Source organism: Pituophis catenifer, unplaced genomic scaffold (genome assembly GCF_029215685.1).
Source record: "Pituophis catenifer annectens isolate HBS135680 unplaced genomic scaffold, rPitCat1.0.hap2 SCAF_1, whole genome shotgun sequence".
Classification (NCBI taxonomy): Eukaryota; Metazoa; Chordata; class Lepidosauria; order Squamata; family Colubridae; genus Pituophis; species Pituophis catenifer.
The window spans coordinates 307701260-307989617 of record NW_027256881.1 but is presented as its reverse complement, the minus strand read 5'-3'; the positions used below and the strand labels follow the sequence as shown (position 1 = coordinate 307989617).

At 38.0% G+C, this 288358-nt stretch overlaps 2 protein-coding genes across 4 annotated transcripts; one reads left to right on the top strand and one right to left on the bottom strand.

Moving 5' to 3' along the window:
• The first annotated feature begins 27615 nt into the window (after positions 1-27615).
• PRIMA1 (proline rich membrane anchor 1) lies at positions 27616-101180 on the top strand. The gene is made up of 4 exons (XM_070941471.1): positions 27616-27708; positions 54547-54694; positions 81414-81540; positions 100897-101180. Exons 1-4 carry the CDS (start codon positions 27616-27618, stop codon positions 100997-100999), a joined length of 471 nt encoding a protein of 156 aa, XP_070797572.1. The 3' UTR covers positions 101000-101180.
• A 45344-nt stretch (positions 101181-146524) lies between these two features.
• UNC79 (unc-79 homolog, NALCN channel complex subunit) lies at positions 146525-279847 on the bottom strand. Of its 3 annotated transcripts, XM_070931521.1 has the most exons (52): positions 279826-279847; positions 275303-275423; positions 263757-264061; positions 261807-261977; positions 255854-255946; positions 255099-255154; positions 253636-253765; positions 252557-252621; positions 250764-250852; positions 248296-248336; positions 245777-245805; positions 243676-243905; positions 243286-243457; positions 241694-241924; positions 241288-241478; positions 239217-239340; positions 237962-238102; positions 236170-236391; positions 231972-232199; positions 227312-227453; positions 221842-221924; positions 221363-221511; positions 220233-220390; positions 219474-219655; positions 219098-219299; positions 218096-218275; positions 215874-215939; positions 215064-215350; positions 211991-212173; positions 210696-210858; positions 208652-208801; positions 206326-207561; positions 200507-200614; positions 197996-198112; positions 192039-192122; positions 190463-190565; positions 187652-187792; positions 186740-186778; positions 185355-185467; positions 185186-185271; positions 183302-183475; positions 182287-182355; positions 179696-179806; positions 174079-174183; positions 164126-164203; positions 161228-161317; positions 158668-158843; positions 155882-156068; positions 154060-154257; positions 152608-152685; positions 147942-147983; positions 146525-146740 (listed from the first exon to the last, which is right to left on the bottom strand). In XM_070931521.1, exons 1-52 carry the CDS (start codon positions 279845-279847, stop codon positions 146540-146542), a joined length of 8142 nt encoding a protein of 2713 aa, XP_070787622.1. In that variant the 3' UTR covers positions 146525-146539. The 3 variants fall into 3 exon arrangements, with proteins under 3 accessions (XP_070787622.1, XP_070787623.1, XP_070787625.1); XM_070931522.1 differs by lacking the exon at positions 215874-215939; XM_070931524.1 differs by lacking the exons at positions 208652-208801; positions 215874-215939; positions 263757-264061; positions 275303-275423; positions 279826-279847 and having other exon boundaries at positions 261807-261894.
• Positions 279848-288358: the final 8511 nt, after the last annotated feature.

The following is a 288358-nucleotide window of genomic DNA, read 5'->3' as shown; positions in this document are numbered from 1 at the left end:
AAAGTGTTGTGTATGCACATGCGCATTCATACAACCAAGCACTGTTTTTGAAGTAGTAAGCAACAATGTACATCTTCCAAAAAGCACATTGTTGTTTTAATGCTTCAAGAAGAGCGCTTCACTTGCGCCACATGTGAAACACGTACTTCATGTGCCTTGCAAAGACCTATTAATTTCCAAGTTCTATATGAAGAAGGCGTGCTGTCCTAGAATATAAGATGAAAAGTATTGTTTTCTAATAAGAAACCCTGCATAAGTAATTGTAGCAGATTCTCTAAAGATTTCTACAAGCCTCCTCTTTATGTGTTATTACAGATAAAGATTGCTGAATCAGCCACCTCCATGGCTTTATAAGTGTTATATTGCAGTTCTTGTAATTCCCAGTTAGCACAAGCACAGCCTAGGGCCGTGATGGTGAACCTATGGCACAGGTGTCAGAGGTGGCACGCGGAGCCATATTGATGGGCACGCGAGTGTTGCCCTAGCTCAGCTCCAGCGCGCATGTGCTCACTGGCCAACTGACTTTCAGGCCTTCCGGTCCCACCGGAAGTCGGGAAACTGGCTGTTTCCGGCCTCCGGGGGGATGGGGAAGGCTGTTTTTGCCCTCCCCAGGCTCCTAGAAAGCCTCTGGAGCCTGGGGAGGTGGAATAACGGGCCTACTGGGCTCATCGTGCCATCATGTGCCAAAAGCAGGGGGAAGTGTGGGGGGATCACGTGCGCATGCGCAGGAGGGCGGGGCGCATTGAATTATGGATGTGGGCACCCGTGACCCCCCACGCTCCCCCCGCTTTTGGCACGCGACTGCAAAAAGGTTAGCCATCACTGGCCTAGGGGCTCCAAGCAGTGACTGCTAAGTAAGGTTGTTTATTGTTTATATAATCTCAGCTTGGACATTTCTCTAAGGTCCCTTTCAACTTCTGTTCATTGTTCCCCATATAGCAGCATATAGCATTACAATATTTTACAGTTTGTGGAATCATTTATAAGAAGTGAAAGTAGGAACCTCCACTCATTTGTTTATGCTATTAATGGAATTAGCTGAATGGAAGATGGGCCCAAACAAAATCTATTTGCTAAGGGGGAGAAACAAGCTAGAAGCAAAGAGAGACCATGAATGAATATATCTTGCTAATGGTTGGCTAATTAATATAAATTATGTTAAGCTTCTCTATTAAATGAGCAGACTTGGAGTATTAGTTACATTTCATTTCTTAAAAACAAATCCATTTTTCAGTTAGATCTTAATTTGCAGAGCCTTTGCTAGCCTGAATAGAAGTAATGAGGGAAGAGACAATGGCCAATTAGTACCAGCTCAATCTGCTGTTCATGTGCTAATTGTTGATGGGCAACTTCAGCAGCAACTTAGAAATGAAAAAAATGCACTTTATAGAAAATAATGTGATTATTCTAAACTTAGAACAAACTATTTTCGATCTAAGTAACACATGGAGAATTCAGAAATGAGCCTCCAAACGTAGGGCTGAAAGGGGAAAAGGCCATACTTACTAGACCTGGCATTGACAGCATCCTAATACTGCATACCATGTCTTGCATCCACAAAATGTAAATACAGTACAGACATTCCTCACAATCTGGACTTTTGACTGTCCGGTGCTGTCATCGTGCGATATACGATGTAGAGACCAGGAAAAATGCCCTCCTTGGTTTCCATTCATTTATTTATCCATGAAAGAGAACTTTTGAAAAAAGTTATAATTTTTGCTCAGTTCTTCCTGGCTAGGTCATCAATCAGAGAACTGGCTGAAATCTGTAGTTAAACAATGTGATAGAATCCTAATTAACATGGACAATTCAAATTCACATTGCATTTTCAAAAGTTTTGATGCATTTTAAAAAAAAAAACTAAGTGAAAACTAGTATATCAAGAAGGTTATATAGAGTTTACTTCTTAGTCTGCTAACTTTTTACTTGAAGAGACTTTTTAAGAAAACATTCAGAGATATGGTATCTCACCCTTGGTTCCAAATAGTATCTTTCCAAATATTCAGCCTCCTCCAATAGAAGAAGTGAATATGTAAGGTTAGAATATGTATTTTAGGATTGAATTGTGGAATCCTTGGTGCTCTCTGAGCTTGGTTGTTTGCTTATAGATATTTCAGTACCGAATTGAGTAACACCAACAGTACCAATCTCATCTAGCCTATCCGCCCTACTTACTGTCCTATCTCATTTTGCAGCATCCAGATCGTGATGCGTTGGCAAGTTTATTCATGATGTTGAATCTATCTTATTTTCTAATTAAGGCTTTTGCAGATTCCTTGAGCTTCATAATTAGAGCCTATATGGAGAGCAGGGGAAAGCAGGGAGTTCATGCATCATATCAAAAGTGGTTGCCTGTTTTTTTTTTTATTGGACAATAAATTGTTCTAAGGCTGTTCATCCATTTCTGGTAGCATTGCTATGGTCACAAAGACTAATTGAATTCAGTTGTGCTGAGTAAGTAAGAGTCAGGCAAAAGTAAGATGCTGTGAGGCACTTTTGACTTTGACAACACATACATTTGCAGATTTAATACAAATGAGGAAACTTAAGAGACTCAGAGAAAAAAAATACTTTGTGCCATTAAGGGTTGTCAAGTCTTTAATGTGCAAATAGGAATATCCTAGACCCATGATGGTGAACCTATGGCATGTGTGCCACAGGTTGCACACGGAGCCATATCTGTGGGCACGCGAGTGTTGCCCTAGCTCAGTTCCAGCACGCATGCACGTACTGACCAGCTAATTTTGGGGCCCTCTGGACCCACTGGAAGTCGGTAAACGGTCTGTTTCCGGCCTCCAGAGGGCCTCTGGGGGTGGGGAAGACCGTTTTCGACCTCCCCAGGCTCCAAGAAAGCCTCTGGAGCCTGGGGAGGGCGAAAAATGGGCCTAACAGGCCCACCATGCCATCACATGCCAAAATCAGAAGGAGCACGGGGGGTGGTGGCATTGGGGGGAGGTGGGACACATTGAATTATGGGTGTGGGCATGCACGACCCCCCCCTATGCTCCTCCCACTTTTGGCACGTGACGGCAAAAAAGTTAGCCATTACTGTCCTAGACATTCTTTAAAGTTTTGCAATGACATATTGAAACTAGATAATTGTAAGCATCTGACTCTTGAGTTTAAATTTAAAATTTCCTTACATCCCCCCCAAATACTTATTATTATATTACCAAAAATAAAAACCGATAAAGGTAGAAAGAGAAGTATTAGTCCAATAATTACAGACATGGTATTGAGAGAACCATAGCTTTTGCAGATGGACTCAGGTTAACGTTCTGACATCTCCTGTTAGGAATTCCCTATAAGCAGAGAAAATAGCAAATGGATGGTAGGTGAAGAATACCACTCTCCATGTTCGACCATATCTACTCAGACCTAAGTCAAATCCACTCAAAGATTCTCTCTGTCTCCCATTATTTAATAATGGATGGTGTAAGATTATAAGAGATTCTATCTAGTCTAGTGTTCTCCAAAGTAGCCCAAGGGGATTATTTGTTTATTTGTTTATTTATTTATCCAACCAATATGGCCATCCATCTCAACAAGTTACTTTGGGGGGAGGGAGGTGAACAGAATTAAGATTTTAAAAAAATATCCAAACATTGCGAAAGTTAACAGCTGAGAAACAACAACCCAAACATGCCAGTTCTGCCTTACTAGGTGAGATGGGTAGAAACAACTGAGGAATTACAGTTCCTTAAGTAACTCTATCCTACTAAGAATGGTTAGTAGTAGTGGCCACAATTTGTGGCAGTTTGCTAGACATTTTCCTATACCTTCTCTTTTCTCTTTCCACTCTGGACAACTCCAATGGTTTAGGATAGAGATGAATGTTTGCATGCAAGCTTCCATGTACAAACTGACATTTTGTTTTGTTTTCTTGCTACTTCTTGTAATTACAAGAGAAGTGCTTATCAATCAAAATTGGAAGTTTCAAAAGTGCTACTTCCAGAATGTACTTGTCCAAAGGTTTATAGGCCACCAAGACTACTTTCCAGAGATCTGTCAGGAAAAGGAAAACCAAACTATTCAAACTGAAATCCCAGATTCAAAGAGGCACTGGAGTCCAGATGGATGGTCTAGCCACCTGTGCTCTACCACAGATCACAATATTCTACAGAAAGGCCTCAACTATAACATAGACAATGCTTATCAACTAGAATTCTTTGCAGCCTTAGAAGGAGCATTTGACACCATAGGACTTCCCATAGAAATCCAAGAAAGCATGACAAACAATAATATCACAGAACCAGCTCAAAACAGAGGACAGAGCAGACCACAAAAACCTAAAGAAGGACCAAACTATCATCACCCTACCAGCAGGCAAAAGCCAAACCATGGCTATCATAGACAGGCCACAATATATACAGATAGCCAAATTATTGGAAGTCAAAGAAACTTACATCCTAGTCAACACAAATCCAATACAGAAAACAGACAATCAGATCAAGAGAACTCTCAGCAACCTTACCAAGAAAGGTCAAATCACTTCAGAAGAACTCTGGTGGATGAAAAGCAGTGGACATATCCTCCCATGCTCCTGTGGACAACCCAAAACACACAAACCACACATATCTCCCCATCCAATTGTATTGTTACCGGGGACCCTTACCTACAACATTGCTAAAAAAAAAAAACCTGACAAAAAAGCTTGAAGACCTCACAGAAGGAAGTAAATACTCAGGCAGACAACTAGCAGAGGACATCCATCCATGAATAGCAACTAGCAGTCAGAAGACACGATGAAAACTCCTTAATTTAAGAACACATGGACAGACTTAACCATAGTTTCAGTTGGGAAGCTGTGAGCATCCTAGACCAAGCCAGGTCCAAAAATGCTAGAGAATTACTGGAATCCTGGCACATTGATAAATCAGCCATCAAGAGGCACATAGAGATAAATGGCATCTACATATCATTAAAAAAAAAACAATCAAAAAGCCAAAAGGAATAAAAAAGCCAAAAAGGAAACAAAAAGACCAAAACACCTTTTCACCAGCAATCAAACCCTCAGATGAGCAGAGATTAATACCAAGATTTACACCATACCAATAGTCAAGAAGTAAACAATACTCCAATTAAAGAACTCCCACCAATACTGACAGCCATTAGTAAAATGAATGGCTGTCACTCCCTACTGGTACTGCTGATGTTACCTAGTTTGGTAATGAAATGTCTGCAAGAAAACAAACAAGCTTAGAAGGCACCAAGGACCCCACAATATAAGTTAAAATCAATGAACTTTTACAGTTGAATAGAAAACAACAACCTAAAAATAAATTAAAAAGCAGGATAAAAATATAACAATAATAATCACAGTAATGCCTTCTTTTAATCTTCTCTTCAATAGCCTGAATATATGCAGCTATTTCAACTATAAAGATGGTGGGATATCCATGCTTAAATTGTACAGATGTGTGAATGCTGTTAAATATTAAATGAGCCTTTTACATGAGTCTCAAGGGACAGTAGAAAATTGTTCTTATGCTTTCTTCCAATCCAGTTCCTACCCCAACTGCTATTACTCATCCTGTATGGAAAACATCTTTGGAATAGAGGCAATTCCTATCAGGAATATTATACAAAAAGTTAACTATTTGGATGCTGCAATTCATTATGGAGACCTTGGCCACACTGTTTACTCATTTTGCAGTCATCTGCTACAAGCACATTGAACAGATCTAGGACTGAAGCCTGAATCTTGTAGTACACTGTTTGTAACTGGTCTCCGTTCAGTGCCCCATTAATAATCACGCACTGAGGTCTATCCCTGAGCCAGCTTCCTATCCACTGAACCACCCAGTGGTTAAACCCTAGCCTATACAATTTTTTATGAACTTTTTATGAAGAACTTTATCAAATGCTTTACTAAAATCCAGAAAGGCTATGTCCACAGCACCACCTTCATCCAAAACATTTGTGACACATTTAAGAAAGTCAGTCAGATTAGTTTGACATGATCTACCCTCAGTAAAGCCATGGGTCCATCAAGTTGTGCACTTTCAAATGTTTGTTACTCTATTTTTTTTCAGAAGTGATTCCATTAACGTCACTGCTACAGAAGTTAAGCTCACTGGCCTATAGTTTCCAGCTTCTTTCCCAGCCTCCTTCCTGTGGATGGGTACAATATTAGCTGTTTGCCAGGCCCGGAGAACTTCACCTGTTAGAAGAGACTGGTTAAACAGATCAGTTAATGGTCTAGCAAGCACACCTAGAATTTCCCTCAGAACTCTGAGGTGGTGCCTATTTTTCTACTTGCATTTTTTACATGCTTTCGAACTGCTAAGTTGGCAGAAGCTGGGACAAGTAACAGGAGCTCATCCAGTTACGCGGCACTAGGGATGCCTTTGAGTAGGGAAAAGTAATTAATTTTCAAAACAAGATGCTGACTTCTTTATATCCTTTCTATTAAAAAAAAACCCATTGGAATAAAACCACCACTCAATGTCTTTGCATGTATTTACACTTTGCATGTAAATCTCTGCAAGGCTTTAAATGTGTTGACCCATCTTAATTACTGTACAGTATAGAATTCTGAGAATACCAGTAAAGAGGGAAGATGCCCTCTATCAAAACTGCCTTTTTCTCCCCCAAGATGAGATGTAGCTTTCATTAGCATGTTATTTATATTACATATTTATATAAAGTCTATGTGAAGGAAGGATCTGGCCTATGGATTTATTTACCTATTGTATATTTTCTAGCTATATCTGTTGTTTGCTGGTTCTTAGAATATGAAATATGAAATATGTCTCAAATGAAACTCCTCATGCTACTTGTTTCTAAGGTCTATATATGGTAATTCTATTAATACCTATTTTTTTAATATTGAAACTAACGTTCAATTTTTCTCATTCATAATGTTAATATTTTATCTGGCACTTCTATTGAAAGTCTTTGAAATAAAACTTAGAATTTTGAAACAGCCATCATTTTAAGTGCTACAATTCAATTCAGAATACTTAAATATTTCTTATTCCAGATTTTTGCTTCTTTTTATTTTTTTTCTCCATATTGGAATAAAATTGTTATTAAAATTGTTAATGTATTTGGTGACATTTGAAAGCTTTGCTTTTCACCACTGTATTTGAAAATGTACTTTTTATCTCTATACTTCTGCAGATTCTAATTCCATTCCAATGCATATTTAAATTGCTTCATCAGATTTCCTATTGAGTCAAGCTTTTTTCAAGGGGCCTTCACCTGATGGGGCATTTTCCTCTTTCACCACTTGTTCTCTCTTGAAGTACGTTGCTGTCCAGCCATCCTTTACTCATCCTCTGACATTTTGGGAATTGTCTTTAGACATTTTTTATTATTTATCATGCTGATCGGTTAATTATTAATTAACTAACCATAAATTAGTGCAAAAATCAGAAAACTACATTGGCTCAGCACACCATCGTCTCCAGTGGCTGACCATGTCCTTCGTTAGCTGTGACTTTTTAAGCCCTGAGAGAGGACTTTCCCAGGCCCAAGTAGAAATAGGCTCAGCTAACTTTCTAGTCCCCATGATTGGAAGAACAGACAAATTTTAAGGGCCTTCCAAAAGATCAGCAAGGTCAGGGCTAATATGATGATTATGATGACAAAGTTATCCATGTAGTCGTATCCAACTCTTGGCGATTCTATGGGCCATGTCTCTCGCCATTTTCTGATTTTGCACTACTTCTTTGAGTTTTTCTATGCTACGGCTGGTGTCAGCTTTAGGACCAATCTAATCTTGGGGAACTGTTGTTCCAAACAATAGACACAGTAACAGAAATGAAGATCCTGTTGAGCTGCTAAATTTAAAAAAAAAAGCTTAAAATGTTTGGAGAGATTGATTTGATACATTCACAAAATAATGATATCTATCATTTATCAATTTAGCTCCTGCATGATGTATTCTCCAGATCTAACTTTCAAATGATACCTTTGCTATGCTTTTATATTTTTTACGCTGAAAATAACTGACTACTATACTATATAAATCCATCACATTTCACAGTATTATCATATTTACTTGTAGCAATAGTAAACCAATCTAAACTAATTATATTTTAGCTATATGATTGGTAAAATCAAATTATTCTCCTCCTTGGCCTGACCTGGATGACTGAGAATCTCTACAGAAATTTAGCTATACAATTTGGGATGTACGCTCTTTGAATGATGTGGGAGTAGGAAAGGCTTTCCAAAGGAAAAATTGCAGACTACAGAAACTAGGAGCACTACTTAGGTGACCTGGAGGACACAGATAAATCCTCAAGTGCTTCAGTGACCCTCTAAAAGGATGCAAATTACCAGCTGTCTGCAAGGAATATAAATCCTTCCATTCCTCACTATCCTATCAGAGCTGAAGAAGCCTCTTGGATGAGAAGCAAAACGTCTTCAAAAGAAAAAACAAGAATGTCCACTTGCCTCCTGAAAAAGCCCCTTTGGGACAACCATGACTTGGATGACTGAGAATCTCCACAGACCTCCTTAGGGTAGGAATTTAAACTTCTCTTTCAACTTGCCACCAAATGCCAAGTCAATAGGCTATTGCTTTGTGGAAACAGTGAAAAGAAAAATATAGAGGTGTTAACCACTCTGGGTATGAGAATTATTTATACTTTCTCACTGGCCTTGGATAATCAACTACTTTGTATTGATACATTCTTATGGACAGTAAGGATTGGTATTTCTGTGTATCACTGGTGACTCCCTTGTCATGTTTCTGCAGTTTCCTTGGCAAGATTTCAGAAGTGATATACCCTTACTTTCTTCCGGGGGGCAGGGAGGTGGGGAACCAAGTCTTTCAGTCTTTGGTTTCTAACCTGGTGCCTTAACACTACACTAAAATGGCACTTATGGATTATATATGTGTAAAATACAAAATACATGCTTGATTAAGGGGAGGGGGTCATGGCAAGCCTTGCAGTCAATCATAGCTGTGGCTCTTAACTAAATCAGAACAGAGCACTTGAAATGATTCATTTGGAAAGGGTTAAATGGACTTGGGCAGAATTTTGAATCACAGCTTGGGTTTTCTGATGAGCTAGGATTGGAAGAGGTATGAGGTCTGTTCCTGCACTCTAGAAAAGTAGGATGACCCATACTGGTGACAGGTTAAGCAGGATGTTGTGTCCAAAATCTTTGGAATCGTAATATATCCTCATGAGTTACACTTAAAAAAATAATGTCTGGATTAAATAATTTAAAGCATTGATTAACAATAAAATTTTATAGTGTTAATGCAAGTTTAATGGATAACTAAAATTGGGTATTATACTTTGAAAAGGTGGAAATAATATTAGAGCATATGAGATTGGATGTCTCTGAGAACTTTTTATTCATGCATAAAAATAAAAATAACAAATTGTATATGTACAAGTCTATTGAAAATCAAATCCAAGTTACAACAAGTTTTTCACTGATTACATGTGCCTGGTCAAAACTCACAATAACAGAGACAAGGCTCAAGGCTGTGTTTTAGCATCTTATTTGACTTGTGAAGCATAATTCTGCACCAATGTTTGATTAAGTGAAGAATATAAATTAGTGTTTTTATAGTTTAATTTTATTAATATCATTTTCTTTGGGATTTGTAGTGAACTATAAGCTTCTTTTGTCATCTGAAGTAAAAAATAAGACATTTCAGGAAGATGAGTGAGACAAGGAAAATGGAGCAGTGGCTTTAAATTTTAACAAAAGATAGCTAGAGGTCCTGACAGGTCACTAAACCCCAATGAATCCACTTACTTACTTTGATGCGCATGAGTCATAGGTCCATATAAGATTAATGTATCTGAGTTATGTTTGCTTTATCTTTGTGAAGTCAGCCTTTGGGAGAATTACATTATTTAAGTCTTCTATAAATAACCAACACTAAATTCCTTTTGTTGGGTAAGAAGTCAATAATGTTTTTGTCAAGCAGAATTTTCAACTTAGCTTTAATAACCAGCAATATAAAGGAACAACATTGGACTAAATTTAAATCTGGGTTTTTGTTTTTAGTTCTGCGATCCTGAAATAACCACAATAATTTAATTCAAAAACCTGTAAAGCCAAAACTTTATGCAAAAGAAGAAGGGATAGAAAGCAAGTCTGTCTTATAAATATAGCAATGTTGAAGAAGTGACATTTTTGAAATATTTATTAATACAGTATTGGTATTTATCTTATTTATTTATCTAATATTTTATTATGACTAGCAGATCTGGATTGCAACAATCTTCATGACTACTTGATACCACCAAAGAATCAGTTACCTTCCTCCCCACCCCCAACTTTTGGTCATCTAAATATTTGCAGCCTGGATTTAATTTTATAGCCCTCCCTTAATTTTTTGCCTGCCTAAGGAGCAGTGAAAACTCAAGTTTATCCAAGAGGAAGTATCTCTCAATTAAGTATTTTGTCTTTCAAAGGCTTCCTATATTATTACTGCCAGCTGAGTACTCTAGACACATCCTAATTAGCTTTAATATAAACAAGTGTCGTATAAAGCAGTACTACTAGCTGAAAGCACATTTGTTTTCCTACCCCTTAATTTCTCCACTAGCATTTTTCTGCATTAAGAAATGGTTATTTGTGATTATTGTTTCTGCATAAAGGAATATTTTCAAAAGTGGGAAAGTTTGGCTAGGGAAAAGCAGGGTTCGCCACTGTAAAGCCCCACCTAACAATAGTATTTGCCTCATTAGGGATGCAAAGAAGGAGGGGAAATCCAGAGTTTCAAAAGGATTAAGCTTCTCACATATAGTATAACCAAAGTAACTTTGATGGTTTAAAAACTAGTTTGATGTTTTATAACGGGTTTAATGTCATTCATCTTTAATACTGTCTTAATAATTTGCATACTTTTTTTCAACATAGGAAGTCTGACAGTGAATGATAACCAATTACCTACCTATTCAGTAATCCTATACAGATGGAAATGTTCTTTTCCCAGTATTTGAATTGAACAGCTTCTTGAAAGAGCTATATAATATTTTTCTGGGGCTAAGAACTACAAAGTAAATGATGTGCCCTCTCACAAATATATAAGACCCCTTCTACATTATAGCTTTTGGAAGTGTCAGCAGGAGTGGTCAAAAAAGTCTATATGGCAACTACAATCATACAGTCAAAGCCCCATTTCTTTCTAATAAGCAGTATTCATGTATTACATGTAAAAGGGCAGGGATTTGATTGCATGGTCATAGCCACCATCTTGATTTTTTGGGTTTTCACCTATGGGCACCTCTATCCAGAAATCAGTCAGATATTACTGAATAATTCTTGTCATGAAGTTTATTATCATGAAACTTACAAATTTCAAAAGTGTAAAATATCACACACCCTCATGTAATTTTTTTTAACAGCTGAAATCTCAACATTCCTATATCACATGAATTTTGTGTTCACTTTCATATGTTCATACAAGGATAGCGACATATTACAAGAATCTTGTCATTTTCCTTTGGATTTTTGTAAACACTGCAATAGCAATAGCACTTAGACTGATATACCGCTTCATAATGCTTTAAAGTCTTCTCTAAGTGGTTTACAGAGTCAGCAGATTGCCCCCAACAATCTAAGTCCTCATTTTATCGACTTCGGAAGGATGGAAGGCTGAGTCAACCTTGAACCGGTCAGGATTGAACTGCTGGCAGTTGGCAGAATTAGGGTGCAATACTGCACTCTAACCACTGTGCCACCATGGTTCTTGTAACTTGTAAAATCTTCCAAGGTTTTGTAAATTGTGTAAAATGAAAGGTATTTCATTTGAAAAAAAATTGGGGAAGGTAGAGGTTCCTATGCCCCTGAGACATTTAGCATGATCTTATGTGATATCTGAAAAGACTGTCAGTCTCAGCCTATTGTCTCAAGTAAGCAAAGTTTTCATTGCAATTTCTATGCATGAATTCTATATTTGCCTCCTAGAGCATCAAAACTGAAGGACAAACAAATATGCCATAGATATAAATAAAGCAGTTGGACACATTCAACTGTTGCCACAAATTAATGGTAATATCTGAAACCATTTTTGCTTATTAATGGCAAATGTTTGATACACAAATGCAGAGAAATATTTCTCCATTTTCTCCAGTTGCCTCAGAGTGGCTGATATTAGCAAGCTTGACAAATTGTCATCCCAAGAAGGTTAGTTATGGTAAAAGATTTACATTTTTAATTGAGGACACTGAGAAGAAATATTGCATGATTATTATTAAGAGCTACACCAAAAAAGCGCCTACCGAAATTTTAAACTTCATTGTTTGCAATTATTTTCATGTAATGGTACTTTCCAAGTACAAAATACTTATCTTCAGAAACCTATAAAATGTGTAGGAAATCCTGACACAAATGCCAACACGACATAAAGTGTTGCAGTTCTAAGTTAGAGATCTTTTGCTATTAACTTCAATTTACAAGTATTTCACACTCAATTTTAAACATGCAGCTTAAAAATGATGAATTTGGGGATAGATAGGTACTATCTGAATGTGTGTTGACATCAAGGAATAACTGTCATTCAGAGTCATGTTTTTTGTAAATGCTCTTTTTAAATAAAATATGTAATGAACTTTATGAAGTCTATTTTTGGAACCTCTGCAATTTATTTGTGAAAAGAGAACCCTACATGCAATCTTCCTAGACCTGTAATTCCTCTGATGTATTAGGATTACAACTCCTATAATACTAAATCAGTTATTATGCTGTCTGGAAATTAGGACTGTAGTAGCAGAAACCATATGTCAGGAAATGGTATAATGAAATCACAGACAACAGTTTTAAAAGATTTACAATCCTCCTAGGAAGCAGTGGTGGGTTGCTCCTGGTTCTGTCCGGTTCTTTAGAACCGGTAGTAAAGGCAGCAGGAGGCTCCGCCCACCCACCCGGATGTCATAAATAACAATCTGAGCATGCACAGAAGCTTCTATGCATGTGCAGAAGTGCTTGCGCGTGCTCCCGTTACGAACCGATAGTAAAGGTAAGTAGAATCCACCCCTGCCTAGGAAGACATGATAATCTTCTTTGAGTTGAGCTATTGACTTCATAGAATCATTCATGTAGGGTTTTTTTTTTAGCAAGAGTCCAGCCTAAGACCATGGAATTTCCTGGTAGCCTTCCATCCAAATATTTTCCATGCATATAACCTGTTGAGATTTTCAAAATCATCCAAGGCTGGTTAGGTCCTTCCTCCTAGCTAAACATTTGCAATAGATATGTACTGAGGAAAATGCCATTTTAATTAAAATGTGTGAACCTATCTCAGTGATTTGAGGACAAATACATTCTATGAAATAAACTCTTATTTTCTTAATTTTTTTTCTGGTTCTTTGGACATTAATTTGAGATTATGCTTCAATTAATGATATGATTAATTGCTGACTTTTATAATCCTCCTGCTCCATAAACCACATGGGAAGCCTTTTAAATCTTTTCATCTTGTTATAGGATGAGTTAAGGGCCAGACGTTAAAGAGTGCAAGGGTTGCGCTGAATAAAAGTGGCATACTATTGTATGGTTGTAAGCACAAGACATTCAGAGATATTCCAAGATTTATCGAGCTGCAAAGGGATAGAAAATGCTTGAATCTATTGTTCCCACAAATTTCTTGTAGTCCTAGGGAATACGGTAGTCTTAACCAGGAACATCTTCATGATACCCATAAAGGTGAATGATCTTTGCAAATTGATGGAATATTTTCAGTAAATTACAAATCAAGCTGTAATGCTAACATCATTCAATACTAAAAAAAGAAACGCAAAATAGGGCAAGTTTTTAGTTTTATCAAATGGTTTGTATGATTTTGAGAGGGCGAGGATGAGATTGTTTTTTAAAAAAGATTGAAAATGTACTGGTAGACTCCTAGCATTTTGGCGTGCTCATCATTGAATTTATTTTAATGTTGCATAAAGTCAGACAACTCACAACATAAATGTGTTCCAAAAAATATCACAAAGAAAGCATTGATTTATGCTAATGTTAGTTAATAAATATTAAGAAGTATATTGAAAAAACTTCCTATTGTCCTTGAAAGTGACATAGAAACCACACATACAGCAAACGGTCAAGTACACAATAGATAACATAGTTTACTAGTCTTGAATGCTCTGATTACTAATTCACTTTTCGCTGAAGCACAAGGAATTTGTGATAATTTTTATTATTTGTTATTGATTTGAAACTCCAGTAATCTAAGAAGTTTTCTCTATATTGAAATCTGCTGAGGAGGCTGCTTTTTATCTCATATTTCAAAGCATTGGAGGATAAGATAACTATTCTGTGGTACCCCATCAACGGAATGATTAAATAGACTTGGCAATTCACCCAAGCTTTTGTCTAATTTGGGTTTTTTTATATAGGTAGTCCTCGACTTACAACCATTCATTTAATTACTGTTCAAAGTTACAATGGCACTGAAAAAAGTGACTTATGTACTGTTTTTAGCACTTATGACTACTGTAGCATCCCCATGGTCATATGATCAAAATTTGGATGCTTGGTATCTGTTTATATTTATAATGGTTGCAGTGTCCCGGGGTCATATGATCACCTTTTGCGACCTTCTGACAAGCAAAGTCAGATTCACTTAACAACCATGTTACTAATTTAACAGCTACAGTTCCCTTAACAACTTGGTAAGAAATTGTAATTGTAAAATGGGGCAAAACTCACTTAACAACTGTCTTGCTTAGCAACAGAAGTTTTGAGCTCGATTGTAGTTGTGAGTCGAGGACTACCTGTATGGGTTACTTTAAATAATTTAGTGTTTCAGTGATGCCCTGTCATACCGGATGGTCAAATAAAGTGATCTTTTGAGGGGAACAATCCATTTATTCTGTAAAATGTTCAATTGTTGGCTATTACAATTCTTTACTCCCTTTTTTGTTTGAAACAAAACAACTAGCCAATCAACTATTTTAAATTTCCCAAATTCACAACCATTACACCCATTTCAACTCCCTCATTCAAGCCTTGTAGCATTCCAATAAATACTCCTCCAAGCTGAAGTGGAGCCATTAATGGGCGTGGCAATCAAGTGGCAATTCAGCCAGCTATGAGCCAGTTTAACAGTATTATATAGTCCATATTTTACCATTATATGAACAAGTGGCATGAGGGTCTGCTGTTTATTTATTTATTTAGTTATTGGTTCGATTTATATGCCACCCTTTTCCGTAGACTCAGGGCGGCTTACAATGTGTTAAGCAATAGCCTTCATACTTTTGTATATACCTGCTTAGTAGGGCTTAGTAGGGCTTTCGGGCCCCCCCAAGCGGTGTTAATGGGTAGAATGCCTACTGAAGTGCTGAAGACCTTGCCCAATATCAATGTCGAGTTGACTTTCTGAAATATAGCCAAACATCCTATTCCACAGTGGCTGGAATGGTTGAGAAATGTGCCTTGTCAACTTAAAACATTCATGAAATCCATCAAAGGTTTGGGGGATTTCAGAACTGTCGTGAGGAACATGAAGTTTTTAGAGTCAGATGTATTTTTTTTTATTTGAGTTTATAGCCTACCTGTCTTCAAAACAGTTCAGCAGAATGCATATGATTTTTCCACTCATTCTCAACCCCCATTTATCCTTACAATGACCCTCCAAAATTCATTGTGCAAAGACAGTAAGAGTTGTTTGTCTAAAGTTACTTATCTCTGAGTAGAAATGTGAGCCTTGCTCTTCAAAATTCTAATAAATAATCATAATAATACACTCAAGACAAGGAGTGTGTACAGTTTGGTGCACGTTAGATAAAAGGGCTACCTCTCCTAGTATTTTCTTTTCTTAATTTTAAATACAAGCACAAAGGCTCTGAGAAAATATACCCTTGAAATGGTGACCATGGCCAATCAAATTGCAATATACTGTTGTTGTGTCAGTACTGGTATCTTTAAGCATATATCACCCAGCAATTTTAGATAAATAATACCTTCTGGAAACATTATTAACAATTTGAAAACAGATGGGTCTTCTTTCTGGGCAACAGATAGAACAGTCATATATTTTCTAAGTAAAACAGAAAGGCTTACTATAATAGCAACAATGATTATAGTGAAATGCTAAGTCTCTATGCCATTGCTCATCAGGACTTCACAGGACAATTATAAATTTACTTCTTACTCTAACTTTACAACATTACTTTCTTCTTCTATAATATATCCTGTCTAATCATCAAGAACTATAAATCATAACTTCATTTTTCTGTTTTATTCAAAAATGTCCATGACTTTTCCTCAACTATTTGTCCATTTATCCTAAAGAGAAAACCTCTGGTCTCAACTGTGCAATAATCTTTAAAATCCTCAGAATAAATACATGTATTTGAATCCAAAATGTGCTAACTTTTTACCCATCTACCAGGCATGAAAACTTCTTGTTGTTTACATTTACAGCATAAATTTGAAGTGCCTTTATATTGTATCTTCTAGTCAATTTCTCATCTATTAAATGCTTCTTGTGCTGTGAGCCCCAAGTGTTTTGGGGGAAAACTTGGGTTTGTACTCTCAACATGGCTTTGTTAGAGCTCCATTAACAATCTTTGTGCTTTTTCTGTGAAATCTAAATTGATCTATAAACTTCTACCCAAAGTTCATATCTTTCAAGTCTTTGAGTAAGAAAGGCCAGTTCAAATTGTCAAAGACTTCTCTACATCTAAGAAAATAAATGTGGCTTGTTTTTCATTTTCATGTTACTGCAAATATTCCAAAATGTCCAACACATTTGTAAGGTTGTCCTTGAACTGACTTTTAAATAAAAACTCACATTGATCTTCATGAATAAATTATTGCAAAATTATTTTCAGGCTATCGGCTAAAATCATTGTAAACAACTTGTAGTCAGTATTCAATAATGGTATCAGCCTATAGTTTCTTGTTTAAAGTGAAATCTTGTCCCTCTTTAGATGTTATTGTTAGTGCTACATTGGCCTCTTTCCAAGTCTCTGGCATATTTCCTCTCTAGAAGATAGAATTCATAGTGTTTTCTACAGACTGTAACAGTTCATCCTCAAACCATTTGTAATAAAAACTTGATAATCCATCTAGTCTAGGTACCTTTCTTAATTAATACTTTTTATAGCTATAATAATACTTTTTATTCAAAACTTTGCTTTATTGTTATAGGTCCATTCATAATCCATTTCTGTCCCTTTGTAATCCTCAGTAAATTTTGTGCCTTTAGATATTCATTTATTTTCTCCAGAGAGATATTACTTCCTTTAAACAAGCTGGAATAATATTGCTGAAATGCTTTTTGTATGTCCATTAATACAGTATCTCCCTGCTATAATTTCAATATCATTTCTTTTCTTTTTCTTTTCATGATGTAGATGCCAGAAAACTCAAAAAGTCCAATATTCTGTTTGGAAATATTTTTACTACTGAAAATGTGGGATAAGAAATTTACAATGACATAAATAAAATGCCAAGTTTATTAATGCTATAAGCCAATTAAACCAAATAAGAGAACTAAAATGTAACTAACTAATTAAATATCCTAAGTATGCATCTATTCTGTAATGTTCCCAGAGTGGACATAAGGGATCTCCCTTGAGCTTCCCTTGATATTAATGAGTGCCTAGCCTGGTTAGCGTAACAGATAGAATTACACCAATCAGCAATATAAAAATGGTACTGCAGGTTCTATTTTTAAATGGAACAGGTTTCATCCTGAATTCTCCCTGCTTTAGTTCCATTTGGAAAGATTCTTATAAAACATGTGACTAAATTTTATATGACTTGCACTGGTTCTAGAGATGTGTTAATGAAAAATATTCCAATACTTGAAGATTTGGTGCAAGAGAATTTATGACATTTTCTGTTGGCACATATCTTGAGACATTGTGCAGTGAGAACACCATGTTTTCCAAGACCCTGCGTAAAATATTGCACAGCGTCTTGGACAAATCAAAGCATATTGTGCAATCTTTTATGGAAAGTATTTTCTTGAACAATAATCTGCACTAAAACTGAAAATCACTTCTAATTCTGATCAACTTTTACTATGTGAAATAAGTTTGCTATTGTGTACTTGTCACAATGTTCAATGATATATTCTGATTGTAGCTGCAATCCTGTGTTTACTAGAGAGTCTTTTTTTTAATTCAGTGAAAATTATTTCTGAGAAGATGTGTATTACAAAATACACATGATATTACCAAAACAGCAATGGTTTACTAGTTTACAGCAATATTATTATGCACTTTTGCTATAATATATAAATTGTGACTAATGAGACACATTTCTAAAAGCATCTACATAAACATTTAGAACACACATTTTTTATTGTGGACACTTGCACATTTGTGACTATAATAGACCCTGCTCATTACGGTCATAAATTGTGATGATCCCAAACCCTCGTCCTCCCCACATCATTCCTCACTTCACTTATTTTTTTTGAAGTTTGGGAAAGAGAACCAATCAATCTTCCTTGTGGCCTTCCTATACAATAGCTATACAATAGCTATGTAGTGCTGTCCTGGAATGGGCATTATTTTGGAAGATGAAGCAGGGAGAATTGAGTAGCTGCAATTCTTAGTTTCCAAGAATTGTGACCACTTCCAAAATGGTGCCCACTTCCAGGGCAGAACCACACAGCCTTTGCATAGGAAGATCACAGAGCAGATCAGCCGTTTATCCTTCCCAAAGGCAATCTTTAGAAAAAGCAAGATGTAATGGGGGAGGACAAACTGGGATAATAGGATGAGGAGCAGGCCCAAGGCCTGCAGATAATCCAGTTCTGTGGAAGGTAGATCCAAGGGACTCAGCAGGGCAGGATGGTGGAAAAGATAGGTGTGTGTGGGGGGGGGGGGGGCTTCTGTAGCATCCCTGGGTCATTCATAAGGGCGGGTGAATTGTCAAGTGGCTGAATTGGTTCACATGACTGTGGAAGCTCTGCAACAGACATTAAGTTCAGGTACAAGACATAAGTCTCTTCTTTCAGGGCTATTATAATTTCAAACAGTTGCTGAATTAATGTGTTAGGGTTAGAGGTTTTGACTTGCTGTATATTGAAACAAGTGTGACAAAAGATGGCTATCTTGACTATACTAAAGGTCCCATCAATTAGGAATGTACATCTGGTAGAACCATAAAAAGGGCCTTCTTGATGGTGGCACCTTGTGGATGAAACTTCATTCCCCACTGAGGTGTGATTGGCTCCCACCCTGTTGCTTTTCCAAAAGCCCTAAAACATGGCTTTGTCAGCAGGCCTAGAGAAATGAAAATGGAGTCAATCAAGTGGTAAATTTGATTAGCTGTTGCCATGGGGATGGGGGGTGAGTTTATATTTATATTGTTATTTTTAATGCAAGCTGCCTAGAGTCACCTATGTGTGAGTTGGGCGACCATATAAATTTGTTAAATAAATCAATATTAAATCAAATTTAAGTTCCAGTACCTCTGTGTTCAAGGCACAAAATGTATTGACATGAAATTTGTTGGGATCTGAGCTCATAGCTAAAAGAAATTTCTGTCATAAAGCTACCACATTCAAATGGTAAAAGTCAATTTTCCATGAGATGGTTGAATGGGAAGGAAATCACTTTTCCCCAGCAACATCTTAGATATTTTCAAAATTGTTATAACATGGGGAGGTGGGGGGTGGGATTAAGCCATTTGATTCCTACCATATAGATTATATCCCCCCCGTTTTTAAGTGTAGAGGAATTATAGTTAATAGTCTTGACAAGTATAAAGCAGATCCCATTTTTCAAGTTTCATCCTTCTAATATAGTTGTGCTGGCTGATTTTCTGAATATAGGTGCTCTCTCTTTAGTTCCTTGATGTTGTTCTCAAATGCTTAATAATAAAATCTAACATGATCTAGATAACTGCTACAGGCAGGATGACTCACAGCTCTTTGACACTGAGGTTTCTATTTTACCTCCACTTACTTAGCAGTTCAATGAACCTTGCATCTCTGAAGAATTCAGAGATTTGTGCTCTAAAGTCCTATAAATGGTGGGAGAAAAATGAGAAAAACAAATGCTGTAATTTTTGATGTGTGCTATGTAAAGCTGTGTTTCTTATACTGCCAAGAATATTGCACATAGATAATACAATGTATTATATGCCTTGATCAAATACAGAAATACCTTTAGAAAATCACCAGAAAACTTGCAGTTTCTGTCTCTGGATCAGAAAAAGTATAATTAAGTCAGATATTATCTATTCTGCATTAAAGAATAAATTTGAGGGAGAGATAGAGGAGAGATATTATTTCAGTAGTATTGTGTTTGTCACTACTATGTCTATTTTGTCTTATTTCACAAACATATTTGAATTTCATATTCATTTATCCATAAATTAGTTAATCAAGGGGCTATCACATTGTATCTTTAGAGTTGAACTGCTTATTAAATGTTCCTTTTACTATCAAACATGCTTTACTTCCATCATACATTGCTTTTACTCTATTTAGAAATTAGTATAGCCTTTATTGTCATTGTACATCATGTATACAATGAAATTGATTTGAGCTCCATATTAATTTCAATTAATTAACTATTTCCATGCTGGCAATGACTTCTTCTGAAGTCAGCATATTATCTAATTTATGGTAGCCAGGGGAATTCATAAGAGAGTAAAACAGGTGAGATGGTGGTCACAGCATCGTGATCAAAGCCTCGTCCCTTTGCTCATGTGTAGAACAATACAAACAGTATGTACAAAAGGGTTAATGATATTGTGACTGCTATCTTGCCTGTTTTGAAATACGCACACAAGCACACATACACACACAAACACACACCCCTATGACACTAGGTTAATCCAGCATTCTCACACTTCAGTTTCATCCCAATTTTATTTCATTATCTTTATGGTAATGAATTTACTCGATAGGATGTTCCTTGTTTAGAAAACACTTTGAAAACACTTATTTTATTCCTATCAAGAGTCATACTGATTTTCTCTTCTACTTTTAATTTTACAAGTCCTTGCTCTTTTTGACTCTATTCTTCTTCTCTATATACACATTACACAATAGCCTTTCATACTTTTGCACCAATCATATTCCTTCATGTATCTTTTCTCATCCACAATCAATCCCATTACATCAAGGATCCTTCATACTTCCCATGAATATAAATCCATAACTTCTGTGGCATTTTGTAATGTTCTTTTAATTATAACAAACATCTTTTATATCATCATTCCATATATTAATTTTCAATTCATTTTATTTGAAATTATGTTTAATATTGTTTCATATAGAACTCATATTTCCCTCCTTGCAGTTATTCTTTTATTTTCATTTATTTCACTATTTTTCTTCCATGTCTTTTTCCAAAATCCACTTTTACACTACTAAAAGCTGTACACCTCTCATCAACCTTGTATCGTTCACTACATCTCTCAAGCTTTCATTACACATAATCAAATAAATCAAATATATAGATGTATGCTTAACCCATGGATTCAAAATAGATTTTTTAAAAAGCAGATGATCCCCAAAGAATTTGAATGCTCATTCATTCTTGCTTCAAATATCACTTTTTCTTTACCCTCTCATCTTATTCCCACCATCCATTCATTAACGCCTATCAGAGACATTCTTTTCTCATTATCACATTCATTCATAATATAATACGTAATTTCATCACCACCACCCACATACCAAAATCAAACCTGATACTAGTAAATGAATTTACACCAGTACAGATTGCACTATAGTTGGAGTGGAAAACCTAAAAGTCAGTGTAAACATCAGGTACTATGGATCTGATCTGGAGAGCATTTTTCTATGTATTATCTATTGTGGCCCTAGAACAAAGAAGAAATAAACAATTGTTCTAATTCTTTGACCAGAATATTGAGGAATCCAATTTTTGTTAAATTAGTGAAATAAGTATCTGATGGAATAAATTCCATAATCATATATTCTATTTTCCCAAAATAGGCCCTAACAAAATCTAATAGAATTTGCAAACACCTTATATTTCATAATTTACTGCAATCCAGATCTACTGGGATTGTAATGTAATTTCAATTCAGATAGAAGGCGCCATGTTAAAGAAAGCTGGTTTAAATTATCAACCTTATAAATTCCTTCTGGATTTAGTCTGCCAGATAGTTCTGGGAAGCCAAAGCAATCTGATATCAGTTTTAAATTTGAGATTATTTGACTGATGCTGCATTCTTACACAGATTGTAAAGATCAAATCCCATTAATATATTGGGATTTATTTTCGAGTCCGTATGCTTAATATATGCAGAACAAATAACATAAAACTGTGAGTCATTATTTGTTAGTATATATACTATGAAATAAATGTGATTTACATATCTTAGTTCCCATTCTCACAAGGCAATTGTCTTTGCTCATTACTCTGCTGGCTAAAAATTCAGTTTGTTTTCATTTTCTCCAACTGCTTTGCTTCTATGTTCCTAATGAGTATGACTGTGGTAATACTTGAAGAACAGAAGATTTCTATTTGCTTTCTTGGAAGCTCTGTTAAAGGCTCCCAGTGTTTTCATTATTACAGAAATGCAATAGAGATGAAGATCACAAAGTATCTTTTCAGAATACTAAAAAAAGAGAACAAGAAAAAAAACTTTGGCAAGTACCCCACAGATCACATCCAAAGTTTCAGAAACTGCCAGTCTAGGGTGTGCCCAGTATCTATATACAGCTGTTCTTGTTTTGTTGTGCCCAGTAACTTTACATGGGTTTTTACTTCTTTTGATCCAGAAAGCTCCTCCCTCTGCCATCTGAAACGTGTAATTCTTATTAGGACCTCACTCTTTAGGACTTGGCAGCTGAGTGAACTATTTTCTGGCTGAGCCAGCTGAGAGCAAATCCAGGCTAATCTGCTGCCAAAGTAAAGTAGCAAAGAGTTCACTGCTCCAAGGTACCTTCTCCTCAAATTTACCTGGTCCGATGAGCAATTTGTCCCATCCCAAGCAGTCAAATGACAATAAATTCGGCAACAAAAAATATGCTTCCCACAATTATCTGTCTAAAGCTACTCCTTTATTCAGATGTCAAAGAAAGCCTTCTTTTTCCACCCAAGGAACAGTGGTGGATTGCTCCCGATTCGGTCCGGTTCTATAGAACTGGTAGTAAAACCGGCAGGAGGCTCCGCCCACCCGCCATATCATCATGGATGATCTGCACATGTGCAGAAGCGTGTGTGTGGTCCTGTTGCAAACCGGTAGTAAAGGTAAGTAGAACCCACCCCTGCCAAGGAATCATTATCCCCAGTCCCCACTTTGGCTATCCTTAGGAAGAAGGAAAAGAGGACATGTTGTATAGTGAGTGGGTTGTTCTTTAGATAGCTGAGCCAGGATTTACTACATTTTATCCACTCTAGAAGGGAGGTAATGGTGGGCATATAGTTTACACTTACACACAACAGATCATCTTATCCTTGGATGTCCCAGAGTTCTGCCTGTGATTAGTTTCTGGCCTGTGGTATGAAACTTGCATGTTGGCTGGAGAGAAGATGGAACCTATGGTCCAAAGCTTGTGGAAGGAACTGGTGGGGAAAACTAAATTATATTATGGGAAAATCAGTTTGTCATTAAAAGTCATTGTGCTTTTGAAATTATTTCCATGAAGTGCTAATTCATTTCCTCAAGATAAAGTTCTGAGATGTTTGATCTTTTTAGATGTTGTAATGAGATAATGAAGGAACAGTAAGCTTTGGGGTTGATTTGTGATTAATGTGGGGTCTGCAATGACTTCATTTTACTATGTTTGCATCAAAAATGAAATATTTTCCAGGAGAGGCATGTGTGACAAAATTAAAAGATTTGCAACCTTTATGTAACTTGCTTTGTGCTCCAGAGGAAAAAAATATTTCTGCTTCAGCCAGTTTGGGCTCAATCTCTCACCTAAAAGTGTATGGGAATCTGCTGTATACTGCCCCTGTATTTAGAATTCAAGAATGGTCAAGCTGTAATCCTCCTTACTCACAACCTTCCAATCCAGTAGTATGCTGGTAAATATTTAACACTTGGTTCAATTGGCATGGCCGTTGACACACTTGCCACAGAATTGATTGGTGTACCAGGTGTGGTAGGTTAGCTCCACTTTCAGTCACACAAAATTCCCAAAAATTTAACAAGTGGCTTTCACAAGCTGGTACAAGTTGAGTTGGAAATACCACTGCTCCTATCTCCTCGTGATTTGTTTGCCTCCATTGTCAACCAGTAGTATAAGTGGGTTGAAGACTGTCTAATGACAGCCTCTGGTTTAAATCTAACAATCCTCATCCACTGTGTTTCTATAATTCTCAGGCAAGCAGCTACTTCACAATCTAAGCAATCTCCCTCAGTAAGCATTTAATAGAAATGAAGACAGCTGCAAAAGATGGTGGGGAGTGGTGGAAAAAATTGGGGCACTCAGAAGCATCCTCCTTAATTTAAGTAAGGAGATGGAGCATTTATTTAGCATAATTGAGGACACCAGTCATAGTAATGTTACGTTTATTAATTAATTGGTTAGGAAAAGCTCAGCCATTGAATAGTGCGGGACTGATGTTGAAAGGCAAAGAATATTGGGGAAATGAAGGAAGATAGAGCTGTCTATGAGAGCCTGCTGCCCCCACATGTCTTGGAAGATATTACGGCATTGTGTTGCCAGTGCTGGAAGTCAAGAGACCTGCCAATGTCAGGTTCTTTGCATGAAAGGTAAGACTGTTATGTTTTGTTTTGCTTCTGGCAGTAAAAACGTCTTGGGTTATCTGCAGCTGGGAACCAGACATTTTAGCCATTTGACTGCACGTTGCTCAGAGATCTTCCATTTATGGCAATACGAGATGAGCCCGACTTCTAGTGACTTTATGGCCCTGCTGTTAGTTTGATAAGAGGATTGATGTGGTTTGCCATATAAGCTTCTCCCTGATTTTTTAAACTTCCTGGCTAGCCTATAGGCCCAGTCTCCTGTTAGACTGCTACCCAGATTAGCTCCCCAGCCCAGACAGGTGCTCCATCTGTTGAAGCAGTCTTCCTTTATGTGTACAGATTATATATTACTATTATATCTAATTTGTATTCTAGGCCATTTAAAGTAGCAACAGTCAAATAAAATGCAGGTATTCAAAATGAGATAATAGAAATTATTACTGGAATATTTTCTCAAAAATCTTGGCTTAAAAGAAAGCCTTCTTTCCAGAAAGGGAAAAGGTTGGATGATAAATACAGTTTAGAGAAATTGCATTTCACAGACTGTCTATGCCATCTTTTTTGTTGCTCCTCCTCTATAACATCACTGCTGAGTTTTCTTTGGTCTCACTGTCCCAAATGCATCCTCTCTCTCCCTATCAAAACCGACCACTGCAGTAATATCACACTACCCCAACAATTAAACAAAACCTCCAGGAACAAGTGCAGTATACCATCACAGGAAGATGGTAATTAAGTAAATTTAGGGATAGGCTAGCATTCGGTTGTTGTTTATCCACTTTTAGAAGCTCATTGCTAGGGGGATGGGGAAGAGCACCTATTTCAACTTTGGAAGAGCCATAACAAGTAGTTTTGACCACAGTTGGCTTGGTTGATTGGTTTAGGACAGGGTCAGCAACCTTAAACACTCAAAGAGTCACAAAGGTCCTAACCAGAAGCCCATGTTTAATCCTGGAGCTGACTGGAAGTCCGGCTCCCCCATCATAGTCTCCTCCTAGCACGGAGTCCTTTTTCCTCTACCGACTGGAAGTCGTTCCCCCACTATAGTCTCCTCCTAGTGTGGCATCCTTTTTCCTCTACCTGTCCTAACCAAAAGCCCTATCAATCAGCAACAGGGAGCAGCAGCAGAGGGATGAAAGAGCCACATGCGGCTCCAGAGCCGCGGGTTGCTGACCCCTGGTTTAGGATAAGAGAGCTGTTGAAGCACAAGACCATATCCCAGATCCTGAGAATTAAACATCCCTCAGTATTGAGCCCGATTACCCAGGCGCAGCTTTTCCTTCGAGAGCGCCACCTAGCCTCCGGCTCTAGTAGCTATGATTTGCCCCCAGCAGCATGCAAGGAAAGGGGTGTGTAGGTCGTGGGCCTGGAGAACGAACTCTCTTAAGAAGCAGCCCGAAGGTGTTTTAGTTTTGAGCTCCGGGCTTAGCAAAACACGCGCACAAAGTCCAAAGCAACCCGCTCGGCCGAGCCAAGTGCCAGATCCAAAAACGGAGTTGCTCGAGAGCTATGAAAAATCACTGCAGAAACGGCAGCGCACCAGATACGGGAGCGATTACATTGGGCAGGCAGGAGAGACGGGAAACCTCCGGCTTCGCTCGCAGGCTCTTCCCACTCTTCCTCCGCCCTCCCGCATGTGGCAAGGGCCTCTGCTCCTCTCCAAGACGAGGGGGTCCTCCTCTCCTCTTCGGCTCCTTCTCTCCGGCCGCTGCTTCCAGGCGTTGCCGGATGACGGGCAGTTGAGGATCCGAGGCGGCGAGAGCTCTGCTACTTCCTACTACTTACTTACGCGGGGAAAGCGATCTGGAGCGCTTCTTCACTCTTTCTCTTTCCTTCTTTCTTTCCGCGGTTGGAGAGGAGTTGATTTTTCACCAGGCGCCTTTCTCCGTGTCACCTCCCTTCCCCCCCTCATTTCTCTGTAGTCGTTGCAAAGAGAAAGGAAAAAAAAAACCAAACAAAAACAGCGAATCTAGAGGCGTCGGGAGTGGGATCTCGAGCGTTGCCCTGCCTCCTGGAGCCGGGGGGCGGGGGGTGTTAGGGGCTCGTTCGGTTGAGCCTTCGGATTCCTCCAGCTTTTCTGCCCCCCTCGTCGTCGCACACGTACGAGAAGGCTGGCTTTCCATCAATATCACAGCCACGCGTTTCGTGGAAGTGAGGAGGGGGGGAACCCTCCTCTCTTCCGAGAAGGGGGAAAAAAAAGAGTTTCCCCCCCCTCCCCCCTCTGTGAGCGGACTGTGGTCGGCGCTAGGTGGTGGTGGAGCAGCAAAAGGAGAACTTCGGGCGGATCTGCCGTGTGGAAAAGATCGGCTTTCCTTGCAAAACTTTGTTTAAGAGCTGCCTTTCCCTCGCCTTCCGCCGATCGCAGTTTCTGCTCCACTATGTAAAAGGAAGCGCAGCTACGGCATCCTTCTCTCGAGACGCGGCCCATTCCGCCCTCCAGGGTAAGGGGATTTTCTAAAATATCCTTTATTAATTTAAGAACGTTTAAACCGCCGCCGCAGGAGAAACAGAAAACTGGGGGGTCCGTCTTGGTTGAATAGCTGACGTTCCTCCCTCTGCACCACCAACTCTCCTCCTGATTCCTTGAGGATTTCTAAACCGGGGCGGGGATGGAAGGAAGCTCCTGTTAGCTCTATCTAGACATGCTTTTATTTATTATAATAATGCACCGCTTCTGAGAGATGAAATGTGCCTGCCTAATGGGAAGTTTCATTTCGAACGAAGGCTTTCCCATCAAGTGTATCTCTAAAGCCAATATATGTTTATCCTGCTTCTTTTTATATTTTATCCTCCCCAAACCTATGAAGTTAGAGGACTGCTTTGACCAATACTTTATATGGAAAAACAGGCTACTTACGCCCTCTTCCATTGACCTCATCAATTTGAACTTGCTATGGGGGGGAGGGGAGGAAACGGGCAGAGGGACCGTGGGAATGGGGGTCACTAAAGCACTGTTGCTGTCTGATTTCTTTCTCCAGATACCCAGATTGTGAGAAGGTGCTGCCATTTCCTCCAGTCGTGATGCTAATCCGAAAAGTCTTGCTCTTCCTTCAGTGCTGCTGGCCTTCTTTGTTGCTTCATTGGATGCTCCATCCTATGTGGGGCTTCATTCAGGTAATGGAAGAATTGGTTCCCCCCCCCCACCCTCTTTCCCTTGCCAGGGTGCATTTCTCAGGCTTAGTCATTGACTGAGTTCCCAATGCAGCCTCAACTTCTGCAGAAAAGTGCTTTGGAAACTGTTAATGAAATTACTTTGGCAGCAAAATATCTGAATTGTTTCGGAAGGAAGGTGCAAAAGTGTCTGTTGATAGTCAGTAAATTCAGTTATTTCCATTCTGCAGGTAGGACTAATAAGGGTAGAGAGAACCCCAGAACAGCTGTTATATGATTTTAGCAATGTTGTGCTATTGTAGTTTCGTCCACAGATCCCTTGCTTTCAACTCTTTTTTAAATTGCACCATTGGCATCAGGCTGTTAATTTTAGAGGTGTCACAAGTTTCATGTTTGTCAGTACAACTGAATGTGGCTATTACTTTGAAAGCCATAGGTTTTGGAGATAACTATAAAAGGAGAAATAATTATTTCTCAAAATAATCATTGATTGGGTTCAGAATATTTGATGTTGAAGTGCTTGGTGTTTTTATTAGTTTGATTGTTAGTTTTCAAGTGATTTGTTCCACATATCTTCCATCACTGCACTTAAGACTTTGTGACTTAATATGTCAGAGAAAGTAGGATTTTGAATACTAGTTTTGATGCTACAAACAAGTGTCTAAACCTAAGGTAAGATTCTCAGTCTTGTACTTTCAGAGAAGGATCTGCTCCTTTGAGGAGCAGATTTGCAACTATTGCAGCAAGCTTGGATGATATGACTGAGCACAGATGAGAGTATCCTGTAGCTACTTTCACATATTTCCATTCTGGAATTTGCACCCCTCTCCTTCCAGTAACACTGTTGTTTGGACTGTGGTGTTGGTAGCGGAAGCACTGGAAATCATTCTAGTATGTGTCTTTGGCAGTGAAGATAGCTGTACTTTCTCTCTGCTAACTTGTTCCTTGGTGTCTTAAATTGCCCTTCTATTTGCTGCTTTGCATTTGAATGGGAAAGACCAATGTTAAAGTTTCAGGTTTGCCACAGTCATATGTAATTTGGTTTTGTTGATTATAATCCAATTTGTTTTCATATAAAGAGCAATGAGGAATGCATATGTACATCCCATTTTTGCACAGCAGTTCAAGAGAGCATGTGCAGTGATCCCTCCTCTTATTTATCCCCACACAGCAGCCCACAGATAGATTGAATTGAGAGAGGGCACCTAACCCAAAGATGCCTAGTGAATTTCTGTGGCTGAAGTTGGTTGCCGCCTGGGTCTTCCTGCTCCTAATCTAAACACTCTTTTAGGCTAATGGGAATTTGTCTTAATTTAAAGGAAAAGTAATTAGTAGTATGAATCCTAATTAGATTTATTCAGATGTAATTGTCATTGAGCCCAGTGACACTTTCAACTAAATATGATTAGGCTTGCTGCGTATGTGGAGTTAAAGTACCAATTGCGATTCTAGGCACACTTGTCTAAAAATAAGATGAATTGAATTAGATTTATTTGCAAAGGATAGTATAAAGATATAAAGAGAAGGGAAGAGGGCTCAGGAAGAATGGAAATGATAATCAGACCTAGAACTGCCATCAGAAGAGATTTTCTAATATTTCAATTGAAGTTTTGAGTGAAGTGGTGGAGTTGCTTTTCATGTTAGGGAAGTGTTTCTGAACAGAGTTTTAAGTCTGGAAAATTTCTGTGTTGATTCAGGTTATATTTTATTTGACCTAGAAAGTTCTAAATATTTTAAAGTTTGCAATGTTCAAAAAGAGAGTATGGTTAGAAGTTTAACTTCTGATAAATTATATGAATCTCCTATCTAATCATTTTGGTATTTGGTCTTAACTAATCTGTATATTTAATAGCAAAATATTTAATAATAGAACTAAGATAAATTAGATGCTATATGTGGGTAGTGTTACTTAGGGAAGCTCCCATAACAAGAAAAATTTAACTAACTGTATCACATATCTTTTACAGTCCAGTGATGCTGTTTTCAAATAAATATGTATCTATAAAGCCACTTCTGGCATTCTCCCATTGATTTTAGGCTCTGGATATATAATTCTAATATATGTTGCATGGATCCATACATAGATAGTATTATATTGTCTTTATTTATGAACAGTGCTTGTACATTTGTTTTAAATTGTATTCCTGGATGTCCTTCACATTTTATGATAAATATTCATTGTTAATCCTCCATAGTACTATTTTTATTGCATTATCCCAAATTTTCTAAACAAAATCCAAACCTCAAAAACTATAGCATTGGTTGCCTCACTGAAAAGGATGCAAGTTACAATATGCAAGGGGTCCAAGTCTTTTCCAGCATATTTAAATGCTCAATGCTCTTGAGCTTAGTACCTATAAAATGCAGTTTGTTCATTTGGAGAAGGACTTCATCCTTGATTGTGTAGACAGAAAGAGGACTTTCTAAGACTTATGACAGTAGTGACAGTGGGTACAAAACAAGGTTTTCCAAATAGCCTAGTTTTATTAGCATTTTGGCACAAGATCTGATGCAACTATAAATTGAATGCAGACTGAGTCAGCTTTGTCAGCTTTGTCTGGTTTCAATTTGCCATGCAGTTTGGCCTTGACTTTTATATGTGGTGATGACTAGTGATCATTATAAATACATATAGGATAACAGCAAAGGCTGCTGTTATGCTGACAGTGTTTAATTCTTAATAACACCAGCAATATTAAAGTAGCTAGCTGTTCAGAAATGAATCTGTTAGTAAGTAGATACCAATAATCTATTTCAGGCAGCAGCAGTATAGCCCAATTAATTAGAGTTGATTCTTTGCTTATAATCTGGCTTGGTCTTGATGGGGTCACTTGATAACTTGAGTACTTAGAGGACATAGAAAACTAAGTTTTGCTCTTATAAATGTGGCAGACTGTACATGTTAATATTTAAATTATTTGGTTTAACTTTCTCTCTGTTGATCTTTAGTTCTATCAGTTGTCCAACTGCTAAATAAGATTCTCACTTTCTTGCCTGTGATGCTTTAGAATCTGGGTGGTTAAATTAGCTTACATAATTGAAAACTGGGCATGTTTACAAAGCAAATATAATTATAAGAAAATAACTGCTTTTTTAAACCAACTACCCTTCAATCAATCATTAAAACTTACATAAGCAACTGTTATATAAGCTTTGTAGGTAATACACATTATACAAAATAATATATTGAATTAGGTAGTAAAAGCAAAGCATTTTGAAGTACAAAATACGGGACAGTATCTATTTTTATTTGCTTTTGTGCTTCTCAAAGTACACACGGAGATGTATATTTTTCTTGTTATCAAGAAAACTGTGGTGAAATATTTGTATCAACAGGAGTCAAACTCGGCTCACAGGACCCTTTAGTGTTATGCAAAAATATTAATGGAATAACTTTAATGGGAATATATACATGGGCTTGCCTTTATATTATGCCTGGAAGAAAAGTGTTTGCATTAGATTTGTGAAATGTTGTGATTTTATCAGCATAAGCAATTTTTTTATTCATATTGGATTATCAAAATAAAATTAACCACCATACAACATGAGTTTGTGAACTAGATTCCTGTAGAATCTAAATGACGGATTATCCCACCAGAGGTTAAAAAAAAAATGCTATAGTACTATCTTTCAGATCAGCGATATATAGAATTGTGCGATATTCTTGATGTTCCACTTGAATAAGATACACTTTGATTAAAAAGAGAGTCAAGGACTGAATGCTGGCTCTACCCTTTCTATGGTGAATCTCCAAAAGATTTCTGTTCCCTTTTGCTGAATGCTAGGAGCCACCATGCTTTATAAAATTGAAAATATCTATATATTTTAAAATTTAACTGAGCATGTGTTGCTTCTCCTTCCCTTGTTTACTGCTCTATACTGTTGCTCTTTTGATGCAAACTTCATAATCAAGAACATATTTGTTATTCGGCAAATTAAAAACATTAGAAATATTAGACACTTTAAAATATGATATCCTCACAGTTAGTGACAAATAAATATGGTATTTCCTGTTCGTTCATATCAGTTGAAAATTCATTTAAGACTATCAGCAGGGAAAACCTGCAGTATATAATTTCTGTTATAGATACAATAATATGAAAAGAACAACAGGGGGCAGAGAATGAGTTTCATGCTTCATTTTTAGGTAAAATGTAGCTCCATTGCCTTGGAATTGTAAGAAGGCATAACAGAGAATTTGAACCAGTGCTAAGTTTGATGAGGTCTTGGACAAGATGCATTGGTAGACTCTTCCAATGCTACATAGCAAAACCTAACAGATAGAAATCAGTAGTGTTAAGTAGTCATGTAATGGGTGATGGTGAAGATGGATGATGGTATTCCGTAATTCAGTTTTGCCTAAATTCTGTGGTGCTGTTACCATTTCAATCTTATAGATGACTGAATTGGAGTAGGCAATTCAATACTTTTCAGTGTTGGTACATTCCTACAAAAATGGGCTGCAATAGCCATCAATTATGGAGACTGGGAGCAATGATTCAAAAGATACAAAAGCAGCAGTTCATCTTCCCTACCCACCATTAAACTATATCATAAATTTACACAGATGATGGATCTGTGGGATCTGTTTGGATCATGTACTGGGATCATGTACTGGGCCTATGCTATTGCAGAGAGGCCGAAAGCATCCACTTCCATTAAAAAAACACACTTCCTTGTTACTTTGAAATCCATTGAGCTTCTCAAATTTCCCTTGTAGTCACAAGAAGTATGGAAGAAACGTTTCCTTTTTATTTATAATAACCATAATATATCAACTGACTCCAGACTGTCTCTTCTGGCCAAATGTATCTCTCGTGTCACATATTTGGCCAGTCAAGAAGGGCTGCAAGAGTCCCTACCTTTTATGATTCAAAGAGATGGTGCCCAAGACCGGGATGTGCTTTTTGGTGGCAACCCCTGTGTTTTGGAATACCCTTCTCCTGAGAAATACCTATCTCCTTGTTGATGTGCTGTAAAGCTCCAAAGGCTATCTTGATCTGAACTGTCTTGGCTGCTTTGATAAGAGTTTTTAAAACTAATATTTCTCTATAAACTCTGTTTGGAGTTAATGTGTAAATTTTTATTTGTTGGTTCTAGTGAGAACAACCAATATTCTGTAGAATGGGATAACATATAAACTGGTGTACAAATGACTAAAAATTGTTTATGATTTAGAACAAGAGAGGACTAAATGCATTCCCCAACATTCAAAAATTATGCTGCTCAAGTTTGATTTCCAAAAGGACAGATTTCAATCCCTTTCTGTTAGTCTGTTTCTTCCCCCTCTCTCCATCTCTGTATATATGTGATACAACACTGCTCCCATCTCCATTTTGAAAGAGGTCTAATAGCTGAATTCATGGTGGTTTTTAACATTCTTGAAAGGCTTTTTGATTTTACAATAAGAATCAGGGGGGTGGGGAGCTTTGTAAATAAGGGGAAATATATGAAACAAGCAGATTCTGCAAATAGTAGGAAGAATTAGATAGACTTGAAGAAAGTTCTGAAGGAAACTGCAATAGTTATAAGTTGGCACTTGTAAGTTATAAGTTGGCCATTTTAGTCTAAGCCAGGGCTGTCAAACTCCTGGCCCATGGGCTGGATGCATCACGTGCTGGCCACGCCCACGCACAGTTTAGCGAAGGGGAAAAAAGTTCGGATACGTCACGTGATGACATGAGTTTGACACCCCTGGTCTAATCTGATCAGAACTGGTCCTTATCTACAGATAATGAGAGAATGTCTCTATAAAGAATTCAGATGTTATAAATCTTCAAAAAAACCAATATGCAAGATAATGTAACCTTGCTTTCATATTTAATTATATGAATATTAGTTAAATGAATGTTTCTATCCAAGGGCCATTTTCCTTTCTGGATATTATCTTTTTATTATCATCATCATGTTAATTCTCTTCAGCTTGTTGCTTCTTTAGTTGGGATATTTTGGCTCAACAAAATGGAAATCTGGCGGAAAATTTCCAGGCTTAAGACTGAAAATAGCCTGAATTCTTTCTGGAAAAAAACTATGCTAGTTGGGAGGGAAGTAAAATGGAAATAGAAACACTTTCCCTCTCCAAACCATTCTAACCTTAAAACCCCATTTAGGCAATACCCAAGTGTAATAATAATCTCTATTTACAATGCCTTTTTACTACTACACCATTTTTGATAGTTACTGAAATCAACTGTACACAACCACATGTTGTCAATTACCCATTATAAATGAAAGCATGCTATTAATCTGTTAAGTCATTGCTTGGGATTTGACACCCAAAACATAGAGGATATTTACCATTGAGGAAATGTGTGTGTGTAGCGGGTAGTATAGCATTAAAAGTAAAGGTCATTTCCTTGCTAATAATTTATAGCATCTTCTACTGCCACCAAGCAAATACTGAAAAAATACAGAAGCTGGTCTCATAATTATAATAGTGAAGTGGTGGCTGTATGATGCTATACGATATTATAAATCAGTAGTAAGGAAAAGGCCAGTCACCTGTAACTTGGGTTCAGTTCCTGCTGACTATTTATGACAGATTCAAATATGATATGATATGCAAGTCGAAGTAATCTTTACTGTTCTTATAACTCTTTATTCTGCTTTCAAGGCTATATTGAACATGGCTTTAAATGTGTCTTTGCATTTTAAATGCAAATTGTAGCTGCAGACTGAGATAATTATTAGGATTGTAGCAGACAGAGAGAAAGAGTAACAATGAATGAGCTTAACCCTTCCTCCCCTCACAAAAATGGCTCCTGGGACCTGCTACTGCACTGAAAGAAAATCCTTTGTTGATATGAAAGAGCTTTTTTACTTTAGCAACTAAAGCAAGTCCTTTTCCTCAGGACTGTAGCAGCTGATATTTGTGTCTTATAAAAAGTACATATAAAAGTACATAGTTGTGAAGATATAAAATATCTTCACAACTAGTTCAGACTGTGTACACAAGCAGAAAACAGTGAGCTAGGAGTGAAGGAAAGTGTTTTGGAGGTACGTGATTGAATACTGCTATTCTCTTTCCCTTAAATTCAAATTAGTTTCATGGCACAAGGTAATCCTAAAGCAAAAGAGTCTAAATTTTGTGGAAGAAGTATTGGGGGAATGAGAAAAGTCAAAAAGGTTGTTGCAATGGCTCAGTCATAGATACCATATTGACTTTTATGACCCCACTCTGCATTGTTTTTTACCACTTGCACTCACTCATCAGTTAAAAAATAGTGGCTTCTTTTTAAAACATCTTAAAATATTTGTTCTTTCTAGTACCATGTTTTCCCGAAAATAAGACCCCGTCTTATATTTTTTTGAACCCTGAAATAAACGCTTGCCATGCACTCAAAAGCCCGCTTGGGCTTATTATCAGGGGATGTCTTATTTTGGGGGAAACAGGGTATTAAATTTGTGCCACTGAAGTCTAGGATATTTTTTTTTACATGGTTCAAAACACTACTTTATTTTAGAGTTTAATTCAGGTAGGAATTGCCACTTGATTTTCTTTGTCATTCCTTCAACTGGTTTGTACAGTTGTACAATAAACTAATATAATGAACCCTGTTAATAATGATCTGTTATAGAATTTAATCTAAAAGAGGATTGCAGAGTGCAGGGGTTTTGTGAACAAGTTGAGAGAACTGTAGACCCATTGGGCGTGCAGCCTCAGATGCTGGCTGAGTTATTCTAATATATGATGAAATTGTAGATTACAGAATATCTGCCAAGGGTTCACTTTAAAGAAAAAAATGTCCCAAAGCCCTGGCCATTGTCATAGCTGTTCTAGTGTAACAGAATCCTCTTGAACATTAGAAAAATCGTGGTAACCCCTTTTGGACCCCCATAATTTATTAAAAGGCATAAGCACTCTGTACTGCAGTTCATGTCAACAGATGTGACAGGTGCTTATGCCTTCTAATAAAATGTGTGAACAGGCTACCAGGCTTCTCCTGGTTTTTGGCCTGATAGACTATTGACCTCTTCTCTTGTCCAACAATGTTTCCTGAACATTGCAAGTGAAAGAGTTAATTAGTCAATGCCAAAGATGCTAGGACAAAATGGTAATTGGTGGGAATGCAGACATCTGCCTCAGGATAGTCCCCTAAATCTGTCAAGAAGATGCAATAATTTTGAAAGAGGTGCCCACTTGGCTGTTTGCACCAAAGGACATGATTAAACATGCAGGAAAGCTCCATACGTGTGTCATTTAGTTTAGGGAGGAAAAGGATAGGGAGACCAAATTTGAAGGATGAAGGTCATGCACAATATGGAGGGGAAGACAGTTGTGGGTAAACATTCAAAATGGCTGAGTTCATTCAGCAAAGTGAAAGACAGGTTCTTCACATAAAACTTAGCAGTAATTAAACAGTAGATTTTGCCAGCACCACATGGCTACTAGTTTTAAAAGGAGTTAGGTAAATTGATAGAATAAGACTATGCACTAATATTCTCATAGTTACATATGACAGAAAGTAATATAAGTTGTTTATTTTTTATTTTTCCTTCTTTATTGCATTTTATATCTCTTAATACATTATATTGTTTCTATACAATGATATTTTACAATATTAAAGAGCTGCCCTGTGATGTAATGGGTGGACACATAAATGTAATTTAAAAAAAAAATAAAGTTAAGATTTTGTTAGTTGAATAATTTAGAGCAGTGTTTTTAAAGCATAGTCCTGGATCCCCTGGGAATCCAATAAGACCCTCTCAGTGATCTGCAAAATCAAAATTATTTGCTAAGTTGAAAAATAATACAACATTAAAATCCCAACAAATAATCATGAGAAGTGATAGTGGCAACAAAACTGTTAATTTTAATTTTTAATATGAAAATACAAATATAACCCAGATAAACAAAAGCTACTTAGGGATCCTCCAGAATATTTAAAAGTGAGAAGGTCCTGAGAGAAAAAGTTTAAGAAACATTGATTTAGAATATTAAATATAAACCCAACAGGAAATATTCTGTCAGTGTTAATTAGTTTAGGATATTGCTAAAACAACCATAAAATTATTAGACTTTTTATATGGGAAAACATAGTATTAAGAAAAACATTACTACATATTACTGCATAACTAAATAATTGTTGTATAATAAAGATTTCAGTGTTGACTGTTTAATGCATATTAGAGTCTATATAGAGAGAGAGAAAGTGAAGAAAAAATAAGGTAAACAAAATAAATTTATTGAAGATTAAATACCAAAAATTATTGAAGAAAAAGAAAAGGGGAAAATTTATTAGGTTTCTTTTTCTAAATACATCTGCTAATTTACCATATTGTAGACAATTAAACCCCTTTAAAAGTCAGAATGTGAGTAATTAGTTTTCACTTTCATTTCAACTTCATTTAAACAGAATTTTTGAAAGAGTGTGGTATTGGCCTTGATTGCTATTAGGTGGTTCCTGGTCACTTCACAAAGCACATTTATTTAAAATATTGTAATTCAGTGTTTACAGATAATCAAATTATATTGTCATCAGTTGATAACAATATGTTAAGCAAGACTATGTGAATCAGAATAAAGGAGTTCAGTCAGGATAAGTTGCAATGGAACAAGTTCAGTGTTATTTCCTCTGATAAGAAATGTCACCAAAACATCTAGAGAGCAGATTCTAATCAGTAACTAAACATATTCAGTTTTAAATAAAGAAGCCGGCATAGAGTTTTTTTCCACTGTTTAAAAATTAGCAGAAGCTAAATATCTATATAAGATTGTGGAGTTGGAAACAGTCACTTAGGCCATCAAATCCAATCACCATCTCAGTGCAGAAATCCATATTAAAGCTTCCCAGACAGATGGCTGTTTAGTCTCTTCTTAAACACAGTTGAAGTTACTCCACTACTTTTGGGGTAACTGGCTTCATTATTAAATTCTTCTCAATGGTTTCTTCTGACATCAGGTCAGAATCTGCCTTTTAAAAATCTAATATGATTACTCACTTTCTATTGCATTCTGTAACAAGAAAGAACAAACCTTGACATTTTGTGTGAGGTGATATGTACTGAGGTTATATGTAATAACCTGGTCTGCTACTAACTTCTATCTTTTTTTTATTTTGAAATCTTATTTGTATTCTTATCTACAAGTAATCCTTGGTTAACGGCCATTGGTTCAGTGATTGTTCAAAATCACAACGGCACTGAACAAGTGGTAGTTACACCTGGTCCCTGAAGTTATGGACATTTTAGTGCCCCCACAGTCACATGATCAAAATTCAGATGCTTGGCAGCTTGCTTGCACTTATGATCACAGGGGTATTTCAACTCTAACCTCTCCCCACATCTCTGCCCTTTTTGCCCCACTGCTGCCTAGTACTCCACTGGTCCTGCCGTCTAGCACAATGGGGGGTGGGAGATGATCATCACCATCAGGCATTTCTCCAAAAAGAGAAAAGGCCCTTGGTTAGAAACCAAAGCAGAGTATATGCTTCCAATGCTGTATACATATTCATTTAATATTCATATAATTAATTATGAATAACCAGGCAAGGTTATATTATATCATATGTATATTGCTCTTCTGGAAGATTTAACAGAATAACAGAGTTGGAAGGGACCTTGGAGCCTTTTACTACCGGTTCTGTGGGCGTGGCTTGGTGGGTGTGGCAGGGGAAGGATACTGTAAAATCTCCATTCCCTCCCCAATCCAGGGGAAGGATACTGCAAAATCCCCATTTCCTCCCAATCAGCTGGGACTTGGGAGGCAGAGAATAGATGGGGGTGGGGACAGTCAGAATTTCCACTACCGGTTCTCCAGAACTGGTCAGATACCTGCTGAAACCTACCTCTGGCTTGGAGATCTTCTAGTCCAACCCCCTGCTCATGCTTTATATTCTTTCATTGTCTATAGATAAGGACAAGTTCTGATCACCTTAGACTAAATTAGCTGTGCTTGTCTGTAACATTACAGAAGTTTACTTCAGGAGCTTTCTTCAAGGCTGTTTAGTCCTTCTTACTGCCTCTATAACCTGCTTGCTTATATTTGCCTTTATTAAGCAAGCTGACTCTAGAATGTTTATTCCTTTGCAATTTTAATCTAAAAACCTCAGAAAACCCAGTTATTGTCCAAATCTCTGCTTGTCATAGAAGATTATAATGGACTGTAGTGCTCTGACCTTTAAAATTTGTTTTTATTTATAAAAAGATAATATGTGGTTTTGTTTTCTTCATTTTTCCGAATTATATGACAATAAATATGCGGATTAGGAATGTCTCATTTACTTTAAAATATTTATCATCTGCTTCACTAAAAATATTTAAAACAGTTATTTTTTAACGTATTCTATCACTGGGGCTACATTTTATAGTTCATGCAGCGTAGGTGTAGGATCATATGGATCTCCCCCACCAAGGTTAGAAGAGAAGCCTGCTTTTAGGGAGGAAAATCAGGCCTTGGATTTGTCCTCCCAGATTCCTGCTTTAAGAGTGAAGAAACTTTTTGTATATGTTGTACTTTTTTCAGTCTGCATTATTTGTAGGGGACATAATACTGAAGTGATGGCATCACTAAAGATGTAAAGATTTTTAATTCATTTTTTTTTTATTTATAGGAGTTTGGATAAGGAATAGGGCAAAAAGAGTCTAGTCAAAATTTACACCTATTTCAACCTAAAAAAAAAAAAATCAAACATTCCCCCCCACCAAACTTCCCTACTGATAAATACTAATCTTAACAGCCCAGTTAGAGGGTGGGGGGAGTAGGATTTGGAGCTTCACAGTAAGTCCAGTTAAATATTTGGCCTTGCAAAATTGTACAGAAGATGTAAAATAATGTAAGAGTACTGTCAAGTATCTGAAAGTATGTCAGTAATATTTTGTATAGAACAGATACATCGTTTTCTCTTTTGTTTCAGAGTGCAGAGCAGAAAATAATAGGTTTAAATTTCAGAAAGCAGTTTGCAGTTGAATTGCCACTTAGCAATGGAACAAGTTACTCCCAAAGATGGGTGTGCATTGTTTTCATTGCAAGTTTCAAGCAGAAGCTAAAAAAATATTTATGCAGGATATCTATTCTTTCACACTTTTTTAGAGAGAAGGTAGGATCATCCATTGTAGAATAAGCCTATTGTAGAGATGGGGAAATTATTGTGAATTAGCTATGTCAACAGGGAATGTATGGTTGCAGACCCAGTGTTTGCTGAGTTGAGGTGAAGAAGAAAGTGTTGGAGTTGGAAAAGATGAAGGAGACTGTAGATGTTGGAGTAAAAAGAGAAAGACAAGAAATGTGATGCTGGGCTATCTTTATCAGGCTTATACTAAGAAACTTCCCTAGCCTTCTGTTACTTGGCTTTGAATCAACCGATTATCCAGTCAGCGAATAGAGGTGGCTCCTCAAGCTGTAATGTCAATAGGGAGAAAAGAGCCAGAATCTATACAAGTAAGATGTGGCCTCCATAACCAGAGCTGAAACTGGAGGTCCTTTTGAAACAGTTGATGAGACAGCAGCAGTAAAAGACTCAAGCTGCTGCTTCCAACATGATTTAGTCTTTCCTTAAACCAAAGAGCCTGTTGTTTTTAACAGCTGTCACCAGGTTCTCTACATCTGTGTTTCTCAACCTCAGCAGCTTCAAGATGTGTGGAACAACTCCTAGAATTCCTCAGCCACATCTACAAGTTCATGCATGTTAAAGTTGCTAAGGTTGAGAAACACTGGTCTACACACCATTGAAGAGTTAGTTACTATTTGCTTTTGGATTATGCTATTTAGCTTGCCATCTTTCTGTCTACAATGGTCTCTATTACACCTTCAATTTTATGTGTAGTATGATGGGGTTCTTTGCTGTAAATGATCATTGTTTAGTTATAATACTGAGGTATGGTTAAAATTAGCCATGAAACACCTGAGATGGGTTATGTGGCTTGTTCCTGTTTTTTTGAATCCTGCTTAACAGATGAGTAGCATTGGCAGTATTCAAACAATCCTTCAGAGTTCTTGAGGGCTCCCTAATGAAATGGCCTTTTTTATTTACCTTAAGAGAAGGGCTGGCACACTCTTTATGAATAAATTTGGTTTCTCGAAGTTTAGTAATAGGTTTCAACATGCAGTTTTAAAGCACTGAAGATTTCTTACATGTAGAGTTTCAAGTTTCTTTGTAGTTCAGCTAAGCCTGCCATTAAAAAAATTGCCTACTTTCCCTCAGGTACTTAAGATATAAAATGCTACCTCCAAGGGATCAAAGGAAAAATACTTTAAATTCCTTCATCTGGCCATGTGATGATTTGCATTGTGCCAGTGTACTGGTAGATTTCTTAGGTGGTTTTTTTCTTTTTTTCCTCCTTGAATAGAGGAGTGTACAGCTTTATGTATAATTTTGTTGCTGTTAGAGTGAAATCAAAGAAATCATAATGATTCCTTTTCAACAGATTAATATTATATAGTAATAATTTTTTGTTGTTAGTTGCGAAGTCGTATCTGACCCATTGTGACCCCATGGACCACGTTCCTCCAGGCCTTCCTGTCCTCTACCATCCCCCAGAGTCCCTTTAAGCTCACGCTGACTGTTTCAGTGACTCTGTCCAGCCACCTAATTCTCTGCTGTCCCTTCTTCTTTTGCCCTCAATCATTCCCAGCATTAGGCTCTTCTCCAGTGAGTCCTTCCTTCTCATTAGTTGGCCAAAGTATGTGAGTTTCATCTTCAGGATTTGGCCTTCTAAAGAGCAGTCAGGGTTGATCTCCTCTAGGACTGACTGGTTTGATCGCTTTGCAGTCCAAGGGACTCACAGGAGTTTCTCCAGCACCATAGTTCAAAGGCCTCAATTCTTTGGACTCAGCCTTTCTTATGATCCAACTTTCACAGCCATACATTGCAACTGGGAAAACCATAGCCTTGACTATATGCACTTTTGTTGGCAAGGTGATGTGTCTGTTTTTTAGTATGCTGTCTAGCTTTGCCATAGCTTTCCTCCCCAGGAGCAAGCGTTTTTTAATTTCTTGGCTGTAGTCCCCATCTGCGGTGATCTTGGAGCCCAGGAAAATAAAATCTGTCACTACCTCCATTTCTTCCCCATCTATTTGCCAGGAATTGAGAGGGCCGGGAGCCATGATCATAGTTTTCTTAATGTTGAGTTTCAAGCCAGTTTTTGCACTCTTCTCCTTCACTCGCATCAGAAGGCTTTTTAATTCCTCTTCACTTTCTTCCATTAGAGTGATATTATCTGCATATCTGAGGTTGTTGATATTTCTCCCGGTAATCTTAATTCCAACTTGTGATTCATCTAGTCCCATCTTTCTCATGATGTGCTCTGCATATAAGTTAAATAGGTAGGACGACAGTATACAGCCTAGCCAAACTCTTTTCTCAATTTTGAACCAATCAGTGGTTCTGTGTCCAGTTCTCACTGTTGCTTCTTGACCCGCATATAGGCTTCTCAAGAGACAAATAAGATGGTCTGGTACTCCCATCTCTTTGAGAACTTGCCACTATTTGTTGTGATCTACACAATCAAAGGCTTTAGCATAGTCAATGAAGCAGAAGTAGATGTTTTTCTGGAACTTCCTAGCTTTGTCCATGATCCAGCGTATGTTGGCAATTTGATCTCTAGCCTCTTCGAAATCCTGCCTGTACTTCTGGTAATTCTCGGTCCACATATTGCTGAGCCTAGCATGTAGGATTTTGAGCATAACTTTGCTAGCATGTGAAATGAGTGCAATGGTGCGATAGTTTGAGCATTCTTTGGCATTGCCCTTCTTTGGAATTGGAATGTAAACTGACCTTTTCCAATGCTGTGGCCACTGTTGAGTTTTCCAAATTTGCTTGCATATTGAGTATAGCAATTTAACTGCATCGACTTTTAAGATTTTGAATAGCTCAGCTGGAATACTGTCACCTCCACTAGCTTTGTTGTTGCTCAGACTTTCTAAGGCTCATTTTTTTTTTTTAAATTTGATTTATATGCTGTCCTTCTCCGGAGACTCAGGGCGGCTTACAATGCGCTAAGCAATAGCCTTCATTCTTTTGTATATTTATACAAAGTCATCTTGCCCCCACAACTGGGTCCTCAATTTACCTACCTTAGAAAGGATGGAAGGCCGAGTCAACCTTGAGCCTTGGCGAGATTTGACTTCACATTCGAGGATGTCTGGTTCGAAGTCAGTGGCCACCCCATCTTGGTTATCAAGGATGTTAAGCTCGTTCTTGTGTAATTTTGCCACCTTTTCCTAATCTCTTCTGCCTCTGTTAGGTCCCTGCCATTTTGGTCCTTTATCATGCCCATCTTTGCATGAAACATTCCCTTCATATTTTCACTTTTCTTGAAGAGATCTCTGGTCCTCCCTATTCTATTGTTTTCTTCTATTTCTTTGCACTGTTCATTTAAGAAGGCATTCTTATCTCTTCTACTGTAGCTATTCTCTGGAATTCTGCATTCAATTGGGTGTACCTTTCTCTTTCTCCCTTGCCTTTTGCTTTCCTTCTTTCCTCAGCTATTTGCAAAGTTTCCTCTGACAGCCATTTTGCTTTCTTGCATTTGTTTTTCTTTGGGATGGTTTTAGTTGCTACCTCTTGTACAATGTTGCGAACCTCTGTCCATAGTTCGTCAAGCACTCTGTCTATCAGATCTAATTTCTTAAATCTATTTGTCATCTCTACTGTATATTCATCAGTGGCCTAGTGCTTTTCCCTACTTTCTTCAATTTAAACCTAAATTTTGCCACGAGAAGCTCATGATCTCAGCCACAGTCAGCTCCTGGTCTTGTTTTTACTGACTGTATAGAGCTTCTTCAACTTTGGCTGCAGAGCACATAGTCAATCTGATTTCTATTTTGACCATCTGGTGATGTCCATGTGTAGAGACGTCTCTTGGGTTGTTGGAAAAGAGTGTTTGTTATGACCATTGTATTCTCTTGACAAAATTCTACCAGCCTGTGCCTGCTTCATTTTGGATTCCAAGACCAAACTTTGCTGTTATTCCGGTTATCGTTTGACTTCCTACTTTAGCATTCCAAATCCCCATGATGATAAGGACATTATTTTTTGGTGTTAATTTCAAAAGGTGTTGTAGGTCTTCATAGAATCGGTCAACGTCAGCCTCTTCAGCACCAGTGATTGGACATAGACTTGATTACTGTGATATTGAATGGTTTGCCTTGGATTCGAACTGAGATCATTCTGTCATTTTGGGGATTGTATCCCAGTACTGCTTTTCCTACTCTTTTATTGATTATGAAGGCTACTCCATTTCTTCTGAGGGATTCTTGCCTGCAGTAGTATACCTGATGTTCATCTGAATTAAATTCACCCATTCCTGTCCATTTTAGTTCGCTGATTCCTAAGATGTCGATGTTCAATCTTGTCATCTCTTGTTTGACCACGTCCAGCTTGCCTTGATTCATGGATCCTACATTCCAGGTTCCTATGGAGTATAGGTCTTTACAGCATCGGACTTTCCTTTCACCACAGATACATCCACAGCTGAGTGTCCTTTCGGCTTTAACCCAGTCGCTTCACTCTTTCTGGCTCCACTAGTACTAGCCCTCTGCTCTTCCCCAGTAGAATATTCTGACCTGAGAAGCTCATCTTCCAACGTCATATCTTTTTGCCTTTTGGTACTGTCCATGGGGTTTTCATGGCAAAGATACTGAAGTGGGTTGCCATTTCCTTCTTCAGTGGATCACGTTTTGTCAGAGCTCTCTGCTATGACCTGTCTCTCTTGGGTGGCCCTGCACGGTATAGCTCATAGCTTCATTGCACTGCACAAACCCCTTTGCTGCGACAAGGCAGTGATCCCTGAAGGCATTAGTAATCATATAATGAGCTAAATAAAATAACCATGAAAATAATTGCTAATATCATTTTTCATGTTTTCTGATTTTGGTTTAAATCAGGGGTCTTCAAACTTGGCAGCTTTAAGACCTGTGGACTTCAACTCTCAGAATTCTCCAGCATAGCATAGCTGGCTGAAGAATTCTGGGAGCTGAAGTCCACAAGTCTTAAAGCTGCCAAGTTTGAAGACCTTTGGTCTAAATGGAGCTGATACGTATTTATGTGTCTAATTTCCTATTGAGTCATGCATTAGTTTCACACTTCAGTTTAGTAACATACTAATCATAGTATTTGGCAAAACATAAACTTTAGCAGATTTTCATAAACTACTTTAGATATTGATTGTAATGATCCTCACATAATCCTAGACACGTTGATTCAAAAGTATTTTATTTCAATTTAATGAGTTTTACTCCCTGCAATGCAATTAAGATCCATTTTCAGAGATTTTATGAATGTGCATCATGCTTCTTGCCTCACTTTCAGGAAGCAAGGCTGAAAGTTGTATACCCATTGTGGTTCTCTTTGTGTTGTCATTGCCTTTTCCCAAGAGTGATGATTGACAACAGCCTTCTCAGAGTGGTATCCTTCTAATGTGTTTTGGCTGTGAGTTTGGAGAGGGCTCCGTACCTAGAAAGGGTAAATAAACCTACCAGCAATGAAATCAACACTAATCAGCTGTACGTCTTGTGAATATATTATTTATATATGCAAATATATACAGTACGTACAAACAAGCAATATAAAATTAAGGCTGTATAGGAATAGATTCTGGAGTTCTGCCATAAATTTGTCATCTGACTTACAAAATGTCAGTTGATTCATGGTGGGAATTTTGGTTAATTTATTAGTGAAAATATATAGTATGGGGAAAGCATTTTTCATTTCTTTTTAGGTGATATATGAATGTGCTACACCAAACATTGTTTAGGAGAAATAGTGGTGACTAAGAAGCAACTCTTCTGTCTTTAAAATAGGACCTGCGGTTAATTTTTATGTACATTAAAATGTATTTTTTTAAACTTATTGTATATACTTGTAGATAAGCCAAGAATTTTAGGTGCCAAAATACATCCCAAAAGATGGTTTTGGCATATCCGCAGATAGGCTTACTTGCTAGTTATTTTTATATATGTATGTATGTATGTATGTATGTATGTATGTATGTACTTGCGGGACCGCCTTCTGCCACCGATAGCCTCCCACCGTCCAGTACGCTCCCACAGAGAGGGACTCCTCAGGGTGCCGTTGGCCAGGCAATGTCGGCTGGCGACCCCCAGGGGGAGGGCCTTCTCTGTGGCAGCCCCCGCCCTCTGGAACGATTTGCCCCCGGAGATAAGAAGGATATCGGATCTTCGGGTCTTTCGCCAAGCCCTGAAAACTCTTCTTTTTCAGCAAGCAGGGCTGGCGTGAACCCCGCCCCCCTTTTTTAGTTTTTAATGGTTATTAATTGTTTAGTTTTAATTTGTTAATGGGTTTTAATTCGCACTGTTTTAATTCGGGCCAAAGTATATAATTCTTTTAATTAATTTTAAATTTTGTATTGTTATGTATTTTAGTTTTGGCTGTGCACCGCCCTGAGTCCACTAGGAGAAGGGCGGTATATAAATTGAATAAATAATAATAATAATAATGTGTATGTCTATCTGTCTCTCTCTCTCTCTCTCTCTCTCTCTCTCTCTCTCTCTCTCTCTCTCTCTCTCTCTCTGTATAGTAAAGGTACCCATATATCCCTACATACTTGTGGATAAGCCCATCTGTGAATAAGCAGACCCTCCAATTTTTAACCAAACTACCATGAAAAATATATCAATTTATCTGTGGGTGGTTCATTTTTCATGATATTTTTGTTAAAAATTCAAGGGTTAGTTTATTGATTATGTATTGATTATGTATTATTTAGGTATACAGGTAGTCCTCAAGTTACAGCAGTATTATTTTTGGTCTGGAAGTTACTGAAATGTGTATGGAAGTTGTGGGAGTTCTAGGCTATCCGGCTTCAGGCTTGGGTACAGCACGGAGACGGCATTGGTCGCATTGGTGGATGATCTCTGGAGGGCTCGGGACAGGGGTTGTTCCTCTGTTCTGGTCCTGTTAGACCTCTCAGCGGCTTTTGATACCATCGACCATGGTATCATGCTGCGCCGGCTGGAGGGACTGGGGGTGGGAGGCACCGTGCTGCGGTGGTTCTCCTCCTATCTCTCTGACCGGTTGCAGTCTGTGTTGGCAGGGGGGCAGAGGTCGACCTCGAGGCGCCTTGCTTGCGGGGTGCCGCAAGGGTCGGTCCTCTCGCCGCTCCTGTTCAACATTTATGTGAAGCCGCTGGGTGAGATCATCCGTGGTTTTGGGGTGCGATGCCATCTGTACGCTGATGACACTCAGCTGTACATTTCCACCCCAGACCACCCCAATGATGCCCTCGAAGTGATGTCCCAGTGTCTGGAGGCTGTGTGGGTCTGGATTGGGAGAAACAGGCTTCGACTCAATCCTTCCAAGACCGAGTGGCTGTGGATGCCAGCGTCCCGGTATAGCCAGCTGGTGCCATCGCTGGCTATTGGGGGCGAGTCACTGACCCCCACAGAGGGGGCTCGCAACTTGGGCGTCCTCCTGGACACACGGCTGTCTTTAGAAGAGCATATGACGGCCATGGCCAGGGGGGCTTTTTATCAGGTTCGCCTGATACGCCAGTTACGCCCCTTTCTGGATCGGGACTCCTTGTGCACAGTCACTCATGCCTTGGTTACGTCACGCCTAGACTACTGTAACGCTCTCTACATGGGGCTCCCCCTGAGGAGCACCCGGAGGCTCCAGCTGGTGCAGAATGCGGCCGCGCGGGTGATTATGGGAGTGACGTGGCGCTCCCACGTAACACCTCTCCTGCGCGAGCTGCATTGGCTCCCGGTGGTCTTCCGGGTGCGCTTTAAGGTGTTGGTTCTCATCTTTAAAGCGCTCCATGGCTTAGGGCCAGGGTATTTGCGAGACCTCCTGCTGCTACCGATAACCTCCCACCGGCCAATATGCTCTCACAGAGAGGGCCTCCTCGGGGTGCCGTCGGTCAGGCAATGTCGGCTGGCGGCCCCCAGGGGGCGAGCCTTCTCTGTGGGGGCACCCGCCCTGTGGAATGAGCTGCCTCCTGGAATACGATTGATCCCGGACCTCCGGACCTTCCGTAAAGCCCTGAAGACGTTTTTATTTCATCAAGCCGGCCTAGCCTAAATGGTTTTTAATTGGGATTTTAAATTTTATGGATTTGGGGTTTTAAATTGGGTAGCCAATGATTTAATTCTTTTAATTATCTTAACTTTTGCATTTGTATGTTTTTTAATTTTGGCTGTTCACCGCCCTGAGTCCCTTCTGGGAGAAGGGCGGTATACAAATTAAATTATTATTAATAATAATAATAATAATAATAATAATAATAATAATAATAATAATAATAATAATAATATAAGAATGTTGAAAGCATTACAGTGGCTTTCTATTAGCTATTGAACAAGTAGTCCTGCTTATGGTATATACGATTCTAAACAACCAAGACCAGGATAGCTGACATATGACCTACCCTGATATACACAGGTAGTCACTCCAATTGGAACCAGGATTATCACTGGTCAGCAATGCAATTGTAAAGCACAATGCCATGTGACTGCATTGCTTACTGACACCAATCCTGGCAGTTCTGATTGCTGTTGTAACCCTAAAATATGGGAAGAGTTGGGAGTCCCAGGTAAGAACCACAGGGATGCTGCTGCCAGGAGGGTGGGCAGGCATTGGGAAGGCTGGTGCAGGCCATGTGCACACTTCACTGGATGAGTCAAGCCAATGGTCTGAAAATTTTTAATTTGAATTACTCCTTATATCAGAAGATTAGATTTGATGCCTAATGACCTAATCCAGTGCCACGATTTTATGAATTGTATGAATCTGTGACTATTGAACATGGTTCAATATTCTATAGCTCACAAGAGACCATGACAGTTCAATTCCCTGATTCCTGATCAGGGAAGAATTCCCTGCATGGAAGAATTCATTGTACTCTAGATAGTTCCCTTCCTCCCTTTTTCATGCTGTTATTTCAATCTTTGGTCAAGATAATGCTCTTAGGTTCTTATTTTGGGGTTGTTCTTATTAGCTGTTTATATAAAGCATAGACTTGCATTGCATTTGGATCCAACGAGTGTTCACAAATGCTTTGGCTGTACTTCAGGATGAGGGATATTTGCTTTCAACGGTTGCTACTCCAGCCACACCTACATCATCATCATCTTCATCATCATCTAAATCTTTGGAGGACTTAGCCGCTGCAGGGAAACCTCCATCGTTATTAAATCTACAAAATATGCTGCAGGCAATGTACGAGGTGATGACAAAAAATCAAGAAGATATTTCCAAAAATTTAGAGGACTTAACGTCAGACCTTAAAGGGGAGCTGGGAGCTGTTAGAAACGATATCAAAATGTTGAATGAGAGACTGGAAGGTGTTCAGGGGGTGTTGACACAACAGGAGAGTAAAGTTCAAGATGTAGAGAAGAGAGTGGGACGATGTGAGGAGAGACTGGATGGAAATGAAAGAGAGCAGCTCTCGGTGAACAGGGCCCTGGAAGAAGAAATTATATTTCTTGAAATGGAAATGTCTGCCTTCTACTTGAGGATACAAAATGTGGTGGAAGAACGGGGGGAGCCTTTAAGAGATATTGTAGCGAATATTTTGGCTGGGATTCTGGAGATAACTAAGAAAGATGTCCTGAGAGATATAGACGACGTTTTCCGTGTATTTACAAGCTACGCTAGGAGGCAGAGACTTCCAACAGAGGTTCATGTTAGACTATCAAAAAAAGCTCTTAGGGAAGAAGTGATTTTGAAGTCCAGAGACAAAACGGTGACATATAAGGACAAACGATTGATAATATTGAAGCAACTCCCCAGACGGGTACGGGAAATATTGGCTTTGGTCTTTGTGGATGCGCAAAAGGCCTTTGATCGAGTGAGTTGGAGTTTTTTAGTGGGTTTATTACAATGTATGCAATTCGGGGAAAGATTTATTCAGGCAATTCGTTCAATTTATTCGAAACAGTCTGCTAAGATTCTAATTAATGGAGATGTTTCTGAACAAATCTGCATTGAGAAAGGAACTAGACAGGGGTGCCCGCTTTCTCCGTTGCTATTTATTTTAACATTAGAACCTTTATTGAGGGAAATTAGGCGTAATTCGGGGATAAAAGGATTGCATATTAAAAACCAACAATATAAGGTACAAGCATACGCTGATGACCTAGTATTTATATTGGAAGACCCCATTTTATCGGGTCCAAATTTGATTAATGAATTAGGAAAATATGGAAATGTAGCGGGTTTAAAAGTAAATAAGGAAAAAACTAAGGTTATTACTAAAAATTTGACAATAATGCAGGGGAAGGAATTAGAAGCGAATTTGGGATTCCAAATTGTCAATAAATTACGATACCTAGGTATTAGATTATCAGCTAAATGCACAACAATTAAAGAAGATAATTATTTGAAATTACTCCAGCGAACAGAACAGGATTTAGAGAAATGGAAGAACCTTCAGACGTCTTTACTAGGTAGGATCGTGATTACAAAATCCTATATCCTCCTAAAATGGACATATTTATTTTATACAGCACCAGCTAGATTAGACAATATTTTTTTCAAAAAGTTAAATCAATGTGTTCTCAAATTTATCTGGCAAAATAAAAAGCCCAGAATTAAACTTAAAATGCTTCAAGAGGTGAAAGAAAGAGGGGGATTTGGCTTACCAAAATGGGAATATTATTATCAGGCTGCAAATTTAGTTTGGGTAAGGGAATGGATTCTACTGAGAAGAAGATGGTTGTTGATTCTGGAAGGTTCGGGGTTACAACAGGGTTGGCACTATTTTCTTTGGCAAGATAAGGTTAAAAAACATATAAGTTTTGCAGGACATTATGTAAGGAATATTCTAATTGATACATGGAGGAAAGTTAAGGGTAAACTCTACTTTTCAACTCCTTCTTGGTTGGTCCCGTTAGAAGCTACAACATATAGTTCGCTTTATAATAGAGAAAAACACCTATCCTATCGGGAACTGTTGGATGCCCAAGGCTGCTTAAAAACAAGAACTGAGTTAGAGCTTCAAGGAATAAAACTGGATTGGTGGTCTTATGCCCAGATTAGCTCTAAATATAAGAAAGACAAGGAAAAAAGTGGTATAGATATGACCCAGCAAGAAATAGATAGTATTATATTAGGAAAGGAGGAAAGTATACTATCTAAGATCTATAAATTCTTAATAACTTATTGGATAGGGGATGCGATTGTTAAAGACTCAATGATTGCTTGGGGGAGAAATATTGGTTACTCAATTGAATTGATAAAATGGGAAGAAATTTGGACGAAACAATTGAAATTTCTGATAGCAACTACTTATAAAGAAAACTTGTATAAAATGGTGTATAGATGGCATCTCCCTCCCGCTCGATTAGCCAAAATGTTTCCAGGACTCTCCCCAAATTGTTGGAAGTGTGGGGAGATAGGTACTGATTATCATGTATGGTGGACCTGTCCTAAGGCAATCGAATTTTGGAGATCTATACAGAGGTGGATATTAGAAATCACGGGATATAAATTACAATTGAAACCTGAATACTATCTATTAAATATTAGGCCAGATAAGATAGGCACGAATATATGGTGTTTGACTACATATATCACAACCGCAGCAAGAATATGTTTTGCTCAACATTGGAAGGGGAAAGACCTACCGGCTGAAGATCTGATTCTGGGGAAAATTATCGAATATGCGGAAGCTGACAGGTTAACAAAAATTTTGAGAGATCAAAAGGACTCCGTATATTTTCAGTGCTGGGACCAATGGTATACTTGGTTGAATAATAGAATAAAAAAAGGATAAGGTTAGTGTAGATCTTTTTTTTATTTATTTGTATATCTTGACTGAAGTTAATATATTCTGTAAAGCTCCCGTCGCGATCTGTGTGCGAATAAATATTTTGTTGTAAAGAAATAAATAAAAATTAAAAAAAAAAAAGGATGAGGGATATGGAATTAAATAAAAACATAATGGTCTTTAAAGAAAGATTCAAAGATAGTAGATATTATCAGATTTTAGAATGGCAAACCTGAGAATAAAAAGACATACTGATGGCCCTCAACTTAATGACCATCTGTTTAGTGACTGATATTACAGTGGAACTTTAAAAAAATGACTTATGACCGTTTTTTCACACAACTCTTGCAGCATCCCAAGGTCATGTGATCACCTTTTATGACCACCTGACAAACAAAGTCAATGGGGAAGCCAGATTCACTTAACAACCATGTTACTAATTTTACTGCAGTAACCTTAACAATTGCGGCAAGATATGTTGTAAAATGGGGCAATTGCTTAGCAAAAGAAATTTTGGGCTCAATTGTGGTTGTAAATCAAGGACCAGCCGTAAAAGAAAATTGGGGGGAAAACTATTTTAGAGCAAAAAAGTAAGGCAACAGAAGATATATGGCCAAACTGGGAATATGAAGCCATGCAGAAAGTAACTCTTTTTTTCCCCCAGTGGCAAATGCAAGAAGCTTGACCCCGACTGGGGATGCATTTCGCACCATAAACCCCATTCTGATTCAGATCAGAGGACTATGCTCTCCATTTACTCAGTTACAAATTCATTTCTTGTGTTTCAGAAAGTAAAAAAGCAAAGAGAGCAGGGATAAAATGCTACCAGTTCGGGCCGGTTCATCCGGACCAGTAGTAAAAAAATGCTACTGGTTCGCCAAACCAGTAGTAAAAAAAGTTTTAAAAAAAGTTCCGAAGATCAGCTGAGCGATGCACAATCATCAGAACTTTTTTTTTAACTTGTTAAAGCATTTTTAACTACTGGTTCTGGAGAACCAGTAGTAAAAAAATGCTTAAAAAGTTTTTTTAAAAAAGTTCCGACGATCGCGCATCGCTCAGCTGATCTTCGGAACTTTTTTTTTTTTAACTTTTTAAGCATTTTTTACTACCAGTTCTCCAAAACCGGTAGTAAAAAATGCTTTAAAAAGGTAAAAAAACAAAGGTTCTGACAATCACAGCTGTGGCATGCAAGTTTGGAAATCTTTTTAAAAAACTTTTTAAAAGCATTTTTTACTACCAGTTCTTCGGAACCGGTAGTTAAAAATGCTTTTAAAAAGGTTCCCAAGCTCACACGCCACAGCTGATTTCTCCTCCCCCCATCTACTTACCTTCCTAAGCCTCCTTTTGGTGTGTACTGTGCATGCGCGCATAGGACGCGTTTGGTGCACACTGCACATGCACATGCTTGGCATGCAGCGTGCATGCGCAGCCAGTGAACCGGTGGCAAACCGGTTCAGATTTCACCACTGAAAGAGAGACAGTAGAGAACACAATGAAGAGTTTAGAAAGAAATGAAAAGGATGCTGTATTCTGTTTCCCCACAAACAGGAAACTACTATTTGAATTTAAAAGAAGTTTCACATATCGTGTTTGAAGGCGCCATGTATACCAAAATGAAAAATGAATTGCTGACTGAGCTTATTAGACATGGAGCTAATTGTTCAAGTATTGAAGAGAGATAATTTGGATTGGCTCCAGTCCGGCTTCAGACCTGGGTACAGCACGGAAACTGCATTGGTTGCGTTGGTGGATGATCTCTGGAGGGCTCGGGATAGGGGTTACTCCTCTATCCTGGTCCTGTTAGATCTCTCAGTGGCTTTTGATACCTTCGACCATGGTATCATGTTGCGCCGTCTGGAGGGACTGGGAGTGGGGGGCACCGTTTTGCGGTGGTTCTCCTCCTATCTCTCCGGCCGGTTGCAATCTGTGTTGACAGGGGGGCAGCGGTCGACCCCAAGGCACCTTGTTTGTGGGGTACCACAAGGTTCGGTCCTCTCACCCCTCCTGTTCAACATTTATGTGAAGCCGCTGGGTGAGATCATCTGTGGTTTTGGGGTGGAGTTCAATCAGTACTCTGATGATACTCAGCTGTACATCTCCACCCCAGACCATCCCAACGATGCCTTGGAAGTGATGTCCCAGTGCCTGGAGGCTGTGTGGGTCTGGATTGGGAGAAACAGGCTTCGACTCAATCCTTCCAAGACCGAGTGGCTGTGGCTGCCGGGGTCCCAGTATAGCCAGCCGGCACCATCGCTGGTTATTGGGGGCGAATCATTGGCCCCCAGGGAAAGGGCCCGCAACTTGGGCATCCTCCTGGATGCACGGCTGTCTTTAGAAGAGCATATGACGGCCGTGGCCAGGGGGGCTTTTTATCAGGTTCGCCTGATACGCCAGTTGTGCCCATTTCTGGATCGGGACTCCCTATGCACGGTCACTCAAGCACTCGTCACTTCTCGTCTGGACTATTGTAATGCTCTCTACATGGGGCTCCCCTTGGGGTGCACCCGGAGGCTCCAACTGGTGCAGAATGAGGCCGCGCGGGGGATTATGGTAGTGACGGGGCGTTCCCATGTGACTCCTCTCCTGCGCGAGCTGCATTGGCTTCCAGTGGACTTCCGGGTGCACTTCAAGGTGTTGGTGATCACCTTTAAAGTGCTCCATGGCTTAGAGCCGGGGTACTTACGGGACCGCCTTCTGCCACCAATTGCCTCCCACCGGCCAGTTCGCTCCCACAGAGAAGGCCTCCTCAGGGTGCTGTCGGCCAGACAATGTCAGCTGGCGACCTCCAGGGGGAGAGCCTTCTCTGTGGAGGCACCTACCCTCTGGAACAATCTACCCCCAGAGATACGAGTGATCCCCAACCTCCGGACTTTTCGTTGGGCCCTAAAAACCTATTTTTTTCAGTTAGCCGGGCTGTCCTGATTTTATGGTTGGTTTTAAAATTTGATATGGATTTTAATTGAAATGTTTTAAATTACGGGCCAAATTTATTTAATTATTTTAAATCTATTTTAACTTTTGTGTATAAATGTTTTATCTTGGCTGTTCACCGCCCTGAGTCCAAAAGGAGAAGGGCGGTATAGAAATTTGAAAAATAATAAATAAATAAATAAATAAATAAATAAATAAATAAATAAATAAATAATCAGTTGAATGCTTGTTCATTCTTTGCAGATTACTCAGGGCGAACTCCAGAAGTCATGCGCTAAGCCTCTAGTAGAGAAAGCTACAGATAATTGCCAGCATATCTGCCAATGCAGACCACCTCCATTACCGCCACCGCCACCTCCACCGCCACCACCAAGGTTGCTTGGGGTTTCACGTAAGTAGAGGTTACCACTGTTTCTTTTTATATTCAGAAAAGCCTAGGAGCATCTGAAAGATTATTAAATAACTGATTGGAAAGAAGGCAATATTTATTTAATGGGTAGGTAGTAATATTTTTCTAATGCAGAATGGGAAAATAGTTATGGCTCAGACAAATGTTGATTGTTTAAGGCTGTTTCCTTAAACATGCAAGTTAACATGCAAATCCTTGAATAATGCCATATGGCAAGAATGCTATGCAACGAGGGTGCCATGATCTAGTATGTAGATAAGTTTATAATTTCCCCAATTTACATTCTGTCAAACTTAATGTTACGCATAGCTTTGTGTGTGAATGCATCTGCCTTCATCTCCTGGAGGAAATAGATTATCTAAACCCTTTCAAGTCAAATTTCAGCCCTGGATGACTTGTATTTACATTATCAGCATGTGAATGATGCCCAGGTATATATCATGATATATCACAAGTCTAAAAGTGGCCAAGATTGGAGAACCCTGGTATAGAGTACAGCTTCTCAAATAGTGATGGAAGTATCAAAGTCCCCTTATATAATCTTTCTACTTTAAGAGCCCCACTTGATATTAGTTGGACGTGATTGAAAATGCTAGTTCTCATGTTTCAAGAGTCTGGATATCCACAGGACCAAATTCTCCCTGTGGTTTTTCTCCATGTGGTAGGATTAGAAAGGGTAGGCTGTCTCTGGTTCTCTTCTCTTAGGCATTGTCATCTCCAGGGGCCATGGAATAATACAGCTTTTTCAATTTTAATCACCTCGTGGAACAGAATAGTTCCCAAGATAGACAAACTCCCATTAACATATGGCTTCTTAAGAGAGCCCTGGAGTGGAACTATTATATGTAACTTTTTTTTGTTTGCATGCTTGCTTGATGCTTAATTTTCCTCACTGCTGAAGGTTTTATAATTACATGCTGTTTATTCTGATATTTATCTTTGATACTATAAGAGGGGAATGGAAGTTGCTCAGAGTCCTTCTATGGCAAGGCTGTCAAACTCCTGGCCCGCGGGCCGGATGCATCATGTGGCCACACCCGTGCCTGGTTTAGCAAAGGGGAGGGAAAGTCCCGATATGTCACATGACACTGCCATGACAGCGTAAGTTTGACACCCCTATTCTATGGTAAAGGAGAATAATAAGGAAAGTATTTGGGAATTTCTATCCAAGTCTTATGGTATGAGACGACTCATTAATCTTAGTTTTGTGTAAATAGTTTTATCTTCCTAGGTTAATTCTAAATTAATAGCTAATGTAATATGCAGTTACTTAATAGCCTCAGGAACGCTGAATAGGTATTTTAAAAACAAGCAAAAAGGCCCATTTTATTCCAGGAAACCTCTGGAATGGTTCAGATGATTGTCATTCACGTTTGGGAGAGTTTTTAAAATACATGGCTAATTCAGCCCTTTCTTCAATACTTTTCTTTTCTTTTTTTTTTTTGCCTGCCTCTGGGGCTCATTTAGTCTCTTGCAAGACCCTGGATCTCTGCCCCATGTCTAAATGTAATGATATCATTACTTATTTTCAACTTGAGACATAATTTGCTCCTTTTGCTAGTTTAGCCAGTAAAAGTATATTCTGATAGTATACCATGATATCGTCTATATATTAATTACTACAAAGTCATTGAATTGTTTTAGAAGGGTTTGTTTCAACTTCAAATTTTTTAAGAATTCTGTGAGAGCATAAGAGAGAATTCTACAGCCAGGATCCCACAGAAAAATGCCTTTCCTTTCCCAGATCTTAACTGACATGCAGAATTATATTGGAGACAGCAATATTTTACTGTGGGATTCCAATAAACATCTTATTTAAAATATTGGTTACATATTTTTTCTTATCTACAAGATAATCAGTTGTCATAATTGAAAAATCTAAATATTTAAATTATACACAGATATAAAATAAAAAGTGTTTGAAGTCTTTAGAAACCTGAGTTTCTAGCTTGCTCGTTCCAATAGTCACTGTACAGGTGAATAGATGTACATAATTCTAATACCAAAATAACAACATTGAGAATTCAGTGGGAGACAATCTTATCCTCCCAGGATAATATTTTATTTGTTCCACTCAAAGTGGCTATGCTTCAACAAAAAGGGTTCCAAAGGGAGACTGCAGTGCAAAACAACTAAACCAGAATTTATTTGCATATGTAATTGGATGGTGTTCCAGCACAGATGAAAGTGGGAATTATCTTTCCTGCTATGGAAAATGGTTGTCCTCTTTTTGGTATCAGATTAACATGGTAAGAAAGGAAATACTATTGTCAACGATTGCTGCATTTGCTTCTGCATACAATTGTCACAGGTATAGAACTGTGTCTTATGTTTACAAAATACCACAGTACATATTTGTGTTTTATGTGTCAGAAGAAGCAACATTAATACAATTTCAGGCATCTAGAACATTGACTTTTTCTCACAGTTATTTCTTATTAGAATTTGTTTTGCTGAATTCAAATGCACCGCCTCCCTCAATTTCTCAATTAAACTGTAAAGCAATTTTCTTCTTGCATCCTTTGTTATCTTCTTCTGTTTTGGGGCAAGTTTGCATCCAGTGATCCCCATTTCCTTTATTATTCCTTTTAAATAACTTTAAAAGTTATTTAACTTTTCTCTGGGCTAGTAAATACATTTTCTGAACACAGAAGATTTTCTTATTTTCTTCTGTATATAATTACCCCTGTGCATAGGTAGTGTGGTATTTAAAAGAAAGGTTTGAGATGCCACTGTCAGTGTACATCTCTCATTCCTTTCCTGATAAACATTTTTCAGAGTTTGAATTATCAGACTGTATGGACAAAGACTTTGATCTGGATAAATAAAACCTATTTTGCCTTTAACAAGGAACAGGAATGGCAATTAGACCCAAACATTCCAGTTAGCTTAATTTCAGCTGTATCATCATTTGCCAGGCTGGGAATGATGATGAAGGAGGATTCTTCTACCAATTTGTTAAGAGATTCTGGCTCAGTATAAATCTTGAAGCCAATCCAGTAAGATCTGGCAGAGTTTAAATGTGATTTAAAACAGGTGCAAGAAAAAAGTCTCACTATGAAGAATGAATGTCTGCCCAGGAAACAATTATACAACTCAATCATAATATTCTTGTTTTACAAAATACAGATGATTGTAAAGGACCATAAAAAGAAATTAAATAAATACTTTGATAACCCAGCCAAAGGGACAAATTTAGTGATTGTTTGGAATGCTAGTAAAGCAGTTAAGAGAGACTATTTTATACAATATAATTGTCTAGAGAAGAAGAAATCCCAGGAAAAGATGCAAAAGATCTTGGATGAAATTAGAAAGAAAGAAATGTACATCAGATTAAATTGTTACATCAACAATTGTCTGTGTTAACAGTTCCAGAAATAGAAACTAAATTGAATTAAGGGAAACAAATATATTTTGAATTTGCAATTAAACCAGGAAGGCTGGCATATAAATAAAGAAAGGAAAGAGAAAAGAGAATGATTGAGAAAATTCATGAAGGTGACAATGTAATAAAGACAATGATCTTATTTAAAAAATCCTTTTACAACTTTTACTCTAATCTATACAAGAAACAGGAACTCAATATGCATAAAATAGACGAATATCTGCAAAGACAACACTTACCTACACTTTCACAAGCTCAGAGACAACTTATAAACGATCTAGTAACTACTTTCAAAATATCAAAAAATTAAAAAAATGAAACCAGGTAAAGATCCAGGTCCAGGTGGCCTTACAAGGCAATATTATAAATGCTTTGAGGATCAACTTCTTCAGCCACTAAAGGATATAATGAATGGAGTATTACAGGGAGCAAAGATGCTTCAGAACTAGCAAGAAGCTAATATTGCATTATTACCAGAGAAAGGGGCAAGATGTCAAGATAAAAACCATAGATTAATGTCATTATTAAATAATGAATATAAACTTTTTGCTGCAATTTTGGCAGAGGGATTGAAAAGGGTTTTACAGACATACATTCATGAAGATTAATCTTCCTTTTTATCAAAAGCCGGGCAAGAGACAATGTGAGAACTGTTTTGAACATTATTGAATGCTTACAATATAATGAGAAACAGGCAGCTTTAATATTTTTGGATGCAGAGAAGGCCTTTGACAATTTAAATTGGGTTTTTGTGTTTAAAGATTTGGAAGATAAGGACTTGGAGAGAAATTTATTCACGGGTCAAAGCAAACAAAGATGATTATTAATGGAGATTTAACTAAACCATGTGAAATTTAAAGGATATGAGACAAGGATGCCCCTTATCTCCTCTGCCATTTATATGGTGTTGGAAGTTTTGAATAGGGATATTAGGCAAGATGAAAAAATAACAGGTATAAATATAAAAAAGGAAGTTTATATAAATTGAGAGCATTTGCTGATGATTTAGTTCCGTTTTTGTAAGACTCCCCAAAACTAATATAGAATATTTGATGAAGAAACTAAAAGGGTGGAGTTTTAGTGGACTTTAAAATAAATAAGTAAACAGTGTTAAAATTCTTTCAACAAGAAAAAGTTCAGAATTAGTTTCAATATTATTATTGTACAATTCCTTCCTCCTATCACAACAGATAAGATTTTACGTATATTTTGCCAGGAATCAGTAAAGTTATATTAGAAATGGGGTTCTAACTAAAGTGAAATATCAAATTATCCTGATTTTACTAAACAAATTTCAGAAAAACCAGAAACAAAGGCTCAAAGTCTTGGCAGATGAATACATCATGCATTTTCCAGTCACATTTTGTGTTAATAATAAATATCAGATTCACAGATTTGACAGTGTTTATTTTATTTATTTAATTTATATAGCTGTCCCTTTCAACAAAAGTGACTCTGGGCAATGTACAATAAAGCTAAAACAATGAATAAATACATGCAAACCCCTATCAGTATTAATTATAGAGACATTGAAAAAAAAAGTATAAAAACAAAACAAAGGAGGAAATAACAGATGGAGGGATGTTAATATTTATTTAACTAATTTATATAACTGCCGATCTCACCAAAATCAACTCTGAGCTTTTATCCTATCTTTAAAATCTGTTGGTGAACGAGTCTGATTGTGTTTCATTCCGTGGAATTTGCTGTGGGAGACGTTTGACTTTGCCTGCGGTTCTGTAGTAAAAGCCTCCATTTAAAAGTCTCTACATCTGGATTTTTTTTCTCCCTGTACTCTTTTTTGTTTATATTTTGGTTATCCTCAAGGCAGAGAGTCTGGGCATCCTGCCAGCTCTACCATTTATTTTTAACACAGTGCATTTTTTCCAAGTAGTAATGTTTGAAACTGTCTTGTAATTTTCAGTATAAGAAGAGAGATGAAACCAACATGCCTTCCCTTTTGAGAAATTGTCAAGATCTTTGATATTTTTTTCTTCCTTTTACTTATATATACTTTCTCTTTTTTTTAGGATTCTTTTTTGTCTCTAATACATTTAAGAAAACTATAGAAAAGTCCTGGCTTTTGACCTTTACCTAGAGTCTAAATTTGGTTACAACTTGCATATTATCTGCACACTTCTCCTTTGGACATTGGGAAATTCAAAAGCAGATTGTGGTTTCAACTTCAGCTTAAAGGAGCTACCAGTGGTTATTTTAAATATACTGTAAGAATACTTTTTTTAAAGTATTTTTTTTCCTTTGGTGCAAAAGCGTGTGCGCGTGCCCACACCCATAATGCAATGCCGCCCACGCACGCCCTGCCCCATGCGCATGCATGCACAATCCCCCCACACTCCCCACCCCCCGCGCATGCGCACGACTCCACCATACCCTGTTTTGGGCCTAGCAGGCCTCCCTGAAGCCTACAGAGTTCAGAGACAGCCTGTTTCCAGACTTGTGATAGGCCCGTTTTTTGCCCTCCACAGGCTCCGGAGGCTCCAGTGGCTTTCCTGGAGCCTCCAGGAGGGCAAAAACGGTCTTCCCTGGCCCTCTGGAGGCTTCCGCGTGAGCCCTGTACTTACCTGGCATCCAAAACGGGCCACGTGGAGGCTCCTGGGGGGGAGGGGCGGCATGGGCATGCGTGAGCGTCTCCCACATATGTGGCAAAGACCCAAAAATCAGCTGGCCAGCACGAGGCACATACGCATGTGTGGTGAAGCTGATCTAGGGTGACAGCTGGTGTGCCCTCAGAAATGACTCCGCGTGCCACCTGCCATAGGTTCGCCATCACAGCAGTGGTGGGTTGCCCCCGGTTCACACTGGTTCTATAGAATCGGTTCTATAAAACCAGCAGGAGGCTCCGCCCACCGACCCCAATGTCATCAAAATGCTTCTGCGCTTCCGTAGAAGAGTGTGTGTGTGGCCCCATTGCAAACCGGTAGTAAAGGTAAGTAGAACCCACCCCTGCATCACAGGTATATGCAATAATATCTATAGAACTTAACAAATTAAACAAAATTACTAATGTGTAAATGGAGACAAAGCAATAACTTATTTCTGGGATGCCTTTTCTGTATAATATTTTCATTCTCAATAGCACAATGAATTCTGCAAAGGCCTGTTATGGTTTTTTGGTTAATTAATGAGGTCCAAAAGGAATTAGATCATTGGCTAGGATTCTTTGTTTATAAACTATAATTGAACTATTTTTTCCTGTTTACGTTTTTTTCTGAAGGAATTCATTTTTGTCTTTAGAATTTAGAATTCAAAGTCTTCAGTTGAAGAAGTGCCAATGTTTTTTTAAAAAGGCCTTTGGCAACTGTTCCAGTACAAAGCGTACTGTTTGGTGTGCTTACCCTGAAATTTGTGCAGATGATCTAAAAGAAAGCTTAACTTGTCAACCATCCGAAAAGGCCCATTTTATAAAGGTCCAAGAGTAGTAACTTTGATGGATGAAGGGTTGACCTAATTCAGTTCAACTCAATTCAATTCAATGCTATTTAGTTTATTTGATTTAGGCACCACTCATCTTCAAACTGATTTAAGCAGTAATAAAACAAAGCAGTAATAAAACAAAGCAAGATTTAAAAATGCAGTAGAGATAAAAAGAACGTAAAATGGGGAATAGTTTTAGCAGCTGGTGTAGTTTGTGAACCAGGTGCAAATATTTCAACTCACCTTACTTCCTTGGGATTTTTGCAAAATATTCTTCCTTTTGCCATCTCTCTTCTTGGGTTCCAGTATCATCAGCCCTATATCATTTCAGACAAATAGTTGTCCAACATCATCTTAAAAACTTCCAGTGTTGGAACATTCACAACTTCTGGAGGCAAGTTGTTCCACTGATTAATGGTTCTAACTGCCAGGAAATTTCTCCTTAGGTTTCTTCTCTCCTTGATTAGTTTCCATCCATAAAGAAGTCTAATATGGCTGACTCCCTAGTTCCCTTCTCTACTTTTTGGGAGATGAAAGTTGTCTGTTAGGTTTTTCAGGAACCTGTCTGATCCTCCATTTGGTGGAGAATTTGTCTCCCAGTTGATGTTGGGATAGCTAAAAAGTCCTCAGTTGTTATTGTGATGCGCTTCCTATGTACCTTAATTAACTGACTAGCAAAGTTCATCTATTTCCTCTATTTGGTTGGATGGCCTATAGTATACCCTATGGCACTGTCATTTTCCCCCTTTTATATTGACCGAAATGCATTCAAGATGGTTTTCATCATTGTTCTGCTCTATTTCTGTAGAAATGTAGTTATTTCTTGTATATAGTGCAACTCCACCTCTTCTTAAATCCCTCTAGCTGTATATTCCATTTGTGGGTTTCATCCCACCAAATTTCCATAAAGAAAAGACAACAACAGTTACAATTTTATATATACTTATCTAATGTAAATATTATTCAAGTATGCATATATTTCTAATACATTTGTGATATTATCTTTTTAGCATACTGTATTCTGTATAAATAAGTCCCATTTTCATTATACTTGTCTATACAAACTTTCATTCAATTTCCAATCTTCCCTTTCTAGTGGTGGAGAGAATGGTTGCACAGCCCCTTCAGAGAACATTGTATGAAGCAGATTATCTAGCCTCCTTTCAGTTGGGGTTCAGACCTGGGTTTGGGACTGAAACAGCACTGATCGCACTCATGGATGACCTCTGGCAGGAGTGGCATCCATCCTGGCTCTTCTTGCCCTTTCAGTGGTGTTTGATGCCATTGATCATGGTATCCTTCTGGGCCAGTTTTGGGAATTGGGTGTATGTAGTACTGTATTGTGCTGATTTTCCTCCTTTCTCCAGGCCGGTTCCAGTTGATGTTGATAGAGGGAGAGAGGTCCAACCCCAGGCCCTTACTGTGTATGATGCCTCAGGGTTTTAGTTCTCTCTTCTCTTCTATTAATATTTACATGAAGCCACTGAGTGAGGTGATTTGTTGGTTTGTGGGTGAGATATCATCAGTATGTAGATGACACCCAGCTTTATATCTGTACTCCAGGCCTCTTATGTGAGACTTAGTTGCAGAATAGAGTTGGGAGGTATCTTGGAGGTCTTCTAATCCAACCCCTGCTCAAGCAGGAGACCCTATGCCATTTCAGACAAGTGGCTGTCTAGTCTGTTCTTAAAAAGCTCCAGTGATGAAGCACCCACAATCTCTGAAGACAAGCTGTTCCACTGGTTAATTGTCCTTCCTCACACTTAGGACTTTTCTCCTTAACTCCAGGTTGCTTCTCTTCTTGATTAGTTTCCATCCATTGTTTCTTGTGTTCCCTTCTGGTGCTATGGAAAATAAGTAGACCCCCTCTTCTTTGTGGCAGCCCCTCAAATACTGAAACACTGCTATCATGTCACCCCAGTACTTCTTTTCTCTATAGTAGCCATATCCAATTTCTGCAACCATTCTTCATATGTTTTAGTCTCCAAACCCTTAATCATCTTAGTTTATTTATTATTTATTTATTTATTTGATTTGATTTGTATACCGCCCTTCTCCAGCAGGACTCAGGGTGGTGAACAGCCGAGATAAAACAGAGCATACAAAATTTAAAAAACAATTTAAAAGGTAATTAAATAATTTCGGCCCACAATTTAAAACAACCCAGTTAATACCAATTTCAAATTAAAACCGAAACGGATGGGATCAAGCCAGCCCGGCTAGGTGAAATAAATGAGTTTTCAGGGCCCAATGAAAAGTCCGGAGGTTTGGTATCGTGCGTATCTCTAGGGGGAGGTCATTCCAGAGGGCAGGTGCCGCCACAGAGAAGGCTCTCCCCCGGGGATCGCCAGCCGACATTGTCTGGCGGACGGCACCCTGAGGAGGCCCTCTCTGTGCGAGGGTACTGGCCGGTGGGAGGCTATTTGCGGCAGAAGGCGGTCTCGTAGATACCCCGGCCCTAAGCCATGGAGCGCTTTAAAGGTGCTCTAATCTGCACATTTTCCCAAGTCTCAATATCTTTTTTATAATGTGGTGGCCAAACCTGGATTCTATAATCCAGGTGTGGTCTTACTAAGGTTTTATAAAGTGGTACTAATACGTCACATGATATCAACTCCGTGCCTCTGTTTATGCAACCAAGCATTGTATTAGCTTTTTTGGCTGCTGCCACACACTTCCGTGCTGTCCCATATTTAAGTAATACATGTCATGGATGTCCTACCTCTGTGTCTGGAGACTGTTGGGGATTGGATGGGCTGAAACAGGCTCTGACTCAACCCTCAGCCATAGAGTGGCTATGCATATTTGGACCCTCCAGAGACCAGCTTTTTCCATCTTTGTTTCTGGTTGGAACAAACACATGCGCAATCTACGAGTCTCCCTAGACTTACAGGTCCTGCTTGAAGAGCAGGTAGCAGCCATGTCTTGGAGAGCCTTTACACACCTTCAGGTGTACTACTAATAGTAGTTTTTTTTTTAGTTTTGAAGGATTTAACAAGCTGCTCTAGTATCCGTGTTATTAACTGAAGCTGAAAAAACTGCTGGTCCAAATAATATTATTAACAAATGTAATAGTAAATATTGCCATTGGGTTATACTGTATCTGATAATAATATTTATCTCTTAACATGGAATATGTTAAAAATTTATCTTCACCTATTAGTTAGTCTAAAATCATTATCTCTGCTTTCATCTAAATTTTCCATATCACCATCTTTCTCCCAATTTTTAAAGGGTTTCCTCATAGTCAATTTGGAATGGGAAAAAGGGTCACATCTTTATTAGACATTCCATTCCATGTCTTTCTAATTGATAGAATTGCATCCAGAAATATTTAGTATATTTAGATCCAAAATTTTCAAAATCAGAAAATATTTAATTTAATTGATAATTGATTTTTCTGTAAAGATATTCTCAGAATTGAAGAACCCCATAGAAATTTTCTACATAATTAATTTTCTGAAAATATTTTCCAGATATAACACATTTAGTTTTATACATTTTCTAGACTTTATTCGGATTGTGTTTGTTTTATAATAAAGATCTATGTCACTATATATGAATTACTAAACCTTAGGAGAAGGGTTTTCCTTTTACACTTTTATTGCAGTCTATTATACTCTGACTTACTGATCCCATGGGATATTACAACATAGTCTACCAATGTGTATCCACCCTTATTATTTCCTCATTTTAAAAAATGCCATGGATTTCACAAACTTTGGTAGTTTTCAACATGAGTTCATTGCTGCCTCCCTTTCCAACATCTGTGTGTGGTGAATTCCTAATGTACACCAACACAAAGCTTAATGTTTGGTTTGTGTACCTTGCAATATATGTGCAGATTATCTGAAAGGAAGGCTCATATGCATGGAGGTTGGGGTGTGTGTGGATGGATGGGATAGATAGATCAAATACATGGGGGTGGGGTTTGTTCAAATGTTGATTGAGTGGAATGAAAAATTGTCTCTGTTCTTTCAATCTCTGTTTAAATAGTTACATTGAATATCTCAGTTAGCTTGCTTTGAGTTGTTTTCTTTTGCAATGCTTATTCCATTTTGGTTTAAAATGTTTCCATTTTAAAAATGGTTACCCTGTTTGCTTTGTTCAAATTTTTCGGAGAAAGGTATTGATGAGTCAGATGCTGTTGATTTCCATCCAAAGTAATCTTTAAACTCTCCTGGCAGCAGGAATAAAGCACTGTCTCAGTCCAGCTATACAATAAATGGATCTTACTTGGCATGAGCCTAACCCTTTAGAAGCAAGATCCAAAACATTGTCCTCATTGTCCCCTGCCCGTACAGACTGTTCTGGCAGAGTTCTTTAATTGTTTCAAGCATTTTTAAAATGTGAAAAATTATGTCATATTCAAATTCAGCAAATAGACTTATGATAGGAATCCTTTAATCATCAAAGTGGTAAAGCTAAACATTTAGCAAAACATTTACTCAAAAAATGTAAATGTAAATCAGAGTAAATGGAGGCCTTTTTTCTTGTGGAGTTATATGGTAATTCATAGGTTGTACCGATTTTCCCCGTTTAATGAGTTTTAAGCCACAATGTCCCATTATTTCTGTCCAGTCAATCCTTTTCGTTTTGGAAGTTTGCTTATAGAACTGGTTTGTTTGAAGAAGGGAAGAAGAATGGTAGATCCCTCATCACCACAGCAGGGAGAATAAAATCCTTGGAGAGCTGAAATTTTATTGTTATTTAGTTATTGTTATTTAGCATTTGGATCTTTTTAAACCTATTTTTGCTGCTTGAGTCATTTATGATTAGGCAGCCTTATAAATCATAAGAAAAATCAAAAATACATTTTTCAGGAAACAGCCTGCCTAGTCCTCTCTGTTTGAGACTATTATGGAAACAAAATTTGCTCTTGATTGTCAACTTGGCTAAATAAAGTTTGTTTGGTAGAAAACAAAATCACACAAGCCCAATCAGGACTAGTGTCCTGCTGCCTGGAAAATATATGATGCCCAGCAGTCTGCACAAAGAATTCCCCTTGTAGGCTTTTGGGTGCTTTTCTTATATTGAACCTTCAAAGGGCCTTACTGTAAAACTGCAGGGACTAGTTCAGGCAGTCATCCAGGAGTCAACACTAATTTGAAGTCAGTAAACTTACAACATAATATCCCAGACTTAACAGTTGTTGATAAGAAAGACAAAAAAATATGTCTGGATAGTGGATATGACACTACTGGAGAGAATGGAATGGAAGAAAAAGAACTGGAGAAAATAATAAATTACAAAGACTGACAAACAGTAAAATGTCTATGATGTGGTGGCACAGTGGTTAGAATGCAGTATTGCAGGCTAATTCTGCCAACTACCAGCAGTTTGATTTTCACCAGACTCAAGGTTAACTCAGCCTTCCATCATTCTGAGGTGGGTAAAATGAGGACCCAGATTCTGGGGGCAATAGGCTGTCTCTGTAAACGGCTTAGAGAGAGCTGTAAAGAACTATGAAGCGGTATATAAGTCTAAGTGCTATTGCTATGACAAAAGAAAGCAAGGGTAATATCAATAGTAATTGGTGCCTAGGGTCCAAAGCATCTGGAGTACCCTCTTGAATAGCATCGACATTGAGAAAATCATCATTACTCAATTACAAAAGGCAGCTTGACTTCAAACAGGTTACATCCTGCAAGGATACTTTTAACACCATCAAACAACAACATCTGCCTATCCCAGGTCCTTGGATAGGACCTGGGATAGGTAGATAAAAATTCCTGATCAAATCTAAACATCTGGTTCACTTGTGACCAACCATAATAATGGAAACATCATATGATTGATTGCCAAAAAGCTTGACTAAATTGTTCCCGTTATTTTCTGTGTAAAAATTAAAAGAATAGGTAGATACTTGCTGGATATTTCTGGGAAAGGTATTTTATAGTTAGCAGAAATAAGGGAAAACATGCCTCTTATTCTTTTAAATGAACAATCAATTCACATAGTTCGATTTTCTGTAACTTGGGTTGGCAGCATGAAATCTGATCTAGGCTAAATTTGACATTAAATATAAGTTTATATTCAATATATACATTAAAAATATAAATAGTGTCAGTAAGGGAGGATAAAGACTGATAGAACCAATTGCAGTAGGTAGCAAAATTAACTTCAATTCTTTCATACCATATTGTTGACAAAAATTGCAATATTCCGTATATTCCATGTATGCTGCAAAATACATAGTAAGTCTTTAATAAGAGGGTTTTGTATAAATGTGGCTATAACTACAGAATAATCTAAGAATTTATCATATTCCAGACCAGAACAAGTCAGTGTTATCCAAATAGGAAAGAGAAGGATGGCAACTTAATATCGCCCGTCTCTTAAACTGAACAACCTGTATTTGTTTCAGCACATTAACTGCCTTCAGTTTTTTAGCCTCAGAATTATCCAATGCATTTCTAAATAATAAGTGAAAAGATTACTAGAACTTTAGTTACATAGAAAGGGAGGAGAAACTTTTTCATAAATTGTGTCACTGCGTTTTTGTATTTACCAGCTGAGCTCATTATTTCTGGACTGTCAGACTTTCCATAGCTTGCCAACTTCTTATCAGTAAGCTACGTGTATCCGCATCCACATCACATTCCTTCACACATCTTTCCTTTGTTCTCTTGCCAGAAAGGTCCGGCTGAGAAATAGCCGGCACAAACTTTTGCAAAAATGTAACAATTAATTTTCTTAGTCAGTTAGGTGTTTTATTTTCTTTATAACAAATAAATGAGTTTTCTTAGAAGAAATATCTTCGGGTTAAATTTCTTAAAGTATACTTGCAAGGAAAGGTCTCGATCCTCCCCTCATAATCAGGTGCAATTATCCCAAAAGCAGAATGGGATTAATCAACGCCCTGACAAATTGACTATGGAATTAATGTGCTTTTGTTTATTTTAATGTTTGTGTGTGAGTCACTTCTTAACCTCAATTTTTGAAGTTGCTTCCAACATAATTATAATCCTTTTGGGACTTCCGGTTGGCGATTTGCTGTGACAGGGTGTGAGTGAGTGCTTGCTGCTCCTCAACACCCTTTAGCATCGCGTTTTGGGGATCCCCTTGGGGGACGCGGGACCCGGAGAGCCCTGCGGGCAAAAGAGGAAGCCGGACGAGCGGGAGGTGGGTGCGATCACCTCTCGCCGGACCAGGCGGCTCTGCCTAGCCAACGCGGTGAGCGGCCATTCATGGCGGCCACGAAGCAGCAATAACCAACTAAGACGGGAAGCCTAGAAGAAGATCGGAGGTGCGGTGACGGACTCAAGCCTATTCCCTATACCTGAGATCGTGCGGTAAGGAGGAGCTGGGAGAGGAGCGCTCGGAGCGGCGAGAGGCAGTGACAGAAAGGACAGAGCAGCCTGTACTCCCGGCGATCCGATCTGATAAGCCGAAGAGCAGACGAGAAAACGGAGGGAGTGGATCGTACCTGTAAAGAGTTTTTGGAAGGTGTGGTGTGGCGAGGGAGTAAAGGAGAAAAGAAAGACCATTGCTGGGACTGGCGTTTTATATCGGGATCGAGGGGAAGAGAGCAGGAGCAATACAGTGACTGGCTGTTTGAGGCTCCTATCAAACAGGAAGTACGTCCATTAATCCGGAAGAGTGGATGAGCAGTGGTTGAACAAGAAGACGTTCTGGCAGAGACTAATATCATAGAGTTTGGCTGGATCCCAGCAAAGTGGGAAATTGAAGAAACGGAAGACCTCCTATTTGAACCCCATAACTCCGTAAAATAACATACTTATACCCACATTTTCATATATATCAACATTTTCTTTATCCTTCTCTTGAATATCTGGATAGTAATAATTGAACTCTGTTTCTCTTTTCAAATTGATAAATATTAATAATTAGATTTGTTAAGCTATCTTATAGATATATACAAAAGGAAAAATTACATATATATATATATATATTTAATATAAAAAAAAAAGGGGGGGGTTGATTATATATGAGAATTCAGATCTCTATAAGTATTACTAGATAAAAAAGAAAAAAAAATAGGGTCTGATCATATACAAGAATCGGGAATTGTATCCTACTAATTAATTACTATATAGTGTTTATATTCATAGTACAGTAATATATAGTATTTCATATTTATTTATATTTATAGTAATCTATTTATTCCTATTTATATTTATCATATTTATCTATATTCAATTTTTATTAAGATTTGAACTCAGACTTCATTAACTTATTATCTTATTATGGTCAACTTATATAACCCAGAATGTCTATTTGTACTTACCTATACCAATACTCTTTACTAGGATTAGAACTCAGAACTTAGAATTTATTAACTTAAAATAATTATTTGTACAATCTATTTATATTACTTATTTAATATTAAGAGTGAATTTAGATTCTTATAAGTGATTAATTGATTAGGATTGATATTTTGTTTAATCTATTTAGAGGAGAACTATATAATTTTAATTACATAATTATATAATTATATAATTAGTGACTGTTAATCGCTGGAAAGTGTATAGCAGTCTACCACAGTAATTTAGAAATCTAGAACTTACTATTAAGTGGAAATTATTGAGAGTGTAGGGAGGACTAACAAAGGAGTGAAATAAAGATATAAGAAAGCTCCTCAGAGAAAAAGTGGCTAGTGCCACTGGATGAGAATCTGGAGAAAGATAGAGGAGATATTAAAAGACCAAAAATCGGTCCTGAAAGATATGGCAAGTCTGACCTCCACAATTGCGAAAACCGGTAAAAAAGCGACATCTATACCTACCCTAGCGATGTCTTCCCCAGCTACCCAAAAATCAGTGGAAGGTCTTCAGAAACTAGACAAACCCCCTGCAACTCCTACATTGCAAACGGTGCAAGCATCCCTCCAGTCAATTCAAGAAACAATGCTTGCGATGCAAGAAAAACTCTTGAATAGCCACTCTGAACTAAAATCAGACATCCATGCTCTTGATTTTAAAATGAACGAAATCCAAAATGCTATTGCTAGTAACGAAAACAGAATTTTAAAAGCAGAACAAAGAATTGAAAAAAACGAGAAAAAACTGGACACAGTGGACCAAACCTTGTCGGCACAAAACAAAGAAACAGAAGACGCGCTGATCCAACTTGAGATGGATAAGGCCTCGTTTTACTTGCGTTTCCAGAACATCTCGGAGGAAAAAGAGGAGGACTTAGGTGATAAGATGGCGGAATTGATTGCAGAAACTCTGCAGCAAGATAAGCAGGAAATAATTCGTGAGATTGACGAGGTGTACAGAGTTCAGACGAATTACGTAAGAAGGAACAGACTCCCCAGGGAGGTCCATGTGCGTTTTGCTAGGAAAAAAGTTAGGGACATCCTGTATAACATAGCCCGGGAGGAAAAAATTACCTATGGAGGAAAAGAAATTAATATTCTGAAACAAATTCCGAGAAGAGTGAGGGAAAGGAGGAAAAATTATAGGTTCCTGACAAACCATCTAAACAGGAGGAATATAATTTTTAGGTGGCTTTTGCCAGAAGGATTGCAAATTTCCTGGCAAGGGAGGAAAATAAGAATTGACTGTCTAAGTGATGCTCAGGACTTTTTAGAACAACTAAGGGGAGGAGAGGAGGAGCAAACTAGTAAGGAGGATAACGAGATAGTAAATACGGAAGAAGAGATATCCCAAGAGCAAATTACTAGAGAAGATATAGAAGAGGAGAAGAAAAAGGAGGATACTGAGGAAAGAGGAAAAAAATCAAGACCAGTGAGAGCCGTAACTTTAAAAGGCAAGTAAGAACAAGAGACTAGAAACTAATTTTAGAAATGAACGATACTAAGATCATATCGGTAAACGCGAATGGTTTAAATGATTACAAAAAAAGAAGGATAATATTGTCAAAATTGGCGAAACAAAACCCCGATATTATCTGCATCCAAGAAGTTCATATAAAAAAAGATGAGGCTGATTATCTAAATTATTGTAAATTTGGTAAAGTATTCTCCTCATTAGCTGAGAAAAGGAAAAGGGGGGTCGCCATCTACGTTAAGAAAGGAATAATGGCAGAATGCAAATATAAAGATGGAAAAGGGAGAATACTTATAGTTGAAATAACGAGAGGCAATGCTAGGCTGTTATTGGTAGGGGTTTATGCACCGAATAAAAAACAAGGGAAATTCTACAGGAAATTGCAGGAACAGTTGGCAAATTGGGCACATCTTGAAATTTGTATGCTAGGGGACTTTAATGGAATTGTGGATCCAAAGCTTGATTATAAGAGCGATATAACAAAAAAGAATAAAAGATCTCCCCTACCAAAGACCTTCTTTGACTTAGTAGATGAGATAAATTTAATTGACATGTGGCGTACCTTACATCCCCAGGACAGACAATTCACATTTTATTCCATCCCACAGAACTCCTGGTCCCGAATCGATATGGTTTGGGCTACCAGAAAATTGGCGTTAGAAATAAAGAAAGTTAATATGGGCTCTAATACTTGGGCAGATCATAAGCTCCTAGAAATCAGTTGGTCCCACGATATGAAGAAAATACAACAGAGATGGAGTTTAAGGACCAATCTCTTAAACGAAAAAGAGTTTACACTAAAATTGAATGAAGAAATCAAACGCTTCTTCTTAGAAAATGGGAATCGAGAGACAGCCAAAGAAATTGTGTGGGACACTATGAAGGCGTATGTCAGGGGAATAGCTATTTCATATACTGCCTTTAAAAATAAGGAAAAAAGAAAGAGTAGAGAAGAACTTACTCAAAAATTAATACAAACTGAGGCCGAATTACAGCAACGACCGGGAGACGAGGAGACGAAACAACAGTGGTTGATGTTGAGACACCGATTGAATTTATTGGACCAGGAGGAGATGGCTCAAAAAATAAGAAGATCTAAGCATTATTGTTTCGAGAATGCTAACAAGTCGGGGAGATGGTTGGCGTATAAATTAAAAAAAGAGAAGGAAAAAAACCAAATATTAGCTTTAGAAGACCCGCAGGGCATCTTGTTGACAAAGGAAGAAGATAAATTAGAAAATATAAGAAAATTTTATGAGTGTCTTTACAAAAACGAAGGAATTGAGTTAAATAAGGTAGAACAGTATTTGTTGGAAGCCAACCTCCCTCAAATTTCGGAAGAAGAAAAGGAAATGTTAAATGAAAAGATCACCATAGAGGAGTTAAGATCTGCCTTATCTAAAATAAAGAAGAATAAAACCCCAGGCCCTGATGGTCTCCCTGGGGAACTATATCAAAAATTTGATGATGCCCTGAAATTGGAACTGCTAGAAATTTTAAATGATGTTATTGCTGGTATAACAATCCCAGACTCCTGGAGGGAAGCCTACCTGACGATCATTCTGAAAGAAGGTGCCGACCCGAAACAGATTTCCAACTATAGACCCATCTCACTGCTTAACGCAGATTATAAATTATTTATGACTATAATTGCGGAGAGATTTAAGAAAATTCTAAACCGTTGGATACACAAGGATCAAAATGGTTTTCTCCCTGGGAGACAGATTAGAGACAACTTGAGAACAGTCTTAAATACTATTGAATACTATGAACAACACCCTGAAAAGCAGATGGCTTTAATGTTTGTTGATGCCCAAAAGGCATTCGACAATTTAAATTGGACCTTCATGATAAATCAAATAGATCTTATGGGATTCGGGACTAACTTTAGGAGGATGATAGAGAATATTTATCATAATCAAAGGGCAAACATACTAGTGAATGGAGACAGAACTCGGACATTTCAGATCCAAAGAGGAGTCAGGCAGGGATGTCCCCTATCCCCCTTACTTTACATTCTAGCACTAGAGGTCCTACTTAGAAAGATTAGAGCAAATGAAGATATCAAAGGCTTAAAGATTAGGAAGGAATCATTTAAAACCCAGGCTTTTGCGGACGACGTCGCCTTTATAATTGAAGACCCATTAGACACCGGCTCAAAATTAATGCAGGAAGTTCAGAACTATGGAGAAGTCGCGGGCCTTAAACTTAATAAGAACAAAACTAAAATAATCGTGAAAAATATGACAAACCTACAAACGAAAGAATTAGAAGATCTACTAGGCCTCCAGGTAGTTAAGAAAACAAAATATCTGGGAATATGGATTACCGCAAGACTATCTTCATTAAAAGATGATAATTATATTCCCTTATTGCAGAAAACCAATCAAGACCTCGATAGGTGGAGGAGACTTAAATTGTCCCTGACCGGGAAAATTGCGGCGATCAAAATGAATATTCTACCGAAATTTCTATTTTTATTTCAAAACATACCGGTATCACTGGATAAAAATTTTTTCCTGGATTTGAATAAATATATCAGGAATTTCTTGTGGGAGGGTAAGAAATCAAGGATATCTCTTAAGACACTTCAAGGGAAAAGAAATTTGGGAGGGTTTGGGCTCCCTGATTGGGAATTATACCAAAAGGCGGCAAAAATAATTTGGATAAAGGAGTGGATTAAATTAAAAGAAGGGAGAACTCTGACACTAGAAGGACATGACCTCCACGAAGGATGGCATGCTTACCTCTGGGATATAAAGGATAGGAGGAAAACGTATTTTCATAAACATAAAATAAGAGAGACATTGATTTGTACGTGGCGGGAAATTAGACAGAAGATATATACCAAGGTTCCTAGCTGGTTGTCGATTATGGAAGCTCTAGTGGTCCCAAATAGGAGAGGAAACTATAAAATGGGCACATTTAAGGATATCTTGGACGAAGAAGGGAAGCTCAAACCTTTGGAAGCATTGAGGGACCAGGGGTTCAATCTGGATTGGTGGAACTATCTCCAAATTAAGTCTAGATTTCAAGAAGATAGAGATAGAAGGGGTATTGAAATGAAATATGGATATTTTGATAAAATTATTTGGGGTCCAGATAAGAAAATGCTATCCAAAATTTATAACTTTATATTAGATGAGGATAGAGCGGAGATGATAGCTAAAAAACAGTTAAGCATTTGGGAGAAAAACTTAGGATATGGCCTTAATTTCAATGACTGGGAGACAGCTTGGAATAGGAATCTCAAAATAACAAAATCGTCAACATTCAGGGAAAACCACTACAAAATGTTGCATAGGTGGTATCTAGCCCCGGACAGGCTGGCTAAAATATTCCCAAACTCTTCTGCTTTATGCTGGAAATGTGGAAAAACGGTCGGCACCTTTTATCATCTTTGGTGGACTTGTCCCGAGACCAAAAAGTTTTGGTTAAAGATCCGACTCTGGCTCTCTGAAATAATGGGACAGGAGATAGTCCTGGCCCCGGAATTCTTTCTCTTAGGTATGACGGAAGATGGTCTCAACAATAATAAAACCCATTTGGCAATTCAAATTATTACTGCGGCTAGAATAGCCTTTGCGAAACTTTGGAAATCTAAATCTACCCCCTCTGAGGAAACATTAATAAATAAAATCCTAGAGTGCGCAGAGATGGCTAAACTGACAAACGAGCTAAAAAATGAAGAAAATTCTAAGCACTATGAAGTATGGGGAATTTGGTATAATTGGTTAAAGAATAGGATAAAAGTATGATAATAGGCTATAGTTGCTTAAACACCAGAAATGGACTCCATTGTATAGAAATGTAGAGGATTATATAGTATTGTATAATATAATGTATAGTGATAGTTATGGATGGAATCCATCCAATATTTGACTTATGAAATGTGTAAACACCGTACCCCGGATCAAGATTGAGATTGTATTTTGTCTTTTTAAATATTGGAAAACTCAATAAAGTATATATATAAAAAAAAAAAAAAAATTATAATCCTTTTGGAAAATACTGTAAAAATAAAAATGAAAGCAACAATAGGGACAACAGTAAAAATCAAAGCTGTATTTCATTCCCCAGTCACGATGTTGCATTAAATCAAATTTTCCAAATTGGTAGACTCAAGATACTTAAAAAATATTTAAGCATTTCCCTAGACTGAATTTTTCAACAAATAAAAGCATGCTTTAGATTGTTGGGTTTTTTTTTTCAGAACTTGTATTAAATTTAGTTTCAGAACTTCTGTTACTTGTCTTTTAGTTATCTCCCAGTCTGGTTCATGGTTCACATTTAGCAGATCAGTCTCAGAAGAGTGACAGAGGTTGCAGATATTTTGGTGTATTGCAGTTTTCTTTGTATTCCATAAAGAAATTACAGTAAGGCTTTAAGAAAGAGTAATATCTAGCTATACAGCCAGGATATCCTTTATGGCTGTTAGAAATCTTTGAGTTTCATAAGCCTGTAAGAGTAGAATACCCTCATTTTAAAAATTTCTATGAGCTGAAACTTCTTTGAAAAATTAGAATAGTTATAAATATTCTGTGACATCACGCAGATAACATCAAAAGAGAGGTCATAAATTATTTGTAAACTGTCTGAAAGCTTTGGCATGTCATTTAATAGATAAATCACTAGTCATTGTACCAATGTTGAGAAATTTAGTCAATTGTTTGGGGATATGATTGTATTATATTGTCTGTCTGATTCATTCCTCCCTCTCTTCCTCCCTCCCTCCCTTCCACTTCTACTATCCTGGCAGTCTCTTTTCTGAACTGTAAGGCTCTTTGTCTTAAAATTGTCAGCCTGGCACTTTTAGATAACATAGCATTTATCCTTTAAGAAGAGAGAATGAAATTCCAAGTATCATTCATTATATTTATTTTTAGATCTGCCACGGGGACTTTCACTGACAAAAATGGAATCAAGGGATGTCAAAAGTATATTTTTAATAAATGACTTCAGATTTGTAGAAAGATTGTAGCACTATACTGCTATGCGTTTTGTAACAGAACTGACAAAATAATGTCATGATTCCTTGACAGAATGTGTAGTTTAATTCAGCTTTCCCCATCAGAGACCATCCAGATGTGCTGAGCTACTATTCCTTACATTCAACCAATGGAGTCATGCTAGTGAGGATTATTGGGATAGTAATCTTATACAGATGGAGGGCACCATGCTGGGAATTGATTAGGGCTTTCCTGGTTTGTTCTTCTTGAAATTTAGAATGAATGGTGCGCATAATTTTCTAATGATCCTTTAGGATAATATTTATTAATGTGCATTGATTCCAGTTTATGAAAGAATATCCAGTCTATGCTAACATAGTTTTCTGAATGGGTATCCATTCATTTATATGCAGTAAACTTGCTGGTACTGGTCTAGTTCACAGATCAGCAATCCATAATATTTTACTGAGTAGTTCCAAATATGCTTCCTTGGACAACAGCTCAACTGTATTCAGTAGACTAGTTTTAAAAAGCACACTAACAATTTTATATTGGGAAACACCTGTCTGCAGTCTGTATACTCACAATTTGAATTAATTGATCATTTGTAAGCTCTTCATATGAATAAATAACTCTGAGACTTGCCTTAATTGAAATCCATGTTTACTGTTATTTAATTGTTTTCATTAGGTAGTCCACCAAAAGAAGTAAATAAGTAACACTGAGCTTTAAAACTATAAATTTATTTTTGAAAACTAACTCAATAAGGTGCTCCTTCAAACTTTCCAGAGGTGGTTACTTGGTAATAGTTATATGCAGAGGTGGGATTCACATAATTTAACAACCGGTTTGCCCCAGGACAGAAAATGTGAGTGCGCGCCTTCCACACATGCATGCAGCCTTCTATGCATGCGCTATGCTCTTGCATGCACTTGCATGCATGTGCATGGCTTTAAAAACAGAGCTAAATAGGACAGCATAGTGCCGGGGTGGGTGGGCGGGCGGGCGGGCCCACCCGCAGGTCACAACTACCGGTTTGCTCAAACCAGCTGAATCCTACCCCTGGTTATATGCAGTAAGTTATAAATTCTTAAGTTTCAAGCATAGATTTATAGGTATTCATAGGTAATCAGTAAAAAACTCTGAGATACCAATGCTAAACCTCAGTCTGTAATTTAAACTATATTGCCTAGCCATCCTGTGAGATCATGGTGATTCAGCAAAGGGGATCCAGTCCTAGGAACCTTGGATGTCGCAATGTATGGATATAGTATATGTGGAGATCTAGCAGTATGGCCTTTTGTAATTGATGAATGGAAATTTTGTCAATGCACAAATTTTCTAAGTGCCATCCAATTTTGGGGGTGAAGGGTATGGCATCCAATGTGCTGATAACCATTGGGACCACCACATAGCTGATTTATGTCATCTTTCAATTTTGATTTTCAGAGCTTGATACTTTGTGATCTCCAATTCTTTGTCTTCTCTTCTGCTAACTCCTGGGATTGCCACATCAATTATCTACCCTTTCTTCTTTTCAACCACAATTAAATCTGATGTGTTATGACCAAGACCTTATCAGTTAGCATTTAGAAATCCCACAATATTTTAACTGCTCATTTTCGGTTACTTTTTCAACTCTGTGTTCCCAGCAGTTTTTCATTACTGGCACTTGATAATTTTTACATAAATTCTAGTGAATAATTCTGGCAATTGTGTTATGTCATTGCTAATTATTACATGTTGCCTGACTCCAATTATTCTGGGTGATTGCTAGGAATTTACATTATTCAAGTTCCATGGAAATTCCACAGGGAAAGAAAAACCAACCTGCAAGTTTAACTTCTTTTAGTATGTAAAATGCAATTTTACCAAATTCACTGCTCTCCTTTTCCACTAAATTACAGGTTTAAGCATTATGAATATGAACTTTATTAAAAAGGTTATTGAATGTGAGATGGTTCTGCCCAATGTGTCTCTATAATTCCTTTAAAACAAAGATAACAATCCTTGGGAAAGAGAGATTTCTCACAGAGAGCACAAAATTATACCACATCTGTTCCCGTTACATTTAAATTGAGTATAAAGTATTGTCACAACAGAGAGGGTAAAATAATCTAGTCCTGTTTAGCTTTTGGATAGGGTTCCATTAAGAATCCCAGGCCAAGAACTACATTGTAAATCTTTAGGAATATCAAGGAAGAAAGCAACTGGCATAGCTGTTGTGTTTTTGCTGAAGAAACAACAACTACATCTCTCTAGGAATAAAGCTCAGCTTGAGGAATAATTTATTTTTTACTCTTTTGTGGAATGCACAAAATTGTCTGCACAGTTTGTCTTTCCCTCCACAAATCTGTTTGGTCTGAGTCCTATTATTTTTTGGATAGTCCCCTGGCTAGTAGAGAAGCTAGCTTTTTTGAGTGCCTAACAGTGATCTGTGTTTTCACAAATAATTGTTTCAATCTGGTGTCCTGCGAAGAATTGTTCATTGTGAGCCATATGTCAAAAACCAGAATGCTGTTATCAATGTTTCCTCTTGCTATAAAATTTGATCCACTTCTCCATGGCTTTCATGATTGCTCAGGTGTTGCCAGCTGCATTTCCAAGGGTCAGGGACGATGAAGCGAAGCTGATGTGATGACATTCTGGATATGCCAAGGAGTCGCTGAAGTGCATTCATGAATACTACATAAGACACATATATTTAAAATGATCCCCACTAATACAAATGTTAAAGATCCATCATTTCTTTAATGCTGACTTCATTTCTTAGATGGCCTATGTTCAGATGGGCTTTGTCTTTTTATTTGGCCTACAGCATATTTAGACAACAGAATTTATAATAATAATATGCCAATTATAATTCTCCCCAAATAAATATTGCTTAAAAGTTGTCCAAATATATGATTTGTGCTATTTTAAAGTATATTTTGTGTGGCGTATGCATAATGTTACAAATAAAATATAATCTTTGCCTTGAACAGGCAAAGATTATTAATATTTGTCATAGACAGATAACTTAGTGCTATGACGGATGATTTGGTGTTTGGCCAGTCATCATTTTTGGGCCATAGCACCTTCCAGGAATATCTAGAAGGTGGTCTTTCACTGTCCTCTTAATAGACCATATATAGCTGAATTTCAAAAACGTGTTTCGTCTGATCAAGTAGTAAAAATAAATGGAAAATGGAGTAACTTGATTAGGAGAAAACTACTTTTTATGTATGCTACAAAAAAGTAAAATATACTTTTACTATAAGAGCCTTGGTAGTACGGGGGTTTAAGGCACCCTGTTATTAAGCTTATTAAGACCAGCTGCCTGCAATTACTGCAGGGTTCAAATCTCGCCAAGGCTCAAGGTTGACTCAGCCTTCTATCCTTTCTAAGGTAGGTGAAATGAGGACCCAGTTTGTGGGGGCAATAAGCTGACTTTGTATAAAATATACAAAAGGATGAAGGCTATTGCTGAGCACATTGTAAGCCGCCCTGAGTCTTCGGAGAAGGGCGGCATATAAATCAAATTAAAAAAAAAAATCATATTTAACAGTACAGGTAGTTTTGGACTTATAACAGTTCGTTTAGTGACCATTCAAAGTTACAAAGGCACTGAAATAAGTGACTTATGACTGTTTTTCACACTTATGACCGTTGCAGCATCCCCATGGTCACAATTCATGATCAAAATTCAGATGCTTGGTAACTGACTCATACTGCTGACGGTTGCAGTGTCCTGGGATCATGTGATCACCTTTTGCGACCTGACAAGGGAAGGGAAGGCCAGATTCACTTTACAACCTTGTTACTAACTTAACAACTGCAGTGATTCACTTAAGAACTGTAGCAAGAAAAGTCATAAAATGGGGCAAAATTCACTTCACAACAGTCTCTCTTAGCAACAGAAATTTTGGGCTCAATTGTGATTGTAAGTTGATTAAAGTAACATCCCGAAGATATTACTGATAAGTAATTAACAATGTATGTTGCTTCCCTTTAATGTTTCACAATAAATTAAACTCTCTTTGGGAAACAAATATTATATAAAGACCTCCTATACACACTTCCCTGAAAAATATTTCCCACTGAACTCAGGTTTAATTTTGAATATATTAATTCATGAATTGGGTTTGATTTGGGAAGTTTTGGTTTCAAATCTCATATTACCATAGTTATAAAGACGTGTAATGTGCTTTAGGCAACTAGCTGCCTAATGATATAATTATCATAAATTGATAAGGACTAAATTCAGCAGCCATGTTTATACCACTTTCATGATAGAATGAAATAGAAATAATCTATCTTTTAGTTAATATTAGTACAAATACACTTTTTAGAGCTGAACCCCTTTTTTGTATATATAGTTTTGAAATCCTAATTTCCAGATGCTTTAGAAAGAGACAAAAAGAAAAGAATCCTTATAAGAACTAAAAGGAGTTTGGGGAGTGGGAAGGATTATCCCCAGAACTCCTGTAAAGAAGTCTCCACATGCGGTTATTGTAACAGTGGTTGCAGGATTTGATGTGTTTTTCTTCATTGGGTTTAATATGTTGATATAGCAGCATGCTTTTACTTGGTAAAACAAAGATTGGTTGATTGGCAGCTGCTAAGAAATGGGACTTCCATCCATGTTAAGACATTTAATTTCTGATCTTCAAGTGTTTTTACAAGTTAGAGACAAACATTTAGCTTAGTGCCACAGCATCTGTTTCATTTGCAGAAAGCATTGGCATCTCCTGATAGGTCTTGGACATGCTCTTGCAACCCAGCAGAGCTATTGTCAATAGTTTGTATATCATGTTATACCTGATTTGGTTAACAATAGTGAGCCACAATTCGCTAGATATACTGAGCATGTTAAACCTGCCCCTCCCCAAAAAAACCAAATTCATAAACCACAGTGGCTGGACTCATACAACACTCAAACTAAATGTTATTAAGTTGAGTTGCATGGACCAGTGAGAATTTAAGGTAGCTTTATAGCAGTTGGCTACTGCTGAATTACAGTATAATATGTAGTGAGAAAGAACAGTAGAGTTTATTACCTGAGGTAGTGGAGAATGTTCTATGGTATAAACTGACTTTCTTGGTAATTTCCTCCTCACTCTGGGTTAAAAGAGCTCCTCAGATCATAAACTTTGTGTTTGGTAGGACTCAACTAAGTGTGTTATCTTTTACAGCTCCCACCGTTCCTATTTGCCCCGCTGCAGCACCCTGGCCAAGTCCAGCTATAATCATTGCCGCATGCTGTGCCATACCGGTGTTCCTCTTTCTAGTTTTCATCATTTGCTACAAAGCCATAAAAAGGTAAGACTGTGTTAGCATATTGAAGCTTGATGCTACAAGATGAGCTGTTTCCTGAATATACCAGCATGGAGATGCTGCAGTGTTGCAGATTGTGCAGTTCTCTAAAAGGGATACCATAGTTACAATTTCTGAATTTACTCATCACACACGCACACAGAAGTTTTCCCTTCCTTCCTTCCTTCCTTTCCCTTTCTTGTCTAGCTCATAAATCCTAGACACTGTCTTGTTTTCAATAATTGAAAGCTCAGAATAACCAAAAACAAGAACAGATTTCAGGAGGACTTGAATATACAGGAGAATGGAATGAGAACACCTAGTCCCGAGGGAAGAAGCTGCAAGTTATTTGGGAGGAATGTACACCACAAGTGCCTCTAAGTGGTTAATACTGGCGGAAGGAAGGAGGACAGCCACAGCATGGGCTGCTCCAGTGCAGTCTGGACTTTGTTACAGAATACTGGAACAGTGTTACTGTTGCAATATTTTCAGGATCAGACTCAATAATGATAATAAGAGTTAGAGGTTTAAATATATTTCTCTTTAATTATAACAGGCATTCTATATTCACTGAATATTCACAGATAGAAGCGAGGAAAATGGTGAAGGTGGCTCCTTATATATACAAGGGGTGGAGCCAAGAATGGGAGTGGTGAATTATGAATACATTAGGAACCAAAGAATAAGTTAACCCCCGATGTCCCATATATACATTATTTACACATTAGGGAATAAGGCATTTACATCTCACAAATCCCCCTCTAAATGCCGGTTCGCTATACAACACCAATTACATTCAGATTCAGGACAATATAAGACATATAATTTTGATGTTAAATATTTGTGCTGTTTAGAAGGTAAAGGCTTCGTCAATATGTCAGCTAATTGTTCAGAGGTATCACAATGCACTGCTTTGATAAATCCATCTTGAGACAATTGTCTCACATGCTTAAATTTTATATCTATATGCCTGGACCTTTGTCCAATGGCATCGGATCTGGATATTTCAATGGCTGCTTTATTATCTTCATGCATAACAAAAGGCAAAGCAGGTTTTTTCCAAACATCTGAAATCAAATCATTAAACCATACAAGGTTATTTGCAGCTTTGGACAAACAAACATATTCCGCTTCTGTGGTCGAAGTGGCTACCAGTTCTTGTTTACCAGTGTACCAGTAAACTGGACAGTCATTTAATAGAAAAATATAACCAGAAGTGCTCTTTCTGCATGATATATCTCCAGCCCAATCCGCATCTGCGTAACATGTAAGTTTTGGTTCTTTACCATTACTAGGTTCTAATACTAAGCAAAAGTCTAATGTACTTTTCAGATATCTTAGAATTCTTTTGACTGCTTCCCAATGATACATTGTTGGTTTGCTAACATATCTTGACAATAAGTTGAGTGGTAATGCAATATCTGGCCTGGTCCAATTAGATATATAAAGAAGTGAACCTATGACTGATCTATAAAATGTATTATCCTTGAATTCAGGGGAAGATTCATCAGTGTTTCTAAGGAAATCAGTTTGCATAGGAGTGTCACAGGGTTTGGTATTGTTTAAATTGCATTTGTTCAGAAGTTCAATGATTTTATCTTTCTGAGTAAGTTTGAATCCCCTTCTAGTTTTGTTAATTTGTACACCAAGGTATTTGTTTACCTTACCTAGAGATTTCAACGAGAAATGTTCGTTTAGCTTATTTACAAAGGTTTCTCTTCTCTCCTTGTGTTTTCCTATATATAAAATATCATCTACATAAATTAATACAAATTCAATATGATCATCACTCTTTTTTACAAAGAAACAGTTATCAGCAGTGGTAGCGTTGAAATCCATGGTCTTAAGTACTTTTACCAAGCAATCGTACCATCTTTTGCCAGATTGCTTTAATCCGTATAGACTCTTGTTCAATAGCCAAATTTCATTCTTATTAGTGTATTGACTGTGTGGTGCTCTTACATATATTTCCTTATCTAGTTTTGCGTGTAAATACGCAGTCTGTATGTCATATTGAAATACATCAAGATTGAGTGCAGATGCCACTACTAGAGCTGTTTTAACACTCTCTGTTCTCACTGTGGGGGAGTATGTGTCAGTGTAGTCCTCCGGATATTTTTGTGCATAACCTTGTGCAACCAATCTAGCTTTGTATAGAGTATTGCCTCCTTCTAGATTCTTAATTTTATAAATCCACCTGGTACCTATAATCGTTTTATCTTTAGGTGCAATCGCAGGTGTAAACACATTTAATCCTTGCAAACTTTCCATCTCTTTTTTCATAGCTAGTTCCCATTTTTCCTTTTCTTCACGAGGGAGTTTTAATACTTCCTCATATGTATTAGGCGTCATTTGTTCACCATCCATATGCATTATGTAATCTCTGTATTTATTTGGTACTTGATTTCTATTGTTTCTAATAGCTCTTTCGGGTTTGCTATGGTTATCATGCAAATATCTTGCTTCCTTTTTTGTTAATGTGTCTGTCTTTATTTTGTGCTGACTATTTGTCCAAGTTTTGGTTTTGTTTTTATTTTTGTTGATATTTTGATTTTCTATTGTCCCTTCCTCACAAGATTTTGTATCTTTGCATTTATTTGGAAATATTTCATTAAGATGTAATTTAGACCAATTGGCCTGTTCATGGAACACAGCTGTTCTGGAGACTATAAATTTGTTATTATTATCAATGAATCTGTACCCTTTGGTGCCAGTTTCATATCCCATAAATCTTAATCTTCTGGATACGTTTTCTCCCTTTCTTCTCAACTGCTTAGGTATGTGTACGTCTGCAGTGACTCCAAATATGTGCATGTGTGCTAATTTGGGTTTCCTATTATACATCACCTCATATGGTGTTTTATTCACAATACTGGACCAGGTTCTATTTTGAGTGTAATTTGAATAATGTAAGGCCTCTGACCAAAATTGTTTGCCTAAACCAGCATCCTCTAATGTGCACCTAATCATGGTTTGTAGTGTGGAATTCTTTCTCTCTGCAATCCCGTTTTGGAACGCAGAAAATGGACTAGACGTGAAATGTAGCATTCCTCTATCCTTTAACCATTGGGAGAATTCTTTAGACATGAATTCACATCCCCTATCTGTCATAATTTGTTTTATTCTGATATTATGTTGTGTTTCTATGCGTTTGTAGAATTCCTTAAATTTCTGAAAGGTTTCATCCTTGTGTTTTAATGTGTAAACAAAACCATAGCGACTGTAATCGTCTACTATTGTTAGGAAGTAACGTTTTCTATAAGTGATTGATGGAGTTAATGGACCAACTAGGTCCATATGTACTAAGTCAAAAACTTTGTTAGTTGATCTGTTGGATTTTTTTGGTCTGGGACTAGTTTTTAGTTTAGTGGATTTACATACTGAGCATTCCAAATAATTTTCACAATTTTTTATTTTGACACCTTCTGCGTGTTCAGTCATTTTTTGTACTACAGGAAAACTTGCATGTCCTAACTTCCTATGCAAGATGTGAGCACACTCATCATGAATTGGTTTACCTATTCTTGGTTTCTTCTCATTGTGTGTATTTGCGTGATCATGAGATATTTTACATTCATCATTGTCACTGTTACTAACACTTTCATCATCTGCCTCAATACAATCTTCCATATTTGAATCAATGTTATGTAACCATCTTTCTTTTGTTATTAGATAGGGTAGGCCTCCTTTAATCATCACAGTGCCTACATTTGTTTTGTCCTTCTCTAAAGTTGCTTTCCCCTTTGAGAAAACTATATTGATGTCAGAATCTCTGCTTAGTTTTATGGCACTTAGTATGTTATGAGGTATTTCTGGAATTAACAATACCCCCTCTATTTTTCCTAGGCCAGGCAAGGTCACATTTCCTCTGCCTAATACTTGAACCTTTTCTTGATTAGCTACCTTTATTACAAATTTATCTTCTGTAAATGAAGACAATATATTTTTGTTATTAGTGGTGTGGTTGGTTGCCCCAGAATCAATAAGCCAATTATTGTTCTCATTTTGTTGTGTTTTAGTGCTGTCTTGTTTATTTAGTCCATTCAGTGAACCAGATTTTCTCTCTTTTGAATTTTCTCTACCCCCTCTACTATCTCTGTAATTTGGTGGGCTTCTATATTTATGTCTATCTGTGGAAGACTGTCTATAATTGTATTTGCTCCTATACTCTGACCTATGTCTCTCCTTTGTGATTTTGGGACAGTCTCTTCTATTGTGTTCCCTGGACCCACAATTATGGCATTTAAAAGCTTCATTGTATTTTTCCTGGAAAGCTACCTTCCTAAAAGATTTGTGTTCTGTGTGATTGCTGGAACGATTTTTTCTTGAATTGTCTTCTGCTATCAATTTGTTAGATAGACTTTCTATGGATAAATATCCTAGATTGATGGTGTCTAAGTGTGACATAAAACTATCCCATGATGAATCAAGTGAATTGATAATAACACTTTTCATTGTTTGATCTGAAATCACTTCCCCCCTCAAATGCAGCTCAGCTCTTATTTTGTTTAGAGATATCAAATGCTCACTTATGGAAACCCCTGGTTTTACTCTGGAAGAAAAGAAATCCTTAGACATTCTTGTAGTGGTAGCTACACTATCGCTGTGAAACAGATTAAACATGCATTGAATTATTTCTGAAACAGTTAGGTTTGGTTTGATGCTATGATACATTGTAGGAGACACGCTAGATATTATTAAGAAAAATGCTCTATGATGTAAACAATCTATTTTTAAAGTCCAAGGTCTTCTTGGAGGACTAGTGATAAAGAATAGCAAATTTTCTTTCATAAAGACAACCTGGAGCTGTTGATACCATTCTTGCAAATTAATGCCATCAACTCTAAGTTTTGGGAAGTCACTGGGTAAGTTTCCCACATTATTTTGTTCATTACTTACAACCTGAGGTAGTCCGTGGTCTCGCAAGTGCAGGAAATTGCAAAACGGCATGGGGATGCTCGCAACGAGTCTGCGCGGTTCTCTGGCCAGTTCAAGTCTTTCCGGACCGCCTACGTAGTTTCGCACATGCGCGTTGCTCATTTCTTCTTTGGCGTCGTCGTGGAAGGTTCTCTCCATTGCAGCTCGCTCGCTCCGCTCCTCTTCAGACGAGTCGGTTTCTGGCTCGGTTTTAGGAGTTTTGATGGCGGCGACTGCTCTTTTCTTTCTTTTGTGTGCGTTGGTACTTGATCCGGTCTGCGGTGTAGGGCGGAATCGACATGGCTCTCTGGGCTCGGGCGTCGTCGCTCTCGAAGTCAGGATGGGAGCGTGCAGGTCTTGAGGTATCGGCTTGTTCTCTAGCTTCTTCGTTGTCGCTTTGGAAATTTTTAATTTTGGCCCAAATGCAGCAAAAAGCGTCTTCATTGCTGACTTTACTTGGGATTTCGTTAAATCGTCTTCGCTTTCTGATTCTGGTTCTTCTGAAGAGTTTGAATCTTCCTTTTCGCTTTCGTTGTCTGATAACGTTTTTCGCGCCAGAAATTTTGAACTGAGCATTTTGATTGGCTCTGCTTCGCTCACTTTGGAGGCTTGTTGGAACCAAGATGGCTGCCATTCAAAATTTCGCGCGGGATCACATCTTTTCTTTTTCATAACGACTTTCTCTGTAGTCATATCACTCACAGTTTTTTGGTCTTTGGGTTTCTCTTTAGCAATGTTTTTCTCTCTCGCTGCTCCGCTGTTTTTCAGCATTTCTTGGAGATTCGCGATGAGGCTTTCATCATTCTTCTGGCTTTTTAATAGTTTTAATATCTCTGACCTGAGTTCGTTATTTTCTATTTCGATTTCCTCCTGGTCATTATTTTCATTTATTAGTTCTTCTTCTTCAGTGGTGTATTCTTCGGATTCTCTCGAAATCGCGTTTGTGGATTCGTTGATTATTTCTTGTTCAGTTTCTATTTCTTTGCTGTAGGCCCTGGTGTTGGGCCTATCTTTCTTAGACATCTTTAAGTATTTATTGAGTCAATTAACCATCCTCTGCTACCAGCTTGTTGCAATATTTTCAGGATCAGACTCAATAATGATAATAAGAGTTAGAGGTTTAAATATATTTCTCTTTAATTATAACAGGCATTCTATATTCACTGAATATTCACAGATAGAAGCGAGGAAAATGGTGAAGGTGGCTCCTTATATATACAAGGGGTGGAGCCAAGAATGGGAGTGGTGAATTATGAATACATTAGGAACCAAAGAATAAGTTAACCCCCGATGTCCCATATATACATTATTTACACATTAGGGAATAAGGCATTTACATCTCACAGTTACGTTATGAGAGCCCCAACATTGGGGAGTTGTATAAGAACCAGGTATAGAGGAAAAGCCCTTCACCGAATTACAAAATTCTACCTGTGCCCTCTAGCTGGAAAATCATACATTTATTTTTTCCCACTTGCCCACAAAATTAGCACGTCTGGGAGGTTCCAAACAAAGCAAAATGTATGTATGTCTATCATTCAAAGCCTGCTGAGAGAAGTTAGGTTGTGATTGTTTTATGTTTTGCCCTGAATGAAAAGAGCATTTCACTGTTCCACTAAATTCTTCCAATAAATGCTCTGTTAGAGCAGTTTCCTCAGGCTATTGGCAATAGCTTCAGTAGGCTCTCTTAACTATTTGTGATTTTCAGGGAAGTAACATTTCCTCCAGTTTGATCTTTCAGTGCAACAGAATCAAATAAAGGATTAAATTGTAAAAATTGGAGTTGGTAGAATGGATTATAATGCTTCATCGTGCAGATGTGGAATTCAATTTATTCATATTCATTTGAATTAAACTTTCTTCTACTTACAAATGCAGAGAAACTTCTTTTTTAACAAACAAATGAATATATAGTTCTGCACTACCGTTTTACAATCTGATATTGTACTGTCTGCTTTCCCAATTCAAGATTTTTTCACCTCATCCTGCTCTTATATACATCAAATATAAACAAATATTAAACTTAATAGTTTTTTCTATTGGAATCAAAATATCCTCTATGTCGATCCTACTTCAAAAGACACACACATAAAATTAAAGCTCAGAATTTCTCTGAGCATAGTTTGAATTTGGGAGCCTTCAGAACTGAATTCAATTTTCTTTATAGAATTCTTGCTCATATGAAGCTTTCTATGCTTTAGCAGCCTGTTTTTAGTGGGAAAATGGGAAATGTTGCTAGTACCATTAAGCAATTACTAACCTCTTTCAGGTCACCCAGATGTCTGTACTATTCTACATTCTTATCTTTCTTCATTTCACCCTTGAATAGATCACATCTTATTCTGCCAGAATACCTGTAGTATTAAATGTTCAGTCTGTGTTCAGTATTCAGTTTATTTCAGATGCAGTTCCGTCCATTTCCTGTAGTACTTTGCCTGAGATAAAGCCAGAGATTGGACTTAATCAAGATTCAGAAAGTTTCCTGTGCACTTTGAGTTAGAGACATTAGATTATCTGAGGAAGGGAGAGATATCACTGCAGTTCAATCATTTTGCAGCCAAATTTAGTGTTATAGTCTGCCTTCAGTTGTGTAGTTCTTATTCACCACAGAATATTGACTCACTTGGGTGTTTATGAAGCAATTAAAACCTTTTTTGTTCAACAAGCCTATAGGGTCTGAGGTGTTGAATTTGTTGTTCCTTCAAGGAAGTGTTGTACATAATTTGACTGTTCTCTAATGACTGTGTATTTATTGAGTTGTTTTCAATAATTTATGTTCTTAATATTGTGTTCAATACTCAGAATCAGTTTAAGATTAGAGTGGGATAAAAGCCTAACAGAAATCTTGAGGTACTGGGGGACAGTATGGAATGCATAAACCATGCCCAGTTGCCCAATTCACATTTTAATTAACACTATGAGAAGGAGAATATCTGTAGCTCAGGATTGGCATGTTGTATTGTTGGAATTCTTACAGCTCATTTTGGGGTTGTAGACATTATATTACCATGCTAGGTAGCATAATCAGTGCAGGAATATTTAGAGACATGACCTTTATTGTTTGGTGCAATTGTATATTCTTATTATCTTGCCTACTTTACCTGTTCTTAGACAGAAAAGTCCTGTAGGTAGATTTTTTTTTTTGCAAGTGACTTGCAGATGCCTTGTGGGTAATAGATTATTTGACTGATAAGGTAGAAGTTCTGTCATTCATTTGTGTATTAGTGGCTTCCTGTATGATCAATAATATTGATAGCTGTTTCAGGGACAACTCATTTGGAGGATGCTATTCTTTTTCAGCCACTACATTTTAGTTGTGTTTAGGTTATTAGCTTGATAAGGAGATAGCTATAGTTTATTTAGATGTCATTTGATTGTTTGAGAAGAAGATAAAATGTTACAAGCTAATTGCTAAAATTGGGTCTTTGATTGTTTTGTAGGCCATAGGAGGGGGTTTAAGCCTGCATGTCTGTTAATTCTCTTTGCTGTTGCAATCTGAAAGCAGAAAGAATGAGTTTTAAAAATGTCTATGGAGATTCTCAGTCATCCAGGTCATGATATTCCAAAAGTGCTTTTTCAAGAGGCAACTGGAAAGAGGCAATCCACCATCCAGTCAGAGCTGAAGAAGCTTCTTGGATGAGAAGCGAAATATCTTCAAAGAAAAACAGGGCAATCCAGTTGCCTCTTAAAAAAACACTTTGGGGAGTTTTAAAAACGCTTGATTTAAAAAATATTATAAGGGAAATTTCTATGTATAATTAAGTTTGTTCCTCATTTTGTGAAGTAGGGGTTTTTTTATATAACACAACATAAGATTTAGCTTAAGTGTCTTGCGATGGCATTAGAACCACATTAGAACCATACTTTCATCTTATTTTAAAATTTAGGGTTTGGTTAATATACTCTACTTCAGATTATTTTTTACCTAGCCAGAATCAGTTTTCTCCTGTCTGAGAAATTTAGAATATCTTTTTGGTTTTTCTCTTCTACTTTGCCTTTATGTTACTTTAGATACATCGTAAGCAAAAGGATCTAAAATTGGCTCATGTATTTATTTATCTAATCCCGCCTTTCTTATTTTTTATAAATAACTCAAGATGGCGAACACACATACTCCTTCCTTCTATTTTCCCCACAGCAACAAGCGAGGTGGGTTCGGCTGAGAGAGAACGATGGTCCAAGGTCACCCACAGGCTTCCATGCCTAAGACAGAACTACAATTCACGGTCTCCTATTTTCCAGAAAATTCATATTTTAAACAGATAATGCAATCTGCTATCTGTATAACATATGAGTGTCCTCCTTATCTTCTAAGGCAGGGGTCCCCAACCTCCAGGCCATGGCCTGTAATGAGCCATCTGCAAAGCTGATGGTGAGCAGCAGGTGAGTGAGCAAAACTGAAACCATCCCCTTCCCGGTCTGTGGCAAAATTGTCTTCCACAAAACCGGTCCCTGGTGCCAAAAAAGACTGGGGACTGCTGCTCTAAGACAGTGACTGATGCAGAAAATGCTTTTGTGCCAGGTGCAAACAGTGCAAACCTTATGTTGAAAATACTGGTGACTGTTCTATCTTTTCCTAATTTGGTCTCAGATGAAGTTAATACAATAAATGCAACAGCCTTCTTCAAATCTGTTATAATTTAATGTCTTTCTATAACTCTTCTGTTCATCTGTTTGCCATATAAAATTAAGTAAAACAAAAAAAATGGCAGTTGATTTATCAATTCCCTGTTTACTCAGGAGGCAAACCCTATTTGATAGTCAAGTTGATCTTTTGGTCCTTTGTAAGTCTGTGATTCTTAGTGGATTTAACAGCTAACAAAAGGAGAGTCACTCTTCTCCTTTAAAGAGAAAAGCAACATTTTCCCCCTCATCCTTTCCTTCCCCTTGGTCTTCACCTATCTTCTGCTGCCAATCTTAGCTGCTCTTGAAAAGCTGCAATGTAACTTGGTTGATACTTGGGATTCCACAGCTGTAGGCTAGAAAGCAATGGCAAACCACTTTGGTATTGCTGCCAAGACAATTACATGGAGAGGTCCATACAGTTTTCTTTGCTTTTTATTCCTTTCTGCAAGCAGAATTCCAAGTATACCACCCAGCAGAAAGCTCAAGAATAGGTAGTGTTCATTATAAATGTGGCGTCTTCTGCATGATCAATCATTACAAAGACCAGAGAGAATCTCAGTTGTGACCTGGCAATCTGTTAATCAGTTTCTCATTGCAGAACATTAGAATTACTGAAATTCAGAATCAACCCTCTTGTTTTCACCCATTAAATTAAAGTCAATCAGTGTTAATGCTTGAGAATAGAAACAATTATGTCTAAAAAAGAACAGCACACAAATTATATGATAAAGAATTACACATGCCAGGCAGAAAATAGCTCTCTAAAATTGTGAAGATTCTTTACTTTCTTTTTTGATAGTTTAGTTATAATCTTATTAAACATTTTTTTTAAAAAAACTATGAATAAAGAAAAGGAAACTTGTAATAGGATATTTTTATATGAGCACAGACAATTGGGAAGATGATGCAGTTATCAGACTAATTTCACATCTTTTTGCCCTTGAATCTAGCTAAAAATGATGAGTGTTATAATCCCACAATTCTGGATGGCACTACTATACAATGAGAAGACTGGCCCTGCTCCATAGTGAAGCTCATCATTCTATTTTAGGCCTCAAGATGCTGTCAAATCTTTATCTGATGTCTGTACAGATTGTGAGAGTTCAACTTGTAATGTCTTTTTATTCTCTTGGAAACATATAGACTGGAAAATAAAAACTCTGAAGTGTTTGGCTTGTTTTCAGACACAAGAAAGTATGTGGTAATGTCTTAGCACATATAAAGGCTGCTTCTTATAAACTCTATGAGAGATAGTGCTCCATTTCTTTCAGAGGTACACATTTAAAAAGTATAACTCCAGGGCTCCTCTAGATCAGGAAAAGGCAACATTTTGGTGGCCAAAAATAGATTTAATGTTTTGGAGAGAGGAAGAGGTCACAGTGGACAAACCTTATCACTCACATGGGTAGGATCAGAATTTCCCCATGCTTGGGTAGCCTTTGTGTTTTTTTAAGTCATGTACATGCATTTTAGGTTGTGTCTGTGTGCTTCCTTCAAACTGATGGAAATTTGGGACAATACTGATGATGGAGCCACTGCATATATTGCAAAAAAGGAGGTTGGGAGTTGGAGACTCTTCTAGTCAATTTGGAAGACAGTTTCTATGGCAGAGACCTACATGTTTCTTTGGAAGCAGTAAGTGCTTTGTAGTGGAATAAGGCGAAGTTGCAAAAAAACAGAAAGCTTACCAAAGGAAACATTTGCTAAAGGCTTCAAAAACAGAGATATTGCACAGCTTTGCTATCTCTGGGTAGCCTTTTGCTAGGTTGGACAACCCAACTGTGCCTAAAAGCAAAAAAAAAACCAAAACAAAACAGAGAAAGGCCTTCATTGATGTTGGTTAAGAGTGGCATATTCTTGTGGCAGAAAGCATTCTCCCAAACCAATTGGGACAGCAAACTGTAAATCTGTCATATTCTAAACAATGCTATTTTATCCAGCATTAAGACCAAATATGTTCTTGTTTAATGCAGTTTCATTTTAGTAGTGCAAGTATGCATGGATGCTGCATGGATTCTAAATCTTTAACCTTGTTTTGTAACTTTAAAAGATGATAACTATCCCAAGATGCCAAAAAGATAGTAAAGATTTCATGGGACACACCCATCTCTTTATGTTTAATTGATTTTATTTATTTTTAAATTATGCAGGGTCAAACTTAGTGAGAACTTGGATGAAAGGTTACCAATGAATCCTAGGGTTGTAGAAGGGATTAGAAAAATCAAACAAATATCCTGGAAGTAACTACTAACATATTATTGCTAAGGAAATTACAGGGACATCTCTGTGTAGACTGTGGAGCTATGCTATGCTATGCTATGCTATGCTATGCTATGCTATGCTATGCTATGCTATGCTATGCTATGCTATGCTATGCTATGCTATGCTATGCTATGCTATGCTATGCTATGCTATGCTAAGTATAATACCTGGTAAGAAAACTATAATGTAAAACTGTCGAATTTTTTTAAGATGGGGGATATTGATATGCCATACAAATAAACTAATGATAGATTTCATACAGTAAACTTGCTTAAACCAAAAATTCCTGATTTTTGTGGAGAAATCCTAAACAAATGAAATGAACTATGATTCTGCGATTCCTTGACCAGTCCATTATTTCCAATAGAATGTAGGCATATAATCTGCCTTACAAATTATTCTATCACTGCTCCATCTACCTTATCCTATGCACCAGCTATGCACCAGCTATCAAGGCTTTAAAACAGAAATATCACAGCTATTCCTAGAGATGCTATAAATTGAATCTGTGATTTCCAGAATGCTTTATAATTGTTCTCAGATATTAGGACCAGTGTGTATCTTTTCCCCAGATGTTAAGACCAGTCTAATCACTTGACAATAATATAGACCATAGGTCACATTGAAGTTGTTCAGGTTTTCATTTTATAAAGAAATATCTTCAGCAGATCACAAAGCATCTTGGATTCATTCAGTTCAAAACTGTCAGGATAATAAACCAGAAGTGCTATTGGTGAGTGTTTCATCTGCCTGGTTGACTGATGCATAGCCAGGCCTATAGAGCATAGGTGTTAAACTCACGACATCACGTTATCGTCTTGTGACATATCACATGTTTTCCCCTTCACTAAACTGGGGTTGACGTGGCCAGTGCATGATGCATCTGGCCCGCTGGCTGTGAGTTTGACACCCCTGCTATAGAGAGTTGTAATCCCTGTGAATAATTTGTTTCACTGTTTGAGGTGTTTCTCAATCATTGACACTGCAAACACATGTGCCTTTTACTAACATAGGCTGACTTATTAGTTGCACCTGTATCTGGCCAGGAATTGCCTAGGGTCACTTATATGTAGTCTGATAGCTACTTCATTAAGGACCAAGGGAGATGGGCAATTATCAAGTATTAAATGTACAGTAAATATATAAATAAATACCGGTCCCACTGTGGACACTAAAGAAGGACTATCTGTATTTGTGAGCTATGGTGGACTGTTCAGAGTAAATAAGAGATGCAATGATACGATACTCTTAATTAATTCAGCAAGAGGGATTTTATTATTTGGCATTAATTGGAATTAGTGTATCTGAGCATTCTTGTCCGACTAAAATGTCAGTTTTGCTGACATTTTAAAATTATTTAACATTCTCCTTCTTGCTGAGTAACTTGCTATCATCCACAAAAGTGGAGAGAGATCAGAAGAGTCCTGTTGTAAATTTATCTTCCTATAAAATTAATCTCTCACATACATAGGAAGTGATATAATTTGTGAGTTCATGGCCATCATGACAACCTTGGATTTATTTCAGGAGATCATGGCCCTAATCCATATAGGCAGCCACATGTCAGTTTTGGCTTTTGTTTGGAGCAGCTGAGAGATGTTCTGAGGAAGGCACAGCTTCATCACTCTGGTTATAATATAATTTACTGGCACTACAAACTTCTGGAGGGAGGAGAGCCCACCCCAGGCGCCTAATCAATCACCTCTATTTCCACAGACCAAATGTGGAGTTCCCTGAAGCCTAGTTGGGAGTTCTCTTGAATAGCTCACTGATTTCTAGAATAAGAAAGTGCCTGCAGCACTTGATAGGATTGTTTCCAAGCAGTCTAACTTTGGCTATTAATCCAAGTAATTTCCTTGGAATTTACTAAATTCCAAGATAAAATGGCTTAAGAAGTGTTTAGAGTGAAGCTGGCATAAAAAGAAAAGTTTATATGACCAGACATGGGAAGAGATCAAATTCAAGTGGTGGTAAGAATGAGGAAGGTTGCTTATTTCTCTGTTCTTACTGCTTCTGCAGATAGTCATCCTAAAGCATTATTAAAAGTGAATTGGTCCCTTTGTAGATTCTACAAAGGTGTTTAGAGATGTGGGAACATTCTGCTCCTCATTTTTTTTTTTTTTTGTAACTACTTAGAATCTTTGTAAATGCAGTGGCATATAAGGCAAGCTAATAAAAAATAAATTAATTGTTGGAAGAAATGTCCATCAGGGTTCAGGTCCAAGTGAGGAGAAAGACACTGGAAACATGGAGGCTGATTGGAAAGATGGTTTAATGGTGGACCTGGTTTGAAGTCCTGGGTAGCTGACCACATGGAGTGGAGAGTGAGATATATTTATACCCTCTCTTGGGCTTTGAACTTGCTTCCTGTTCCTGTGAAAGAAATGTATTCTAATTGGTTTTCAGATTCCCATGAGGCCATGCAGAGGTAACTTTGTAAGTTGTCTTGAGTCCCAAGATTTGGTTAAATCTTGCTAGGTATAACCTTCCCAGGTGCCATGTGGTGAGATAGGTAGAGGGCTAATCCTATTATGTCCTAAGGGTGAAGGTCTTTTGTGTTGTAGATAAGCTGGCCCAGCCTTTTGTCTTGTAGATAGGATGGCCCAGTCTTTCTGGGGCTATTAGCAAAGGTGGGGGCTGCTTTCCAAGAGCATGTATTTCCTTTTCTCATCCAAGGAGGTATAATATTCTGCCTTTTTAATATTTCCTATAATATTTCATTCTTCTAGGAGGGGTGGGTGCTAACATCCTACAATCCCCCCCTTTTTGCCAAAATATGTGGATACATGGGACCTAACTACCCCTTCATCTTAATTAATTTCAGTAATTTTTAATTTAATTTAAAACTTAACTACTGTTAATGGTTGAACAGTGTTAACCATTCTTGGCATTTAGTGACCATTCAAAGTTACAACCACACTGAAAAAAGTGACGTAGGACTTTGGTCACTTGATCAAAATTCATCTGCTTGGCAACTTATTCATGTTTATGATGGTGTCCCAGAGTCATGTGATCACCTTTTCAACCTTCTGACAAGCAAAGTCAACGGGGAAGCGATGTTTCACTTAATCATGTTAATAACTTAACACTGCAGTGATTCACATAACAACTGTGGCAAGAAAAGTCATAAAATGGGGCAAAAAAAATCACTTAACAAATACGTCAACAACAGAAATTTTGGACTCAGTTGTAGTTGTATGTTGAGGACTACCTGGAAATGTCTAAAATAGAACCTGAGCTACCCCCCTATGAGGAAAACAAACATCTTTAGCCTTTCCCATCCAATATTTCTTAGTTCTTCTTTCCTACCATCAGGTTTAAATGACTAAGTCGTCCCTCCTTTTTGGTCCCCATTTTCAGTGTCAGGCAACACTAAATAAATGGTTAGATTTCATTGTAACAGAAGACAGACCATGAAAAACAAGGAGTGAAAGAAGTTCATTATTCCGAAATAATTAGATTCAGTTACATCCTGTTCTACTGCATTGCTTCCCATAGAAGTAGTTGCAACATTTTCCAGTGGTTGTGGCCCATGTTTCTATCTCTTTCTCTCGTAGTTGCTTTGCTGTCTGAATGGGACAGATTGATAAGAATAGGATGTATTTAACTGAACACTTTTGAAATAATATTCTCTTGGTTTTCGGATGCAGGAAAATGAGAGATGGAAAGGTTACAAATTTGCACTCCTATTTCATTTCTTTGCTCAACATCATAAAGTTTCATTTGTTTAGCATAAAATTGCTCCTTTCATTTTAAAGCAATTTTACAAAGAGCTCAATCAGTGATCTGCTAATTAGCAAAACAACTGCACGTAGAAGATTTCATAGTAGACATTTTAATGAGTTACTTCTGCTTCTGGCATGAATTTGGAGTGGATTTGCATGGAGTGAATATTATGAATTTAAAGAGCACTTAACATACACCAGTACTAATTGCAAAACAAATGCCAATTTAAAAAGATGGAGCAGATTGGAGAAAAAAGTAGAACAGAATTGGACTAATGAAGACTGAGGAAAGATTTTAAAAAATAATTAGTTTTTTGTATATACACATATTTCAGATTTAACAAGTAATTGGAGGCTATAAAGAAAATTTGCAAAAGGACAATAATGAGGACTTTGGATTGTTTTATCTACTTTGTTTTGTTTTCCTAAATATATAACATACTCTAAATTATATTACAAGCAAGCTTTAAAACAGAATGATCAAAAGTTAGGAATATTGTTTTTAAAAATGTATACTTTTTAAATACTCAAATACACGCAGTCCTTGACTTGCAACCCCAGAATGTATCATTGAGTGAACAAGATGCCCACATGACCACTTCACTCAACACCCTAATCCCAGTTCCTCCAGTTGTAGTCATTAAGTGAACAGAGCAAAAGAGCTCCATGGGCGGTCAGGAACTCCTGTAGTAGGCTGCAGAAACAAATTTTGGATCTTTGGGATCCAGGCTTTCTTTCTGCAACCCGCTGGAGAAGTTCATATCCCCTCCATGCATGGAACAGAACCCCCTGTGGTGGGCTGCAGGAACAGAGTGGGATCTTCAAGATCTCTTTCTCCACCCCTCCCTTTTGCACAAAGGGAAACTCCTTTAAGAGACTGCACTAAGGCAGCACTGATCTTTGGGATCTGACCTCCATTTCTGCAATCCACCCGAGGAGTTCCTTGATAGGCAGCCATCTTACTCTTGAATCTCAGCTCCCCTTTCACTGTCAAAGAGCTGCCTGCTTGCCAGAATCTCAGCTCCGTGGCAGGTGGTAGCAGCTTGCAACCTGGTTGCCCCATTGAATATCTAGAGCTGTGATGGCGAACCTATGGCACGGGTGCCACAGATGGCACATGGAGCCGTATCTGTGGGCACACGAGCGTTGCCCTACCTCAGTCCAGCATGCATCTGCGTGCTGGCCAGCTGATTTTCGGGTCTTCCGGGCCCACTGGAAGTCAGGAAATGAGCTGTTTTCAGGCCTCCAGAGGGCTTCCGGGGGGTGGGGGTGGGGAAGGCTGTTTTTGCTTTCCCCAGGCTCCTAGAAAGGCTCTGGAGCCTGGAGAGGGCAAAAAATGGGCCTACCAGGCCCACTGTGCCATCATATGCCAAAAGCAGGGGGAGAGTGGGGGGGTCATGCGTACATGCATGGGGGGATGGGGCGCATTGAATTATGGGTGTGGGCACACGCACGCGCAATTCCCCCCCTCCCACTACCCCTGCTTTTGGCATGCGATGGCAAAAAGGTTAGCCATCACTGATCTAGAGAAACCAGCAGAGAAGTTTGGAAAAGATGATCACATGACGGCGAGTTGCTTGGAAACTGGTCTTAAGTGCAAACAGGTTGCCAAGGACTCAGATCGCAATCATGTGGCCAAGGATGGGGGGTAGGAGCAGCATAAAGTTTTATGACAGCCAGCACTGCTTTATGGACTGTAAAGCACCCTTTCTGGGGCCATTGTACCTTTGGTCATTAACAAGGGGTCGTAAGTCAAAGACTACCTGTATTTGACTATTTTAAACAGTACATGATTATTTTCACTATTTTTTGGTAATCCTGAAAAATATGAATATATCTGATTAATACTTTTAATTGAAGTGAATTAGTTTATAATTAAAAATGTCTGATTAAGTAGAAATATATACTAATAAGTATATCACTGATAATATAATCACTGACAGTTCCTATGTAAGCTACCTTTATATTGTACCCTTCTGAGGTTAATAAAATGAGGACTCATATAGTTGGGGGCAATAAGCTGACTCTGGAAACTTCTTAGAGAGGGCTGTAAATCTCTAGGAAGTGGTATATAAGTGCTATTGCTGTTACAATTTACCTGTGACAGTACTGAAGTCACAACTGACATTAATATACCATAGTTCTTGTTTGCCAGGAAATAAACATATTTTATGAAGCTTAATATATTGTAGCTGAATTGGATTATCATCATGCCAGAAGTCATCTTAAACAATATAACTGGGTTATTGAATAATGCATTTTATGTAATTGTATTGCTTTTTGAAAGTTTTATAATAATTATAAATCTCTGTATTATATTATTGTGCTTTCTGACCCAGAGACCATAATAGAGGTTTGATTGATCATCATACAATCAGTCATCATACATTCTTCATTTTGTTCCTACTGAAACAGCGTATTTATAATGCCTTTGGATTCTCTCCCCTTCCAGTCTTGTATCTAGAATTAAAAAACAGAGTTCAAAGTGATCTCTGGGGCTGTATGTCTTATAAAGCAAACTTGAATATCATAAATTGGTTGCTATTGATCTTTGCAAAACTCTAAATTGTGTACATGTCGGAAAAAATAGACAGGTTAAGATTACAAACTTCAGTGTTCATGTAAAAGCAAGCTCTGTTTAAATGGACAGTTTAATGTTAGCAATAATAATGTAACAGTGTCCCTCGCCACACCTCACAGCAAGAGGCTGTTTTAAGGAGTGAACCTGCCCACATCTGCATCTCCCAGAAGAGAGGAAAGCTAAGGGCCTATGGGGTGTCAAACTGGCAGCCTGTGGGCCGGATGCATCACATGTAGGCCATGCCCACCCCAGCTCTGCAAATGGGAAAAACATTGTGAAATGTTATGTGATGGCAACGTGACGTGGCGAGTTTGACACCTGTGGTCTACAGAATCTTCCCCCTATCTGTTGCATGATTTAGAAGCAACACTTTTCTTCATTTGTAGATACTTAAGCCACTGGAAATTCTTTTGTTTGTTTGTTTGTTTGTTTATTATATTTATGTGCCTCCCATCTCCCTATCAATTGACTATGGTACAGTAGGGTACTGTAATTATGTATGGTTTGGTTTTCATGTCTAGATATTTCTGAATATCTCTGAATAGAGTAGCTAGATGACAGGTAGACAAGTAAAAGGTGACAGGAAATAAGGCTTGGTCCAGAATTTAAGATGTAAAAACTATTAGATTTAACAGACTTATAGGGAACAATGCCAGCTGTAAAAATAGAATATCTCTTAAATGTAAATGAATTTTGCTTATGCATAAAATGGCACTAGATTTTATACATGTGCATTTCACATATTATATACATGCATAAAGTAGCAAATTGTATATGTGCATAGAAGTATCCAGTATACAGACAGATTTTCTTCATTGTAACCAAAGTACCCAGGAAAAGACCTTTTAAATCAAGGGTTTATTGTCTTGCATTTCCCCCCATTTTCCTTGTTCAGGAGCATGCAACCACCTGCTCTCTAAATGGTTGCCATTGGCAATCCTGCTGGCATTGATGAGAATTGAATATCTGGAAATCATCTGGATGCTCATCCCTTTTTTCTGTCATCAGGCAGAATTCTTCAGTAATTCATGGTGTAGATATTTCCAAATTTGAAAATTTATAGAATTGCACAAAGTCAGTAGTGGACTGAGATCCACTGAGATTTTAGTTTCAGGAATCCTTTTATAATTAGACATCTATACAGAATGTTTTTCAGTATTTCTAATGTAATTCAGCAATTCAGTATAGCTAATGAATTTGTTTTTGTCTCCTTTCTTTTTAAAATATCACTTTGATTGGGCTTCAACGAAGGAAACCTATGAGAACAGAAGAAAATGGAACAAGTCAAGCTGAATATGCAATGACATCCTGTCAAAACAACAAGACAGTTGATGCTAACAATGCAGTGGCGTAATTTTCAAAACCACCTCTTGAATAGTAAACATTAAAAGCACACATGGAATATGCAAGGTGGGTGAAATGCAGCATCAAGAGAAGACTTATGGCCGAGGACTTCATTTCAGAAATAGCGCACGCTTCAGATATTCGGAGAAGAAAAGCAGGTGACTCCTCTTTGGCTTGCTGAGTGTCACAAAAAGTGGGATTATACCAGGGGCTACTCTGAAAAAGGGATTCACAGAGGCCTACTCACTGCATGCTTGTTCTTTTGAAAGCAACATTGCAGTGCCCCTTCTTCCTTCCTCATCTTTGATTGACTGTTTATTTTTTGAAAATGCTTCAGCGATCCTTTGATGATTAAGAGAGTGATCTATTCAAGACGGTAAAATACCATAATTGGGCTTGCAAATTCAAGCTTTGCATTTTTCTGTTTCTCTACAGTCATTTTAAGACCCACCCTTTATGATGATCATATTGTTAAAGTGGAAAATTTCCATTCACTGAAAGGGAACATCCCTTCCTGCCCAGCTGCATGATTTCATGGAATGTATCCTCTCCTACACAATCTGATGACTAGATACAGATGCCACTACTACAGACATAAAGGAATTCAGAATGTCTTACAGCAATTAGCTTTATTGATTGAAAGAAAAGTATTACCTAGTATAACATTTTTAAAGTGTTTTAAATACGGTTAATCCATAGTCCAGAAACATTTTGGGCCTTAGTGTTTTTAAAAAATCTATATTTGGGTACATCTATTATTATTTTGCAGTTTTGCACATGTATATCCACCACACTAATCTGTAGACAAGATCTCTAGAATGATCTAAAAATGTTTGACTCTGGAGAACAACAAGCTGCAATGGAAACAACTTAAAGACTTTCCTATTCCTTGAGTAGCTCCTCCAAATGAGTGCTAAATAAAGAATTTTCTGTTGTAGGGAAAAAGCTGTGATAGACCAGTCCCCTCTTTAATAAGGGGCTGCCAATAGTGCCAAAATTGCTCTGTGTTATATCATTTTGTGATAAAGTACCACAAACAGTTTAAAAGCATAATCCAACTCTCCATTGTCACAGTGTCTTGTTAGGCACAGTCACTTTAATTTGTAAAAAAACGACTGATGCTATTACTTGTCCATACCTTGATTAAGAACCTAAAATATGGTTTCTGTCTTTTCTTTTATATGCCTTCATTTGTCACAGCTGTACCAGAAAAACAAAACAAAATGATGTGTCACGATCTGACTTTTTGTCTTGCTGTCAAGCTTCAGTGATATTCTGTCTTTGTAGATTCAAGCAGTCTAAAAGAAGTTCTGTGGTCTAGAATCATGGTATTGTGTCAGTCCTAAATTCTAAGATGTTGGTGTGCTGGCTGAATGTAGCTAGGATTGTCTCCAAGTAGAATTCCAGTGTATTCCAATTTACAATCAGTTTTTCAAATAAGAATTGAAATAAGAACCTCTTAAAAGTGAGGGATGGGGGACATCTCTGTATTGAATTCTGATACTCCCTCATTTAGACAAAGTCACTGTATAATGCTGTCCCAGTTAAATATGAAAAATGATGGATGGATAAGTGAGTGAGTGAGTGAGTGAACGAACGAACGAATGGATGAATGAATGAATGAATGATTTTAGAGCCTTTGGCCAGTCAACAGTATACAATAATACTTAAAATCAATATAGTTAATGTTGTTGCAGCAACAATAACTTGCCTTTAATAGCAATATAAAATACTTTTGCAACCATTTTAGTTATGTCTGAGCTTGCATCTGCAAGGCAGTAAGTTAACATAAAATAAATAACTTATTCCTAGGAATCTTAAAAAGTAATGGTTGTATTTGTTCTTTATATACCAGTAGAGGATACAGTACAAAAAAGCATATTCCCAAGGAGTAAGGGTTGCCAGGGTGTCTCGCTAGAAAATTGGTTCCTTATAAATCTCATTTCTAGGATGGATAAGGAAAATTCATTTAAACAGGATGGTGAAAGAAATCCTAAACATACCTGTTCGATATGATGTGATCAAAATACCTTTTATATGATTTCCTGGACCAGGAAAAGATTAGTACCTTCGTTTTAGAATACTTTACAGTTGATTTGTTATTACTGTAATATTGCTAGAAGGCTGTCAGACATAGTTACTTCTGACAAAGCAAAATCGGTGATATCAACATATAATAAAAAAGGCACAAATGTATTTGTCAACATAGGGCAGAAAAGTCTTCAGTTTCCAATGAGGCTGCCAAATCATTCATATAAAAATTGAACAAGATTGGAGTCAAGACACACCCTTCTCTAGCTCCACCTGTAGAAGGAAATATATTAGTTAAAGTGCCATTAGGACTATATGTAATCTGCAAAAAAGGATTTAGAATAATTGCCTTCTGGTCAGTTGTGTTTCCCATAGTAGTCTCCTCGAAACAGATGAGATGAGCAGCACATAAATCAGCTAAATAATAAATAAAGAGAATTGAAAGCTGCTTTAAGCCAATAAAAACTATGAAAAGATTACACATCGATCCCCAGAAATATTTCTCAATGGGATGGTATAAGACCATATGTAATCTATTGTAGAGCAACCTTCTCTGAACCCAATCTGTTCAGTCCCCAAGATTTTAGGATCTGCCAGCTATGACTTTAACTCATTTAAGAGATACATAGCATAAAGTTTGCCTACTCAGGGCTGTCTTAATGCCAGGGCCTGCTGGGCATTTGCCCATGGGCCCCACAGGCCTAGGGGCCCCATACTAATCTGTGTATGTTAACCTTTCAATGCACCTTGTATCATATAAATACAGCAACATATTTATTGCATTTTTTAAAATTAAAATTAATACTAACATGCAAATATATGTTTAATTTTATCGACCATTGACATTTTTATTCCTGTGAGTAGTTGTCGTAGGGGCCCCACTACACTGCTTTGCCCGGGGACCATCATGCTGTTAAAATGGCCCTGTGCCTACTGTTGATAACATGGGTACTATGGTGGAATTTTCCCTTTTATTATTGATAAGAGATTTTTCAAACAAAACAAAATTAATATGGAGTAATGCCCACCATTTTGAATTGATTTTAATAAATTCTGAAGATATAGGATCTGTGGGGATTGCTCTGCCTTATCTATTTCATTTTTTTATGGAGTCAAGAAGTGTGCCGGGGGGGCAGGGGAGAGGGATTGGTAGTGAGAAGCACAGTGGACTCAAGGAAATGATTGTGTTTGTAAATTGCAAAAATGTGGCTCTCTCAAGTTCCAGCAGAGATTTTACATAACGGATTTTTAGAATACCTTCCCACAGCCTTGGAAAAAATAGATTTGTTTGCCTTTACTCCTAGAAATATCAAAAACATTTTTTCCAAGTGGCATGACTGGGGAATCTTCTTACTGCCTGCTGTATAGCTTTTGTCAATGTTGCAAACTTGTTATTTAGAAACCTACATCTTACTGTCAGCCACTGTTTATTATTTTTATTTTTAATTTGCCTGGGTTATATATAAAATTTTCTTTACAGTGAGCCAGCAGAATATTCATAAAAAATAAATAAGATTATCATTAAAAAAATAATCTCAGATACCCGTCATTGACATAAGCATATTTAGCTTAACCATATCTTCAAGGGAATCAAGGCCACACGTATTTCAGATTCCGTCTTCCTACCTCTTGCATCAATTTTGGCTCCTGGATTGAATCTTGGTTTTTAGTTCTTTCAATGTCATTTTTCTTAGGATTGTACTCACTTTTTTTTAGGCCTGCATTTTGGTCAAGAATATTCATCAGTTTCTTTAAATTTGCCTTGGCAACTCATGACCACAATGCCCCTTCTTACAAACTTTTTTTTTTTTTTTTGCCATTGTCATTACATGAATCGTGGTTATTAAGCAAATCTGGCTTCCCCATTGACCTTGTTTGTTGGCAGCTGACTGAGAAGGTCACAAATGGTAGTCATGTGACCCCCAAATACATGCCAGTTGCCAAGTACCCAAATTTTGATCCTATGACCACAGAGACGCTGCAAAGAAAATGCAAGGACTGGTTGTAATCACTTTTTTCACCACTGTTGTGATTTCCAATGGTTGCTAAATGAATGGTGTTAATTTGAGGACTACTTGTGCAAATAGTCGCATTTATTAATTTAAGAAAATATATAAAGTAATAGGATATATATAAAGTAAACCTCTCAGTGCAGTACTAAAATATGTTTTAATTACCACATAGTTTTATGCAGAGAAACATAAAAAAATGAAAAATAAACTAGAAATGAACAAAATACTAAAACATTGAGTTTTAAATTGTGCAGCTATTTAGATATTGGAGTGCTCAATTATTAGTGGTAAAACAGAGAATAGAATAGCATGGACTGGTATCATCTTCCATTTCTGGGCTTCATATTTGCTGATCGATTCAGCATTTCTATAGCTATTTCGGTTACATTTGTTAACAAGGCTCTCCATTCCGTCAAGAAGGACTTTATTAGTGGAATTTCAGAATCCCCTGCTCGCTCAAGGAAGTTCACCGGTTGCAGATGAGAGATCAGCAACAAGCCTGATTTTCATTCCTGCTATTCATCAGGATGAGCAGGGTCACTAACAGATTTTGAAGGCTCGTTCCCTTGTTCTCCACTCACTACACTAACTTGGAGTTGATAGGCATTTAAGAAGAGAAGTCCGTAACCTTTAGCTAGTTTATACTACAGTTAATCGTGCAAGAAATTTTCCTTTCTTCGGGGTCTTCAAGGACTGGTATCAAACCAGACCCTATTAAATTGCAGGTAGATCCATGAGAAGTAGAAGTACAAAGGGAGAAAGCAGGTGCCAGAAAGCAATAAAAGAGATCTGCACTTGGATAGAAGTATTTCTTTTAAAGACAATCAGTGTTCGCATAGGCAGTTCTTGCTTTTGTTAAAGATAATATTAGAGGAATAATAAACTTGTTTGCCAGTTTGATGTCCCTTCTTTCCTCCTAATTAATCCATTGTGTGAATTGCATAACTATCACTTTTAGAGGCTTCTCTGTAGCTTAGCTGTTAGCTATTCTCCAGACCTCAGTAAAACAGCCGTATAATGGACCTCCACCTATTTTATTAAAATGGCCATGAAAAAAAAAACCATGAACAAAATAACAGCACCATGATTCTGACAGCTGGTTTTTAAAAAATTTTGCAGAACACGACTGCAGGCTACAATGTCCCTAAACATAAGTGAAAATACAAGAATAAGAAAAGCTGAACTGTATCTAGTCCATTGAAATAACCTCCCCCATCATATTCAGAAGGGGAAACATTCTTAAGGAGAGATCTGTGGAGAAAACACATAAATTAACATATTTATCTAAATTTCTTCCCTTCTAAATAATATAGTTAGTATCTTGTTAAGTCTTGGTGAAAATGGAGCAATCAAAGTACATTCAGATTTCTGGGGCTTTCGTTTCCAATTAGTTTGGCCTGTTGTAATTGCAACAGTAAAAATAATATAATTTGGATTCTTGGAGGCAGAATTGTTCAGAATTAATTGCCAATTCAAAAAAAAAAACAAAAAAAAAACCCTCTTAAAACCATACTCCACAGTCACAGTATTTTACTCCCCCCTCAATCCTACTTTGAATGTTTCATGGGGATATTTGCACTCTTTTTCATCAGATTTCAATGTTATAATCTGTCAAAAGTATATATTTTTTCCTAAAATAGAACAGACATGCTTTATAGCATAAACTTTGTATGTATGCAGGGTGCAATTATTACGTTTATCAGAAGAATTTTAGTGAACCAGTCATTTAATTTCAAGATTGAATTTAATAGTTCTGTGACGGCAAAAACAAAAATAATTCAAGTATAATTTTCCCCCATAGAATTCAATGCTCTCCTTTATTTTGGAAAAAATGCAGCCCCTCTGCTCCATAGTTCAGGTGATGGAAAGACTGAGCAAAAAGTATACCATGTTATATGAACACAGGATGCGAGTTATGTTAGTTTAGCCATCGGTCCATGTACTCTTTCTTTAACTGCAGTAGCAGTTTCCTTGCCTTTTGCCCCCAAGGATGATCCAGGTTAAATCCAGATCATGCCACATGCTAAACATGTTTTACCGCTGAATCTAGTGACGATCACCAGACTGTTAGTGGTATAGCTGGTTTACTGGGTAAGAAGTTAACATGTAAATTGATGACAACTTCATTTCTTTTCATACAATCCAATGCCCAGTATGGGATGGAAAAACATATTTTGGTAATTCCCTTCATACCTTATTTCGCCATGTCAGTGACGGAAGTCAGGTTTGAAAAGAGTAGGGTGGTGGAGCATCCTTCCATGAGTTAATCTTTTAAATGATTCAAAAGATCTTAACAGAAAAAAAGAGAGATTGCAGTGTGTCCCCAACTGCATTGCGATTGTGTTGCATTGTTGCTTTCATTCATTAAAAGGATCAGAGTTCCTGTTAAACCTTGAGTGAAGTTAAATAGAAATTTCATAGCGGATACCAGTCTTAATTATTTACATCTGCTACATCCATCAGTACTTAAAATGCTCTGCAAATCATTTTAAGTCAAAATACCTTTGGGCTGAATGTCTTGTTAGTCCTTTATTCTGAAAGCCTTTTGAATTCCATGTAAGAATGTATTTTCAGAGAAATCTTCATACTCTATATTATAGTCACTGACAAATCCAAAGTAAAATCAGAACAGAGAAAACATTATTTTCAAGACAGATGTAATTCTTGTTTTAACAAAAGCACATGATTCATAAATCCAACTTAATTTAACCTTAACACGTCATTAGTTAATTGTGAAGAACAGTTCAAAATGCACAATAAAGTTTAACATAAAAATAGTAAAACAAAAAGAAGAAAAATGTTTTTGAACATCAAGCCAATAAATATATCCAACTTAAAAAAATAGAAAAACTAAAAAACTGGCTGCTAATAACTGCTCTTATTTTAATTGCAATAGAGAGAATTTTGGCTGCTTGCCAAGCCAAGTTGTCCAAGTTGTCTTTTGCTGAGGGGTTGCTTGTTTTTATTTTTTTATTTTTTTTGAACCTGAGAGCAATATAGGAGATAGAACTGTGTAGATTTCCCTAAGACTCAAGTGGAGGCTAAAATATGTTCTGATATATTTGTAACTTTTTTTCTTTCATTCAATCATGTCTGATTCTCAGAGACTGCCTAGACAAGTCCCTGCAGTTTTCTTGGCCAGGTTCTTCAGAAGTGGTTTGCCATTGCCTCCTTCCTAGGATTGAGAGAGATTGGTCCAAGGTCATCCATTTATCTTCCTGTCCAAGGCTGGACTAGAACTCACAGTTTCCCAGTTACATACATATGTACATACATACATACATATGTATACATGTTACATACATATATACATACATACATACATACATACATACATACATACATACATACATGGATACATTATAAGCCGAGGTGGCGCAGGGGTTAGAGTGCAGTACTGCAGCTACTTCAGCTGACTGCTAATTCAGCAGATCAAATCTCACTGGCTCAAGGTTGAGTCAGCCTTCCATCCTTCCGAGGTGGGTAAAATGAGGACCCAGATTGTTGGGGGCAATATGCTAATGCTAATGCAATATGCTAATATGCAATATGCTATATGCTAACTTTGTAAACCGCTTAGAGAGGGCTGTAAAGCACTATGAAGCGGTATAGAAGTCTAAACAATAATAATAATAATACATTGGCCTTTGAGGACTACTGAAGATATGCAGTTAAACTGGGATGCTATTATATTATGTTGTTATAACTCTATATTATATTATATAGAGTTATTAGCTCTAATTATATCATTGAATATTCAAAACTGTATTATAGTCATCAGAATTTCTGTTATGTATTCTATACATGTCAATGAGCAGCTTAAAATTATTACAAATTATGTTTTCATTTTATTTTGGCTTCTTTCAAAAAAATCTCAATGACAGATTATGTGTTTGTAACATACCATACATGCATATACCATACATACGTATCTTACCTAGAAGGCTGCATGAAAGAAGGTGGGATATATAAAAAGTTTATATTTTGTGGTATTTGAAGCTATTCCTATCAGTAAAATAGGAAAAATAAAATTTTACACTGCAGGGAGCAGTGTACCTTAACAGAGTTTTTTGGAAAGGGTTTTTTTTTTTTTTTTGTTATTCCAGAATATCTATTACATTACTGTGAATAATATAAAATTAAGATAAATTGAACTGCCTCATATGAATCACTTCAGATGCAACAGACTTGTCTATTATTTTAACGGATTGTCCAGATATAAATCTGAATTTTCATCGAAACCTATTAAATGAGAATCCATTAAATTGAGATTTCACTGTGTATGCTACTCCACAGGCACAATAATATAGACAGAAGAATAATCACATTATTCATATGAGTGGTTTGTACAGTAGGAGTTTGTAGAAGCTGAAGATTAAATGTAGTGGTAATTTTAGAATTCCTACATCCACTTTTTTGGCTTGACCCATTCCAGATAATCAGAATGAAGACACATGGCAACACCTGGCCAACCCTAATCAATCTAAAAATGTTGCATCCAACCCATCTTGCATTAAGATTCAAGGAAGACTCAAGGATGCATGAGACAGTGAGAAGTTGAAATATATATAGAGAGATCCCAGACATTAATAGCATATCACAAGAAATCTATTTAAATATAGATATGTCCATGTAGTTACCAGGAATCTAAAGAGAATCTTTACTGGTTCATAATTTTGGAAATTGTTGTTTCCAAATATTTGGGGGGGGGGGGAAGAGGGGTTGATTGGCCTTTACAAAATGATTTGATTTTGGTCTCAGAAGATTTAGACTTATTTCTAAATCTTATTTCTCAGTGTCAATCTTTTCCAAATAATTATCATACAACTTTTGTTGTACAAAGTTTTGACTAAAAGTTTTGACTAAAATACAAGTTTTGACTAAAAGCTGACAAAAATATTAATTACATTAAGGGGCATTCAATTTTTATAAACCCTAGAAATAACTTAACTCTTCTGAAGTTATACCTTGTTCCCAGCTTTCAAAACAGGAATATGCCTTCTAGTGCTTTATTATATAACCAAAATTTGATTTGAAACTACTTGTTCAAAAAATAAATAAAAAACAATGTGCTCTCTAATGTGTTTAATTAAATACAAATGAAATATACAAGTATTTATAAAGGGTGTGTGTCTTTCTGTTTCATAATGATAACCTCATGCTGAAAGCATAATTCAATATAACAATTTACAGGGATTAAAATTTTTATTTTTAGTCTTTTTTTTAAAAAAAAACAGATTGAAAGGTTTTATGAACCAAAGGCCATATAGCAAGCAAGCTTTTCAGTTTATTAATATATCTTATATTGCTCTACTTATATCAAGCTGATTGTACATCACACAACAGCTGAGATTTTTCTCAGCTTGCAACCTTCTTACTAAAAACAAGTGTGCTATAGTATATACATAGAGGGATTGTGGTTCCACCAAAAATATGATTTGTTGAGTCCCATTCATTTCCATGAGAGAGTAGATCAAAGCATGTGTTTAAAATCTCCTTCTGGGTCTTGAGAGTGCTTCACTTTGGCTGGAACATAGCCATATATGACATATGTATGGAGTTGAATTTCCATTGCCTCGCACTTTCCAACTGATTTCTATCATGCAAAATGGGTGTAAACCTATCCTCTTCACATGATATCTTTGTACCAATTTTGCTCTTGGCTTTGCACAACTACCTAAAATAATTCATAGTGTAAGGCAACGGAGAATTGTGACTGTTATAAATATATTTTTATATATTCTTTATAGCGTTTCCTGCATCTCTGCAACTAAAATATATGATTTTTAAACTGCAAGGATAGTGTGTTAAAAGCTAATGCATGAATGTAAATAACTCTTTTAAGATCTGCCTTTTTGAGTGTACATCACATTACAGATTAAAACAGCTCTTGTTCTTTGAAAATCTGTAGCCGTGGTTAAGTAACTGATGAGAATGGCCATGATCCAAAGAGTTCCTTTAGAAATAAATAAAAGCATCTTGTACCTGTACCAGGGTGTCTGCTTTGGGAAAGGGAAAACCTGAAGTCTCATAATATTCATGGAGTTCATTGGATCATGGCCAAAACCAGTTTTAGAATTAATGTTATGTTTTTAAGACAAAGCCATTAACATATATTTAGTATTTAAGGATATTGCTCAATACATAACATTCTGTACCAAAAAAAACCCTCTGTTGCATATAGAGATTGTGCAGTACCCTATTAAAAAGATCATAACTACTTTTTATTTTAAATAAAAATATGCTTATTAAAAGTTTTTTAGCTGTTTTCGTTATTTGTTAGTTAAGATTCATTTTCTTGCTGTATGTAATTTAATTTGAATTCTTGAAGATGCCATGCCCAAATTCATACATTCCTAAACTGTCCAGAACAATTACAATTGAATAATAGAAATAATAGAATTATAGGAACATAAGAATTTGTCTTACATCAAACCTGGGCTCTAGGCCAAGTAGTGTGTACTGAAACACTGGTTTATACAATGCTCTACTTTTGTCTTATGTCACATACTGCACTTTGGTGTTGCATCATGGCTTATCATTTGATCCAAAAAATGAATGAATAGCGATTTATCCATCCACGATCTGTCATTGTTATAAGTCATAGCCAACCATTTATATATTCTGGTTATCTTTTCACTACCCTACTCCCCCCCCCACTCCCTGAATCTCATTATGGGTAAAAAGAATGCAAGATATTGAGGCAACTTCATTCTTTGAAATGAACCCATACACTCCCTGAGTTCATATATTGCACGTTTCTTTAATCAGGATTATACAAATCGCAATCAGTTGCATTCTGAGACCAAATCAAATGAAGTACATTGTAGGTTAGCACATTTGTTGAATAAGATCATCAATTACATGGAATGAAATTTCTGTGATCCTTGCAAATACTGTAGCTCATAGCAAAATCTTTTTACAAATCTGTTTCTTGTGATCCTTTCTTTTTAATAAGAATTTCCAAACAAGATCACATAAAATGCAATAGTTGCATTAAACTCATTAAAGTTCCATTAAAGAAAAAAAATCCGCATAAAAAACAGTAACAATGTAGGGATACAGAAAACAGAAGTTTATGCAACTTTTGGCTTCCAAGGAAACAGAAAAACAAAACACATTTTATTAGTATTAACTCTGCCAAATTATAAAATAGAAAACAATCCTAATTTTAACATGTGGGTTTTTTCTTACTTAGTGTGTCACATTCACAACCAGATCACTGGACTTTCTGAATCACTTTTTCTAGCTGTAATAATTCAGTACAGATATGCACAACTTTTTCTGGGCTGCATCTGCTTGTGAATGTTGTAAGTTGCCCAAATTCACCCTATGTGTGACTTGGATGGCTATATAAATTTAATAAATAAATAAAATGAATAGCTTACCAGGAATAGTGGGAGAAAGCAGGAGAAAAACTCAATTGGATTTATATGTAATAAAGATGAAATCTGGTTGATATAATTATTCTTCATACAGATATTTAATAATTTTCCACTTCTGACTTATACTACCAGTGCTATATTTGCACGTACCAAGGTGCTTCCAAGTTGAAAAGATTACCCAGTGACATCACCATTTCCCAGGAAATGCTTGATGTGGTTCCTTTTTGTGGCCCTGATATTTTCCCACAAAAGTGCTACCTATTTGTCTACTTGCATTTGCATGCTTTCAAACTGCTAGGTGGGCAAATTGACAGGAACACCTTCCGTCATGTGGCTCGCTTTTGGGGTTCAAACTGCTGAGCTGTCAACCTCTCAATAGTATTTTGATTCAGCATCCTAACCACATAAGTCACTATCAGTGGTGGGTTGCTACCGGTTTGGTCCGGTTCTTGCAAACTGGTAGTAACGGCGGCGGGAGGCTCCACCCACCTGCTCGAACGTCATCATGGAAGAAGCTTCTGTGCATGTGCACGCATGCGCTCCTGTCGCGAACCGGTAGCAAAGGTAAGTGGAACCCACCCCTGGTCACCATGGCCCCCTGAACTTCCAACTAATGAACATTTACAATGTGATAATAAACAGAAATCTTCATTGGACATGCTGGGATCTCTTGGACTGTGTTTCTCTGATCTAAGGACACAGGAAATGGTTTTTGCTAAGACAGACCACTGACCCTGAACCCTGCATTCTTAAGGTTAATGGGGAATCTCAAGGAATTTATCTCAATGGAATGCCTGGAACATCTCCTGATATATTCTGGAAGTAACAAATCACTCAAAGATTCTTCTCTTTGTTCACCAAAATTGAAGCAGTCTCCTGAATGGGACACAAGCCTGCTTTAAAATCTAACTCACTTCTCCTGAAAAAGACATGTTCTCATTATTTTAAATTTATTTTTCTACATTCTCTTTTTCACTGAGAAAGAAATAGTGAAAAGACGAAGTGGCATTGCAGCAGACATGTCTAAGTGAATAAGCTGAAGTGCTAGAGACAGCCTTTCCCATTTTTATTTGCAATGTGAAGGTAATTCAGTTAGACATATCGAGCAATTTAAACATTTATGTATTGTCCAGTGCCAAAGCATGAACAATTCAGCAGCAAACAAGATTTGACAGTCTCGGCAAGCTAAAATCCCCATGTTTCAAATGGTGTGTGTGTGTGTGTGTGTGTGTACTTACAGCATACCTACATGGATATCTACTAAAGAATAAGCTTCTGTATGGAATTATAGAAATATAGAATCACAGAAATGTGACACAGCCCTTTGCAATGTTAAGGAAAACCAATTTAATGATGCTCAAGAGGTAGCTATCCAACCTCTGCTTAAAAGCTTCCAGGGATGGAGAACCCCCAATAGCTCCACTATTGTAAACATGTTACCATCCTTTTCCAATTCAGGTAGTTGCAATGAGTGACTGGAGAAGAGTTCCTGACCAACTTCCAAATGACAACTTCTTGTTCCTGGGCACCAATCTTATATCTTTTTACCCTTCAAACGGAACATCCCAAGTTCCTTCAGCCCAGTGGTGGGATCCTACCGGTTTAACAACCGGTTTGCTGAGTGCACACATGCCAGATGCATGCTGCGCATGCGTGCACAGTTTGCAGAAAATTAAACTTTCGCGTTGCTGAGAACAAGGAAAACAGCTGAGGAGCGGCAATCCACTCTGCCGCCCCGATCAGCTGGGCTTCGTAAGCAGAAATATAGGTGAGTATAATGCAGGGAGGGCAGAGGGGGGGGCATTTCAAAGAAAGAGAGAACTGGTTCTCTCACAGCTGAAAGTCGGAGCTAATGGTTCACCCAAACCAGTCTGAACCGGTAGAATCCCACCACTGCTTCAGCCTAGAGACACATCATACAATTCTATTTTAAATACAGCATTTCCTCTAGATCGAAAACTGATTTGATTAACTTTTGGGATTAAGTAACTCCACTTTCCTTGAACTTTCAAAACTCTTCAGTTACAGAAACAAACAAGGGCATCGCCCAACACTGAATTGACACAGCCCTATGGATGTTGTGGAAGGGCCCCAGTAGGAGCTTGAATCCCACAAAATCCAGATGGTTGAAACAGAATTAATGATCTTTATCTCTCCCATCATTGCTATAGCACACGGATGTCAAATTCGTGGCGTCACGTTGATATCACATGACATTTCGTGACATTTTTCCCATTTGCGGAGCTAGGATGGGCATGGCCTGCGCGTGATGCATCCGGCCTGTGAACCACCAGTTTGACACCCCTGCTACAGCATCTTTTTCCATTGCTCTTTCAGGCGCATTCAAATGTCTGTGAATCGTTCAAAATCAGTCGAAAATGAATCTCTTCCTTCAGATCTCCACAAGCTTCTCTTATCTTCATACTCCCTTATGCATGTGTCAATTACCTTAGAAAGTGCTTACTTGGTTTGGGTCTTCCCTGCTTTTATCTGTATTCTGAAAATTGCCTGCAGACTAAATACAAGTATTTCAACTGCCTTCAGTCATTTGTAATCATTATTACATAAAGCTGAATTCCCATACAGATCAATCCTAGGTCCTTTTCGGCAGTATTGCCTGCCTGATGTGCAATGCCACACACTCACTTGATTCTTTTCTAATTAAATGTGATCTTCTCAACAACAGCCTCTCTCCCCCTCCCCTCCCTTGGAAACGTTGACTTAGCAGACCTGCATAATGGGGCCTGCCATTATCACAGCTAGCATTCCATCTCTGTGTAACAACAGCATGTGCTACTTGCCATCAGCCTGAAAGAAAAGCTGAATACCATCAATTCAAGAGAGGGAAGAGCTGACTCAGGTATGTTCTATTTACATAATACAGTGAAATTAACCAATATATTATTTGAATGTGCAGTGACTCCTCAAACAGCAGATTTTTACTGCTAGTTCAAGGGAAGATGTAAGGACCGATGATTTAGGAAAATACTACACAGTTTGACTTAGAGGTGCAAGAGAACGTTAGCTGCTCCAGGTATCATAATGTCTTAACTGAGAGTTAAATGTCCACAACATCAACATAATTAGCAATTGAATGCAATGAAGGGTTTTTAAACACATATTTATTTATTAAAATGTTTGAACCAGGGGTGAAACCCAGCAGGTTCTGACAGGTTCTGGAGAACCAGTAGCGGAAATTTTGAATAGTTTGGAGAACCAGCAAATGCCACCTCTGGTCCCAGAGTGGGGTGGGAATGGAGATTTTGCAATAGCCTTCCCCCAGAAGTGGGGAGGGAATGGGGTTTTTGCAGTATCCTTCCCGTGGAGTGGGGTGGAAATGGAGATTTTGCAGTATCCTTCCCCTGCCACGCCCACCAAGCCACGCCCACAGAACCGGTAGTAAAAAAATTTGAATTTCACCACTGGTTTGAACTTCCCAGTAGCCCAAACCCTCTGCTTGGTTTACACTAAAATACTACTAAAAATACAATTTCAATTTTAAAAAGTACACAATAAAATGCAAAATAAAGGCACCATATAAACTAGGTGGCAGTATGACAGTCATTCAAAGACTACATGAATTAAATTACATACAGTTAAAGCCAATTAAAGCCAATTAAAAAGCCTAGGAAAACAGAATGGTCTTCATCTGTCACCAAAGTGATGCTAAAATGGGAGTCAGTCAAGATTGTTCAAGGAGCAGATTCCATGGATGAGTTGTTGGGACAGCCCATTTTAATTAATTATTAATTATGATTGTTTTTCACATAGAAAAAGCTATAGTGCCTTGTATCTATTGGAACAGAACTGAATTGCTTTGTTAAGCAGAGATAACACCAATCTGAGCAAGACCATCTGACTCCTGCTCAGGAATGCCTGGCCATTAAAATGATGGGTAAGATCTTGGTATCAAACTGCTTAGGAATTTTTTTAGTAAGGAAGAATTTTAGTGATAGGGTATAACTTAGCCTATCTTCTAAACTTTAGCTGAGCTGTGATATAATGACTAGTGAAGATGTATGCATGATACTGCTTTTAATGATTGGTTTATAATTGTGTATGTTCCCATAATTGATTCATTTGGCAATGTATGTTTTTCAAAATTGTATAAAAGGGTATCAACTCCAACCAGGATTATGCCTTTTTGGAACTTGCTTCTGGGTAACCCTTTTATATGCAAATAAAAGTTATTTTTCCTTTCCACCTATTTGGTGTGATTCATAGACCTTGCATGCCAGGTAAAAGGATCCAAGCTTTCTGGGATAACAGATCTCACCATAAATATGCTCCCCCTCCTTATAGAGGTTCACCTCAGTTCTTAGGAAAAGGTACATATAAGAGAAGGCACCCCTTCAAGTAATTTTTTAGGTGTGAGTTTAACTTTAAGCCGTTTAGGATTTAAATGCCATTTAAAGATCAAAACCAATACTTTGAATTGCGTTCTGCAGTTGGTTTAAATGGAGAAAAACTGACATAATAAGATTGTATTGGCCAGTATATTCTAGTGGACAGTCTACATACTATTTTGGGTGGACTGAAATTTCCACACCATTTTCAAATGCAGTTCTACCAGTGGTGGGTTTCAAAAATTTTTACTACCGGATCTGTGAGTGCAGCTTAGTAGGCGTGGCATGGCTTGGATGGCATGGCTTGATGGGCGTGGCAAGGGAAGGATACTGTAAAATCTCCATTCCCATCCCAATCCAGGGGAAGGTTACTGCAAAATCCCCATTTCCTCCTGATCAGCTGGGACTTGGGAGGCAGAGAATAGATGGGGGCGGGGCCAGTCAGAATTTTTACTACCAGTTCTCCGAACTACTCAAAATGTCTGCTACCGGTTCTCCAGAACTGGTCAGAACCTGCTGAAACCCAGAACCCTCTGAGTTCTACATACAATACATCACAATAATCCAACCAGAAAATTATAATTGGTAAATCAGGCAAAGCTGATAAATACTACCATGCCATGACTCAGTTGGACATATACACCACATACAACTACTGTGTTTCCCCAAAAATAAGACCCTGTCTTATATTTTTTTGAACCCTGAAATAAGCACTTGGCCTTATTGCTATGCACTCAAAAGCCCGATTGGGCTTATTATCGGGGGATGTCTTATTTTGGGGGAAACAGGGTAGTATCTCCATGTTTATTAGCCCTCACCCAGTTACCCTGCTCAATCATTGGTTCAGAACACCAACTGTTTCACCTGTGTTAAATGAAAAAGAGAAGTAGAATTCAGTGTCATCTGCATATTGATGATCCCTTGGCCCATAACCCCAGATGACTCTTCCAGTGGTTTCACATAATTGTCAAAGAGCATAAGGTATAAAATAGAGCACTGAGGGACTCAACCATCATGAGTCAGAAGAATAAACCCCCAGCACTACTTTCTGAAAGCAGCCATCCAAGTAGGAGTGGAAATTTTCTAACACAATGTCCCCACAACCCAACTCTGATATCCAGAAGGATACCAGGTACAATGGAATTGGAAATTGCTGTATAGTCCAGGAGGACCAACAGAATCACATTTTCCTTATATTCTTCCCAGGCAAGGGATGAGCATACTGGTAATATGAAGGGATGTGATCAAGCTTATTTAATCACATTCAGCATTCCTCCATTCCTATTCAAGTCATCAACCCACTTACTTCATAACTCTTAGCTCAGAAATTTTTCAGTTATTCAACTACTATTAATGAGAGTTGAACAATCAAACAATCCAATGCAATAATGTCAGCCCCAGCTTTGAGATGGGTCTTCACATTGTGCTCTCATAGGAACCTTTCTAGACCTAAGGATCCAACTGTTGGATTTAATTGATCAATAACTGCAGACCCATAGCCAGCACTAAGACTATATGGCACCAATTGGGAAATAAAGAGACTCCTGAACAATTCCCTTTGAGTTCTCCAAGCATTCCTGTCTCTTGGAAGACAAAGCAGTGTATGCCACATGGTCTGCTTCAATCTAGGTTGCTGGAAGATGGCATCCCAATCACAGTCAGTTCAAGTTATCCCATACATGAAAATGGGAAAGAGGAACTACTACAGCAGTTGTGGATTGTATCAATATAATTGTGTGACAAAAGCTAAAATTTTCAGACAATGATGTTCTCTTGAACTATGTAACTAATATGTGGAATTTAACAACTGGACAACTTAAATTGATTCTCCATGCCATTATTATGGCCAAAAGAAAGACATTGTAGCATTGGCTCCTTTCACCGAATGGATTGAAAACCTGAATACATTGCCACCTATGAGTGTATTGCTTATAAATATAGATTTTGTATAGGCAAATGTAATGAAATATGGGATCCATTTACACAAAATAGTAGGTTACAAAACATGATAGTTATATAAATATTTCAGAAATATATTCATATTTGATTATTAATTTCATTACATAAGTATATGTAGAATTGTAACTCTTATTAAAATATCTTTTAAATCAGTGGTCCCCAACCCCCGGTCCGCGGACCGGTGCCGGGCCGTGGAGTACCTGGCACCGGGCCGCGTAGCGGCCGGGGGACATGAACGCTGCAGCGCAAAGGCTCCTGGGCCGTGCGCAATGGGCCGTGCGCAAAAGCTCCTGGGCCGTGCCCCCACCCCTGCGCGCGCTCAGCGGGCCGCGGCGATAAAAAGGTTGGGGACCACTGTTTTAAATGACATGGTGAGTTTTCTCTGTAATAATGCTGTCTTGTAGAATAGTCTCCGCCGCAGGAATATTTGCAATCAAACCTTACTGCAATTTAATTAGCAGATTATATGTTTTTATTTCAGTGTGCTTTCAGATGTAACTGGTTCACTGTGGAAGCCTATCTTGGGTTTATTTAGGGTTTTATCTTTGTTTCTTGTGGTGTTCTTCATGTAGTTTGTTTACATTTTTGGCTTAATGTTGGATGCCACCAAGAAACTGGAGCTAATTAAAGGAGTATAACATAAATAAATGATCCTGATCCTGATCCTGACCAGTACGCAATTCTTCTTTGGACCCCATGTAATGTGTTTCCATTGCAAAGGTAGGAATATTTTGCCTGTGACATTACTGTACACATTGTGTTCTCTCTTGCATTAAAGAGCCTTGGTAGTACAGTGGTCTAAGGCACCCTGTTATTAAGCTGGTTATTAAGACCAGCTGCCTGCAATTACTGCAGGTTTGAATCTCACCAGGCTCAAGGTTGACTCAGCCTTCCATCCTTTCTAAGGTAGGTAAATTGAGGACCCAGTTGTGGGGGCAATAAGCTGACTTTGTATAAAATACACAAAAGTATGAAGGCTATTGCTTAACGCATTGTAAGCCGCCCTGAGTCTCCGGAGAAGGGCGGCATATAAATCAAATTAAAAAAAAAAAATCTTTCTCCTCCAAACAAGGCAACATTCTGGACAACCAGAGCCAACTTGGATTCTGAAATGAGAAGACTTAGACTTAGAATAACTTTACTGTCACTTTGAATATACACTAATCGGCATACTGTACATTAAAATGAAATTAATGTTGCATACAGCTCTCAAAGGGTCCCCACCTCTAATATAAACATAAACATAACAAGATAAATAAATAAATAGATAGATGAATGCAAATTTATGCATGTACACACATTATATTATATGACATGGAAATGAGCATAAGGTTTTGAAATTCTGAATGCAATTGCATCATTTCTCATAGCACTTTTACCAACTCTGCTCCTTGCAATCTTGCTCCCATAGTAGATCCTGAAATAAAACAACAGCAATTTGAGGAGAGAGAAACACACAATAACCATTGCAAAGCAAGATCATCAGCTGCTGCCTTGTGTAGATTCCATTATTTAAAAACTTGGGCAAGTGATTGGTTTGAAGGAGAAGCAAGATCCTGTGGATAAAGATGTTTATTATTTAAGTGCTGATAAACTGGCGCCCAGGAAAATGTCTAGAGAAGAGCTGCTCTGTTATTTGTGTGATAAGCATTGGAGGGCAGGGAGAGTCAGAGTATTTATGCTGAAGACGAAATGCTGTCACTGCACCATTATAAGAATGTGCAATCCTCCATCAATGAAATATCCTATTTATATCCCCTCACCCCGAGTCTGGTAATACTCAGATTAATCATATCTGGCATATTGTATGCCCAGCCACTGATTCCTCAGTAGTTCATCTCCACCTTTTAATTTTCCAGCTCAAATCAGTTCTATATATGCAACAAAATACTGTGAAAGAAGGGTGGAATGATGAGTATTTGAACAGCCTTGATGGATTAGGCCAAGAAGTTCTGTTATTTCTGCATTTTGTTTCTCACGGTGGCCAACCAGATACAGGTGAAACTCGAAAAATTAGAATATCGTGCAAAAGTTCATTTATTTCAGAAATGCAACTTAAAAGGTGAAACTAATATATGAGATAGACTCATTACATGCAAAGCGAGATAGTTCAAGCCTTGATTTGTCATAATTTTGATGATTATGGCTTGCAGCTCATGAAAACCCCAAATTCACAATCTCAGAAAATTAGAATATTACATGAAATCAATAAAACAAGGATTGTACATAGAACAATATCGGACCTCTGAAAAGTATAAGCATGCATATGTACTCAGTACTTGGTTTGGGCCCCTTTTGCATCAATTACTGCCTCAATGCGGCATGGCATGGATGCTATCAGTCTGTGCCACTGCTGAGGTGTTATGGAAGACCAGGATGCTTCAATAGCAGCCTTCAGCTCTTCTGCATTGTTCGGTCTCATGTCTCTCATCTTTCTCTTGGCAATGCCCCATAGATTCTCTATGGGGTTCAGGTCAGGCGAGTTTGCTGGCCAATCAAGCACAGTAATCCCATGGTCATTGAACCAGGTTTTGGTACTTTTGGCAGTGTGAGCAGGTGCCAAGTCCTGCTGGAAAATGAAGTCAGCATCCCCATAAAGCTCATCTGCGGAAGGAAGCATGAAGTGCTCCAAAATCTCCTGGTAGACGGCTGCGTTGACCCTGGACTTAATGAAGCACAGTGGACCAACACCAGCAGATGACATGGCTCCCCAAATCCACACAGACTGTGGAAACTTTACACTGGACTTCAAGCATCTTTCAGTGTGTGCCCCTCCATTCTTCCTCCAGACTCTGGGTCCTTGGTTTCCAAATGAGATGCAAAAGTTGCTCTCATCAGAAAAGAGGACTTTGGACCACTGAGCAACAGACCAGTTCTTTTTTTCTTTAGCCCAGGTAAGACCCTTCTGACGTTGTTTGTTGTTCAGGAGCAGCTTGACGAAGAATATGACATTTGAAGCCCATGTCCAGGATCCGTCTGTGTGTGGTGGCTCTTGATGCACTGACTCCAGCCTCTGTCCACTCCTTGTGAAAGTCCCCAACACTTTTGAATGGCCTTTTCCTGACAATCCTCTCCAGGCTGCGGTCATCCCTGCTGCTTGTGCACCTTTTTCTTCCACACTTTTCCCTTCCACATAACTTTCTGTTAATGTGCTTTGATACAGCACTTTGGGAACATCCAACTTCTTTTGCAATTACCTTTTGAGGCTTTCCCTCCTTATGGAGGGTGTCGATGATGGTTTTCTGCACAACTGTCAGGTCAGCAGTCTTTCCCATGATTCTGATTCCTACTGAACCAGACTGAGAGACCATTTCAAGGCTCAGGAACCCTTTGCAGGTGTGATGGCTTACTTAGCTGATTAGATTGGGACACTTTGAGACTAGAATATTGAACCTTTTCACAATATTCTAATTTTCTGAGATTGTGAATTTGGGGTTTTCATGAGCTGCAAGCCATAATCATCAAAATTATGACAAATCAAGGCTTGAACTATCTCGCTTTGCATGTAATGAGTCTATCTCATATATTAGTTTCACCTTTTAAGTTGCATTTCTGAAATAAATGAACTTTTGCACGATATTCTAATTTTTCGAGTTTCACCTGTAGTTCTGCAATTGGTACTTGAAGGCATGCTGATCTAAATCCAAAGTCCTTTGCACAACTTTATCAAGGACCCCAATTGCACCCATTCTTGGATTGGGAGATCTGCTCGTGCTCACTCATATTTTAATCAGCTCTCAGTCTGACTATTGCAATCAAGTTTATAAGGGTCTGCTCTTGGAGACCACTCAGAAGCTGCAAGTGGTACAGTATGCAGCAATGTGGGTAGTTATGAGTTCATCTCAATATGCCTGAATAACATCTCTACTTAGTGAGCTTCACTGGCTCCCAGTAAACTTCCAGATACAATTGAAAGTGCAGGTTAGCATCTATAATGCCTTTCATGGGAAGGAGTAGGAATGACATGATAGCAGTCTTCCAATATTTGAGGGGCTGTCACAGAGAAGAGGGGGTCAACTTATTTTCCAAAGTACCTGAGGACAGGATAAGAATCAAGGGATGGAAACTTATCAAGGAGAGATCCAGCCTAGAACTGAGGAGAAATTTCCTGACAGTGAGAACAATTACATTTAATGGAATGGCTTGTCTTTAGAAGTTGTGGTTGCTCCATCACCAGAGGTTTTTAAGAAGAGATTGGACAGCCATTTTTCCAGAATGGAATACGGTCTCTTGCCTGGGCAGGGAGTTGGACAAGAAGACCTCCAAGGTCCCTTTCAACTCTATTATCCACCTGTCTTCATTTCTATCCATCACATATGCTCCAACACAGCAGGCACACTCCAGGTCCCTTCCCTGAAACATTGTCATCTGATGGGACGTAAGAGATGGACTTTTCAATCATGGCACCTGCCCATGGAATAATCTCCCCCTAAAGATTCAACTGTCCCTTACACTGTTAAGGCTTTCTCCTCCTGAGAAGTGGAGCATATGCATAAGCCCCAATTGTATGATTGTTATCATTATTGAGTTTTTGATATTGTGATTTGGTTTATGGTTGTTCATATTAATATAATGATAAATAGATTATAATTGAAATAGTAAATGTCTGTTGTATGTAGAAAATAAAATAGCTTATATAGAGCCAGAATTGCCTTGGCCCCAAGGAGACAATGTGGTTCTGATCATGTAGGGTTTTGTTGGAAAATTAACCCAAAATGTGGGTTATTTGCTGCAACAGAACCATGTGGTTTCCTTTGTACAAATGGTTGCACATATGACATAGTTTATTTTGACTTATTCATTCAATATTACAGAACTTTTGGACTCATATTGTTGCATATTGAGCCTGCCGCTAGCTATTCCCCCCCAGCAACCGGCACGAATGGTTCAGGTGTTCCTTGATTGGTTGGCCGCATTGACAGCTCGTATAAAAGGGAGCTGTTAAACGCGGGTTGTTGTTGTTGACTGAGTTAATTGTTTTAATAAAGTTGTTGCCTGCCACCGCAGCTCTCGCCTCAGTCATTGCCGGTGTGAGTCTGAGAATGTAATACATATCCTAAAAGTATGCTAGAAACTCAACCTTTCCCCCAGATGATGCTGTTCATATATGTTGGATTTTTTTATTTTACTGTAATCTACCAACAGACCAAGTTTCATAAACAAATAAATGGCAGGTTCCTGGATATGCTGGAAAGCTTGGTGACAAGGTATATTATGCATGCACATCCCTTGATTATTCCTCTGCCTACTTGTGTATCCCTTAAGGCTCTAAGTATATGTGATATTAAGACCACATTCCTATTACACAATTAATTAGACCAAAGGTTGGGAATAATGCATCACAGGAATATCAAACAGTTTACTAAGATCAGTGGAATAAGACTTTAGCATTAAACAGACTCATTCTTGCATAATAGGGAGGGATTAATGACGCTTATATCTCTTATGATTAGATTGAAGCCCTATGGGACCCTATGACAGTAAATCTTTCTAGGCACTTTATGGCTGTTTCACTTTTACCTCCCCCTCCATGGATGGTTACAAACGAACAGAAATTGGTGGAAGATGAATAAGCTGCTTCCCCACCACTCAACAGTAGTGGTAACTGTGCACTATTGCAGATTTTTTTTTTTAGCTTGTCTTAGAAAAAGGAAAAGAGACATGGTGCAGGAAATGAAAGACACTCAGCCTTCTTAGCAGTGGTTTGAGGGACTGTAAAAAGACCGTACCATCAATGCAGCATTCCCAGTAATGTGCTACTGGTATACGATGGTGAACCTAACAATTGGGGGAAAGGGGATCAACTCTGATAACTGGGTTTTAATGTTTCCCTTGTACTATTTTTAAAAAATAAAAACCAATCTTGTGGCTACCTAACCAACTACAAGTGGAACTACAGCATATACTGTAGGAGAGCTGAGATTTAAATTTCTTTCCCACATCACAATTTTAGAATAAAAGTAACACACACTTTTACATGCCTGTTTCATACAGTGATGTGAAATCGCCCATTAACAACAATAGAGACTGAAATTAATTAAATGAATTAAAATTGCCTTTTCAGCAAACCAGTGATTTCCCTTGCTCTTAAAAATTGCATTTGGCAGAGAAATGCTTAAACCTACAGTATATTTTCCATTTGCAGTGAAACCAAATTAGGTCTGTTTTCATTTTCTCCCTCAAAGTTTTGATGCTATTGCAAAAGACATATTTAACATCAGTTAGCTCTTAAATTGGCAGTAATGTGTAATCTAATTTTGCTTGAATCTAAAAGGTTTTTCAGCCAAGCCTCATCTCTGCCTTTTTACTGCTTCAATATTTCATCCCATTCAGTTTGTTGTTTGGGTGTCTTTGGGGGGGGGGAGTTGTGAGGAGGGGTGTGTGGATAGATCATAAATTAGCCAGTCTGAAAATAAATTGGGTTTCATAGAAATGTATGATGGATATTGCACCAAATGCTTAGTCCCTAAGAATGTTCCCATTGAAGAATATTGCAATCTGATATCTGAAAAGGAGCAGCAAACAGCCCCCTACACAGAGTATCCAGATGCTACTATTATAATTGGTACTTCTTTGCAAAGAGCTCTGAATAACCCAAATCCCATTTTTTCAAAGGGAATTGCTGTAACATCCATCATTTACATCCACTACATCTCCCATCAACGTATTTCATGGCAGCTATGAAGGAGCTATAGAAAAGCCTTTGGTTACAAATAATGGGACTAAACCACACAATGCTCTTTATCGCTGTCTGATGTTGATGTGGTTTTAACTAGTAAGCAGCCTCCAGATTGTCTCATAAAAATGGTAGAATAAAGATATATTCCTCCCTGATCAGAGGTATATAATAATAATAATTCTTCTTTGGGGATTCCCTGTCCTTTGGGACCAATGGGGTACACTAACAGTTTCAGAACACATTGTTAAGTACCCAAGAAAATGGCTGCCATGGGGAACAGTTCAATCAGAAAATGGCTGTCAGGAATGTGACCACAAACATTCCAATTTACCATAAGGCAAAATCCATTAAAATGCTATCAGTCATCTTTGTCTTTTTCTAAGCAACTTTTATGTCTAATAACACCCTTATTAGAGTGTTATTGGATTTATGGGGTGTATGCAGAAATCAAGCACATGGCAGATTCATTTTTTTATTTTGTTTCAGATTAAATCTAATTTTAAATTTAAATGAAAGGGGACCTCTTGGGTTTGTAGGCTGCCCAGAGTCGCATAAAGACAAGATGGGTGGTGAATAAATTTAAAAAATGAAGAAGCTATGTGTCCAAGAGCTCATGGACAGCATAGAAGCTGCAGAGCACAATTATTTATACAATATTCCAAGGATATAAATCTAATTGCATTTGAAAAGGAGGTGGAGGAGGAGGAAGAAGAAGAAGAGGAGGAGGGGGGAAAGAAAGAAGGAAAGGAAAGGGAGAGGGGAGGGGAGGGGAAGGGGAAGGGGAAGGGGAAGGGGAAAGGAAAGGAAAAGAAAGGAAAGAAGGAAAGGAAAGGAAAGGAAAGGAAAGGAAAGGAAAGGAAAGGAAAGGAAAGGAAAGGAAAGGAAAGGAAAGGAAAGGAAAGGAAAGGAAAGGAAAGGAAAGGAAAGAAGGAAAGGAAAGGAAAGGGTCTCACTGTTCTATCTGAGTGGAGCCCTCGACACCTTTCCTATATTTTTGCTGCTGTAATTCCACTACACAGAAACTTGAAGTATCAGTGTCCAACTTTAAGGAAGCCATCATTGTTAAGTCCCCGCCGGCTCGGCCGCTTTGGAGCCGGCTGTGTCGTCAGCAGGATGGGATTGGCGGAGACGCACAGCAACAAAAGTAGCGGGAGTTGCCTGGGTGTTAATTGGTTGCCGCTGTCTGACAGCTCGGGTTTTTAAGGAGCTGTCAGATCGTGCGTTCGCGTTCTGTTCTCTCTCACTTGTTGTGTCATGTTACCTGGTTAATAAAGTTAAGAATTCAACGGCCTGGCTCCAGAGTCGTCCCTAAAGATACAACAACTGGCGACGAAGGTGGAGGCCTGAGGCAAACCTACGCCTGATCGTATTTCGGAATGGCTGTCACGCTTCCAGCATTCTCGCCATTCGAGCCGGCTGCAGAGACATGGGACAACTATCTAGAACGGTTTGAGTGTTTCTTACACGCTAACGATCTCGCCGATCTATCCCCCGCCAGGAAGAGAGGCTATTTCTTAAGTTCATGCGGGCGTGACATTTTTGCCACGGCCATGGCTCTGACTGCCCCGCAGCCAGTCTTTACCATACCCTGGGAGGTCCTGTTAGAGAAATTGAGGCAACACTACGCCCCCTCTCCCTCTAAAATTGCCCGGCGCCACGCATTTTACCAGCGTTCTCAGAAGGATGGGGAGTCTGTCAATGAGTACATGGCATCCCTGCGTGCAGCGGCACTGCACTGCGAGTTTCGGGAGCTTGACGACATGCTCCTGGACCAGCTGGTCTGTGGTATTCGCGATTTAAAACTTCAGCGCAGACTACTTGCTCGTTCGGACTTAACTCTCCCTGTTGCCATGGACGAAGCCAGGGCGTCAGAGATGTCGGCCCACTCATCTGCTGAGATCCAAAGGGGGGGGAGGAGTTTCGTCCGCTCCGCCTCAAGCCGTGCATTATGAGGAATCTGACGGAGAGGATGCCCCACAGACCGAGGGGGAGGTGTGCCGCCTAAAGTCCAGCTGGAAGCAACGTGTGCCACCTGTTGTTAAACCTCCCCAGGGCGGATGCCTGGGTTGCGGGGGCCAGCACAGCCGGGCAGAGTGTCGTTTTAAGTCTGCCATCTGCCGCCGCTGCGGGAAATGCGGCCACCTTTCCAGGGTCTGCCGAGCTGCCTTTCCGCTCCATGATGACTCGGGCGAGCCTGCTCCCAAGCGTCCTAAGGCAAAACGGTTTGCGCGCCGTGGGAATCGCGTGGAGGAACTTCAAGACGCAGAGGTCGACGCTGTGGGCATCAGCCACGCTTCCTCACCCGGGGCTGCCAGCAAGATCTTCCTCACGATCCAGCTGGAAGGCTCGCCGTGCCGTATGGAGCTGGATACGGGCTCCTCCCGTTCCTTAATTGCATGGTCCACTCTAAAGGCTCTAATTCCTTCTTTCTCTCCACAGCGCTTGGATGCCTGCCCTATCAAACTCAAGGATTACCAGGGGAGGCAAATCCCCACGTTAGGCTGTGGTTCTTTCCATGTTGTTTATGGCTCTTTTTCAGGTCGCCTGCCTCTGATTGTCGTGCGGAACCGTCTTCCTAGCTTGCTGGGGTTAGACTGGTTCGCTGCGTTACGTCTGGGTGTGTCCGGAGTCCATGCCACCAGTTCTGACATCGCCGCTGAACTGACTCGCGAGTTTGCAGACGTGTTTGATGGCCAGCTTGGTAAATATACAGGGCTCCCCATCTCTTTCAATCTGGACCCCCAGGTGGCTCCTAGGCGACTGAAGCCTCGAAGGGTGCCACTTGCACTGCGAGCCAGAGTAGACCGGGAACTGGATAAACTAATAGCACAAGGGATTCTCCAACCTGTAGAACATGCTAAATGGGAGACCCCTATAGTGATTCCTCTAAAGGCTGACGGATCTATTAGGATCTGTGCCGATTACAAGGCAACCCTTAATAGGGCGTTGCAGGCTAATCACTACCCCGTCCCCGTGGTCCAACATCTCCTCCACTCGCTGGGTCAGGGCAAGGTCTTCGCGAAGTTGGACCTCGCCCAAGCGTATCAACAGCTGCCCGTGGACGAGGCCACTGCCCTGGCCCAGACGATTGTGACACACAGGGGGGCGTTCAAGTGTACCCGCCTGCAATTCGGGGTTAGTGTCGCCCCGGGGATCTTTCAGAGCCTGATGGAGCGGCTACTCCACGGGTTACAGGGGGTCGTGCCTTATTTTGATGACGTCCTGATCGCGGCCGCGGATCAGGTGGACCTCATCGCTAAGATCAGGGCTGTCCTCACACGTTTCAGGCAGGCGGGGTTAAAGCTTAGGGCCGATAAGTGTCGAATGGCGGTTCCCCAAGTGGAATTTCTGGGTTTCCTGATTGATTCTGCCGGAATCCGCCCAGCCCCGGCCAAGGTGGCCGCGATTAAGGATGCCCCAGTGCCAAAAAAAACGGGCCGAGTGGCAGACTTTTCTTGGTCTGCTTAATTTTTATGCTGTATTTCTACCGCACAAGGCTTCTCTGGCCGAGCCCCTACATCGGCTCCTAGACTCTAAATCTCCCTGGCATTGGGATCGACGGGCAGCTGCCTCGTTCAAGGCTGTCAAGGACGTTCTCACGTCTGAGGCCGTCCTAGTGCAGTATGATGCCAGTTTGCCCCTTTCCCTGACTTGTGACGCCTCCCCCTATGGGGTGGGCGCAGTGTTGAGCCACGTATTACCCAACGGGGTGGAAGCACCTATTGCTTACTATTCCCGCACCTTATCCAGTGCGGAACGTAATTATAGTCAGATCGATAGGGAAGCCTTGGCGGCCGTCGCGGGAATCAAAAGATTCCATGATTACGTCTACGGTCGGTTCTTCTATCTAATCACCGACCACAAACCCTTGTTGGGTTTGCTAGCGGCGGACCGTCAAACTCCTCCTATCCTCTCCCCTCGCATGTCACGGTGGGTTGAGTTTTTGGCTGCCTATTCGTACGAGCTGCAGTATAAGCCCGGAAAGGCAATTGGGCATGCGGATGCCCTCAGCCGCTGCCCCCTCCCCTTGACAGTCCGGGACCCAGCCCCGGCGTCGTCTGTTCTCCTGGTGGACGAGTTGTCTCCCTTAGTGACCGTGGCCAATGTTCGGTCTCAGTCTGCGACCGACCCCACTCTGGCCCGTGTCATAGATTGGGTCCGCAGGGGTTGGCCTCCAACTCACCCCTCGTCGGAGTTTTTGCCGTACCTGCGCAGGCAACATGAGTTGTCCGTGCTGTCAGGGTGTCTTCTGTGGGGAAGCCGGGTGGTTGTTCCCCTCACGCTTAGATCTCGCATGTTGACATGCCTCCATGATGCCCATCCAGGCATCGTGCGCATGAAAGGGTTGGGCAGAAGCTATGTATGGTGGCCGGGGATTGATCAGGATATAGAGGGGTGGGTGGCCCATTGTCCCCAATGTCAACTGTCACGGTCCGCTCCCCCCGCGGCCCCCATCCAGGAGTGGGATACGCCCAGAGGTCCCTGGGCAAGATTGCACTTAGACCTGGCGGGCCCCTTTTACGGCCACACTTTCCTAATCACGGTGGACGCCTATTCTAAATGGGTGGACCTAACGATCATGTCCTCAACAACCACAGAAGCTGTCACCCGAGTCTTAGAGGGTCTTTTTGCCACCCATGGGTTACCTGATATTATAGTTACTGACAACGGCCCGCAGTTCACGTCGGCACCCTTTCAATTATTCCTCGCTAAGCGTGGCATACGCCATGCCCGTATGGCACCTTGTCATCCGGCCGCTAATGGATTGGCTGAATGGGCCGTAAGGTCAGCGAAAGAGGCGTTACGCCATTTAGGGCCCTCAAATTGGCACCAGAAAGTATATCAATACCTGTTGGCGCAACACACGACCCCTATCGCCTCTACCAATCACAGTCCCGCCGAGCTTCTGATGGGTCGGCGACTCCGGATTACCCTGGATCGCTTGCATCCTAGTTATACCCAGGAACCGACCCCGCAGGAGTGCAGTCAAGCTCGCTCATTCGTTGTGGGCGATTTAGTTTTCGCCCTTAATTTTGACCCTACAGTCAGGTGGCTCCCGGGGCACATCATTCAACTGACCGGACCCTATTCTTATAGAGTCCAGCTGGCCGATGGCCGTGTATGGCGGCGGCACATTAACCAACTAAGACGCCGCTATGCTGATGGTTCCGATCCTCCAATGTTGCAAGATTCCCTGCGTTCACCGACAATGTCACCGGCCCCAGGAATGCAACCTGTCCGGCCGGTCGTGGACCACCAGTTCCCAGCTGAGCAGCTTCCGTCAGAAGGCTTATTGGAGCGTGCTGAGCCATCCGCGGAGACTGGCGTTCCACCATCTGTAGTCGCGGATCCCGCCGACAATTCAAAGGGCAATGCTCCACCTTCTGCCCCTTCCATACCTGAATTAAGGCGGTCCGGGAGGCTCCGGCGTCGTCCCGCCTACTTAGCTGACTACGCCTGTTCAATCCAGGGGGATAGGGGTGTTAAGTCCCCGCCGGCTCGGCCGCTTTGGAGCCGGCTGTGTCGTCAGCAGGATGGGATTGGCGGAGACGCACAGCAACAAAAGTAGCGGGAGTTGCCTGGGTGTTAATTGGTTGCCGCTGTCTGACAGCTCGGGTTTTTAAGGAGCTGTCAGATCGTGCATTCGCGTTCTGTTCTCTCTCACTTGTTGTGTCATGTTACCTGGTTAATAAAGTTAAGAATTCAACGGCCTGGCTCCAGAGTCGTCCCTAAAGATACAACAATCATGTTGTTAATTAGGAAATGACAGACACAATAAAAACCATTCATAGCTAGGTCAGACTATCCACACAATGGGTATCTTTCAAATGTGTTGAACTGTAGCTTTCATCTTTTTCAATCCTTTTCTTATTGTGGACAATGAGCACAATGACATTTTGAAATCATGTTGGGAATGCTCAAATGCAATAGGCATGCCCATTCACTAAATAGCTGCTATGTTGAACAGACGGCAAGACCATATAATTACCACTCAGTAATCCCCAAGATTTTCACTATACATAGCTAATTTGGGGGTGATCAGAACTGTAATCAAATACGTCTAAAGAGTAGAGGGTTGGGAGAGGCTGGACTAGATGGTTGGACTTGGATGTGATAAAAATGCATGAGCCCTATATATTTTGCCCAGAAGAAAATTGCTGCTAATCCCTACAGGTGCTCTCATACCAATTTGCTCATCTGTGGAAAAACTGAGGGATAGGTTTCCTCCAGATGTGGTGCAGGGCAGCAGAGCAGCTAAGTAACTGAACTGCAAATGAGAAAGTCAGTTTTTATTTTATTAAATGAGTTTAAGTACCCACCCAACAGCAAATGTGGGTAATAAAACTGACATTATGGATTACATCAAGAAAATAATGACATTAATTAATATTTGTGGCAACAGTGCTCAGTGTGGTTAATCTAGTTACTCAGAGGTAGAAAGAACCCAAATTGGAAAGCTCACAAACATGGGAACTGCTGGGTTTGCTGTAGGAATATGATAATCACTTGTATAGTATAGAAACAGTATAATAATTTCAGGCATCTCCTGAAATATAAAAGGAACCAGTAATTGGGTCCCCTCCCCCATGCCAGATAAAATCCCAAAGATGCTTTTTCAAGAGGCAACTGGACTTTCTGGTTTTTCTTTGAAGATGTTTAGCTTCTCATCCAAGAAGCTTCTTCAGCTCTGACTGGCTGGTGGGGAATGGAAAGATCTATACTCCTTGCAGACAGCTGGTCATTTGTATTCTTTTAGCGAGTCCAGCCCAGCCTATTCATATCATTCTAAAACTCAGTCTGATTGGTTAGATTCATTTACTGTTTTAAAAAAATATATTGGCAGTTTGCCCAAACAGAGTTTTAAAAAAAGGTTCAACTAAACTAAGAGATCAGTGTTTTGATTGATGATATGTTTAAATTTTCAAAATCTCTACTGATTAAGAACAAGGGAGAGGAAAGGGAAACACCTTGAATTTTATTTACTTGTTCAGTTTTGCCCAGAATGACAAATAACATTTCATAGAACTAAAATCTGTTCTCTCTCCTAATCTCTTCCATCAAAATTAGTGTTTTTCCAAAGACTCATTCTCTTTTGTCACAGGACATTTGGCCGCTGTCATTCCCAATGAATCTAATCAACCGTCTGCAGTGAGCAAAATTGTTACAAATGTGAGGCTGATTGAAATTAGTGATCTGGTCCCAGTGTGAGCAAAAGCAGCTTTGCATTCTTAAAACTTAGGGAGCTTTCAGGAAATCAAAGGGAAATAATAGCCAGAAGGGAGACAAGGGTTGCACTGATGGGCTTGGGAGAATTAATATAGCATTTTGTCAGTATATAAGAATTTATAAACTGGAATGGCCATAACAACAAGTCAGCCAATGGGAACTGTTTGGTGACTGAGAGCCATGTCAGACAGCTTGGAGCCTGTATATAAGCTTGCTGCTAGTTCTGGTTCTTGCTTCTGTGATTCTGTGCATATGTGATTCTTTGCTTCTGGATTCTGAGTTTTGCTGCATGGTTATTGTATACGTGCTTCTTGCTTTATATTGTTGTATTATAGGAAGTTAGCACCCACCCCTTTCCTAGAAGAATGAAATATTTTGGAAAATATAAAAAAAGGCAGAATATTATGTTTCCCTGGTTGAGAAATGGAGAAACATGTTTTAAAGACAAAGCAGTTCCCACTTTCCTGCCCCCACCCTTTTGTTAAGGGGCCAGCGGCAGAAAGTCAATCTTTGTCAATAGACTTCATTTGCAAGACAATGGTACCCATCTAGGACAGAAACTCACCACATGGCACCTGGGAAGATTACATCAGCCAGCAGGGCTAGCTAAGACCCCCACCCCTGGAAGTCTGGCAACCAATCAGGATACTCTTTCTGGGCCCCAGGAAGTTCAAAGCCAGAGATATCATAAAACCCGGAGACTCGCTGTATCTGCCCTTTTTTCTGTTCAGGAACTCAAGCCATGTGATCCTGTCCGCTATTAAACCATCTTTCCAAGCAGTCTCCATGTTTCCAGTGTCTTTTTCCCCACTTGGAGCAGAACCCAGAAGGATATTTCTTCCTACAGTATATAAAGAAGTTCCTTTTATAAATGAATCCTGCTGAATTCTTTACTTGTGTGCTGGTTGGATTGCTGCAAAATCTAACACATTTAGTTAACCAAATTAGTGCTAATTTATTTCTAGGAGGTATTTCTTTTGAGGCTTATGAAATATAGTCACATCACAATAGTTGCATGTGTTTTCCAGGGCCTTTGTGACTGCTCTACTAAATGCTACTCTGCCACATATTTCTTGCTCTTGCTTCTTTATAGTAGATGGTTGATCTTAAAAATCAGAAAATATCTACCTTCTTGATGTTTTCATTGTCCATTCTAAGGCTGGTTATTGTATCTGTTGTGATTAATGTTCTTTATATTTAATTTTAATCCCATTTTGTTCACTGTGCTCTTTGATTTGTATTACAATGTAAGGTTCAAAAACTGCACTTGAGTCACTAGAATGCCAAAATGAGACTCAAGAAGAGGCTTGAAAAAGTAATAGCTTTTATTTGTACAAAGAAGAGCTGGATGAAACTATTGCCACAACATACAGGCTGAAAGCATGTAAGGAAAAAGCCACACCTAAGTGAGTGCAGCCCCAATGTCTTATACCCAAATTTAGCCAGAGACAAAAGTTCGTTACCCAACGTGGGCATGCCCTCCTTATCCATGGAGCATTCTTTGTCCATGCTCTGTCCATGCTTTTTGTTATCTTACAGAGCATTCCTTGTAACCTTGTGTGTTCATACTCTTCTTATCTATTTGATGGACATTCTTGGGCAGCCTTGCTCTGTCCCCGTTTATCTCTGGAGCAGGATGTTCTTAGGTAACTCCCTGATCTGCCTTTCTTATTTGCTCTCCAAGGATGTGCCTAGCTTTGAAGTGGACAACAGATGCGAGAAACCAGATAGCAAAGGATACAATTCTTATTTATTTATTTATTTATTTATTTATTTATTTATTTATTTATTTATTTATTTGTTATTGCGATTTATATGCCGCCATTCTCCCAAGGGACTCAGGAGAATTATAAAAACAATATCCAATACAAATCACAATAAAATTAAAATCAACAACCCAATTAAAACAATTTAAAATTATAACAATGTACACCCATAACGGATCAATTAAGTTGACAAAAGAGCCACATCTTCAACTCACGATGGAAGGAAAGGTGGTCGGGGGCTGTCCTGAGCTCGATGGGCAAATCATTCCAGAGGGTCGGGGCTCCCACAGAGAACGCTGTCCTCCTGGGGGCCGTCAGCCGCATTGTTTGTCTGAAGGCACCCTGAGGAGGCCCATTCTGTGAGAGCGCACAGGACGGTGGGAGAGCAGCTGGAGATAGTCCTGCAAGTACCCTGGGCCTAAGCCATGAAGGGCTTTATAGATAAGCACCAGCACCTTGAAACTAATCCGGAATGCCACTGGCAGCCAGTGCAGCTCGTGCAGGAGAGGTGTTGCATGGGAGTATCGAGAAGCCCCCGTAATTACCGTGCGGCCGCATTCTGGACTAGCTGGAGCCTCCGGATGCATCCCAAGGGCAGCCCCATGTAGAGGGTGTTACAATAGTCCAACCTAGTGTTGGAAGAAACATTCTTCTAGGTTCTGCTCCAAGTGGGGAAACAGACACTGGAAACATGGAGACTGCTTGGAAAGATGGTTTAATGGTGGACAGGATCACATGGCTTGAGTTCCTGAACAGAAAAGGGGCAGATACAGGGAGTCCTCAGGTTTTTATGCTCTCTCTGGCTCTGCATTTCTTGGGACCCCAAAAGAGTATTCTGATTGGTTGTCAGACTCCCAGGGGGTGGGGGCCTTGCTGTCTGATGGTCACATGTGCTTCCCAGGTTACATGTGGTGAGTTTCTGCTGCTATTGTGTAGAGGGCTAATCCTATCTTTGTTGGATCTTTGGCAATTCCTACTATGGCTCTGCCTGAAGGAGGCAGATCTTTGTTATGTAGAATAGACTGGCCCAAGACTTAATGGCCCATTGACAAAGGGTGGGGGGCAGGAAGGTGGGAGCTGCTTTGTCTGTAAAATATGCTTCTCCATTTCTCATCCAGGGAAATATAATATTCTGCCTTTTTCATATTTCTTAAAATATTTCACTCTTCCAGGAAAGGGGTGGGTGCTAACTTCCTACACTAGAGGTAACGAGGGTGTAAGTGACCGTGGCGAGGGCATCCCAGTCTAGAAAAGGGCGCAACTGGTGCACAAGACGCACCTGTGCAAAGGCCCCCCTGGTTATGGCCGTCAGATGGTCATCCAAGGACAGCTGAGAATCCAGGAGGATGCCCAGATTGCGAACCCTATCGGAGGGAGTAAGAGTAATCCTTAACAAGCGAGGGTTACAGAATCAATTCCTAACTAACAATTCCTAACAGTAGCAAAATTAGCACAAGCAATTTTTACAAAAGCAAATAGCAAAGGTTAGATTGATTCGTGTCACTATGTTCCTTCAACTAGAACTTGGACTTGACAGTTCCAGTATTCATTTTTCTTTCTAGATAATGCTTGGAGGTGACTTTTCAAACTTTTCCAACTCCTGGAGAAGTTTGTAAGCTATTGTAATTTGTAAGATTCTGCTCTTATCTCTTCTAGATGGAATCCTCCAAAAGGAAAGACAAGGAGCTAGATTCTGCATAGCGATTTGTGATTTGATGAATAAATACCTTGATTTAATGCACCCACAATTTTTTATATATTAAGACTGAAAGAATCTCTTTCATATGAAGACCTAGATTATACATTATGCTAAATTTGTTTAGCCAGTTTATTAAATATACTGCAAAGTGTTGGGCTTGCAGGAGAGACTAAGCCATAAATTGTGGATTTCCAAAATATAGCAGAAGCGGGTGCACTTTATACAGAACCAAATCAAATCCCATTTTTGCTTTGTCCACTTGCAAACTCTGCCATTAGAAATAGTGATTGCGTGGCAAAATTCTCTAAATTAAAATCAGAATTGTACAAACCACAGTATTATCTGTGACACTCTAGGGAAATCTAAGTGGGTTGCTGGAAAAACAGGATAGGAAAAGTATTGATGATTTTGAAATTTTTTTGTGAGGGAAAATTCTCAGGAATACCATGGACAGACAAGGAAAAAACCCCAATGGATCATCAAACAAATTAACCCAGAGTTCTCACTCAAGTCACACATAGTCAAGCACAAATTATCCTAGTTTACAATAGTGGCCAAATTTGTGGAAACTTTTTGGGAAAAGTGTATTTTCTAAAACTAGCTAATAACATCACTTTTTTTGGAGTAGTACCATAAAATTATATATCAATGGAAAGATAATTTAATCAAGAATGTAATGTAATAACTTTTATGAAGGATTTTCTATTAGAATAGCAGTTACAGTATAAAGAAGAAAAGTGAAACACGTAGAAAAAACGAGATATACAAAAATTATCACATCAGTTAATACTTAGTTGGGTAACCTTTAGCATGAATTACGGCCTTACAACGTCTTCCCATGGAGTGAACCAAGTTTTTTAGTTCTGCAGCTGTTATAATGTGAAACCAAGATTGAATGATTGCCTCTATTAACTTCTGACTAACAAGTTTCTTTAGCTGGCTCTATAGATTTTCAATTGGGTTAAGGTCTGGGCTATTCTCAGGCCATTCCAGCAGTGGAATATGATTATCTTGAAACTCCCCACCCCTCAAAAAAAAGGAAAAAAGAAAAGTGGTGTTATTAGCCATCAAACCTCAAAAATACACTTTCCCCAAAAGGTTTCCACAATTTTGGCCACTACTGTAGATACAGAACTCAGCTCACTGGGAAAGGCTCAATGCTGGGAAAGATATAAGGGGAAAAAAACGAAGAGTATGGTCAGCATCTAGGTCAGTGATGGCGAACCTTTTTGGCATTGTGTGCCAAAAATCTGAGCGGGCGAGCGCTGTTGCGCTCCTGCGTGCCGGAACCCATAATGCAATGCACGCTCCCATTTACGCATGTGTGCACGACATCCCCCACGCTCCCTCTACACATGCACCCACACTGAGCATGTGTGCTCCCCCAATGCGCCTTTCTTCTGCCTTCCACGATCTCCAAAGTTCTTCCCCCATCAAATCCTACTTTTCTTCTGCCTTCCACGATCTCCAAAGTTCTTCCCCCATCAAATCCTACTTTTCTTCTGCCTTCCACAATCTCCAAAGTTCCTCCCCCATCGAATCCTACTTTTCTTCTGCCTTCCACAATCTCCAAAGTTCTTCCCCCATTGAAACCTACTTTTCTTCTGCCTTCCACGATCTCCAAAGTTCCTCCCCCTTCGAATCATAGCTTTCTTCTGCCTTCCACGATCTCCAAAGTTCTTCCCCCATCAAATCCTACCTTTCTTCTGCCTTCCACAATCTCCAAAGTTCCTCCCCCATCGAATCCTACTTTTTTTCTGCCTTCCACGATCTCCAAAGTTCCTCCCCCATCAAATCCTACTTTTCTTCTGCCTTCCACAATCTCCAAAGTTCTTCCCCCATTGAAACCTACTTTTCTTCTGCCTTCCACGATCTCCAACGTTCCTCCCCCATTGAGTGCCTCCTGCCTTCCAGTACTTCTCAGATCTTTGCAGTTTCTCCCCCCATCACGTTAGCTTTCTCCTGCTTTCCTGCAGAGGCATCTGCAGAGGGTAGAACCTGCAGAGATCGGGAATGCTCTGCCTCCGTGCATGCGCGGCAGAGACCAGAAGACCATCTGGCTGATGGGAGGTGCACGCATGTGCGGTGGACCTGGGCTGGGGCGATGGCTGGCGTGCCGGCAGAAAGGGCTCTGTGTGCCACCTGTGGCACACGTGCCATAGGTTCGCCATCACGGATCTAGGTGGATAGACTCAATTACAGTGGTGATGGGTGCACTACTGGAAGGCCTAAAGAAACAGCTTTAGGGACAAATTGTCATGAAGAAAATCTATGTGCTCACTAAGAGTTGACAACAACTTGAGAGAACATAATCAATCAAAACTGTAATTCAGGTCTGAAGATGCCATGATTCATTATAACTGCAGAATTTAATTCTAGTTTTGACACCTACAGGTTCACAGTGCACAATAAAAAAGTAATAATAAAACAAATGCTACCTTGGAGCATTATTCTGAAGTTCCCTCTGAAAGCTGGCCTCTGGTAATCGATTACATCTGCAATGTCTGAATGGCTGCCACATTTTAGGCAAATTGGAGTATGCTATAAATCATAGTTGTTCCTTGCCAAGATTACTAATAGATCCTCCTGTAGTATTGACATCTCTGTCTTTTGGTGACATTGACACTTAGTTCCCTCGATCCAAGGGTTCCTTAAGTAGGGACAATAGTTTAGTAGAGCTGTTTTGTCATAAATTTGATTTATAAAGGATTGTCATTAGATTATAACAGAGACCCAACAAATAACATTCTAGATTTAATTCTTTCTCAGTAAAGAATTGTTTTGATACTGTTTTGAATTTAAACATTGTATGCATAACATAAATAGATAGATATTTGATGGATAGATACTAATTTTCTATAATGTACACAGATCTTGTATTACATATTTGTTAATAAACCCAGAAATATCAAGTCCATGTTTTTCCCAACCATAGAATTAATAATGTTTCCTAAGTAAAATATTTCTTTTAGGATGATGAATTGTGAATTCACTACTGAAACTAGATTGCCTAGCTTTTTAAAAATTCAAATCAGGTCTGAGATATTTTAATGTTCCATCTGCTGCTTTTTAAATTTTTGAATACTTTTCACAGAAAAATAGATATTTGTTGTAAAACAGCTTCTTTTACTCAAAGCAACACTGTACTATTTTGAAAGGGTACTGAATCTGGGTTTTAGGGAGTCCTGAGAAACCATTAGCATTCAATAGACCTGCAATCTTAGTTATTGGATTTTTTAATTGATGCATCAGTTTACAAAACAAGTAATTACACAATTAAATAAGCTTGTTAAAGGAAAACCTCTGTTATTTTATTGGGTATAACAAATTTATGTTTCTCAAACTTTTCTTTTTCCAGTCCTTCTCCCCTTGGCTTTCTGTCACATTCCTATTCTCCTTGTACTTTTTTCAGGAACATTTCAGAAGCCAGTTAGAATACTTCTTATTTCCTGGATGTTAAACATTATTTTCAGTTACATCATTTTTACTCTGGCCATATTTCTTTTTCCAGTTTTAAGAATGTTAGTTTGCCATGAAAGAAACCATTGCTCATTTCTCCCAGGCGACTGTTGACTACAAGCAGTCTGAAGGCTATTCCATTCCCAATATAAAAGATTGACCTTGATGAACTGTCTGTATGATTATTTTTTTTTTTAAAAAATCCATCAACTGCAAATCAAGTTTAAATCATGAAATCTAATAAATGAAAGAGAAGATGAGCAAATAAGTTTGGACAGTGGAGAAGATGTTCAGGAAGGTGGACTGAGCTTCCCTGAATAATTTGTAAGGCTACAGTCATGCTTCAAAAATCTAATTCTTTCTAATTTCATTTGAAAGAATGGGAGAGACAGGTGGAGGAGCGAGGGGGATGGAAGGAGGAAAACAATCTAGGATTTTTGCTTAGGTTTTGACAGATACATCCATCTCATATTTGCCTGTACTGGCAGAAGCAACTCTTCTCTCCTTCAGAAATACTCAGCGGTGCAAAACAGAATAAAAGAAAAAAGCAATACCAGAGAAGGAACTGACTCAGCAATTCATCCAGTGTTTTCATCTGCTAAGAAGCAGATGATTTGGAGGTTCCCTGCTGATGAATTAAGTCTTGATTGTCCTAAGAACGCGGTGGGTTTTTTTTAGTGCTTCAACCTTGATTGCGTTCTGATTTGTACCTATAACAAGCAATCTAGCAGAAGACGAAATTGCTTTTTCCTCTTCAAAAAACCAGGGGAAACCTCTTGAAATTGTGGTGAAAAAAGAAGCAATGCAGCCTCTACTACAAGAGTGTCTTATTTGTTTTTATGTATTTAATGAAAATAAGGCAGGTAAATCACTTCTTAAAAAGGGCAATGGAGCTTCAGAGAGGACCCTATGTTATTCCTATGGAAGCAGCACCATATACTCTCCGGATAAGATTTCTGTCCTGGCTGGTCCTATACATTAATTTTCCAGGATGTATTATTCTGGACTTCTTAAAATACATTTCTGCATCTGGCCTGTTGAAAACAGTGAATCTTAAGTTTTGTCTAATTCGCCATTTTATGCAACTCAGTGGTCTGCCTGATGAATCATAAATTCAGGCTAAGTTCACATAACACAGAAAATTTTGATTAGTTCAGGATCTTGGCAAGAAGAACCACCAATTCATGTGACATGAGAATTTTACACTATTTCAAATGTTTAAGAAGCAACCATGTCTACTTCCACTTGTTCTTCTGAAACAGCAAAGTTCTCACTGACAGACTAATTAGATGAATCACATGAATAATAGAGAAATAGTGGTGCCAACATGATTTCCTTCTCAGGACCAGGAAAAACCCTGATATTCCCCTTCAGTGTTGGGGACATTCAAAAGGATAGCCATTATATTTTTATCTATTGGTAATATGTGTCTTTGTTTTATACTGTGGAGATTGAGGCTTTAAGTCTTTTAGGGTTTTATATAGATTTATTACATGTTCTTCTTTGTTGTATGGATTTTTTGGGATTGTAACCCATACTCTGAGATCCATAGGACATGAAGAGCTTATAAATATACAAATAAATCTCAATTAATTAACAAGTGGGCATCATTACAGAAATTGGATTTGATTTCATTGAACATTACAAGGCATTATGATCTTACTAATTAAATCAATAACATCAATTGCTGAGATTTGGAATAAAGCCATGATTATACCAACACTCCAGGATTCATAATTAAAACATGCCAGTCCAGAAAGGACTTCATTTAATAAGAGGAAGTTGGATCAAAAACACTAACAATCATCCAGTGAGGGGAAAAAATCTCCCTTCTCCTGCACACTCTTCTCACCAAGGAAAGGGAGAACTATTATTGCGAAATCCTTGAGTGCCATTACAAAATTCAGTTGGCATAGCAAGGAAATTGCCTCCTCTTCAAGCTGGCAATAAAAGCCATAAAGAAGCATTTCAAGTAATTTGCTGCCTAATGCTATGGCTTGCTGTGCCAGCATGCAAAAATTTAGAACAGCCCATTCCAGAAATACAGCAGTCCAAATGATTCATCACCATTCTTCTGGACAGATTCGCTTTCTCCTTGACAGATGCCATATAGGTAGAAATTGGCAGGAGGGACTTCCTATCCTTTTCTCATGGGGGGGAATGCTAGGGATGCTCCCCTTCCCTCTGATGCTGCTAAAAGGCACACAGTCTCTTGCAGAAACAAAGGGGTGGCCAACTGTTTTAACTTTTAAGCAGAGAAATATTCTGCTTGTGCAAACAGTTGGGATGTAACTGTTCAAGGCAGAGGTGGATAAGTTGTTACTACTCTACTTGGCCATTAGGTCTTCCCTGATGATTAGGTTTAGGTTAAAGATTGTGTTCTGCAACCTTTTGGAAGAGAAAGTTGCCAAAACAAAAGGTTAGGCATTTCCTTGAGAGAAATCTGGGAAAGTTTATCTCCCTAAACTTATTGGAGTGTTTCCAATAAAATATGTTTAGAGCTAAAAATTCCTCGAGGAACCATTCTACTTAATGGTAGCATTCTGTTGCATTTTAAAATCTGTTTTCATTATTTTCATGTTATTTTGAATGCCTTTCAGACAGAAAAGCAATTTCTAATTTTTATTAAAATAAGCAGGAACAAAGGAATGCATTCATGTTTAGATGCTAAGATCCCTAGAAACACTTTCACACTGTCAGTACCAGGTAACATTGCAGTCTGGAGTTGCATTTAGCTAGATCCTATCAAAGCTGGCAAACAAATCATGATGGCAAATTTGATAGAAGTAATGGAACACTAGGTCAACTCTTTCCATATATAATTCAGCAGCTGGACAAACAAATCATTTATGGCTTTTAAATATTTTATTACTTTTCAAAAGCATTCAGTAAGATGCCTGCAACATTTTGCGTAGACTCATAAGATACTCATTTCATTGGTTCTTGTGGATTCTTTGGCAAGTGAATGAATTGCAACCATTCCAAATAGTTATGTATTTATCTTCTTGTCTGCACCTTCATGGTGGAGGCATCTGCTTGCTGACCATAACTATTTTCTCTGTATTAGATTTGGCAGAATACTCTTTGGGGGTCCAGAGCAATGTTCCACTTAAGAAATGAACAGCAGCTAAATAGTTCAATCTAGACCCAGCCTACAAATCCCAACTCTTTCCAATCTCATCTGCCCAGCAACAGTGTCAAAATGTCTGAAGAATGCCAGGTTGGCAAAGCCTCAAACTCAATAGAGAAGCCAACTGAACTAAAATAGCACCAGTTACACAGATGGTACTATTGCCCGGTAGTCTACCAATACAGATACTTTAATCTATAATTACCTGCCATTGGTAAACTAAAGAACTGTATATATTAGAAGTAGTTAGTTGATCCCTGTATCCAGTTCTTTTTTAAAAATACATTTCTACATACTCATGTGTAAATCATATTTATGTGTAAATACCTGTGTGTAAATTTACTCCTAAGCTTAAAGCTTAATATACTGATACATAAGATATTTATACATAAATCTACATTATTTATTTATTTTTAAATTTGTAAAAAAACACATTAAATGTGTTTTTAAGGTTATTTACACATCATCACCAAAAAATGATATGATAGCTGACAGATAGAGCAATGTAGAGTTAGAGATGATAGGGCTGTCAAACTCGCGTCATCATGGTGTCGTCACGTGATGCATTGGGAATTTTTTCCCCTTCGCTAAACTGGGTGTGGGCGGGACCAGCATGTGACACATCTGGCCTGTGGGCTGCGAGTTTGACACCTCTGCAATAAATGATTGAGATATAGATGATAGATAGACAAGAGAGAGAGAGAGATAATAAGGGGCATGATGGCTCAATGGTTAAAGATATTGAGCTCGTCAGCTGGAAAACTGACAGCCTGGGTCCAAGACCTGAGCACCACACAACACCCAGCTCCTGGGTCAGAACGGTGGGAAGGAAACAGTGTTCTGTGCACTTTGGCATATAGCCATGCTGTCCATGAAAAATGTTTATTTACCGTTACTGTTTATATATGGGATTTCACACTATTAGGTTCTGATGAAGACATAACTTGATTACTTTAACTATTATGATGTAACTGTTATGACACAAATTATCTAATAAATATTTTGCTGCTTTGTCACATATGCATGAAGCTCAACTCCCAATGACTCTGGGTGGCTCACAACCAGTATTTTTTGTTCCAGGAAAATCATTCTTATGTACTGTGATTACAGATGTTTGGCTTCGTATTTTTAAACTTTTAACATGTTTTATAAATTGCTGTGGAATAACTGTTGAAAGATAGCACTTAAAATAATACAAGCAAATAGAAGAAATAACCTGATGCTTTCCTAAAGGTGTTCAATTTATCGTCTTAGTCTCCAGCCGGCATGGTTTTTGAGATCATAGGAGTTTACAGAAGGTCTATCAGATGTGGGGAACATCTGATTTAGATTTAGGGAAGAATAGGAAACTCCAGAGCACAGGGAAATGTTGTACGGGGCTGGTATTAGATTCTTCTTCCTGGCATATTACAGAACTCTGTATATAACTGCTGTATTGTTTCAGAAATGAGTGTCCTGCTCTCCTTTCCCACCAGCACGTGGACTAGTTGTTAGGATGTACTACTGAGTGCAGTATTCAGATTCCCCTGCATAATACTTGAGAATTAAACATGGACAATTTTGCACTGCACAGGAGGACAGGGTTAGGTGGCATGTCTAGCATAATCTTATTATCCCTTCTAATACCTTGCTGTGCTTCATGGGTGTATTATACAAACCCACTGCCTTATTCACTGAATTTGGACTTCTGTGTCCATCTTTCATTGTAATCTTCCAAATTTTTTTGTGGGGGGGCATTTTTCTTACTTAGGTAATTCACTAATTGGTGACTAAGCGCCATCAAACCAGTGTCAGCAACGTAGGTCTTAGCAATCACATAGACAAGCTTCAAGATGATCTGTCCTCAGGCTCTTGTAATTGGATCCATTCATCATAACTGCTGGTTATCCTCTCCCCCCCACCCCCAGCCCCACATTAGAAAGGCAAACATGCGACAGCTGCACAATGTTTTTATTTTTTATGGAGAGGGATTTTTTTGGCTGATAGTGGCAGGATTTGTCTATCTATAAACACCTTCTGTTTTTCCAAATGAGCAACTAGAATATACCATTTACGGCATTAAACAGCTAATGATATCCCTGCAAGTGGCTAATGGTATGGCACTGTTTGTTTCTATCATTATTGTATGGGGAAACTCTATTTGCGGTAAACAAAATCTCTCAACTCCAGCTTTTTCACTTCCCACTACAGTGAATAACCCTGTGACTTCCAATGGCATCTCAGCCTAATATCAACCAGCTCCAGCCTTGCTTTTAAAAAATAATAATAAAAAAAAAGATCAGCCAAGTTTCACAGGAGACTCAAGGGAATAATAATGAAAAAAAAATAGTGCTGCATAATACGGTAATGATTTTATTTTTTTTACAGAATATTAACCAATATTATTCAGGATATTAAAGAGTTACGCTTTTAATAGCATTTTCATATAAAGCTTAAATCTTTATTTCAATAGATTACAGCAATAAATACAATATATTTCAGTTATGTATACACACAAAAAGTTTTAATTACAAGAGGTTCTGCTATTCAAAGATACTGATCCAGAGTCCACTGCAACCAGTGGCTCTTCTATACATCTCAGTGGATCAGTCTCTCTCAATGCTATTAAAATTCACTTTTAAAAAATATTTAACATTGTTTTTTTATGCAGTGGTTCTATATATTTTCTATTTACTGTATGTAAATAACCTGAAACCTCTTCCTCAGGGGAGCCTGAAGCATCCATATTCTCTCTGGCATCCCCATGAATGGGACCATTTTCAAATCTCAGTGTGTACAAGTATATAAGAAGAAATAGCTTATATCATACAGGTAGTAGTATGCAGAGAGTTTCCTAAGAATTGCAAGAAAAATACTGGCAATGAAACCAAGTTAAAGTTCTTAAACTTACTCAGTAGTTCTTTTTTAAAAAAGACAAGTGAACTGGCACAGTTTACCCACCTAATTTCTAAGTGCACTTTGTAAGTAAGCGGAATTGGCTTTGGATGTCTCGTTCCCCTGGGCAAAATGCCAGCATTGACCCCAGAATGATGCCTCTCCTACCCCAGCTTGCAAGGGGTACCTGTTAGCCAAGAGGTGCATAACATGAAGGAAGGGGTAATGAGTGTTTAATCTGGAAGGCTTTCTTTTCTTTTCTTTTTCTTTCAGCACAGGCCATGCTTGCAAGTTGCTGATAAAAATTGCAGGGAAAAATGGATAGGAAATCCTGGGAAATTGCAAGGTCACTATTCTATAATGAAAAAAAGTTTTGGCATCCTCAATCTGGTGGTCTCCAGATGTGTTGGGCTACAGCTCGCATCATCCAAACCCATCGCATCCACATTCATTTGGAATCCAAAGAAGGTGGAGGGCATGAGGTTGGAAATGACCTATTTATTGCATTACCAAGTTTAACTATGAAGACAACGAAAATGCAGCTGATTTTGTCATAATGTAAAAAAACAGCAGTATAGGTAGATATCTGAACACACACAACACTTTGTGTGTGTGTACATTCCCTGTGCCTATGTGCATATAAATCCTAGGGGCGAAACCAATCATTTTCTTTTATAAACGAATATTTTAAAATACATATATTTAAACAGCTAGCTATATGCATTGGCTCAGGCTTCAGTGAGCAAACCCTTCATTTCATAGAGTGTTCCTGTAAATGTTATGCATCAGCCAAAACATGCTTTTGGTTACAGAGGGACGCAGACAGCCCACTCCCTTTAGCCATTTCACTTTTTTTCTCTCTACAAGAACAAAACAAAAATGGAGCTACAGTACTGTTGTATGGTTTCTAAAGATGGCCATTGTCTTATAGCTTTAGCCCTATTATTGCTAGACTAACAGGTTCACAGAACATTCCACCCAACTCATAAAGGATAAAACTGAGATGCTGCTTCAGATGACTGGATTTCCACTTGAGCCATTTTGAACTGTGTACACTGCAGCCACTTGCGAAGGACAGAGGTGTTGGTGTTCATCTGAACGGATCCCTGTAACATTCTAAGGCTATAATGGTTCACGTTGTTCTGAATAGCTTGCAGGCGGAGCTGGAGGCCAGCAGATAAATGCTGTTAAAATATGTACAGGTTTTACTGTCAGTTCTCTATTTTTTTAAAAAAACTAATCAACTCAAAGCAACTTTAACAATGATTAAGCCCATATCATCCTAAAATTTCAAATTCAGAATCAATTCAGCCATCAAAGAGTGGAAATAAGAACAGGTTGTAATGAGATAATCCAGTAAGAAGCAGCAGTATTTAATGAAAGGTCGTCATAAACCTGAGGAAAACTACCACTTATAACACATCTTACTGAGACACATGGATAAAGGAGGGAAGAAAGATTCAGAGAGAAGGGGCCATCACAGCACAGTAATTTCCTTTAGTAGCTGCAAACTCAAATTTAGAAATGTATAACGCCTTTTAGTGTCGGTTCACACTATTACAACAAGATGCACATTATTGCAACATAATGTTGGAATACTGATCAGAATGGTCTGCTTCCTTCACTTCTGTATAAACTTTTAGCAGTTCTAGCAAATCAATTCATTTTCTCTCTTCTTTTTTCCTTCATCCAGTTATCATAGCTATTCTGTGCCCCAATGCTTGCTTCTCATTTAGTTGGTTTTGTTTTGGCTGTTAAGAGGTTTCCTTCTTTTTGGTATTCTATAAAGCTTGGGGTACTCATTCTTTCTGGCTCCACAGGAAGCATTCTTTTCTCTCTCATGCTCTCATTTTTGGTTATTCTGGCTAGTTTTATATAGTTATACAAATATAATTATCATTGGACGATCTCATGTGAGTTTATGCTGGTCATCCTCTGGCCCTTTAAAAGGGAAATGACACATTCTGCACACAATATTATTAAGACAAAAAGGCGGAGTGGATCCAGGGTTTGGAGAAAAAGGAAGGCAAACAAGATGCAAGCTGTGCTTCCCACTTTCTTCCTCTCCTTGCTCTTGGAAGCCTGAACTAGTGGGGGAATGGCTGGGGAGACCGAAAGGAAAAGAAATAACAATTTATTTTCCCATTCCTTCAGCAGAAAACCGCTGCACTCCAGCTTCTTTCACCTATAAAAAAGCTCCTTGCATTCTTGACAGAACGGCTCTGGATCCAGTTCAATGTTTTTCATGACAGCCAAGCATGCCTGTATTTACTAGACATCAGTTAAACTATGTTTATGTAAACAGTCTTAGGGTATCATAGCTGATGAGTCCAATTTGGAATAGATGCATAATTTAATATACTGTTCACATTAAGGTGAACCTACCTTTAGATTGGATTGAATCATTGGTAGCCACATTGGGATGAGCTGATAGAAAGGGGAAAAAATTCAGTGTCACTGTATTCAGCATGTTCATAATATATTTATAATAGCCACCATATTATTATATTACAAAATAAACCTAGTAATAACATTCATTCATAATGTAACACAGGCAGTTTTATTAAAGCGTTTTCCTAGAAATAATGCCCAGGATTCCAATATATGTTCAAATGCAAATTTAGAATCTTTTTTATTTATCAAAGTATTCAAAGTACCAACGATTATTTAAAATGTTATATTTAAGCGTTAATCTAAAACAGAGCATAAATCACATCAAATACTTTTCAACTGAAACAATCCAATTTAAACTTTGCATAGTGTCATTAATGTATGATGCAACAGCAGTCAATGTGTCATCTGGATTAAGGCCTTTGTCTTCATGGCACTTCATTGACAGTATTGACAGGAAAAGGAAATGTTTCTGACTTTGTGGACCGGCTGGAGAGGGGAGGGGGTTGATTCCACACGAGTGGCGTGCGCATGTGCCTGGCGCTCATGCAAATGGAACATGTGTATGTGCTCTCCTGCTGGTCACTCGCTGCAAGTGAGGATTACAGTCTCCTCACAGCCCACTAATGGGCCATGGCCCACAGATCCCTGATCTAGAACATGGCTTCATGCATATGGCAAATGACTACAAGCAACCTTCTAAATAATGGAAGCAATTTAGACATGGAAGATTTTAGAAGTGATGTGTTTTGTTATACACCTGTCTGAGACTAATGACTTTTTGCCAATTTAGTATCAAAAATGGACTTTTATTCATCCACATTAGAAGGTAAGGGAGCAGCTTGAGGCAGCCACACCCAAACTGGCACTGACTAGATAGTTTGGGATTTCAAATTCTACAATTGCCAAGCATTGGGGGGAGGGCACTAAGTTTAGGGAAAGTTGCCTTAATTAACCTACAATAATAAATCTGATGCCAATAGAATGCTGCTTTCAGCCTTTTTATTTCCATGATGAAGGATCTCCCTCAATTTTGATGGAAACTTCTGCCATCGACTAGCTGCCTCTTTCTTCCCAACTGAGAGTTTTCAAGCACAAAACTCATGAAGGAAGACAGCCAAGAAAGGAATCACTGAAAGCCGATTCACACCATTACTTCTCTTTCTATCACTCTCTGTAATTATCTCTCATAAACCCTTTTTAAATGTATTAGTTAGATTTTCATGAGACTAGGAGCTTTTTTTTGTTTTGTTTTGTGATCAAAAACACAGTCAACCAGCATCATAAATTCATATGAAAAAATGGCCTTTGGCTGAAAGTGTCATACACTACAGCATTTCTGAAATAATAAACCATTACATTTTTTTGCCATTTCTTTTCCTCCTGCAAAATTTTAGTGAAGCAAGAAACCAAAAAAGGAAGATATTCATTACAGACAAGTGGGAAACTAATGACTCTCGCGAATTTGTTGGGCAATAACTCCTCTCATTCTTGACCTTGGCTCAGAATGAGAGATAGAACAGCGGTCTGAACAGCTACAGATTCCCCATCCCTGCAGTTATGTCAGTCTTATAGAGAACCAGGATTTCAGATACCAAAGTAATGGAAAAATCCAGCTGGATTAATAGTACAATAAATTTATTATATTAAACTGATCCATCACCCTACACATTCCAATTGATAGTAACATGAGAGCTGGTTTGGTATAGTAATTGCTGGTCTAAAAATCAGGAGACTGTGAGTTCTAGTCCTGCTTTAGACATGAAAACCAGCTGGGTAACTGTGAACCAATTACTCTCTCAGTCCAAACCTCCTCATGGGGATGTTTTTGTGGAGAAAATGGGAGGAGGAAGGTGTATTGCTTATAAAGGGATAAAGGCAGTACCCCCCCCCCAAAAAAATCCCTAATAAATAAATAAATATGATCAAAAACATCACATGTAGTTGGCGTATATAGCATAAATATAGCATAGAGGTTAACCAGGAAGTAAGGCACTATTCCTCAGTAAGTTATCAGTTTGCAGCACTGAATATTTATGTGAGCCGCTTTGACAAATAACCTGTAATCTTATAATCATGTGCATGCATTTATCTATTTTCTTATTGGGATGGTGGAAGAAAGTAAAAGGGCTGGGGTGTTTTAACTGTAAGGCAGATTTGTTTTAAAAGTGAATATATTTTTGATACATTATCTACCATTATTTAAAAAACTGGACATATTGTTCTAAAATGTTCCTCTAAATGATATCAAGTTTCGCTTTTTTCCAATTAAGCTCCTACCATCATGCAAAATTGAATCAGTATTAACAGAATGAGCTAAAGCACTATTCAGAGAATATGATTTCTTTGGCCAAAATGGATGATATAATATTTGGCTGAGTTCCGCTGATAGGGTCAGGCTGGTCCTTATTTAATGCACCTTATGAAAAATGACATTGTTTACGGAATCCCAATGAAGGAATAACCATTTCAATAATGTGTTCAACCACATTATAATTATAGTGATTGTCAACTATCCACAAAGGAGAAATTTGGGGGGGACATTTCCTCCTACTCTGCAAGAAAAAATCCAAGCCACTTGGAGAAATATACAATTATAACCGTTTATGGATTGTTCCTGACATAGCAAGAATTAGTCCTCTTGTTATAAATGATATTGAACTGTGTCCACTTTCTTATCAGAGAAGACCTGGACATCTAAACTTATGATCAAGGACACTTTTCATTAGACGCAGATTGGATTTACCATCAATATTTCCTAAACGGGAAGGCTAAATAGAAACCTCAGATCCCAAAGCAATATACCTTGTTATTTCTGATGCCAAATAACAAGGTAAGGCCATCAATATACTGTTCTCTTTGAGAAAAAGCAGAACTAGACAAATGCTGGATAGATGATCTGATTCGGAAAGGCAGTTTCTATGCTCACAAATGTTCTTTGTGAGCATTATTTTTGCCCTGTTTATGATTAAAAAAATATATTGAGAGCACACACACACAGTTTTGAAAGGCATCACATAAGTGTGTTCATGTGGAAATATTGAAAAATAGTAATGCAGCTATTTTTGGAGCTGTGTATGAATCCAACAAAGTTCTAGAATCCCATTCATGGATATATGAAATGTACCTATTTAATGTTTCCACATGAACTGTTTGCTTACATAATCACTTAAAATATGTATTTGTGAGCAAATGCTTCTTATCTTCAATTTAAAAAGCATGCAATGACATTTCAGCTTGCATCCTTAAGTAGATGCACATTATCTTTGATTCTCATCTTCCTAGAAAGAAAACACTATTTTGTTTGTCCCAAAACATTGGGAACCAAATACATGTGTAGAGATGCTTTTTAAAATTCTCTCTGTCACTTTTACAGAACACAGTGCCATTTTACTCCCCCAAACTCTAGGAAGCCAATTCAGATTTATTCCATGCAGTCAACTTTCCAATCTTAGTAGTTACTACGAGTGAGCAATTGGGGGTGGGAGGGGAGAATATTCCCACTTTTTTTATCCATAGAGCGATTTGTATGAAATTACTGAAGTGGTTACGGATGAGGCTAAAAGCTGCCATAGCACTAAATCCTGCCCCATGCCCCCCCATCTGCAAACAATAAGTTTAAAGTCCTTGAGATGGTTGAAGAGAAGGGACAACCTGGGTGGCCCGAGATCTTACAATCAAACACTGAATGGCCCTCTAACTTTGTGGACCTCCAGCATATTAAGCCAGCTCGTTAGAGGGAGAGCAGTATAATGGCAGCATCTAAGAGTAACCAGGGATCAGAGGGACAACCATTCAGCACTGTTCTGATCACCACTATAGAATACCTGCCTTTGACTCCTGAGTAATAGATAGTAAAACATACTAGATTTTACATGCCATGAAATTCCCATCAGATGCTATTGGCTTAAGATGGAAAATATTCATTACTTTAACACTAGTGCAGCTAAGGATTCTTTAAGCTTATGCCATGAACTGGAGCTGTGATGAGAATGATATCTTAAGAGCCTGGTACAAAAAAGACATCACCAGGACATCTTGTTTATACAGTGATTAGGTATAAGTGAGTAAAAGACCACAGGGCTTTCTCTAGAAAGGGAAATGGCCTAAAGCAATATTGTTCTTCCAAAATGTAAACCAGAAGGGAGGTACAAGTGGGAAGCTGTGCCAAACCTTTTAATCCTTCCTGCAGAAGGATCCTGAGAACGTTTTCCAATATACCGTAATAGTCCAAATATAAAACATCCTTTATCCATTGGCAACATGCTGTTTGGTATAATGTAATTCTTTTTCTCTAAAATTATTAGAACAAAACCACAAAGGAACCAGTAATAACATGTTGTCCTTCTTATTAATAATTACATCCGTTTTGGACAACACTATAGCCAAGTTATATAACTGAAAAATATTTTAACAGCTGCATTTAATTATTGGAATCTTTTTTTTAATTACTGGAAGGTTATATGTGAAGCGTCTCTCTACGGCACTTTATACTCCATCAAGCATTGCTTTAGAAAGCCCATAAATCTTCAAAAGTTTTTTTCTGAGAACAATGCAAAGGAGTGCTTGGAAGATCAGGAAGCATATATGAAAAACCCTTTGTATTTCAGCCATTTTAAAAATTTTCCTGCCTTTCCCCCCTCCCCAAGGGCTAACATACCTTGACAAAAATAGTGGAATTACATTCTTGCAAAGCCTCCATTAAACTGATCACATGGAGACACACCATTTCTACCATCTGGGATAAAAGAGAGACATACTGCAATAAAATGAATGAGCAGTATAATAATATCATGAAAGCAAAAAAAAATAAATGGTTCATACTATTACTGTAACTTGATTAACATTCTTAGATAAACAGGGAGAGATTGAGATTTCATGTTAAATAATTAAAATGCAAATTGTTTACCTTTAATTAAAGATATGATATCTGTATAATACTTATTCAGAATTACATTCTACAGTAAATGTAACAAAATGATGCACCATGTCATCCAACTTCTGCATAACAGATGCCCTATAATATTACTAACAAAGTTACTTTCCTTCTGAACTGTGTTCGTCATTACTTGGAAGGACCAGTTAATTACATTTCAAAACACTGCAGGCAGACACAGTGGAAATATTTGAAATTTAAATCAGTCCCATTGGCAGTCTAACAGGATTTATATATTAGGCATTTCTCATGCCATGGGTTTGACAAGCGATTGCTTCTAGATTAAATGGAATGAAGCACATACACATTGGTGACCACGCCCTTTTCTGCCTATCCTCCATTGTAAACTTCTACCCAATCATAGTGGTATTTATTTACAACTCATTATGTTCATGTAGTGATTTTGCAGATAGGATACGCTTTGTCACATGCTGTTGAAGTATTGTACAAGCATCGTTAGTAATATAGTATAAATGTGAACCTGCAAAAGAATCTGTAATAATAGAGCAGCTATAGCAGAAGTAGGCTAATGTTCCCTTTTAGCCATGGCTTCCCCATACTTAAACTGTCTACCTAAAAACAAAATTTATAAAGCTAGAGGATCTGTAGGACTCTCCCTTCCTTCTGTTTAACTGAATAGCATTGCGGAGGGAGGGAAGGAGAGAGAGAAAGAGAGAGAGAGAGAGAGAGAGAGAGAGAGAGAGAGAGAGAGAGAGAGAGAGAGAGAGAGATGATAATTATTCAAAACAATAAAGAATTGTTGAACATAACTTCAAGTCATTTGAGGATCACATCAAGCTTTGGATGCCATTCCAAAATTGGGTATAATCAGGACATACTGGGGGAATTTAAAGTACTATTTTTTTCTCTAAGCTCTCCTTCCCCCCAAATGCCTTTTTAGATTCCTGATTAAAACAACCTGGATGGATTTCCAAACCCGTCTTATACCAGGTTATTTCTGTGAGCTGAGTTTTAACAAGAGTCTCTTCTAGCCTATAATGACTGAATAAAGCATGTGATCTGCTAATGAACTATGCACTTCTGCAAGTTTATTTCTGTGCATGTACATGTATTTACATGTAATTATGAATGTGAATACACAGCCATAGGTTTTTAAATTATTGTTTATTGGCTTGGACTCAATGACATTAGTTGGGTTCATTATATCTGACTCACCACCTTGTTATGTGCCATCAGCTGGAGGATGCTTGGTGTTACTCGGCTCCAAAATTCCAGAGCTGTGAGGATTGCTGTAAAACTAAATTCATTTTGATTTTGGACTGTGGGAGCAACTGCAGCTTGTTCACAATATACTGTCCACAGCTGAGCAAATATAAAGGCATGGAAGAGAGAACACATATGCAAGACAGATGTCTGCGGGAAGAAAAATAAGAAAAACAAAGTCTTTGTTTTGCTTGAAATAACAGTTTAAGGAATGTGTATATTGTCTTTCAGAATATAAGAGCATAACAACTCATGGTTCTAGTACATACACACACATACACATAATCTGAAATTATAATGAATCTGTCAAGAATTTTCTGAAATTCTCTTTCCTGTCAGAGGAGTGATATGACATTCATACTTAAATTACTAGTTTATATTCATGCACTGAAAAAAGCCAAAGAAATAAACAAGCTTGAAAACTACATGTTGGAAAAATAAATAGTAGAAAATTTCTCATTAATGAGGGAATACCGCAGCTTTTGTTAGTTTTGACAGTAATTATGCAACCTTAAAAATAGACGTTTCAAAGAAAAAAGCTGAGTAATTTGCTAACTGAGCTTGTGATGCCCTTTTTTGAAACAATGTTGTTCTTGCTTGCTCATAACTATAGATTTTATATTTTCTTACTGGATACCTCAGGAGGAAGGAGAAAAATTGCCCTTAGTACTTCCACTACTGGATGAAGACTTGGAAGCAAAGCTTGTTTAAAGTGGTTTGCAAAGAAGCTCACGGGAGATCTCAGACTGGAAGCTCACTTCTCAAACTCATGGTCGTTTTTGCATTCAACAGTTCCACAATTTTTAACGGATGTCAGTCTAAATCTGATTGGTGACTGATCTGTTCATGATAAGAGAATAACCCAGAGCTCATCCATCTTCAGATTACTTGCTCCATATGAACCAAATCTAACATGCATTGTTTAGATGTGTACAGCCAGATACCACCAGACATTTGTCAAAGTATAAAAGACTGCAGTTCCCTTTATCTGTGTTTGGTGCGATAGGGATCGAGGGAGGTGATGGGAGAAGCTTCCTGCAAAATAAGATTTTGGATGATTCATGACTAAACTGATGAGAATTGTTGAACTTTGAAAAATGTGGAGAGGCCAGATGTTCCTAAATTTGTTTTTGGACTCTGAAGCAGAGAATGTAACTAGGATAGCAAGCAAGAAGGGGAAAATGTTCTACTCCTGATTTAAAGACTGCAAAATCTCTTTAATTCTTTAAGAAAGAGCACTTTTGAAGCGTATTGCTTATTATGAATAAAAAATATTTCCTTTCAAAAATTAGATAGATTGCTGACAAGCAAATAGTTCTTTGAATCCCACCAAGGAACAAAAAATTTAATTATGAGTTTCATTAACGAGATTAATTCACAAAAGATAAATAAGCTTTTTTATGTAGCAAGCGTTGCGATTCAGAGAGGCTGAGATTCAACTTTTGTATGGCTTGCAGAGATTGTTCAGACTTACTATGAATATTTTTCATATAATTCATACATCTCACCATCTGTCACAATAAAAATTACACCTTGATGGCAACTTCTAGAACAGAGGTGTCAAACTGGCAGGCCACGGCCAGATGTGTCATGCGCAGGCCATGCCCACCCCAGCTCCGCGAAGGGAAAAAACATTGTAAAACGTCACGTGATGGCAACATGACACCATGAGTTTGACACCCATGTTCCAGAAGAATTTTAGGATCATGCTCAAGACTGTATATTTTGTTTAGTGGTATATTATAAAGTGATCATCATCCTGCAAGTCTCTTACCTTGGATTGCTCGGGAAACCCAATCAGGATGACAATTAAATGATCGGCAACATGGGAACCTGCATCCAATGGAATGGGCATACAAACTGAAGGGGAATTCGGACAGACAACATTATGTGTCAGAGACCCCAACAGTAGCCAAGAGAGTAGTCGAATGTGAGACACACATTCAATGAATTCTTTGGGCCTGTTAAGAAAGAACATATATATTAATTTCAACTTTATCAAATATATTTATTATTTGAAAAGCATACATACTAAGAATACCATTCTAGATAATCAATTTATGACTAATATACCATTATTACTATTCTAACGCAGATGTCTGCCCTTGGGATATCTGCCCTTGGGACAGATGTCTGCCCTAGGAATATCATTTTTGTCGAAAAGACATGGCAAGGGTGTTGAAATTGAGGTAAAAATTGAAAATTAAAAAAAAATCTTAAAACAGCACAGAGAAAAACATGACACATCCAAGGCCAATCCCAGTCTGTCCAATAGCTCATACAACAGGGTTATCTAGCACGTTGGCACAATGTGGGAAAAATAAAGTTTTAAGCACCTTATGTAATGTCAACAGTGTCAACCCTGAAGCTGACCTGACCGGAGTCATATTGGCGCTTCAGTGTTGCCACACTGGAGCTGAGGGAAAGGAAGGGGAGATTAGAGATAGAGGGGGTTGGGTAGCCAAAATAAAATACTTTCTCTTGAGAACCAAAGACATTCTCACACCTGGACCGTGGAGGGAGGAGTGAGGTCACCAGACAACTAGACAGTGTCTTGATTGGACCATGTGACTCATTGTTTGGGGTTGTGGGGAAACTTTCTCTTTTAATTAGGTGAAAACAGTGGTGAAATCTAAAATTTGTTACTACTGGTTCTGTGGGCGTGGCTTGGTGGGGGGGGTAATGTGACTGGGTGGGCATGGCCAATTTTTTTTAACTTTTAAAACCATTTTTTCTACAACTTCTTCAGAGAAGAGGTTGTAAAAAAATGCTTTTAAAAGGCTCTGACGATCACAGCTGAGTTGCTTGACTGGCAGAGGTTTTTTTTCTTTTAAAAGCCTTTGATGATCCCAGCTGAGCCGCACAATCATCAGAGGCTTTTTTTTTTTTTTTTTTACTTTTAAAAGCATTTTTTCGGCGGAAGAGGTTGTAGAAAAAATGCTTTTAAAAGTAAAAAAAAAAGCCTCTGATGATTATGTGGTTCAGCTGGGCATTGGGGGGGGCAGGGATTTTTGCTACCAGTGCTCCGAACCACCCGCCTCCATCGCTACTGGATCGGGCGATCCAGTCTGAACCAGGAGCATTTCACCCCGGGTGAAAACCACAGGAACCTTCAGAGTTGGTTTTCACCAGATTTGTGTCAATATGATATATCCAATTAAGCTATTCTTTGAAGAATTCATTTGCCTCGGAGTTTTGCTTCATATGGGTCTATTACTTGGAACTCTGACAAACAGGTTCAGAATCATCCTAGTTCTTTTTTTTGGGTGTGGGGAATGCTGTTCAACAAGGCATACCCTGTGACAGAGAATGTATATTTCTGGGGTCCCATATAACTATGTTATTCAAAATAAAGCATGCCCACCTTGAAGGATCTTGTGGGATGGGTGGAATTAATTAGCCAATCCCAAATAACTTGGATGCTATCCATTAAAAATGACATAGGTAATAATGAACACCTTAAATTACACAGGAAGATTCCTGGAAGCCAGTGCAGTTTACAAGGAATGGGATTATATGTGTGTACCAGAGTTTATCCATTAACTACTGACACCACTACATTCTAGAATAGTTGTAGCTTCTGGGTGATCTTCAAGAGCAACCCCAGAGAAGTATGTGGCTTCCCACTTTTGACCATATTGGATAATGACATGATAGTTTAGCAATATTAGGATCCCCACACCACCATTATCTGCAGGAGATTCAGTTTTTCTAGTAGTCAAACCACACTAAGTAGTTCCCCATGCATATATCTTCCACTTTGATATATAAATTGTGAAGGTAACATCTGTTGGATCCATAGTTTGGTGATAAGAATACTTATATCTATACCGATCATGAATATGCAAAGTTTCCCCTTTGGTCCACCATTTGGTGACATATTTTATCTTTGTATTTTTAATTGAAAAGTGTTTGGAGATTGCTGGTCCAGAACCGCTGGTCCAGTTGGTCCAGAACGCAGCCGCGCGAGCTCTCGTGGGTGCACCTAGATACACCCACATTACACCAATTCTCTGTGAGCTGCACTGACTCCCTATTGGTCTCCGGTCACAATTCAAGGTGTTGATTATTATCTTTAAAGCCCTACATGGCTCAGGGCCAGGTTATCTTCGAGACCGCCTTCTGCCGCATAGCTCCCAGTGACCGGTAAGATCCCACAGAGTTGGTCTCCTCTGGGTCCCGTCAGCTAAACAATGCCGGCTGGTGGGCCCGTGGGGGAGGGCCTTCTCTGTGGCTGCCCCAGCTCTCTGGAACCAGTTACCTCCTGAGGTCCGGACCATGCCCACCCTATTGGCCTTCTGAAAAGCGGTGAAGACCTGGCTTTTCCGGCAGCCCTGGGGCCGTTGATCTCACTCTTGTGATCTGGCGAGATCCGGCCATGAATGGCGTGAATGAGTTTTTAATATTTTTAATGTTTTTAATTTTTAAATGTTTTTTATAATGATTTTTAAAAATGTATTGTGAGCCGCCCTGAGTCTTCGGAGAGGGGCGGCATATAAATTGAATTAATTAAATTAAATTAAATTAAATTAAATTTAGTCATGACCAAGGCTTTTTTACCCTTGTTGCATTGCAGATGGAGGATGATACAGCCAAGGCAAGTAACGAACCACAGCCTTGTTATCCCGGTGGTTGCCTCGTGAGATTTCCATTGCAGCAATCTGTGCTAAGCCCACCTTGAGATGTCCACCAAAAGTATCCTCATGCAATGGCTGGGAACATGTTTTCATGTGACTCTGTAGTGGAAAGACAGGATGTTTGGGTAGTAAAGTTATTTTAAAGGTCAAGGTACTTGCACAATTCAACTGAAAATATACTATTTATTTATATAAAATTTCCCCAACCTTTGGTCTTCCAGTAATGTTGGAAGCTGCAATTTATTTATTTATTTATTTATTTATTTATTTATTTATTTATTTATTTATTTATTTATTTATTTATTTGGTTCGATTTATATGCCGCCCTTCTCCGGAGACTCAGGGCGGCTTACAATGCATTAAGCAATAGCCTTCATACTTTTGTATATACCTGCTTAGTAGGGCTTTTGGCCCCCCCCAAGCGGTGTTCTTTTTTATACAAAGTCAGTTTATTGCCCCCACAATCCGGGTCCTCATTTTACCTACCTCAGAAGGATGGAAGGCTGAATCAACCTTGAGCCTGGTGAGATTTGAACTCGCAGTAATTGCAATAATTGCAGGCAGCTGGGAGCTAAGTGCTACTTAACAGCACTTTAGTCTGCTGCACCACCATTCTCAGAATTGCAGCAGAATACGGTTTATATTAAAGGTGAATAGCTCTATATCTTTAAATATAGATCTATTATGATGATAAATCTTGGGAAATCCATTAACAAATTACAAATTACTATCACGTAATTAAGCTGGCAGCCTTTTTGTCCTCATTATATATTTCAATAAGAATGATTCCATCATGTTTTTCCATTACTAAACTGCTCAAAAGTTACTTAAACCATTAGAAAAATAACCCTGAAAATCCACATCTCACTTGTTCCCTCAGTGGATCTGCTCACATTCACTTCATTTCCCATTCATTTATTCCTATTATGAATTGCTCGTGTTCAGGATGCATAAAGCTGAAAGGACAGTTAAAATTTCTGTCATTGTATGATGGCATAACCGAGATTATCTGGGAGTTTGTTCTTTCCATTTTTTTACATTTTAAAATCATTTAAAGGTAGTAGTCTAGTAGCACTCCAAGTAATATATCAATTTAGAAGTAATATTCATTTTATACCATTTAGCTTTCACAACATACTCAGTGGCATCTATAACAATATATTTATATTGGTTTTATGTGAGATTAAATATTTGATATCATTATTTATTAAGCTTATATGGCACTATAATCTGCAATTTTCAGCAGTTTACACAATATACAATATAATAATACAACAATGTAAAATTTAAATACCCATGGCATGACAAAAATAGAAATAATGAAGAACAAGATTAACAGAACAAGTAAAGAACAAAAATGAAAAAGAAAATGATGGCACAGTACTTAGGTTTAGGAGAATGCCCTCCAAAATAACACTAGTTTTAGTATTTTTCTGACAAAAATAAAAGATGTTATGGAAGAGGAACAAGTTTTATGATGGTTTGGAAGAGGAATAAGTTTTACAAGACTGAGACTAAGCTGAAAGTAGACTTAAAAATGATAAGCTACAAGAATGATATGGAAAAATATGATATATAAAAGAACTGACTAACATATTAACAATTAAAAGGGATAAACAAAGAGGGTGTGTTGGATAATTTTCCTATATTGGATTTACAGAATACGTTTATTAAAGTTCTGAAGCTTTTGGCGAGAAGAGATAAAGTAAAAAAAAAAACAGCCAAGTTTTAGGAGATTATTTTAAGGGATTAACTATAACATAAAATTGGCTTATTTGATCAAGATTAAAATAGATATGTTATATTTGGTAAACTGTGATGGACTTTTGCTGATCAGTACTGCAATGATGAGGTTTAAGGATTTGTGTATAAATAAGAGATAGGATATGTGAAGAAGTGAACATTTGTTGTATTTTAAGAGAAAGTGATAGGTTACTAAAGTTGTTGATATTTGTTGTAATGAAGTGGGTTTCATTTCTTTATATATTTCTTTTAATTTTCTTTATTGTAATTTTTCTTTCTTTTCTATTTTTTTCTATTTTCTGTTTCTTTTCTACACTTGTTTCTTTTATTTCTTAGTCTGTATTAGTTTTTTTATCATTGAGGTTGTAATTTTTAATTAAATTACCATTTTAAAAAAAATTACTTATAGAGGTACTGCTCTAGTCCTGAAAACCTATGTTTGATAGTAGATAAAGTTTCAGGCAGGTAGCATGTCACAATCAAAATGCTCCTATCCCCATCAGATGAGGGTTAGCCTCGAAAGGTTATATAATTCATAATAGAACAGTGGAATTCACAAGAAGAAACATTAGAAGAAGAAACTTCAGCAACCATAACACTAGCACAGTTTCTGTTTTATGATAAGCTCATTTTTATTTTAGATTTTCACAAACACAATACTACAATATTCCTCATTAAATAGATATAGAATTTCATTAAAATGAAATAAAGTGACATTAAGTTGATTTTTCTGAACTCACCTTTAATTTGGTTAAAGTATGCATGTCAGCAATAAAATCCAAAACTTCACCAATGTATTGCCTCATGCATTCCATTGCTGCTGTTCCACACTAGAATATGAAAACAAACGCTCAACTTTACCCCAAAGCACAATAACATAAAACACCAGCCCAACACCCAATACCAATGGAACACTGCCCACCTTAAACTAGATGGTCAACTTCCTCCCCTTTCATTCAAACAAATCATATAATGCTTCTGGAAAATGAGCATATCACAATGGAAAGACACAAACCCTGCTAGCCCAATCCAGCAGAATCAGGGGTACATTGCAATTATCTAGGTGTTAGACCAGTAAGACAGACTTCCCTGGTTTGATACTTCCCATAGTCAAATACTCAACTGAAGAAACTATGTGCTTGGGTTGACTCAATGAAGAGCGCTATGAAAAAAGCTCAAAATCTAAAGATCCCAGATGTTTGATGGAGGAAAGTGATATCATTAAACTGAAACTGCCGACTGGCAGCCCCCAGGGGGAGAGCCTTCTCTGTGGGGGCACCTACTATCTGGAACGAGCTCCCCCCAGAGATATGGAGGATCCCGGATCTGCGCACCTTCTGCCGCGCCTTAAAGACCTTACTATTTCACCAGGCCGGCCTGGCCTAATTTTCCCCCTCTTTTATAAAAGATTTTTAAAATTTTAAATATCTTTTAGTATTTTATATATTCAATTTTAAATTGGTTTTAAAAGTTTGGGGTTTTAAATTTGTCGGGGCCAAAATTATTTAATTTGATTTTATTCTATTTTTTAAATTTTGTATTGTATGTGTTTTTATTGTTTGGCTGTGCACCGCCCTGAGTCCTTCGGGAGTAGGGCCGTATAGAAATCTAATAAAATGAAAAAAATGAAATGAAATGAAACTGGCATTAAAGCATCATAGGTTTTGTTGTGCTAAGGGTTTTGAAAGGCAACTTCAGTTCTAATGCAACAGGCAGTCATATGATTCAGACTAGGTTCCTAAAATCTATTGCTAAATATATTTACATGGAAAGTTACATTTTTAAAATCATATTATCCCATGTAAATCTAATTTGTAAATTTGAATCTAATGCCTTTTTTCTCTATTAACAATTCTCTCTCTCTCTCCCTCCCTCTCCCTCTCTCCCCCTTCCCACCCCCCCCCTCCCTCTCTCGTCACATGTCAACAGAGAATAATCTGTTGCAACCCCAGGGTTTCTGAAAGGGAATTGACACACTTGGTTTAAAATGTAAAATGACAATGCTGATTCCTAAATTCAGTCATTACATGTTCTTATGCTAACCAGTACCTCCTGTCCAAAATTGCCTATATGGAATTGTAGGGGAAAGAGTGACAGAGCCTGGGGGTGGGGGTGAAATAAAAAGAAGAATCAGCCCAGAATATCTACATTGCCACAAGTGGACAAAGTCCAACTTTTCTTGAATTCCATTAATCCTTAGCTAGTGCCCAAATAGTGCTAACTAGTGGATTAGATTCCTGGACATAAGCATGAGCAATAAATCATTTTAAATATTAATTAAAACTTAACGTGTGGCCCTGGTCTTTTGCACCTGAGAAGTATGGAGCTAAACAAAGACCAATAAACTTGACTGTAAATCGCCCAGAGTTATCCTGAGGATCAGTCATAAGTACCATTTATTCAGTGGCATTGTAATTCTCAATGGTCACTAACAGAGCTGTTGTAACTCGAGGACCACATGTATTATATTCTAACAAGAAAATTGGAAGTAGGGTGGGGGGAAACAAATCAGAAGGGACCTAATATATTTTGCAATAATTCAAGATAATTAGTGTATGGTGGGCATGTATTACACCTATTCAACAAGCAGTATTTTCAATTTACAAACTCACTTGGAGATTAGCTGTTGAAAGTTGGAAGCAGAAAATAAGGAAGCAACAATAGGACTTCCACTGTTGTATTTTAATGACTGACCCAAGTGCTTCTCACTTCTCTGTATAAAATATAAAATCTACATGAAGGTGAATGACACCACTTTTTGTCTTCTCCGCTGTTCTGCCTATCAGTTTACTTGACAGAACAACAAACAGTAAAAATAAGGTCACTGAGAGTCCTGTCAAACTATTCTCCATCTTCCAGTGAGTTTGGATGAAGAATTCTATACGCTGCTTCTGTCAGGCTGAACAATTTGATGCTAAACGAAATTGGGCACTGCCCCCTTGAATACAAATTATTCTATGCCAGTTCTTCTTTATTGCATTTTGTTTCTCTACATTATACCAAACACATTGATTAAAATTAGAATAAACATATTCTATTACATTGCTACCTTTCTACCAGATGCTTCACTTCATCACAACTCAAAGATCACATCACTTGGAAAATAATATTAGTCATTTGAATCATGGAAGTTTGAAAAGGTTTGGAATTTCCTTTTGCAAATTGATTCTCCCTAATCTCATTGTCAGAATTCCTCAGCCTGCACTTCCATGGCTGCATGTTGACTGGGGATTCTAGAAATGGTAATTCCACCAGAACTAAAGCGTATCAGTTGGGGAAGTCTTTAGAAACCCATGGTCTTCTGCAACACATAACTGTACTTAAAAGGAAAGCCATCACATGAACACAAATAGATTTCGACTTCATCAGGTTAAAACAATCACTGGTGCTTATTGAAATAACTGGGGATTCTTTAAGCCACAATCTAACACTTTTGGCAAAAGCTAGGCAACCAATAATCAGGCTAAAATTGTAATGCTAATTAGCAAGCTACATTTTTGTCAGATTTATTCCATGGATGTAATCCAGTATGCAAACTGGTAATTTTCAATGACTGCCGCAGAGGAAAAAATGTAACATCTATATCTGGCTCTGTATAAAAATTGGAGTTTGAAAAAGTGGGTTTTTTAAATACTTACTCCAGGGAGGGAAGCAATCATTTGCTTGTGTAAGATCATTGATTCGGCTAGCTTTGTCCCAGCATCTGCGCAAACAAACTAATGAGAAATAAAAGGCAAAATGTAGTTATCAGTAAGGTCGCATCTTGCTGATATTTGCGGTTAAATCTGCAGAACACAAATGGCTAAACTCTGAATGGGAGTGATGTCAGTTATTCAGATTAAAAATATATAAAAATTACCATGTATTATTTTTCCCAGTTCTACATCCACAAATATAACATTTTTCATTCAGCCCCATTACACAGGCATCTAATCCTGGTGCCATTGTGTGAATTATAGTTGTAAGCAATGTGGGTTTTCATTTCAGAGCAAAATATTTGAAATTTCTTATCCATTTCCATGTGTTTTCCTTACGGAGGGCTTCTGTTGTTTTTCTATACTTATTCAAATTAGAAGTAACACTGTATTATTGGAGACAATCTATGTACTACTAAAACTCTCATTGTGGTGACCTTTACCTGGACAAAACAGTACTTCACAGGGTAACAATTTTGAACCAAGATATCTCAAATAGGCTAACTTACAGAATGTGTTCAAAATCTGGAATCTATTCATAGAATAGAATAGAATAGAATAGAATAGAATAGAATAGAATAGAATAGAATAGAATAGAATAGAATAGAATAGAATAGAATAGAATAGCTCTGGGAGTGCGGGAGGATCCTTTGCAGGGTCGGGCTGAGGATTTTGTGCAGTATCTTCATGATAAAATCACTCGGATTGGGGAAGGCTTGGTCTCTGACTGGGTAGGTTCAGGCGGGATGATGGAGGCAGGTCTTGAGAATGTTATCTGGGAGGAGTTTGACCCTGTGGCTCCTGAGGACATGGACAGCTGGGACGGCTGAACGCAACCACATGTTTATTGGACCCGTGTCCCTCCTGGTTGGTGCTGGCCTCCCGGGAGGTTACACGAGGCTGGCTCCAGGGGATTATTAACGCTTCTTTGAGTGAGGGTGTCTTGCCTTCCGCCTTGAAAGAGGCGGTGGTGAGGCCCCTCCTCAAGAAGCCCTCTCTGGATCCGGCTGTTCTGGCTAACTACCATCCAGTCTCCAACCTTCGCTTTGTGGCGAAGGTTGTTGAGAGTGTGGTGGCACGACAGCTTCTGCAGTACCTGGATAAAGCTGTCTATCTAGATCTACTCCAGTCCGGCTTCAGGCCTGGGCACAGCACGGAAACGGCATTGGTCGCATTGGTGGATGATCTCTGGAGGACTCAGGATAGGGGTTGTTCCTCTATCCTAGTCCTGTTAGACCTCTCAGCAGTTTTTGATAACATCGACCATGGTATCATGCTGCGCCGGTTGGAGGGGTTGGGGGTGGGGGGCACCGTTTTACGGTGGTTCTCCTCCTATCTCTCTGACTGGTCACAGTCGGTGTTGGCAGGGGGGCAGAGGTCAACCCCGAGGTGCCTTGTTTGTGGGGTGCCTCTGGGGTCAGTCCTCTCACCCCTCCTGTTGAACATTTATGTGAAGCCGCTGGGTGAGATCATCCATGGTTTTGGGGTGGAGTTCCATCAGTACGCTGATGATACTCAGCTGTACATCTCCACCCCAGGCCATCCCAATGATGCACTTAAAGTGATGTCCCAGTGCCTAGAGGCCGTGCGGGTCTGAATGGGGAGAAACAGGCTCTGACTCAACCCTTCCAAGACTGAGTGGCTGTGGCTTCCGGCGTCCCGATATAGCCAGCTGGTGCCATCGCTGGCTATTGGAGGCTAGTTACTGGCCCCCACGGAGAGGCCTTGCAACTTGGGCATCCTCCTGGATGCATGGCTGTCTTTAGAAGAGCATATGACGGCCGTGGCCAGGGGGGCTTTTTATCAGGTTCGCCTGATTCGCCAGTTGCTCCCCTTTCTGGATCGGGACTCCTTACGCATGGTCACTCAGCCACTCACCTCCCGCCTGTAATGCTTTCTACATGGGGTTCCCCTTGAGGAGCACCCGGAGGCTCCAACTGGTACAGAATGCGGCCGCGCGGGGAATTATGGGAGTGACGGGGCGCTCCCATGTGACACCTCTCCTGCGCGAGCTGCACTGGCTCCCGGTGGTCTTCTGGGTGCGCTTCAAGGTGTTGGTTACCACCTTTAAAGCGCTCCATGGCTTAGGGCCTGGGTACTTATGGGACCACCTTCTGCCACCGATAGCCTCCCACCAGCCAGTATGCTCCCAGAGAGGGACTCCTCAGGGTGCCGTCAGCCAGACAATGTCAACTGGCGACCCCCAGGGGGAGGGCCTTCTCTGTGGCAGCACCTGTCCTCTGGAACGACCTACCCCCGGAGATACGTAGGATCCCAGATCTCCGTGCTTTTCGCCGTGCCCTTAAAACTTTTTTATTTCATCAAGCCGGGCTGGCTTAACCACCCCCCTTAGATATTTTTAATTGTTAATTGATTTTAGTTGGGGTGTTTTAAAATTTATTGGGCCAAAATTTGTTTAATTCTTTTTTTAAATAATTTTAAATTTTGTATGTGATATTTTTATTCTTGGCTGTTCACCGCCCTGAGTCCAGTGGGAGAAGGGCAGTATAAAAATCTAATAAAATAAATAAATAAATAGACTAGAATAGAATAGAATTCTTTATTGGCCAAGTGTGATTGGACACACAAGGAATTTGTCTTTGGTGCATATGCTCTCAATGTATATAAAAAGACAAGATACATTCGTCAAGAATCATAAGGTACAACACCTAATGATAGTCATAGGGTACAAATGACTCCCAAAAGTATGAAATTTGGGGAAGTTTTGGCTGCTTCCAGGCAATGGGTTGCTGCTCCACTGCTGTTGCAGCCAAATGGTCTTTAGTTTCAACATTCTGTGCCAATTTCCCAGCCAATCTTGGAATCCCTCATTCCCTCTCTCACAAAGCAGCAGGTCATTTTTCTGCCTTCTGGGAAGGGAAGAGAAAGGAAGGGAAGTCATGACAAAATGAGAGGGAGGGAAGGGAAGGGAAGGGAAGGGAAGGGAAGGGAAGGGAAGGGAGGAAGGAAGGAAGGAAGGAAGGAAGGAAGGAAGGAAGGAAGGAAGGAAGGAAGGAGAGTGGGTGGGTGGGTGTTGGAAGTTATTCCCACTTCCACTGCTTTTTTGCCCATCCATGGTCATTCTGCTTCTCTTTAGATAAGGAAATATCTCTGGAATGATGACCCAACAGGGCGTAGGTTGCCTAGTATTAACAACTATTCCACAAAGAGGAGAAAACAGATTGTAGAAGATGCTTTCCATTTTCTCTCACATTCTAAATTTATATAATGCAGTAAATAAGAGATTTCTTCAAAGATGGATCCGTTGTGCTAAACATTTCACAAAAACTGACTGTCTGCTAAACAGATGAGGAGGATACTGAAATCTACCCAAACCTGAGACATTTTATGCCTGAAGCAAAGGGAGAATGTGGTGCCCCCACATTCCACCTAGATGCACCCAGTCTAGCAGCCATATAAACAATGGTTTGCTTAAAAGGATTGGGGGATCAGGAAAGAATGATGCCAAAGGGCTGGACTGGAGGTATTGTCCTCTCCAGTATGCTCAGTATTTGCTATCTATACTGGCTTTATCTAATGGTCCTTGGGTTCACCTATCTATCTGTTGTCTTTCTCAGAACAAGAGAAGTACAAACTGAATAACATTGAACACATGGAAAGAGGAAGAATTGTATGAAATGTATCGATTTTCTGACAGAAACTTCAATAAGACTCTTAAGGCATAATTGCCCTAAAATATGTGTAGTAGTAAATATTTCTGGAATATGCTATTAATTAATGCTATGATAATTCAGAACGATGCTGGCAGTGATGGTGAACACTTGCCAGTGCGTACAACTATTGTGTGAATGGACAAAAATGAAAGAATTGTAACTTTTCTCAATGAGTTCATGTATAGTACAATATCACTGAAGCACATATTTGCTCCTTCTTTTGCCTTGTCACGAGTCAGTAATTAAATTAAACTAAATCTTTTCATTAAACTGTTCACATCATTTAAATGTGAACAGGTGACACCTACCATGCTTCTGTAAAAAAAGCAATCTCCTTTGATATTAACATATTTCCTAATGCTATCACTCTCCTTTCAGGAAGCCGGTAGAGTTCTGCCTGACATCATAAGGAAAAGAAGCAGACAAATGCTTCATACGTATTTCCAATGTGCCTCATCACTGCCCCTATCAACTGCTTCCAAGGCACCGAGACATTACAGGCAACAGATTTAATGCTCGAAATATAAAGGAAATCCACACAACAATTGAGCAAAAAAGAGATGAATGTGTGCTGTGCTTCTTCCTGGAAATCTGTTGCCTGAGATAAAAGCTGACAAAGGCTTGAGAGATAGATGTGTGAGCGGTGGCCCGGGAGACCATTCAGTGCACATTTCAGAAAAATTCTAGCAGTGAAATTGAATCCAGAGGTTTAATTCTGAAATAGGTAGGACATTAGGGTGAGGGTGTACGTCAACATTTCAAGTTGCATTAAGCCTAACTTGGCATCCTCTCTCTTACTACTTTCCCATTGTTAAATGTTGCTAAATGTCTGGAAGGCATCATGTTGAGGAAGTCTGCCTTAGAAAGTAAAGTACAGATCTGGTAGAAAAACAATGACACACTAGAAAGTACTGGGGAAAGACATTACATATAATGAAAGATCTGGAGAATATGACAGCTACAGAAAGATAGAATGAGATGTGTATAATTAGCACTGAGGGAAGAGATAATTAGGAAATTATGATAGCCATTTTTAAATTGTTGAAGAGTACGCTGTCATATAAATAATACACCACTTTTGTTTTCTGTTGCAGCAGACACTGGAACTCAAATAAATAGTTTAAATTACAAAAATTACAAAAGAAAGAAAGAAATATTAGGTAGGAGGAGTTTGGATGATATCTAGCCAGCTATGCTGTAGGAATGGATTGCTTTTACCATCACCAATTTGGCCTAGATGACTTTCTGTAATATTTTTCAATTTGACACAGTAGTGGGTTGCCCCCGGTTCGCACCGGTTCTATAGAACCGGTAGTAAAACCAGAGGGAGGCTCCACCCACCGACCCCAACGTCATCAAAACGCTTATGCGCATGCACAGAAGAGCATGCGCGCGAGCAAAGCGAGCACACACGCGCGGCCCTGCTGTGAACCGGTAGTAAAGGTAAGTAGAACCCACCCCTGATTTGACATTAATCTTTCTCTTGACCATCCATAGATAATGTTCATGTAATCATTGAATCTCAATGAGCAAAGTGAGAAAAGATATAGCTTTGAAATAATGGAGAGATATTATGATCAGCATTTTTGGTTTACATCTTCATATAGAAGCATGAACAGCTTTCTTGGAAAAACCAACTTCCTTATCCTAAACTTAGTTAATTTACTTACAGGGTCTCTTCCTCCCTTCTTTAATTTGGGAAACTCACTTATAAATAAGAATTTGCCTCCACATGTTTTTATTTACCAAGACACAATATGTAACCTTTAGTATAATGTTGTGAATCGATAACAGAAAATTGGCAAGACCGGTAACCTTGCCAATTTACTTATTTGATTTATAGCCCATCTTTCCTCAAGAGCTCAACTGACAAGAAAGAAGATAGATGGTACTCTTTGAAGTTAAATTTTCTTTTTACAAATGTACAAATTAAGAACAAAGAATCTAAGAGAAGCTTTGCTAATCCAACATTTTATGCCTCACAATAAATATATTCAGGAAGCTCATAAACAATAGTAGAGTGGGTAGGGTAAATAGTTGCTCCTTAGAAGTTGGTATTTAAGTATGCTGCCTGTGATTAAGAAAGTAGTAAACAACCAACAACACTACTAACAATCAATAGCCTAATATTTAATGAATTTGAGTCTCCTTAATAAAAATCCTGCTGGAGGGGATTAGTCTATTGCAAAATGGAATGGAAGATGGATATTCTTCCATTCTTTTTGCCATCATAAGAGTGCCATTTCCAACTCTTTTTGTCTGATTATCTAGCATAGATTCTGTATCTATTTTTAATAACTCTTTGCTCTATTGTGCGGGACATTCATACTGCTTAGAGTTAATATTGCAAGACAGTAGATTTGAACTTATTGTAAATCTTGACTTGTGAACCCAGATCATAACCCAAAATTCTGTACAATTGCACTGCTTTCTCTTTGTAGAAAACAGTATAAGTTTTCGTCAACAAATGTGTCAATCTAAAAAACTCAAAGAGTTCCTTCCCAAAAAATGTATTGAGGGCTGTCCATACTTGGTAAGTAAGATCCTACTGATTTCCATCTTCTTTCCTTGGAGCCAAGAATTAATGGAATAAAATAACTGAACAGATGTCACTTATTCAAAGAAAACTGTTTTACATTTTAAAATACAACCACCTGTCAGTGGTCTACTGCAGAATGAGTGGTCCAGCACTTTACTATACCAGAACAAGAACCATCTGAAACAGAAGGAACCAAGATGGCTCACGGCATGATGCACAGTCACACTCAGCCCTTAGAACAGGGGTGTCAAACTCAAGGCCCAGGGGTTGGATCCGGCCCACAGGGTACTTAGATGTGGCCTGCGGGGCCACCCTGAAAACAGCGAAGGACCGGCCTGTAGTGCTTTTGCCAGTGAAATGGGCTCCTGACCTCCATTTTCAGCTGCCCCAGCCTCCTGCAACCCTCTGCCAGCGAAAACAAGAGCTCGGGAGGGCTGCATTCAGAGTGTTCAGGAGCCTGTTTCACTGGCAGAGCACTTGGGCCATCACAGACACCCCCAACATGGGTGATGTTGAGCTGGCCATGCCCACCCCAGCCCCCGGAAGTCAAACATAACCCTGATGAGGCCCTTAATGAAATCAAGTTTGACACCCTGCCTTAGAACAACTACAACAGAAGAACACATCACACAAAGCAAGTTTTTGTTTTTAATCGAATATCCTTAGCAATTATCTAAATCTTTTCAGCTTTTCCTAAAAAGCAAATATATATATATATATATATATATATATATATATATATATATATATATATATATATATATATATATATATACTTGTGTTAATTTTTATATAAATATGTTGGTATTTTTGTTAATATTAATTAGTTTTTCCCTGGTATGGATGTGAGTTCATGGTGTAAAGATGAGTTCTAGTTCTCTATTCCACGCTTCCTGTATTCCTCAGTGTGCAAAACTGGTCAATCCATGAACAAACCATTTTGAAGAATGCTGGAATATTCTGTTATCTCTTTGGACTATGCTAAACTTCCTTCTAGTGTAGTTCCAGCATGGGAAAACCTACTTGCCAAGATCATTTGTTTTTAAATGCATCCCTGCTTCTGAGAAAGAGTAACTTAAGATAAGAATATGTATAAACCAGGTGCTTCAAATAGGGTGGAAAAAGAGGTTGTCAATCATGAGGAACGATGGGTGACCCTAGGAGCAAATCTGCAGAGCTCGGCATTTTGCCATGGGCCATCCTGTTTCAGCTGATTGTCATTTTGACATGGTTAAGTGCCAGTGATTGCCAGAGCAGTCACTCTGCGTTAGAGGTCAGCCACTGCCAGGTGCTGTATATAAAAATGTAAAACAATTTGACTTGAATAAATGACATCCGCTGTGTGCTTCCACTCCAGCCCTTGTAATGTGAATCCTTTAACCTCAAAGAAGAACTGTTGAGATGAGCAGGGTCTTGTTTACCAAACATGGAGAGCTCTCAGTTAATCTTTTGGAATGGAGCTTTTTCTATTCAGATTACCCACTTGTTGAAGAAAACTTGTACCATTTGATATGTAGCCACAGAATTTGGGATACAATCTGTGTTCACAATTTCAGATTTCCAGTTAGGTCAATTCTACTGCCCTACACTACCACTTCTTATAGTCTAGAACCGTGATGGCGAGCCTATGGCATGTGTGCCACAGGTGGCACGCAGAGCCCTTTCTGCCGGCACGCCAGCCGTCACCCCAACCCAGGTCCACCGCACATGCGCGCACCTCTAATCGGCCAGCTAATCTTCTGGTCTCTGCCGCGCATGAACAGAGGCAGGGCCTTCCCCGATCTCTACAAGTTCTACCCTCTGCAGATGCCTCTCCATGGCAGGAAAGCAGGAGAAAGCTAGCACTCTATGGGGGGAGAAATTGCAAAGATCTGAGGAGGCACGGAAGGCAGGAGGCACTCAATCGAGGGAGGAACTTTGGAGATCGTGGAAGGCAGAAAAAAGCTAGGATTCCATGGGGGAGAAACGTTGGAGATCGTGGAAGGCAGGAAAAAGCTAGGATTCCATGGGGGAGAAACGTTGGAGATCGGGGAAGGCAAGAGGAAGCTAGTATTCCATGGGGGAGGAACTCTGGAGATCATGGAAGGGAGGAAAAAGCTAGTATTCCATGGGGGAGGAATTTTGGAGATTGTGGAAGGCAAGAGGCAGCTCTTTAGCACAGCTAAAGCACAGCTCTTTAGTCAGATCTCTCCCCCCTACAAGCGCGGCTCTTTTAAACAGGAAAAGAAGATGGGCAAGAGAATGAACACGTTTAGCAGGAAACTTTGGAGTTGCCTCATCATCAGCCAAGCCATCTTTGCAGCACCATGCGCCGGGTGGGGAACAGCTGTCTCACCAGGGAACGGGCCGGTACCTAGTTGTCCTCTGGTAAGAGGTATGCCGGCCCACTTGGAAAAAGTGGGGGGGCAGCGCATTGGGGGGGCATGCATGCACAGTGTGGGCGCATGTGTAGAGGGAGCATGGGGGTTGTCGTGCACACATGCGCAAATGGGGGCGCGCATTGCATTATGGGTTCTGGCACGCGGGAGCGCAACAGCGCACGCGCACTTAGATTTTTGGCATGCAATGCCAAAAAGGTTCGCCATCACTGTTCTAGAAAGAATATTATTATATCTAAGAGCAATGCTGACCCCATTTGTAAAATATATGAGGAACCTGCGCTTTTTTTTTCTTACTAAAAAAGAAAATAGTTAAAAAAATCCTAGAACCATTTACATTGGACTCCCTGACAGTAACTTCTAAACAATACAAGTTGGGCAAAAAGGTATAAATAAAGTGTAATTGTGAAATATTTCAGTATTTATTAGACACATGTCTAGATTTATGTCTTTAAAAGTAATGCACTTCAGATTTGATTTATGAAGCAAATAATTTTTACTTCTGCTAGTACAGTCAGCTTGGGAAAAAAGATGAAGGGGAGTTATAGTTCAGTACCTGCCAAATTCAGTAGTGCCTCAACCACATAATCCTTAGTTTGATCCAGGAAAAAATATTCTTAAATTTTATTCAATGCTGTTCCATAATAATGAGAAATTCTGGGTTCACGACGATCACATTCAGTTTCCTCTACTGCACTGGAAATGTTCCCTCTTCAATGTTACTTTATTTTTACACAAATAAATTAACTGCGTGGGGAAAGATAAGATTTAAAAGCTGTCTTCATTTCTTGTCTACTTTGGAAAAGGTATTTTCAACCATTGATGCTAATACTTGCACTTCATTAATATTTTCCTCTTCTGTTACACAAATCAGAATAGCTGGTGTTAGGAATATCATGCATGTTTTAATTATAAAGTGATTATAAAGAACTCTAAATGGAAAGTTTTATTATATTATCCTTGGAGATCATCCCATTTGCAAATTGCTTGGTATTTGTTCCAGCTGAGAATTTAAAACATGAGAGATCACCAAGAACAAATATACAGAATAAGGAAATACAGTGGACATATACCCATAAATGTAACAGTCTTGAACTGACACAAAGATAAAATACTTCACAGCATGAAGTATTTTGCAGAAAGGTGAATTTGGCTGCCTCAAGTGGCACAATTTAGTAGGATGGATGACAGCATGTAATGGTACTTCAACAGCGCAGCAATTTTTTTAATTCTACCTCAAACCTGGAAGTGAAGAGAGAAAGGACAAAATTTTCACTGGAAAACTATTACAATATTTGTTTGTACCTGGACCAAGAGCAGCAGATTGGTGTCTGGCAAAGGCGACTTTAACTTCAAAGCTTGCAGTAACTCTAGGATGACACTGCGGGATAAGTAGAACTTATCCCTTTCCTAAAATAAAGGAAATTAGTGTTAATCGTACTTTTAGTATCATAGAAGGGTATGTGTGTATGTGTGTGTGTGTGTGTGTGTGTGTGTTGACAGTTATTTCTACCCATATTTTCCTGCATATACATGTACCCAAAATCAGGGCTCATTGACAATTTATTATATAAATTACATTAAATGTTTGAACTGGTAGCCATTTTCTTCTAAACTCTTCTTAATGGCAGATAATCTTCCTTACTGATGAATGCTCTTTAAACATGCCTATGTATAGTAATGTGTTTGCATATTTTAATGTAATGGTCACCTTTAGATCATCTACTATTGCACTGTGGCACCTGACTTTTGCTACAGTGTCACATATCTGCTGTCTGCAAGGATGTGTATATATGCACATTTATGTACTTGTTTGCATATACCCTATGTAGATGTTTGGATACTGAACATCCTCTATTCCCCCCCCCCCCCATTACTTCTGTGACAACTGCTATTCTGTTCTAAAAGTCCCACAAGTGTCCAGATCAAATGTAAGGAAGGAGGGCAGATGGGCTGCAGATAGAAACAGCCACTGGAGGAAACAGTCTCTCACTTCCCTGAGTGAAAACATTATTGTAGAGGAGTTTAGAATTTAGGATCTCAACTATAGAATATGAATGAAGATATTAACTCAAAGCAAAATTGGGGAAAAAAAGGTGGATCCTGAGAGTCATGTCTAGATTATAATACATCCAACAGTATTTTGGCTTGCAAGGTAGTTTCCTATAAATTTTTTGGTTGCATTTGCAGCACACTGGCCAAAGTGTGCCAAAACTAATAGGTATGTCTATACAGTAGGGAATGCTTCAAGTTGCACAGATATACTCTCTCTATTTTACTAACTAGTATTAAACAGCACTTAGCAATAGCATTTAGACTTATACACTGCTTCATAGTGCTCTGCAGTGCTCTCTGAGTGGTTTACAAAGTCAGCATATTGCTGGGGGACCTCAGGAGGATGGAAGGCTGAGTCAACCTTGAGCCGATCAAGATCGAACTGTTGTCAGTCAGCAGAGCTAGCTTGCAATTCTAACCACTGCGCCTCCACAGCTGAATCAAATACTCTCAGTTGATTCAAGCCACTATGGTGAAGGTCAATATATATGGACACTTTTGGTGGCAACTGGGGCAGTGTGGCATATAGAAGAGGATACCATAGAATGTAAGAGGAAAGAATGGCAAAGAACACAAATTAATGAGCAGAATGAAAGAAAGAAAAAAATTAGTTATGTTGTGTGTCTGTGAAACTAAGAGAAACATGAAAGATGTCCTTGGATGGATGGATCAATGAATGAATGAATGAATGGATGAATGAATGAATGAATGAATGAATGATACAGTCAGTGAATGTATTCTGGAAAGTGAAGGTAGAGGTTTAATTATGAATGGAAAGTATGTCCATTAAAAGTATGTCAGAAAATATAAATTGGTGACATATAGATTATTGTAGGCTTATATGAAAGTAGGAATGCATGGAGTATTGACAGTTACATATTTCACTCCAGTGAACACAAATTATGGAAGAGCCAGGAATTAATTTGTGGGGAAAGTGTGCAACATTCTGAATGAATGTGATCCAGGGGAAAAATATTTTGTTATATGGCATAAATGGATGGTTAAGAATGAGACAAGAGAGTACAGAAAAAGTAATGAGGCTCTGCTGAGGCACAAAATAAATGGGAATGGTGACTAGTGAGCATCAGCATAGAGAAAGTGCTTTTTTACAAGCATAAATCTTTTCATACAGAGACATGAAAAAGGAATGAATCAAAAAGCGCACTGAATCTGGTTGTTGTTTTTAATAAAAAAATAACAAAATTAGTGAAGGGCAATGAGATGCTCTGAATGTGGGATCCACCACACTTGGTAGCATCAAGAGTAGATCATGGAAAAAGTGGACATGGGATTAAAAAGAAAAGAAATAAGAAAAAGAAAAGAAATTAACTGAAAGCAAAATAATTGTAGGAAGAGAGAGCATAAGGGCTGTTTAGCAAAGTTGGTAAAGCAAACCCTCCCAGGGAAATCTATAACAGTCTAGTTTTTTTTCTGAGTGTGTCTGTGTGTCTGTGTATACACATGCACACATGCATGTATCATCTCTGTCTCTATTTCTATCTCTATGAGGTTTTGTGTTTGTTTGTGTGTGTGTGTGTGTACCTGTGGTCGTGTGTGTATGTCCACATTCCAAAGCTCCAATCTCCTGTGAGCCAAAGGATTTACATTCCACAAGTGAAGAACATGTCATACAGAGAATTGCAGTCATGTCATCTCTTGTTCTGCTCATTGAGCAATGTCTCCTGGTACATAGAAAAATAAAGGTGGGCTTCCCCACTTATTGAAACTGACTTATATAAGTGTTTACTAGATTTTCATTGTTTTTCTAGTTGCAAACACTGGAAATAGCAGGCAGCCAAAAAAAAAAAAAAAGATTTTGAAATCAAAGCGGGTGTCTTTGATGAAAGGGGCCGTTCCTACTGATACCCTATTTAGACAGTCACCAAACATCATATTCTGCAAAAGGAATTAAATTCATTCATTAATCATTACATAAATGTATTTTATGCAATCTATTCCAATTCTAAAATTCAAACCTTTCAAAGTTTAGAAGGAAGGATGGTTAAATAAAGACCAGAGAGATTTGGACCTACACCACTACTGTAATTTGAAAGGAAAAAAACTGCAGTCATCTGAGAAATCCTAATAATGTATACAGTACTCTGTTGCTACTTGGCAAATATTATAGTGTTTCGTTAATATGCTGCTGCCCCCTGTAACATCTTGCCCCCCCCCCACCAAAGTGAGATTGTCCCCAACCTTCCTATCCTGTAAGGGCCTAAAGACCTGGCTCTGCCAGTTGGCCTGGGTCCCAGTGGAAAAACAGCACGATGGCAGTGGTTGGTCAAGTAACAGCAGATCCCACTTCCCCACATTCTGCCCCGCCTTTCCCACGTGTCCTTAGATTTTAAGCTTTGGTTTTAATTAATTAATTAATTTATTAATTTATTAATCTAATTTTTATACCGCCCTTCTCCCGAAGGACTCAGGTGATGCACAGCCAAAGATAAAAACAAATACCCATATAAAATTTAAAAACAATTTAAAACACATTAAATAATTTGGCCCCAACGTCATTAAAACATAAACAACCCATTAAAATAAATGTTTAGGCCAACCCAGCTTATTGGAACAATAACGTCTTGAGGGCACGGCGAAAGGTGCGCAAGTCAGGGATCATCCGTATCTCCGGGGGCAATTCATTCCAAAGGGCAAGTGCCCCCACAGAGAAGGCTCTCCCCCGGGTGTCGCCAGTCAACATTGTTTGACGGATGGCACCCTGAGGAGTCCCTCTCTGTGGGAGCGCACTGGCTGGTGGGAGGCTATCAGTAGCAGAAGGCGATCTTGTAAGTACCCAGGTCCTAAGCCATGGAGTGCTCTAAAGATGGTAACCAACACCTTGAATCGCACCCGGAAGACCACCAGGAGCCAGTGCAGCTCGCTCAGGAGTGGTGTTACATGGGAGCGCCGTGTCACTCCCATAATCACCTATGTGGCCGCATTCTGGACCAGTTGGAGCCTCCGGGTGCTCTTCAAGGGGAGCCCCATGTAGAGAGTGTTACAGTAGTCCAGTTATTTATGTTTTAATGTAGGTATATTTTTATGACTGTAAGCTGCCCAGGGTCACATTATGATAAGATGGGCGGCCAATAAATATTATAAATACCGCTACATATATTTTATTTTTGAACTTTCAACTAAGTTTGTTGACTCAATGTTATGATTGATGTTTTAAATATACACATTGTATGTAGATTGTATTTTTAATTATACTTTTAGTTGTTAGCTAATCTGAATGCTCTTTAAACAGAAGTGAAATATAAAAAAAGAAACATGGTTTTTAATTTGTTTTAAAATATCACGTTAGCCATATTGAAACATTATTAGTTTTTTTTTAAAAAAATCAAAAGTTGATACATAAATAAGCCTTCCAAACAATATGATTGTATTCTTGGAGTTCCTTTTTTATTGGCACATACTTTTCCAGTTCTTTACCACTTTTGGGAGGGGGGGATTAATCTGACAATTATTTTTGCCTATATTTAACATTGAGGTTATCTATATTAAATAAAGTAGCGGAAGTAAAATTAGGATATCAAAATCCAAAGCTAAACAGAAGGTCAGAATCTTTCAAGGATAAAATAGTAGTCAAACCTTCTGCAAGCTTTCAGTCCAACGTCTGCACTCAGTAAGAGAGAAGTGAATATGAATGTCCTAAGGGTTATTATAAAAGCTCCAAAACAGAGCTCTGAAATATTGTTTGGCATTGCAGCCTGAGGGCACAAGCAACTCTTAGCCTACTTTGATGCCCTTGTGTGAAAGGGTAGCATTCAGTGCTATGAAAAAGGCCATCCTACCTTAAATTAAAACATTATGCAAGGATGCGGCCCTTTTTATTTTGCTCATAAAATGAGCACCAAAAAGGGGAAATGCCTTATATTTGGAAGTGTTAGAATGTATCTCTACTTAAACAAATTACACATAGTTGATGATGCCTGAGGGAAAAAAACTGGTTCTTTTTTCTTCAGATCTGGAGAATAGCTGCCAAATTGGTAAAAAAAATACAGAGCTAAATGGGCAAAATGTTTAACTGACATAAAATAGTTCAGATGTTCCTCCCTGCTGTATAACAAAAATGAGAGACTTTACTAAAAGAAATCCTGCCTTGGAAAATTGATTATTACCCTTTTGTGGGTACCCAACCTTTTGTGGCCTTCGACTACGGAACAAACAAATAAGGGTGTGTGTGTCCTTAAAAAGAAGCCTTTCGCTAGAGTTTGCTCGTTTTTCTTAGATCATAACTGAGCAAGAGCAATGTTGGGTATGTCAAATTGAACTTGGCCTGTTCAACTGCTATTTTAACCACTACACCATGCTATTTTTCAGTTGATTGGATGCATTATCGACTCTCTTGATGTTTCATTATCATCTGCTTCCCATTAGAATTGGTGCCAAGTGCAAATTAAGAGTAGGACAGAATCTTTAAAGCTTCTAGATTGGAAATATTGCAGATAGTACTTTTTTCCCCAAAGAAGAGTGTATATCACTCTTTTGCAGGATTAACATCAGATCACAATACTTTTATCCCAAATTCATAGTAGTCTGTCATATGATATGCAGCTCTTGCTGCTATTGCCACATCCTGATAGTTATTTAACAGGATGCAAGCCCATTCAGTGGATTCCTTTTCTCTCTTAGTGAGTTATCTTAAATCTAAAAACATGGAAGCCAACTTAAATTTGCCAAATTGTTTAAAATAATTGTTGTAAATCTTTCATGTATAACCCTACTCCTAACTGGAGGATTATAGCATTTTTCATTTAAAAAATAAAACAGATTTGCCTAAATTACTGTTCTGCTGGAAAGCATAACAAGGTACTGTTTCATCTCTCCCTAAATAATTTTAAAACAACAACAATTGAATTACCTTTGTGAAAGCTCGGTGACATAAGCCACACAGTTCAATCAAATAAGCCAGGGTAAAGATGGCATTCTGAATGACAAAGCTCAGCAATTTTGAAAATGGCTCCAGGAGGCTCTGTAATAATAACAGCAATAATCATAATTATGTCAGAACATTTCCATGCCTCTGCAAAATGCACAATGCACATGTTATGAAATTTTCCACCCTAACAAAGCTTTTACTTTTCACTTGGAAGGTGCAAGGCTGTGGCTGTCCAAGCTGATTCATCTCATGGCTGATACTCAGGAATTTCCCAGCCAGTACCTTGAATGAACTTCTGGAGAATGTTTCAGGGGAAAATGGAACTTTCCCTCTGGGATAGTCGCTAGATAAATGCTGACTGTTAGCCTCTGTCATTGGAAGAGCAAGCAACAGCACCAAGGGATCAATTTATGCCACTCTTTTGGAGACTGAAAGGAAAGGCATCAGAAACTTCTGGATCCTTCTCAGAATGCTTCACAGCAAAAGAAGTTCAACAGCAATCATACATCGACAAGTTGTAGACATCCATTGGAAACTGCCTGTAGTCCAGATGGACAGAAGTAATGTCTACATTTCATAAATAAATAAATTAGTGCTAAAATTCTCCAGAAAGAGCCCCTCAAGATTGATTTAGCTAAATTTGCTAATTAGCTATTCCTGTTCTGCTGATACATCTGGTGTAAAATTTAAGCATCACTGGACATGGGCTTCAGGAGGTGGGGTTGAGCCTGTGCATTGGCTATGTTAATTGTTATGGATGGATCTCGGCTGCTGTTTTATGGGCTGTTGTTTTATGTGCATTTTGAGGGAGGGAGACATGTCTTTCTGTTTTTTATAATTTTTAATATTGTTGGTTGCCCAGAGTCATCAACCTGAGATAGGCAGCAATATAAATTGAACAAACGAACATTGTAAATACAAGGAGATATACAAATGCATAATCATATAATAATAAATGAAATCTTAGTGGTTTCCAATATCATTCATAATGCTATTCTTCTGGAAAGTTCAGGAGATTGAAAGTGGGGAAGAGTGTTATTATGGTGATTCTTCTCCTTCTTCTAGGTCAGTTCCAGTTCCAGTTGGTGTTGTGTGGGTGGGGAAGGGAAGGGAAGGGAAGGGAAGGGAAGGGAAGGGAAGGGAAGGGAAGATCTAGTCCAAAGCCACTTTTTTGAAAAGTTCCTCAGGGTTTTAATATTCCCTGCTCCTGTTTAACATCTACATGAAGAAACTGGGTGAGTTCATCTTTGGCAGGGGGTGAAGTCTCATCAGTAGGCTAATGATACTTATTTATATATCCCTCCCTGGACTTAAAGTGATGTTGTTCAGATACTTTCTCAGTGTCTGGAGACTGTAGGGGCCTTGATAGGCAACAATAGGCTGCGGGCCAACTTCAGCAAAACTAGGTGGCTGTGGATTTTAGGCCTTCCTGGATCCAATGATTTGATCTTTAATTCTGGGTGGGATAGCACTACTTCATATGAATTTACAGTTTGGGAGTTCTATCTCAGTTTAAGGAACGAAGTATAAAAAACTGGCTGGGTGACTTCATTCAGTCATTCTCTCTCAGTCTAATTCATCTCGCAGAGTTGTTATAGGGAAAATAGGAAGAAGAAGGAATATTAGGTATGTGCAACACCTTGGGTTGTATGGGGGGGGGGTTCTTTTTAAACAATGACAGCCAAAATAGCATAGCTACTATTGATTTGATCCACAAGGTAGATGCTTATTTATGGGCATTGTTGTGGTTGTTGACTGACTCTCGGCTTGTCGTTCGTTCTGAACCACGACCGTTAATAACCACCAGAAACGCTGCAGAGAATCAAGGTTTACTTCGGTAGGTACAAGCTCGCAGTCAAAAGTACAGCACAAGTCGGTGTTTCGGTTCAAAGTCAGCACTGTGTGTAATCATCCCACAGCGCTATTTAACAGATTCCAGCCCTTAAACAAGCATCCGGCAATTATCACAATCAAGACCCACCCCCCTTGGCGCCAACAGCTGCGAGTGCCGTAAGCAGCAGGGACAGCAGGTTCGGCGACCCCGACAATGTCATCATCCATCGCCAGCAAGGACCTCCGCTAGTCCGGAACTGTGTGTATGTGTCCGCTGCTGTCCATCTCCGCTACTCGCCTCCCATACCCCCCCATCGATGGCGAGCTCCGGTAGGACTCGACACTGACATTATACTATTATTATAGCTGGTTGTACAGTCAGCCAGCCAGCTGTATAGACTGGATTTGGCATTTTATCTACTTATTGAATCGTTCCCAAGGACCCAGGATAGGCAGGTTTTTTTTAATTATTATTAGGACATATTAAATTTTAATATTAAGTAGCTGCCTAGAGTCACTGCTGAGAGATGGGTGGCCATATAAATGGAAATAACAAGCAGGACACCTGAATGGATTCTGCTTCAGTTATTCCCTTTATCCAGGAGAATTGTAAAATGTAAAAAGCTGACTAGAGAATAAATACAGATACTCAGTACAACACCTTTTTAAATAAAAACAAATCTCACTGCATTAGTATTAGAACAGCTATTTAGTTTCCCACTGTTTCCCTTTTAACTTACCCTGGCAGCACTACTGGTGGGAATCTTCAGCAAACAGATCATTATCCTTACACTGGAATCCAGTGAACACTTCAGGCAAAGAAGGACACAGAGGAATTACAAGCTATTCTTCACATGTTCATTCAGTATTTAGGATTGTCAGATTTATCAAAGAAAAGCAGAGCTGCACAATCAATACAGAATAGGGAATTCAACATAATCTTGGTTTCAAAAAGAACCCTATATCTTAATTTGAGAGAGAGAGAGAGAGAGAGAAGGGGGGGAAAGAATGTGATAAACCCTACTGAAAACTTCAGACACCAATGGTGCAAAGCTGTAGAGTTGGAGTAGGCTGGGCAAATTGTGCTTGGTCACCTTCTATGAAAGCAATGTAGGTCTTTCAAAGGTGTCTACACCTTGCTTCTTGCTGGATAGCAGGTAAACTATGATATTGGAAAGGCACAGATACAGATCAAACACCAACAAGGTAACAATATCCTTGGGACAGGGACAGGGACAGGGACAGCTCATTAACCTGGCATCACTGGCCAGTGTATATCCTTAGACAAGAACGTATGTTCAACATTGTGCCTAGCTTGCTCCACAGTCACTGATGCCGAAAGGTGGGCAGAATCCTTGGTGGCAACATATGCATTGGAACCGCCTTATTAATGGCATCTACCAGAGAAATGAGGAGATCCACCTTTGCAGCTGTTACTTCCTATCTTTGCTCAAAAAAAAATTTCCAAGAAAAAATTCTGGTGCCCAATTAGGAATGGCACACCACTGTCCCTTCTCATTTCTACCTCCATTTAATCCCCATCCCATCCCCACACATAAACATGAAAAATAAACATTTGACCAAAATACACACACATAAATCAAAATATATGTAGTCCAGGGTAAAACAGAAGTTAATAGATAGCTGGTTTATATGTCTGGTGTTGTTTACAGTGACTGGACGCAGTGTTTGCCTCTCAAGAATTTAGACACCAGTCTCTCCCAGAATATACCAGAATGAAACTAGAAACTCTACCTTAAGGGGCAAAACACACGGTAGTTTGGTAAAGAAAGTTTGAAACTGGTTGCTGATTGTAGTCCAAAGATTGCTTGGGGAATCCATTGGCAAAGCTTCCATAAATGTAGCAATGTTTTCCAAGCAGCGTAACATTCCACCTCCTGCTGGCAAATTCTTTTTGTTGTTTAAACCCTAACAAGCAAACAAGCAAGCCATTCAGGCAAAAGATGTAAAATAAAAACAGGAAGCTATTTTCATTGTGCTTAAAATATGTATATATCTAAGCACTTCACATTTTTTTCCTCACAAATCTGCTACAATAGGCAGTCTTTCTGGTTCAATGTATGTTAAATCTCTTAAGAAGAAAAAAGCAGAAAAAGATTTGAACATGCCAGTGTAGAGAAAGAGATCTTTCATGTCCATCATTCTGGATTTTCTTGATCACTCAATGCCCTTTGATAACATTGATTACTGTATCCTTCTGGACTGGATTTGGGATTTAAGAGTGGGGGGCACAATGTTCACCTCTTTTCCTCCAAAGCCAATTCCATTTGGTGTTGCTGGGAGGGAGGGATCTGGCCTGGAGCCTTACTTTGCAAGTTTCCTTGGGCCTCTACACTCATGTTAAATAGCATCAATATACTGAAGAGATACATTTCTACCATGGATCAACCAAGCAATCAATATTTTATCTCAATGCTGGAGGCTATAGGGGTTTCGATGAGAGAGAACAGGTTTCAATTCAATCCAGCAAGACAGAAACTATGAGTTATAGGGCTCTTTGGATCTGGAGACTTTTCATATTTAGTTCTGGATGGGGTTGCATTTGAATGGGATCCATTCCAGGAACCTGAAGCCCTGTTGATTTCAAGGGGCTTTATTCAAGAAATCTGTACACAATTGCAGTATGATACACACACTACAATAAACTACTTTCACTTCCTTTCCCTTTCTAGCCTTGGCATTTGGCAATCACCTGTCTAAGTGAAAGGGGACAATGTGATAGGATGTTCCTTTAGAGTTTGTTCTATTAGGTCGCCTTCGGTATGAACTGAGCATAACTCATAAAATCATCTGCTACAATGTCCTACTTGTCAATGACTACTTCAGCTTCAACCACAACAATATACGAGCACACAATAGATACAAACTTAAAGTGAACCGCTCCAAACTCGATTGCAGAAAATATGATTTCAGCAACAGAGTGATCAATGCTTGGGATGCATTACCTGACTCTGTGGTTTCATCCCCAAACCCCCAAAATTTTAATCTTAGACTGTTGACCTCACGCCATTCCTAAGAGATCTGTAAGGGGCGTACATAAATGCACCAGCGTGCCTACCATCCCTGTCCTAATGTTCCCTTTAATTGTATTCATTTTATGTATTCAATTCACGCTTATACATATATATTATCTAATACGTACTCGACAAATAAATAAAATTAAAAAATTAAAAAATTATCAAATGGACATGAATGACTACTTTCAAGAGTGAAAAAAGGATATTTACTCCATCACAACATGGACAACTTTTTTTCAATCCAGTCCTCATATCTCAAAGTAATTGCAATTTATCTGGGGTTGTGTGCTTTCCTTCCTCATTCTTCTTCCTCCTTGCCCAGACGTCTGCTGGTAAAGAAACAGATTTCTCTAGCCAGCAATCTGAATAGCTTTTTTGCAAAAAGGTTTGGAAATTAAACTAAGGACTAGATGCAGCCTTAGGGCAACAGAATGCCCACTCCTATGTTACACAATTGAATAAATGTCTTCAGCTTGCTGCAGTACAAGCAAACTTTAGAATGGAAAACACTTTATAAAGGTAGAAAATGAAACACTTGTTCGATACAACTAATAGGAAAACAGTATCAAGAGTGAACCTTAAAGAAGTAGAATAGACTGACCTCTAAGAGTTGGCTCAATGCAGCTATAGAACTCAGCTCACTGAAATCCATAAGAGAGGTGGCCAAGGTTCGTAAAAAGCTTCCATCTGCAAATGACAATTGTTTTAGTGGGATTTCATGTGAACATAATGCAGAGTCTCAGAAATAAATTATAAGCACAGCATATTACCCTTGATGTTGCTCTGAAACAGCTGTGGAAATATACCATTGGGAGCAAGCTGATGGAAAATGCAACGCAGAAACTGCTTTGCCACACCTGCAGCGTTTCCTGGAATCATCATACTGGGGGGAGTGGGTGTTAAAGTAAAGGAAGAGAGAAAGAAGGAGAAAAATATTGTGACCTTACTAAAATATTTCATCATGAAGGAACCAACAAGGACACAGGTGGGCATTCATTAAGAATCAGATTATTTGTACTTTACAGCATGAAAGAAATAAGAACTAGGAAAAATAAAACAATAATCCTTTGAAAGATCCAATATAAAACTATTGTTATTCAATATAAATGGCAGCCATTACATCCACCAGTGTGAATGTTGTTGTCGTTTCCATCAAACAAAATTTTTTTTAATCCATACTTAGAAGTGTAAAATAACCCTTCCATGCAGTGCCAGAATGCCTTAGATGTCACACAAACATAGATTTGGGGTTTTTCAGGGTTCTGAATTATGTGGGTTGCCTAAATAAATAGAAAAGGCTTTCTGGCCCAGGTAGTAGAGAGGCCAGGCATGCATATTGGTTCTTCCTCTCTGAATCCCACTTTTGTGTTGATTAAACACATAAGTGGAATATTATATAAGTAGATCATATAGGATGTCATCCTATAAGCAGAACAGCACAGGTGTAATCTAATACTAATAATTTTCTGTCATATGTTTTCTATCACTACAAAATGCAGCACTATATTGAATTTGTACTCTATGTGGTAGGAGATATCATCAAACAGTGAATAATCACATTATCATAAATCAAGAGATATTGGTACCCATGTGACTTTTTCCTTTCTCTACGAGTATCTTATCCTATTACACTTATGATGTGCCATTACTGTGGAATGGCTTCTTTCTGTGCCACTCAGTTAATATCAGAAACCCCAGACTACCAGAAATAAATCCATGTCTTGATTACTTCTCATGGCAGAATTGTCACATGCTAAATATAGACATGGTTGGAACTGAGTTATTTCTCCTACATGATCTGAGACTCCAGATGTTATCTGATGAAAGACATCATGTTATGTAGCTCCTTAATGAAATATATGCAAGGATATTCAGGAGTTTCCCATTTTTTTCTAGAAGTTCCCTATTTCTGCACTAGTTTATGAAAAGATTACAGTAGATTTACTGTCTACTGCAGTGCTTTAATCCAAAATTATTTATTTATTTTTCATATTTCTAAACAGCTCATCTCTCTCAAAGAGGAGCTCTATTATGCATCTAATATCGCTGTTCTGTTTTGGTTCAAAATCAAATATTCATAAGAAATGTTTTTACTTTTGTTTGTTCTGTAGGCCAGTTGCAAAAAAAAAAAAAAATGATTATCATTATACTGTACCTTTCTGCTTGATTAGAAAAATTGGTACTTGAAGCCAACCTGGTGAGGGGGAAAAGACCAGGGGATGGGAAGGGAGAGAATTAAATAAAAATGTCATTTTTTCAATAACACAGTTGGAATTGGTTATGCAATCAAATAAAAATTGAGCTAAGATGATTTAGTTCAACAATCTTTTGTTGGAAAAAAGCTGCCACAATGGTTTTGTAAAAGGGCTGTATTGGAGCACTCTCTGATAAATCTACTTCTCCTTATCACAAGAATAGAGAAAGGTGTATAGTTTGTATGCAAGAGATCCCACTTATGTTAACAGTGTTTTCAGTTAAAGCTGGGAGATTTTCTACATGGTAATTTAGGGATACTAATGCAGGCAACAGGTATCTAAATTGTGAGGTCTGATATGAGACACCTTCCTTTGCTGCTCCTCTTTTCTCAAAGGTATCAGTTTCTTATCTGCCCCTTGTATTAAATCACATATACTGCCTGGTTAACCTGGCACAAATCTTCCCTGTCCAGGAAAGTCTGAGCAGCAATTGGCTAAGCCAGATAGTTCATTTAAAAATGTGCTTATCAAATATCATGATGGTCCTCTGTGTCCTCCTTCACACAGAAAATGGTAGAAATTGAAAAAGGCTTAGATGGTGTGATAGTGTAATATCAATTCAGCCTTCTCCTTGGTATCAATCAACTGGGTTGGACAAAGGAAGGAGCTGGATTGGGGAGCTTCAGACAGATCTACCTTTCCCTGAAAGCAACTTTTATGCTTTCAGGGTTCATTCCATTTCATTTCATTTAGGGTTGCTCAAATAGTAGATGGATTAGAAATACAAAACGATGCTGAATTCACTCTTTATTTGTAAGCCATTGATCTGGAGGAAAGAAGGAAGACGTGAGAAGAAAAACAAAAGTTTATACCTTCCTACAGATTGCATAATATCCAGCAACAAAGGAGCAGCCAAATCTGGGCTGAGATGAATGAATGTGGAGAGGACTACTATGGCCAGACCCAATGTTTCTTCATCATACTCCTCCAGGATGGCTCCGCAGTCATGGCATCTGTAAGAAAATTAGAGGACAAAATGCAATATTACTATATGAAAATCACATTACATTGCTGCAGCGATTATTCCGTAAGTGAGGGAATTATGGGTTGCAAGGAAGGAATAAGTTAATTTTGCAACAATAAGAAGTTTGTTTTGATTCCTTCCAATTTTGGCCACTGAATGGGATGTAACTCATGTACTGCCAAGTGATTACTTTCAAATTTCTGCCAAGGTTCTATAATGTCTGATCTTAAGGGACTTTTCTAATGTAGATGAGATGAGGCAGAATATTACTGACTGTAGAAAAAGACTTGGAAAACCAGTACATCTTGGCCCAATGGGGATGTTTGGTTAATTTGATCAACCACTCACTAATGTCTCCAACAGATTTTGATGTTTGAACTTAATAGGATTGTACAGACAATTTTCCTTTTCCACAGCAGCAGGAGAAAATGCCAACAAGGTCATGAAAATCAATCTCATTTAGCCCGGTTTACTACCTGCTGCCAAAGCTTTTAGAAAACAACCAGACCAACTGACTGAAATAAATTAACCTTACAGGATATTTCTCATTTATCAACCACGCTCCCCCTTTCGCTGCTATTCCACCAAAAAATCATGCAGTCAGGTAACCTTCATTATTAAATATTTTCTTCTTGTATTTAGAGGTACATAAAATGAGATAATGAAGCATTTTATTTGAATTTATTTGAAATGATAATCAATATTTTTTTCATTTTAGAAATTCTGTCTTATCTTTCTATTAAAAATAACCAAGGAAGCTGATAGGCATGAAATAAGTCAACAGCCCTACATCATCACCTCCTATCTATCGTCAGATTTCTAGGGAGCTATCCAGCTGTGGAAAGTAAAGGCCAAAATGGCCACAGTGGGGGTAGGAGTACTTGAGGCCGTGACTCCTAAGCTTGGGGAACAGACTCCAACAGATTCCAGGAACAACATCGCAGCTCTGTCCAGAAGTGTGCAATGCTAAAAATAGCTAGGATACCGTGTAGAGCCCTCAAATTCCCAATCCTCTGGTGGAGGACCCATGATTAAGGAAGACATACTCACCATAGGTCTCAGAGGGAATTACATAGACAGACAGACAGACAGACAGACAGACAGACAGACAGACAGACAGACACACACACACACACACACACACACACACACACAGATCTCCCTAATCAGGTGGGTTCCACTGATCTTTGCTATCGGTTCGCAGCGGGAGCTTCTGCGCATGCGCAGATCACCCATGATGACGTCGAGGTGGATGGGTGGAGCCTCCCACCAGTTTTACTACCAGTTCTATAGAACAAGACTGAACTGGGAGCAACCCACCACTGTCCCTAATCAGATGAGCTCCAAGTATGGAGTGTTTTTTCTTTGAATCTGTTTCTCCAAGCACTTTCTTGATTTCCCTGTCTATTTAATTTTGAGCTATATTACTTATTGTTGATTATGCTATTTTTAACTACATGGATTTTAGCATTTTATTAGCATAGCAGTGTTTATCTCAATGCAAACCATGCTGACATTTATATTAAAATGAAAAACAGTAGAGAACATATTATAAACAAAGGTTTTGGAAGAGATGTTTGTGGATAGCATTCTACAAATGCATTGATCAAAATATTGAAAGATAAGGTGGACGACTAAAAACTGGAAAGAACCCTAGGTTTATAACTTCCCTATCAAGTGCTTAACTTTTTCTTTTATTTGATATAATATAATGTTTATTTTAATCAAATGGTTAAAAATTTAGGGTTATCATACAATTTTCATTTCTACCCCTCTCTTCTTTTTTGGCTTTATCTCTTCCAGCAGGGAAGAGAGATTAAACCCCTGCAACAGAGAAACACAATACACTCGCACTTGACAGTATTTTTATACTCTATTTGTAGCAGTATTTTTTATACTGTTTGTTGCTTTTGCCAACTTCCAGGATAAAAACCAATAAACATTCTGTAAAATTCAAGTGTAAATACAAATAATTCCTTATCTATATTCTATCTCTGTATAGAACCTAAAGCTTTTATGCACTGCCATTTTAACTTTTCTTAGTGTCAAATTCAAGCCCCGGGGGCCAGATCCGGCCCGCAGAGTGCTTAGATCTGGCCTGTGGGGCCAGCCTGGAAACAGCAGAGGACTGCCCTACAGTACCTCCAGGTCCCGTTTTTGGCCAGGACAGCCTCCTGCAGCCTCTGCCAACAAAAATGGAACTCCGTTTTTGCTGGCAGAGGGCTGCAGGAGGCCATCATGGCCAAAAACGGGGCCCGGGAAGCATGCACAGCCCACCCGAGCTCCATTTTTGCTGGCAGAGGGTGCAGGAGGCCATTGTGGCCGAAAACAAAGCTCAGGAGCCCGTTTTCGCCAGCAGAGCACTCAGGCCACCACAGGTGACCCCAACATGTGATGTCAAGCTGGCCACGCCTACCCTGGCCATGCCCACTCCAGCCTCTGAGGTCAAATACAATCCTGATGTAGCTCTCAATGAAATTGAGTTTGACACCCTGGTGTAAAGCATTAACAAAATATGTAGATAATTATTCTGGTTTCACTTCAATGACCAAATATTATTTTTATTTTTGCTGCTGTTGTCATTGTCATTAATAAATGAGCCCTCTAAGATTATCTTGGTCTTAAATGGCAAAACGAGAAGAAATGTGATAATGTTTACTTGTCTGTCATCATTGTCGGCTGATCATCAATAAAATCTTCTGGTGCTGGTACAAACATACTAACAATGCTAGGTGCTGACAGCAAGCTTGATTTTGTGGCACCTGCAGAAAGAGGGAGAATATGCAAGAAAAAAAGAGAGAACTTCATGATAAATCAAAATTATCTATTTTTGTCTCATTTGATTACATATAAAGAGCTACAATGCTTTTAAGGTGAACTTTCAGAATTTAAACAATTGCTCCACTGAAGAGAAGCCTTGTAATTTAAGGCATCTTTTTAAATGTTTTTTTTTTAATTTATCTAAGCTCCTAAAAATCGGAAAACAAACAATCAAGAGGATGTAGCAGTTTTCATTTGCAATTTCTTTCAATTGAACAATCAGTTTTCCAACCTTCAGGTCAGGTTTTAAATGACCTGAAACATTTTTCACTTTAAAGAAACAGCAAGGACCAAAAAGTTTGTTCATCAAGAAATGGCAAAAGATTTTCATTAAATCTCAGGAGTTGAAATTAATCTTAGTATTGCTTGGCAGAGATCTATGAAAGTAAATTCATCATTTGTACACAGAATGCTTAGAAGCATAAGAAAAAAACTGCAATTACAAATAGGTCATTATTATACTGGCAGAATGCTTTAAGAAACCAAGAACAGCTGACCTATATAAACCTAGGGGAAAAATCTTTTTTTCTTTTTCTTGCTTTAACTGAGATTTTAAAAAGTTGTCCTGAAGTTTGCACATTTAATGTTTAAAGAAGGAAGGAATGCTAATATATCTACAAAATCCATAATCAATGGTAGTTGTATTGGTATAATTTTATATGTCCCATTATACAAACAAGATTGCTAATTTTTCCCCATTTACTACGATATTACAATAATCTGAAATCATATATTCATGTGTGCTGCTAAAATGGGCAAAATAAGAATTTCAATCAGTGATTGGTTTAGACAAAATATTTCTTGTTCATAAACATATTCTCCATAAGAAGCTGTCAATGGTCCTTCTGAGCTTTACAATAGATTTTTGATCTTCAGACTGCTTTAATAACAGTAGCCATCCATTCTGAAAATCATATTGATGTATATATCTTGTCTTGCCCAAACTATTTCTTTGTGACATTGCTCTGGATATTTGCCAAGACGTTATGTGACTAGATGCTGCATTCAAGCAGAAAACAGTTAATGCATGAAGACTGTGGCTTGCATAACTGGGGTAGAAAGGCAACCATTTCAAAAGAGTATATATTCTGTACACTTAGACTGATAAATAATGAAATAAAAACTATTCAAAATCCTTTACAGAAGTTAGAATACTTCTGAGTTTCAAGAATGGAAACAATTCAATTTCCTATTCTTTTGAAAAGAAGCAATACATTTTGTTAGCAATTGTTGTAACAGCATACTGAGATTTATTTAATTTTAAGTTCCTCCAGTTCAGGTATAAAAATCATGCAAAGTAAATAAATTGTTCAGTTCAAAAAATATCAAGACCACAATTTCAATTTGTGTTAACTAGGAACGCTAATTGTTAAATCTTCACAGCAAAATCACAGCTGAACAGACCCTGAACTAACCTCTTATTCTTAGTGGTTGTCCCTCTAGGTCAGGGTTTAGGCAAACTGAGACATTGCACGGTCTCTTCCCATGCTGTATCTGTTCTGTGGAGAGAGAGAGAACTTCAGTCCCCATTGAGTTTCATTAAGAATTGGCTGCAGAGCTATTCCAATAATAAATACACCAGACAATTAAAAGACACAACTTCTGTAAACTAACTAGAAAATGAATCTAGAACTAGATGAATCATGAACTAGAAAAGTTTAGGAAACTTTGATCAAAGAAAAAAACATAAATACTTTTGTTTCTACTTAGAAACCATTTCTGGTCTTTGTGCTTGTGGTGGAAGAAAATGAAACTTTGACTTTGTGTTTTATCGATTAGAATGTTGTAGCAATGGCTAGTTTATACTATTATGTAAAAGTAAAATGTTGAAGTCTGATGTTGCTTAAGCTATGGTCCCCCTCTCCAGATGAGTCAGTTTTTTAACTAGAAAGTTCTTAAATATTAATGAGAAAGACCATTAGAAATGTCAACAGTCCTAGTCAAGTATAAAGACCTGATTATTATGAATCTAAAATGCCCTTGATCTTTGGGTTGGGTACTCTGCTATGCCTATCAAATTCTAGTAATGATGAACTAGTCAGAGGTTTGCTTTTTAATCACAAATTAATTACTGAGTTAGATGTTTAGAGAACACTTAAGTTCACAAACCTTGTAACATGCAAAGACTAACAAGAAAAAGCAATGTCAAGTGCGCAAAAAAGAATGAAAAGTGTAATCATGAGGGCACAGTATATGCATAGGCAATTATTTTATACTGCAAAAAAGGAGAGAAATGTTTCAAATAAAGTATGAATAAAGAAAGGCCTGAGGCTAATAAGTCATCTCAACAAAACAAAATAATTTTTCTGAACTGAAGTCAATTGGGCAAAATGACAATGAGCCAGCAAAGATAACCAAAATGGAAAGATGATTTCCAATAATAAATATAAGTTCCTCTGTGAAAGTGACTTATAAGTCACAAAATTGGCTTATACTGAAGTGACTTATACTGAAGGTTTTTTTCGATATCATTTTTAAGGTGATTTAGCTGCTCACTAAGATTTATCCTTGCCATATCTTTCTCAGGTAGGGTAGAATGATATTCATTCTGAAGTTTACAATGAAGCCTGTAGAATGATGTCTCTTCCTTAGCATTCCAATAAAGCCCTGTGAAACCCAAGGCCCATATTATAGCTCAAGGCTTCATTAGATTAGATTAGATTAGATTAGATTAGATTAGATTAGATTAGATTAGATTAGATTAGATTAGATTAGAATTCTTTATTGGCCAAGTGTGATTTGACACACAAGGAATTTGTCTTGGTGCATATACTCTCAGTGTACGTAAAAGAAAAGATACATTCGTCAAGAATCATTCATCTAGCAATCTAGGTTGATTCTAACAAGAAAATTAAGCAAACCACATCACCACCACATTTGCTACACCATTTAGGATTCAATTATCGCCTTCATCACTATCCAATATATATAAAATTATATATATATATATATATATATATATATATATATATATATATATATATATATGATTCATTCCACATCATACTGCACAAAGCCAATACAAATATTCATAAGGAATACAATTTCTTATATAATTTTGCTATTCATATATGAAGATGGTTAATTTATCAAAATGATTAAGTTAAATATCCATTTCTGACACCTACATATCAAGATTTGATATAGGAAACATTTCAAGACTGAAATTATCCTAATGCTTCCATTCTATTGTTGAAGTCCCAGAGTTTTCTTGGCAGATAACTGCAGTTAAGCATCTGCTCTCTAAATGTGCCAGAATCAATCAAACTGTAGGATCTTCAGTGAAGTGGGACACATTAGTATTTTTAGAGAGTCAAAATATGTAATAAAGGAATATTGTAATTAGGAGGTAGAAATTTCATATTTTATAGCCAGTATACCTTCAGTTCATTTTTCTTGATGATATGGAAAGCTTGATATCCAGTTAGCATATTTTTCCTATATTGCAGCTGAGTCAAAATGATAGATTTCTTTATTCAAAATACTGTATACATTAAAAGCATAACAGTGGAATGGGAATGGTCTTTGGTGCTTTCTGAGCTTGGCTGTTTCTTGCAGACATTTTATTACCCAAACTAGGTAACATCATCAATGCTAATACGGGATGGGGTTTGCTCTCATTTATAGCCTAGTAGCTTGCCTTGTCCATGTGATGGGAGTAGACTTGGAGGTTCTTTGGTTGGGCTGTTTACCATTAGCTTGTTTGGCAGTTCCTTGATTGGGGTATTGCTTACTTTTTCATTGTTGGTCTGATGTTAATCTTGGACTTAATCTGTGCTCAACTGGGTGCTGATTGCTGTTGGGAAGGTATTTTGGTCTTTTTGTTTCCTTTTTGGCTTGTTGGTTATCTCTTTTGTATAGTATGTACATGTTGTTTATGTCTATGTGTGTATTGTTGGCTAATTTGTCAAAATGTCAGGCTTCTAGAAATTCCCTAGAGTTTTTAGACTTGGCTTGATCTAGGATGGTCACGGTTTCCTAATTGAAACTATACTTAACTCCGTCCATATGTTGTGAAATGAAAGAGTTTTCATCATGTCTTCTGACAGCTAGCTGATGTTCATGGATGTGTTCTGTGTGTTCATGGATGTGTTCATACAATGGAATGTACTCTCCTAAAAGGTAGCAATGGTTTCCAAGGAGGATGAATATAATTTATAATGCTATCAATGGCTATCAATCATAAAGATTTTATATATAATAATAATATATAAATTGCAAAGATTATTAATATAATGAATGGTTGCAGGAACTGGGTACATCTAGTCTAGTGAAAAGTAGGACTAGGGGTGACATGAGAGCAGAGTTCCAATATTTGAGAGTCTGTCACAGACAAGAGGGGGTCAACCTATTCTCCAAAGATCTAAGGGCAGGACAAGAATTGACATATGGAAATTTATCAAGGAGAGATCCAACCTAGAACTAAAGAGAATTTTCTTGCAGTGAAAACAATTAATCAGTGGAAGAGATTGCATCCCAAAGTTGTGGGTGCTCCATCACTGAAGACTTTTAAGAGAAGATTGGATGACCATTTCTCCAGAATGGTGTAGGGTCTCCTGCTTGAGCAGTGGGTTGAACTAGAAGCCTCCAAGGTCCTTTCCAACTCTGTTATTCTGTATATTACTTTGGCAAGAATTTTTCTACTGTATTATTTTTTTGGGAACAGTGACAGAATGGCTATCATGTCATGCTTTCAGGCATCCCTAAGCATCTAATTGACAAGTATAAATTATGAACGGCTTCAGCATGGCCCTCATTATATCTAGAAATACTAACTGCATACCAGTTTTAAACAAAATTTACATAAAATAGCCATTCACAGAGAAATAGCTCTTCTATAAACATTACGAGTTGTCTTGCTGACATGGTGTCCTAAGGTTTCTTTTCTATACTGGGAGTTTTTAGAATACCAATTCCATAGAGCAAGCAACCACTGACTACTCTATGGGAAAAGAACAGCACAAAAATAAATATACATATTAACATACACTTGTCTGTAAATAAAAATTAAAAACATTAATGACAATAGTATAAACAAGAATTATAATATCCATTAACAATGTGCATAAATATGAAAATATCCAGGATAATCAGCTAATGAACACCAATTGGTAACATCCTAACACAAATAAATTAAAATTCACCGATCTCACAATAATAATACAGTAATATGTCACTATTAAACATCAACGGTTATCAAGAAGATGGCGTTCACAGTTGCTCAAGGTCCTCAAAAACAATTCAGTTTTTAATGATTTCTGGAAGGCTGTCAGAATTAGGGAGAAATCTAATCATTAAAGAAAAGTCATTCTATAATATCAGAGCCATGACAGAGAGACATCATTTGTTGGCTGAAATCCTCCTTATCATATAGAAATGCATGATTCTCAAGAATTTCTTCCGTGATGACTAAACTGAATAATCTAGTTCTGAGTGAAGAAGGTGGGCCTGGAAATTATTTGGCATCAAGTCATGTAGAGCTCTATAAAACAATACCAGTAGTTTGATTTGTTTTTAAAAGCTTTATTAGGGCTTTCACCACATGTTTATGTGTTTCTGGTAGTGTGCCAGCAAGTAGGCTGTTGCATTTTGAACAATTGTAAATTATGGGTGATCTTCAGAAGCATCTCCAGTTAGAGTCCATTGGCACAATCTAATTGTACAGTGATGAGAAGATGAATTGATGTTATGAGGTTCACACAAGTGGCACACCAACTAAAGCTGGGAAAGAACCCACTGGCTGCAGTCTCTACCAGCCCATCTAGCAGTGCTTGAAAACCCAGGAGGATCCTCAAACCACAGCTGATCCTTCAAGGTTTATATTTCCCCTTCAAGTGACAACATGAGAGCTTCAAATTTCATCAGCAGCTTCATGTTACTTGGGTTCAGTTTTAGCTTGTTTTGCCCTTCAGAAACCAACGTAAGACTTTCTCAGCATCAACAGTGTCATGAAGTTCAACAGACTGGTATGAACTTTCCTTATAGTAATTTACCTGTAATTGTATCAATGGATAACCCTGACATTTGATATAGTTTTTCAAAAATACAGGAAAGAGCATAAACCTTGCTGCACTCCACGTATGAGTAGCTACTAGGCTCACTACTTTTTCCATATACAAATATGAAATCAGGAAAGAGTAGAATTATTCAAGACAGTATTCTCAATCTCCAATCTCACTGGTGATCAATATAGTACTGAAAACCATTGAGTGGTTAAGAAGGCACATTGCTCTATTTGACAAAAGTATCCCTTAATTAAGCCAATGTTGTTTCTGCCCCATACCCAAGTTTAAATCCAGACTGAAAAGAATCCATGTGATTTGTTTCTTCTATGCAGCATTGTAGATAACCTTACACCTTCCTCTTTACATCCATTCCATTAAAGAGAAGGTCAGAGATTGGGCAATAATTGTCAAAATTAGTCTAACCCAGGGACAGCCTCTTGAGTAAGTACAGGTAGTCCTCAACTTACAACCATTCATTTGGTGGCCATTCAAAGATACAAAGGCACTGAAAAAAATGACTTATGACCATTTTTCACACTTATGTCTGTTGCAGAATACTCGTGATCATGTGATCAAAATTTAGATGCTTGGCAACTGGTTCATATTTATGATGGTTTCAGGGTCCTGGTGTCATGTGATCACCTTTTGCAACCTTCTGACAAGCAAAGTCAATGGGGAAGCCAGATTCACTTTACAATCATGTTACTAACTTAGCAACTGCAATGATTCACTTAGTAATTGTGGCAAGAAAGGTCATAAATTGGAGCAAAACTCACTTAACGATTGTTTCACTTAGAAATTTTGGGCTCAATTGTGGTTGAAAGTTGAGGATTACCCATAGTATACCAGAGCCTCCTTTAAGAGGTAATACCCCCACACAATGAGTCTGATCACCTTCATAAAACCAGTCATGTGCCCCCCAAAAGAGCCATGAAGAATATGGATTAACTCCGACATGGCAAAAAAACACACTAGATAATGCCCTATCTACTTGTTCAGAGTCCATAGAATAAAAGGGGCCCCATCTAACATCACAAAATGTTGTTCCAATCACCATTGCAGATTTTGCCCACGAAAAGTCAAAATCTAAGGGAACATGGGAATCAGCACCAAAGTAATGTTATTTCTCTTTGAATGCCCTATCCGAGGGTTTCTCAACCTGGGCCACTTTAAGATGTGTTGACTCTGCAAGTTACATATCTTAAAGTGGCTCATTTTGAGAAATCCTGGCCTATCCTATGTTCCCCACTAAAACTCTCCTGACCCATCACTACCAAAATTTGCTTACTCTTCCCATTCCTGTGTATCCTATCCTCACAAAACATTTCACCATCTCACCTTCATTTTCTGTGATGTAAAATACTTACCAGTGTCCCATGTGCTAATATTATGAGGAGCACTAGATTGATGTTCCAGTTGCCTCTTCATCAACTGATTCATGGTCAGTGCTCCCAGAGAACCTCTTTTCATCTGTCGGAACTGAGCTGCAGGTCAGAAGTTAATATATTTGTATGATTTTCAGTATTATTTACTGTTGTTTACAATTACCTATACTCAGCTTGTTCTTCAAAATGAACTTTCCTACTCTATAATAGTGCTCTACATCAGTGGTGGGTTGCTCCCGGTTCTGTCTGGTTCTTTAGAACCAGTAGTAAAAACAGCGGGAGGCGCACTCCCGTTGCAAATCGGTAGTAAAGGTAAGTAGAACCTACCCCTGCTCTACACACATTCAACCAATGGGTTGGTATTCAATGAAGTGTGCTCAGAAGGGGATGACAATTGTCAAACAGATCTACAATTGTACCTGCAATTTTATTTCTGTCCCCCAATTTGCTCTAGATTATGAGGACAACCTTTGGTTCCATAGGGCATCTTACTGATGAATGTCACACTGAAAATATTTCAAATACATTTTTTGTATAAAGGGCTCAAAGCTTCCATCCTTCCGAGGTTGGTAAAATGAAGATCTAGATTGTTAGGGGCAATATGCTGATGTTGTGAACCGCTCAGAGTGTGCTGTAAAAGCACTGTGGAGCGGTATATAAGTCTAAGTGTTATTGTTATTGCTATTGCTATTGCCTTTATTTCAATCTTTAGTACTCCAAAGCATTTTTAAAATGTGAGATTGATTCTGCGGTTGAATTAAAATTCCATTGATATGATTTTTCATTTTAAAAATGTTTGTCAATATCAAATTAGAGAATAGCATAACTTTCTTCTCTAGTGCTATGCTTAAAACCAGTTTATTACAAACAGAATTTCCCCATATAGTGCAGCAATTAAAATTTTAGAGCAGACATTCCTGCCTAGTGCATAAATTGTTGCCAAAAACAGAGGAAATTGGTTGCTTTCTTTCTTATTTTATTTATTTATTTAAAAGATTTATATAGCTGCCTATCCTCTAAACAACTCTTGGCAGCTCCCAAGCAAAAGTTAAAACAATATATAAAATTACATTAAAACTATAAAACTAAACAGTTTAAAATATTATAAACAACAAAGACTGGGCATCAAGTCAATCTTCTAAAGTGCCAATATACAATCTTACAAATTTTTAGCTTTTATAGTGGAAATTAAACCCTTCCAGGTACTTTCTTCTGCATGAAAGCACTAAGTTTGTAAATTACTATATTTATCTCATTTCTCAAGGAAAAGTTTGATTTTAAATATTGGAGTTGGGGTGGGTAGAATTATTGAAAAATAACTCATTAGCATTTAAAAACCAATAAGGTATATGCAGATTTCTGATTAAATTGTTTTCTCCACAAAAAAATTAATTCTTTTTTATTTTATTTTTACCTATTTTATTATTTTATTGAGATCGATTTTTTTTCCTATCAGTTATTTCTAAAAATGATCTGCAAGTCTATTCTTGCTATGCTACTTTAACATGTTTTACATGGCCCTGAAAATGTAGACGTGATTTTCTCTCCCTAAGCATCTCACATCTAATCAAGTAGAAAATATTAACGTTCACTGTGGTTATAATTCAGTGCAAGCAGGAAAAACAGGAAAAGAATTTAAAACAGGAAAAGGATTTAAAAGTGTGGAAAAGAGAACTAAATGCAACAAGGGAAATCTATTGGTTTTCCTGAATGATATAGAATTGGTGAAAATATAAAGAGAACTTTGCAAATTTATATCAGACTGAGTGAGATCGTAGTATCTGACACTGGTCTGGATTAGGAAAAACCTAAAAGGAGTTTTCCCCTTGATCAGTGTTTCTCAACTTTGGTAACTTTAAGATGCATGAACTTCAACTTGCAGAATTCCCCAGGCAGCATTTTGGAGAATTCTGGGAGTTGAAGTCCACAAATCTTAAAGTTGTTAAGGTTGAGAAACACTGCTCTAGATATTCCTGGATCTTCCATGCATGTACATTTGAATCAGGAAAGGACATGGTTAGGTATCCCATCAGTGCATGTGGGAATTACAATATGTGAGCATCATTATTTAAGAAAAGTCCATATATCTAAAGCCTGTGTTCTGATAAAAAGATAGATGAGAATAGTCTTCAGAAATTGTGGGTGCACCATCATTGGAAGCTTTCATAAAGAGACTGGACAATCATTTGTCTGAAATGGTATAGGGTCTTCTGCTCAAGCAGGACTAGAAGACCTCTGAGGTTCCTTCCAACTCTTTTATTCTCTGTTCATGAATGATAATACAAAATGACTCCTCAACCCTTTAATCTTCTGTGAATATAAAGCTCATTATGGAGTGCCAACTCCATGCTGGTACTTTTAGAGTTAATTAACACAATACACACATAAACATTTACGAGTGGAGAGAAGTAATGCACCAGATGGCAAAACATACTAAGAAGCACAAATGCAGTAAACATTGGTTTCTTTCCTCAAAGTCAGGGGAGAGCTTACTTGACATGGAAGAGTGGCTACTTATCTCTGGTACACCTGCTTCAAGTGTAGGAGCAGAAGATGACTCCCTTGGCATTTCTAAGGTTGAAAGTACTTTAGTTGATACATCTGCAAAAAGAAATATTGCTTGGAACTCAGAAACTTTTGGGGGGCTTTTGAAATCAGAAAACAATTATTCATAAACTCTCTTTTTCTTTCACTTTTTCCATTTTTTTCTTCCTGATATTCCTTTTTATCACCTTGGCACTTAAAATAGGAATTTGGAGGAATGAGATACTTTGTGATGAGAAAACCATTTATTTTCCTTTGTGTCGCACTGAAGTTAGGTTTATACATTCATATGCTGGAGAACCTTTTTCAATACACAGCTTTCTCCTATGTAAATGTTAATTTCCATGCATCCCTATAAAGACAATTGTGAAATTGTCACTTTTTTCCAACACAGATTATAAGAAAAGCGCAATGGAGGAATGCAAATAGTACTTGGGCTCTCTAAAACAATGCCTTCCTATATTTAATATACACGATTCACCATCATAATGAGTATGTTGGCATCATCATACATTTTAATGCTCTGTTATATTTTCCTTACACCTCTAAAAGGCAGCATATTAGAAAATGCTGCTATATGGGGGACTTCCAAAGGAGATATAGGAACTGAAAATGTCTTCATGAAAGTGAAGCTGAGAATTGCAGCAAAGTCCAAGGAAAGAGTGAGTAAAATCTCTCCAGATAAGGAGAGGATGGGAGATCACTCACATGTGCTCAGCACAACTGCTCCTATGAAGAAACTTCAGGACAGCAGTTTTTGGCAGTTTTGAGCACTGGGAGACAAAGAGATTAGCCATCTTGCTTACAACCATAGTGGAACCTTTTAAAGGACACTAGGTTAACAAAACTCCCTTTCTAATCATTCTCAGAAATTGCTTATTAACCATCTTAAAGCTGTTAGAGACCTTTGGAATGACAACCTTTAAAAGTCATTGAGTGAGTTTATCTTCAATGCTGAACAAAGAAAAAATAAATGTAAGTGTTTGAACTTTAAAAAATGAAACAAACAGCAAAAAGCTAAATAAAGTGTATCTAAGAAAAATTATAAATGGATTAAGGGTCCAGATAGACTTGAAGTATTGACTTTGATTATAAGATTTTAGAATTAACCATGAAAAATAAATAGCTTCTCATTGGAAAGAGATTTATTTTGGCTAGCTTGACTATTATAAGCCATAACAAAGCAAGCTACTTTATGATTTTAGAAACCTGATGCTAGAAGGGACTAAAGATTCAAAGCAGAAGTGAAAAACATACATCTCGATATCTCTTAAACGGAGATCTTTAAAAAATGGAGCCAAAAATTAGCTACAATATCCACACTGTCGGTAATGATGTCTGCTTCTATGGATGTCCAAATTCATTAATGAAGGAATGACATGTATAGAACAAATTTTAATTGATAAGACAGAAAAAGTACTGAAAGTGGAACTACAATAGACAGGCCAAGGTAATGATTTGGAAAAGGATGCTTTACTGGATATAAAAAAGGAACTGATGAAATTTAAAAAATCAAAAGAGAAATACAAATGATAAATCAAGAGAATGACCAAGAAAATGTTTTCTTATTGGATCTACAAAAGAGGCTTGTTAAAGCCTTGAAGAAATCTATGCAATGGGATAAAGAAGACTTAAAGAGAATACAAATCATATGACAATATTTCATTGAATTAAAGATTAAAACTTAAGAACTAAAAGGAAGGAATGTAAAATAGGTTGATTTGATCAAAGTTAAAATAAGACATTTTGGCAAAGTTCTGGCTATCCTTTATGGGCATTTTCTGACATCATAAACCAGGGGTATCAAACTCAAGGCCTGCGGGCCAGATCTAGCCTGTGGGGTACTTAAATCTGGCCCACAGAGCCAGCCTGTAAATAACAAAGGACCAGCCCGCGGTGCCACTGATGGCCAAAATGGGCCACAGAGGGGGCGCTTTCAGCCTGTTTTTGCCCCCACAACCTCCTATAGCAGTCTGGTGGCCTCGACAGCAGTCTGGAGGCCTCCTACAGCAGTCTGGCAGCCAAGGTCGCTGGGGCCATTTTTGGCCTGTTTTCAGCCCCTATGGCCTCCTACATCAGTCTGATGGCAAAAAATGGGCCACAGGGGGTGTTTTCAGGCCATTTCCAGCCCCCAGGCTGCCTACAGCAGTCTGGCAGCCAAAAACCGGTGGTGGGGGGCATTTTAGGCCCATTTTCAGCCCCCATGGCCTCCTACAGCAGTCTGGTGGCCAAAAACGGGTTGCAGGGGCCCATTTTCAGCCCCCATGGTCTCCTACATTAGTCTGGCGGCTGAAACTCCTCCCCCCCCCATTTTGGATTAATTGGATCGTGTTATCTCCCCCATAATGGTTTGTAAACAATATAGTGAGCCTAAAACTTAAATACATGGTTGGATGTAGGATATGGTAGTATGCACAAGCTAGAAGATTTTTTTTTAATGCAGTATGTCATGTGAAAATGTCTAGTGGTTATTTCTAAATTGTGATTTACTGTGTAAAGCACAAATGGCTGAATTTACAGAACAAGCAGAGTCAAAATCAAATCATATTATGACTGGATAGTGTGCAAATCTGGCAGATAGAAGGCAGCTTTTGTCAGGTATGCATAATACTCAGTGAAGTCAGTGAGATGTAATTATGTAGCCAGTTGTAGTCCAAATGGACCCGGAAATGTTTCCACATAGCATGCATATTTTCTGAATCTTTCTAGGAATTTGGCAGTATATATCCGCCCTGAGTCTTCGGAGAGGAGCGGCATACAAATTGAATTAATAAATTAATTAATAAATATTGTGATGATTTTGTTGTGTTGTACAGTGTTCCTCTTTACAATGAATATCTGGAATAAAATTTTAATGTTTTCAAAGAACTCTATTAAAAATGAAAAATGGGAGGGTCAGCTAAAGTATTTTAGATAGAGTTAGTTAATATTTCAAAGGACAGATTCAACAGGGAAACAGGAAACTTGAGTTGATATTGCCCAAGCAATAACAAGAGTGTACAATTTTGTTATTTGGGGATGGAGAAATGCCATAAATTAGGCAGACAGATTAATATATGATTAATGATTAATATATGATATGAAAAGGACAAAAAAGGACATAGGGATGAATTAAAGAGAAATGAATTGTTTTGTTTAAAAATATTTTAAGGTTCTAAATGTTCATTTATCATTCAATCCATTAAGTATAAATATAATACCCTGGATGTCGTTTAGATTGTCTTAACTCACATTAGGGTTTTGAACATCTCTGTTCTGACAATATTATGTACATATTCAGATTGGCTCCTATACAAAAGAGTCCAGCCCCATAGCAGCTGGGAACTCTACATGTTTTTAATCTCTACATTGTGGAATTGATACTATTTGTGCCAGAAAGTAAATCTCCCTTTGTCCAGAATAGCTGTTTTGAATCCAAAGGGGAAAAAATGCATCTTGAGCCTGTGTCAAATGCCCACCATGGCCACGCCCACCCCAACCACACCCACAAAGACCACACCCTCCCTACCACGCCCACCCCAGCCCTCCAAGGTCGAACACAACTCTGAGGTGGCCCTCAATGAAATCGGGTTTGAAACCCCTGTCATAAACAAAGGATGGAATATGGGATGAACAGATATCTGTAGCCTTATAGGAGGTAAGAACTACTGCTAGATTTTTTTATAGTTATATTAAGGTTGAATGTCATTTCTATATACATTTTTTCTTTTTTATTATTATATACTTTATTTTTTCTTCTTTTTCTTGCACTTTTTATTCTTTTTTCTCTTTCTAGAAGTTTAGTTCATATTAGTTTTTATTATTGTAATAAAAATTCTTTTAAAAAGAAAAGGAAACATTCTGCATAAGAATCAAATTCTATCCTAGAATAAAATAGAATAGAATTTTTTATTGGCCAAGTGTGATTGGGCACATTTGTCTTGGTGCATACGCTCTCAGTGTACATAAAAGAAAAGATACGTTCATCAAGAATCATAAGGTACAACACTTAATGATAGTCATAGGGTACAAATAAGCAATCAGGAAACAATATCAATATAAATTGTAAGGATACAAGCAACAAAGTTACAGTCATACAGTCATAAGTGGAAGGAGATGGGTGATGGGAACAATGAGAAGATTAATAGTAGTGCAGACTAAATAATAGTTTGACAGTGTTGAGGGAATTATTTGTTTAGCAGAGTGATGGCGTTTGGGAAAAAACTGTTCTTGTGTCTAGTTGTTCTGGCGTGCAGTGCTCTATAGCATTGTTTTGAGGGTAGGAGTTGAAACAGTTTGTGTCCTATGACTGAGCATTCTAAAAAATATGTTATTATAGCTGTGATGTTGCCTGATTTATACATTCCAATATCTGAACCATTTACCAAGTGAATACATCAGATAAGCCTCCATATTCCAACCATATTGTCTAATGAAACAGGATCCTGCAGGCATTTGGATTACGTGTGCATATTACTCCCATGTCCATATTCTAATCATCTTTAGGAGCTATTGTTATTTGAGAGATATGGGGATGAGGCAGGGGTGAAATGCTCCCGGTTTGGACCCGATCGCCCGATCCGGTAGCGATGGCGGCAGGTGGTTCGGAGAACCGGTAGCAAAAATCCCTGCTCCCTCCCCATGCCCAGCTGAGCCACGCGATCATCAGAGGCTTTTTTAAAAAAAATTTAAAGCATTTTTTCTACAACCTCTTTGGCAGAAAAAACACTTTTAAAAGTAAAAAAAAAAGCCTCTGATGATCACGTGGCTCAGATGGGATCATCAGAGGCTTTTAAAAGCATTTTTTCTACAACCTCTCCACCCAAAGAGGTTGTAGAAAAAATGGTTTTAAAAGTAAAAAAAAAAAAGTTGGCCACGCCCACTCAGTCACATTACCAACCACCACCACCAAGCCATGCCCACAGAACTGGTAGTAACAAATTTTACATTTCACCACTGGGATGAGGCGACAGTGTTCATATGATGAATAGAGCCAATTTTGCTGGGACGACTGGGATGCGGATAAAGTACTACAGCTACAATTCTAAATATATTTGACTGCAGCCTTATAGTCAATGATTTAACTCACAAAATTGAAGACACAAGAGCAAGACTCAAAGATATGACTGGAGCATTTTAGGAAAGCAGGCTAGGGGATGATCATGACGATGATGATGACAACGACAACAACAACAACAACAACAACAACAACAACAACAACAACAACAACTAATCTTAAACCTGGAATAACAGTTGTGATCTACTTTGGCTAATACAGATTACTACTATTCTATTCTTAGTCCAATATTCCTCTGGAAGAATTGCAGAATATATATGAAGAAATAAATAACCAAGTCTTTTTCAAATATTTTCAAGTTCCAGAAAAAGTGGCAAATGAAAAATTTGAATAACCTACCATGAATCAACTCCTTTCCACACCTTTCACAAAACCTTTATTGTTGAGGAAACAGTTAAGCTGATAACAAAGAGAGCTCAGTAGAAATAAATGATGCCTTACCCTAACCCTTTCAACTTTCCCTTCTCTCCTAAAGGCTTTTGCTTAGCTTAGATAATTTGATTAAAAAATAGATCTGGAAGAAATGCTGACTTTCAATAAGGAGGGACCTTATTGTGAACTTTACTCATATTCAATGTTTTCTATTTCTTTATATTATAAATTGCTATTTTACAGTCACTCTATTTTGCTATGCTCTTCATCCCTGGGGGAAAAAAAAGCCAGTGTGATAATCAGATCGTTTCAAAATGCATAGGCAACTGGTATTGCTCACCTGTCTCTTTCTGTTCTCCCAGCTTATCCAAGATATTGAAGGAAATGTCCAGGTATTCTCTCTGGATGGCACTCACAGCAATCTTCCTCTGCTTCCTCTGTCTAGGAACTATTTGGATTTTAAATTCTGACTCTTCAGCTTCTTCCTCTTGCTTTGGCTCTGTACTTTGTTCTGTATCAGATTCTGCGCTGGCATCTGGCTTTTGACTTTCAGCTTGGCTATCAGAGTCCTCAGGGAGCTTAATAAAGACCGTTTTCCCAGCTGAACTCGGAAAAGGCCCAACAGGCGTAATATCTTCTATGCATAACTCAGAGTTATCATCAATGGACATCTCCGAGAGAGCAAATGATTTTTGCAGCATATCCCGTTTTTGCTTTAGTGTCAGAGGGCTGCCAGGGGATATTCCTTGAACATCTTCCGGCTTAGCTAACTCATCAACACCCTTTTGACTTTCAGGGGTAGTTGGGGGAGTTTTGTCTTGTGCAAATGATACAAAATGACTCACTTCACAAGGGGTTACAACTTTGGAACAATCTTCAATGCTGAATTGCACCAGTGGTGTTATGCTAAGACTGAGGATAGAAACACTGGTAGGACTTGATGGTGAGGAAGCAAGTGTCAGCCTAGAGTCAATGTCACACAACTGACTTGTGAGATCAGTCTCTTCCTCATCACTTTCCACTATTCTAAGAGGAGGGAGGGGCTCAAAAACTAAGGAGTCGCTATCTGAATTGGAAACAACAGACTGTTTTTCGGGCCCTGACATTGAATCAGATGACAGATCTATGAGATCTAAGTCCTCCTTTGGAGGAGAAGTTTTAGCTGGGGAATCTATGGTCACTTCGTATGGCTCCATGCAGTTTAACCTGACTTCTGGTATGATAGGCCGTCGCCTTGTTTGACTTCTTCCTGGGACAGCTAGAATATTTTCCTTCTCTCCTGTATCTTGCTCTTCTGTTTTGGTAGAAGAATTTTGCTGTGGTTGTCCATAATCATTCTGCCTCAGTGTGGTGTAAGTGGAAGCGGCAGGTGGCTTTTCTAAGTCGCAGTGGTCTATGCATGATTTCCGACGGTGCTCGTCTAATGTAAACAACAGGGAGTCTGCATTTCCTATGTCAAGAGATTTTTGTTTTAGAGAGCGCAGTTTCTTTTTCTGAATGCTTTCTTCTCTCATACAGCGCAGAATATTGTCTTGCAATATGCCAGTTTCTCTATATTCAGCCAGTTCTATTTCACCTAGAATAGAAAAAGCTGGTACTATTCCATTCAATGTCATTCTGCATTTCCATATTTAAGCTATATTGGCATTTTAGATAAAATTCCTGTTTATAACTTCAAGACTCCATTGAATGGAGGCAGATAGTTCTAGTCCTAGTCCTAAAGAGATTTTCCAGGGCGAGACATGAAATCAGTTAACAAGAACAAGATGGAAACATTAATTTTAATATTAATAACACCAAGCTTAGCTTACCATCTTTTTTAAAGTTACTGATTCATGCCTCAGTTCATGATATCAATTCTGATAATATTTTCATTTATGGGAAGATTGTAAAAACAGAAAATCTAGTGAAGATTTCACTGTGTTTAGAAGACTAGATATTGAACAGGAGAAAAGAAAAATAACTTTTATGATATTCTAAATTATAACTTACTCAATCTCACAGGGTTGACAGCAATACAATAAGCTATTACTTAGTATTTTATAAGTGGCAATTTTATTGCATTTTATTTTACAATATCCAGAATAAAGAGTGCAATTTAAATATATCTAACTAGGAGAAAATGACTGAATTGATGTTAAAAATTCAGACTTATTCAGGCATGTAGCATAATTAAGACTTATATGCTGGTTGTGATTCTCATGTGTGGATGAGGAAGGTCTGAAGAATGCTAACAATAATACTTGGCTATAATACTCCTAGATCAAAACACAAAATTAATACTAATATGCTTATATTACAAAAAGATTGGTTTCCACTGAAATTATAAGAAACTGCTTTATTAAAAGTGCAGCTGGCAAGTGGAACAATTTCCCATAAAGGTGGTGTATTGTCCTTCTATGAGAACGATCTTTTTCTTTGTTGGATACTGTTTATCTCTGAGATTTCTGCACTGAATAGGGGGCTGACTATAGACAATCCACAAAGTCTCTCTATGATTTTAAGATACAGATTTTGATATGCTTGCTTACCTTATCCCAGTTCAAGTCAAATATATTCACAGTATACCAAGCAATAATCATTTAATCATAGTATTTCCAGGCAGAAGCTTTGTATCTAACGTGACAGCGCTTCCCCCTCCCCCATGCCCCCAATGATATACATACTTCTTTGAGCATTCATCTCAACTGGCTGATATTTCACCACTTTGCTGCCTCCAATTCTTTTCAACCTTGCGAAGAATGTTTGTGATTCTTTATTGCCTGTTCCAGTGGGTGTATCATGAATGTCTGATTCATCAAAGACACTGTCTTCCTCTGCTTGATAGAGAAAAGGTAGGCAACAGTATCACAATCTTCATCCTAATAAAAGGTCAACTATTTTCAGACAGCTTCAAGATATATCACAACAGTCCCAAAGTGCTTTTTCAAAAGGCAACTGGACTTTGTTTTTTTCTTGAAGATATTTCATTTCTCATCCAAGAAGCTTCTTCAGTGCTTCTCATCCAAGAAGTTTCTTCAAGTCAGAGCTGAAGAAGTTTCTTGGATAAGACGCAAAATATTTTCAAGGAAAAAATGAAATCCAGTTGCCTTTTGAAAAAGCACTTTTGGGACAACCATGACCTGCATGACTGAGAATTTCCACAGACATATCATAACAACATTACACAAAACATACAACATCTTCCTTCATGGTAAAAAAAAGGAACAAAATATACTCTGGGTAAGCTGAGGCTATGTATTTGAAAAAAAAACCTGTGTGATTGTAAAGATAACTGATGAAATTATTTTAGACAGAGGAAGAAGCCTTGGTGGTGCAGCAGACTAAAGCACTGTTAAGTAACACCAGCTGCCAGCAATTACTGCAAGTTCAAATCTTAACAGGCTCAAGGTTGACTCAGCCTTCCATCCTTTCAAGGTAGGTAAAATGAGGACCCGGATTGTGGGGGCAATAAACTGACTTTGTATAAATATACAAAAGTATGAAGGTTATTACTTAACGCATTGTAAGCCGCCCTGAGTCTCCGGAAAAGGGCGGCATATAAATCAAACCAATAAATAAATAAAATAAATAAGAAATAAGAGAGAGATTTTGGCATGCAGATTTGAACACAAAAATTATTTGGACTGCATATTTCTTTGAATTTTGCAATACAGTTCTCAATTCACTACCTACAAAAAGAGACTGGACAACCATTTGTCTAAAATGGTATAGCCCGGATCTCCTGTTCGAGCAGGGGACTGGACTAGAAGACCTCAAGGTCCCTTCCAATTCTATTATTATTCTATTCTAAACATATAAACCCAGTGCATATTTAAATATCAAAACTTGGATTCAGAAGTCCTTCAAATAGAGGATTCCTTCCAACAAAGAACTCTTTTCAATAAAATACAAGATATGTTCATCATAATAAGGCACCATCATATATTTTCAGTTCCATCAAATCAGCCTTACAATCCAGCTGGGAAATACAAAAATGCCTTGCAGATTGCATAAGAATTGTCTCAACTCAAATGCCATAATAATTCCAGAACTATTCTTTTCGAAAGACTGATGAAAACCTAAAGCAATAGGTCTTCAGTGATGCTGTTAATGAAGGTATTAGTAAATGTAATCTTACTATTGTGCATATTTGCTCAAAATATGTGGCTTCAGCTACAAACAAAATCCTCCTCATCCTTTTCTAAATTACAGCCATGAAACAAGCATCCAGCAAAGCACCGAAGGACTTTTCTGGAGAGGATGTAGTCTGATCTTTCTATTTCCTTCCTAGCTTTTTTATTGTCTCTTGAATGGTAGTGTAAATGTGGTTTATCTTTATATGTCTATTGATGGCTGATTTGTCTGAATGCCAAGGTTCTAGGAATTTTCTAGAGTTTCTTGGATTTAAATTTGGTCTAGGATGCTCACAGTTCTCAGGTAAAACTATGGTTGAGTCTGTCCACATGTTGAACTAACTTCTGGCTACTAGCTAGTTCAGATAAGAAATACTTAAAAACACAGGGTTACTGATTTATAGGATTACATATAGAAGGCCAGTTTCCACCCCACACTGTTGCACGTACAAAATAAACTTTTAATACTTTTTTTCGTTATATTCTATGGAATGCATATATAGCATAATATTTTTTCTTTAAAAACTGAACCTAAACAAGATGAAAATTTAAAAAATCTTTAATGACATTTGGTAGGAATCATATGATGTAATACCTTTTTCTTTTTCACTGTACCGGCTTACATTACTGTTGTCAGTATACAAAGGACCTGCTGTGGCATGAGGCTTGCAGCTGTGATACTGGGCATTTAATGTGTTGATGGTTATATGGATGAGACTCAGCACAATTTTACTGATATCACAATCTCTGTAAGGATACTGAGGAAGAGAGGAAGGGAGGGAGGAAAGAAGGGAGGAAGGAAATATTTTTAAACATTGTGATTATTTTCATTTGTACTATTTTAATTTATTCTAAAAAAAAATCTACAAAGCAGTAATGTAATTATTTCAGCTCTTTTATTCTTTTAGCACTTCATAAGCCAATTTTAAGTTATTCTTTGCTTTAAAAAATAGCATCTGATTTATATATATCAAGGATAAGCAATCCTGCATTCACAGGTGACCCCAGAAGCTTCCCGTCTACAGTCTCTGGTGAAGCTGGCAGAGCCAAATTCCTCAAAACTTTTTTTCACTGTTAATATTTTTATTGAGTTATAAGATAAAATAAGATACAAAATACAAAAGAAAATAGGAAGACAATGGGGAGGAAAGGGAGAGGAAGAAGAGTGAGAAAGGATTAGGAAAAAGAAAAAGAAGCATTGACTTCTGACTCTCTGTTGCAGTAAAATAAGGTATTAATATCAAATCACAACTTTTTGTTTTTTCATAATAATATAAACTGGCCATTTCTATAAGGATCCATCAGTCTAATTGGTAAAACCCAAAATCATTCTTCATCAAATCATCCATTTCATTCTTTTCCACTTCAAGCACAAAGTTCAGAAGCGGTCTCCATGTGGATACAAAAGTATTTATATTCTTTTCTTTAATCAAAACAGTCAATTTTGCCATTTCAGCCAAAAGCTTCCCGTCTACAGTCTCTGCTGAAGCTGGCAGAGCCAAATTCCTCAAAACTTTTTTTATTTATAAGTTTGAAGTGGTAAAATATATATATATTTCACAAAGCCAATTTTCAACATTTGGGAATGACTGAAAGAATACAATGGGCACTGTATACCTCTACAAGTTTAAGGAACCCATTTTGTCTTTTAAAATCTTCTCCAGAATTTTTTTAAAAAAGAGACCAAAAAAAATTAGCTCCACCTTTCAGTGTTTTCCTTAATCACAGGCCCTGCCTCCTGAAGCCAAAACAAAGAATGGTCAAGATGAAGAAAAGGTAACTCACCCCTAATATGTATTAAGCTATAATTGACTTCATAAAAACAATTGTTCTGAGGTTCTGATGAGACATAGATTTGGAGTAACTGAAAGAAATAAGGGAAGTGCTTACCTTATATAGGATGACAAGCAGGGCCTTCAGCCACATCTGTCGAATGTGAGGCTTAAGGGACCAGAGGGAACAACGAGGGGGCTGCTGGAAATAATGTCTAAGCTGAGGGCACGTGCAGTACTTCAACACCTGAGCCACCAAAGGAAGAAGATGCTTCCCTAGATTAATGTTGTAATCCATCACCTAAAATTAACATTAGATTAGAATTTAGAACACTCTTTAAAAAGGAAAAAACACTATCTGAAGACTTGTGCCAATAAATTATCTATAAAATCTTAGCAGCGATTGCAGAAATAAACCTACAAGGTTAAATACAGTGGCTCATTAAGACAAACCTATAATCATTTAATTGTATTAAACAGCATATTCAGCACAGTACAGATATATGCATCTTGACTGATAGGAGTTAATTGTCATCCATGCCCCTAAATGTGAATTTAAATGTGAAATTAAAATTTGCATTCTTAGGATCAGCTGGAAATTATAATACAAGATGGTTCGCCTTTTTTGTTAGTTATTTCCATAGCATCATAGTGAAAAGTCATCTCTATGGAAGGATAATGCTCTCAATTTGAAGTTCCTTGTAAGCAAAATTTCCCCTTCTCATTGCTCACTATGTTTAGCAGGTATCTTTGCACAAACTAAAACTATACGCCTGCAATATCATAATGTGTCCACACAAATGTACATGCCATATGTGCCATGCTACGTATACCATACTATACTATATCATATCATACTATTCAAAGAGTCATTTTTAATTGCTATCACTATGTCTGCCACTTTACGGAATAAATGTCCTAACAAAATTTGGTCTAAAATGAATAATAGTGAAAAGATTCCCCACCCCCCAATAGTGTGGAAAAATAAAACAATAGCTATAAAGCCAAACAGATGAACAATGATAGCCCTGGAATTCAAACTATTAGTCTGTAACTTTTCACTTAACTATTCAGTACTCATGAAATGTATGAAAAAGGATATCGGAAACAAATAGGATAGCCTCAAATTCCTGAACGTAAATATGTATTCCAGCTATGCCCTCTCCTGACTGACATTCAGTCCTTCATTCTAAGATTTATTTTGGTAAACACATAAACATGTAATTCCTTGTGTAGTCAGCACTCCCATATACATCAAGAACCCTTTAAGTATCCACATATGTCCAGTACTTATTTCAAGCTGAGTCCCGATATTGGGAATCTTTCAGCCAAATGATCAGTCCCTTGGTAGTTTGCCTTAGCCTGAGCTGAGAAGGGGAACATATGGCACTTCATATATTGCTGAATTAATACTCCTAGAACCCACACCGTTATCTGATGTGACCACAGTTGCTACAGACTGTAGTGCAGCAACCTCTAGTGGGGTTACAAGTACTTCATCTTCAGCCTGATAATTAATTTATTCCTGCTGGACCTTAACACAATATCACTTTGCCAAATGCTTTCCAGTCACAGTGATAGTCGCTTTCAAGAAAAGATATACAACACCATCTGCTAGACTAGCATCCAAAACAATAATTTGATTATTATATAGTACATCAGTTTTTGCTACTAGAACATTCCTTTCCAGAATGCTGTTACAATAGCAACAATGAAAAAAAGAGTATCTGTGAGAAATGTTTCATTCATGCTCTCTGAATAAAACATTTCAGAATTAAACTGAGCACTAAAGGACTTTATCTTGGGCATATCTTTCTGTCTTAGTCTTATCCACACTCTGTTTTTTATGTAGGCATCCTTTGCAAGGATTGTTAGGCAACTAGTATTGCAATTCAGCCATACTCACAGTTTAACGGATTGGTCCCTACAATAGCTTGCATTAAAAGAATGTTTAAAGTATTAGAAATAAGTCTTCTAAAAAGGAACAAAATTAAAAATGGATGAAGTGTTAATCTATTACAAATGAAGATGCATGTGGGTCCAGCCTATTACACCATGTCAAGGGAACATAAATAGTTATTCTCCTATTACTACTCCTACATTCATGTTGAAAGGATTAGCCGGTGACATCACTGTTGCCCACTTCTTCTCCTAACAAGCTTTGTTATTTCACTTTCCGATCTTTGCTCATGTACTATGAGCAACCTGGATTCTTAGGGCATGGGGAAATAGGTAGCATCTAGATTACAGGCTAAATCCAACGACTAATATGAGTTTCACTTGCTTTCGTCCCTTTCAGTGCTTCACTGCTACTTTGGAATTAAATCTTTAGTGTAGTTAAATCTTTAGTGTAGTTTCTTTCTCGCTCATTTCTATCTATCAACTTAATCAAAACAAGTCTCTAAGTGTCTTATAAAATAACGCAAACATTGAAATATAACAGCAGCAAGACAAAAACTATACCTAAGGAACATTTTATAATTACTAAATCCATAGCAGGAGGATCTCCTTTATCACATATCTACTTTATAGATAGCTAGACAGACAGACAGACAGACAGACAGACAGACAGACAGACAGACAGACAGACAGACAAATAGATGGAGGGACAGATGGAATAAACCGATTTAAATGCCTCTCTTAAAAAAAGAAAGAAAGAAAGAGACCAATCCCATATAGTAGAAGCCACGGTCATCTCTGGAGGAATTCTGTTCCAGGAAAGAATGACCATGACTCAGGGGGCTCATTTTCCTAGTCCCAAGAGACTCCAGCCTTTTTAATCTTAGGTTTTTTTTTTTACTTTTAATCTTTAAACAACTACTCCTACCTAGAAAGGTTCCATTCAAATCTGCAGAAAGGTATCTTTTCATTTATAGAAATCATATCAATTTCTGTTCATTTAGACATCAATTAAAATATAATATGACCATGTGTGCCTAAACATTTGCATGGAAATGTGTTTATGTATGCCTGTGTATAAGCACTATGTACATAAATGAGAGATTAGGACTTTTTAGAAACAGTGCACATAACAGGGCCTTTTTTCTTTCCATAGAAATAAATGCCCCATGTGCCACTGAATTCTTCTGATTACAGCTATAAATTTCATTTTCGGGAATTGCAAGAGAGGTTTCAGCCAGACCATGAGGGATAATTTGACAGGTTGTACCAAATGCATAAATCTAACTCACTTGCGCAATTCCTGCAATAAAGGCATTAAAGCAGGTTGATATTCGCATCTTCTGAGGTGCAATCATGAAGCATCCTTCCTGTTGATCGTAGCCCAGCAATACATATAAATGGCGCTTGACTGTATTGAAAGCTTTAGCACTGCTGATATCTGATTCTGCACTACTCTCATCCTTGGCCATAAATTTCATCAGCACGGTAATGAGTTGATGGACAGTTTGATGATCAATCCCAGCATCCTCTGGGAGAAGGTCCTTTATGGTATTATCATTCTCTGGAGAAGGCTGCCCTGTTAACACAGAATTTTTTTAAAAATGTAATATAGAGATTATCACTGGGAAGAAAGGCTAAATGTCTCTTTTAAAGGAGGTTTAAAAATGGCAGCAAAACAGTATATACCCTTTTTTTTTTTTTTTTGGTGGCCAAGGGGCAAAACTGTAGCAATTATCATAATTATAAACAACGACATAACACAGACATCAAAATGATTCCTTGGAACATTTGTCAAAATTATCACATGCCGATAATGAAAACTTGGTGGGAAAATATAGTTCAAAAAGTTATAGAAAATGTGCAGGTTAAAATATCATGGGATTTCCAAAGTCCTTCTGACTCGTACACTTGACTAGCAAGAGAATATCCAAAATTTAAAATAATTCTTTTCTTCTTTATGTAATTAGAATAAAATAGATTTTTTTATTGGCCAAGAGTGATTGGACACACAAGGAATTTGTCTTGGTGCATATGCTCTCAGTGTACATAAAAGAAAAGATACGTTCATCAAGAAATTACAGAATACAGGCCACATTTACCTTGTGTTTTTTCTGGTGTTCCACCAAGGGCTGGAGCAGACTGTTCGTGTCTGATCAGCCTTGCTGCTTTAAAAAAATGGAAAGATATGGTTAGATTGTATAGAGCTGTGGCATCTTCAGGAGCCATTGCTGTATTCAATGGAGAGTCATATATACCGTGTGCAGAAAATTGAGACATATTCTTGCAAAGCTGGAGAAATTCCAAACTTTGCAAATCAGTACCACTGTGCCATATTAGAAACCCACTGTCAATCAATGTGTGCAATACTGAACTTGAGGGACCAGTATTCCCACTGGGCATATATATCTTTAATAATAAATATAGAAATTTATTAAATTTATATGCCACCTGATTCCAAATGACCCTGGACAGTTTTCAAATTGTTAAAAACATTTAAAGATTTTATTTACCTAAAACATCATAATAGTCTCTAATTAATATTACACAAATATCACTGTGGCCAAACAATATAATATACTACTTGCATTTTATAATTATACAGTAAAACAATATTTAAAAACAAGGAAACAACAAACCAGAAATTAAAACGGGCTTCAGTCAATGTCATCGAAGGCTTTGGTGAAGAGCTAGATCTTCAGGTCCCTTTAAATTATCAATGGGTAATTTATTTTGAACACATTACTACTTGCATTTTTGGGGAACCTCTTTCTAGAGGGCAGATACTGCTGTAGAGAAAGCATGCTTCTGGAGCCCCGATAGATACCACTTTTTAATCAAAGGAAACCAAAGCACGCCAATCCTGCCAGATCCAATCTGCTGGGCAGATACTATGGGAGTCAAGTATTCCATAATCAGGCCCTATGCCCTGTAGGGCTTTACAGGTAACAACCAGCACCTCAAATTGCACCCAGGGGGTGATCTTCAAGGGTAAGCTCTCTGTAGACTGTAGTGAAGTCATGACCTCAAATAAGCAGGTAATGTCATCCAGTAGTTCATGTAGATCAGTGGTGAAATGTAAAATTTGTTACTACCGGTTCTGTGGGTGTGGCTTGGTGCTGAGGGGTAATGTGACTGGGTGGGCATGGCCAACTTTTTTTTTTATTATTATTTTTAAAAGCATTTTTTCAACAACCTTAAGAGGTTGCAGAAAAAAATGCTTTTAAAAGCCTCTGATGATCAGGCAACTCAGCTGGGATCATCAGAGGCTTTTAAAGGCATTTTTTTTTCTACAACTTCTTCAGCCAAAGAGGTTGTAGAAAAAAATGCTTTTAAAAGCCTCTGACAATCCCAGCTGAGCCACGCGATCATCAAATGCTTTTTTTTTTACTTTTAAAAGCATTTTTTCGGCCGAAGAGGTTGTAGAAAAAATGCTTTTAAAAGTAAAAAAAAAAAAGCCTCTGATGATCGCGCAGCTCAGCTGAGCATGGGACGCAGGGACTTTTGCTACCGGTTCTCTGAACCACCCACCGCCATAGCTACTGGATTGGGTGATCCGGTCCGAACCGGGAGCATTTCACCCCTGATGTAGATGTTAAAATATCTAGTCAGCTTTTTGTTTTTAACAGAGGACAATAATATTGCATCTGAGAAGATGCACATGAAAGAAGCAGTATTTTCCCAGTGCTTAGAACTGCAATGTAGTAATTGCTGATATATTATAACAGAAAAGAAAAAATATTTATAAGCATAGATTTGAACAGAACAGAGTGGATAGTTGGGGTAGATGGATCTTTGTAGTAACAATGGTTAGCTTGCCAAAACCTTTTTTTGCTCTACAGATACGAGTCAGATATACTTATGAAGCTGAGTTGTTATTAATTAATTAGCAGAAAACCACGGTTATGATATTTCCTAAAAATCATGTCATGTGTCTATATAAGCATACACACACAGTCAAAGATATCACATGAACCTTTTTGTAGAGAGGCACCACTCACAAATAGCATTCATAAGCCACCAGGAGTTTGGAAGAATTTAACAGCTTGCAAAATTTATTAAAACAACCAACAAAATGGGTTTAAAGAAAAGGGCTTGTTTATAAAATAATAGTGGGAAACAGAAATAGATAGTGTATTTTATTATTCCATAGTTCACTATGATCTTTCAGTAGCATCCTGTAAACTGTGAACAAAACAATCAGTTAAACCAACTGTTTTGTCAGTTTAAAAAAATCTGGCCAAATCCTAGATTTCATCTCCACCTAGTGGCAATTGTGCAACAGAATTAAAATGGAGAAAAAAAATAAAATAAAATACTCAACGGATTTTGGTTGTTAAGGTTTCTGGAAGAGAAAGTGCCCTCTTGGATTCTGCTGGACCTTTCACACTGTCCCTCAAAGAACGCACGCTCTTCTGCCGATTCCGAGCAAACCGAGCTCTCTTGATCTTCCACATTGCTGTGTCACTTAAGTTGGCAACATTGGTCCGGACCGCTGTGATTGCTTTTTAAACAGGATTAAACCAAATTTCATTTCATAGACTAACTTGTAAACCCACACCTTCATAGCACACACTGCAGTTTTTATGCTTGGGTTCAAAAATGTGCATTTGTTTGTAACCCAAGATTTTCAAACAACATGGCATATGCTTTCAATTTCTCTTCTATAGAGAGATAATGTATGGGGAACATAGAATATGCCCCATCCAATATTAGCACATGCTTTTTAAACTGATAGAATGGCTTCATCAAAAAGAAATGATATATGACTGATAAATATTGGCCCAGGAATCAAGCATGTAACTGCATATTTCTTCCATAAACTTTCATATCCAGTTTTTACAAAGTTGTCTTATGTATTCAAACCACAGATTCCATGAAATCCAGTTTTTTGCCCTGGGTGTGATAGGAAACCATGATTTAAGTAATACAACATTACCACTAAATTTGGCCTCAAAAACAGAAGGATCATGAAGGAGTTTACAGGGAAATTCTGGTTCCTGGTTTAATAAGCTATACTTTATCAGGCCAAGATCATTACTTCTGAACTAGGTCCATTATTTTTTATTTCATATAAATTCTTTGAAGCAGTAAAGGTATTTTATTTGTGTTATATTACCAGCCTAAGGTGTGGTGCCATACTCATCAGTACCGCACCAGTAACTGGAGTAGCTGGCCAAATATTACTAGAATTATTTCCACAAAGGGAATATAAGATTTAAATATAAGGGTTATTCACTGTAGATATGCACTTTTTTTTCAACAAGGAAGAGACAGTTTAGAACCCTAATTGTAAAAAATAAATCATGCTACCAAGCTTTCTTACTTGTTGGGAAGGGGAATTCTTTATTGCAATCCAAGTGAAGTTGTGCCTCAAGAGAGAGTGTCTCAAACCGATTCACAAAGAATTCCCAGCTCAACGCTGGAATATCTTGCTTGAGAAAATGTAGTAGCAAAAGCTTGCTAAGAATAATGGGTCTGTCTTTGACAACAGTGTCAAACTGGAAATCAAGACAAAGGCATAGTCCCTAAAAAGAAGAATAAAAGTTATAACAGCAATTACTTCAAATTATCAAAGAAACCACCAATATCATCATAAAGTTTGAGAGGTTACACAAAGGAATTTAACTTTAAATCTACCGAGAAATTTTAAGCCTGCAAATTATCTGGGATCATGTTTGTTTCTTCACTGTTTAACATACCTGCAAGGCTGGTCTTTTTATGGTATCTAGCAGAAGCCCTGCTCTGGTGGCCACAGCTGGATTCACATCCTCCACAGCAGTCAGAAAACAACAAAAGGCATGTGCCAAGGAATATTTCAGTAGATGGTTTTTGGTCACTGAGTGAATATCCAGGAATCTACACAACACTGCTACTTTCTCCACTGTAAGTAAACAGCAAATAAAGAAGCATGTTAACTGAGTGATGGCACCTTTGGTGAGAGTGCAATCATGAAAGACCATCTAAAATGTTTGTATCTGCATTCCAGAGGTTGACCAGTTGTAAAGCAGAATTGCTGTCAGATCATTACGAAAAGCCATACAACCCATAAGTTCCTAGGGAAGTCCATCCTACATTGCCCTCACTATTCATAGATAATAGACTGCATAGTGACTAGAAAGTGATCTGACCATGCCAAGAAACTAAAATTTCAGATCGCAAGCCAACTAATCCAAGATAAAAGCATGTGGCTACTTGTGTGAGTTGGACTGGACTTCGGGCCAATGGTTGCCATGGAGGCCTTGAACTCCTTGAACTCCTAAAATATCTGAATCTCCCACCCAGAATTTGTTTAAGATGCAGAGCCATACAAATTTTTTTAAATAAATAAACAAACATAAATAGATGTGCTTTTACTTATACCAACATCATTTACTGGAGAGTTCATTAATATTTCAGGGAAGATTTCCTTAAAATGTGTACATTTTTGAACCATAGATTTTATCTGTTAAAGGACATACCTGCTTCAAATCTAACTTTCCAATCTTTGCTATTGAAGTTGGTATTGATGATTGTCCAGAAAATATCAGCTCCATGAGGCAATGAAAGAGCATGGAGAAGAAGTGGCACTGCTAGTGAAGAAAGCTGGGAGAACTCGGATTTTACAACTCTCCATAAGCTGAGGACAGATGAGAGAGTAGAGGCAACTCAAAACACATGATCATGATTCCATGAATAGACACTAGCTTTGATACTTTTGCTGCTACATCAAGCAGAACTGATTTCTGCAATCAATAATTTTGTGCCCATAAAGATGTGGTAAAGAATCTCCCCCTAGCTGTGGTCCAACTCTAATGCCGAAATGGTACTTTTTAATTAGGAAGCAGAAATAAGTTCCATCTTTTGGTCTTAACCTTTTTCCCTTTTTCTGTTTATGGTGGAAGAGATCTAGCAAGACAGCAAATAGGATCTTATATCTGCATCAATGCCATTGTAGACAAACATTCTGGAAAAGTAGATCATTACATTTCTTTCAAAGTTGTTTTAACTTTTGGCTCCAAAGTAGAATAGATTTCAATTCTCTTAGTTCAAATTCTGTGATACTGAATGAATCTGCCCTGTCTACAATTTTGTACTTCAGATTTGAAGGAATATCTGGGGGAAATGCCCTCTGATAGTCTGTTTGTATTTTAGTGGCTCTGTTAAGCTTATATGGCATCAACAGCGTTATTATAACCAATTACAGGCATCTTAAGTAACTTTTAATTCCCTACAATGCTCTTTTAATCAAGTTCCCTAGAGCACTATGGAAAATAGAAATGGCGGTTACAAAACCCAATTATTCAGCAGAGAAATCCCAGAGCAGGCTTAAGTGTCTGAATATATGGTTGTTCAACCATGCGTTGGGCCAGTGTTTCTCAGCTTCGGCAACTTTAAGATGTGTGAACTTTGACGTTCAGAATTCAAGGTTGAGAAACATTACTTTGGACTACTGATGGGTATAGCTCCAGCCTTTATCCACCTATATGTTGATTTAATATATTTAACAATTTCAGTCCAGATTGCACCAAAAATAAAATCATTGATTTATGGTCATCAAAACTTGTTTGGCCTATGAACTTATTAAGCCTCCTCTTGATAAAACTTATACCTGGCAATCAGCATGTGATCCTGAATATATGCTAGGAACTGAGGATAGTTCTTCCTTGCAATGTATAAGCATTCCCCATGAAGACAAAGAATCTTCAAGCAGTTAAGCATGTTAAAGAGAATATCTGGTTCTTCAAAACGTGCCATTTCCTATGCAAAATTTGGTAAATAAAATATGGTAAAATTAATCTTGGATTCCACAGAAAAATAATAAATTACAAACTAAAACAAAATTGTAACAATCAAAACATAATTTGATTTAGTAGATATAGTGAAAGAGAATCAAACTTATCTAAGCACTTAGATAAGTTTGATTTTCCTTCACTATATATTTTTCACTTTTTGATGCATAGATTTTTTAGATTTGTATGTTCTAAAAGATTCCATACAAGTCCCACAAATGGTGCTTTATTGAGTTTGCTGTTCTAAATTATTAAATTCATAAAGATATTTTGAAATAAAAATAAATGTGAAACTTACCTGCAATATTGTATATATGAGTTTCAATGTCACTGGGAGCTGCTGGTAACAAAATTTCCTTTCAGTGTCATTTTTTATGGGTGCTAAAAATTAACATAAAAGTTATTTTGAAAAATAAGTTGAAACCGTTCATTTATAATTCCCACATTTTTTTTTTTTGCACTCAGCTCCTAATTCACTGTATAGCATAGTTCAGAAACCCCCATTCATACCATTTTTAGATTTTGTGTTATCCCTTTTCTAGACATTCTTGACCCCGGTGTGAAAATATTATCTGATCCAGAAGGTGCTGATCAATTAATCAGAATGGGAACAGAATGATAGATTATTTTGTTCACATTTAATTTTTTTTTTAAATCCCCACATAAAAATGGGGAAAGATTCCATCTAGGAATCCACATGATATTAGATGTTTTTATTTCTTTTCTGTTTTATTATATTATGTTTACATTATTGTTTAAATTTTAAATTCAAGGACATTGCCATTTATTGAATACTATTATCTCCTCTTGAAGGACTTAGGTTGGAATTAGGAATTGCTGAGGCAGAAAGTTGCAGCTGCAATGAGTGTAACAAGACTAGTAACAAATGGTGGGAACCAACTGCTTAGCAACAAGAAAGTTACAACTCAAAAGGACATGACTGAAGGATGCTAGTTATGGCACATAGATATATAAACTTTGGTAACCGCTGTCTTATCATAATAGTAAAAGATACACCTCTTTTGATAAGAAATCTTATTAACATAAACATGCAATTTATGAAGAAGAAGGATAAAATAGAAGAAACCAGTCAGAAGAAACGTGTCAAGGGACCAAGGAGTGATTCTTAGGGTGATAACTTCCTTAGGAGACATCTTGGGAAACAGTGATACAGAAGTGTGCATGTGTGCTATGTGCCCGGTGGAGCAGATAGTGATTAATGAATAAATGCTTAGAGAATTGTGTACCTGGCCAAGTAAGGGTTCCTTAGATCGTCTGTCAATTTGAGAATATATATTTAACCAATGAGAATTTTTAACCATGTCATTTCCTTGTTTTCTTGCTTTGAACTGTATAAAAGTAACTAGATATCACTGTTCCTTTAGCTGTTGAAAGCTTTTTGCTATAGTACTCCAATAAAAAAAACTGAAAACGCCATTCCTCGAGTCTGATGGTCTTTGTTGGCTTTGGCACCAGCCTAGGGCCTGTTTTGGGAACAATGCTCTTTTTTCTTTGGCTTGTGATCATACAGATATTCCTCAACTTACAACCGGTTGCTTAATGACAAGGTTACAATCGACTTCCCCATTGTTACTTATAACCCATTTTTGGAGTTACAGTACATCCCTGTAAATGAGTTACATGAGCACATTTTGGGTGCTTAGCAACTGGCTCACTTTTATGGCCATTTGGAATAATCCATGTCATGTGACCCCAATTTGTGATGTTTTAGCACTTGTGTTTATTTCAGTTTCTGGGGGGAAAGGATTCAGTTATCAACCACATACTTTGTTTAATGACCATCATAAAAAATTAGTCAAAACTGTATGACCACAATGACTAACAACCAAAATTCCAGACTCAATTACTGTTGCAAGTTGAGGACTAGATAATTTTTGTAAAAGCATTCACTTTTCCTATTCATTCAGAAAAGGATGCTGTGACCCAGCAGGAAGGACAACCACATTTATATAGGCTCATGTTGTTCCTTGGGCATTGGGTTTGCTGTTATTTTTGTTGTACTGATTACTTTTTAAATTTATTATTGAAAAATTATGGACTGGACTGGATGGCCTTGGACTGGAACAGCATATAGGTAAGTAGATAAATATCTTTTGATTATCCAGTTTGGTCCTGATGCATTAGTAACCTCAAATTATTTGTTTTATTGGAAAATGTTTTAGAAGATTCTAAATACATAAACTCTTTTCATAGACAACTGAAAGGTATTACTAAAATAGATTGTGGACATTTAGAATAAATACTGCCTCTTATATCTCTTCTAAGTTTAAGATGATAGTACTTCACATCAGTAGATGTTTAAAAAGGGTTATATTTTGTAATTTTCATCCTGGAGATTTAATATTTTGCTACAATAGGGACTTGCTCAATAGTAGATCTATTTCAGGTAATATTTTCGTTATTGTTAGTGTGAGTTTGTGAAGGTAAAAAAGGTTGAGAGATGTTAATGTAATCTTGAATCATACCCTGAAACATGACACTTATCAGTTTGTGAAAATTTGTGAATCAGTTTATGGGAAAATCTACTACTTTGAACTTAAAATCCTGGACTGAAAGATATTTGCTCATTTTGAGACTTTGAATTGGTTGAAAGAAAATCAGTATGATTTTGTAAGCAGAAGTTTGATTTCTTGTTAAAAATTGAATGCCTGTTATATATCTGCATTATATGTAGGATGCAGTGGTGAAATCCAAAAATTTTCCCTACTGGTTCTGTGGGTGTGGCTTGGTGATCATGTGACTGGGTGGGCATGGCCAACTTGACGTCACTCACATCACTCACTGTTAGAGCCAGGAGCCTCACATTCTGAAGCACATTCTGCCCTTCTGAAGCCCCCGACACTTTGAGTTTCCCTCTGGCTTGACTGCCCAAGCGCACCTCGGAGCCTTCTCTTGCCCTGAACCGGTCCGAACCAGTAGGATTTCACCCCTGGTAGGATGTATCCATTGCCACTGTAATTGTCCTTCTACTTTCTGTTGGTCCTCCTCCTCCTCTTCTCTTTGCTACTACCTTTCCCAGAAGACTTCTCCGGAGAACTAGATCTTCACATAAATATAAATCTAATCCTAAATCCAAAGTAGGATAATTTGAGCCTAGTCATTTGTGCCTCAAGTGAGAATTCTGGGTTAATTTGTTCAATTAACCATTTGTTTGTTTTCTTCAGTATGGTATTTTAAGGAGCCTTCTTCAACCTAAAGTTTAAAAATGTTAATATTCTTTCTATTCTGCTTTTTCAAAGTGTAACTTTTGCTTCCATCATGTAAAACTGGGAAAACCATTAACTACACAATTATGATCTTTGTAAGTTTAGACATAGCATATCTAAGTATTTTTCCCAGTTCTTCATTGCTGGTTTACAGCATATTTTCTTGACTTCTGTTTCCTTTACTGTTGAAAGTTGATTATAAAAGGCAGAACTCATACACAGTTTCAGTATCTTTGTTGCCATTTTAAAACTGATTACTGTACTTGTTGTCATTGGTTTAGTCTTCTATATGTTTAATAGTCCCATTTTTTTCACTACTCTCCTTGACTTTCATCACTAAAGCTTGAAGTTCATTTGCAATTTCTTAAGCCAGCTGGAACATCTGGCATCTTCTGCCTCTCTGTGTAGGGCTCTAATTTGTGTTGAATGATCTTAAGCATTCATTTGCTAGCATGGTGAAATTAAGAATACGAAATAATACCAACACATACTGTGTTGGTTCTCCTTTTTTTAGTATTGAAATATAGGTTGACCTGTTCCAATTTGTTTATTGCTATGTTCTCTAGATCTGATGGTATAGTTTGGTTACAATCTTTATAGATTCTTCTTCAGTTGCTTGGAATAATTCTATAGCTATTCCATAAATTCCTGTATTCTTCTGATTTTCACATTCATTCTTAACAACACATTTGATTTCATGCTACAGTTCTCTTGATTCTCTACACAAGATTCAGAACTTCAAAGTGATTTCTGATGTTCTCCTTAAAACTGGTGGATATGTGCTCAAGATCATAATATGGAAACTGGTTGGCTTTCTTCTTTAGCTTAATTGGGAGCTTTCATATGAGCAGTTCATGATCTCTTCCACAGTCTGCCCCTGGCCATTTCTTTCCTGTATAACTGAATTTTCTACTTCCCTCTAGCAATAATATAGTCATCTGATTTCTTTGAATATAACCTGATGAAGTTCATATACAACACATAGAAATCATTCTGATTATAGGTAGTCCTTGAGTTATGACTATAATTGACCCCAATATTTGTGTTGCTAAGAAAGACAGTTGTTAAGTGAACTTTGTCCTATTTTACAACATATAATTGTTAAGTGAATCACTTTAGTAACATTCATTCTTTTTAATTAGGAATTAATTAAGGTTGTTACATTCATGTAACAATCACAGTAACTTGGTTATCAAGTGAATCTGGATTCCCCATTGACTTTGCTTGTCAAAAGGTTGCAAAAGGTGATCACATGACTCTTAGACCCAACAATCTGGGTCCTCATTTTACCGACCTCAGAAGGATGGAAGGCTGAGTCAACCTTAAGCCTGTGACACCCAAACTGCCAAACTGCTGGCAGCTAGTGATCAGCAGAAGTAGCCTGCAGTACTGCATTCTAACCACTGCACCACCACAGCTCTGCCAATGATTAGACCAGGGTTCTGCAATCTTAAACACTCAAGGAGCCATTTGAACCCGTTTCCCACAGAAAAGAAAACACCGGGAGCCACAAAACCTGGGTGGGCGTGGCCAACTTGATGCCACTCACTTCCACCAGTCACATGACCCCCCCAGCCACGCCTACCCAGCCGGTTATTAGGGCAGAGAATTGGTTGTTAAAAAAATACCGGGAACCACAAAACCCTTTTGACATCTCTCTCTCTCTCCCTCCCTCCCTCTCCCTCCCACTCGCTGTCTCTATTTCTCTGTGTGTGTCTCTCTCTCCCCCTCTCTCTGTATCTCTCTGTCTCTGCCCTGGCTGCTTCTCCATCCCCGTCACCCTTACCTTCTCAGGCTAGGCAAGGAGTGACTGGGAGGGGAGGGTGAGGGGTGCGGCCAGCCAGTGGTGGGCACCCGATAGAGAGCCACAGCAGAGGGCCCAAAGAGCCGCATGCAGCTCCGGAGCTGCAGGTTGCTGACACCCAGATTAGACTATACTCAAACACTGTCCTTGCTATATATCCTTCCTATAAAAGCAGTACTATTCCTTCTTTGTTTTTGTGTTGTGAGAAGTATATTTTGAGTGTCCAATTGCATTCCATTTCATTTAACTGATGTTTAAGTTGTCAATGCGTAATCAATTCAATTCATTTCACCTTTCAGTATGTTGAGAATGGGATTGGATCACATGCTCTGTCCTAGGTGCCTAAAGGATGTTATTGGTTTCTGGAGGGGAATTTCCTACCTTTCTGGCAGGCAGTTCAGTTCTGTGCCTGGTAAACCACTGGTAATAGGAGGCCAACCTGCCATTAGAATGAATGATCTCAAGATGCCTCTCTGGGGATAATTCAAGTTGATATCAATATTTATTAAAGGGAATGAAGGGAAATAAAGTGTCAGAAATGACAAGTGGAAAGTGAGTACAAATTAGCAATGTCTTTCTTTACATTATTTACGGGGTGTATGTAGGCATATATATATATAAGGAGACAGAGAGTCATGAGATTGTGGTAAGCTATAAATTAAATGTATAATTTTAAACTATAGACTATATTTTAATCATCATAGTATTTTAATTTTAACACTTTAAAAAAAGAATACCTGTATTTTCTGTTGTTTCTGTATGGTTCCCTGGGTTTTCTACATGCTCTGGGGCAGATTTGTTTCCTGCATCCCCTTCAGTTCCTATAATGAACTCTGGTTTGGAATCAAGAAGACTGTCCTCTAAGTTATCTGTCGGTTCCTTCAAAACACAAGATCAAATACAAATAATGTTCCGTATCCACATGTATATATTTCAAGGCAAACATACTATCAAGCACCAAGGAAGTCTGGAGATTCAGCCAGTTCAAATGAATATAAAGATTTATTGGAAATTTAAACTCTCTATAAGAATCTGACGGTCAAGGGAAACTTGCGGGAGTTAAGAATAGAAAGGAATTCAAGGTGGGATGAATTTAATCTCTTGTGGGCATACATGAACTCATGATTGACTGACCCTCCCTTCCCCCTCAGGCTCAACTTGGTCATCTCTTGCACATACTTTACAAAAAGGACTAATCAACAGATACTAAGATCTTTCAATTTTATCTTGTGTTTCTTTGCATAATTTTTATAACCATCAACCAGAAAAGTAAGCCCTGCAAGAATTATGTCTCACCCTTCACAAAGTTGACATTTATAAACTTCTGAGGGTCAGAGTAGGAGAAGCAGCCATGTTTTAAACAATTGGTAATAATTGTGTAAAATTTGTTTATCTTATTTCAACATCATTATATAGTATCCCACTTTCACTTAGTTTTATTGTTGTTTGTAATCTTTGAACAAAAATAAGATCCTTGCCTTTATAGGTATTGTAGTCCTCGACATATGACCATAACTGAACTCAGAATTTTGGTCATAAGTCATTGTGGTCATAAATCAAATCACCACATATGCAGACTTGATTTTTATGGGCATTTTTATTGTGGTTGTTAAGTGAATCACATGGTCAATAAGTGAATCACGTTGCCATAAATCCAAATCCAGTTTATCCAACAGGCATTTCTTTGCTGGAAAAGAAGTTGCAAAATACAATCATGTGACTGTGGGATACTGCAACTAAGTCATAAATGTGAGCCGGTTGTCAAGTGCCTGAAATGTGATCATGTGACCATGGGGGTGATGCAGAAGATATAACTTCAAGGACAGGTTGTAAGTAATTTTTTTGAGTTCACTGTAACTTTAAACAGTTGTTAAGTAAATAGATGTATGTTGAGGACTACCTGAGTAGTCCTCAGGTAGTCCCTCCAGGTGTTCCTGAACAACATTATGAACCTCCAGGTGTTCCTGAACAACATCTCCCAGAAACTTTACCAATCTAAGTAATAATAATGAAATTTAGGAACTGTAGCAACATCTGAACAGTGATAGTAACACCCTTTTCTAGTTTATTTTTATTTTATTTTATTTTATTTTATTTTTGAATTTGTATACCGCCCTTCTCCCTGAGGACTCAGGGCGGTGAACAGCCAGATAAAAACATCAAATACAAACATTAAAACACATTTAAAAATATATATAGATTTGGCCCCATTAATTAAAACGATAAGCAAAACAGAACAATTAAAAAACCCTTAAAAAGAAAATTAAGCCAGCCCGGCTTGTTGAAAAAAGAAAGTTTTAAGGGCACGGCGGAAGGCACTGAGGTCATGGATTCTCCTTATCTCAGGCGGCAACTGATTCCAGAGGGTAGGTGCCCCCACAGAGAAGGCCCTCCCCCTGGGGGTCACCAGCCTGCATTGTTTGGCTGATGGCACCCCGAGGAGGCCCTCTCTGTGGGAGCGCACGGGTCGATGGGAGGTCGTCGGTGGCAGCAGGCGGTCTCGAAGATAGCTAGGCCCTATGCCATGGAGCGCTTTAAAGGTGATAACCAACACCTTGAAGCGCACCCGGAAGACCACCGGGAGCCAGTGCAGTTCACGCAGGAGCGGTGTTACATGGGAGCACCACGCTGCTCCCGTCACTACCCGCGCTGCTGCGTTCTGGACCAGTTGGAGCCTCCGGGTGCTCCTCAAGGGGAGCCCCATGTAGAGAGCATTGCAGTAATCAAGGTGAGAGGTTACGAGGGCATGAGTGACTGTGCACAAGGAATCCCGATCAAGAAAGGGCCGCAACTGGCGGATCAGGCGAACCTGATAAAAGGTCCCCCTGGTTACAGCCGTCAGATGTTCCTCCAAGGACAGCTGCGTATCCAGGAGGACTCCCAGATTGCGAGCCCTCTCTGTGGGGGCCAAAGACTCGCCCCCAATAGTCAGTGATGGAGTCAACTGACCATATCGGGATGCCGGGAACCACAGCCACTCAGTCTTGGAAGGGTTGAGCTTGAGCCTGTTCCTCCCCATCCAGGTCCGTACAGCCTCCAGGCACTGGGACATCACTTCAAGGGCATCGTTGGGGTGGCCTGGGGTGGAGATGTACAGCTGAGTATCATCAGCGTACTGATGGTATCTCACCCCAAAGCCACGGATGATCTCGCCCAGCGGCTTCACATAAATGTTGAACAGGAGGGGCGAGAGGACCGACCCCTGAGGCACTCCACATATAAGAGGCCTCGAGGTCGACCTCTGCCCCCCTGCCAACACGAACTGCGACCGATCGGAGAGAAAGGAGGAGAACCACCGTAACACAGTGCCTCCCACCCCCAACTCTTCCAACCGGTGCAGCATGATACCATGGTCGATGGTATCAAAAGCCGCTGAGAGGTCTAACAGGACCAGAACAGAGGAGCAACCCCTGTCCCGAGCCCTCCAGAGATCATCAACCAACGCGACCAATGCCGTTTCCGTGCTGTGCCCAGGCCTGAAACCAGACTGGAACGGATCCAGATAGGATGTTTCCTCCAGGAATTGCGGGAACTGTCGCGCGACCACACTCTCAACAACCTTCGCCAGGAAGCGAAGGTTGGAGACAGGACGGTAGTTGGCCAATATTGCCGGATCCAGGGACGGCTTCTTGAGGAGAGGCCTCACCACCGCCTCTTTCAAGGCTGTGGGGAAGTAACCCTCACTCAACGAAGCGTTGATAACACCCTGGAGCCAGCCTCGTGTAACCTCCCGGGAGGCCAGTACCAACCAGGAGGGACACGGGTCCAGTAAACATGTGGCCGCACTAAGTCTCCCCAAAATTCTGTCCACATCATCGGGAGTCACAGCATCAAACTCCTCCCAGATAACATTCTCAAGACTATTCCTCGTCACCCTGCCCTGATCTACTTTGTTATTTCTACTAGTTATTGTTGACTGGGGCCTTGAGAACTTAAAAGATCATACACCCACTGGTTATCTACACGATCTTTGCACAAATCAAATGGCATATTGTATACTCAACATATGGAACACAGAAGGGAAAATATGACCATCATGACCTAGTTCAAGGGTGTCAAACTCAAGGCCCGCAGGCCGGATCCGGCCCGCAGGGTGCTTAGATCTGGTCCATGGGGCCATCCTGGAAATAGCAAAGCACCAGCCCATGGTGCCTCTGCTAGCAGCCCCCAGCAGCCCGTTTTTGGCCTGGACGGCCTCCTGCAGCACTCTGCTGGCCAAAATGGGCCGCAGGGGCTTCCAGAGGCCTCCCCAAACCCATTTCTGGCTGAAATGGAGCCTCTGTGGGCCACCCTGGCCCTCAAGGCTCCATTCGGGCTTCCAGAGGCTTCCCCAGGCCTGTTACAGGCTGAAATGGAACCTTTGGAAGCCTCCCAAGGCCTGTTACAGGTCAAAATGGAGCCTCCAGAGGCCTTCCCGGGCCTGTTATAGTAAGGTGACCAGATTTTAACATTGGTAAAGAGGGACATTGTGGGCTGCTGACTGGCTAGTTCGAATGAGCAGCTTCAGGGATTGGGGCATGGCAGCCAATCAACAAGGGGCTTGTAGTTCAGCTTGATGAGGCAAAGGAAGCAAGCCCCTCATTGATTGGCTGCTGCTGCTGCCTCAATCCCTGAAGCAGGAGACTGCTGTGGCCCAGTCCAGGCAGGCCTGCTGGCCACATGGCCCCAACCGAAGTCTTTTACTCAGAAGCTGGTAAAAATGTTTTCCTTAGTTTTCATGTTCTTACAGCATTGCCATCATCTGAATAAAACATTTTGGCTTCTCTGCCAGTGGGTCAGCCTTTTCTGGAGCTCTGGAGATCTTCAAAAAGTAAGTAATCCATGGGAAACGGGATGGAGAGGAGTAAGTGAAATCTGGAATGCTAGCAAAGCAGGCCCAATCTATGGAGATCCGGTGGGGCAGGATGGGGGGGGAGCAATTGTGCGGACCCCACGAGAGCATGAGGTAGCTCAGTGGTTTGGGGAAGGCCTTGGATGGCCTGCTGCAGCACTAGGCCCTGCATGCTCTTCCCCACTCTGAGATACCTTATATGCATTCGATTAACAAATGCATTCGGGAAAGAAGGGAGTGATCGTGTTTATTTAACATGATTCGATCAAATGAATCCTTGGGTTATGAATGTAATTGGCAGGCTCTATTACATTTGTAACTCAAGGATTACCTGTATAATGAGAGTGAGGGAAGGTCTCAGAGAAGTCCTGCCTTAGCATTTGGCCACCACAGGTGCCTCCCCACAAGTCCCATGCCCACCATAGCCATGCCCACCATGGTCACACTCCCTGGGCTTCTCCTGCCCCCGCCCTTCCGAGGTCAAACACAACCCTGACCTAGATATATAACTACAATAGGAATTGTTTTCTGGGCACTTTTTCAGAACCTTTCTTTAACTTACTTACCACCAGTCTGATTTCTTCTTTGGGGGCTAATCTTTCCAAGAGTTCACAAGCCATCTGATAGCACAGGATACTAGATTGGCATAAATTACATTCTACAGCCTTCTCATCTTTTTGACAAATATGGGAGCCACCCCAGGGGGCCTGGAATACATTGTTGATGATAGAAATTATGTCTTTGGAAATGCTGTTCTCCAAGCCCAAGGTAATGCCATCATCTTGTAATTCCATCTGAAAAACACATTATAGGTGGAATCATTAACAAAATAATTGATATACAAACATTGGCAAAAAGAAGAGTACCCTCTTAAAGGTGCTTTTAATGTATTATTGAAATTGTAGCTTATCTTTTTTTCTGGGAGCTCAAGAAAGCATACATAATACATTTCCCTCCAGTTTTACTCCACAATAACGTTGTGTACTGGATTACATAAAGAGAGACCATATTAGCCACAAAAAAACCCCACTGAATCATCTTCCATGTGTGTATTTAAATTTAAGTCACCCTAGCCCTCCCTAATCAAAGTAACTAGTAATTAGTCTACTAAATAATATACAATAGCACCCCGGCTCTTAAAAGCTCCATGTATTTGAATAGCTGAAAAGCAGACAAAACTTTGAAACTTTCTCTTTGAAAATTAGTTTCAGTTGAATTTCTTCCTGTCAAACAACTATTCACACAACAGCTGCTTGTGAGGCACTAAAGGTTGCAATCCCATATTATGTTCTGCAGATAGGTTTCACTAACAGTCTAACTTCTCTTACTTCCCCTGGGCATAGAACCTTCAAACAGATCTCAGTTGGTGACTGGGTCAGATGGGCAGTGTTACATTTGGTAAGGTAGTTATAATCCAGTGCCATACCTTATAAAGCTTTATAGGTTAAAAATAGTGCTTCCAATTGAACTCATAAACCTGTTAGTAGCCAATGCAGTGACTGTTAGATGGATTTAACAATGGGTTTTCCCAGTTAGGAATATGATTTCTGTATTCTGCACTAACTGTATCTTCAAAATCATTTTCAAAGGCAGCCCCATTACATTGAACCCCTCTATGAGGGAGATGGGTGTTTAAGAAAGTTGACAAATAAATAGTCCAGTTGTATGGTGATTTCAGCGTGGTTATGGGTCATCAATCCTTACTATTACATTTATGTCTTGTCTTTATATCTGGTCTTTCTTTTGTGAGTTTACAATATTGCACATGGGGAAGTCTGCCTGATTTTTATCCTCATAACAACCTGGTGAGACAGGTTGTGCTGAGACATAATAGTTGTTTCAAAATCACCCAGTTTTATTGTTGAATGGAAATTTGAACATGAGGTTTCCCAGGCCCAATCCATCTCAATCCTTATCATTAATTAGATTTATTATAGCCACCCACTACAAAAAACTCCAGCAAAATCACGCTGTCTCTTATTGTTCCAGTTCTTCTTGTTCTTGTTCTAGCTAGCTGAATAAATTAATCAGACATCCATCTATCTGACTTGAATTCAGATTAAGAAGAAGATTGTATATGTAATACTTTTTGGCATATGAATGCCGTGGTACTCGTCTCTAAAAACTGGCATATATGTTAAGACAAATCATGATACAGATGAGAATTATAAAACTGACATCTCCATATTAGAAATAAAGCCTGTATGAATCATTGTGATTTAATTCAAGGTATGATTCCATTTGAGCTGCAGTTTGAGATTCCATTTTAAACTGATTAAACTACTTTGACATTTTTGTTTCAATCTTTTTATAGGATTCATTATAACAGGAAAGCATCAAAATAGTTGAAGCTGCTTTAATAGACTGGAAAGAAAATGAAAATAGTAAGGATGGTAGAATTCTCAGCAATTGGCAGCATTTAGTGCTATCCTTGTCTGGATCTGGATGCCAAATAGAGCCAGGTTTTATTAATATATAGGTAGGGAATTCCAGGGCTGCAAACTAGAAAAAATATATTGTACCATAGAAAACTACATGGTTGTGTTTGCTAAGTTATCAGGAGGTGGACTTTTTTTTTTTTCCAGAGATGAGGAAAAGACAGGACAGCAGCCACTATACCATTATACTGGAAAAAACTCAAATGATCTGGTCAAATCAGTTTCAGTTTCAGTTTTATTAAATTTTTATACCGCCCTTCTCCCGAAGGACTCAGGGCGGTGTACAGCCAAGATAAAAAACCAACAGTATAAAAGTTAAAAACAATTTAAAATTATTAAATAGTTTGGCCAATAATCTAAAATAAGTAAATCAGTTCAGAAAATGTCTTACAGGTAGTTCTTGTTTAAGCAATCACAATTCAAACCAACAACTTGGTCATTAAGCAAGCTGTTGCTAAGTGAAAGAAAATCATGTGACTGCAACTATGATTTTACTTCAGCATTGCTGAACAACAGGATCTCACTCCAAAAATCTGGGTGAGCACAAATGGCAGGATTTCTGAAACTCATCTCATGAGGAAGCTGGCTAAAAGGGCAAATTTTACAGCCCCACCACAACCACCTTTGGATGCTCACCTGGCACTGGGATAATTAGCAAGAAGAGAATATTTGTATTTACATGCACTGAAGAGGAAGGGATAAAAAGAGTGTAAGCAGGCACACAATAGGGACTACACTTCAAAAGAATGCACGGGTGCCAGGTGTTTGCCTTTAATGTAAAACTGATTAGTCAGTTTCAGGCAGCAGCTGCCAGCCAACTGGGTTCTAATCAATCAACTAATTAAGAATACAGAGCTGAGCTAGTTAACTTGCCCTTAGCACTTTTTAGGGAGTGAAAGAAAAGCATCTGAGGAAGAGACAATCCTTTTTAGACAATATCTCCACTCTGGGGTGGTGATGGGTCAAGCCAGGACAACTGTACTAATTAACTGTAATGGTAAACACAGGACAGAGGGAAAGAGATGCTATAAAGATCATAAATACATGATTGGTTGAAAAGTTACTTTTTCATCACTATTGTAAATGTGAACATTTGCTGCCTAATGCAGTTTATAAACAAGAATTATTTATATTCCAGTTTAAAAACAAAAACTATAAACTATTAGAGTTCTTGTTTGTCCACTTCATTTTCTTAACATGACATTAATGTCCACTGGCTTCCCCTTTCTTAAGAGCCTCCCCTTTAGCAGTGTTACAATAAAGCTATATTTTCTGGCTAGCAAGATTCATTCCTCTTCAGAAGGCTCACCCCCAAGCTTAGTTTCCTTTGTTTCAGGCTGGGAAGGCAAGGCCTCTTCTGGATGGAATTCAATTGTATCAGGGCTGTGCCTTACAGGCAACAAGCTAAGTTAGTTAGCACAGCAGCAAAATCAGACTAGCACTGCCAGAGATACACAGACCGTACACAAGGAAATAAGGATAGAGATGATTAGCCACATGATTTGATTTGCTGTATAACAGAACTGCTTCAGTCTGTAAATCTATGTTGACTTGGGTAATTCAACTGAAGTTCATTAACTAGAAATACGTCTTTGAAGTAATCCACAGTCCTTCTAAAAGATTCATGAAGAAAGGTATATGAAGTTTTGTTAGAGAAAAAGTCAATTGAGCAATTTACTGTTTATATCCTGAATACTGCATCTCCAAAGAATTAACTGTTTTTATTTAATTTTGAGCTGAATATAGGATTCAACTCAACAAAGTTGCCTCAAACTGTGATATGAATGCCATATAAACTTAATAAATAAGTAAACTAAATATAAATCTTTGACCCATATTCAAATTCCGGACAGTGTGTTGTGTGAAATCAGTAATTTTCAATCAATATTTATCAATTATACTACATATCCCTCCAACATTAGATCAGAGGTCATTAATGATCCTTCTCTAGCTCTCCAGAGACCTTCCACCTAGCCACCAAATTAAATACTCACAGAATATGTGAAACTCATGAATATGTGATATTTTGATTTATTAAAATATCTTGGCTATTGCACCATGATACCTATCAGCTGGAAAAGTTATGGTTTTAGTTTCTTGGGTTTACCAAAAGGCCAAGAGAACTCACTCAGGCCTAGTGAACTCTTGACCCCAAAAAGTTTGTATACCATGGAGTCTTTCTAGATGCATATAAATAATCTCTGGCTTGCAAATTGGCACTTGTATAAAACACTAAAAGATTCTTTAAAATGTTCCAAAACAAGATGTGGTTATATTTGGATTGCATTATTGACCATATTTACAATACCGGGATGTATATTATTACCTGCTTCAAGATGAGATCAAACATTAGGATGAAACAACTCAAATTCATTTCATCATCATCACAGTCAAAGTCAATGGTCCTTCCTCCAGAGGGTCCAAAATTTTTGAAAGGACTGCGGAAAGGGCTGTGCATGGGGCTGCGAAATGGACTCTGAAACGGACTTGGGAATGGACTCAGTGTATTATGCTGAACTCTGCGTCCTGGATCAGAAGCAATGCTCACCTAGAGGAAGCCAAATAAAATAATATACAGAGACAGAATTCCAGGCGAGCTCCTGTACCCTTAATTTAAGAAAATACATTCATTTCATGTTAGAAAGTTGTAGAAGACACATTTTTCCCAGAATGAAGATAGTGTTACCTGTTATTAATAAAGCAGTCATAAAAGCAGAAAAGCATGATTTAGTAACGGGGATATGGTATTGCGAAATATTTTTCAGACATCCCATTTATGTGCTACTGAATATTCATGACTGATGGAATACTTAAATGGCAAAAATTAGGTGAACCTTAAGTCTTACTAAAATGATGTGACTAACAGCCAAACTACATTTGACATATCTAAAGGAGCACTTTTTCTTGTGTATTTCTCTGAGTCCTAAGATATGCTTGGAACCCTTCCATGAGAATGTATAGTGATGAAGCATCTCCCCCAGGGAGTTCTATTATCTTTTTGGTGCAAGGCAAAACCAATTCTATTCTATTAAGACTTTTACTGTTAAATCTTAGTTTGTCCTAATGCAAGGGAGTCCAACCTTGGCAACTTTAAGACCAATGGATTCAACTCCCAGAATTTTCCCTGTTTTAATCATTTTTTTTAATTGGAGTGACTACATTGACACTATAAAAATCCAGACAATCATAAGATAGTAACAGAGAGGTGCATAAAACTTCTCTTTGTACCATCTACAGACTTTTGCAGCTCTAATATTTGAATCATTTGAACCCTGATTTCTACTATCCAGTTGCTGGTTTAATCATTTTAATTGCTTGTTTAGCCTACTGAGTTAAATAGTTTATCTTTTTGTTTAAATGTTTTAGATAGGTTTAAAATATCCATAGACATCTCTATTTGGAAGGTTAACATAACAAGCAGGAAGTGTTTTCTAAAAAGCTAAGTCTAGGTCCTGCCAGGGCGATATAGTTCAATATATATTTTATATTTATATTTTACAACCCTCCAACTGAGGTTGTGCTGAAACACTCAGAACCTTTTATAGTTGACCATAGCTAAGACTGATGGAGGGACAATCCTTTTTCATACCAGAACTTTTCAACACCTGCTGGTGTCCCATCAGTTTCATGCTTCCACACGTTACTTGCAATATTTGCAGAATTCATATACCCTCTATTGGAATTTTTCCCCTATACAAATAATATGAATAAGGAATGGTGTGATCTAGATTGGGTCTGCAACAAATAGCAAAAAACTAAGTTTTCACACCTAATAATTAATGTCTGATCCAGGTCAAAGACCTAAACTTGCTATTTAGTGGGTTTTTGAAAAGAAAAAAAAACCCTGCGTAACTGCCAGTTCTATGAAAAAGCATCCTGCCTACTTTGAACCTGATTCTAAATGCATCTATTTACAATGAATAAATTTGCAATCTTCAACAGAGCATCCTGTTAAGTAACCAAGTTCAGTTTTAAGCTTAAATGCATACTCAGCCCCGCTCATTTCAAAGGTCTTTAGTTTAATCACACTTCATTTTCACTGATTGCACCTGCTGACTTAGTCAAAAAATACATGCAAAATGTGTCTCATATTATAAAGGAAATTGATAATGAATTACCCTTCGAGCTGCAAGGTTCCCAGTTATCTCACTGACTCTCGATTTTTTTTGATTTGCCAGTTCTTTCACAGAATTAACACCATCAGAAAACATACTGATTACCAACTGAAGTGGAACTACAATGTCTAATTCAGATAACACCTGAAAAAGAGGAAGAAGACAGTGTTCTCAGGTTCAACTAAAAACTGAAGTGCTAGTGTATATTTTAGAAACTAGGTCAAAATGAAAAATGAACTTAAAGCATTCATTTAATTTAGTACCTATACAAATTAAGATCTAGGGCATGGGGGTTGAAACTGTAGTTGTAGAATTTATGGACTGATCAACTGAAGTGTGTATAAATGGAGCAAACAAAATGTTAAAAAGTTATGATATTTATGTAGTTACTTACCAAGCACATCTAAATTATATTAAAGTGACCACAATATCTTTACAATCCCCAAAGCATGCCACAACTTTTGAGCACTCCTAATGTTTGGAAATTGAAAGTTGAAAACTTCGACACGCCCTAATTGGTATATACATGACACTAATGATGTTTGTGTGAAGAGGTTGATCTAAGCTTAGTATGATATATTAATTGTGCCTTTGAAACTATGGTTTATGGTTTAGCAAACCATGCAAACCCAATTTTTATTATTTGTTCAATAAATCAAAGTCAAATAATCAAGGTTTAATATATGTGAACCCAGCTCCTGCTTTTAGGTTGGCTTCCTCAAAGAGACCCTTAATGCAAGTCACCTAAAATTGTTACTGAAGCCTTAATTTCTTAAATGCACATCTTTCTGTCATGACAAAACTTATCCATAGAATGATCACATTGCTTTCTAACCAGACACAACCAAATGCTGATCTGCTTAGCCTCTGCATCAGATGTTTCTGCATGATTTCTTGAGACTGTATTAACTTCATAACAGGTGGCAAGGAAAAGGAAGTAAGACTCTCTAAGCTATTTTATGAGTTGAACACTGAAAGCGCCTCACAGATCACAAAGCTTGATCATAGGTAGCTCCAAGACAATAACAATAGAAACCATATAATGTTTGCTTGGGATAGTGAGCCAAAATACCAATTAATACAAACAAACAAACAAATTAATTAATTAATTAATTAGGATTAGTATATATTAAAAAAATTTCGATGCACACAGTCAATACTATCTGGGAACTATGATAGTAGTTGATAATATGATAGTATCAACACACTGGAATGTGCTTCCATAGGATGACTTGATCAAAGATATGTCAGCACTCACATGAAGCCAGAGTAGAGCTTGTTCTTGTACAGAGGATGGATATCCTGTGAATCGACAGCTTATGAAGCCAAACATTTCCTCCATAGAAAAAGGGAGTGGGCATAGCTCAATATCAAACATTTTACTGCAATGCACAAAGACAAAAGATTGATTAGCAAGTTCTTTAGGGGACGTCTTTGGGACGGCTGCCCAAAAGAGCAAAAGCTGTCCACAAAATTTAAAAATGACACTCAAACAATTCTAATTACTAATTGGCGTATTATTTGAAACCAGCTGTTTGTAAAACATTTCAAATTTTAAATGTTTTGAATCTGAAGCACCCTGCTCTGATTCAGGATAACTAGTCTAAAAATTCCAGAAGTCTGAGATCAAAGCAACCCTATTTCAAGCTCCAAACTTTGATTTCAAATAACATACTATAATTTTTATTTATTTATTTTTAAATACACTATATTTTTTATTTATTTTTAAACATTGTGCACATTTGGAAACCTTGGAACTTTATAAAATAGATTCTGCACTAAAGGCTGAAATTCTGTAATACATTATATAAAGTAAATAAATATCTTATAACCATGACATACATAGTTATACTGCTTATTTTAGGTAGACTTTTGGCTTAAGCTTTTGGCTTAAGCTTCTTCAGACACCTGATCAGGAAAACATTACATATATGTAAAAGTTCTACATTGTATAGCAGTAGTTTTTACTGGAATAAATTCCAAATGAGACTATGCCAATTGGTGGTCATGAAAAGAGCTAAACTGTCCTATGGAATTTTGAAAAGAAATAAGATTGTGTAAGGAGATTCTATAAGAAGCATGACGAGGACAATGAAAAAGTTTGACATATATGAAAGGATGGAGAAGATCTTAGAATCTCAATTTTAATTTAATCCAAACTTTGATCATTGCAAGTAATATAGAATTATAGCATTTCTGTTCATGACTTCTCACCTTTGCTCAAATATCTCCAGTGGGAGAGGACCATCAGTCCTATAAACTACAATAGTGTATATTCCTGATCATTAGGAAGTTTAACAGTTTTCTAATTCCCTCTTTAGAAAGTAATGTAATTATATAATTTATGAATGCTTTTATTTTTGTATTACATGTGTAAACCATTCTGAACTGATAATAAAATGGGAAGGAATTCAAATTCAACTGAAGTCAGCATATGTCAGCATCTCTCTCTACAATCAAAATCAAAGTGTGATACATCAATTACTGCAACTCTTTGGCTTCCACCTTTTTAAAAAGATGCAAATTAAACAATATCAGAGAATTATGATTGTAGGCGCTTGCTTTTCTGCAACTTGGAATTTTATTGATATATCAATATCAAGAACTAATGTTCAATCTATAAGTTCCTAAAGGGATGTGGTGGCTCAGTGGCTAAGATGCTGAGCTTGTCGATCGAAAGGTCGGCAGTTCAGTGGTTCGAATCCCTAGTGCTGCGTAACGGGGTGAGCTCCCGTTACATGTCCCAGCTTCTGCCAACCTAGCAGTTTGAAAGCACGCAAAAAATGCAAGCAGAAAAATAGGGACCACCTTTGGTGGGAAGGTAACAGCATTCTGTGCACCTTTGGCATTTAGTCATGCCAGCCACATGACTATGGAGATGTCTTCAGACAGCACTGGCTCTTTGGCTTTGAAACAGAGATGAGCACCGCTCCCTAAAGTTGGGAACAACTAGCACATATGTGCGAGGGGAACCTTTACCTTTACCTTATAAGTTCCTAAATGACATTCATGGGCCTTCAAGACCTGAATCATTGTAATCAAACCATTGGCTAAGGAGACATCTCAAGAGGTTTAGAATTTGAAAGTGCTTTCTTGCAATTCAAACTTTGGGTCCAATCCAGATCTGATGTTTTTGGGAAAAGCAAGTGCATTTGCTCCAAGGGCTTGAAATTTCATATATGTTACAGAACATAATTCATGTCTGACATTCCATTTATAAAGTTACAGCTTAGATATGTAAGGCTTGGATTACTGTCTGAAAGACGACTAATATATAACCTTCAATTCCTCCAACAGGAATTAAAAAGACTGCATATTGTTCCACTTACCTTAATACTTCCCTGAATTCCTTCAGTTGATTGTCTGGCACTTCAGTCCTGATGGCTTCCAGCCATTCTGGCATAATACAGTCCCACACAGGTTGATTGATTACATTGTATGGAATTAAGCAGAGGATCCGGTTCAGACCTTCCTTTAATTGTGTCACAGTGCTACATGACTTATCCCAATATCCACCTACCTGAGGACATTGCCAAGGGGGAAAAAGCTGTATTAAATGTCATATAGTAAGTTATATAGTACTGAAGGCAACCAGCACTACATTTTCTTTTTGCGTACAACAAGCACTCAAAATATTTAACCCTGTAATTTAACACTGCTAGGAATGTCCATTACATATGGATCTAAATATGTTTATCTGTGACACTGCTATAAATCAAGAACTATAATTCTTACCCTTGCAAACTCCATTGGTTTAGGAAGAAGGCACATCACCATGACATCAAATCTAACATCACACACCGTTTTCAGCCATTTAGTGACAAATTGGGGCTTGAGTTTCTCCACTAGGCTGCCAACTTCATCATCCATCATATATGCCGTGGAGTGGAACCACTGGAAAACCATGCTGACAAGTCGAGCCAAACTCTCTGTAGGGGTGTTCTCACTAGGGGTGCAGAGGCTAACCTGCAAACAAAATGTTCTCAATTTTTCTCTTTATCTATTGCAAATTGCGGAAAAATAAGAAACAAGTGTGCTTTCAGATAGTTTGACTAACAAAGGCACAAAAACTTGGAGGGGGGGACTATTCTACTACTATCAAACTCAGCCAAAAACATTGGGAAAGCAATAAACATTTAAACATAAATAATGAAATAATATGCAACTACTAGCGTGTATTTGTTCTAATTGGGACTTATCTATTAAAAATAAAAGCTAAGATTCAAAATGAAATTCAGATTCAGTGCAATATTCCAAAGTGATCAACTCCAACCAAAATTATTTTATTTCCATCTACATTCCGCACAGATTATAGTCCTTTTGACCATCTCTTATTTGTTCTTTGATTTAATACCATCCCCTTTAAGAAGCCATTTAATAGTTGTTTATCCTGAGAAACATGTCTGATAAAAAGGCATGCTTCTCACATTCCTACTTTAGCTAAGCAGATTACATATTCAGGAATCAATCTAAACAGTCTATACATCACTTGCCATTGTTAACAGATTGCCACTGATGCTATATTGAAGAACTTTTGATTAACTAAGCACTTTTGGGAGGAGTTGACAGAAAAGCTTTTGAGCTCTCCAGAAATGTTCTTTAGTTGGAGTATTATAAAAAGAGAGTTCAAAGATGAGAAGACTGAACTAAATGTTTAAGAATAAGAGACTATATTGACACATATTTTCTCCCAATAGATAAAAACCAAAATAAGAAGCACTGCACTAAGAAAGAGTCTTAATCCCATAATCTCAATAACTAAGGAGGGGAGCAACTGCATTCACAAAACACTACAAAGCTAGTCATTTTAGTTTATATGGACAGAATTCCTCACATGTAAGTGCTTGGTGGGTTGCTCATTTTTAATCCCCTAGAGTCATCATTGTTCAAAGTACATCCTTGTATTTGTTTTGCTGTGGTCATGCATATTATTTAGTCTATAATTATTCTAGTCTATAATTCTATAGCCTGCCAAAGCTGTTTATAAAGAGATCTTCTCCAGATATTATGCCTTCAAACAAAATTTTAAAAAATGGGAAGAACAACAATATTCTGTCATCCCCTCATATTAGGAAAATGAACATCAGAAGCCATGAAATTTCTCTATTCACAGAGATTTAGAACCCTGGTCTCAATTCTACAGATGTGTTGGCCTTCAATTCAAATAATCTCCAGATAGCAATAGATACTGGGAAGACTGGATGATGGGGTTAAAGTCCGGGGTACCTGGAAGGCACCATATTTGGAAAGATTGTTTTAATCTCTGAGATGCTTCTAATAATTCTCCTAGAATTTGAATCTTAAGGAAGAGAGGAAAGCACACCTACCAGGAACCAGATCCCAAATTGGCTCAGAAGCCGCTGATCATGCTTGTCATCATCTTTGTTATCAAAATCTGTGTTGTCCAAAGAATGATGAGAGGAAGACAGGCCCAGCTGCCTCCTGCGATTGAGCTCGTATTCTCTTTGTTCAGCATGGAATTCAGCCTCTTTCAGCAGGCTAAAAAATGAAGAACACCTAAGATGAACTCCAAAACCTGTACATGAGTTCACCATACTAACCTTTCAATGTCAGGCAGTGTGGCTTCTTGGACTGAAACCATGGGTAAATCTGATTCAATCTGGGTGATACCAATTGGGAAAGGCTGCAATAATGGGGCAGAGGATGGAGGGCAGAAAGGAACATTTGACTATATTAATTAAGCTAGTGAAGGTTACCTAATGACAGCTTCCACCGTACAGACTAATTCCTCAGCACCACATTCACGGGTATTGATAGGAGGTGGTGATGTCTGATAAAGATGGGTCTCTGCTGTTGCCCCGACTTCACTGCTGTGATGATTTGAGTGGCATCTTTTGCAGTAACGCACTGGCCTGTTACCATGGCGACCACAGCATCCAGCAGAGAAACATGTCACAACAGCCCTCCTAACATGTGAGCTACAATTCTGCAAAAAACAAAATAAATGTGATATAGAAGCAAAACGCAACTAGCTGACAGTCATAGAAATTTACATTTAAAACATTACCTTGGAATAGGTTGAAAAGCTGAGATACTTAGAGAGTGGGGAAATGCAGAGTTCAGATGTGAGCTACAGGTAATCCTTGACATATGACCGCAATATAGCCCAAAATTTCCATTGCTAAGCAAGATACTTGTCAGTGAGTTTTGCCTCATTTTATGGTCTTTCTTACCATAGTGTAAGTGAATCACTGCAGTTGTTAAGTTGGTAACATGGTTGTTAAGTTAGTCTGGCTTCCCCATTGACTTTGCTTGTCAGAATAAAAGCAAAAGATGATCACATGATCCTGGGACACTGCAACTATCATAAATACATGCCAGTTGCCAACTGTCCAAATTGTGACCAGGATGCTATAATGGTCGTGTGAAAAACAGTCACTTTTTTTAGTGCCCTTGTAGCTTCCAATAGTTTCTAAATAAATGATTGTAAGTTGAGGACTACCTGTACTAGATTTTAAATTGTTACCCTATTCAACAATGGAAAACCAAGCTCCCAGTACCAGTACTTAGTCCTCTATACTGCTCTAGATTAAGCCTATAAGTGATGGCTTGTGTGACCTTGAAACTTTGTCTGGCAATTCCTGTGGAACTGCAGGCTTTGCACAGCTGACTGTAGAAAACTGGTCAAAAGCTCCAAATAAAGTTTCTGAGCACATGCAGACATTTTTAGCTTCTGAAATCGTTCAAACTAAGGGTTATGGCCGTTTTCCTGTTAGACATTTAGTGGCTGTATTGTTTTGTGAAGAAATTTTGAAAAGGTGCTTTACCTGTGTCTTTGTTCAAGACCCACATTCTGAAGGTATGCACAGTACTATTCTTATATTAACCTCCACCCATAATAGTATAGGATAAATATACTGTGGAGAGATTATGCTTTGCAGTAAATCATCAATCACACACAACTATTGAAGAATTTTTGAGAGACAGAAGAAGACCTTGCTATTTGGATATTCAGCCCTTACTATATAATTTTACTACCATTAAAAAAACCATCTACAGTAGATCAGTGGTTCCCAACATGTGGTCCACATCCCACAGGGGGGCAATTTGATTTTTAATGGGGGCAATTGGAACCTTGTTTAAACCAAGTTAATGGCCTTTTAGGCTTTCTCCTGTGAGTAGGAATTCACTTTTTGAATAGCAAGAATTATATGTCCCCGGGGGCGGGAGGGGGGGGCATCAGGATTTTCGAGATGCTTAGGTAGGGCATGGTCAAAAAAAGGTTGTGAACCAAAATCATCTCATCTTTGCATAACATGTCAAAAAACAAAAAAAGAAAAATTAAGCAAGATGGAACTTCTTTTATCTTGATGTTCTACAAGATTCTACTCTGATTCTACTCTTTACAATTAATGAAATTCTGTTGCCCATCACCATGATCTCTACCTTACTCATAGAGGACAATCACAATATTTCAGACTGAGCAAATAATCTTCTTTGGGAAAAAACTGCTATCTAGAAGAAAAATAACAACATTCTTCCTTTCAGAGTGTGACTTTGTTTTGCTGCCCCCCCACATCTCTATTCACTTCAACAGGCTTCCTGGTTTAGCAATTTTATATGAAGTATGCTCATAATTAACCAGACATTGTACTATTAATAGCAGTAAAACAGCTCTTAGAATTGTAGGCTGAATGTCAACACATAATAATCAGAATAATATCAAGATGTGTTAGCAAGATAAGATGATTTACACAGAAAGACTTTTATACAGCATGTGATGATGAGGTGAAGCCAGAAACCAAACAACAACAACAAGCTGAGTTGTATCTCATTAGACATGCACTTCTACCTTACCTTCTTTTGACATATAGCAGAAATTTCAGCTATAAGGGAAGGGAAATTAAAATCAAAAGAGTTATGATCACTCTGCCACCAGGTGCAATATGATAGAGTATCCAGTAAAGCATAATTCTAGTATGGTCTCTGGCTTCTGGATCTTATTGGGTTATTCAGTACCTTATATAGAAGCAGATTAGAAACACATTTACATTAAGCCATTATAGGGTATGGATGTATATAACAGAGAGTGAATCATTTTCCTTCATGGCTCAAACATTCCGCCTTCTACAATTCAAAAAAAGGCAAATCCTGCCCATTTCTCACTTTCCTGTTCAGGCTAGCCCACAACACCTTTATTGTCAGAGGCAAAAGCAAGATAATTACTCTGCCCATTCTATGCCCAAAAGCCAACTAAACTGGCAGTTAACTCTTCCTTACACAATGCTTCCTAATTTAGAGGTTACAGAACTTGTTAAATGACACCTACAACTTTGTCTACTAGCACTCTGATATTATTTCCTAATATCTGCTGCCTGAGATAACTGTCTCTATCTGTTGCCTAAGATAAATACCACAGTCTAACAGTAGGCCAGGCCTAGGCACAGTATAGGATTCTGACTTGCATAACAGAAATTTTTGCATAAACCCATTCAATTCCTAAGCTTGGAGGCTAAAATATTCATAGAAGGAAGACATGCAATCATGGATTACAAGTGAAAGTTTTAGTGAATAACATTGGATTTGGCAGGGGAAGATAATCTACAATTTAGCACAATACATTTCTGGTGAAAATGTATTCTACTCAGGACATTTCAGAAACTGCCTGGACGTTGGCAGTAAGAACACTATTCAAACTTTTTTAAAATGCATTACATAAAACTTTTCTGTTAGTCTTACATATATAATCCTAGATAAAAATATATTAATATATGTATTCTAAAACTAAAATTGAAAACAAAGATGTTGCCTTTTTATGTATTTATAAACTCAGTGAATATATATATTTACTCTTATCATTCTTTTAAAAAATATTGCCTCAATCTAATCCAATTTTCAAAAAGAAAAATTACATACACCTTGAACAATTTGATTGAACAATTTTAATATACTGTATGTTTGATTGTTTGTTTGAAATTGATTGATTGAAATTGTTCAAATAATATGCTTAAACAATTTCAGTAAAGGTAGTCCTTGACTTACAAATGATACCAGAATTTCTGTTGCTAAGCAAGTTTGTTGCTAAGTGAATTGTGTCCCAATTTTATGACTTTTTTGCCTCAGTTGTTAAGTGAATCACAGGGTTGTTAAGCAAATCTAGCTCTTCCTCCACTGACTTTGCTTGTCGGAAGCCAGCTGGGAAGGTTGCAAATAGTAATCACATGTGTAAATAAGTGACCATTTCCAAGTGCCTATATTTTCACTGTGTGCTGCAATGGTCATAAGTGCAAGGACAGTCATAAGTCTTTTTTTTTTTTCAGTACAATTGTAATTTCAAATGGTTGATAATAAATGGTTATAAATCAAGGACTACCTGGGCTTGCTATTCCCTTCACAATCCTCATTAACAAAGACAGGCAGTTCAGTTTCATTGAAAGTTCAGAACCAAAAAATTGCTTATTTTGCCCCTGAATTTAACAGCAAATCCCACCACCAATGAACACAGATAAATAGCAGAGATATGTAAAAAAAAAAAAAAAAACTTTCAGCCCTTTCCATAAATATCTACAGGTACATATAAAGGAGTGTTAAGGCTCCCCAATGTGTGTTTGTATCATCTTGGACATCCATTTATCAATTGGAAGGTCTGAAGCAGGGATTCCCTTTTTTTTTTTTTTCAGCAAACACAGGATGTGCAAATGTTGCTTCATTTCTCAACCGTTGGAATAATTGTGAGGGATTCTGGGTGTTACAGTACAGCAACATCTAGAGGGCCATGGGTTGTCCAATCCAACATCATTCTATCTGATTAAAAGTCAGATATATTGTGATGGTTCACAGTGACATTAGCCCTAAAACCAATGGGCATTATATCCTATTAAACATCATGAATCCAAACATAATCATAGTTAAAAGAAAGCTACTCAAAATCTATGGGTTATATTGAGTCTATTTCAGATCTGACTAAGTTCAGATTCTGTTTAATGAGAGAAAGGGTCTTAGATTTGCAAGAATAAGAATTAATCACTTTGAGAATAACATTCATATCACCTCTTAAAGAATAATCCTGAAATAGTAACCTAGAAAACTATTTTATTTCAGATTGTATGTCCATTTACCCCAGGCTTGCCTACATTGAAGATTATGATAATGCTCTTAAATTCTAATAATGATGAAATTGTTTTCACCACTATTTGACTGTTGAGCTGAAAAAGGAAGAAACTGAACCTGAGATTTTGTACATGCAAAAAGACCTTCCATCCAGCTATGAATGCCCTTTGAATATCCTTGTAGCATTTCACAAGTCCATTATTTTATAAATATTATTATATCCATACTATGAATATTACTTTCTCTCGTGTTAAATTCAGTCTTACCTTGTGGTAAAAGAACATCAACCAACCATTCACTGTGATCCCTTAAAAGAAAAAAGAAAAAGAATTAGAATGGACTGTGATGTCATCTATCCCTTCAATGAAACAGCCATATTTTGAATATAATGATTATGTATGTGGGCTAAGTTCTTAAGAATTCTCTGAGAAGAATTCCTGCAGGTATTTCTACAAGTTGAAGGGGAGAGATTGGAAGTCTTCCACCAATTAGTTCTTCTATTTCTGCTAATCTTACACTTCTGAAAAGCTGTTTCACACGCCTGGGAGAATGAAGAGAGAGAGAAGCCTTTATGGGAGACATTGCCTAAAATTAATTCCCCAATTAATGGAACCTCCATTAAACATACATGAAGGGAAGAGCTCCCAGATACCTAATTAGGATCCAAGCTTTATTTTTACTTCTAAAACGGCAACTGGCAGCTGGACAACTTTAGCCTCTTTGTCATTCATTTATTCCAAGTCTGCCTGCCTATTTTTTTTTTTATGTTACAAAAAACATTCTAATTTAGAAGATACCAAAATATACAGAGAAAAAAAACCTATTTGGCAAAAAGATAAAATACTAAAAAAGAGAATAAGTAGCTCTAAGTGTCAAATACCTCATCCCTGTATAAAGCTTGGCCTTCTTTCCAAAATAATTATTTTTGCTTTTGATTTAAAGCAAGGATTATTTCGACACAAAGGTGACTTTTATAAAATTAAAACAATTTTTAGTAATCCTTTGCAAGTGGCATCATTATAATGCTAAAACAATGATAAAGTAGCAGCCCAAAGTCACACCTTCTGATCCACCTGTTGTCAGCGTTCCAGAAAAAACTCCAACTCCAAGTAAAGACTCTGAAGCAAACATTTTCAAAGTTCTATTTACTAGAATAGGTAAACTGGCACATCTGGGAAAACCCGAATCTGAGAGGTCCAGGTTTTTTCCTCAGTAAATCAAAAAACCCCAAACCATCCCCTCACTCCTCAGTCGATCACATGCTCCAATCAACCGCCGTCCCATCTCGAGACATCACTCCAACCACTCCTTCTCCAGATGCAGGATCCCCCTGACCTTGACCAACAGGAAGAATGCTATTACGTCTAGAGACAACCCCTCTACTAAATCCCCCCTCCTACTTTCCCACACATGAGAAGGTGGCAGCATGGAAGCTTCCGGCCTAATATGGCTTCCAAAGCTGACACATGTCCAGGAATTGGTGGTCACATACTTCCAATTTTGATAATAATTGGATTTTAAAACTTAGGCCATAAAATAGTGTATTTTCTCCACTTAATGAACAGCCCTGGGTTAAATTTCATTCTTAATACTGCTATTTTAATAAAATAATATGTGTTCCATTCTGAGTATCTCATTAAAGCAAACACTGTAACAGTGAGAAGTCTTATTATATACTTAAGAAACAACAAGGGAAAATACATGGCCTTACATTACAATGTACAATTTAATGCTATACAATAGGAATAGGATTTTTTTTTTACCAAGATTGAATTCTTTCAGGGAATATAACAGTGCTAGATAACAGCAGGAAGAGCCAGACCTTAAAAGTACATAGAAAGGTCACTTCTCCCATCTCCCTTTCTTCACCCTTTTTGACTTGTGACTTCTAATGCCACTTAGCCACCAATAAAGCCCACCCACATGTACTGTTACAACCAGCTGAATTATGGTTGGATTTATTTTCAGAGATGCTATAAACAGTCGTAGATAACTGATGCTTGAACTTAGGTCAAAGACAATATATGACTTTGGTCATATGGGTTTCCCATCTCTGCTACAGATCCATGTGACAGCATGGCAGCACTGAAGCAACCACAAATTTGCCAAGTGTCTACCTCACATGAGTCCTGGGTCCTTGATTTTGGACACATTCTCAAAGTTAGCCCATGTGAGGTATCTTGGTACAAAAATTGTTGCCCATGATACACTGTTTCACCCAGTTAAAAGTTAGACATAAGAGTTGTAGTAGTATATAGATTTTACTAAAGACTAAGATCAAAAATAGTCTAGCCAACTATATCATATAGAGGAATCCAGCAGGACAATTTTTCTTTAAATGCTTGGAAAATCCCGATTCCTATTCTACATCTTTACCTCCTTGTATCTTTGAATCTTAATTCTTTTTGCTTAATTGCAGTCAGGACATGGACACTACTCCCTGCCCTGTTTTTATTCATAACATATTTCCTGCAGTGTCAAATGGACTGTGTGACTTAATAAAGCAAATGTAATTTTTTATTCTACTTAGAAAATCAAACTGTTGCATTTGCACAGACCTGTAAATTAAGTAGTTGTTTTTTCCTGCTTGCTTTCCAGTTCAGTGTCACTTTAACTTAATCAGGCTCCAAAGTTTGACACAACTTTTTAAAAGAAGTATCTCTTAAGTTTATCTCCAGTTTTTTCTCTCTCTCTGTTTGTGTGTGTGTGTGTGTGCATCTCTTGATTTACCCACCCTGCAATCCTTTGGCTGCATTCTTCACAAAGATAGAGAGGGGGTGGTTTATCACCCAAAGCCACAGATAAAGAAGGGTCTACGCACATCTGAAATACACAGGAAGTATGGAATTAGTTTTTCATTCCCCAAAAGCACCATCTCTACATGAAGCCTCATTAGAGGACAGGTATATTTTGAATGAAAGAAATTAACATTATAGGTCCTGTATTTCCTTTTTACCTTAGTCCTTGAATATGGAGAAAGGATTAGAGTACTTATGATGACTGATGATGGCACAAATGGGTTATATCATTATTTTTTTTGAATGCTTGTTTGATATATTTTGCAGCACTGATTCAGTAAAGAAGATATTAAGAAAGAATGTCATAATTTGTAATAAGGTAGTCTGGCACATTTTGAGATTCAGCAAGCAAACTAATATGCAAATAAACTGGTCTGAGGGGAAAAAAAGAGCATACTGTTAGTTAAACTATCAAAAGAGAATATGTTTGCCAGGCTGAGTTGCATAGCACATTATGCCAATATGCTATAATGTCTAACACATTCCATGTGTCTTTGTAAAGGATGGTTCATAGCTTCATTTAATGTCTGCATTCCCAGCCAATTGTGGGTCAATAAAACATAATTAATAAAATCACAGTTAAGTGTGATGTATGAAATTTATCATTCCTTACTCCTTATAGTGGTGTGTTACTCAAATAGAATCTATGGGTTGAATTCTTCTCCTATTCACAAAATATTTAGCATTTACATACTAGGATTACAGGTGGGAACAATATTTACCATAAGGATTCAGTCTGTAAAATTTGGATAGAGTAATTCTACTCTGATTATCATAAAATCTTATTTTTAGCTTTGCATTAAAATTTGGCTCAAAAGTTAAAATATCAGTTCATAAACATCAGACATATAACTCTTGTCATCAGCATCACAAGCATTCAGATACTAAAGACCACAAAACACAACTGCAGTAGAGAGAATATGGATTTACTTTTCATAACCAGTGTAACTTTGAATAAATTATACCCATTACTCTATCCAAAATGGAGTGTTGGATTTATAGTTAGCAATAATACTAGCATTAGCACTTAGATTTATATATCACTTCATAGTACTTTACAGCCCTCTCTAATCAGTTTACAATGTCAGGCTATTGCCCCCAATAATCTGGCCCCTCATTTTACTGACTTCGAAAGGATGGAAGGCTGAGTCAACCTTGAACTGGACAGGATTGAACTGCTGGCAGTTGACAAAATTAGCCTGCAATACTGCATTCTAGCCACTATACCACCACAGCTCTTGTTACTGTTTTTTAAAACTCCAGTTCTATAGCAAAAGTAGTTTGGGATTTTCTTTCTTTGGTCATGCTTTTCTGCATTCTCATTAGACTTCTGGTTCTTATTTGGATGTGTGTAAAAGACATGGTGTGCAAAGGACATAAGTGTCTTTGTGAGGAAAAACAAAACTACTTAGTGTACAAGTATAGTATAAGGTTGTTAATTCCAACTGTGATCACTAAAGTTGTGTTGTCCCTACAGAACTATTTATAGAATTTTTGTGAACAAAAAATGGTCTTGAACAAAAGAATCACTTTCACAATCTCTTTATAAAAAAGAGGGATTTATCAGGAATTTTATAATGGGGTTACCATGGTTATATTTGGCAATACCATAATTTGAATGATAGACAATGATCTTCCATTCTGTTTCTAATGTGCCATAAAAAGCTGGGATAAGGCTGAAATGGTTACTCACAGGGCATGTTTTACAGGATACAGAAGTGTTTATTACCTTCACAGCTGGCTTGTTAATTGCATTATGGCATTCAATGTGCTGACAATGAATGGGATTCCATGCTGAAAAATAAAACCATCATGGATAAAGTTGCACAGGTTTACTAAAAGCTAAATACAGGTAAAATTTAGCATTGTATGAAACCATCAATATCGTCTGAAGGAATTTCAGCTGATAATGTCTCTGTTTCATGCCTCAATTATTTAACCATGTGATGTTAGCCCAGCTCTAGCAAATACAGTGAAGCATAATAAAATAATGTATTGAATTATTAATTAAGATTCAGCATCCAATAATGCCATTTAAAATATGCCAGGCTGTTTATAAAAAAGAACTCTGAGAATCCAGAGATTAAATTATTGGGGTTGGAATTTAGATGGAACATATCTATAAAACATTTTCTTAAACGTTAAATGTGAAGTATTGTTTATCATTCTGCATATCTTTACAAAATCACAGTATGAAGTATTTTTAAGGCCTGGTTCACACATCCATGTTAATTATTTTTGCAATCTGATGGATACATAATTCATCACAGAATTAAAGTAGTCAGAGTTAAAATGGAAATTCATAATAAATCTATCATCAGAACATCAAGTGCCATCTCAGGCCTGGAAGCCATCTTTTGCATTGGAACCCTGACAAGACAACTCAGTCTGTTAGTACATAGTTCTGCATTTTAAAGCTAGGGAAAAACATTCTAGCTTTAAAATGCAGAACTATGTAGTAACAGACTGAGTTCAATTGTCAGTTCAATCTTTTTCCCATGCATCATTAGGTTAAACATCATGTGCTTATAGAAGAACTTACAGCCTACTTTTTGACAGCATTTAACTGCTTTTCTGGTTTGGAAACAACTAGAACTGCTTTCCTAATTAGGAAGTTAGAAAATTGTCTCTATTTTCCCCATTTTTCAATTTCAAAGGTTCTAATCCAGAGCTCATTACAGGGTGATGAACATTTTACACAGAGGAGTCAATGCTTTAAAAAAACCAACTATATCTCAGTGACATTATTGATAACTTCTGCCAATAAATTGTATTAGCGTTAATGCATAGTTTGATGATCTCAGTTACCCGTATACTGTAGTCCTCGATATTCACTTATTGCCCCGGGAGGTTTTAAGTTGGGCCAGTAGTGGAAAAGCATTTGGACTGCAGGTGGCTTTACTTGAGATGGACCATATGCTATTACATATAGCAAATCCTAGAGGAAGTCAGAGGGTGCAACGCATTTAAATTCAGGCAAGGGCAGCCTTTACAGATGCAGTGAGACACAAGTAATAGAAAAGTGAAAACAATTAGCAATTCAATAATCCTTCCCAAGACTTGGAGGCAGTTAGACTAAGGAATAAGCCTCACTGAACTCAATGGCACATATGAGTTGAGTAGACATGCACAGCATTGAAATCCTGTACAGTACGCTACATACTGGTTGGTACATAGAACTTATTTCATTAAATAGTCATGTACACAATTGCAATGTTGTCTCTTTCCTGAGAATACTCCATCCCCCAAAGATTTAAATAAAATTAATTACCACTGATATTACCAAAACTCTACTCTGATCTACCTATAGAAATCCATTCACTGACTACTTCCGTTTTGAATCTATTGTTATTGTTTTCATGCTTATATACCACCACCACAGGGGAATAGAAACTTAGATCTAAGGAGCAAGGTGTCTCCAAATCAGTCCATGAATTTGTTTAGAGTTCCAGAACTTTGCTCACAAACTTTACATGTAAAAATCCATATCAGTTTTTCCCCAAACATTTTCTGCTAACATAGTAGTGCTTATTATTATTCTAATTCAGGCGGGTACAACTCTTTCTATGCCACAAGCAACATTCCACAAAATAGGAGAAATGTATTGAACCTGAAAAACTGAACAAATAAGAAAGAAATGATCCATCAAAAAGCCAGGCTAAAGGACCCAACATCTCTGTTAAATTCCAGGAATACGGGTTGGCTGGGAAAAAATGTTATCCAATTAATGCTAAGGCAAAGGAGGCAGAAGGCAGGCTAAGGCAGGAGTTCCCATTAATGGTGGAATGGACTGCCAAGAAATTCTTCAAGGGCTAAGTTTGCTGCAGATTCATATGACCACAATAGAGCTGGTGATAAACTGATGGAGTATCTGTAATCCACTAATACTGTGAGAACAAGCGAATCCAAATGGTCAGAAAGAACCATGGGGAAAAGCCCAGAGATAGACAGGCAATGGTGGCTGGAGAGACAGCAGATGGAAGAGAAGCTTGCTCATAGCATACATGGTTCTTTTAAAAAACTGGATCAATGTTTCTTCTCCATATTTCTGTTTATGTTTACCTAGAATTTCAGCGGAAAGCCTAAAACGGGAAATACATGCATAAATTTACATGCATAAATTTATGTCATTCTACAATGGATCTGTATTTTGTAACTTCAGGAAAGGAATTAGAAGTGTAGTTTCAAAATGATTTAGTAATTCAAAGTTACTAACTTATTAATCACCATACAGTACTGTTTCCATAAAAGCCATCTGGTCCCAAACTTACTTTCCATACTTCCTGTTTGTGTTTCATAAGACATTCCAGTAATTGACAGTGATACACTGGGAAAGAAGAGGCAAACAGAAGCAAATCTCATTAAATGACAAATATTGTATTTATTGTTTAATTACTAACTTTTTGGCAAATCAAATAGCTTGAGAGATTTCAAAGGTCAAATTGGATAATCACTATCCAATTAGAATAAAAGCTAGCAACCTGAATCCCCCCAAAGATTTTAGTGTATCCCCGACAATAAACGGAGAACAAATAAAGCAGGCCATTTGCAAAACAACCAAGCATTATTTTACCATAGCAGACCTTGCTACAGTCTGAATGCTTTGCTGCTAACCATTGTGTAATGGCACTGCCTGTCCCTTCTACAGGAGCTACTTTCCAAGCAGGCCTTATCATTACGAACTTTACCAAATGTGAAATATGAAGCAATCAACACCTTTTAATCTAAATTTAATATGAGTTGTTAACAATTATCACTAAAGAAATTGTGATTTCTTTAAAAAAACCTGTCCCATTTCCTGGTGTTAAAATAGAGCTTAAGATCCTGTTTCCAGATCTTTAAATGTACCTTTGCATCATTGTGAAATTAATTAGCACCAAAATAGCTACTTCAGGCACTAGGCTTAGATATGTTAAAAAAGCCATTTTCAATTCCTTTTAAAAATAAGCACACAGTAGAGAGGGATTAAAAGCACTCTCAAATAGTTCTGCTCCTACAAGAAACAGCCATGGCAGCTAGTACATACCAGGATTGGTCGTATACTGCATTGCGATCATTAGCATTGAAGATGCAGAAAGATTAACATGAGCCGGTACCCCTTCTCTCCTTGAAGAGCCCACTTCAAAGTAAACAAGAGAAAATATTAGCAGTTAGCAATATAAATTGTCTTAAATTTTAAATTAGTAATTTAAAATATAAAATGAATAAAAAAATTATTAAAAAAAAAAAGCAATATAAATTGTCTCATTAATATCATAAGCGGTTCATTCAAATATGGAATTAATACCTTATTTTACAGGTATCTTACAGACTACCTTACAGGTAGTCCTCAACTTACAACAGTTCATTTAGTGACCATTCAAAGTGACAAGGGCAATGAAAAAAGTGACTTATGACCATTTTTCACCATTACAACGTTTGTAGCATCCCCATGATCATGTGATTAAAATTCAGATGTTGGCAACTGTTTCATACTTATGACCATTGCTGTGTCCCAAGGTCATAGGATCATCTTTTGCAACTTTTTGACAGGCAAAGTCAACGGGGAAGCCAGATTCACTTAACAACCAGGTTACTAACTTATCAACTGCAGTGATTCACTTAACTGTGGCAAGAAAAGTCGTAAAGTAGGGCAAAATTCATTTAACTAATATCTCACTTACCAATAGAAATTTTGGGCTCAATTGTGATCGTAAATCGAGGACTACCTGTAATATCTTTCTCTATTATTCAAATGGTCTCCTTTATTTATATATCTGATTTCTCCCATTTTATTGTGGCATACAGAAGGCCTTTCAACATTGCTGAATTAGCACTAGCCATTCATTCTTGAGCTGGCAGAAAACTATACCAACATGAAATCTATTGTCCCTATTTGCAATTTTTAGCCTGCCCATTTCAGTTTGCTGCCATCACCTGATTTTCCTCCAAGCTGACAAACCTAATAAACTTTATATGATTTCAGTTTTCCCTTAAACAGCATCTAAAATAAAGAGGGCAGTTGGTACAAACAAGGACAACTTAGGTCTGTCACTCGTGGGATGAAGGTAAAATGATGAGGGCACAACTGAAAAAAGATGCCAGGATATGACTTTGATGTGGTTAGGCACAAATGAGAAAATGCCAATACTATTGACCCAAGAGAGTCTTCTTCAAGCCTGCAGGGCAGTCCAAGATTATTCTCAAACTCCTATCAAATAATAGCTTAGTCAAGAAGATAGTATTCTCATACCTGGCTGGGTAGAACAATGTCAACATTTGCCCTTGATATGCCTTTTCCATGTTTTCTGAACCTCATTATCAACAATGTATAGACTTTTGTTGCTTGGTGATGTTAAATGACTGATAGGCAATGATCTGACTTCTACAATAAGCCACAATCAACTATGTGGCTTAGGTATATCGGAATGGGTAGCAGATCAGTTTCCTCATCTTTGTTGCACATAAGCTGCCTTAGATGAAATAGAATTAACTATAGTTACAGTAACTACTACATATACCTGCAGAGACAAGGCTTACGGTCTTTGCCTGTTTCTGAAATCAGGCAATTTTTCTGGATCCATGAATATTTTGGAAGAATAGGCTACTGGCTTCAGCTTACCTTTAGGATCTTAAAGAAATACTCTCCCAATTCCATTGTTATTAGTATCAGAATATCCCACTTGTCATTGAAGAATGACAGCAGTGGAATTACAGGTCTTTCAAAAAATTGTTTTCATTTTCTTTGTATCTGGGTTCACTCCATCTTAATCAAGCAATGAAAATCACTTTTCTTGGGGAGTGAATATGGATGTCAGTTTGTTGGTTTAATTATTGTTTCAATTGCCCCAATAGAAGCATCTCTTCTAATTCTCCTTTTACTCTGCGGAATAGTAGAATTGTTATCATGGATTGCAGAGAAAATAGCTCTTCCCTTAAACATAGTGTTTGCTAGAGGAATGTTCAAGATTCTTATTTCTTTTCATGTCTCTCTGGAGAGTTCTTCCACATGGCGCACTCGGTTTACTATGGTCGATGCCTCCTGGTACAGAGGCATACATACAGATAGTCCTCAACTTACAACCACAATTGAGCCCAAAATTTCTGTTGCTAAGGGAGACATTTGTTAAGCGGGGTTTTGCCTCATTTTACAACCTTTCTTGCCACAGTTGTTAAGTGAATCACTGCAGTTTTAAGTTACTAACATGGCTGTTAAGTGAATCTAGCTTTTTCATTGACTTTGCTTGTCAGAAGGTCCCAAAAGGTGATTATACGATCCCAAGACACTCCAAGACCATCATAAATATGAACTAGTTCCAAGCATCAGAACGACCAAGGGGATGCTGCAATGGTCCTAAGTATGACAAATGGTCATAAGTCACTTTTTTCGGTACTATTGTAACTTTGAATGGTCACTAAATGAACTGTGTAAGTCAAGGACTACCTGTTCTTTAAATTCATTTTCCCTGCCTCTCCTTTATTCAATAAAGATACAATATTTTAAAATTATGCTCGATTTCTGATAACTTGGATGTCCACATACATTTTTTTAAAAAACAGTTTGTACTGTTTTTTTAAGAAGTAATGTGTTTTCTTTCAACATGATTTCCTCAACTATCCAATAGATCTGGCACTTTGTTGTTATCTCATATTCAAGTGCCCAGCAGAGTCTATTTTGCTCAGCTCAAGATCAGTCACAATTGAGTCTGGTTATAAAATATGTCACACAATTTAAATCTTGTTGCCAGGACCTGCAAGAAGTTTGGGTCTTATTTTGAATACTTTGTCAGAGCATATTGTTGCTCCCAAAATGAAATGCTTATAGAGATCTCTTTTTTTTTTCAACTTAACAAACATGACAGGAGCTGTAGTGAATTAAAATAAAAAATTAGCAGTATTCAGAAGATTTTGTAAGATACTTTGCTCTGTGCCCCTTCCCCACAGAACATTAATCTCTAGCCCTTCAGATATGTTGGTAAAGTTGTCTGGCTGGTTTTTGCTGCTTTCCCCTCTTTATATGTCCATTCCTTTAATTCATTAATCTTGGAACCACCCATCTCCCTCCCAGGATAAGACCATGGTGCTAAAGTTACTTCTCTGATACAGGAACACAGTTCTACCTATTACACATATATATTGTAGCTCAAACTGGAATTCTAAAATGCTTGAAATACTTTAAAACCTGGAGATTTTTCTTTGCTTAACTAGGAGAAAGGTACACGCATGACTCTTCAATTAAACCAATGAAGAATCCATACCATGAAAATAAAATAAAACTAATTGGAGAAAAGTACTCACAAATGTTCCAGTTACTTCTTTAAAATGTCAAAGAACCATTTCAGCTTTTAGATATCGCAATCTACACATATATAATATCATACGAAAGCTGATTTCTGAAAATATTTTCAGTTTTTTAAAATGTGAAGATATACATTCTAACAATGGTGTGCTACTTCTGCATCTGAACTGGACAATGCTATGTCCACCAATAGATGGAAGTAGCCAAAAAATAAATAGCAGCAATTAAACAAATATTCATTTTTGAATCAATTCTGTACTTTTTAGAAAATAGATACAGTTTTTAAAAATCATGTTTAGGCCATAGTGACTGAGGTTACTACAAAGATGGAAAAGGCAACTTCAAACCTGAGATTTTTCTTCTTACATTTCTTTCTCTAAACCAGAGTGGAACTGAACAGAATTTCTATCCTCGAACAAACATTTAGCAGTGGTTCCCAATCTTTTCTATACCCCACATCCCAAGGAAATATTTGATTAATATATATATATGTATATACACACACACACACACACACACACACACATACATACATACACATGTATATATATATACACACACACATACATACACGTGTGTGTGTATATATATATATATATATATATATATATATATATATATATATATGTTGTATAGTAAATATCAGCTTCACATAACTCCCTAAAAAAGAAATTGTGACTTGTGATTCATCACTAAGGACACAAGGTACTCTTTGTCTGAAATTCCATCTCGCAAGGGACACAAACTATCTTTGTTGTACCCCCCGGAAATTCCATCCTGCACCTAGTGTGGGGTGCAAGTACCCTGGTTGGGAACCCCGACTTTAGATAGAAGATCCTTCTCAGGAAAATAGGATACCTGCCGACCATACTAGCAATACAAATTCTTTGGCTTTCTCTTTCTCAACTTCACTCTTGATATTCCCACCCAATTTTAAAGTCTGCTTATTTTTATAGCATCCTTTTCTACTCCCCCTTTATTCTCCCTACATTATTGTCACTTGGATAAAAATTGTTATTCTTTTGTTATGTGAAGCTGATATTTACTATACAACATATATATATATATATATATATATATATATATATATATATATATATACACACACATGTGTATGTATGTGTGTGTGTATATATATATATATATACATGTGTATGTATGTATGTGTGTGTGTGTGTGTGTATATATATATATATATATATATATATATATATATGCAAGTTTTGGTGTATTTGGGTCTTTTCCCGTGTAAGATTGAGAGTATCTTGGCGACGTTTCGACGAGGTCTCACTCGTCATCTTCAGGCTGGTGTCTTTGGCTTCGTGCTTGTGCGAGGAAAGCATGATCGGAGCTGCCATCTCTCTATAAATACTGGTGGGGAGGTGTAGGGTGCTGGCTTTGTTGCTGTGAGCGGGTTTTCCGATCACGCTTTTTGCATACTTCCAAACAAGCATTGGAATTACCCTGTATTTTCCAATATTAATGGGGCCTCTGGGAATGCAACTTAAATTTAATGTAAGCCACCTTATTTTTTTTTAATGAAAAATCTTTTTAAAATGGAAAAATATCCATTGGGCATCAAAGAAACTGTTCACAGCAATCAGATTGGGCTCCCCATTCCTAAAGTGTTAACATGAAAACTGTTTTGCAGCAAGCAACCCGGTATGAATACTGTAAACCTCAAGGGGAAAAAAATGTCAGAAATCTGTTTAATAAGATGCATTGGAAAAAAGACTAAAGTAACAATGCCAAAATGTTGGCAAGTAATCTACCTTCAAATGAGAAATATCTATCTAGACAAATTAGGGTATGAAAGTTTTGGTTTGTTTTCTTCTGCTCTTTTGATATTAATTTCTGTCTTTTTTGAGAGAAGGGCAGACTGAATTTGTTGATTGTTTTGGGAATGGCTACCAGATTCCTTATTGATTAAACCTTATATTAACCCTAAATGCATTGTCTTTTCTGAGTTTTATTTTCTTGAAAGAGGATTTTGCATATCAGTGCAAAATAGGCCCAATCCAGTGGCATGTGGAAATAGTGGAATGCCCATGGGGATGTACATAGCTTTAAGAGATTTAAAAGGCCTTAAATAGGATTGTAGGGAAACTATTTTCTGTTTGCCTAGAATCATCCATCTACAGTCCTTAATTATTAAAAATAAAAGCTGGAAGCTAAGAAGTACAAGGAATACTCTTGAATTCAGGGTCCAGGAGGAGGGCCTTCTCTGCTGTTGCTCCTGCCCCCTGTAACATCTTGCCCTCCAAGTGAGGTTGGCCCCAACCCTCCTATCCTTTCGTAAGGGCCTAAAGACCAGGCTCTGCCAGTTGGTCTTGGGCCCCAATGGGGGAACAGCACACTGAAGGTGATTGATTAGCAGTGGATCTTACCTCCCCACATTCCACCTCCCTGCCCACCCCACGTGTCTTTAGATTTTAAACTTTGGCTTTAATTTATTTATGTTTTAATGTACACATATTTTTATGAATGTATACCACCCAGAGGCACCTTATGATAAGATGGGTACCCGATAAATTTTATAAATAAATAAATACTTTTGAATCCTTTGGCCAATTCATCCCATGCATTCATAGCTCTTTGGGTATTCTAAAAATCAACCCTCCAAAGCAGAATATGCTATTCTCCTTCACAAGTGAAGCCAGATTTACTTACACGCAAATACAAATTAACCAAATTTACTTACATATTGCCATGGGCAAGAATGATGTGCTGAGATACTCTATGATATCTTTGTGCAGAAATGGTGGGAATGTAGCTAAAGTAGAGATCATTGTGTACGGCAAAGTACTCAAGATGTCATCATTGAGAAAAGGTAGCAAACATGTAGTAGTATAAAAAATGGACTGTCCAAGATCTATCAGAGGCACAAAGAACAAACAATATGAATACACAATTGCAATCACTGTGTGAAAGGGCTTTTCTTATTTTATCTCCTTATGAGTTAATCAGGTTTAGCAGAAGAGGTAAAAGGATTGAAATAGGAAGGAAGATGATGGGGAAAAAAATAGAGTCAAAATATTATGTTCAATAGTCTACATTGCCTGGTCTATCATTACTTACTAAAAAGAAAAAAATCTGAGGCTGTTTAACCACTCATGGAGCACCATCTAAGAACCGTCAGGGTTCCAAGTAACACCCCCAACGAAAGAAGAAGGTACAATAAGTGGCAAGAAGTTAGAGTTTATGCCCTAAAATAGCCTAAAACCAAAACTAACACCCCCACCAAAGAACAGGAAAATTCCTTAAAACCTTGTGTGTGCCCACTTTGTATCATCACTTCATGGACTGTTATCCTTGCACTTCCAAAAACTGATAAGAAACAACTCATATTCAGAAGATCCTTGGACTGAACCTGAAAACTGATGATGGGATCCAACTTTCTTATGTGAACTCCTAGTACTGACACTTAAGGATATTTAGCACTTTGTGCTAAATTGTCGCAACATTAATCTGGAAAGGCTCAAATATTCAGACACTAGTAGCAATTCTACACCTGGAGTATCTATGATTGATTTTAATCACTAAATTGATACAATTGAAATTAGTAGATCATGAACCTATCTAGTGTTGGCTGCAACATAGCCACATTCTACAATACTGTAATATCTAAGAAACTTTTGGTCCATGAGATTTCTGGATGTGCAGCTAAATATGATCCTAATATTTTAAAATGGGTTTCAATTCAGTTATAGCACTTGTACCAATTACCACAAAAATCTTTGTTTCATCATGTCCTCAGTAAACAAGACAGAACGTAAATTTACACTGAAAACAATTAATATACTGCTATGCTTCTGTCACACTTCGATCTGATGCATCAAATATATATATAACGGTATATATACAAGCTATTTAAAGTGATCTCACTATTTAAAATGTTTTATATATTGTCATTAATGTTGGTTATATTTAGGAATCAATGAATAGGAATTCAGATCATGTGGCAAGAAGAATACATGTGAGCTGATACATACACTTTTCACGCAAAAGAAATAATGACAAAAAAATATATGGAGAACGCTGCATGCTTCAAAGTTTGAATATATTGCTATATATACTGCATACATACAGGAATTAATATTATATGTGTGTGTGCATTAATTTCAGGCTGCTTATTTTTTTATTCCAGATGCAGATATGGAAATCCGGAAGCTTCCGGGTCACTTCTTTAATATTTTTGTCAATCTGCTGAGACTCTCAAATTATTATTACCAAAAACCAGTTATATAATTTCTTACCTTATTAAGACAAAATATTAAAGTAAGATCGAAAACAAGCTTAATATACTGTAGCTTATAAAAAGAAACTCCGACAAGCCATTTCTGCATTCGATATATAATATACTGCGCGTGCATGTGCGATTATGTAGTCACACACATTCATTTTTATCTGTGGCATTAACAATGACTTAAGTTTTGCAAATTAATATTAAGCCAACCTTTCCCTCCCAGACTTTAGCTAGACTACAAAAAATCCATAATAAGGTAGTCTGGTTCATAGGCTGTAGACTGGGAAGATGGCTACTTTAGTCCAAATACATCTGAAGGCATCTGATTTGGAGATATTTTGAAATACCCCTGCATATGCCTACAATCTTTATGTATCGTGTTGAGTATAAGAAGAATTCACTCACCATGCTGACCATGTTGTAGCAAAGGAACTAGATCCAGCAGAGTCACCAATGTCACGTATAGTCCTTGATAGTCCAATGATGGGTAGTCAGATAACTGAGCATCCCGACTTTGCTGGCCTCGTTCAGTAGGAGCATCTCGCAGGACGCTGTAAAGGAGGGAGCGAGTAACAGTAGGGTTGATGGAACTGACCTGTGGTCTTAGAGATGGGGTGAGTGGGAATGGCACAGGAAAAAGACACATGGTCATGGGCACTGTCAAATTGGAGGCATCTTGATTCTCCTTCTTCCCTGTGCGGGACAAAATGCTGTTGGGGGGACAAAGAAAAAAAAGAGACAACAAAGACACAAAGAACAGCACATTACATTGAAATGACACTATAAAACAAATAATAAAACTCCAGATACATCCCACATGAGATGCAGTCTCTACCAATACTAAGGCATCTTGAAAAATCTAGCAACCATTTACTTCCATGCTTAGGAGAAATACAGTTCAAAAATTGCTACAAGTGGGGAAATTTCCATTGCATCTCATGTGTTATCTGGTTCATAAGGAGCAAAAATATAAAAATGCATGTTTCAGTGGCACACCCATGTTTTACAGTTCTACAGAATTGGATGCGATTTGTTATAGAAAACAAAAGCTAGAGCAGCACTATGTCAATTATGTGAATTGTTGACCTTTTATCAAATAAATATTGAGATAACATTTGGAACCTCATGATTGGAAAACCAAAGATAAAATTCTTGCAAAAGATAGGTGTGACACTTACAGAAACATGTTTTAGCAAAAAATAAACATGTGTGTTTGTTAAGAGAACCTTAAAAATCACATGTTTATTGCATTAAAATAATGTCTGTATGTAATACATGATACTGTTTCATGACAGTCTTTCAGTATCATCTGAGATAATGAGATTTCAACAGGCACATGGATTTAGAAATAATATATATTTCTAAAATGTTAGCTAAACTACATTAGGTAAGCTTTAAAATAATATATAATTGATGGGCTGCAGCATATGTTCGTGAGCTAATGAGAATGATAATTTGTGTCTGCTTTTAATTGGGGGCGGGGAGGAAACATAATGCTGTTCTATTTTGTGGTTACTTTCTAAGGACTAAGCAAGCATTACCAGTTATATATAACTGCATAGCAGAAAAGGTGTTAGCATTCATTGTTTTGCTACTTACATTATTTAATGAATTTACAAACTAAAGGAAAAATAATTTAGAATAAAAGAAAAGCTTCATGGGAAGCAAAAAATAGACTGCTGTGCCTTCTGAAAATCCCCCTAATCAAATTATGCTAATTTTTTAAAATAACTGTTTAAAATCTGCTGCTAAGTAAGCAAACTACAAGGGCATTATCTAACTAGTATAGCACTTTAAAATCTGAGACTTGCAGAAAGAGTATAACAACAATCAGAAGGTAGTCTAACTGGACACCCAATAAGTAAGTTTAGCACTATAATCTTAAACACACTTTGGCTCCTACTGAAATCAGAATAGCTAAAGATACTCAATTTTATGATTGTAAATGATTTTCTACTTTATTATAAAATGATTTGTAAGAGTGAAAGTTCATTCTCCGAGCTTGTGGGTTGGTTTCCGAACATTTTATTACCAGGCTAGGTAACATCTTCAGTGGAGTTTAGGGGATGGATTCCCTAGCCTGGTAATGAAATGTTCAGAAATGAACCTTCACCCTCATCCTACACCCGAGCTACAGATATTCACCACTCTTGCAAAAATGATTTGTGTTAGAGAATTAAGTTATAAAAAGTGTATTTACATAACACCAAACTATATATCCATTAATCTTTGTGTGATGAAAGAGAAACTATTTGAAAAATCACTTATTTTAGAATAGAATAACAGAGTTGGAAGGGATCTTGGAGGTCTTCTAGTCCAACCCCCTGCTTAGGCAGGAAACCCTACATCACTTATCATTTTGACTATGGTTAATTTTCTATCTATGGTTAATTTTCTATCTACTGCAGAAATTAACTTTCCAATGATGGTTATTGAGAAGAGTGTTGAATAACACCTTAATATTTTTAAAGTTCCTTCTTTTATTAGATTCAACGATTTGATTATTCAAGAAGCAAAAATTCCCAAATGATATCTTCAAAGATAGCACTGGGAAAGTTACAGATAGCTCTAGGATATAGACAGCATATTATGGTGCTGCAATCTATAAATGTACAAGTATGTTCAAGTGTGCCTTTTTTTTTTTTCATCCAGTGTACAAAGCAACTTTCCCCAGTCTGGCCCTTAAGTTTAGTTAACATTACAATACTCAGAATTCTCAGTTTGTCATTTGCTGGGAATTCTGAGGCCCACATAGTTGGTATGCACCAAACTGAGGGGAACTGCTGTAGACCCAGCCCCAAAGCTTTAACCTGTGTATCTGGAGAATATGTTGGATTAACATACTTAAATTCTGAAATATTTATTGTGCCTTGTATAACAGTTCACCTAAATTGGTTTCTAGTTAACTATTATCCAGTTGTCATGAAAGTAGTTAATAAAATAAGACCAATAAGTCATCTAAATGCAACATATCCAAAAAAAAGTACCCTAGTAGCAATGCTAAATGTAATAAACAGAAATGTAGGGATAAAAGATACTGACTTCTATTACATTAGATCAGTAGCTTGTCTGAATTAAAATTAAAATAGAAGCCCAAAGGAGGGAGGATTGTTTAATTGATCACTTGTGCTGTATCTTTGTACTTGCTTTCTTATTAGTTTTCATTCTGATTTTCACTAAATTATTCACTTTATTTGCAGCAATAATTAAATCATATTGAGCTTTAGTTTTCATATATATTTGTGCATTCAATGCCAATCTTTGACTCAAGGTTGTCCTCTTCAATATGGAAGTGTTGTGTCCAGAGACTACATATCCCATCATGCAGTAATCCACCCTCATCCAGTCTGTCTCCTAAAAGTGTAATGAATTTTATTATTGAAATATCTCAGTGATAAAAACTATGTTTTGGCTTGTTTACCACAATTCTTCTTCTCATATATTCTCTAAAGACAAGAGAACATAAAGTTCAGGTCAAAAGCTTTTTCTAGCTCAATACTTTTTCCACAATGAAACTTGTGCCAAATAAAAGTCCCATAGCAAAATATGAGGGCAATATCATGCTTTTATTCATATTCTCTAAAGAAAAAATATCCAGAGGCATATGAAGTCTGTGCTGATATAAAGCCATTCTGACCAATAAGCACTCATATCCTATCTTGTTCCTTTTACATTTGTGTTTACCAACACAACAACTTGCATGATAAAGGGAACAAACAATTGTCTTGACACTTCCTCAAACTCTCTCCTTTATTTCCCTTTCCACTAATGTAGCAGCAATAATGTTAGTGGATTTGCAAGATAATCTCTGTCCTTTGCTTGTCTCCAATAAGAAACAAGGATAAATGCTTTCTATATATGGAAGGAGCCTTTCAGTTTGTGGACAGTCAAATCTGCAAGACATTCTGCTTCTTCATCCTCTTCTGTTGTTTTTCAGAACTAGTCTTTCCTTCATATGAATATTAATGCAGAGTTAACCATAATCTATTAGATCTCATAGTATAAATTGCTTAGAAGGTATTCACAATACAGATTAGTTTCCTTTCACAACTGAAAAGATTCCCTCCATTCCAGAAGGACTGAGATCCGAAGGAGATTTTGCTGATATAAGTGGAAGAGGCATATCTGAGTGGCTTTTCTTCCTTCTGCTATTCCTATATGCTGACTTCCACAGATAGAACAGCTTTTTATGGGGATGAAAAATTTGGAATCTCGTGCATTTCCTCCAGCAGAAGCATTCCAAAACTAAACTTCCACATATGGGGCTACTTGGATCCACCTGGCTGTGTCATTTGTATCTTCAGATACTGCTATGGTATTGCTCAGAACGTTTAAAGACAAAATTCAGTTTTAAGTTTCCCTAAAAGTAATTATTTAATTGTCAATAAAGGTTTTGTTTAATACAGACATCACCAAACTATAATTGCCAAAAGTGTTGGGACTACTATTCCCATGCCAAGTGGGAACTCTTAACGTATCTGAAGAATGTCAAATTGGGAACTGCTGCTTTAACAGTTGCATGTAGGGCAGTTCCATGTAAAGGACAACTGTATAAATGAGGCAACAATTATTGCTCCCCAACAAGGCATCCCAGATCTAAGTAAAGTTTCAATCATTGATTCTCCACCTGCTATTAAGATTTTCTATACAACGGCTAGACTTGTTCTCCCACTATTCTAAATCTGTTGTGGCCCGCCAGCAGCCTGCGCAGATCGTGGCTGATCCCGACGACGAGGAGGCTGGTGTGGGGTCGCAGCCGGCGCTCGCATCAGACAGTGAGGAGGCTGAAGAGGATGTGATGCCAGAGACAGAGATTCAGCCAGGGCCTTCAGAACCTCCAGAGGCTCCTTCAAGTGGAGAGAGTGAAGTGGAGGAGCCTCTCCTCAATGCTCGAGCACGCAGGGCTGCCAAAAGGCAGGAGTGGCTATTCAGGAGGAGGAGGTCTCCTCGAGAGTAAGGTTTGAGGATAATTGGCCACTCCCTAAGCCTATTTAAGTCGCACGCAGTTAGTAATTTCTTGCTGGAAACAACGTGTAATTATTAAAGAGCAGTTTGGATAGCGAGTGTCTTATCGTATCTTGTTTTCTGGGCTGGTTGCCAACCTTTGCCAGACTTTGTTTATTCTTGGTACGTTATAACTTTGATAAGGACCGTTGGTGTGTGACACAATCCTTGGGAATCCGGAGCTGGGGCAGAACAAAATCCTGACAATACAGCCTTATATCTCCTTAACCAAAAAAAGTGTTGCACTGCATGTTGGGATTTGTCAGATACTTGGTTTCACATTTCCACGAACAACTTTTATGTAAATAATGCTTCACCATGAATGGGGAGGTGTATAAAGTACCTCTTTTGGAATTGGCTTTGTTGTTTGCAACCTCATGGGGTTGTATTAGAAGATGGTCTTGTTTCTGTATGCTACTGATACAAATATACTCTTTCCCTGGGGTTGCCAGGAAAGCAAATGTGCTGTGTGTGTACAGGCAACATACCAGAATTACAGAATAACAGAGTTGGAATGGACCTTAGTGGTCTTTAGTCTAATGCCCTGTTAGGGCATGTCAAATTTTTCAACATGCAATTTCCAAACATTAGGGGTGCTCAAAAGTTTTGACATACCATGTGTATTGTAAAGTTATTTTTGTTACTTTAATACAATTTAGGTGTGCTTGGTAACTACATAAGTATCATAACTTTTTAACAGTTTGTTTATGGAACCCCCAGGAGCAGATACCAAGGCAGTGACATGAACTTTTCAAGGTACAGCTGCTGTAAATTATTTAAAAAGAGGTGACTTATATTTGCTCTTATCCATTGCAAAGAATCTTTTTAAAGATTGCACAGATCTAACACAAAGAATACAGTATATTCTCAATATGCTCAAAAATTTCAATTGCAAAAAGAGTATCAGTGTAGAACCTGTACATAATTCTGCCTTTCCAAAGATGATCCTACTGGATGTAGTTAGGATGCTGAAAGTGGCAAGAAGATGACAAGCAATGGGGAGAAAGCAGAACTCGTTTTTTGCATCTGTCTTTACACAAAAGGAAAAAAAACAGTCTAACCTATCAAAAACAATACTATAAAAAACAGATTAGGAATACAACTTAAAATAGGCAAGAAAATGTTAAGAGAGCACCTGTCCACCCTAGATGAGTTCAAATCACAAGAACCAGATGGATTACACCCCAAGGTTCTGAAGGAACTGGCAGACATGATCTCAGAACCACTGAACTATATCTTTCAAAGATCCTGGAGCATCAAGGAACTACCAGAGGACTAGAAAAGAACTGACATAGTTCCCATCTTAAAAAAAAAAAGGGGGGGGAAATAGCCTGACCTCAATACCTGGGAAGATTCTGGAAAAGATAATCAACCAATGAATCTGTGAACACCTAGATGCAAACAAAGTCATAACCAAAAGCCAACATGGGTTTGTCAAAAACAAATCATGCCAGACAAATTGTATTACATTCTTTGACAAAGAGACAAAATTAGTGGACCAGAGAAATGCTGTGGATATAATTTACTTAGATTTCAGTAAAGCATTTAATAAAGTAGACCACAACCTACTACTTGATAAGTTAGACAAATGTGGGTTAGACAGCTTACAATCAGATGGATTCGTAACTGACTGACCAACTGTACTCAACATGTAGTCCCCAACAGAACTGCATCTACATGGAGGGAAGTATGCAGTGGGGTACCCACAAGGCTCTATTTTAGACCCAGTATTCTTTAACATCTTCATCAATGATTTGGATGAGGGGATAGATGGGGAACTCATCAAATTTGCAGACGATACCAAGCTGGCAGGAATAGCCAACACTCCGGAAGATAGGCTTAAGATACAGAAGGATCTTGACACACTTGAACATTGGATGCTATCTAAGAAAATGAAATTCAATGGTGAAAAAAGTAAAGTTCTACATTTAGGCAAGAAAAACCAAGTGTACACGTATAGCATAGATGGTACCTGGCTCAATAACTGTGAGAGGGATCTTGGAGTCCTAGTGGACAATCATTTAAATATGAGCCAACAGTGTGCTGCAGCTACCAAAAAAGCCAATACAGTTCTAGGCTGCATTAACAGAGGGATAGAATCCCTCTGTTAATGCAGTGAAGTGAAATGTTAATACCACTTTATAATGCCTTGGTAAGGCTACACTTGGAACACTGCATCCAGTTTTGGTTGCCACAATGTAAAAAAGATGTGGAGACTCTAGAAAGAGTGCAGAGAAGAGCAACAAAGATGACTAGGGGACTGGAGGCTAAAACATATAAAGAATGGTTGCTGGAGTTGGGTATGTCTGTCTTAATGAAAAGAAGGATTAGGAGTGACATGATACAGTGTTCTGTTATCTCGGGGGTTGCCACAAAGAAGAGGGAGTCAAGCTATTCTCCAAAGCACCTGAGGGTAGAACAAGAAGCAATGGGTGGAAACTAATCAAGGAGAGAAGCAGCCTAGAACTAAGGAGAAATTTCCTGACAGTTAGAACAATTAATTAGTGGAACAACTTGCCTCCAAAGTTGTGAATGCTCCAACACTGTAAGTTTTTAAGAAGTGATTGGACAACCATTTGTCTGAAATGGTATAGGGTTTCCTGCCTAAGCAGAGGGTTGGACTATAAGACCTCCAAGGTCCCCTCCAACTCTGTCATTCTATTCTATTCTATTCTATTCTATTCTATTCTATTCTATTCTATTCTATTCTATTCTATTCTATTCTATTCTATTCTATTCTATTCCATTCCATTCTAATCTAATTTCTATTTCTATTCCATTCCAGTTTCAAAGTGTCTACATTTCTCTAGGATCATATGGATAGGGGACAAAAAACGGACAGGGCTTTTGTATATTTAATGGCACCTGTGTAAGAGACTTTTGAATGGGAACAGTTTCCTTTGCTTCTGTGTAACAATAATTCTTCTAGCCTATCTTATCTTCCCTTTTGTATTTGGGCATTCTAAAGTGAAAACTGTAAGCCACTGTCAACATTTCAAAAATCATTCCTGAAGTTCAAGTTGCATTCACCAACTCTTTCTGACACGCTGCCATTTTAAAAAAACCCTGAATAATCTGGCTGTGTATGCAGAAGCTCTTAGAAGGTTATTTGGATCCTAGCTTATTTTTGAATAGCAGAAATCTACCAGCAAAGAGTTTATTTATATGAGGTGAATTATTACATTTTTATAATCATAGTGGAAATTTGGGGTAAAACAGGTTGGAAATGAGCAATGCATGAAAATTAAATTCATGCTTAAATGCAGAGAAATGCTTTTGGCCAAAAACTTAAGGAGGAGCTTAATGAATCAATGTATTATGCGCTGTGCATGGTGATTGTTTTATGTGATGTTTTGTTTGTCAAAAAATTCAATGCAATTTCTTTCCATTTTCCCATCTTTCCAATTAAACCAGCATAGCCCAATTCCCCTCCCCAAATTTGATATCCTCTCAAGATGTCTGTAAATCAAGGATCATATTTTATCCCTGGGATGACTAAAAAGAAAGACATTTGAGGAGCAAATTGAAATGCAACCCAAATCGTCTTTAATGAAAGTCAGCAAAATATATTGGTTCCATTCAATCTTCATTTATAAATTAATTGAGTAAACTATGGCAAAACAGTTTGATTTTTCAGCGTGCCACTTTTTGTATGAAACAATTGTTGCGGCAATTTCTTAACTGCAAAGAGAATCTTCAGATATAGCTGGGCTCCAGGTCTTGAATTCCATTGGTTTGGGATGATAAAGATCATCTCCCACATCTGGAGAAACACAGCTTTCTTACCTCTAGACTAGGTCTAAAGTAACTACAAGTATTTTGACAATGTTGTAGAGAGTATGGAAGTTAACCTTGATGGAGATATTGTATGCAGAAACCTTTGCCTAGATAAGAGTCCCTTCATATCTCTATTAAGGTCATCTTCCATAATCTCTACCCATGTCCACAACACACAGAATTCTACAACATACTTGTAAAGACTAGCAGCCAAATAAGGGCTCAGTGAAATGGGATGTGTGTGTGTGTATATATATATATATATACATATAAACAGTATAGTATACATACATACACATACACATTCACATATATATAAAAGAAATTTCTGGACTGAAGTTTAGTTTTTATTTAACTTACAATATAAAGAATTTACTTTGCTGAATAGAGAATTCTCTCACTCTATAGTTGCATCAGCTCCCTGATTCTTCAGGCCTAAGATTATTTTTAGCTTTTTTTCTGAGACTTAAAGGTGGCTGTAGCCAACCACATCTGAAGATCACTAAATTGACCATGACTGTTCTGAAGTCATAATGAGCAACAGGATTTTGGTTTAAACTCATTGAGCACATGGGAAGTTAAGACACATTAAGATAATAGAGCAACATCTACTTCTTTTCATATTATGCTGGTGGCATTGAATTCTTTACAGAAAATGTCTTCCTACATGACTACAAGTTTTGATGGAGAGAGGTTGACATTGTTAAGAACTGAAATGTGTGTTCTTCTCATCTGTCCCATTACTACTCATATTAAAATTGACCACATACAAAAGAAATATATAGGAGAGTGGTGATGTTAGTGCAGTGTTTACTGCTTATTCCTTTACAAAACTAATCTTATTTATTATGTTGTATACCACTCCTTCTTTAGAAGTTCTAGGTTGACTATGCTGTGCAGCCATGCAATTTAAGGAAAGGATACACATGCTTTTAGAACTTTTAAGTGCTAAGTTTGCATATTTCAGGAATCAAATCCAAATATTTCATTCTCCTAACTGTCCTATGAAGTGAGTGGGGCTGAGAGATTCTGATAACCCGTATCACCGAAAACGGTCCAATATCTAGTGAGAACTTGGATCTCAACTCTTCTTGGTCCACCACATTCTACTTCTCATTGTTACTACTATATATCAGCTCCTAAAAGAAAATTGTGGTTTAAAAGGAAAAATATTCTAAGATCAGAAAACGAATTGCAATAAGTTTAGTTAGAGTTTCTGATCAAATATTAAGGGATACTATGAGTGTTTGGTAATGTGATCATTCAGATAAGCATGAATCTTCCTTCCATAAAATGTTTAACAAAATCTTGGCAACAGCTTTGAAGCATGATATCCTTTTCCAGAGGCTCAGTGAGCTCACTGAGTAATCAACCATGCAGTTGTATTATTCTATCTTATTTCTAATTTCCAAAGTAAATTTTTAGCTAAGACAATATTAGGAAATTGGAAGAGGCTGGTGGCAAACCATTTCCAAAACTCCCTACCTGGATGCAGCCAGACCAAGCATGGCTCAAAGAACAGTTTGGGGTTATTTCAGAAATTTCTATTCCTAAACTTCAGCTCAAATAAATATCCCATCTAAAACATGCTTGTGAAAATAATTAATCAAGCTCTGGAAAAATGATTACTATATGATACATGCATATTAATAATATATTCTATATTGCACTATTTAGAATAACAGAATTCACCTTGATTGTGCCATAAATCCATGAGTACTGAGTAAATGGAGAGGCCACTGGGTTACTAATTGATTGGGAAAAAATCTATCATTTTCCTCTACTTTTAACAACAGTATGATCTGAGCAATCAGAAGGCAAATCTTTTCAAAAATAGTTGACTACAATTTCAATAAATCAAGTTGTTATTAAAAGCTCTGGGATAAATATATGTGGACAAAAATCAGACACCTTCAAAAATAATATCATTACTAAGGAGAAGATAATTTGATCACAAGGATTATCTGCACTAGAGAATCTTTGTAGGAAAATTCCTGTTTTATAGCTATGCAACAAACAAGCTTCTTTCTAATTTTATTGACTGCAGATGGGATTAAACCAAATCCTGAATGCAGGACAAACTTGAGACAGAGTCCAAATTTTAATTTCATTATCAAAAGTATCTAGAATCACTGAGACTACTATAAAACCAATCTTATAAAGATTACTGCTGTTCATAATATTTTCAGAATGAAGACTAATCAAACATTGAGGACATTGCTAATTATAACTTACTCATTTAGCCTTACAGGGCAATAATATAACTACTGTACTTGTACATTCTGTAGCTTACAGAGGCTGGACAATTAGGTTGCTAAACCTCTGAATTTTCTAAAGCTGAATATAAGTATAACCAACCCAAGCTTTTATTTGTGAGTTTAGAGTTGGCTGTTGGGTAGCATGCAGTTAACCTTGACAAGCCATGGCCCAGTCTACAGAATGTAGCAGAATAATCTAATTTTTTAAAAAAAACCAAGGCATGTAAAATAGAACAAAATGCTTCCATGTGCATGAGAAGGTTGTCTTTTCTAACCTGTTGCCTTTCAGATGGATTACACTATATTTCCCAGATGTCTATGGAGATTCTCAGTCATTGAGGTCATAGTTGTCCCAAAGGTGCTTTCTCAAGAGGCAACTGGACTTTCTTGTTTTTCTTTGAAGACGTTTTGCTTCAAAGAAGCGAAATGTCTTCAAAGGAAAAAAAAAGTCCAGTTGCCTCTTGAAAAAGCACCTTTGAGATATATTTCCTAGAATTTCCAAGTAGCATAAATCTACACTAAATTTTACTGACTTTTGTAGCCTAGCATAACCAAAGGACCAGTTTGGGAAGGCTGATGTACTTGATCACAGTTTAAATATTCCAGTACATTAATATCATCCTGAAAAATAGTGTGCCAGGGAAGGCCTGGTCTGGGCTATAGGGTTTCTCTCTGCTTATTTTCATTTTAGGATTCCTTTGAAGAAAAGTAAGAAAGAATTCAACATCTCATTCCACATCATTCTGCTGCATTTAAAGCCCCAGTCTAACCAGATTCTGCCATAGTTACTTAATTCAAGCTATGTTTCAATGAGCTTTGACCCTTCTGCAAAACGCCATATCATTTGTCAATAGGCTACTTGTATACATACAGTACTTATATTTTTCTTTGAGATCATAATTTAAAACTTACCTTAGTAATGTCTGAGAAAAATACTTCAGAGTATTGGCAATGTCAGTTCCAGAGGGGACAGGATAAATGTTGTGAAGGACACGATTATGGTATTCTTGCAAGTATCGGATCTTGGAAGCAACTGGATTTTGTATTGCATGAAAGAAGAAAATGGGGAAAAATGCTTAGCTCAGTTCTCCATCTCAGAAAATAATATACTTTATTATATTCTGCCCACAACCCTTTGCTCACTAATTTAAGTTTCTAGCTGAATATGTCCAGTGAATATAGCTGTATAGCTAGTGAAGGAGAGCTTGCCTGGTTACAAGTTGATTCAGAAGGAAGAGGGCACCTGAAGAGGAGATGCGATCAAAGTATTTTGTAAACCAACCAATTGTCAAAAAATAGCAGATCTGGTTTAGTTTTTGATCTCTGCTTAAAACTCTTCTTGCATAATAACTCAAACCCTTTTCCACTATGATTATTACTACTGGAGTACACTCAATTTACAAAACACCCTTAGCTACGTTACTGCTTAGCATGATGTACAGACCCAATCAATAATAAGCATACTATTTAATTCTGCATCTTACAACCTACTTCTAGTAGCTTCAGTTTTTAAGATATTCTATTTAATAGGTTTAGCAGCTTCAGTTCTGGTTACTATGGCATTTATCCTTTTAAAACACTTAGTGATTGCATGATTGTGGACAGTGAATCATGGAAAAATATGTCCTCAATACCCCCCTAACTCTGTGGTCTCTTGATTACTTTCTTCCTCTCCCATTTATTGGACTGTTCCTAATCATTGGAAATATAGAGAACAAATTAAAGGAACCATTATTAGCATTTTTGTACCATATAACATATAACATTCTCTGATTCTTGGGACTTGTCCATTGAAATTGCAATCATCTAATCAACATGCAAGCAAGGAGCATTACTGTGAAGCACAATCATGAGATTTAAGTCTGAATTGTTTTATTCAGTCTAGTATAATATGAAAGGTACAGAAAATATTCAAGCTGAAGTAAGAAAAAACAACCTATAGATCAACTAAGAGGAGATAAAATGCAGATGAAAATGAGATGAGGCATATGGGAACCAAAGAAGGTAGATCTTCTCTTCCCATGTTTAGGTATCACCACATTTAGGCATCACCATGTATTACTGTCTGACTGACTGACTAAACAAAGAGAACTGATTCAAAACCCACAGAGCCAATGACAAACTTACCAAAATGTCCATGATTTTGCTCAGACAGGACAAATATGGTAGACTTGCTCTGCAGTGCATTCAAATATATGATAAACATTGGATGGCCTTAATCCAGCACAAGAATTCTCTACTATTGTCACACCATACTCTAGCCATAACATGATTTTGTTTAATTCTGTGTGTAAACTCAGCCACGTGGTATGCATTCCATCTTCTATAGCAGGAAAATTCAGTGGCCTGCAGCTCAGTTGGTGTTCCAGTCCCAGAATCATGTTATCAAATTAAAGGCAAAATTGTAGTTTTCGGTGGTACAATACTCTTCAATATTCTAAGGTTTAATGCACATATCTCTGTGTTCTTAAATATTTAAAAGACCTGAATATTTAATCATGTTCATTCTGATATCATCACATCACCAGTCACAGGCCCTGAATCCCCTGGAGGAAATTCAAACCTTCTTTTAAAAATTAGACATGCATGCCTGGAGGAAAAGAAATAGATGCTTACTGCAGATGTATAGGTTAGGAGCATGTTCATCTACTCAGGAGAAAAAATGAATGGTAAATTGAAAAAGTAAAATCTACCGGGAAACAAAAAACAAGTTGGGGGAACAACCTTGCCAATATGACTTTAGTAAATGGGTTAGCTTTATCCATCATTGCAGCTTTTTGTAAAAGAACCCACAATATGCTTTATGAATTCCAAATGTGCCAACTATCCAAAAAATATTGGGATTCATAGGCTAATACTCTAATACTCTGGTCACAAAGAGGATTTAAGGTCATAGCTATCTTCTGGCTTTTCTTGCTCCCCAGCAGGAGCCAAGAGCCTCGAAATGTTCATTATTTATTTATTGACTTATTTATATCCCACCTTTATTATTTTTACAAAACTCAAGGTGGCAAACAATCCTACCACATCTTCCTCTTCCTATTTGCTCCACTATAACAATGGCCGCAAGGTGGGTTGGGCAGAGAGAGGGTGACTGGCCCAAGGTTACTCAACTAGCTTTCATGACTAAGGCAGGACTTGAACTCACAAACTCTTGCTTTCTAGCTAGGTGCCTTCTGGCCTTCTAGTGTAGTTTAGTGTAATAGATTTGAAGAGCTCTTGATTATCCTGTAACACCACGATGCATGGATTGCTTATCTATCATGTTTTTCTCCAAATAATCCTGGGAATTATAGTTTATTTCACTTATAGAACTATAGTTCCCAGACACAATACAACTGTGTATCTGTTAATGATCAACACATGATTTGAACTTAAAAAGGAGATACTTTCTCTTAATACTTAATGAACTAAATTCTACATGTACTAATATCCTCTCTAAAAATACTGTAGAGGTAAAAATCATCTAAATGTGTCTCATTATTAACAAAGTATTAGCTCATAGTTATTTTGATGGTATGCTTAACTGAGAGTTTCTGAAAGAACTGTTGGATCAAAGGATCTAATCTCCATTATCCTTTATTTCCAAGAATGCCCACACAGACCTTGTAGGCAAAATCAGATATAAATTTGGAGCATGGCTAAAGTTCAGTATTTTCACTAGAAGTGTGTTCATTGCCAAGAAAAATGATAAGAGAGGAAGAGCTAGAGGGGGTATGAGAGAGCAACTATGTCTGTATTTCTGATTATATAAAATAAAATGCCAAAGTGCCATAAGGGGTTTCTTTCTTTGTAAAAAAGAAAAAACAGAAAGAAACCCCTTATGGCAGCCATTTTAAGGGAGCATCCACAACATATTCTGAGAATTCCAGTGCAGAAAACTACTTATCCCTCCTATGGAAAGAAAGAACAATTTCCTGGTATTTGCTAAACCATCTATAAAAATAATTCTCTGATTAATGGTCTGGTACAATGTTTCTCTTCCCAGATGGTTTCTAAGAAAACTTCAGAAAGATACCTGTTGAGAAATATCCTCCATTTGATTTGAATACAGCAGCTGTGTACTCCTTCTCAGATTTATGTTTCTGTAGCTCTGTGATCAGCGTGTTGGCCAACTACTAGCAGCAGTGCAATGTTTTATTTAAGAGGGGAGAAAATCCTATTAAATTCCAATTTGAAAGAGAGTTTGTTTACCATATCAGTAAGATATTTAAGAAGTTCACCCAAAATGAATTAATTTTCCCTGAGAGGCTTTGCAGAACATTTCAACAGGAACTTCTGATTTACACTGGAGAATAGTACAGCTAGCCACAGGCTCCATTCAATTTGATATTTCTGTGATCCTATTACACTATTTCATTCAATGATAGGTAATCAAACCACAGAAATAGTTGGCCATATATCATGGTAACTTAAGAAGATGCCTTATAAACATTTGGCTTGTACATATGGATCTGACCAGTTTCTTACTTCCTTTTCTAATCATATATTAATTGAGTATGTAAATATTAACTCATTGGTAACTCATAAAGCCACAGTGAAAGACAGTGTTATTTGGGTAAAATAAGCCTGGAGTAGGTGTGGGAGGAAGTTAACAACAGAGCTGTGACTGAAAGCTCCTGAATTTTATGTTGACAAGGTTGAGTAAGATAGTACAGAATGAAGGCATATTCATATACAGTGGCACCTTGGTACTCAATTGCTTTGAAACTCATTGGATTTGGTACTCAACACATTTTAATGCAAACATTTTGTCTCAATACTATTTGTTTATTTGGTACTCAAGGCACAGCTAAGAACTTGTCAGTGTCAGCTGCCTTGTGACTCACTATACGTTACTCCTTATGGGGAAAAAAATTGTTGGGTACTCATCATTTTTGGTATTCATCACACCAGCTGGAACAAATTAACGAGCACAGAGGTAGGACCGCACTGACAATTGAAGTAAGCAAATTAAGCTAGGCCCTTTTCTGAAGAAAATGACTAAATCCTAACAACATCACAGCTAAGGCCTCTGCTTTGGGCTGGGTTTCTCTCGCCATTTTACAGTGTCACGCTTTCTCTTCCTCAAACGCGGTCTTTCAAAAAACACCATGGCAGAAATCAGCCACCACACACGCGTCCTCAAATGGGGGTCGTAGAATACTGTCGGAGAGGCAAAGTTCCCCCGGACCAAGCGCTCGAAACCTGCAGTGCCCGGGGAACCCTTGGCTTTCGCTCCGCCCCTCTCCCATCCCGCCGCTTGCAAGCAGGGCCGGTCGTCGACACCTAGCCGCATCCAGCACCACGGACAGCGCCCGCACCTTGCTAAGGTTTCCCGGCCTCCCTCCTTGCACCTCTCCCGCCCTCCGAAAAGCTCGGGCAGCGGCGGCGTCCTGCGTCTTTTATTCCCCGCGGAGAAGACGGGCCCCGTCTCGCCGCTGTTGCTTACTTACATTGCTCTGCTTTGGTCGACATGGCGGTGCTCTTCTGGGAACAGGCTGCTGGGTCCCAGCACTGGCAGCGGCGGCGGGGCGGTCTGGCCGGCTAGCGAGGAACGGCGACCATCTGCTGGAGCCGAAGCGAAGAGAGCCCGCTCTGACCCGAGCTGCGTCCCTCCCCCTCCTCTAGCTCTGCCATTGCTGCAAACTGCACAGCGGCCCCCCCGTTCTCTCTCTCTCTCTCTCTCTCCGCTCCCGCCCGCCCCAGAAAAAGGAGGAGAAGCGGCGCGAAGGGAGCGTTGCTTCGAGATGATCTGAAGCGGAACCCGAGGCGCGCCAGCCGTGGCCCCTCTGCGCAGCCCTTTTACGCGGCCGGTGCAGTTCCAGGAAAAACAACACTGCGCCGTCGAGAAGAAACCATTTTGCCCGGGCCCCCCTCCCTTCCTCCCCGATGAGGAAAAGGACCCCGGTGATGAGCGGAATGAGCTCGCCCACACAAGGGAGGAGGGGAAGTTCCATTCATGAAGATGGGTGTCTGTGCGCGCCCAACCTTTTAAAGGGAAAAGCGTCTTTCTCGTCCTCTGAGGCCAGAGCAAAGCGGCTTGTTTCTGAAGGGGGAAGCACAAGGTTTACTCTGGGAAACGAAACATGGTTTGTTTTCATCACGAATAAAGTAACGGCCAGGGTCGCATATTGTGCTAAGCCAAGTTTTGTCTACTTCAGCCAAACGCAGCAAACCACATCTGCCTTACAACTACACAATAAGTCCTTGGAAAAGTGTTCAGTGGGCAGCTGCTGCACATCCTGGTATCCATTTTGCACCCATAAATTGGGATTAGGCTTCATTGTATTAAATGGAATTTAAGAATAGACACACGTGTATAACTGCAGTATTTTTCATTGCTGTCCCAGAATCCAAAGAAAAAAATATGATTTTTTTCACAGGTGCAGGAGTTCAGACTAGAAAGTGCATGTGAAACCCTTGAATCCGTATGAAGAGCAATCAGACAACCCAAAATAACAAATGATGCAAGCCTATGTGATCTTCAAAACTCCTGATCACACAGGCACTCTTGAAAATAGATGAAGAAAGTTCTGGTCTAAATTACATTCAGCTTAGAAACTTTTAATTAAACTTTTAATTAAACAGCAGCAGTTTTATTTATTTTTAATGACATATTTTTACAAGATTGTTTTTAGACTGTAGGAAGTTAGCACCCACCCCTTTCCTAGAAGAATGAAATATTTTAGGAAATATTAAAAAGGCAGAATATTATGTTTCCTGGATGAGAAATGGAGAAGCATGTTTTAAAAGATGAAGCAGCTCCCACCTTCTTGCCCCCCCCCCACCCTTTGTCAATGGGCCAGAGGCAGAAACTCAATCTTTGTCAATGGACCATCATCTGCAACACAATAGGACCCATCTAGCAACAGAAACTAACACAATAGGACCCATCTAGCAACAGAAACTCACCACATGGCACCTGGGAAGATTACATCAGGCAGCAAGGCTAGCTAAGACCCCCACTCCCTAGGAGTCTGACAACCAATCAGGATACTCTTTCTGGGCCCCAGGAAGTTCAAAGCCAGAGAGGGCATAAAACCCGGGGACTCACTGCGTCTCAGCCCTTTTCTGTTCAGGAACTCAAACCATGTGATCCTGTCCACCATTAAACCATCTTTCCAAGCAGTCTCCATGTTTCCAGTGTCTTTTTCCCCACTTGGAGCTGAACCAAGAAGGATATTTCTTCTAACAAGACTATATACTATAAGCTGCCTAGAGTCATTTGCGTGTGTATTCAAATCTTGAAAATAAGTAAGATAGTTTTCTCCATTGGAATGTATTACCAAATCAGTGCATGTAAAATTGCAGCTTTTATGCAATAAATGATAATTGGGTCTAAATCTTTCAATTATGTATACTCTGATTCTAATTATCACAAGTGCCATATTAAAAGCTGAACTGAATACAAAGAATGTTAAAATAACTAGCCAAAACATAAACAGAACATTTTTGGATTCAATAAATATTCCACAACAGTAGGGACTTCTGTCCCAGACTTGCAAATTTTACATGTGCAGGAAGTCTTTCCCAGTAGGAAGAATTTAATATATATCTCCCATACTTCTGAGTTAGAAATAATTCACTCTATAGAGCTATGCATACCACATTATTTCAAAGTTACTTTAAAATAAGTCTTATGACAGCTTTGCTCTAAGAAATTATCAATTATAAATCCTATACTGATCATAAGAAACTTCAAAAATCAGTATTTTACCTTATAATATTCTTTGCTACTATTTCTTTAAGCTGAATAAGCCTGTGATATAATAAAGAGAAATTAGCAAAATGTGACATAGTCAATTTCATACACTGTTTTAGCAAAATAGATTGAAGACTTTCCTGGGATCTTCTAAAAAAATAGTAGGGGGGGAAATCCTGAGGTCACAAACATAATCCAGTGACAGTTCCAAAAGCAATCACACTCAGAACAGGTGACCTGGCCTCACCTTTGAGGTTAAGAGTGATAAAGTGTTGGACTTCCACTTTGCTCTCTGTCGCTGCCAGACAGCCCCTCGGGACCGCCAGCCCCGTCGCCTGTAAAGAGCCGCCTTTACATCTGAAAGGCGGCTCGAAAAACTTCATTTCCATAAGGAAATGTGAGACAGAGCAGGTGAGGGCAGGTAGAGCTCTCTGCGAAGCCCCCAGAGTTTTTTTTTTTACTCTTGGGGACGAAGCAGATGAGGCTCCCTATTTCCCCCGCCACCGCTCCGGGCTTCGGGAGACCTCTGCCTTTTTGCAGAGCCAGGCGACGAGAGCAAGCCTTTTAAAGAAAACTAGCAGATTGTTTAATCAAAGAGGATGAGATTTTTGAATCGCAAGTATTTTCATTGACTTTATAAATGATATTGAAGAAAGGAAAAAAGAAATTTAAAATGGCGACTGCTGAGGTTTGAGAAGGGAGAGTTGAAAGAGAAAGTCCTTCGGTTTCAATAGTTTAACAAGCTACAAAGTAGCGGAATAAATACTGCTGGCTACAATTGACAAGAAAAAGTTCTACTTCTATGTTTCTTTTTTCCTGGAGATCTGATACTGATCTTGTTTGGAAAGAAGCTTTCTTTTCTTAAAAAAGAGTTTGTCTGTGTGGAGGATGGCGTTTAAATTAACAAAGCCAGACAAACAAGCAGCGGGGGTGGGGGGGGATTCCCCCATTTACAAACTACATGAACAAGTTTTAAACCTACAGACTCAGAAAAATGATTTTAACTTAATTGAATTTCTTTTGGAGGAGATGGTAAGAAGAGATGAGATTGTGAACCAGAATTTTGAAAAATTCAAGCAGGAAATTAAAGAATTGATACAATTAAAGTATGACAATTTGCAACGAAAGATTGTAACAGTGACTAATGGTTTTTCAGAAATTGCTATAAAGTTGGATACAAATATCAAGTTATTAGAGTCTAAAATGGAGGAAATTGATGACAAGATTTACAATTTGGACAATAAAATACAAAGAATTGAAAATGATTTGATAAATACTCAAGACAATAGCTTAGAAGAAAAATTTAAAATGGAAGCTGGTCAAAAGACTTGCAATGTAGAAAATATAAAACAACGGATTGAAAAAGAAGTTTTAATGATGCAACACAGGTTCACAGAATTTGCGATTAGAGTGAGAGGATTACAGGAAAATAACAGAGATGATTTAAGGAAAATATCTGCTGAAATTCTGGCTGGGATTTTAAAGGTTCATCCTGAGGAAGTATTTTGCAGGATTGATAGAGTCTACAGAGTAAATTCTTGGATTGCAAAGCAAAGGCAATTGCCTAGAGATGTGTGATGATTTATTTTACAGACAAAGAAATAAAAAATAATATTGTGCAAAAATCTTTTAACTCTACTTTGCAACTGTATGGAAGAAAGATTTGGATATATAAAAAGTTACCGCCCAAGATGTTATTAGATAGAAAGAAATTTGGATTCCTGGTGACTGAGCTTAAAAAACAAAATATTTTATTTAGGTGGGATGTTCCAGTTGGTATAATATTGAGATATCAAGGAGAAAGATATCAACTAAATATTGTTGAAAAAGCGGAAGAATTTTATTATAAGACTTTGAAAATGAGTTTAACATCTTCATGCATAATACAGGATAAGCAGAAGGAGTTGGAAATAATGGAAAAACATTGAGCTACAGAGGTTTTTGTAGATGAATTGCCTTTGGATCCTTTAGATGTCTCAGATGGACTACTTATAAATACGAGAGAAGCGGCGTTGGACTCTAATGTGAAGACTCATCAAATCACAGACAAGCATGAAAATCAATCAGTTGATACACAACTTATAGAAAAGAAACCTGAATGGCGATCTAAGTTACAAAAGCAAAACCAACAAGATCAAGTTATAGATCAGAACGAAAATCGAACAGTTGATACACAACTCATAGAAAGGAAATTAGGCTGGAGATCAAACCCACAAGAAGTCAAGAAAAAAAAAAGAAATAGGTCTCACAAAAACAAATTTTTTTAAACTAGGCAACAGTGAAGCCAGTTATCTAAAAGATAACTGAATATATGAAAAGACAGTTGAGGCGAAGTATTGGTTAATATTATCCTGAGGAGAGTGACAGACCTCTGCAATGCCATATTTTTGGGATGTAAAAAGGGCCTTAAACTGTTGGATTGGAATTATCTATTTTGGATTCTTTGATAAATGTATTACGTTTATGCTGAGTTATATGGCAAGAGAGCTACGTTGGGGCATGCAGAAGATCTGGTTGTTACCCCTTTATGATGGTTGGAATTAATAATCTTGAAGAAAGCCACCACTACAGATACTATATGGAATACAATTATAATGTCACTCGGGTGGTTGTTTTCTTTCCTTTTTTTATATATATATACATACATGAAGATATTTATTATTGATGGGGGCAGATGACAACTGAGGATTCCGAACATTTTGCTGGAATTAGGATGTGATGTTACCCTAATATGGGTGAAGGAGTTAACAATCCAGTTTAAAGACATTACAGAAGACATTATATGGATTACAAGTTTAAAGTTATTGATTTTATCTATATAAGGGATATTTTTTTTTAGTAGGGTGGGCAGAAGAATAAAGATATTAAGAATTGTTATTTTGTAGGAAAGTGGGTGGAGACAGGCTAGTTTATTGATGGTTTAGTTTAAGAAAAGAGATGTCTAAGAGATATATTTATGGGAGTGGAGGAAATGGACAGACTATGAGTTGAATAAATGTTAAATTAAATTAGGATTTATTATATAGTTTTATAGTGGAAGGCTGCTTTGAATTATATAGTTTTAAAATGGAAGGTTGTTTTGAGATGTTATATTAATATACATAAAAGGTTTGATTTAAGAGATATATGTATGGGGGAGGAGAAAAAGGGTAGATTATTGTTAAATTGGGAGTTATAATAATATTACTATGTTAAATCAGAAGTCATTACACAATGTTACAGTAGAATGTTATTTTGAAATGTATAGTAAAAGGGGTATATAATAATATTATTAGAAAGAAAGGGACAGTATTTGGGGGATGGAGTAAGGGAATGGTAAAGTATTATATAATCTGTTATGAATTTGGATTTTACTTTGAAGAAGTCACAGGGGGAGGGGTGGTGAGGGGGGTTAGGGAGGAGGGGGGGGAGAAAAAAGGGGGAAAAATCTGTATTGGAAAAACTTTTTCAATTAAAAAAAAAGAGTGATAAAGTGTTGCATATTTTACACACTTTTTAAAAATGGTGGGGCAATTCCCCTAATTTAAGAGGGAAAATAATATTTTTGTAACAGTACATTTAAATCATGACTTAAGGCTACTATTTCATTCATGGCAAGCAATGGGATGAAGAGAATGAACGTCCTTTTTATGCTCGCTGCAAAGACAATCTTACAGAATGGGATCTAGCAGTGTGATTGGATGTACTGAGTGCCTATCATTTTTCCTCTGCAGTCCTAGTCCCGCCCTCTGATTGCTCCTGTCAGTCTTTTTCACGAATCTTGTGTCAATGTAGTCAGATTAGAACGGTTTTCATCACGTAAGGCGAGCACCTGCAGAGGAATGAAAGAAAAAACACCCCCTATGGCAGGGGATGGCTAGCGAACGGGTGGGCTGGATTGTCTTCGCAGCGAGCATAAAAAGGACGTTCAGGTAGGACAACGTCCATTTTCCTGACTCGCTGCTCAGACAATCCTACAGAATGGGACATGCCCAAGCTACAATTCCTGGGAGGGAGTCGCAGCCATCTCCTGAACCGTCGGGGAAATTATTAATTGTAATACACACCTGCCAAAGGAGGCTTCAGCAGAAGCAAATGAATCTAATCGATAATGACGGACAAATGATGAAAGGGATGACCAGATGGCCGCCCTGCAAATTTCATCAATCGAAGCTCGGGTAGCCCATGCAGCAGAAGTAGCTGCACTCCTAGTCGAGTGAAGTAAAATGCCCTCAGGCACAGGGGCCCCTTGTACTTCATATGCTTTGGATATACAGGCCTTGAGCCATCTACCACAGTGGCAGAAGAAACTTTCTGACCCATTGAAGAAGGCAAAAATGACACCAAGAGGGCTTCAGTGTTTCGAAACGATGATATACATCGGATGTAACGCCGTAGGGCCCAATGTATGCCATGTCCTTTCAAGTGGATGACATGGATCTTGGCAAATATTTGGCAGGACGATCTCTTGAGATCGATGAAAAATGGAATTTATTTTAGGCATAAAAGCAGGGTCCAATCTAAGGACTACGCAGTCAGGAAAGAAGACACAGAGATCAGGTCGAATGGAAAAGGCTGCTATCTCTGACACTCTATGAGCCGAAGTCAGTGCCAAAAGGAAGGCCACTTTCAGCGACAGATAATGTAATGAAGTTGAACCAAGAGGCTCAAACAGTGGTAATGTGAGAGCTTGTAATACCAAATGCCGGCCTGAGATTCGCAGCTCCTTGAAGAAAGGATCGAATTCTCCGATCATGAGACAATTGCTGGTGACTCTCCCCTGACAACACAGTGGCTAAAGCTGCCACTTGTCAGCGTAAAGTAAAAGGCAAGGCCTTTGTCAAACCCTGACTGAAGAAAACGAAGAATGTCCGAGACAGAAGCAGAGGTAGGGTCCACAAGGGTAGAAGCAGCCCATTGAGCAAAAATCTTCCAGGACGCGTTGTAAATGCGGACTGTAGATGGCCGCCTTGCAGCTTGAATAGTAGCGATGACCTCAGAAGGAACGTTGTCTTTACGTAACATTATCCTTTCAAGCGCCAGACGATCAACCTGAGCCAACCTGGATCCGGGTGTTGAACGGCGCCCTGGCTCAGCGACAGTTGGTTGAGAGGTATCCGCCATGGCGTCACTACTGAAAGATCTCGAAGATCGGCGAACCACGCCCTCCGAGGCCAATAGGGTGCCACCAAGAGAAGGTCTGCGTGTTCCAGAAGCAGTTTCCTGATCACCCCCGGAATGATTGGAATTGGGGGGAAAGCATATAGTAGACCTTCTGGCCACTGGGCCCTGAGGGCGTCATGTCCTTCCACTCCTGGAGACGGAAAACGAGTGAAATACCGAGGAAGATGAGTGTTTTGAGATGTTGCAAAGAGGTCAACTGCTGGCATGCCGAACCTGTCCGCTATTTCCTGAAACAAGTCATCTCTTCATCATCGTCAGAAAGTTCAAATTCATCAAGGTATTCATCATCCTGAGCAAAATACTCAGGTTGTTTGTAAGAATAGCTGGTGGATGGTTGGACTTTGGGTGCAACTGGAACATATCCAGAGGTGCTTGGAAGCGTGCCCAAGAGTGATTGCTGATGCAACCCAGCTTGAAAAATACTGGCAAATGCCTGGGACAAAATAGACTGAAAGTCCATGACAGTAGTAGAATTACCAACCCCCACATTAGCCAATCCGGCAACCATTGAAGGCTGTGCAGCCTGAGGGGCCTGAATAGGTACCAATGAAGGTATAGGCAGAGAACCCTGCAACACATGTTCGCCTTGAATAGAGGATAAATCTTGACCTTGAGGCACAAGAATAATATCACCCTGTGACCAATTGACCAAATTAGGCTCTTGGGATTGAGAAACAAGAGGAACAGTGGAAATAACTACATTGTCCTCTGTAAGTGGAATAGACTGGCCCTCTGGTTGAATGGCGGCCTTTGCCTTATTGAATTGCTTTTCTAAGGCATTATGGCGCCTCATGGAATCCTTATCCATTAATTCAGGTTGGAGGCTCGTGGATTTAGAACCTGCCTTGGAACCTTTGTTTGATTTTTGTTTTCTTTTCCCAGCAGGTTTGGGAGAAGGGGCCCTCATGGAGGAAACTTCCATCTCCATATCCGAGGAAAGAGCAGAATCAGCCATAACTAATGATAAGTTAAAGTTAATGGTGATTTCAATCAATTATTTAATTAATTAATATATTTTAATATTATTATTAATTTTTTCTTTCTTTTTTTTTATAAATTAATTATTTTCTTTGTAAATAAGATAAAACAGTAAATATGAATTATTAACAATTCACTTCCCT

Bases quoted from the DNA above. Each gene is read 5' to 3' on its own strand.
- UNC79 (XM_070931521.1), bottom strand. From the start codon at position 279,847: ATGTCGACCAAAGCAGAGCAAT. The intron at 241,479-241,693 runs GTAAGAATTATA...CAATGTCCTCAG, and splicing joins AACCAATGGAGTTTGCAAGG to GTAGGTGGATATTGGGATAA. The intron at 186,779-187,651 runs GTATAAACTTTT...CCCCCTCACCAG, and splicing joins ATTATGCAATCTGTAGGAAG to GTTGGCTTCAAGTACCAATT.
- PRIMA1 (XM_070941471.1), top strand. From the start codon at position 27,616: ATGCTAATCCGAAAAGTCTTGCTCTTCCTTCAGTGCTGCTGGCCTTCT. The intron at 27,709-54,546 runs GTAATGGAAGAA...CATTCTTTGCAG, and splicing joins CTATGTGGGGCTTCATTCAG to ATTACTCAGGGCGAACTCCA. The intron at 54,695-81,413 runs GTAAGTAGAGGT...TATCTTTTACAG, and splicing joins AAGGTTGCTTGGGGTTTCAC to CTCCCACCGTTCCTATTTGC.